The sequence below is a fragment of the Sus scrofa genome, chromosome 1 (genome assembly GCF_054392235.1).
Source record: "Sus scrofa isolate SSC_HxYL_T2T_F1_AM1 chromosome 1, Sscrofa_HxYL_maternal_Yorkshire_Landrace_v2.0, whole genome shotgun sequence".
Taxonomy (NCBI): Eukaryota; Metazoa; Chordata; class Mammalia; order Artiodactyla; family Suidae; genus Sus; species Sus scrofa.
Genome location: NC_139383.1, coordinates 81,915,245 through 82,158,930, shown reverse-complemented (window position 1 = coordinate 82,158,930; position 243,686 = coordinate 81,915,245). Strand labels below are relative to the sequence as shown.

The 243,686-nt window shown below is 38.9% G+C and overlaps 4 protein-coding genes and 3 long non-coding RNA genes across 10 annotated transcripts; 3 read left to right on the top strand and 4 right to left on the bottom strand.

Annotated features, from left to right (window-relative positions):
- Positions 1-22,338: 22,338 nt before the first annotated feature.
- Positions 22,339-75,510, bottom strand: LOC146406169 (uncharacterized). The gene is made up of 6 exons (XR_014807419.1): positions 75,441-75,510; positions 74,079-74,249; positions 53,605-53,749; positions 52,625-52,743; positions 49,913-50,007; positions 22,339-22,424 (listed from the first exon to the last, which is right to left on the bottom strand). It is a non-coding gene; the product is annotated as an uncharacterized LOC146406169 (long non-coding RNA).
- On the top strand, positions 48,209-96,103 carry TSPYL4 (TSPY like 4). 3 transcript variants are annotated; one of them, XM_084963530.1, is made up of 3 exons: positions 48,209-48,388; positions 87,407-87,546; positions 91,970-96,103. In XM_084963530.1, exon 3 carries the CDS (start codon positions 92,028-92,030, stop codon positions 93,414-93,416), a length of 1,389 nt encoding a protein of 462 aa, XP_084819656.1. In that variant the 5' UTR covers positions 48,209-48,388; positions 87,407-87,546; positions 91,970-92,027; the 3' UTR covers positions 93,417-96,103. The 3 variants fall into 3 exon arrangements, with proteins under 3 accessions (XP_084819656.1, XP_084819667.1, XP_005659454.4); XM_084963541.1 differs by lacking the exon at positions 48,209-48,388 and adding an exon at positions 81,666-81,740; XM_005659397.4 differs by lacking the exons at positions 48,209-48,388; positions 87,407-87,546 and adding an exon at positions 81,666-81,740.
- On the top strand, positions 75,571-78,861 carry TSPYL1 (TSPY like 1). Its single transcript, XM_003121374.5, has one exon. It carries the CDS (start codon positions 75,767-75,769, stop codon positions 76,940-76,942), a length of 1,176 nt encoding a protein of 391 aa, XP_003121422.3. The 5' UTR covers positions 75,571-75,766; the 3' UTR covers positions 76,943-78,861.
- A 7,214-nt stretch (positions 96,104-103,317) lies between the features above and the next one.
- NT5DC1 (5'-nucleotidase domain containing 1) lies at positions 103,318-240,995 on the bottom strand. Of its 2 annotated transcripts, XM_001928200.5 has the most exons (12): positions 240,815-240,995; positions 233,553-233,644; positions 231,806-231,877; positions 229,584-229,690; positions 223,692-223,771; positions 222,198-222,282; positions 130,081-130,255; positions 127,787-127,884; positions 117,532-117,650; positions 116,267-116,419; positions 111,763-111,931; positions 103,318-104,934 (listed from the first exon to the last, which is right to left on the bottom strand). In XM_001928200.5, the coding sequence occupies exons 1-12, from the start codon at positions 240,905-240,907 to the stop codon at positions 104,819-104,821; spliced, it is 1,359 nt and encodes a 452-aa protein (XP_001928235.2). In that variant the 5' UTR covers positions 240,908-240,995; the 3' UTR covers positions 103,318-104,818. The 2 variants fall into 2 exon arrangements, with proteins under 2 accessions (XP_001928235.2, XP_084819694.1); XM_084963568.1 differs by lacking the exons at positions 222,198-222,282; positions 223,692-223,771; positions 229,584-229,690; ... (1 more) ...; positions 233,553-233,644; positions 240,815-240,995 and adding an exon at positions 130,521-134,824 and having other exon boundaries at positions 130,081-130,307.
- On the bottom strand, positions 149,012-152,362 carry LOC146406168 (uncharacterized). The gene is made up of 2 exons (XR_014807421.1): positions 151,158-152,362; positions 149,012-150,869 (listed from the first exon to the last, which is right to left on the bottom strand). It is a non-coding gene; the product is annotated as an uncharacterized LOC146406168 (long non-coding RNA).
- LOC146406167 (uncharacterized) lies at positions 193,052-197,534 on the bottom strand. Its single transcript, XR_014807420.1, has 2 exons — positions 194,627-197,534; positions 193,052-193,868 (listed from the first exon to the last, which is right to left on the bottom strand). It is a non-coding gene; the product is annotated as an uncharacterized LOC146406167 (long non-coding RNA).
- COL10A1 (collagen type X alpha 1 chain) lies at positions 213,185-220,178 on the top strand. The gene is given in 3 exon segments (NM_001005153.1): positions 213,185-213,266; positions 213,880-214,051; positions 218,308-220,178. Coding segments are annotated over 2 exon segments (2,028 nt in total). The 5' UTR covers positions 213,185-213,266; positions 213,880-213,894.
- Positions 240,996-243,686: the final 2,691 nt, after the last annotated feature.

The following is a 243,686-nucleotide window of genomic DNA, read 5'->3' as shown; positions in this document are numbered from 1 at the left end:
TAATACAGTTCTACAATTGTATTATTAATAACCATTTCTCTCCATGGTACAATGTAAAGTCTATAATGTCTTGTTTATCACATCACCTAGAATGGTGTAATGCCTTTATTGAAGAATCAATGAGATGGAACAAATTGTGAGGGCATATTTATATAGCTACACTGTTTTTTAACCAACTTATGCATTTTATATTTTACTTATTTTCAGAGGGTGTATTATTTTTGTTATGCTTACCAGTTAAGTTATTCTTTTTACTATGCTAGATAAAATATTTAATGGTATATAAGGCTTTCTTCTTTATAAATTTTAGTTGCATAATATAACAATTTAATATAATGCTAATTTTTAAAGAAAAATTGAAATGTAATAGATAATACTAAATAGTAAAGATGAAAGCCATTAAATTGGGATAAAGTATAGAATAAATTTCCTATTTGTCTCAGCATATTTTCCATTCCACTTCTCCAATGGGAGTCACTTAATCTGTTTCTTAAGATCCATGTTATAATAATCTGTGTGAATGTAACTGTGTGTAAATGTATGTATTTTATTCTGTAAAAAAATAAAAATAAAACAAGGGGAAAAAAATATCTCCCTCACACCAGGGAGAGTGGCCATCATTAATAAGTCTGCAAATAATAAATGCTGGACAAGGTGTGGATAAAAGGGAACACTTCTTTTGGTGGGAATTTAAATTGGTATAACCACTATGGAAAACCATATGGACCTTCCTCAGAAAACTAAATATAGAACTACCATATGATCCAGCAATCCCATTCCTGGGTATATATAAAACTATAATTTAAAAAGTTACATGCACTCCTATGTTCATAGAAGCACTATTCACAATAGCCACAACATAGAAACAACCTAAATGTCCACTGACAGATGAATGGATTAAGAAGATGGGGTACATATTTACAATGGAATACTACTCATCCATAAAAAAGAAGGAAATAATGCTATTTGTGGTAAGATGGATGCAACTAGAGATTATCATACTAAGTAGCATTAAGTCTGAAAGAGAAGGACAATATATCACTTATATGTGGAATCTAAAATATGGCACCAATGAACCTATCTACAGAACAGAAATTGGCACGTCAACATTGTAAATCAACTATATTTTAATACATATGTATATATATTAAAATATGTACATATTTTAATACATATGGGTGTATGTATGTGTGTGTGTATATCTCAAATCTCAAATCACTAGAGCTCTGACCAGTGAATTTATTTTTTTTTTTTTTTTTTGTCTTTTGTCTTTTGCCTTTTTTTGTTGTTGTTGTTGTTGTTGCTATTTCTTGGGCCACTCCCGTGGTATATGGAGGTTCCCAGGCTAGGGGTCCAATCGGAGCTGTAGCCACCCGCCTACGCCAGAGCCACAGCAACGCGAGATCCGAGCCGCGTCTGCAACCTACACCACAGCTCACGGCAACGCCGGATCGTTAACCCACTGAGCAAGGGCAGGGACCGAACCCGCAACCTCATGGTTCCTAGTCGGATTTATTAACCGCTGCGCCACGACGGGAACTCCTGACCAGTGAATTTAATTATAATACTGTCAACACAAAAGTTAGCAGATAATAGAAAAAAACACAATCCCCTGATAGTTTTTTATTCCTCTCTAGGCATGTGAACTATTTAAAAATTTCAGATTCATCAGAGAGGAACAAGTTGCTAATGAGACAATACTAGCAATCTTCCTAATAATACTGGGGTTTAAAAGGAGAATTATTAAGAATAGTATTTGATCATTTGGCTTAATATTGTTCTGATAAGGCCGTTCTTGATTTTCTATATATAGGAAACAAAATATAGGAATAAAATAGCTTAACCAAAATTATAAATTAGGGGTAAAGGTGTATTTAAATTTGATCATGATGGTTGACAATGACTACTGAAGTCCATAAAATCTGGAAATAATGGTTATTGTTAAATTGCATTTTATTACTAGGAAGCTGAAAAAAATCCATTGTACACTTTTAGTTAGGAAATTACTAAAATACCAATCTCAACATAAAATTTTTTGTTTTATTGAAAGAAGCATTGTTAACTAGAACTGTATGTTTTTTTCTTAGTTCAGAAATACACAAGAAAGGCTTATTTGCCAGCTTTACCTGGAACTGACAGCAGAAGATGTCCATGTCTTTCTTTCCTCAATAAGCAGAACAGTTCTCATGAAGTATAAACCAGAAAATATAAATGATTTTCGCCCCCTCCCTTTTATTTTTTGCTTTTTAGGGCCACACCTGCAGCATATGGAAATTCCCAGGCTAGGGGTTAAATCAGAGTTACAGCTGCCAGCCTACAAGCCTACATCACAGCCACAGCAATGCCAGATCCAAGCTGTGTCTGCCACCTACACATCCAGCCCACTGCACTGCTGGATCCTTAACCCAATGAGCGAGGCCAGGGATTGAATCCGCATCCTCATGGATACTAATCAAGTTCATTACCACTGAGCCACGATGGGAGCTCCTGGCCTCTATTTCTGTAAGTGACTTTTGTTGCTTAGACATTGAGATGACAAAGGACAGTTCGATTATTCTGGACTGACAATCAAAGAAGTGCCAGATTGAGTATCCTGAGTGGGTGACTAAAGTATAAGACTTGCATAGGGAAGAATATTTCTTATGCTATCTGCTCCTTTCGAACTTATGCTCTGCTTTTCATCAATGTCAAGTTTTCACTTTAAATTTCTGTTCCTGCTTTGGTATAAATGAGTCTCCTTGGCAGATGACCTCCAAGTACATGCTTGCAGAATGACACATGAAAGACAGTGTTTGAACAGGTGCCTGATTCTTTAACAACCGCCTTCCTTTAATGCACTATTGACAGCCTGTGACCACCAAGGCTAGGGCTTTGAGGAGCTCACATTCTACACGCCTCTCTCCCGGATGGCATCAGTGAGGGGGAACATGAGTTGGATCTGCCCCCAGAGAGCTTGGATCCAGGATCCAAAGACCTCTAACAATTTATCTAGATGTCTTTAAGACTTAGTATTACTTATTTTTAATGTCTCTCTACACACAGTTTTAAAAGGCAAAAACAAAAATTCTCCTATCCTACCCCCCCCAAAAAAAACCCCAACATGGAGTTCTGGGAATAAGATGTTATAAAAAGAAATATATCATCACATATGCAAACTTATAAAATGTGTTTCCTATTTTATTTAGTCTATAAGCACTCATAAGAATTGTTACAAAGTCTAATAATCTATTTCTGACAGTTCCCTTAAGGCAGGTTTACTTCAAATTTTTTAAACTAAAAACTAATATGGACAGAGAGATGATAGACAATGAGAAATAATAGTAGATAGATAATTAAGATATAGATATGTATAAGACAAGTTTCAGAAACCAATGTGTGTGTAAGTAAATATATATAAATATATAAATTTTTTTATGGATGCACTCATGGCATATGGAAGTTCTCCAACCAGGGACTGCATCTGAACTGCAGCTGTGACCTATGCCACAGCTGCAGCAACGCTAGATCCTTTAACCCACTGTGCCGGGCTAGGGATTGAACCCACACGTCCACAGAGACCTGAGTCACTGCAGTCAGATTCTTAACCCACTGTGCCACAGCGGGAACTCCTAGTTTGTATTTTAGTCCATTTCATTAAAAAATAAAGACAAATTTTGATTGACTAAATAGATATCAAGACCCAATAATCAACTGCAAATTGTAGCTTAAAAAGGTTGCACTGAGGGAGTCCCCATTGTGGCTCATTGGTAACGAACTCGACTAGTACCCCTGAGGATGTGGGTTTGATCCCTGACCTCAATCAGTGGGTTAAGGATCTGGGGTTGCCGTGAGCTGTGATGTAGGTCACAGACACAGCATGGATCCTGCATTGCTGTGGTTGTGGTGTAGACGGATAGCTGCAGCTCTGATTCGACCCCTAGCCTGGGAACTTCCATATGCTACCAGTGGGGCCCTAAAAAAAAAAATGCGCAATGAGGTTATTGTGTATATGTAGAGAGACACTGTTCATGTTTACTTTCAAAGTTTAAGGGTATAGATCTCCTAGAAATAGGACACTGAAACAGTGGCTTCTGCATTCTTTCTAATCTACATAAATCTGACTGTTAAACATGTAAGAAGATGCCTTGATGCTTTAGCCAAAAGAGACGTAGAGACAACTCACTTAAAAAGAGATATCTCGTGGCCCTGAGAAACCTGTTCATGTGGGAGGAGAAGCAAACAGTAGTAAAATAAAGTTTAAATCAATATATTATCTTTAATATCTTCCCAAGGGTCACATAGATCTTTTAACAGGAAGATGATTGTTTTTGAGGTACACCAAGAAATTCTGTCATTGTCAGAGGTGTGGGGCACCAGGCATTTCCCACAACTGAGAAGTCATCAGCTTATCAAGGAGACAGTCCTCCTGGAGTCATTAGTTCCTGCCACTGGGAAGAACGATTCCAAGGAGCACAGCCCTGACCACACCCGCCATATTCCCTCATTGCCTCACCCCAAGTTTTCAATAACTAAAGAATAGCTCTTTTGGGAGTTCCCATTGTGGCCCAGGGGTAACAAACCTGACTAGCATCGATGAGGATGCAGGTTTGATCCCAGGCCTCACTCAGTGGGTTAAGGAGCCAGCATTGCTGTGAGCTGTGGTGTAGGTAATGGATGAGGTCATTCTGCATTGCTGTGCTGTGGTGTAGGCCAGCAGCTGCAGCTCCATTTTGCCCCCTAGCCTGGAAGCTTCCATATGCTTCCAGTGCTGCCCTTAAAAGACAAAAACAAACAAAAGAATAGCTCTTCCTCTCAACAAAGCTATAGACTTTAAAAAACTCTACCTACTCTAGTTATAAATAATTGTAATTAACTGGGATTCATACCAGCACACGCTACAGTCTGCTGTTGCAGATGGTTTTGATACTGTAATCTCTAAATACACATCATCTATTGATTATTACATTCATTTCTTTTCACAGAGTGAATATCTCTTGTCAGAAAGAATCAGCAACACTGAAAGACACCTACAAGTTATGAAGAAAATAGGGCCATCATAAGAAATTTTTGTGGCACTGGATACAGGGCTTTGGAGCTGGGGAAGAACTTGCTGGCCTTCTGCCAGCAGCAAGGATTCCACCAGACAGTAATGGACTAAACTCAGAATGCCATTTATAACCTAGTTCTAAGCAATTTTAAAATCTGATTTATGTACCTAGTCTTATTTGCCTGGGGCTTTTAATTTATCCGTGACTTGGGTTAATTACTCTATAAATGCTACACTTGACAGCTCAGCTTACCTAAGGAATCCAAAAGAATACACAACCAAATGCAAAGACATCAGCCAGGTATTTCTCTGCATCTTCAGACTCTGACACACACATACACATCAACATGAGTTTTCATACATTTTGGGACATGTACATACATGGATCTCAGCAGGCTTGGACTCATTCAGGAAAGTGGTTCCCTGGAATGTACCATTCAGGGCAGCAAATATTCCCATTGTTGGGTGGTAGATTCCAGAAATATTTTAGGTGCTATCAATAACACTATTTACTTAAAATTCTCAAGTAGTTTATTGAGATGAGAACGGAAGAAATATTTTTCAGCTTAAAAAAAAAAAAAGGTCTTATATAAGCAAGGCTAGGCTGATGCCATGTAAAAAATAACTTGTTTTTCTGACTAAAGGGCAGGAGCCAGGGAGTGGTTCATCATCCATCAGCACTTGATCCTTCTGAAGAGTGAACTAGTACTGGAGAAGGAACGTTGCTTTGTGGATGCCAGAGAAAATCAAGATGTCAGCTAATTACTAATGAATTTCAAAGGTGCACACTTTTCAATTAGCTAAATGAGGTTTGTTTTGGTTTTGTTTTCTTGCAGTTGGTTGGGTTTTTTGTTTTTGTTTTTGTTTTCTTTTTTTTTTTTTTTTTTTTTTTTTTTTGAGCCTGGCTTTGGAAAGATACCAAGACCTAACTAAAATCACAGCTTCCTGTGGAGTCAAAACTAGTAATTAATGTGAGATGATGAAAGGGGGAGACATCGACTGAAGGCCCAAATACGGCTTTTTAGTAATGAATTTAGAAGCACTAGTTATGCCGACTAGATCTGGTAAGCAGAGACTGTCTGGGTCACAGAGAGGTTTACTGCAGCCAGGGCTGAGGGCAGTAAGCCTCTCTGTGACCCAGACTTGTAGTAACTCTAAACACTCAATGTGGTTGCTGCAACCAAATGCAGGCAGCATGGGAGGGAAAAGCCAGCACTTGATGGGGATCCAGGCATGTGTGATCCAGGAATATCCTGGCTCTACCACCAATTCAGGGACCTGAATAACCACTTCACCCACCTGGCTGTCAGTATCCTCATTCATGAAATGAGAGGGTTGTATTATCAACAAGGTTCCCTGAACTTTCAAATTTTATGAGTCAGAATTCCTGAGCTGTGGTACCCGATGCCTTCTAGATCAGGACAGTCCAGAAGTATAATGCAAGCCACATAGGTAATTTTAAATGCTTAGTACCTACATTAAAACATAGAGACAGAAACAGATGAAACAAGGTTGTATAAAATTTTTACTCAACCCAATATGTTCAAAATAGTATCATTTCCCCCATACCTTTGAAATCTCAAATAGTCATGAAACTTCAAGGGCTCAACAGCCAAAAATTGGCAGTGGCTACCAAATACTATGCTGGACAGCACAGATGTAAACGGTCAAGTTCACAGAATAGGAGCAGGAGCTACGTTTCTCTTTGATGCTCTGAGATATGATTTTAAAGCCTGGCTATTCACCAAGATTACTGGAGGAATTTAAGAAAAACATCTCTGAGCCCATCCCATTCCTTGGCCATGGGTCATACCTTTAAAAATCTCACTGGATAAATCTGAGGTGCAGCCAGTTCATTCCAAGTCTGCAGGGCAGTTTTTAAAGCCTCTTCACCGACCTAATGGAGGCTCTGTGCTGTTCAGAGATGGATGGCATGGGGAAAGAGTGGTCACGTACTTAGCATCCTCTCCAGAAACCCTCCACAGAGTAATCACGAGGACCAGCTTCTGTCTACTATGTGAGCTGGACAATTTCAACACTAATCCTGACAGCATAGGGTACGTTCAGTTACTGAGGGTGATTTAACTTTCTCAAGTTAAAAAAAGAGCTGATGTGGCAAAACAAAGGAGGCCAGACTCTACTCTGCTAGGACGTGTCTAGCTGGTTACTTGATGGAGATGCAGCTATAGTTATAGACCTATTTTTGAGCCTGTTTAACATGTGTTTGTGGATGGGTTGCCCTCAATCTAAGACATTCTCATCTTCAGATGTCTTCAGTTGAGTGGTAACAGAGTGGAGAGAACTTATCAAAGAGTCCCATAATCCTTTTATTTTCCTGACAAGAAAAAAATGGCTCTTCTCATATCTATATGAGAAGTTTCCCTTCTAGACCTCCAAAATCACCTAAGCATGGACAAATGGGAATTTTCAGAAAACATGTAAATTGAAATTAGGTTGAATAAGCCCTAGCCAATGTAGTCCAAAGAGAAATCAAAGGGGTCTCAAGTGTAGATGAGGGTATCTGTGGCCTAAATTGGAGTAGAGTTTAAAGTATAAGCCAAAAAATAATAATGAGACTAAAATGGTGACGTAGGAGAATACCGCCTACATGCCATCACAAAGGCCAACAATTGGACAGCTATCCACAAACAAAAATAGCTCTGGGAGAGCTCACGAGTCCACTTAGGAAAACTTTGCAGCACAGTGGAAGGAAGCACCAGAGAATGACAGCACCAGAAGAGAATGAAGACAGCTTGTTTTGCCTGCATCATCCCACTCCCCAGCTGGCACTGCTCAGCACCAAGAGGGAACTTCCCAGCTAGAAGGAGTTCCCTTTTTGGGAAGGGAACTTGCTAACCCAGCCTTTTGGGACACTACACAAAGGTTCCACATTGGCTTCTGCCCTACCCAGATGGGCAAAGTTAGGACACACAGAGATAGAAAGGAACAAGGGAAAAAAATTAGAGGTTACCAACAGCAGCTATGCAGCAGCAGAAACTGCAGACAAACCCAGCAGATTTTGCCATTGAAGAAACTAACGGTCAGCAGTCTCAACAGACCCCTGTAGACCTAACTAGCTTTACCCAATGGGTGAAACGTATTCTCATTCGCTGAAGCCAGCCACCTGAGTTTCCCCCCGCCCCATGACCTCCCCTTCCCCACCTGCACCAAAGTCCAGAACCACACCAGCAAGAAGCCTAGGTTTCTGCAACTGCATGAGTACAAGACTCCAGCATAGGCTCGCAGAGCTCTTCCCATTGCCATGTGCACAATGAAGTCTAGCCCTCCAGCTGTGCACCTTCACCCACTGGCCTGATGCCCACCACAAACCTCCTAAAGTGTGCATATACAGGAGAGATGGGGGAGCCACAGGAGAGCATGCCAAAAACCAGGGCCCTTTGCAGATTCCAGTGAACCTATCATTGGGTCCTAAGTGTGTGTTTGCAGCCAGCCCCTGTCACTACACAGGCACCCACAGTTCAGTGTGTGCACACCACTGGCTCCAGCCACCACGGCCTGCCCTGGTCCTTAGCCATTGGACCTAGAGGTTCCACCTAGGCCTCCAATAGCCCTTGTGGACTCCCTGCAGTACCTGCCAAGCACCATATAGTTGTCGATGATGTGCAAAGAGAGGTGGGAACAGGGAGAGAGAGAAAGAGAGAAAGAGAGAGAGAGAGAGGGAGAGAGAGAGAGAGAGAGGGTAAGGCTTAGAGGAATAGAATCAGAAACAAAATAGGAGACAAATGATGCCACAGAAATATAAAGGATCATAAGAAAATACTGTGAACAATTACATGCCCCATAATTACATAATCTAGAAGAAATGGGTAAATTCCTAGGAACATATGGCCAACCAAGACTGAATCAGGAGGATATAGAAATCTCAACAAATTAATAATGAGTAAGGAGTTCGAATGAATCAGAAATCTCCCAGCAAAGAAAAGCCCTGGATCACCTGGTTTCACTGGTGAATGATACCAAACATTTAAAGAATTAATGCCAGAAAAACATTGTCCTTCCTGGGGTGGAAAAAGTGAGTTTCTGAGCTTCCCGTTTTGGGAGAGTTCTATTGTACGGCAATTCCATAAGCTTCCTGGTTCCCTTATTGTACAAACCTTCCATTTGCTGTCTCAAAATAACTCATCCCTTTTGAGATACCACTGAGAGTGGTAACTCTGTTTCTTACAACCAAAAGAGCCTAACTTGAGAAAAAAGGCTGATCTTTAGAGCAGCTGTAAGGTCTACATGAGGTTATGCTGTTTAAAGACCCAGGCAGCACATAGTATACAAAAGCTTTTCAATCAATGAATAAAAATGTACTTATTGGTTGGAAATAAAAATGTTTTCCAATATCCTTAATTTTTTAAAAGGATTTTTTATAATTAAATTATATAGTCTAGGTCAACATTTATTTAATAAATCCCCAATCCTTGCTTCACTTCTCAAAGACAAATATAAGGAAGACTCTGCTCCTGTGTAGAGTAAATTAAATACTTATTATCTTCACACTCTTTAAGAGGACTATATATCAAAGAACATTACCTCTACATATTGCTGCAAATAGAGGTGTATATTTCAAAGCTATCTGGGAGTTCCCCAGTGGCTTAGTGGTTAAGGACTTGACATCACTTCTGAAGCTCAGGTTCAATCTAAATTCTAGAAAACGATGCTATATTACTTTTTAAAAGCAGATAACCATTATGATTAAGAATCTGAAGGTTACTTACATATAATTTAAAACCTTTTCTAAGCACCTAAGAAAGCATATGACTATGGTTAGATTGACTCTAAGATTTTTTAAACCTAATAATTGTCCATTTATTTTATGTTAGCAATTAGAGTTCACAAAAAGCAAACATCTTGATAGACAAAGCTCTCATCAAAAGAAAAAAATTATAAAATAAGCCCCACATCTATCTAGTCCCTTTATGTCACAATGAAAAGTGTCTGTGGATAGAAAGTATGGTCTGTGTTTAGTAACAGCAGTGCAATATATTCACTTTATACCCTCAGGCAAATTGCTTAGCACCCCCTAATCTCAGGGGACATTAATGTGATCTTGCAAAGTTATAAGGATGAAATGTAAAGTGTTATACACAATGCCAGAGTAAATGCCCAAAGGCAGCTATTATTATTAATGAAACAAAGTCAATTTCAGGACTTTTACTGATAAACACAGATTTTCTGAAAATTAATAAGGCCCTCAGGAAGTAAGATATTTATTCCCAGTAATTATCCATGAAATAAACATATTTATTTGGAATGCTACAAAAGAAAATATCCACAAATTTTCCATCAAATATTACCTAACACTCTCTCTCTCTCTCTCTCTCTCACACACACACACACACAGGAGATTCTGCCCCACCCCCACACTTAATAGTCTTTCCATTTCTCCAGAGGAAAAGTGGAAGAACATAAAGTTCCTTCTGCTTACACACAAAGTAAAGGTCATCATCAGTTCATTTGGAAAAAAAATTCAAATATCTATCAGTGTTTAAACAAATACAGACCTTCCCATATACACTTCCATGTATACACATACACATAAACACATTTATTGATATGTATATTTGAACTATAAACTAGTAAAGATCTTGATTTTAGTACTTAAATAACAAATGAATAAGATGATGGGGAAACCCTAGAGCTTGGGATGACCACAAGGCTCCCGCCTCTGTCTTATTCTTAATTATCCCTGATGAACTTGTCTGACAAACACATTCCACAATCCCAGAAAGTGTTCTGGAGGGGAGGGGGGGGAGAGAGGGAGAGAGAGAAGAGGAAAGGGAGAAGAAGGAAGGGGAGGAGGGGGAAGTGGGGAAGCAAGGAGAATGGAAAAGGAGAAAGAGCATAAAGGGTGGGAGGGAGGAAGGAAGAAAGAAAGAAAAGAGGAGAGGAAGGAGGAAAGAAAGGAAGATTCCATGTGTGGGGCATGTGTGTGGGTTGGCTTGGCAAGCCAGGTCAGTTTGGGGAAGCTGACATTTTTGCCCACCCAAAGCTTGCCCAGACTTGCCTTAAGGTTATGTTGCAAAACGGGTAGTGATTTCTCTGCCAGGCATATTATTGGAATGAGTGGAGTCCCAGACCTGACTAATATTTTCTTCTTGGCCCTCTTACTTCTTTAGCACAAACATCTGGGCTGTAGTGGTTTGAAGTATGCTCCTTAAAGAATCCCAAAATTCCTGCTTTTTCTCTCAATTTCTTATAACCTATCTAGCACTAATCCTGTAGATTTCTAAGTTCTTTTGCCTTCCAGAATCACCATTTCTGACCCAGCTACCTCCATTCAGAGTCCAGAATCAGGACCAGTGATCCATGCCAATTTAGTAAATATTGAGTGTTTTTTCAAGCACAGGTACTTTATCATTTGAGGCAGCCTTGTGTTTAAGCAACCTCTACAATTGAAAGAAATAATCTAACTGGCTATTTTAGTTGAACTGATCCTTGGGCATAGTAACAGGATAAGCTAAGACCTGAAAAAAATTGGTTGTGTCTAGGAAGTTACATGTAGATAGATAATGTACAGACAGATACTAGTCGATCGCACAAAGTAACATTCAGCGAGGCACCACTGTATATTGATACTGATTTCAAGAATATATAAATATCTAAAATGATGAAAAGTTATAGCTAGACATCTAGTCTGACCCTTTTATTTTACATATTTACAGACAGCATTCAAGTCTGGACATTTTAACTAACTTTTCCCAGATGATGGGCAGAGACTGGAGTGAGCTTTGGTTGCAGTCCAGTGGAAACTAATTGTAACCAAGGAGGCTACACACAATTAGTAAAGGTTTAATGATGGAACTTAAAGTTCTCATAAACAGAAAAGCAGCACTCTGGGATAGAAGAACTGCAGTCACTAGAAAGGTGTGAGATAAGATGTAAGAGACAACCCTCCAGCTCCTACCAGAGTTGAGAGTAACATTCCAGACCTTTGTCTCATGCATAGCTTACTTACCAGGGAGCTTTCTAATTCCAACCTCGAATTCCTAAAGCCCTGAGATTAGAATTGGAGTACAACCAGATGACAGAGAGGGCTATTCTAATCAGCAAAGACTGATCAATTTGAATTAAATTGATAAACCTGACGTTCTAAAATTATGTGCTTGATAATAAAAAGTACATAATTTTAGAAAGTTCATGAAAAAAATAATCCAAGTGATTAGTAACACTTACTCTTTTTCTCTTTCTGTGGAACATTATTAAAATTTCAGTATATATGTAGCTATTTTGTAAGGAGGTAAAAATAGTGATGTTATTAATAAAGGACAAACATTACTATAATAAAATATAGTAGAATATAATTACCACACATTTAGCTAATAAGAATATATTTCAATCAGCATAAAATCATAAAATGCTTTCTAGAAATATAAATGTTAATAAAGTTACAAACTCATTAACATGTTTCCTAAATTAAAAAAAGTTGCAAGATGTGATAAGAAGTCACAAACTTATTTTATCTTCTACCATACTCAAAACAGACTGTTTTCTCTCAAAGTACCAGAAAGGGTTACGCTGTTGCTGCCAGGAGATTGGGATATGGAACAGCCAAACTGAGATCAGATGACTATTCTGTTAAAATGTTCTGAGACTATGAATACATGAGACTGGGGATTCAGCAAGAAAAAAACATTCAAATCTCTGTTATAGGAAAGTTATTAATGGTGTTGACTATTTGGAAGAAAAAAGAAAAGCAGATTAAAAAAAACAAATTCATGCTCAATTGCAACAAACATTTTACTAATCACTATGTAAAAACAAACTATAATCAGTAATATTAGCTAATTTGTGTATTGAAAATACATGCGTGGAACATAAGTCTTCTTTGAGAATATCATGACAACAGTGAGGACTTGCCTAATGTTTAGAGAGCCATATACTTAGCTGTTTAAGGAGAGTCTTAAATATCATAATCACCAGTTGAATACAGTTCAATGCCTGACTAGGTTCTTTGCTCTCAAAGAAGAGACAATTGTGTCAAAGGACTTTTGCATGAAGAATGGGTAATGATGGTCCTGTTTAACATTTTTCCCTGAGAAAATCTGGGTAGAAGTTCAAGGTCCTGCAAGTTCTAAAAGTGATTTTCAAATTGGCTTATCCAGTGTTCTCTGAAGTAAGCTTTTATGATGGGAAAATGAAGATCCAAGTTCCTTTCTCTGAGGAATGAGTTCTGATATAACTGTGCTTCTTTAAAAGAAGTTTATTGCCACAGAAGTTAAAGTAGAAGGTTTCATCTCTGTGAGGAAGTAAGTAGATCTGATATTACATTGCTTTTCATACTATTCCTCAGCTCATCCTCTTGAACAGTTTTTACAAAGCCATTTGAAAAGGCCTGATCACTTTTCCATTTTCTTATTAGCCTATTTCTTTATGACACACAAAATACTCTGAAATACAGAAATTTTGAAGTAAAACTTCGATTTGAGCTACTTAATGTCATAATATTTACAAGCTCAGAGTAATCTTTTAAAAACTGTATTCATGTAAAACATGAAACTAAACATACAATCCATTCTTCTTAAGACAATAAATAGGTGTGGAGCTTCTAATTATGGACAAGTGAGGAGACTGACAAATCCTCTCTCCAAAAAGCAACCACAGAGCTAGATAAAATTAACAAAAACAATCATTTCCGCAGCACTCCGAAAATCGACCAAACACATACAACAATCTACAAAGTATTTAGGCTTCAAAGACTGTTGAACTTTGAGTAAGAATAATTAGAAACTGTGCCATTCTGACCTGGAGCTGCTCTCACCCTCCCCTCCCTCCCCTACTCCCCCACCTGCCTACCACTCTCTGCTCAGGACAGACCTTATGTAGAGGCAGGGCAGGCTATGAAGACTAGCTGGCAGCTTCACTGTCATGGTAAATGTGAGCTAAGTCACTGGAGTGGTGGAAGACAACCACTTTCAGCAGCATTTTTAGTGAAAGTGATGATCTCTTAGGTGGGTGAAGAAAGCTAAGAGCTTTACAACCTCCTACTGAGGTTGTGGCCATAGTTTGAGGCATATTTCTAACTGTGGAGACTAGAGAGGGCCAATGAGAGTCACCCATTTCTAGCCAACCCTGGAGTTGAATGTATGCACAGAGGAAATAAAAATAAGGCCTAGTGTAGAGGAAAAACTGGAGCTAAAGCAGACTTGAAAACAGCCTGAACCCTGAATGGGCTCCCCTACCCACACAGCGATTCACTGACATTGGACAAGAGTCTCACTGGCTTAAGGTGTTGAATACAACCTCTGCCCAATCACTAAGCCATGCAGACAAAAGGAAATCCTCAGGAAAAAGTAACTTTGTGTCTTGTATATGAGTGTACTCATATATACATATACACACACACATATAACTCTGTTCAGTTAAAATACACATAGATATACATATATAGAAATATATGATATACATATAATATATATATATATATACACACACATATGCACATACATTCGTATATACACATCTTTTCTTTTTTTTTGTCTTTTTAGAGCCGTACCTGCAGCATATGGAAGTTCCCAGGCTAGGGGTCAAACTAGAGTTACAGCTGCCAACTTATACCACAGCCACAGCAACATGGGATCTGAGCCATGTCTGCAACCTACACCACAGCTCAAAGCAATGTTGGATCCTTAACCCACTGAGCAAGGCCAGGGATCTAACCCATGTCCTCATGGATACTAGTTGGGTTTGTTACCACTGAGGCACAACAGCAACTCCCAAACATCTATATATTTTCTAAACTAAGCAGAGACATTAGCACATGCAAATGGCAGGAGAAATTTTCACAAATATTGCCCAGGCACGTTACAAACAAGCAAACAAATATCAGCAGCAAAACTAGCCTCTGGAAGTAAAAAAAAAATCAGAATTGAGATTCATTATGATATATTGACTAATATGTCCAGTTTTTAATAAAATTAAATGTGCAAAGAAACAAGAATGTGCAACCTACATTCAGAAACAAAGCAGTCTAAAACACATTCTCTGATTGTCCCCAAATGTTGTATTTTGCAGACAAAAAAGTTACAAAATACTTATTTTGAAAAGCAGCTATTTAGTTCAAAGAACTAAAGTAAATTATCATTAACAGTTAAAGTTAATTATAACAACAATGAGGAGTTCCTGTCATGGCTCAGTGGTTAACAAATCCGACTAGGAACCATGAGGTTGTGGGTTCGATCCCTGGCCTTGCTCAGTGGGTTAACGATCCGGTATTGCCATGAACTGTGGTGTAGGTCACAGATGTGGCTCAGATCCAGTGTTGCTGTGGCTCTGGGGTAGGCTGGCAGCTACAGCTCTGATTAGACCCCTAGCCTGGGAACCTCCATATGCCACAAGAGTGGCCCAAGAAATGGCAAAAAGACAAAAAAAAAAAAAAAGTAAATTATAACAACAATGAATCAACAAATAGAAATTCTCAGTAGAGTGACAGAAATTAGGAAAAAGAATCAAAGGCATATTCTGGATTTGAAAAGTGAAATAAAAAATTCGCTAGATGGGCTCAACAGCAGATTCAAGATGGCAGAAGAAAGGATCAACCAACTTGAAGGCAGATTAGTAGAAACTATCCCAACTGAAGAACAGAGACCTGTGGGACAAGTTCAAGTGTACCAATATCCAAGTAATGGGAGGAGAAGAAAGTAAAGAGAGCAGAAAAAATATTTGAAAAAAAAATACTCAAAAAATATTTGAAAACATAACTAATTTGATTAAAAACTACCTGCATATCCAAGAGGTTCAATCAACCCCAGGGAAATAAACCTTCTACAAGAAGCTCTCCTTCCCGTTTTTTTGTGATTGTGTGCACTCATTTATCGCCTCACACCTTCGCGACTACCCCTCCTTTTCAGACTTTTGTCAATCCTTTTTTCCCCTTAGTCAATGTTTTTTAAAATCCCATGCAACACACTATATTACACATTCTCACACAGAAATTCCATCCATTAATATAAATTATCAGTGAACAGATTTTTAAATCTTATGACTTCTCTATCTTCACTGCTTGGTTGAACACTTTTTCTTGGGTATTTCACTATCTCCCTAACTGCAGAATGAATATTCTTCTTCTGTTGTTCCATATTTCTATAACAGCATTAGCATTAAAAGTGGGCAGCAGGCAACCTGAAAACTAAGTTACCTGGGACTTTCCTTCTCCCCCAATTTAGTTGTTAAATTCTGCCAATTTTACTGATAACTGTCTCCTTATTCATTCCTGCTACTACTTTCCCAGTTAGGATGCCATTACTCACCCCCGCCCAGACTAATCTTACAGCAATACCAGCTTTGATGACTCTGTTCTCCTTTTTAATCCATCTAAGATACTGTAGTCAGAGGAAAATTTCTTTTTTGTTTTGTTTTGTTTGTTTTTTTGTTTTGGTCTTTTTGCCATTTCTTGGGCCGCTCCTGCAGCACATGGAGGTTCCCAGGCTAGGGGTCGAATCGGAGCTGTAGCCGCCAGCCTACGCCAGAGCCACAGCAGCGCAGGATCCGAGCCACGTCTGTGACCTACACCACAGCTCACGGCAACGCCGGATCGTTAACCCACTGAGCAAGGCCAGGGATCGAACCCGCAACCTCACGGTTCCTAGTCAGATTCGTTAACCACTGCGCCACCACGGGAACTCCCAGAGGAATATTTCTAAACCATAGCTCTGATCATTTCATCTCATGTTAAAACCACAACAGAATGATAGTTTCCCATGGCTCAAAAAATAATATCTGAGTTTGTTAGCAGAACAGTCCTTTCTAAACTGTATTTGCCCTTCCCTTCGCCAACCTCAAATTCCAGTTGTAAAAAAAAAAAAAAAAAAAAAAAAGTTTGAAGAACTTTTTCATTCAGTTCAACTGAAATAAATCATGAAGTTTAAAAATGTAAAAGGAAAGTTTATTAAAAAAAAAACATGAAAAAAGACTTTATTTGTGGGTGGGTACATGTTCCCTGACAACTTGTAAATGTTCTAAGTTTTAACATTATGTAAGTTCTTGGAAGCAGAGAGTGGCCACATCAGCTATGGGAGATGAAAAGTTCAGGACACGTGGCCATGGGGTATGGTGAACAGATGGACAGGGTTGGGATGGAGGATCCCACTCTAGATTTTTTTCAGCCAGTTATAGACAAGAAGACAAACTAATTTATTTACTGAACAGGAGCAAACTACTAGTAAATGGATACAGATGAACAGAGATTCTAGCACAAGGCACGTGAGACAAATAAAACAAAGATTAGAGCAAACATTTCTGGAATACTCAGTTTTGCTTGTTTGGAACCACAGAGGAACACAGTTCCAGATGGACCTGGGCAAGGATGTCTGAGCCACCCTTAGAGGTCCAGACACCCTTGACAAGGGGAAAAGGGGAGTCTTGATTAACTAGCTTGAAGCTGCTTTGTTTTATAAACATACTGCTGCCTGTACAGTACTTTGCTGGAAAATGGAAAAAGCTTTCTGTCACTCTACAGCTTTGTGAACGGAATAAACTACATGGATTTTGCAAATTAGGTAACAAAAACTGCAGACTTTGGTTGGGTTTGGGTCAAATTGTTTAGCTAAACTTTCCACTTTTCTCTGTACTTATGCCAAAGGTAATTTTAGGTTCAGTTTACAAATTATAATAAATTCTGGATTTGTAGGGTCCAAATTTAAAATGTTTCACTATGAAAGGATGCATATTAATTAAAGATAAATAGAGCCAAAAGAAGTAAGGTTAGGACATGAAACAGAGCTGTGAAGAAAAAACAAAGCTTTTGTTATAGGAAGGAACTGCTGAAGTTTATTCTCTGTGGTTATTGTCCCTTCTCTTACCTGACAGAATCAATGCAATTGCAAAATTTCTGCTGCTGTTGCTGAAGAAAACCTCCATAGTTACACTAAATTTTATCATGTCTCCCCCAAATTGCCAAGGGTGTTATTGAATGCAGGGATAAAAAATCTATATAAATCAGAGAAGACTTAACATATTTAATGTCTTCAGGGCCATTTCTAAAAGACCAAATCACATGGGATATTTTTGCTTACAAATAGTCATTAGGAAGTATGTAAAACCATTTTACTATGATATATCTGAAATCTCAGCCTTCATCAAGGTATAAATTTTCTAAATCTTTAGCATTTGACCTCAAGACTCTCTAATAATCAGTAATACCAATGCTTTTCATTTTTTCAGATTAACGCTGCAATTAGAGCATTTCTGATTTTAAATGATGGATAATGATAATATTGCACAATTTAGCTAAGTAAATCCTGCACAAAGCAACTTTTCTTACATATGTTTTCCTCACATATATGAGGCACTGTAGTATGGCAGTAGGGAGCAGGGGTTCTGGAGTCAGATTATTTAAATTTATGTACCAGCTCTACTGCTTATCGGCTGTGTGACACTGAGCAAATATTTACTGTGTGCCTCAGTTTTCTTATCTGTAAAACAGAGATAATGATAGTATTTACAGCTCATAGGCTATTGCATTGAAAAAGATAAAATCTAAACTTCAACATTATCAGTATATCACTATTATTAGCTATTCTCCTTATAGCCATAAATGTTTATATATATCACATAGTCATTAATAATTTTTGCAACAAAGATTATGAACTTACCCTGAAATACACAGTCAGATATTTTGAGCACAACATAATTATACAAACAGAATTTGATGTTATTTTTTTCTTTAAAATATATAGGCAAATACAGCAGACTACATGTCACTCAGGTGGCATTATAATATTAGTTTTAAAATAGTGTTTAATGCAACTTTTAGAAATTATAACTATTACATCCAGATGAGCAAGACTTTGGCTAAAATTAAGTCTATCAAATCATTTAGTATCTTGTAGCTTATATATAATCTCCTGTTCAACTGTTCAGATGTCTAGGTCGTCATGAACCTTTTCAACAGGAGAGTGTTTTCTGTTAATACGAGATATATATTTTTAGATCTTTTCTATTAAACATGTTATCATTATTACTTTATTAAGTATAGCCAAAATAAAATTCTTCCTGGATTCCAAAGGAGTTGATATTTGAATACAAATGCATAGCAGGGATATATGCTGAACATAATTCTGAGGGGGATGTTTATGATTAAGTGCACATAGAAGAGAAGAAAACAAAACTTTCAGTCAATAGTGCCTTATTTTCTGGCTACAGTTTGTGAAACTTGATAGTGAATGAACAGAGTAACAAAAAATGGAACTGTTTATGAATCATTTCAAATGGAAAAAGTGCAATATTTTATCTTTCAGATAGAAGAGTGATTTCAGTATTTTTTCCAAAAGAGTTAAAATAGGAATTTGACCATTCTGAGTCAAGGTGTCAAGAATAAAATTTCATCCATTCATTCAACAGATATTTATGTGATATGCTGGGAATATAAAGACACAAAGATATGAACTTTCCCTCAAAAATATTAGAATCTAATAGTGGGAGATAAACGTGAAAACAGATTAGTACGATAATGTTCACTAAGTAAAACACAATACATTAAAATAAGGCAGTTAAGAGAGAGATCAAAATACTGGAGAAATGAACTTTCACAGATCACAATATTTTTCTAAACTGTATTGTTTTACCTCTGGGTAAGGGGCATAGTGTATGAAATTATCTAAAAAGCGATATTTTTTAATTTTTAAAAAGAGAAATTTATATATTTATTTTGAAAAAAAGGAGGGAATAGAGTTTTAAAAGGATGATTTATAGTTACAGTGAAAAGAACATGAAGCTGAGAGTTGAAAGGACTGGGTTTAGATGCTGGCTCTTCCAATTATCAGTCTAGTTATCAGGACCAGTTTAGATGCCGGTCCAATGAACAGTCTTTTCCTTTTATTGGCACCTTTTGTGTCGAGTTTAATATAGAGACAATTGATTTATTTCTGAACTCTGATTTGTTCCACTTATCTTTCTGTCTATTCTCATCCCAATACTATACTCTTTTAATTATTACAGACATACAATAAGTATTAATATCTAGTAGAACAAATCCTCCTACTTTTATTCTCCTATTCAACAGTATCTTGCCTGTACCTGGTCCTCTGAATTTTGATATATATTTTTTAGAATATTTTTAAGTTCCTTTCTCTCTCTCCCTCTCATATAAACATACACATCCAAACACCCACACACTGAAGTATAGGTATAAGCCTACTTGGATTTTTATTATGACTTCATTGAACCCAAAGCTCAGTTTCAAGTACATTAACATTTTACCATGCTGTGTCTTCCAATATGTGAATGCTGCATAGACTTGCATTTATTTGTTTTTTATGTCTCTCAGGAATGCTTTTTTTCACATTTAAATATTTATTCCTAGATCTTAAATAGGTTTTGATACTATTATACTTTTTTTTTTTTTCAGTTTTGGTTTCTATTGTTACCTGCCATAGAACTGTAATATTCTTCCTTTTGGGATTTTGTACATATACACAATCATATCAAATAACAACAGTTTTGTTTTTTTCTTTTAATTGTTTTCCTTTCTATCATGATTAGGACCTCCAGTACAAGGTTAAGTAGAAGTGGTGATAATTCTCATACTTGTCTTATTTCTGGTCTCAGAAGGAAGGTTTTCAACATTTCTATGGGGTCTGCTACTGGTGTTTTATAGATATCCTCTATTAGATTAAAGAAATTCTATTCTTCATTTGCCAGAAGGTATATTTTAATCATAAACAAATGCTGACTTTAATCAACTGCTATTCTAATAAGATGATCATATAGGTTGTTTTTCCCCTATATTCTACTTTTCTCCCTTTATTCTGTTAATGTGGTAAATTTTACTGATTAGTTTTCTAATGTAAAACTTAACATTGTATAATTACAACAAACAACTTATTTGTGACATATTATTGTTTGTACATGTTTGGTTAGATGATATTAAGAATTTTGGTGAATATGTTTCTGATTGAGATCCCCTAGAAATTTTTTCTTCATAATTTCCTGTTCATGTTCTGATATCAAGTTTATAAATTAAGTTGGAGGAGTTCCCTGGTGACACAGTGGATTAAGGACCTGGTGCTGTCACTGCTGTGGCGCAGGTCAGTCCCTGGCCCCAGAATTTCTGTATGCTGCAGGCGCAGTCAAAGGGAAAAAAATAAAAAGATGAAGCTATCAAGTTTTTAAAAATTAAAAATTAAATTGTTTCCTGTTTGTCTGTTTTTTCTATTCTCTGAAAAAGCATAAAGATTTTAATTTCTTAAATATCTGCTGAGTTAGCACAGCAGAAACAAATCTGACTAGTATCCATGAGGATGCAGGTTAGATCCCTGGTTTCGCTCCGTGCTTTGGGGATCCGGCATTGTGGTGAGCTGTCGTGTAGGTTGCAGATGCAGCTCGGATCCTGTGCTGCTTTGGCTGTCGTGTAGGCCAGCAGCTGTAGCTTTAATTCTACCCCTAGCCTGGGAACTTCCATATGCTGAGGTTGTGGCCCTAAAAAACTATATATATACTGAACCTATACTGGAAGGTTTTAAATTAGATATATATTTACTTGTTATGCAATATTCCTAATTTCTATTTCTTCATGTCAAAATTTCAATAGGCTATATTTTTGGTGTTTTTTTCATCCTACTAAGCTTATACAAACTAGTTAAGACATGAAGCATACAGTTGTTAAAAATATAATTATTACCAAAATCTATAGTGCATGAGAGCTGTACCTATTTCTTGGTCATTAAAAGTTTGCCTTATTAAAATGAACTGCTATAATTTTCTTTCTTTTTTTCTCTTTTTAAGGCTGCACCTGCAGCATATAGAAGTTCCCATGCTAGAGGCCGAAATTGAGCTGTAGCTGCTGGTCTATGCCACAGCCACAGCAACGCCAGATTTGAGCCACATATGCAACCTACATGACACCTTGCAGCAATGCCAGATTCTTAACCCACTGAGTGAGGCCAGGGATCAAACCTGCATCCTTATGGATACTGGTTGGGTTCTTAACCCACTGAGCCACAACGGGAACTCTGTGGTAAAATTTTCAAAAGTATAGCTGTGGTACTAAAAAGACTGAGAATGTGCTTTATCTGTTCTGAGTTAAAATTAAAAGATAGATGCACTGGCACACCTAGTGTATTTATTTGACACCGTAGAGAGACCATTTTAATATCCCTCATCCTATGTAAAAATGTTTTCAGTCATAATAAAAAACAAATAAAAATTATTATGTCCAGAAAAGAAATGCAGACTGACCTTTTTCATTTAGTACGTTTTATATAAATAATAATGCTAGTAAAAAAAACTAATAAATGCAAAGTTTTAATACTTTTTAAGTATATTCATGTGCTTTTTAGAAAAAGGAGAAAAATATTTATACTTACTTATTGGTCCCCATGCAGTTTCTGGCTTAGAGCCTTCACTTCTGCAGATTTGTCAATGGCTTTGTCAAAGTGATCGTCACATATTCCTGGTCAATAGAAGTGGTATGGCCTCACTCACAGTCGATTGAAGGACATTATTTTAATTTCCAATGTTTCTTTCCCATGAAGAAATAGATACATGAGTGGTTTGGAAAGTTTTAAAGTAAAGATAAGTTTATCAGAGATTCTTAAAAACCCCATTTCATAGTAAATTCCAGAAATTGCAATTGTGTCCATGTCTTGGTTTTTTTGGATCAGCTCTAGCACCTTTCAAATGTTTCTGCAGGGAAACAATTTTCATTAAAATACCTTAACCAGAGAATTCATCATAAATGTCTGTTATATTCAGTAAAAGTCTCCAAATCTTATAATGGTTATGAATTATTTGAATGTGCCTCAGGATCAGTTTATGTCTCTAACCCCTGTGGTACTATGTAATCCTGTGTTTAAACATAGATTCAAAATAAACAGTTATAGCACAGTGATTATGAAAATGAAAAAAGCAGCACTTGACTGCTTATTCTTGAAATAAACATGGACAGCTGAGTTCATGTCCAGAGGAGAATACAGTGTTTGCTAAAGAACAAGTAACCAAAAAATAGTCATTTTTGGCTTAGATATATATTATTAAATTTCAGTAATGGCAAATGTTACTTAGAACTTTGACCAACAATTATTTTTCTCAGAGAGGAACAGTATCATTGGCATTGCTTAGAACTGTCAGTGCATAGTGGTAATAAAAAGACTACCTTATTATTATCAATTTTATTTTATCCCTTTAAAATTTTCTACATACACAGTGGGAAAATAAAAAAATAAAATAAAATAAAAAAAAATTTCTACATACAAAGCACTCCTTTATTACCTATATTAGGGACAGAGCACTCCTACTTTCCCATCCTTGATACACCACAGGCTGGATGAGAAAAATAATGAGGAAAACCGACAAGAAACATTCATTTCCTTTTAACTAGCAGGTCAAATATCTTTTAGAATTAAGAGGTTCCAAGTAATTATGAGAATACTAGAGTGGCCTGTTGACTTATTTTGGAAATATTCAAAAAATACAAGTTATATTTGTTCCTTCATTAGGCTTTATTAATTAATTAATTAATTTATTTATTTATTTATTTATTTATTGGCTGCACCCATGGCGTGTGGAAGTTCCTGGGCCAGGGATCGGACCCACACCACAGTTGCAGCCTATGCCGCAGCTGTGTCAATGCCAGATCCTTAACCTTCTGCACCACAAGGGGACCTTCCATTAGGCTTGTTTAAATCATTACATTGTGCCACAAGTTCTTATCTGCTGTCACTGACAAGGGAGTAACAAAACTTACTCTGATATAATAGGGTGGATAACCAACTGATATACCAAGAATAAAAATTCTGGTACGGCAACAAACTTCTAAAGTACATTTGAGGTATTTCCAGGCCTTATCTGCCACTTTTAGCACCGTATTACAAACTGAAAGGAGGTAAAATTATTCTGCTCAATATATGCATATCCTCTTGGATCCAGAATATTTAACTAAAGACAAGAGAATCATAACGTGAAACTCAATAGGCTGCAACAAACATTAAGTTGCTAGTTCATGGTTCAAAGAAGAAAAAAAATAACTTAAGATATGGTGAAATACCAACATCCTAAGAATGTACTATTGCACAAATTATAATAAGTAAAATGACTGGAAAAACTGCATTAATCATTTTGTAATCAGAGTTTAACCAAAATGACTACATTTTTCATACTGTCCATGTTTTACTGACAAATTTTCTTGATAGAACTAAACTATGTCTTTCTTCATAGTCACAAAATAAATAGAAGAAATGCCCATTTCGTGCTTCCTGTTTGGTTCTGTTAATGGACAAATGTTCCCTCCTGCTGTAGCAATTGAGGATGTTTGTATTCTTGACCCCTCCACAGGGAAGCAGGAAAGAATCTGAACTCTGATGACTTGCTGTACTTCTGGCTTTGATGTGCTCCTCTGGCCTCTGTGGAGGAGGAATAGACCTGAGCTTCTATTAAAAGCAGCGAAAATGCCAATCAAGAGTCTGACTTCAGCAGTTTTGTCTCTAAGCTTCTTGTATAAGAACATAATTTTTTTAAATTGTTATTTGGCTTTTTTAATTAACACTGGCATGTGCATTTAACAAATCACAATTAAGAATGTTTCACTTTCAAAGTGGAAATATCTTGATATTATTTTATTTAAAACATTTTTAAAGTTAATTTACAAAGTTCTGTCAATTCCTGCTGTAGAACAAAGTGACCCAGTCATATATATACCCAGTCATATATATATGCATTCTTTTTCTCATATTATCTTCTATCATGTTCTATCACAAGTGATTGGATATAGTTCCCTGTGCTGTATAGCAGGATCTCATTGCTTATCCACTCTAAACGTAATAGTTTGCATCTACTAATCCCAAACTCCTGGCCCGTCCCACTCGCTCGTTCCCCTTCCCCTTTGGCAACCACAAGTCTGAAGAACAATTTCTTAGTAACACACATAATGGTTTCAACTGTCTTCAAAATTAGACAGATAAAATACACAATAAAGCATTTTCTAAAAAGTGTGTAAAATGGCCAATGAAGTAGGAAACATAACACCAATAATGGGCCCATCAATAATAAACAGAAATATTTACTGGGAAGATTTTGGAATCAGGTATTATGAGAATGCTTTAAAGTTCTAAATACCCTGTAATCTCAATGGGCACAAGCTATGGTTCTTCCAGAAAAACATCTGATGATAAAAATCCATCCTCCTCCAATTCTACCTTTTCTGGAACTCCAACAACATACAAGATAATTCAGGGTCAGTTATGATCTCCCCAGGTCACATTTGGAAGCCTCTTTCTTATTCGTTTCATCTTGTAATGGAAGAAGGGGAGAAATCCATGAAACATTTAATTTTCTACTAGGAAATAATCTCATTAATTTTTGCTCTTACTCACTACTTCCCCCATTTAGATTTAGATATTTTTTACTTTTCTTTCCATGAAGTATTCATCCTAATTCATACTCTATAGCTCAGCAGTAAATTTTATGGAGCACCCACTATCTTTATATTTAACAAGTGAAGAAAGAATGCAACATTTTCCTTGGCCAAGCAAGAAAGACTGTATTACAGAGTATAACTGTGGTGAGTCAGGATTTGGCTACCTTAGCATCAGCCAATAGAGAGCCAGGCTGCCACAGCACTGGATGAAAGTACACAGCAGTGAGCGGTACAGGCGGTCAAACGGTGTTACGTTGGCATCATTTAAATATTATCAACAAGATCTAAAGAGGTATGATTATCACAATAAGTTCCAAAATATTTCATCACTCTTGGCACAAGTAGCTCCTAAGATATTTTGAACATAAAGGGTTTTCTTTCTAAGAAAGAGCTGAAGGGCACCTCTGTCTCAGATTTTCCTTTCCTTTCTTGCTCCCTAAGCTTATGCTCCTCTCTCCTCTGAGCTCCTCCAGGATGAGGACTCTCCCTCAGTTATTACAGAATGGGCCAGGAAAATATCTGAATGGATGCTGTAAGTGAGACAACATATTATAAATGGGTTGGGGATTTAAGAAGGCAGAATTGTAAAATACAGAGCAGTGGTCTTTACATCAAGGCAGAGGAAAATTATACAACACACACTGAGCATCACAGTGTGATAAAACAGAAGTTGTATAAACACCTTAACTTGCAAGAGCCTACCTACCTCCCCATTTCAACACAGGGCATTAGGTTTCATGAAAAATGATGAAAGGGGCAAGAAATTTGAGGAATAAGGCAAGGTAGAAAGTACAAATTATTTAATATAATTTATCTAATAAAACAAGAGAGCCCCCATATGTTTACAATTAAGTCTGCCTCTTGAACCAAAGGGCTGATGGGACTTTGGAGGTAACTTATTACAGCAGTCTTTATCCAGAAGTGCACATCAAACTTGTGATGGACATTTTCAAAAATAAGCCTGACCCCACTCCAAACCTGCTGAAACAACATGTAAAAGTAAGGCCTTGGGGAGTTCCCATCATGGCTCAGCGGTTAATGAATCTGACTAGCATCCATGAGGATGCAGGTTCAATCCCTGGCTTTGCTCAGTAGGTTAAGGATCTGACATTGCCATGAGCTGTGGTGTAGGTCACAGATACAGCTCTGACCTTGCATTGCTGTGGCTGTGGTGTAGGCTGGTTGCTTACAACTCTAATTCGACCCCTAGCCTGTGAACCTCCAAATGCCGTGGGTGCAGCCGTAAAAAGCAAAATAAATAAATAAATAAAAGTGAGGCCTTGGGACTTCACAAAATTCAGTCAACTAGTAGCCTCACTCTTTTGGGTTTTCCTTTTGCAGGAAACCCACCTCGTTGCAGTGACTTGTGGGTTTCTGCACCTTGGTATCTAAAAGACCCCTCCGGATGCCACCAAACATGATCCTGGGATAGTAAACACCTAATCCTAGACTTTCAGGTGACTGACCACCTCTAGGAGGGTTTTTCCCCATCCTGGAAAGACCACTTGAACTCTGCTGCTTCCAAAACCATTTAACACAGGAATAGGTATAGTGTGTCCCTTCTTAGTCACCAATTGTCATGCAAAGGGGTCATGAGCACTCATTGTCAGTGCCTCATGGTGCAAATATGAAATGGAATAAATTAAAGAGAAAGTTTAAAGCAGACCAGTAGGAGAGTACACACAATCACCTGAGCCTTCATTACTCATAATTTAGGCCAAGCAGATAAGGACAACGTGTACCTTCAGAAGGATGATATCCTGCCCCAGTAATACTACACCAATTGATTGGGATGGGCTGAGGTAGGGGCACTACATATCTATGCACTGGAAGGACACAGTCAAATTATCAGCCTATTCTTTCCTTGGGCTGACTCAGGCTAACTCAGCTAAAATTGGAGGGGAGAGGCAATTGGGTTTGTCTACCATTGGAGTCCAGTAAAGCCAGGCTCTCTCTGTGCTTTATATATGTATATCATTGCACACAATCTTCAAACTTCAGAACAATCTTATGAAGTTTCCAAAGCTACATAGCCTGAAACTACACTCTTCTTCCAAGTCTGCCATGATTTCCCTGCTCTTTTGGCTAACAAAGACCTGAAATTCACAGAGTCAATTCAAACATCTCTCAGGGGTGGAGCTGGGATTACAGCCTGCATTTGACTCCCAAATTCATATTCTTGCAACACCAACTCCCAGCAAGTTACTTGCTTCCAACTCTAAAAGGAGACTATAGAAAACAGACAAAATATCTTTATTTACTGAATCATGCCTACTTTTGCATGTTACCTTGAAGGCAGGCCAAAAACTAAGGAAAACCTTCCCACTTGCCATTGGCAAGATGGTTAATAATATATAAATAAAGTTACATCAAAGTGATGATAGAATTAGTAGGAAAGGTCAGTAGCAAACACGGCTTTGGGACCTGTGTTTCCTGTGTCTAAGCATAAAGGAAACCCCTTTGAGAGTTGGAGGTGAGGAGTGAGAGGAGGATCTACTGACCGAAAGTTTCTATATAGGGGAATGTTTTCTGGGGAGTCAGAGACAGAGAAAAAGTCAGTATTAAACTGAGACATGAAGATGGAGTAGGATTTAGCTACTATATGGAAAGGTGGGGACTAACCATCAAGTAAAAAGGCCTGTGAACAGAAGAGAGAAGGACATTTTCAAGAAGCTAGGGGTTGGAGTTCCTGTGTGGCTCAGCAAGTTAAGAACTTGACATAGGGTCAGTGAGGATGCAGGTTTGATCCTTGTCCTCACTCAGTGGATTAAGGATACAGTCTGGCTGCAAGCTGCAATGTAGGTTGAAGATGTGGCTTGGATCTAGTGTTGCTGTGGCTGTGACATAGGCCTGTGGCTGCAGCTCCGATTCAACCCCTAGCCTGGGAACTTCCATATGTTACAAGTGCTGCCCTAAAAAGGAAAAAAAAAAAAAAAAAAAAAATTGAAAAAAGCTAGGCATTTACCAACATGTTTGGAGTAAAGAATGTGAAGGAGAAAGAATCAAAAGTTGAGGCTGAGAAGATGAGTAAGCAAATCAGACAGAGCCTTACAGGCCAAGTTCGAGGTACTGCATATACTCTAAGGGCCACAAGAAAGCATTGTAGGATTTTAAGTAAGACCAGGATATGATCAGGTTCACAATTCACATTCTCCATTTTCCTCTATTTGCTGTCAGGGGCACTTACCCTAATAAATTCCTTGCACATTTAATCCTGAACTGGCCTCTGCTTTTTGTATAATTCATACTAAAATGAACTCACAGAATTTTTAGAAGTAAATGAGTTAAAATATAGTACTTTTTTATTTTTAAAGAAGCCCCATCAATTTCACAGGCATCTGTTAAACACACTGTAATTAGTTTTAGGATTAGGAAGTTATCTACAGCACAACCAAATACCAATCTTCCTGAGCTAGATGTTATTCCAGGTCATTCAGCATTGTATTCTATTGCACTGTTGTGGTAAAGATTATATGACACTTGAAGGGATAATGTTTCATCAAAAAAGTACTTTTTAAAAGTTCTGTGTGGTTCGTTAATTAAAAGTTGTGCAAGAAACAATTTCTTAAGTCTAGCTTCAGAGGAGAATTATACTGTCCACTTATTGTTAGACACATATATCTGAAATGGAAGTATAATCCTCAAATTATTAATTACTATTTAATAAAAAAAGACAACATTTTCTATCAGAACATTCCTTATCATTGTTATTTTTCTTATTGGGACATTAGAGTAGTAATTTCATTTCTTTGCTGGTGAAAGCTTATTGAATTCCTTGTAGACAAGACATATATTCTTTTTTTTTTTTTCCCACTGTACAGCAAGGGGGTCAGGTTATCCTTACATGTATACATTACAATTACATTTTTCCCCCACCCTTTCTTCTGTTGCAACATGAGTATCTAGACAAAGTTCTCCACGCTATTCAGCAGGATCTCCTTGTAAATCTATTCTAAGTTGTGTCTGATAAGCCCAAGCTCCCGATCCCTCCCACTCCCTCCCCCTCCCATCAGGCAGCCACAAGTCTCTTCTCCAAGTCCATGATTTTCTTTTCTGAGGAGATGTTCATTTGTGCTGGATATTAGATTCCAGTTATAAGTGATATCATATGGTATTTGTCTTTGTCTTTCTGGCTCATTTCACTCAGGATGAGATTCTCTAGTTCCATCCATGTTGCTGCAAATGGCATTATGTCATCCTTTTTTATGGCTGAGTAGTATTCCATTGTGTATATATACCACTTCTTCCGAATCCAATCATCTGTCGATGGACATTTGGGTTGTTTCCATGTCCTGGCTATTGTGAATAGTGCTGCAATGAACATGCGGGTGCATGTGTCTCTTTTAAGTAGAGCTTTGTCCGGATAGATGCCCAAGAGTGGGATTGCGGGGTCATATGGAAGTTCTATGTATAGATTTCTAAGGTATCTCCAAACTGTTGTCCATAGTGGCTGTACCAGTTTACATTCCCACCAACAGTGCAGGAGGGTTCCCTTTTCTCCACAGCCCCTCCAGCACTTGTTATTTGTGGATTTATTAATGATGGCCATTCTGACTGGTGTGAGGTGGTATCTCATGGTAGTTTTGATTTGCATTTCTCTTATAATCAGCGATGTTGAGCATTTTTTCATGTGTTTGTTGGCCATCTGTATATCTTCTTTGGAGAAATGTCTATTCAGGTCTTTTGCCCATTTTTCCATTGATTGATTGGTTTTGTTGCTGTTGGGTTGTATAAGTTGTTTATATATTCTAGAGATTAAGCCCTTGTCAGTTGCATCATTTGAAACTGTTTTCTCCCATTCTGTAAGTTGTCTTTTTGTTTTCTTTTGGTTTTCCTTTGCTGTGCAAAAGCTTTTCAGTTTGATGAGGTCCCATGGGTTTATTTTTGCTCTAATTTCTATTGCTTTGGGAGACGGACCTGAGAAAATATTCATGAGGTTGATGTCAGAGAGTGTTTTGCCTATGTTTTCTTCTAGGAGTTTGATGGTGTCCTGTCGTATATTTAAGTCTTTCAGCCATTTGGAGTTTATTTTTGTGCATGGTGTGAGGGTGTGTTCTAGTTTCATTGCTTTGCATGCAGCTGTTCAGGTTTCACAGCAATGCTTGCTGAATAGACTTTCTTTTTCCCATTTTATGTTCTTGCCTCCCTTGTCAAAGATTAATTGACCATAGGTGTCAGGGTTTATTTCCGGATTCTCTATTCTGTTCCATTGGTCAAGACATATATTCTATATAATAAGGCATTTAGGAAGAGGGTTAAATCATTGATATAAAATCTACACTGATTTTAAATCAGATAGATCATTATCAGTTAATTATAAGCCTACAGAAGTTCTCATTGTGCCACAGTGGAAAAGAATCCGACTAGTATTCATGAGGATATGGGTTCAATCCCTGACCTAGCTCAGTGGGTCGGGGATCTGGTATTGCCATAAGCTGTGGTGTAGGCCACAGACTCAGACTCAGATCCTACATTGCTGTGGCTCTGGCCTAGGCTAGCAACTATAGCTCCGATTCTACCCCTAGCCTGGGAACTTCTATATGCCATGAGTGCGACCCCAAAAACAAACAAACAAACAAGCAAAAAAGGTCAGTTCAACTAGTTTTAGGCCTAGTTGGAAAGTCTTTATAGAAAGATCCATGAACTTAACCATGAACCCAACTATGAGCCAGATAATGAACCTAACTCAGCAGCAGGCTTTGGTCCTACTATCTTTCCTTTGACCTTCTGTTTTCCAGACTCCTTTCAATTTGAACTCCTTTCAGAATAAATTACAAAGATTTATAAAATTAAGAGATTTACTGGGATGAACTTTAAGCATTGATTCTCAACTTCAGATGTAATTAAGTCCATCTGGAATTTTAGGACACAAAGTAGTGACTCCAGACCCACTAGAAGAGAATGAGAGTATTTAATAGGGAGTAGTGAGGAGCAGCAGGCATCAGTATTTTTTAAAGCACCATATGTAAGTGTGATATGAAACCAGCATAAAGAGATACGGCTTTGGAAGCTATCAATTATCTAATTTTATGCAGTATAACATAGTGCTTTAGGGTATGGGTTTTAGAGATAACAGCCTGGGATTAATTCCTAACTCAGTCCCTTTACCAGTTTCTTGAGCATCAATACATTACTGAATGTCTCTGTACCTCATTTATTCAATATCCAATGTATATCTCTTGAGTGTCAGGCTCTGTTCTAGAGGTATGCCAGTGAACAAAACAGACAGAAATGCCCACCCTGTGACGTATACAAGGTCACTTTGACAGAAGAGAGGAATTGAGAGACTATGTGAAGATTAAACAGATTTTATATGTAAGGTGCATGGAACAGTGCCTGGCCCCAAATATTCAGTCAATGCTACCTGCCATTTCCTTAGTCTATCCCTGAGGAAACTGATATCCAGAGAGGTGACAGAATCTGCCCAAGTAACTAAGAGAGGAGGCAAATCACGCTCCAGTCTACTCTCCCCTCCGCACTTCGCTCAACTCACTCCTACAAGAATTTCAGGCTGGGGCTGAAAGACAGATGCTAAAACAGTGGGGCCACAGCCTGCCTCTTGACAGAGATTCCTTTGCCTAATGGGAGTTCTTGCTGGTGCTATACATCAGAAGCAAATATTGCTAAAGGCAACTTTTATTTGGCATCCCTGAGGACATGGATAAGGTAAAGAGCTAAAGGAACTCACCTTGCTCATAGCTCCAGCCAATTCTTTAACCATCTTTATATTATAACAGCCATATAAGAGGCTATCTACTGTTTTCCATTTATGTCATGAATTGGTAAAGAATTGGCTAAGGAAAAATGTAAAAGGAAATTATAAAATATATTTTTGATACAATTTAATATAACAGTAATAATATCTCCCTCAAATAAAACAGCACTATCTTGTGAATAAAGCAAATCTGATTATGTTCCCAAATGTATGTATGTATGTATGTATGTATGTATTTATTTTTCTTTTGGCCCTGGCATGCAGCAGCTTGATGTGGGAGCTCAGTTTCCAGACCATGGGCTGAATCCCAGCCACAGTGGTGAAAGTGCCTAGTCCTAACCGGTAGACCACCAGGGAACGCCCTCCCCAAATTTATTTATGCTAGAGCATTGTAAGAGTTAGATGGAGGAGTTCCCACTGTGGTGCAGTGATTTAATGATTGGGCTTGTCTTTGTAGTGGGGTGGGTTCTCTCCCTGGTCCAGTGCAGTGGGTTAAGGATCTGGTGTTGCTACAGCTATGGTGGAGGTCACAGCTGCCACTCAGATTAGATCCCTGGTCTGGAAACTTTCATATGCAACAGGTATGGTCAAAAAAGGAAGTGAAAGGGAAAGAAGGACAAAAAAAAAAAAAAAAAGAGTTAGATGGAACTTAGAAAATTTACAGGAGACCAGAAGTCAGGAAAGCAATGATTGAAGACATTTCCTTGAGAAAATCTATTATTGGAGTAACTTATCTGAGCCAAACTCATATGAAATTTCGCATTTTTCTTCTAACCTTTTATTAGAATGACTAATATTTGTTTGAGTTACAAGATAACTACAAAGATTGAAATCCATATGATGCGACTAGGCTCAAACTTGTTCACATGATCCTCCAGTCTTTAAAAAAATTGAATTCAAATTTAATTAGGAATTAAATTTGAGGTTGAGTAAAATAGGGAGGAGCGATCAATTTAAACATGTTGCAATCCATACTAGAATCTATTTTGAAAAACCTAATTTGTTCTGTTAGATGTCTGTCTTATGATAACGCAGCAAAAATTTTCTTTTATCCTTATCGTGAAAGCACATGAGCTGGAAAAGAAAAAAACAAAATGATCAATCTTGCTTTAGTATAAGAGATTACACTGACAGAAAAAACATGGGGCAAGGAAATCATCACAGCAGTGGCCGAGAGCCTTGAAAACAAAGATAAAGTGAGACAATGTAAACAGTAGGAAATTGTCTGTGCCTAGAAGGGTTAAAGTTTATGTGTGATTAATTTCTTTATGAATTTTCCCTCTGATTCAGGATATGAGTTAGCAAAATTATTGGGATAATGAGTCCTAAACCTGTTATCATAGTCAAGAGATAATAAATGACTATATGATAGGCATGTTCATGAAGTTAAATCCAAAAGAGAAGTTATACTATATAAGAAAGTGGTAACTAAATAATTTGATCAATATATACAGAAATTAATGTTTAACTAAGAGAGAAGGAGAAGGAAGCCTATTGAAGACTGAGGTTTTAAACCAGAAAGTGAAAACTCTGAATCTGTTGGTGATTTACTGTTTGTGGCTTGAATTGCTCAAACTCTGCTTGCAACTAATTTATAAAGGATTTATGTGCAAAGGGCATTTAAAGATGTTCATACATTTATGGGTGTTGTGTAAGCAATCATTATTACTAAACAACAAAAAGATATAGAGAGAGCTCTAATCAAATTTACCAAGTGTTCCATAAACACATTTAGAAGGCAATGAGATGGTTTAGACAGTTTGGGCTGTAGAAGTACAAACTATATACTATTTTTCTGGGGCTGACATACAAAGTACCATTAACTGGGTGGCTTAATACAATAAAATGTATTGTCTCACAATTCTGGAGGCTTAAAGTTCAAAATCAAAGTATTGGCAGGGCTCTGCTCCCTCCACAGCCTCCAGGGAGGATCTATTCTTACCGCTTCCAGCCCCTGGTAGCCCCAGATGTTCCCTGGCAGACAACTCCAATTTCTGCCTCTGTCTTCACATGGTTGTCTCTCCAGGAGGACACGAGTCATACTGGCTTAGAGGTCTACACTACTCCAGCATGACCTCATCTTAGTTAATTGTATCTGTAACACTCCACCTCCCTATAAGGTCACATTTTGGAGGTGCTAGGGTTTAGGACATCAACATATCTGTGTTTTGTTTTTTTTTAAAAAAAAAAAAAACACAATTCAATCCATAATAATTTGGACTGCTGTTTGGCTTACATCATCTGTCTACAGAAAAGAAAACAAAAGGTTAATGTACATAAACCAGAAAAATGTAAGGGAGTAAGTTTCTCCACTACAGGCTCTAAGGATTTATAGACTGGTATTCCAGTTCCCTCTTCCAGAGTAAACAATCTTATGGATGGCAATTGATTCCCTGTTAAGTCCTTATAGGTTTCTCTTCTCAGAGTCTCCCTCCTATACCTGGATCCTCCCACCAACCACTAATCATTCCTGCAGTACTTTTCTGAAATATTCCTTCTTCAGTTCTCCATAAAATCCCCTCTGCCCTTGAAGGACCAGCATATATCCCCTTCAGGAATGCTGATCTGACCAGTCACTGAGCCCCCAATGACTTAAGTTCCTCCAAACCCACACAGAGCTTGTGTCTGAATTATCAAACTGGGTACCATCTTACTGATATTTTTCAAAATGTATTTATGTAGTTAAAAAAACACACACCGCATACTTCAAAGCTGAAAATTAAAAAAAAAAAATTTTTTTTAAGTGTGCCCTAATCCCTGAACCCTGCATTCTCTGGATCCCCACATAGCACCTAACCCTCAGCTCAGTCACCTCTCCTGAAAAATCAAGGCTTGGACTAGATGACTTACAACGTCCCTTTTGGCCTGAAAATGCTAAAGTTCCTAACACAGAAGACTTTCAGAATGAGGGGCAGCATGTTGTGGTGGTTGATATACTCCAGAATCAAACAGAACCTGCTTTGAGAACTTTTTATCTCTTTTTATCTCATTTCTTATTTCTACCTTATTTCAGCCATGGTTCTCAACCCTGGGAGTGCAGCACCAAAAAAAGACTGTAAAGATCCCTGTCCTTATGGTTAGCCCATTCTTGCAGGAGAGACAAACAATTTTAAAATATATATCAACATATGAGTAAATAATATGCTTTTGAATGGTGATAACTATCATGCAGAGGAGTTCCCCTAGTGGCTCAGTGGAAACATATCTAACTAGCGTCAATGAGGATGCACGTTTGATCCCTGGCCTTGCTCAGTGGGTTAAGGATCCGGCGTTGCCATGAGCTGTGGTGCAGGCCAGCAGCTACAGCTCTGATTTGACACCTAGCCTGGAAACCTCCATATGCTGCTAGTGTGGCCCTAAAAAGACAAAAACAAAAAAACAAAAAAAAAAAACAAAAAACTATCATGCAGAAAAGTAAAGTAAAGCAGATTAATGAGTGAGGGGGTGTCTAAAAGATGTCTTAATCAGTGTGTTGGGGTACATCTCTGGGAAGTGCTGTTTGAGAGAGAGAGTGAAATGTTCTGGATAAGCATATTCCAGAAAGAAGAAGCAGCATGAGGCAAGAAAGAAGATGGTCAGACCAAAGGACTGCAACTTACCTTTTTCACTTTATTTTATTTATTTATTTATTTTATTTTATTTTATTTTATTTTATTTTATTTTATTTTATTTTATTTTTTTGGTCTTTTTGTCTTTTTTGGGCCGCACCCGTGGCATGTGGAAGCTCCCAGGCAAGGGGTCTAAGTGGACCTGTAGCTGCCAGCCTACACCACAGCCACAGCAACACCAGATCTGAGCTACGTCTGCGACCTACACCACAGCTCAAGGCAACGCCAGATTCTTAACCCACTGAGCGAGGCCAGGGATGGAACCCAGAACCTCACGGTTGCTAGTCAGATTTGTTTCCACTGTGCCATGACAGGAACTCCTCACTTTATTTTAGATAGAGAACATTGTGATATTTTCAACCTTTTATACTGGCTTTTATTCTATTATATGCATGTTCCTTGTTTTTTTTAATAGTCCTTTATTGATAAGCATTTGGGTTGCTGCCAATCCTTTGTCATTACAAGCAAAAAATTACAAACATGAAATTGTCAGCACAGGCTGCTGGAATTGAACAGACTCTGAGCTGGAAATATAGCTCTTTCTCTTTCTTTTCTTGTCTCTCTATTTCCACTACATTTTACTGACTCTTTTAGGCACTAGTAATAGAGCAGTGAATTAGAGGTCCAGGTTCCCTGCCGTTAGGATACTTACATTCTGATGGGAGAGAGACATTATGAAAATGAACATACACACAAAAAAGAAATGGTTTTGAATTGTGACAAATGATGTAAAGAAAATAAAGCAGGACAAGAAAACAGTAAATGGCAAGGCTGTGGGTTCCCTTTCATATATGTTGGTTAGGACAGCATTTGAGGAGGTGGTATTTGAGCAAGACATGAACCATGTGACAGTCCAGACATTAACAAGTCTGGGGAAAAGCATTCCAGACAGAGGAGCAGCAGGAGCAGCACATGCAAAGACCTGAGGCAAGAAAGGCTTGGCACACTGGAGGAACAGCCAGGAGACAGAATGGATGGTGCACATACAGTCAGAAGGAAGGAAACTGGAGCTGAGGCTGGAGGCACAGGCAGGGTGGGGCCAAAGGCCCTGCAGCCATAAAGGACTTTTTCATTTGTAATAAGTGTAATGGGAAGTCATGGGGAGGGGAATGTAAAAAAGAATTACACGTTCTGATTCATGTTTTGGAAAGCTCACTCTGGCAGTGTCTGGAAAGGAGACAATGAGGGGGATGACTAGAACTGGGACATGAGTCTCGCTGAAGTCTAGGCAAGAGTTGTTGGTTGTCTGTCTGTCTGTCTATCTATCTTCATCTGTAAATAGAGTGAGCTTTTTAAATACAGTGAGAAGTGTGCAGATCTGGGACCAAAACAATTTGTTAATAGACCAAGTGTCACTAGCACATAAAAGAGGGAAATGAAGAATGACTCCTAGGTTTTTGTTACAAGCAATTGGGTGAATGGTGGAGCCATAAATGGAGATCAGGAAAATTAGGGGAGCAGCCCAGTTGGAGGATATGGGTGGGGATACCAAGAAGAACATAGTTAAGAGTTAGAAACCTACTAGGCACTAGATGAAGATTTGGGGAAATGGCTGGATAGAGAAAGAGGACTCAACAGTGACCAAAAAACAAGTAAAAGGATTCTTTAGCCTACAGATGATTCATCAGTGCATTTAAAGCCATTTGAGTGGCTGAAGCAACCTAGGGAAGGGAGGGAGCATATACACAGGAGAGAAGAGGGCCAAGGCCAAGTGTGGAACCTTTCCATATTTAGAAACTAGGAAGAAAAGAAGTACTATACAAAAAAGATAAGAAATAACTACCTATAAAATAAGAGGGACAACTGGAGAATGTAGTATCCTGAAGCCACCTAAAAGTTACAGGACACAGATTTTTGAGTCTTGGCTTCCTTATCTGTAAAAAAAAGTACTTAGCTGTAAGAATTTTCAGGGATTGACTACACTTATATATGTAAAGTTCCTATTGAAAATCCTATCTATAATAAACATGTATACATGTATGTGTAGCTGGGTCACCATAATGTACAGAAGAAAATTGACAGAACCCTGTAAACCAGCTATAATGGAAAAAGTAAAAAATCATTATATAAAAAAAAATTCAATAGACTCTAGTAGTTGGAAAAATTTAGAATGTTGTTTATATGCACTACTATTGGGCTATTTTCCTATTAGAGTTAAGATAAGCAAAGATGAATGTGTTCATACATAATAAATATTATCTGAAGCCACAAAGTGCAATAGTAGGATTCACATAGAACAATAATCAATAGGTAATTTCATTTTAGTGTATTGTGTGTGTACTCAAATGACATATGTAATGACTGGAGAGATAGGATTAAGATGGCAGAATAGAAGGACTGGAGCTCAACCTCTCTTCTAAAAACAACAAAATTTACAACCAAATGCTGAGTAATCTTAAACCAAATGGACCAGAAACATTCAAAAAGATATCCTACTACAGAAGACAAAGAGGAGGCTACATCAAGAGGTAGGAGGGATGATTACGTGATATAAGCAACCCCATACCTCCCAGGCGGGAAGCCCCACAGACTGGAAAGTAACTGGTTCACAGATATTCACCTACACGAGTGAGAGTTCTGAGCCCCACATAAAACTCTCACATGTGGGGATCTGGCACTGGAAGAAAGAGCCCCTGGAGCATCTGGCATTGAAGGCCAGTGGGGCTTGTGCACAGGAGCTCCACAGGACCGGGGGAAAAGGAGACCCCATTCTTAAAAGGCACACACAGACTTTCACGTGCACCAGGTCCCAGGGCAAAGCAAAGTCTCCATGGGAATCTGGGTCAAACCTGACTGCAGTTCTTGGAGGACCTCCTGGGAAAACAGAGGTAAATGTGGCTTGTTGTGGGGTAAGGACACTGGAAGCAAAGCCCTTGGGAATATTCATCAGCATGCCTTTCTCTGGAGGTGGCCATTTGGGGAAAATATGGCCCCACCCACCAAAGCTGAGAAACCACAGGCCAAACAACAATCCAGGTGGGATCACAGCCCCACCACTCAGTAAACAGGCTGCCTAAAGAACCCCCAAGCACACAGCCGCCTTGAATCCATCCAGAAACAAAGCCCACCACCAGAGGGATTAGAATCAGCTCCACCTACCAGGAGGCAGGCATCAGCCCCTCCTATCAGGAAGCCTGCAGCAAGCCCCCCATACTGATTTCAGCCACAGGGGGCAGGCACCAGAAGTAAGAGAGGCTACAACTCTATTGTCTGTAAAAAGGTCACCACACCAAAAACCTATAAAAATGAAAAGACAGAGAACTGTAGTGCAGATGAGAGAGAAAGAAAAAAACCCCAGAAAAACAGTTAAGTGATCAGGAGCGTCTCAGCCTCCAGGAAAAAAACATTAGACTGCTAATTCTGAAGATGATGCAAGACATTGGAAATAAACTGGAGGCAAAGATGGATAACTTACAGGAAACACTGACCAAAGAGATACAAGATATAAAACTTAAACAAGACATACAAAATACAATAATGGAAATAATTCACTAGAAGCAGCTAACAGCAGAATACAAGAGGCAGAAGAACAAATAAGTGAGGTGGAGGACAGACTAGTGGAAATTATGGATGCGGAACAGAAAAGAGAAAAAAGATTGAAAACAAATGAAGAGAGTCTCAGAGAACTTTGGGACAATGATAAATGCACCAACATCCATATTATAGGGATGCCAGAAGGAGAAGAGAGAGAGAAAGCGACAAAAAAAAATATTTGAAGAGATAATAGTCAAAAACTTCCCTAACATGGGAAGGAACACTCACTCAAATCCAGGAAGTGCAATGGGTACCATATAAAATAAACCCAAGGAGGAACACTCCAAGACACATATTAACCAAACTGACCAAAATAAAGACAAAGAGAAAATCTTGAAAGCAGCTCGGGAAAAGAAACAAATAACATACAAGGGAACCCCAATACGGTTATTGGCAGATTTTTCAACAGAAACTCTGCAGGCCAGAAGGGAGTGGCATGATATACTCAATGCGATGAAAGTAAAAAACCTCCAACCAAGATTACTCTACCCAGCAAGGCTCTCATTCGGATTTGAAGGAGAAATCAAAAGCTTCACAGATAAGCAAAAGCTAAGAGAATTCAGCAACACTAAACCAACTTTACAACAAATACTAAGGGAACTTCTCTAGGCAGAAAATGCTGCAACAGGAAACAAAAATACTACAAATGACAAGGCTCACCAGTAAAGGCATATATTCGGTAAAGATATGAAATCATCTATGCACAATTATGTCACCAAAATCAGAAATCATGAGAATAGGTGGGTACAAATGCAGGACACTGGAGATGAACTTGCAATTAAGAGACCAACAATTTAAAACAATCTCATATATAGAGAGAGACCCTTATACCAAACCTTCAGAATAACTGCAAACCAAAAATCTATAATTGATATACAAACAAATGAGAAAAATCAACTCAAATACAACACTAAAGATAGTCATCAAACCACAAGAGGCGAGAACAAGAGAAGAAGGGAAGAAAAAAAGAGCAACAAAAACAAATCCAAAGCAATTAATAAAATGGAAATAAGAACATACATATCAATAATTACCTTAAATGTTAATGGACTAAATGCCCCAACCAAAAGACATAGACTGGCTGAATGGATACAAAAACAAGATCCATATATATGCAGTCCTCAAGAGACCCACTTCACTTCTAGGGACACATACAAATTGAGAGTGAGAGGATGGAAAAAAAAATATTCCATGCAAACAGGGATCAAAAGAAAGCTGGAGTAGCAATACTCATAACAGACAAAATAGATTTTAAAATGAAGAACATTTTAAGTGACAAGGAAGGTCACTACACAATGATCAAAGGATCAATCCAAGAAGAAGATATAACAATTTTAAATATCTACGCACCCAACATAGGTTCACCCCAATATATAAGGCAACTGCTAACAACCTTAAAAGGACAAATCGACAATAACACAATCATAGTGGGGGACTTTAACACCCCACTTACAGCAACGGACAGATCATCCAGACAGAAAATCAATAAGGAAAGACAGGCCCTGAATGAAGCGTCAGACCAGATGGACTTTATAGATATTTATAGGACATTCCATCCAAAAGCAACAGAAGACACATTCTTCTCAAGTGCACATGGAATATTCTCTAAGATTGATCATATCCTGGGATACAAATCAAACCTCGTAACTTTAAGAAAACTGAAATCATATCAAGCATCTTTTCCAACCACAATGCTATACAACTAGAAATCAACAAGAAGAAAACTGCAAAAAACACAAACACGTGGAGACTCAACAACATGCTACTAAACAACCAATGGATCACTGAAAAAATCAAAGAGGAAGTTAAAAAATACCTAGAAGCAAAGGACAATAAAGACACAACTCTCCAAAACCTATGGGATGAAGCAAAAGCCATTCTAAGAGGAAAGTTTATAGCAATACGAGACCACCTCAGGAAACAAGAAAAAGCTCAAATAAACAAGCTAACTTTACATCTAAAGCAGCTCAAGAGAGAAGAACAGACAAGACCTAAAGTTAGCAGAAGGAAAGAAATCACAAAGATCAGAGCAGAAATAAATGAAATAGAAATGAAGAAAACCATAGAAAAGATGAGTGAAACGAAAAGCTGCTTCTTTGAAAAGATCAACAAAATTGATAAACCCTTAGCCAGACTTATCAAGAAAAAAAGAGAGAAGACACATCAATAAAATGAGAAATGAAAAAGGAGAAGTAACAACGGACATCACAGAATTACAAAGGATCAGAAGAGACTACTATATGTAACTATACACCAATAAAATGGAAAACCTAGAAGAAATGGACACATTCTTAGAAAGGTACAATCTTCCAAGACTAAACCAAGATGAAACAGAAAAGATGAACAGACCAATCACAAGAACTGAAATTGAAACTGTGATTAAAAAACTCCCAACAAACAAAAGTCCAGGACCAGATGGCTTCACAAGCAAATTCTACCAAACATTTAGAGAAGAGATAATACCTATCCTTATGAAACTATTCCAAAAAATTGCAGAGGAAAGGATACTCCCAAACTTATTCTATGAGGCCACTATCACCCTGATACCAAAACCAGACAAAGAGTCCACGAAAAAAGAAACCTACAGGCCAATTTCACTGATGAACATAGATGCAAAAATCCTCAACAAAATACTAGCAAACCACATCCAACAATACATTCAAAGGATTGTACATCATGATCAAGTGAGATTTATCCCAGGAATGCAAGGGTTCCTCAATATCTGCAAGTCAAACAGTGTGACACACCACATTAACAAACTGAAGAATAAAAACCATATGATCCTCTCAACAGACGTGGAAAAAGCCTTTGACATTATCAAACACCCATTTCTGATAAGAACCCTTCATGAAGTGGGCATAGCAGGAACCTACCTCAACATAATTAAGGCCGTATGTGACAAACTCCCAACTAACATCATTCTCAATGGTGAAAAGGTGAAAGAATTCCCACCAAGATCATGGACAAGACAAGGATGTCTGTTCTCGCTACTACTCTTCAACATAGTTTTGGAAGTCCTAGCCACAGCAATCAGAGAAGTAAAAGAGATAAAAGGAATCCAAATGGGAAAGGAAGAAGTAAAACTATCACTACTTGCAGATGACATGATACTATACCTAGAGAATCCTAAAGACTCTACCAGAAAACTGTTAGAGCTCATCCATGCATTTGGCAAAGTCGCAGGATCCAAAATTAATACACAGAAATTGATAGCATTTCTATATACTAACAATGAAAGATCAGAAAGAGAAATTAGGGAAGCAATCCCATTCACCATCACATCCAAAGAATAAAATACCTAGGAGTAAACCTACCCAAAGAGACAAAAGACCTGTACTCTGAAAACTATAAGATGCTGATGAAAGAAATCAAAGATGACACAAACAGATGGAAAGACATACCATGCTCTTGGATTGGAAGAGTCAATATGATCAAAATGACTATACTACCCAAGGCAATCTACAGATTCAATGCAATCCCTATCAAGTTACCAAGGACATTTTTCACAGAACTCGAACAAAATATTTTAAAGTTTGTTTGGAAGCATAAAAGACCCAGAATAGCCAAAGATATCCTGAAAAAGAAAAATGGAGCTGGAGGAATCAGGCTCCCTGACTTCAGACTATACCACAAAGAAACAATCATCAAAACCGTATGGTACTGGCAGAGAGACAGAAATATCGATCAGTGGAATAGGATAGAAAGCCCAGAACTAAACCCATGCACCTACAGCCAACTCATCTATGACAAAAGAGGCAAGAATATACAATGGGGAAAAGACAGCCTGTTCAATAAATGGTGCTGGGAAAACTGGACAGCCACATGGAAAAGAATGAAATGAGAACACTCCCTAACACCATGCACAAAAATAAACTCAAAATGGATTAAAGACCTAGATATAAAATCAGATACTATCAATCTCTTAGAGGAAAACATAGGCCAATCCCTCTCCGACATAAACAACAGCAACATCTCAGATCCACTTTTTAGAGTAACGACAGTAAAAACAAAAATGAACAAATGGGACCTAATTAAACTTAAAAGTGTCTGCACAGCAAAGGAAACCCTAAACAAAATGAAAAGACATATGTAATGCCTAAGCACATTAAAAAGTTATTTTCTAGACCTTCTTAAAAGAAACCTTCCTCAAAAGAGAGTTGTATGCATGAACGTTGGGGAGAAGAGAGTAAAATGAGTATTTATTGAGTGTTTACTATGTATCTTGTACTACAACAGATGATTCAAATTTACTTACTCAGATATAAAACTTCAGAAAACATTATTAGATAATATGAGTATGTGCAATTTACTAACAGCTGTGTTAAATGAAATTAAAAACTTTAGTAAAAGCAATAATCAGAGATTTTAACTACCTATCAGTTTCTTATTTTGTCCTCTTAAATTAAAAATTATTGGATTCTGGGAGTTTCCATTGTGGTGCAGCAGAAATGAATCTGACTAGTAACCATGAAGTTGTGGGTTTGATCCCTGGCCTCACTCAGTGGATTAAAGATCTGGTGTTGCTGTGAGCTGTGGTGTCGGTCACAGACATGGCTTGGATCCCACATTGCTATGGCTGTGGCATAGGCTGGTGGCTACATCTCTGATTTGACCCCTAGCCTAGGAACCTCCATATGCCACAGGTGTGACCCTAAAAAAAAAAAAAAAAAAAAAAATTATTGGATTCCATGCTGGTGCAGCAGGTTAATGATCTGGTGTTGTCACTGCCATGGGTTGGGTCACAGCTGTGGTGTGGGTTTGACCCTTGGCCCAGGAACTCCCACATACCATGGGCATGGCCCCAAAAAATTAATCATAAAAGCTACTATTTATTGAGTATCTACTATGGTCAAGGCACTAGAGCTCATAATTTACATTTTTTTTTTCATTTTCAAAATAACACCATGGAAAAATAGGTATTATTATCACCATTCTATAGAAGACATACTTGAGGCCCAAAGGGTTTATGTTAATTATTTAAAAAGTATAGCTAGTAAGGCACACAATAAGAATGTGGACTCTATTCTTTCCATTAAAAATCCCTCATTCCAGCCACTATACCAGGCTATTATCATACTATTTTAACATTTAGTCTTCATGTTCAACATTCCTAATGTTTTCATTTATATTTATAAATAAATATTTTCTATTTAAACAGTTTATTTCAAAATATATTAGGGCAAGGAAGACACAACCAGTTCTATGTTACCTTATATGTTTACAAGGCTTACAAATCTCTTGTAAGATTTAAGCCAAGCTTCAAAACAAGACAAAACAAACAAACAAACCCAGAATTTCTGAGTCTAATGCTTACCAGGGAACAACATGGTTCTAATGCAATCAATGCACAATATGGGGACAGGGACTGCCAGCCAAATACACAGTGTGCAGAGACAACCAGGCTGTATGACAGCCAACAAAGGAAATGAATCTCCCCTGTGGGGGACTGGATGTCTGTGTCCCCAGTAAAGTTCACATGATGAAGCCCTAACTCCCACTGTGAGAGTATCAGACACAGGGGGCTTTTAGAGATGATTAGATTTAGGTGGGGTTGTGAGGGTGGTGTACTCATGGTGGCTTAGTGCTGGTATTAAAAAATGGAGGAGTTCCCATTATGGCTCAGTGGTAACAAACCTGACCAGTATGAGGATGCGGTTGATCCCTGGCCTCGATTAGTGGGTGAAGCATCCAGCATTACCATGAGCTGTGGTGTAGGTCACAGATGTGGGGCTTGGATCCCACGCTGCTGTGGCTGTGGTATAGGCTGGCAGCTGTAGCTCTGATTCAACTCCTAGCCTGGGAACTTCCATATGCCGTGAGTGTGGCACTAAAAAGACAAAAGAAATTTTTTAATTAAAAAAATTAAAAAAGGAGGGAGAGGGAAATCTTGTTCCCTCCAGACACACACATCAAGGAGAGACCATGTGAGCACACAGGAGAAAGTGGCTGTTTATAGGGCAGGAAGAAGGCCTTTACCAAGAACTGAATCTTCTGGCACCTTGATTTTAGACTTCTTAGATTGGATAACTATGTTAAATCAATACCTATTATTAAAACCCGCCCAGGCTATGGTATTCGTTACAGTAGCCCAAGCTGACTAAGACACACTCCATAACACAGTTGATAGAGCTAGTAATAAGTGACTGAAGACATTCAAAATTAGTCTAGCTGTTCCTCCAAAGAACATAAGAATGTATTGATGGATTTTACAATTATTGTGGATCTCACTGAATATTCATGGCTCTGTACAGAATGAAATTATTACCGTTATCTTAGAAATAAATAATAAATACATAAATAAATAAATACATTCATTTTTTTCAGGCATTTTCAATACTTCCTCTTAATTATGCTTGAATTTGACTAAACAGTTCATATTTATTGGATTTTTCTCCAATTTTCAACTGGAAATATGTACTTTTCCTTTAGAATGGTTTTGTGTACATTTCCTCCATTACACATCATAGGCTGCACAGTTTTTGTTTTGGGGTTTTTTTGTCTTCTTTTAGGGCTGCACCCATGGCATATGGAGGTTCCTTGCCTAGGGGTCCAATCAGAGCTGAAACCGCTGGCCTATGCCACAGCAATTCGGGATCCGAGCCACGTCTTCGACCTACACCACAGTTCACGGCAACGCTGGATCCTTAACCCACTAAGCAAGGCCGGGGATTAAACCCACATCCTCATGGACGCTAGTGGGGCTCACTAACTGCTGAGCCAAGACAGGAACTCCTACAGTTTTGTTTTGAGTAAAATATCTGCTGAGTGAGAGGGTGGAAAGGAGACTATATAGGAACAAGGTTTTTAATTTAAAAATGAGCTGGAGTAAAGGTAACAAATAGAGACTAATAGTCCTATCCTTGTTAAACTTTGTACTACCTTAAGAAAAAGAATTATTAATAATTTATTAATAACATTGCCTCATTTTTTAAAACATTTCTTCATTAGTATAAGCATGCTATCTTATCTAACTTATTCCATATAAAGTGTATAAAGGAAAGTTTATTTCTTTTCAGAATAAATTTTCAATTAAAATATTCTTTACTAAGAATTTTCTTAAGACTATTAAAATCCACCACTAATGATACAGGTACAGGCAGGCAGGGCTATACTCAATGCCTCTGCTTCATTAGAAACTCTGGTTCTCTCTTTCAAATGCAAAAATCAGCTTGCCACAGATTCAAGCCAAGTGGCAATGAATCCACACTCAAAGGGTAGAGTTAAGGAATAACTGAACTGGTCAGGTTCTATTTGGTTTCATGCATTCAACAAGCCTGGATTCCAGTGGATCAGGTACTGCGTTGGGAACAGAAAGATAAGGCACACAGGCTGCTGCCCTCAGGATTCACTCTCCAGTGAGAAAGACCGATCAGAAACTCAATATGACAGAGTCCTAACTGCTATACTTTACCTCTCTGCAAAGTGCTATGTATACAGAGGAAGTACATTAGTCTGCCTGGGCTGCCATGACAGGCTGCATGGCTTAATAAACAGAAATTAATTTTTCTCACAATTCTGAAGCCTGGAAAAGCCAAGATCAAGGTCCCAGAAGACTGGCTTGCAGAGGGCCACCTTCTTGCAGTGTCCTCTCATGGAGAAAGAGAAACAAGCTCTCTGGTGTCTCCTTGGAAGGGCAGTTATCCCATCACGAGGGCCCATCCTCATACATCATCTTACACTATTTACCACCAAAGTCCCCACTGTCAAATGCCTTCACATTGGGGGTTAATTTCAATAAATGAATTTTAGGGAACACAAACATTCAGTCCATAATAGGAGAGATGCGTTAAATTGGCCCAGGGTTGTAGCGGAGGGTACTGCAGAAGTGACTACTCAGCTTGTCTTCTGTTTGATTCTACGTTGAAGGAGGAGAACCAGTTTTGCTTTTGAGTGCAAAGTGGATGTGTGTATCATGCAGCTGGGAATAAGTTGGGAGCTCAGGTGAGACATCTGCATACAGAAAGATTACCCAAAGAAGAACAAACCCAGCTAGTCCATTTTCTGCTTAGCTTTCTACCTCCCATCGGAACCGTGGACACAGCAGACACTTAATAAGATTCTAGACTGACAACCATGTCACAGCAGCCTAAGGAAAAGGCAAGGGGGTGGCCAAGTTTTCTTCCAGGGGGATGAGTGACCAATGGGAGGACTCTGGGGATTTCCCGGCAGCACTGAGGAACCCCTGAGCCTACAGGGCAGCCTCCCCTGCTGCTGAGAATCAGTCAAACAGGAATTAATGCTTTTGTACCAGGGTCGCAGTCCTCCAGCCAGAATTTCCAAATCCAAAATACTCCAAAAATATTTTTGTATCTCATCTGGCAGCAAACCAGGACCTGAAGTGATCCGGAGGCTCTTGATAGTGAATTCATACATTTCATTGCAAGACTATTAACGTATTTGATAATTAACAAGTGCTGCCTCAGAGCTCACTGAGGATAGTACTCAATTCATAGTATATCTACCCTATCTCCTTTCCAAAATCCAAAAAATTCTTTTTTTTTTTTTTTTTGTCTTTTTTTGTCTTTTGTTGTTGTTGTTGTTGCTATTTCTTGGGCCGCTCCCGCGGCATATGGAGTTTCCCAGGCTAGGGGTCGAATCGGAGCTGTAGCCACCGGCCTACGCCAGAGCCACAGCAACGCAGGATCCGAGCCGCGTCTGTGACCTACACCACAGCTCATGGCAACGCCGGATCGTTAACCCACTGAGCAAGGGCAGGGACCGAACCCACAACCTCATGGTTCCTAGTCGGATTCGTTAACCACTGCGCCACGACGGGAACTCCCAAAAAATTCTGAATATCAAACTTTACAAGTGGGACTGGAAAGGTTTCAGATGAGGACATGTGGAAGTGTATTTAAAAAGCAAGGGTGAATACTTTGCAATTTAGACTGACGCCTTTAAATGAACATTCCACCCATGAACATGTGAGTGGAGCTCACAGAAGGCGCCCCAGGCTTTGGCAGCCTGGGAACTACTGAGAGGGCCTTGGTTTCACCTGTTTTGACTCATTTCTCTTCATTTTAGCATTCTGGATTTTTGCTTGATCCTGTCCCTCAGCAACCCTTACAGGCCTGGCTCATCCTTTGATCTACAGCCCTTCCTCTTCTTCAGGATATTTGCTATTTGATCTCTAGCCCTCCTGAACTGTAAGTGCCTCTAAAAAGAAAAGTGCTTACCGGCCCCTCCCCCATCAGCCCTCCTCCACCCTCACTGTTCTATGCTTCATAGAACCTGTCACCTACACTTGTCTCCTGCTGTCCTGTCCTGAACCCTGGTTGGGCAGGGGAGGCATTGGGGTGGGGGTGGGGGGAGTTGGAAGGAAGCGTGTTAAAAGGAATCAGACCATCTAGGTGGTCACTTGTTGGCTCATCATGTATTAATTTCTCTAAGAAACATATATTAAATATCTACAATGCACCAGATGGTATGCTAAGTTCTTAAAGTACAGCAACTAACAGACATATTTGATGTCATCATTGCATTTATAATGCAATGCATAAATAATTGACGGATTAAATAATTAACCACAACTGTAGTTAGTGCTACAAATGGGGAAGCAGAGTGCAGTGAGAGTGTCTAAGGAGGGGGAGGGTGCACCGGCTAGGTATACAAACTCAAGGAAGTCTTCCCAGGGGAAGTGACCTATGAGTTGAGATGAGGTGGTGAGTAGGAGGTAGCCAGGTGAAAAGGATAAGGAGGGCAGAGAGGATGAGAGAGCGAGAATTCCAGGCAAAGCACACTGCATAACAAGGACCCAAGGCAGAAAAGAACTTCCCCTAAACATGGAAGTGAAAGCCTGAACTGTGGCCACAAGTGAGAAGGAGAGAGGGCCTGGGGTGAAGTCTTTATCCTAAGAGATAATCAGCCACAGCGTGTGCGCCTGGGGTGGGGGTGGAGGGGCAGGGTGTTAAGTAAGGATGTAAACTAACCAGCTGCTACTTACCAGGTCTTTCTGGCTGTACACACACACACACACACACACACTGGATGAGCATGAGCTTGAGACACACACACACACACACACACACACACACACTGGATGAGCATGAGCTTGAGACACACACACACACACACTGGATGAGCATGAGCTTGAGACACACACACACACACACACACACACACACACACACACACACACACACTGGATGAGCATGAGCTTGAGCAGGACTGGACCTCCTGTTCCTGAAACAGTGGGTCACATAACCTAGCTCCACATGGGTAAGGCCAGGGATTCCAGGGAGGCCTGGCCATCTCAGGGAGGAAGAGGAATAAGACTCCCTCTTCAGGTGGGTGCTCAGGTCTGCCCTTGACCTCCAAGGAAGGAGCCTGCTCTGAACAGCTGGCCTGCTCTAGCTCTCTCTTTATGTTAGCACCTATACCCATTCCCAAAACTTTCAGCCTGACCACTTCAGTAATCTAACTACCACTCTGCAGTCAAAGAGTGCTCTCTTAGGACCTTGCTCTATATTTTGCGTTTGCATAGTATCTGAATAAAAATCATACTTGGGATGATTTCATCTTTAAGTTTGCTGTTCATAAATGTTCATCATTTAAACTCACTTTCATTTTAAAAGGAAAGATGGCCATGAAATTTGCATTAAGAATCATAATCATATGTTATCATATATAAACTATTACACTCAAGTACAGCAGAATTTACTCTGGCTTACCTCCATATTCCAAGGCTTTCATGCTGTCTGCTGGCAATAGGAACACTGCTGGAATTCATTCTTGAACAGAACTTTTTCTGAACTGCAGCTCTATACTAAAAAGCAGTGAAGAAAACTTGTTACCATTCATTTATTTTGGACTTAAATTCAAAGGGTGGGAGGAATGGGAGAAGGACAATAGTTCTTTGACACTAGCAAGTTAGGAGAAAACCAAAAATCCCTTTATTAGACTTGACAGCCTGAGGCAGAATAGTCAGGAAAAAAATTTTGCCAAGTAGATCTTTAGCAAGAGGGGAAAGATAAGATATATATATCTAATGAAGCTTATTAAGCAACTGCAAATGCTGTATCTGGTCCCTCTGAATTCTAAAATTTTCCAGCTCCTCATTAGTGTGGAATTTTACCAGAAAGAGTGATAAAAGGATATATTCAGAAGTTAAAGGAACTTGTACATTTGCAGTTAGAATTTTTTGCTTTCATTTTTGCATTTGTATGAAAATAATATTCAAATATGGAAGGAAATGAGTACTGTACTATTAAGAAATACTTGGTACTCCCAAAATAGTAACAGCCACTTAAAATGTTGAAACTTGAAACTTACTATTCAAATATGACTCTATTACTTCCAACTGTTCCTACAATTGTGACTTTGGGTCCCAAAGAACTACAGGAATCTCTGAAAGGATAAATTTAGTAGTTTAGTTCTGAACAAAGTGTCTTGCTGGAAGATACGAAGGTGTGTCTTCACTTTGCTTTCTTAATACTGCACACATCTTCCTAAGAAAAATTTACACTTTTTTCCCTGGACTTACAAAATAACTGCCAAATTTTTAAAAATGGTTTGAACAAAAGCAAATTATGAGCAGAACAGCAGTTTATTAAAATTCCACAACTATGTTTCCATCCAATGTTCCACATTATCCTTTGCCCACAGCCAACCACTGCGAAAACACTAGTAATCTCAGAAAACATCAAAAGGTGCTAAGTAACTTTCCTTTAGACCATGTTAATCTCACTTTCTCAGCTTCAATTCACAGTATACTGTAGAATTATTTCAACTTTAATAACTGTTAAAGATCTCCACTGAAAGATTATCTTGGACCTCTTAGGTGAGAGGAAAAAAAAGCGGTGAATGGTTTTGGGGATCTTCTTCAGTACAAATTTTGGGGATCTTATTCAGTACAAGTTGAGAAGAACCTCCTGTATCTCTGTCTTTCTCTCTTTCTCTATCCCTATCCTATACCTAATCTGTATCTATCTAGAGCTATATCTTTTTGCATTATCTCCTCTCTGCTTATGTCTTCTGACTCATTTAGGAAAAAGGAAGCAAAGAGGGAGGGGGAGAGAGTGGATGGACTGGAATATGGGGTTAATAGACGCACACTATTGCATTTGGAGTGGATAAGCAATGAGATCCTGCTGTATAGCACAGGGAACTATATCTAGTCACTTATGATGGAACATGATGGAGGATAATGTGAGAAAAAGAATGTATATATATGTGTGACTGGGTCAATCTGCCATACAGTAAGAAAGTGACAGAACACTGTAGACCAACTATAAAGGAAAAAAATAAAAATCATTAAAAAAAAAAGGAAAAAGGAAGCAACTCACTCTCAACCTAAAATACCTTAAACACACGCTGCTGTAGCAGCTGCATTAGCTAAAAGACTTAATAACAACACCAAAGAAAAGCTCCAAGTAAAAATAGTAATAGCCCCATAAAATTAAATCAGGGATTATGTTTGCTTCTTCTTCCTAAAAATTCTCAATGACTCAAAGAGTCACACATCAAAAATCCACCCAGATCTGGAGGAAATATATATTTGTAACTATATTCAGAGCTCTGTGTTTACCTCTACCTACCACTCCGCTACCCACAAATGTGGCGCACATTTCTTTTTCCTTTTGCTTTTTTTCTACCTTACCCTGCCATTAAAGTTAGGAATTTGAAAAGGAGGAAATGCGAAAGGGTAGACTCTACAAAACTGATTTAACCTGGCTTATACTGTTAAAAATTTTGGCCCAAAATAGCCAAATAAATTCAAATCATAGGAAGACTTATGAGCTCAAATTCTATAAAACTTAAAATCAAGGAATAGTTTTTTAAATTTAGCCAGACTTTCAGGATGAGAGAATTTGCCTACTTTCCTGGTTTACCATATCTTGGGGCATTTTCTTCCCTAATAGCTTTCTAAACCCATAATTAGAGATAACTTTTAATTGGTTCAAATTATCCTTAAAACCAGTAGAGGGAGAAATTGCTAATTGTTTCTCATTATTCAGTCTTCCCTTCTTCCCCCAGAATTTTAGGTGAGCACAAAACCACATTAGCTAATTTCTTTTTTAAAAATTTCTTTTCTCAATTACAATGTTGTATTAATTTCTGCTGTATAGCAAAGTGATTCTCTTATATAGATGCTCTTTTTTAAAACATTCTTTTTCATTATGGTTTATAACAGGATATTGAATACAGTTCCCTGTGCTCTACAGTAGGACTTTGTTGTTATCCATGGTATACTCAATAGTTTGCATCTGCTAACCCCAAACTCCCAGTCCATCCTTCCCTCCCCCTCTCCCCCTTGGCAACCACAGGTCTGATCTCTATGTCTGTGAGTCTTTCTGTTTCATACATAAGTTCATTTGTGTCATATTTTAGGTTCCACATATAAGTGATATCATATGGTATTTGTCTTTCTCTTTTTGACTTACCTTACTTTGTATGAAAATCTCTAGTTCCATCCATTGTTGCTGCAAATGGCATTATTTCATTCTCTTTAATGGTTGAGTAGTAGTCTATTGTATATATGTACCAGGTGTTCTTTATTTATCTGTGGATGGACATTTAGTTTAATTCCATGTCTTGGCTATTGTGAGTAGTGCTGCTCTGAACATAGGAGTGCATATATCTTTTTGAACTATAATTTTGTCTGGCTATATGCCAGGAGTGGGACTGCTGGATCACATGGCAACTCTACTTTTAGCTGTTTGCGGAAACTCCATACTGTCTTCCATAGTGGCTGCATCAACTTACACTCCCACCAACAACGTAGAAGGTTCCCTTTTGGCTAGAGACTAATTTCTTTCTGCCTTCCTTGCAAACCAAGTTTTGCCACTGGCATGTGAGTGGATATGACTATGGAATTTTTAGGTCACATTAGAAAACTGTTTGCCTTCACTTCCTCTTTTCCCATATTTATTATTTAATAGTACTTAATAATTTACAAATTGACTTCACCCTGAGGAAAGAAAGGGTAGTAAAAATTGTTCTCATGTTCAACTTGTTTCCAAATAAGATAAGCAAAATAAATTCACAAATGACTCAAAACATGGTAAAACAAAAGAAGTAATCATAATAGAGGTATGAACAATACCAAAGGATTCAAAGTACAAAGATAACACATCTAACCTAAAGTATCCAAAGTTATTTTATATAGGAGTTAGTGACTGAGAAGGGTGTTAATGAATAGACAGTGTAGGAAAGGATGGCTCCTCTTTCCCTGAACCACCTCTCACAATGCAGAAAAGTCAAAGGCTCCCTGTGAATCCTGACACTGGAACTGAATTAAAGGTACTACATGATCGCTCCTTGTCAGGAACTGTGGTAAATGCTTTACATGGCTAGCTCTCTACAGCTGCTATAATAAACCACCACAAACTCAGCAGTTTTTAACACAAATTTAATATCTTACAGTTCCGGAAAGCAGAAGTCCAAAATGGGTTTCACTGGGTTAAACTCCGTCTGCACATTCTCTTCTAGAGTCTCTGTGGGAGAACCCATTTCCTTGTTCTGAGCTTTTAGAGGTTGCTCACATTCATTGTGGCTCCTTCCTCCATCTGAAAAGACAGCAACGCTGGTGGAGTTCTTACACTGCTTCACTCTGACCTCCCCTTGTTATCCCCTCTTTCACTTTAAAGGACCTTTGTGATTACACTGGGCCCACACAGATAATCCCAGAAAATCTCTCATCTCGAGGTTATCTGATTAGCAGCTTTAATTCCATTTTGCCATGTAACACAATATGTTCGCAGATTCCAAGGATTAGGAGTGGATTATTTTTGTGGGGCTAATATTCTGCCTATCACCTATGTATAACCTCATTTAATCTTCACAACAGATTTATGAACTTGGTGCTACTGTTAACTCTACAGATAAGAAATGAAGAAATAGAAAGCAATTTCTCCAGATCATCAAGCCAATAAATGGCGAATCAGCAATTAGAACTTGGTGTTCACAGGGCTATCCAGGACCCCTGCAGATACCAAAATCTTCCTTTGCTTAATGGTGTAATATTTGCATATAACCTATGCATATCTTCCAATATACTTTAAATCATCTCTAGATTACTTAGAATACCTAATACAATATAACTGCTATCTACATAAAAATGTAAATACTATGTAAGCAGTTGCTGGAATATAGCAAATTCAAGTTTTGCTTTCTGGAACTTTCTGGGATTTTTTTTTTCCAGAATATTTTCAACCCAAGGTTGGTGGAATCCATAGATGCAGAAACTGTAGTTACAGAAGACAATTATATTTCTTTTTTTTTTTTTTTTTTTTGTCTTTTTGCTATTTCTTGGGCCGCTCCCGCGGCATATGGAGTTTCCCAAGCTAGGGGTCTAATCGGAGCTGTAGCTGCCAGCCTACGCCAGAGCCACAGCAAGGCAGAATCTGAGCCGCGTCTGCGACCTACACCACAGTTCATGGCAATGCCAGATCGTTAACCCACTGAGCAAGGGCAGGGACCGAACCTGCAACCTCATGGTTCCTAGTCGGATTCGTTAACCACTGCACCACGACAGGAACTTTGACAATTATATTTCTTACTCTGGTGCCTAAACTTTTTTAAAGTGACCATTAGTCCACGTTTTAATGGGACTGACTAGTTTAACAATGAATTTCCCAGGCCAGGAAAACCCCTTGGGAAAACTAGGCTGGTAAATCACCATGTCCAGACCTTTAACCCAAAGCCCAATGACCACAGTTTAGCAAGAATTTATTAAGAGACTGATGCTCACAGATCACAACTAAATTCCAGAGAACTGCATTGTGGTGGTAGACAGTGCCTTAGGAGACAAAGATTGCCGAGAAAGTCTCTACCTCTTCCTCGAAGTTACCTTTTCCCTGGTTTGACCAAAAAAAAAAAAGAAAAAAGAAAAAAAATGCTGAAAATTGTCCAGATAATTTGCTCTAAGAAGATTCATAGCAGCATCTTGAAAGTAGATAGGAGAACACACTTGAGGTAGAAATGCAGTTTTGTCAACTTGAAGTGTGTGGAGCAAATCAAATAAATAGTCCTAAAAGTATTACCTATTATAGTTTCCATTAAATAATTATTTAGAATTTACTAAAATTAGTGTCTTAATCCAAGTTCCCCCAGTAGCTTACCTTGGGGGAACAAGTAGTTTATTTAGAGGGTGATCCCATGAGGCTCTAGTGAGGGACTAGGGAAAGAGGAGGGAAGGAAGGAAACCAACATAGGTGTGATGAAGAGCAGTTTATTGCTGAAAGTAGCTAGGACTGGTTCCCACTAAGACCTTTGAGAAATGGTATAGAATATGCATCAGAGTTGCTCTCTACCACAAAGGCAAGGAAGCTGGGAGGTTGATCCTCCAATTCTCTAACTTGGCAGTAGGAAGTCCTCAGCATTCACTGAAACAGAACATGCCCCAGGGATATGGACAGAGCACCAACAGTTCTGCTATAAGTGACCTATACACATAACATCCTGAGTCTTACCACTCCTCATAATTTCTAGTGACAACCCTAGCACAAGGCAAGGTCAACTCTCCCTTGAACCACCATAACGGCTTCCCCATTGGCTTCTTCATCTCCACTCCTAATTTGCACCAAATGCCCACCAAAAAGCCCAAATGATTTTTCCAAAGCATAAATCCAGTTACGTCATCCTTTACCAACAACTCAGAGGTTCTCTTTACCTCTGAACAGACCAGCTCCCTTACAGTCTTCAAATCCTTACATGATCTGATGACCTCTTCTCTTTGACCTCAGCGCCTCAGTAAAGTTTGTTCTTTACTCAGCCACCTGCTCTTCTTTTTGTTGATTAGACTTGTCTGGATCTTTGCTCTTTTGTTCCTTCTGTTAATAATGTTCTTCCCAGTGGATCATCTTCTCACCATTTGGGTCTAACCCTAACATCACCTCCACACAAAGGCCTCCTCTTACTACCTTAGCCCTAACCACTCTTTTAACTGTCTTTCTTTAGAGCATTTATCAGTCCCCTCCCAATTATGTCAATTATAATTTTCATGTTTTCATATTTATTGTCTCTCTGCACACCAGAAGTAAACTCCTAATAGTCAGGGATCTGACATGCCTTACTTAAAGCTATATCCCCAGTACCTAGAATGGTTCCTAGCACATACTAGGGATTTCAAAAATATTTCTTTCCTGAAAAAATGTTTCCAAGATTGATGAGGCTGAATGAAAGGGCTTATCTGTTTTACATATTGTAAACATAACTGCAATATACCTTGCTCAGTGTTGGTTTACAACAATCATGAAGAGATAGTTTGGGGAGTTCCCGTCGTGGCGCAGTGGTTAGCAAATCCGACTAGGAACCATGAGGTTGCGGGATCAGTCCCTGCCCTTGCTCAGTGGGTTAACGATCCGGCATTGCCGTGAGCTGTGGTGTAGGTTGCAGACGAGGCTCAGGCTCGGATCCCGCGTTGCTGTGGCTCTGGCGTAGGCCGGTGGCTACAGCTCTGATTAGACCCCTAGCCTGGGAAACTCCATATGCTGCGGGAGCGGCCCAAGAAATAGCAAAAAAAAAAAAAAAAAAAAAAAAAAAAAAAAAAAAAAGAGCTAGTTTGCTAAGAAAAAGCAAAACTGATGGGATTATGGAGATTTTTTTCATCAGTAGAGTCCCAATTAAGAGAGTTCTACTTCTGAAAAGGTTTCCAATGATAATGTTTTAGCTATTTTTAGAAGGAAAATTAAATGACAACTTCCAATTTTCTTTTTCCCCTTAAGTAAATCCATTTGTAGCTTAGAGTTAAAATTACTCTATTCCAGTGGTTTAGTCATGTGTTGAAAAATAACTGAAACTAATGGTATCAAAAAGCATACCAATTTCTAGGAGGTAAATTATTGCTTTCTGAAAACCTAAACAGCTTTTCTTGTTTAAATATTTAAATTAAGGTGGTTATATTTTATTTTCCATGTGATGTTTCCTGCCTTCCCTTTCTACATACTACCTAATTTAGTTGTTGAATCACATCTCAAATAAAGACCCTGAAATTTAAAAAGGTTTGGGGTGAAGTCAGCAAATTTTAAACAGGGGAAAATAAATGCATGCTGCCAGAGTTCAATAGGACGCTGATGGCAGAACACAGTTTTCCATCATGAGCCTCAAATACAGCTCAACCCACATTCCAGCCTCCCTCCCTCCCCCTTCTTCCCCTGCTCAGGCCACCAAGACTTTGTCTATACTTGCCTATCTCCCGTCCTCTCCTCTAACACTTTTCTTTGTCCTTCAAGTTCCCAACTCAAACTCCAACCCCCCCAAACACCCTCTAAACTTTTTTTGTGTGCTCGGTGCTCAGATTATATCTGATAAAACATTCCCCTTTTCAAATTACACTACCGTGTAATGTCCTCCATCCCACTGGATAATCTCTCAGGTAGGAACAGTGTCTTTATCCTGGAATCCTGCACACTTAAACCTGCTTACTGGGAAGTGCTAAGTAGCTCGTATGCTATTCATTTCAACATACCTCAGGGTTCGGAGAGGGTATGTTCTGCATATACAATTTTATTCTGCCTTGGTAATTTTTAAAAAATCTTTTTAGAGCTGCAGCCACAGCATAGAGAGGTTTCCAGGCTAGGCGGAATCAGAGCTACAGCTGGCGGCCTATGCCACAACCACAGCAATGCGGGACCTGAGCTGCATCTGCGACCTACACCACAGTTCACAGCAACTCTGGCTTCTTAATCCACTGAGTGAGGCCAGGGATTGAACCCAGGTTCTCATGATACTCGTCAGGTTTGTTACTGCTGAGCCACAACAGGAACTCCCTAGTACTGGTAATTGTTAATAAAGATGGGGTGGGTGGTACTCATTATGCGCCTCTTTTCCTTATGTCCTTCCTCTGGCCTCAAGATGGAGCCAGAGTCTAGTGAAGAGACTAGACTGAGCTTCGGACATGTTCAACTACCTCCAGCCCCCTGAGGAAGGTGTCAGTTTGCAGGTCTTTTCATTGCTATCTTCTTACCTCCATTTACTTCTCCCAACTAGTCTCTAGTCCTCAAGGGCTCTTGTACCCTACAGCTCTTCAAGTCCCCCGTTTAGGGCTTTCCTCTTCCTTGCCACTTCTATTGATACATGTAGACCTCAAAGTTCAGTCTAAGAAGGTGAGTTTACAGGTTAAGTTACTCAAACTGATGTATGAATATAGGAGTCTTTCTATTTTAAAAGGACTCGGTTTATATCCAATGAAATTCAAATAAACTGTTTTTAACTTAGAAGCTAGCTGTGTTTTTTGCTAATCCCAGCACCCTGCTTCCAAGCCTTCCATATAAAGTAACTTTTTATTAAAAAATACATATTTATTAATAATAAATATTCACAATTACTAACTTGCATATTATGGTAGTTTATTCTATGCCATTTGACGGCACTCCCCAGATTAAACATTATTTCTTAGGTGTGTCTGTGAAGGGTGTTTCTGAAAGAGATTAGCACTTGAATCAATGAACTCAGTCAAACAGACTGCCCTCCCTAATGTGTGTGGACACTGTCCAGTCCTTGGAGGGTCTGAATAGAACAAAGGGAGGAATTTGCTCTTTTTTTCCTGCCTCTTCCTTGATCTGGGACATCTCATCTTCTCCTGCCCTTGGACTTGGATTTATACCATCTGCTCCTTTGGTCCTCAAGGCTTTGGACTCAGACTGAAGTACACCACTGGCTTTCCTGGGTCTCCAGCTTGCAAATGGCAGGTTATGGGACTTCTCAGCCTTTAGAATCATATGAGCCAATTCTTCAAAATAAATATATCCATATTTACCTCCCGATGTTTCTGTTTCTCTGGAGAACATTGACTAATATGGACATAGTTTTAAAGATATACAGTACTCTAAATAAAAAAATGCTTCTGGGGTTCTCAGGTTGTGGCTCAGCAGTAATGAACCTGAATAGTATCCATGAGGACATGGGTTTGATCCCTGGCCCCACTCAGAGGGTTAAGGATCTGGAATTGCTGGGAGTTGTGGTGTAGGTCGCAGACGTGGTTTGGATCTCTCGTTGCTGTGGCTGTGGCATAGGAATTTACATATGCCATGACTGCAGCCCTTAAAAAAAAATGCCAATGAGATTGGGCTGTATAGCACTGGGAATTATATCTAGTCACTTATGATGAGCATGATGGAGGATAATATGAGAAAAAGAATGTATATATGTATGTGACTGGGTCACTTTGCTGTACAGTAGAAAATTGACACAACACTGTAAACCAGCTATAATGTAAAAAATAAAAATCATTTAAAATAAAAATGCTACCAAATAAATCACCAAGGTCACTTCTAGCTCATTGGTTAAAGCAATCAAGGCTCCATAATACAGAGGTTTACCTCAATAAATTAAGTTTCTGACTGAGTTCCAGCTGTTCTAAATTACTGATTAACATTTTATTGGCCCCATCTTCCAAATTTAAGCAAAAAAAAAAAATCCCTTATTTATCTTGAACTCAATATCACATTTTGAGCAACTGTCTTTGCTTCAACCTTTAAATATCAGTCCAAAAAGTTACCATAGCAAATGTGTTAGTTTATGTTGTTTTCTTCTTTTGAATGAATACTAAACTGCATTTGATTATATAAAGTTACATTATTTCATTTCTTTATGAGAAGCTTTTCTTTAATGTTGTTTGAAAGATATTTTAAATTAAAAGTGTAAATGTGGAGTCCCCATCATGGCGCAGCAGAAACAAATCTGACTAGGAACCATGAGATTGTGGGTTCGATTCCTGGCCTCACTCAGTGGGTTAAGGATCCGGCGTTGCCATGAGCTGTGGTGTAGGCTGCAGATGTGACTTGGATCCCACTTTGCTTTGGCTGTAGTGTATGCTTGCAGCTGCAGCTTCGATTAGATCCCTAGCCTGGGAAACCTCCATATGCCACAGGTGCAGCCCTCAAAAAGACAAAACAAAACAAAACAAAACAAAACAAAAAAAAAAAGTGTGGGAGTTCCCGTGGTGGCGCAGTGGTTAACGAATCCGACTAGGAACCATGAGGTTGTGGGTTCGGTCCCTGCCCTTGCTCAGTGGGTTAACGATCTGGCGTTGCCGTGAGATGCGGTGTAGGTTGCAGACGCGGCTCGGATCCCGAGTTGCTGTGGCTCTGGCGTAGGCCGGTGGCTACAGCTCTGATTCGACCCCTAGCCTGGGAACCTCCATATGCCGCGGGAGCGGCCCAAGAAATAGCAAAAAGACCAAAAAAAAAAAAAAAAAAAAGTGTGAATGTCATTCTAATGTCACCATCCCTCTTTAAAATTATGGGAAGCAAGAAGTTAAAGATCACTGTCCTTTTCTCATCCCCATTTCCCTGGGGACCACCACTGTTGGCAGCTGAGTACACATCCTTCCCAAATACTTTCCACATTTATATAGATATATAGGTGTCAAATTATACTATTCTTAAAAATAGAATTATGATATTTATTGATCTACAATGGGTTTTATTATATATTTCTAATGTAATTTGGATACTTTTCCAAGTCACTACTTTTGATCCATTCTTTCTTTCATTTTTGGCCATACCTGCAGCACGTGGAAATTCCTGGGCCAGGGATTGAACCCATGCCACAATAGCTATCCAAGCCACTGCAGTGACAACACTGGATCCTTAACTTGCTGCACCCCAGTGGGAACTCTCATTTCATTCTTTTTAAAAGGTTATGTAATTTTCAGTGATTTTAACATGGCATAATTTATCCAATGTTTCTTCTACTGACTGACATTCAGTTTGTATCCATGCGGGGGGGGGGGGGGTGGCTGATGCAATGGACTGAATGTTTGTGTTCCCCAAAATTAATATGTTTAAGTCCTAACCCCCAAAGTTGATGGTATTAGGAGGGGGGTCTCTGGAAGGTAATTAGGTCATGAGGGTGGAGATCTCATGAAAAGGATTCATCTCTTGTAAAAGGGCCTCCAGAGAGCTCCTGCCTTCCTTCTATCATATGAGGATACAATGAGAAGTTGGTAGTCTGCAAGTGGGGCTCAACCATGCTAGCTCCCTGATCTCAGACTTTCAGCACCTAGAACTGTACAAAATAAATCTCTGTTGTTTCCAAGCCACCTAGCATATGATACTTTGCTAGAGAAGCCTAAATGTTTAAGATATCTGGTCTATTCTTACTTCAGTAAAGATACATGATCAGGACTTCCCTTAATTCTACTCTTCCTTACAAACTTTCTTCCTTCAACCTAATCTCTCCCTGAATCAATCACCTAGTCTTTCTCCTTGTATGAACTGCCAATTATAAAAAGAACTGGCCTCATGTGCTAGCTATGCTTTCTTCAGGTCTCATTCATGCCTCAACCCTGTAACCATCCTGCCATCCACTCTTCTGAATCTGTTCTCGCTGAACACACCTATGCCCACACAGCTGCCCGTTCAGAAATTTTCTTCCCAGGCTTCACCTCACTCAATACGGCTGCATCCTCTTTTTTTTTTTTTTTTTTTTTTTTTTTTTTTTTTTTTTGCCTTTTCTAGGGCCGCTCCCTTGGCATATGGAGGTTCCCAGGCTAGGGGTCTAATTGGAGCTATAGCCACCATCCTACACCAGAGCAACACTGGGATCCGAGCCGCACCTGTGACCTATACCACAGCTCAGGGCAACGCCGGATCCTTAACCCACTGAGCAAGGCCAGGGATCGAACCTGCAACTTCATGGTTCCTAGTCAGATTTGTTAACCACTGTGCCATGACAGGAACTCCCATGGCTGCATCCTCTTAATCCTGGTTTCCTGAAGTTGAGTCCTCTCTTGCCTTCAGTGACAAGACTCTCTTCTGGCTCTGCTCCTACCTCAAATAGCTACTTCTCAATTTTCTCTGCTTGTCCCACCTTACCTGTCTCTCTCTTGCCTTTATTCCAGAGTTCTATTATTGGCTTTCCTTTCTTCTCCTTTTATATGCCTTTCTGGTGTTCTCATCCTCTCTGATAGTTTCAACTATCACCTAGATACCAAGGACTTTCAAATCTACCTGTAGGCCCCACTCTTCTCCTGACCTACAAATGCCCAAGTCTGTTTTCCAGTATCTCCAATGAGCAGCCTCAGATTAACAACAACAAAACTCTCCTTTGTCTATAGCTGAACTCAAAATCTCTCCCCTCTGGTCAAAACCCAGTACTCTGCCTCATAACTTATATTTCCACGCATTCCTGTGGTCCAAACTAAAACAAATCAATTTTCCTCAACTCCTTACCCACCTTCATATCTAGTTTTTTTTTTTTTTTTGGGGGGGTGACTGCACACATGGCATTCTGAAGTTCTCTGATCTAGCTTTTTAATCTTTTTATTACTTCTCTAAAGTCGTCTGTCCTGTTACTACCATATTTATAAAGATATATTCATCAGTCCTTGCCAGAATAATTACAACACTTCGCAGCTGATCTCCCAGCCTTTAACTATATGACCTTCAAGCCATTTTCTATATGACAATTAAGTTATTATCTGTTATAACGTATGTTAGGCCCCTGTTTAAAATCCTCAAATATTCTCTAATAGTCACAGGATTTAAAAATGCATATATAGGGAGGTCCCGTTGTGACTCAGCAGTAAGGAACCTGACGAGTATCCATGAGGATGTGGGTTTGATCCCTGGCCTCCCTCAGTGAGTTAAGGATCTGGCGTTGCTATGAGCTATGGTGTAGGTCACAGAGGTGGCTTGGATCTGGCATTGCTGTGGCTGTGGTGGAGGCTGGTAGCTGTAGCTCCAATCTGACTGCTAGCCTGGGAATTTCCATAGGCAGTGGGTGCTGCTCCCCAAAAACAAACAAACAAAAAACCCTGCATAATTATATACAATACACTACACCCATGTAACAATGCATAGTACATATAAACACACACACAAGGTATATAAAAGGCTCCTAGTCATTAGACTCCACTTTACTGAACAATAACCCACACTAATTGCCTTCTCTTTCAGCCATTTCTCAAGCTGCCTGGGCTCCTACTTGAGCCCAGGTCTTTGTTCAGGGTATTTCATTAGCCTGAAATTCTCCCTCTTTTCCTCTTCTTGTTATAATACAATTTTTCTATTAGAACTCATCTCAAAACAGTCTTCTCTTGGAGTTCCCATTGTGGCTCACCCAGGTTAACAAGCTGATAGTGGAATTTCTGTTATGGCTTGGTGGGCTAAGAATGCAACTGGTTTCCATGAGGTTGCAAGTTCAATCCCTGGCCTTGCTCAGTGGGTTAAAGATCCAGCGTTGCCACAAGCTGTGGTGTAGGTCATAGCTGCTACTCAGATCTGGCGTTGCTGTGGCCATGATGTAGGCTGGCAGCTACAGCTCTGATTTGACCCTCAGCCCAGGAACTTCCATATGCCTCATGTGCAGCCCTAAAAAGAAGAAGAAATAAAAAGAACCCGACATAGTGTCTGTGTAGACGCAGGTTCAATCTCTGACCTCACTTAGTGGGTTAAGGATCCAGCATTGCCACAAATGTGGCATAGGTCGAAGATGTGGCTCAGATCGCACATTGCTGTGGCTGTGGCAAAGGCCTGCAGTTGCAGCTCAGATGAGACCGCTAGCCCAGGATCTTTGAAATGTCACAGTTATGGCCCTAAAAAGAAAAACAAAACAAACTAACCAAAAAAAACCACACCAAAAACTATCTCCTCTGTGAATTCTTACCCAGCTCTCTTGTCAATAACAGGAATAAAAACTTCCTGTTCTGTGCATCCACAGCCCTCTGTTCACATCTAACTTGTTGCACTCGCCACCTGGTATTATAATTATTTGTTTCTCTATCTTCTTCACAATGTCATAGATACCTAATGAACAAAGTTCAAATCGTTCAGGTCTTTGTAACCCATCACACAGCTCTGTGTCTTGCATTTAGGCAACACCAACAAAAGGTTTTGAGTTCACAGTTTGAAAAAACCAAATAGAGTGGTGGGGTCTCCAGTTTGTGCCTCCTGTCAATCTCCTGTGCTCCAAGGGCACTGAAGAGCACAACGGTGGCTGGAAAACTTAGAAAATTTAGACTGAGTGATCTGTTTACTTTTTTGTATTAGTCACACAACTCTAGGATCAGCAGTTTCACTGAGGATTAACCTGGGAAACTTTCTTTCTTTGGGAGAGAAGAAAGCAGTTAAGATAATCCTGTTCATTTTCTGGAATCAGGGAAATGTTTCCAATAATGACAGATTACGTATGAATAGATGAAATGCTAAGTGGGAAGGATGCATATTGCCTCCCTCTTCTCAGGATGAATCAGAATTATTTCCGAATTAGACTTCATGTATTTCCTTTTTTGGTTGCCCAGAGACATATGGAGCTCCAAGGCCAGGGACCAGTTCCGAGCCATAATTGTGACCTACGCTGCAGCTGGCAATGCTGGATCCTTAACCCGGCGTGCCAGGCTGGGGATCAAACCTGTATCCCAGTGCTCCAGAGATGCCCCCAATCCCATTGTGCCACAGAAGGAATTCTGACTTTCACTATTTCCTGATAACAAACCTATATTTTCAAATTTTCCTCCTGAGCACAGAACAATAAAAACTAATGAAATATTTATTGGCTAGAGCTCTTTTATCCTTGACTTCATTCATCAGCAATTGAACTCTTTGAACCCCAAGTCTGAGAATCTGGAAATGCTGTTAAGTTAGAAATATCAGCAGTAGCAGAAATTACCGTTTCTTAAATCTGTCCCACATATAATAAATGATTCCATTGAGGGCATTTATCTCCTAAAAGCATATGCTCTATTTAGATAAATACAGTATAGCACACTTTTCATGCTGTTTAAGCTAGATTTCAGTGAGGAATCATTCACTCACTGCAGTCAACACTGCAGGGGGATTGTCTGGGTCCAAGGCACTCAAAAGATAAAACCTGGAAAAAGCAGTTATCAGGAAAGAGGAAGCAGTCCTTGAGTTCTCTGGCTACTGTCAAAGATTTCAAAAAATCAGAAAAGCAACATGGCATAGTAGAAAGAGCTCTGAAATCATCAAACTGGGTTTATATACTTACTAGCTATGTAACTTTAGGCAAGTTGCTTGACTTGTCTGAGATTTCCTAATCTTTCCAGTAAGATGAATTCTATCTGTGTCATACAGGAGCTGAGATAATTTCTGCTAACTATCAAATGAATGAGTGACGGTCTCTTTCCAAATCAACCTTTCACATTTTTAAACCAGATGTGTGTAGAATGGCTTGATTACAAACCAAAGGAAGTTGTAATATCGTCTTAGTGCCAAAGAATTCATGAGGCAGAGTTCTTAGCTAACAGATGACGTGTTGTGAAAATCAAATTATCAAGCTATATACCACAATATGAACTTTTCGTTTTAGTTTTATGTGGAAAATAGAAAATGACTTTGATGAAACCTTAAAATAAGAGGGCTGAGGGAGTTCCCATAGCGGCTCAGTGGAAACAAATCTGACTAGAAACCACGGGGATGCAGGTTTGATCCCTGGCCTTGCTCAGTGGGTTAAAGATCTGGCTTTGCCGTGAGCTGTGGTATAGTTCACAGACGTGGCTCAGATTATGGATTGCTGTGCCTGTGGTGTAGGCCAGTAGCTGTAGCTCCAATTTGACCCCTGGCTTGGGAACCTCCATATGCTGCGGGTACGGCCCCCCAAAAAAGACAAAAAATAAAAAACCCTAAGAGGGCTGTATAAAGTTCCCTGGTGGCTTAGCAGGTAAAGGATCTAGCGTTGTCCCTGCTGTGGCTCAGGTCACTGTGGCACCGGTTTGGTCCCTGGCCCAGGACTTCTGCATGCTATGGATGCAGACAAAAATAAAATAAAATAAAAAACCATAAGAGGGCTGTACCAGGCACATGAAAAGATGCTAAACATCACTAAGCATTAGGGAAATGCAAATTAAAACCACAATGAGATATCACCTCATCTGTCAGAATGGCTATTATCAACAAGAACACAAGTAGCAGATGTTGGCAAGGATGTGGAGAAAGGGAGCCCTTGGCACACTATTGATGAGAATGTAAATTGCTGCAGCAGCTGTGGAAAACACAGAACTACCATATGACCCAGCAATTCCACTCCTGGGTATATATTCAAAAAAAAATTAAAACACTAATTTGAAAAGATACATGCATTCCAACATTCATAGCAGCTTTGTTTACAATTGCCAAGATATAGAAGCAACTTAAACATCCATCAGTAGATGAATGGCTAAAGAAGACATGATATATATATATATATATATATATATATATATATATATATAGTGTGTGTGTGTGTATGTATGTATATATGTATATATATAGCGAGTGTATGTGTATAGTGCACATATATATATATAGTGTAATATTACTGAGCCAAAGAAAAAAATTTTGCTATTTGCAACAACATGAACAGATTTGGAGGGTATCAATTTAATGAAATAAGTCACACAGAGGAAGACAAATAATGTACATCATCACTTATACGTGGAATCTAAAAAACACAACAGCAGTTCTCCTGTGGTGCAGTGGGTTAAGGATCCAGCATTGTCACTGCAGTGGCTCGAGTTCAATCCCTGGCCCAGGAACTTCCACATGCCACGACTGCAGCCAAAAAAATAAAAAATTAAAAACATAAAAAGTACAACAAACTAGTGAATATAACAAAAAGAAACAGACTCGTAGAGAGAAGAAATTAGTGATTAACAGTGGAGAGGGGGAAGAGGGGAGGGGCAAAAAGGGGGATGAGGTTTAACAGGTATAAACTATTACATATAAAATAAGCAACAAGGATATATTGTACAACATAGGGAATATAGCCAATATTTTATAATAACTAAAAATGGAGCATAACCTTTAAATATTCTGAATCATTATACTGGACACCTAAAATTTCTATAATATTGTCCATCAACTATACTTCAATAAAAATGTTAAAAAACCAACCAAACAAAAAATGAGAGATCAGATCCAGCTTGTGATTTACTCCTGGTGCCCCACCCAGGGAAGGTGGAGCGTGGAATCCCAGGAAGCCCCCAGCTTGCTGTGAATGGCAGTGGCCGAGACATTCTGGGCTGACAACGTGCAGCAGGGCCTTATCATGGGCAGTCTGATCCTTGAAGTCAACAGTGACACACTGACTTAATACACAACGCATGGCTACCAGGCAGCTTAAACAGGCACAGCCAGGAGCTCATGGACTAAAATATAGAGCCACAAAAGAGGCAGATAAAGCAAACATGCCCAGACAAATAAACACAGCCGGAAGGTAAAACACACTCAACATAAGCAACTCTGAATGTTTACTGAGAACACCCAATGACAAGGTTTAAAAAATACTTTTTAATTCATTTTCCAACAGAATGGAAAACCTCTGAGAAGAATGGACAATGTATTTATTTTTGACAGTCTAGTTGTTCTAATCAGCTTCTTAGACCTTAGGAATGTACTGAAAAAAAATTACCGATTTTTTTTTTTAAGTTATATATGGGCTCTGGACTTTTCACGAACAGCCACAACACAAATTTATAAGAAAAGTGTTTAAAAACTGTATCTAGAAAATGCAAAGAAATATTTTGCTTTGTATGAAATGTTTTAACCTTAGGAGTTTGAGATATTTTCCAACATAAAAGTCATGTCATTAAATTAATGGCTTGTCAATTTTTAGTACTGTACCAAAGAAATCACTATGATTTATAGCAACTTAAAAAAAATTGGGGAGTTCCCGTCGTGGCGCAGTGGTTAACGAATCCGACTAGGAACCATGAGGTTGCGGGTTCGGTCCCTGCCCCTTGCTCAGTGGGTTAACGATCCGACGTTGCCATGAGCTGTGGTGTAGGTTGCAGATGAGGCTTGGATCCCGCGTTGCTGTGACTCTGGCGTAGGCCGGTGGGTGGCTAAAGCTCCAATTCGACCCCTAGCCTGGGAACCTCCATATGCCTCGGGAGCGGCCTAAGAAATAGCAAAAAGACAAAAAAATAATAATAATAAATAAATAAAATCTATGTAATTATGTTCATTAACTGTTTCACACACATTGTCTTTAAAATTTTTCACTTTATAAAAATACACTAGGATTTTATTCACTAAGTACACATTTTATTAGTTATTTAAATGGCTCATGTAATTACAAAGAATTTTCAACTGACTCTTTCTGAATTTCATTCATTGAACTTTGCTCCTCTCTGAAGGGTATTGGCTCACTTTCCGCTAATTATTTAAATTATTTTATCTTTATCTTTTTCTGTATTTTCTAGGGCCGAACCCTCGGCATATGGAGGTTCCCTGGCTAGGGGTCTTCAACCTACACAGCTCAGGGCAATGCTGGATCCTTAACCCACTGAGCAAGGCCAGGGATCGAACCTGCAACCTCATGGTTCCTAGTTGGATTCATTAACCACTGAGCCACGACGGGAACTCCTATTTAAATTATTTTAAATCTATACGTTTTATAGCGAAGGAGTTGGATTACATAATACTCGGATTATCTTTTTGATATTAAGTGAACCAAGAGATAAGTACTTCTGGTGAGAATACTTATTCCCAAAACAAACACACACAACTTTTGCTCAAAAAACATTAACTGAAAGCATGAATTTTAATACTTTTTTTCTTAAGACCCTTTTAAGGCATAGGGCTGCTATCGCTGTGGTATATTTCAGTTCTAGTAAGCCTCTTTTTTTCAACTACCTGGAGACACTGTATGTCTGGAACAGCGCTGTCCAATAGCACTTTCTGCCACAATGGAATGTTACACACTGCCCAACAGAATAGCCACTAGTCAGATATTGCTACTGAGCACTTAAAATGTGATGTGACTTATGAACTCAGTTTTTAATTTTAATTAATTTAAATTTAAATATCTACATGTGGGTATTGACACTATACTGGACAGTGCAGGTCCAGAATGTATGTTGAAACGCAGCTGACAAGTATGATGACTACGGCCTCATGTCCCACCTCCTTCTCACGCTATTCAACTCTTACCTGTAGTTGGATACAAATCAAATCTTGTTTCCTCCGCGAAGCTTTCACTAACCACCCTAATCCATGTGGATGTCTTTCTTTTTCAAATTCCTAAACACTTAAACCTGTTTAATAAAGGAATTTAGTACTTGATTATTATACTATGGAAAACAGTTTAACTTTTAAGTACATAAGTTTTAATATGAAACAATACAAGTAACAGGATCAGCTTTTTTTTTTTTTTTTTTTTTTTGTCTTTTGTCTTTTGTCTTTTTGTTGTTGTTGTTGTTGCTATTTCTTGGGCCGCTCCCGTGGCATATGGAGGTTCCCAGGCTAGGGGTTGAATCGGAGCTGTAGCCACCGGCCTACGCCAGAGTCACAGCAACGCAGGATCCGAGCCTCGTCTGCAACCTACACCACAGCTCACGGCAACACCGGATCGTTAACCCACTGAGCAAGGGGCAGGGACCGAACCCGCAACCTCATGGTTCCTAGTCGGATTCGTTAACCACTGCACCACCACGGGAACTCCAGAATCAGCTTCTATTCATAGAAAGCTTATGTTACATATTTTACACATATCTTATTTCATCTTTTTAACAGGTCTTGAAAGCATGTATTATAATCTCTATTTTACCTATGAGGAAATTGAGACTCAGAAAGATAAAGGGACTAATGAAGGTCAAACAGCTAGTGAGTGGCAGAGCTGGAACTTGAAAACAGGTCCATGATTCCACCCTACAAAGAGTAGGGACCTTGTCAGAGTAGGCAGGGTCATCATATGAAATACTCTGGCCTGATTTGATTATGAGAAGCCCTCATAACACACATAAGCCTGTGTGAGAAAACTATTTTGTAACAATCACAGCTTACATGGAATGAAAGATTATGATCCAATTTAAATTACAGGAGTATTTCATTTCCAGTGACAGACCATTCCCAAGTTCTTCCATCATAGTTTAGATATACCACTTTCTTAAAGACGAGTTGCTCCCTCTAGTGAAAATGATGGGAATACCATACTCCCAAGTATTCAACACAACAGAGAGAATCTCAGCAGAAGTAGTACCTTTCTAAGGGCTCTCCCGGAAAGGTATGGAGGAAAGTTCTGGATATTACAAAGAACAGAGGTTGTTACTGGCTTTCCTTAAGTGGGGCCAGGGTTGAAAGATATCATCCAGGAAGTCCTCATCAACAAAACATTGCTCTAGTTCTGTGAGGGATAGCCGACTTACATTTATTTACCTGAGCCTAGAATTTAGCATCATTTTACATATAAAAACAAAATATGGGAGTTCCCGCTACGGTGCAGCAGGTTAAGGATCCAGCATTGTCTCTACAGTGGTGCAGGTTTGATTCCCCAGGCAGGTGCAGTGGGTTAAGGATTCAGAAAAAAAAAAAAAAATACATGCTTACACTGTTTTACTATGCAATGAATTTTCTAGGAAGGAACCTACTACAGTATTTCATCTAATGTAAAACATAGTATTATTTAAATATCACCAAGAATGAAAGACAGAAAAGAGGATAGAAAAACACTGTCAATTAATATGAGACAATGCATTCTTATACATAATTTAAATTTTATCTCTATTTAAAGGGCTCCTTTAGATACAGTTAGATATAACAAATATCACACTTGGGCACATATAAAGGGGGAAAAGCAGAATAAATTAAGATATTCTAAAACTTCTTCACATTCAGAAAATTTTCCGAAATTGTTTTTGACCAAGTGTTGTCAACATCCATGTTTTTTAAAACAAAATCTTTCTCTTTACTTCTCAAGTATTTTGATGATGCTGTATTTCTTATAAAAGTGCTCAACTCCTATATCTAAGTTTTCTTCAAAACCACTGATACTAATTATGTATGTTTTGATGTTAGCACTTTTTTGAGCCTTCCAAAGATATTGATGGAAAGTTTTCAGACAACAACCAGTGGTTTTAACATCCTTCAGATGGTCTTCAAAAAGTTTATCTAGAAATGAAATTGCTAACTATAACCAGGTTTGCACACACTCAGGCAAGGACAACAACAATGACCATTACTGACACCCGGCTGACATACCCTGATTTCAGAAATGTGAAAAACCTATTTTTTACAATGAAAGAAATACAGAGCTGGGGCAAGCAAGGAGAACTTTTCCAGAACTTAATCAAGATGTGGTCACCATTTTGGAAAATCTCCTCACCAAGGCTAATTCTACCCTTGGTATATCCCAGCCAAAGTGAAACCTACCTATATTAGTCTCCAGCCATGGTGATTACAGTAATAGGTGTAATTTTCTAACTACTTTGCCATTTCTTATCGCTTAGGCATGTTAATGCCTTTACACATTGAAACAGACACTCTTAAATTACTTTTATATCTCTTTAATATCAGAATCATTATATTTATGTTTTTCTATTTATATGTGTAGGTGGATTGTATTATCTATGAATTTCTTCTCAAGAAAGTAAACACTGATTAAGAAAATACGTGCTACTGGAGTTCCCGTTGTAGCTCAGTGGGTTATAAACCTGACTAGCATCCATGAGGATGTGGGCTCTATCCCTGGCCTCGCTCAGTGGGTCAAGGATTCTATGTTGCTGCAAGCTGTGACAGAGGTCTTGGATGTAGCTCGGATCCCATGTTGCTGTGGCTGTGGCGTAGACTGGTATCTGCAGCTCAGACTCAACCCCTAGCCTGGGAACTTCCGTATGCTGCAGGTGTGGCCCTAAAAGACCAAAAAGAGAGAAAGTAGAAAGAAAAGAAAGAAAGAAAGAAAGAAAGAAAGAAAGAAAGAAAGAAAGAAAGAAAGAAAGGAAGGAAGGAAGGAAGGAAGGAAGGAAGGAAGGAAGGAAGGAAGGAAGGAAGAAAGAAAGAAAGAAAGAAAGAAAGAAAGAAAGAAAGAAAGAAAGAAAGGAAATATCTGTTATAAAAGGTGACATCAGGTCTAATAGGATTTACAAAATACTGAATTTAGGGATCATGAATAACTGCTGTTACTTTAAACAGAAATCAACTTCTTGGACACCTGCCTAATACATATTAATATGTCTATGGATAGGCAAATAGGGAAGAAGGCATAAAACTGCATATTGATTTAACACTTAAGAGGATAGTTTTGTGCTTTTATGAAGTGACTTTGCATTTTGTTCAAAAAGCATGATCTCTTGAGTCAAACTACCTAGATTCAAATCATGAGTCTATCATTTTGTATCTCATTTAGAGTGACTTAGTCTCTCTTTGCCTCATTTCCCTAGTGAGTAAATTGAAGGTCCTAATAACATTAGCGCATAAGGTTCTTACAAGAACTAAAGGTACACTGGGATGGTGATTACAACAGCAACTGATACATTAGAAGTAGTAAATACATGAAAGCTTCATTAATTACAAACATAAAATATATCTTTCTGCAAAACAAAAATGTCTGAACTTCTGCTAAAATCTTTGCCACCTGAGAAATCTTTCTCGAAGAATCATCGATTTGGAATTCCCGTTGTGGTGCAGTGGAAACGAATCCGACTAATATCCATAAGGATGCGCGTTCAATTCCTGGCCTCGCTCAGTGGGTTAAGGATCTGGCATTGCGGTGAGCTGCGGTGTAGGCTGCAGACATGGCTTAGATCCCATGTTGCTGTGGCTGTGGTTTAGGCCAGCAGCTGTAACTCTGATTCTATCCCTAGTCTGGGAGCCTCCACATGCCATGGGTATGGCCCTAAAAAGACAATAATGATAATTATATATATAAATGTATAATTGAGTCACTTTGCTGTAAGCAGAAATTAACACAACATTGTAAATCAATTCAAAAAATTTTTAAAAAGACATAAAGTGGGCCTTGTGGAAAATCCCATCATTCATTCCTGTCTATAAAAAAGTAATTGCAGCCATGCATTACAGTATCTATATACAGTTCTTGCAGAGAGAAATGAAGTAAGGCTTGAAATCATTACCTTGGCTGGCTCAGAAAGAGAGAAGAACTGGAGACGTAGTGCTGGTAGTCTGAGGCTTTGCTATGTAAACCCTCCTAAATATGACAGTCCTTCCAGTGTTTGTCAGTTACCACACAAATGTAAATTATTTATAAAACAAAACTGCTTTCCCTGTAGTTTATCTATGCTTTCTGAGGCTTTGATAAATACATACAAATTCATTCTGACTTGGACGTCGTTACTGCACACAGTAGAGCTGTGGTCTGGTTTGCTGGTGGCAGATGGGGAGGAGAGCAGGATGACAAGCGGAGTGCCCCTTATTTCTGCAAGAGCCAGCTGCAGGCAGAAGAAATGTACCCTGTGCATCTGTTCCTTTATTTAACATTCTAATCATCTAGGCAACATAGTACACATCGGTTTACTAGGTACTAGGTAGACAGTGGTAAACAAAACCATGACCCTGGCCTCCTAGAGTTCACAGTCTTTCAAACATATTTTATCACAGGTTTTGGTTTGACTTTGTCTTTCTGTGTGTTGCCTGAGTATATTTCTGGACTTGATAGCCAAAAAGAGAGCCTAAATATGACACATCACAGTTGCTGAGCAGGACCTCAGAGGAAGCAATGGCAAGGCTGAAGGGGCTGCTGCCAGGAAAAACCTGAGCCACACAAAGATGCAACCAAACCTCAACTCAGGGAGTTCCTGTCGTGGCTCAGTGATAACGAACCCAACTAGTATCCACGGATGTGGGTTCCATCCCTGGCTTCGATCAGTGGGCTAAGGATTTGGCATTGCTGTGAGCTGTGGTGTAGATCATAGATGTAGCTCAGATCCCGTGTTGCTGTGGCTGTGGTGTAGACCGGCAGCTGTAGCTCTGATTCTACCCATAGCCTGGGAACTTCCATATGCTGTGGGTATAGCCCTAAAAAGACCAAAAACAAACAAACAAACAAACAAACAAAAAAAAAACAAAAACCCCAAAAATAAAAACCCTCAATCCAAACTACCACAAACAGTTTAAAACTAAACAAATTGATTATCTTCCAGTTTTGGAGGTTAGATAAAATCAAGGTGTTGACAGAGCTGCATTCCTTTGGAGGCTCTATGGGAAACTATTTCCTCACCTTTCCAGCTTATAGAGGCCTCCTTTATTTCTTGGATCCTTGTTCCTTCCTCGATCTTCAAACCTCGTCCTCTTTTTCTCTCTCCTCACTTCTTGCACTGGTCGTCACATTTCACACTGACACTGATATGTTTTCTTTTTATAATGATCATTGTAATTACACAGGGGCCACCTGAAAAATCCAAGATAATCTTCCAATCTTCTGTTCCTTAACCTAGTCATATCTGCAAAGTCTACACCCCCTTTTTTAGCTGCAGTGTGCAGCAGCTTGATATGGGATCTCAGTTCCCAGAAAAGGGACTGAACTCAAGCCAAAGTGCCAAATCCTAACCACTAGACCACCCAGGAATTCCCATAAAGTCCCTTTTGCCAGGTAAGATAATACATTCATAGATTCTGAAGGTTTAGACATGGACATCTTGGGCAGCCTACTATACAGGGCAAAGCAAATAGAACAAAAAACATTTGACTTGGTTGCACCTTGAATCAACTTACTGAAACTTGTTATTCTGCAGTTTATTTTATACTTATGACCTTTCTGTTTACCGATTTTAATTGGCCTTTAGTCATAAAAAAATGATGGAGGTTGGACACTCTATGGGCATTTCTTTGAGGCCTTGGAATCCTCTAACACCCATTTTCCTCACAAGTAACAAACTAAAGCAACCAAAGGCACTGATATCCCTCTTAAAGAAACTCTATAAACTAATTGCATGAATATATACTTTATCAGAGCCAACCTTTCCTATCTCTTTGCAGAACTAAATTCGTTAAGTGGTTAATAGTTTAGGGGTCTGGAAATTGCTTTTCTATTTATTCCAGTGAGGAGCCATGGAGCAAGATTTAGCAAAACGATCCTGACTTAATTCTTGCAGAAATTATGTAGGACAAACCCTTCTTTGATGCAGATTATAAAGTTAGGACTAGCAAGGAATAATCTGCATCACTTTCGTGGTAAAAAAGTCGCTCAGGAGCTTTTTTCTCCCAGTGATATTAGAGGCCAGAATTAATGTTTTCATGTCACTTCTACCTGAGAAAAGGGAAACAATTAACTATTCATCTTAGTTAAAAAATAATGAGAAGATTTTGCTACCGGCCATAATGGAGTAACAGGGGATAGATTTACCTTCTTGCCTAGAAAATACTGAAAACCAGAAAAACATGTTTTCAGACGACAGCAGGCAATGTAGCCCTGGGGACCCCTACCATTCATTACCCTAGAATACAAGCTAGAGGTAGTTTACAGATGCATCGCAGGGAAGGTTCTCATTGCTTCTCTGAGTCCAAGCTGCATTTATTTACCCAGGTCAAATTACCAGTTCACCTGATTTAAAAACATGGGACTAAAACTAAGCAAACACACCTGCAGAGCAGGATACCAAACAAGCTACAGCAGGAACGAATTCTCACGTCACGGTGAGATCCACAGCCCTGACGTCATCCTCACGGAGACGCTCGCGAGACTAGAGAGTGGGCGGCACCAACGGCTGGTTGTCGCCGAATGCAGCTTCTGTGAGGAAAACAGACTAGCTACCGTTGGTCTGATTGCTGGGGACGAGCGGCCCGGAGGGAGTCGAGGAGACTCCTCGCTCCCCAACCCACAGACTTACTACCCCTGCCCGTGCCCCCGGAGACCCGGACCCTTCCCAGTGCCCGAAGCTCCGTGAGGAAACCGAGGCGTCACAGGTGATGGCGGAGACGGGCGAGGAGAGCTTGGCGCCCGTCACGCAGCCACAGCTCCAGCTTCCAGAGGAGCGGGGCGCACCCCAGGCTGCTCCCCCAGATCCGAGCTGTGCCCGTGCTACCCAGCCCCGAGGCGGTGGGGACTGCGGAGCCGGGCAGGAGCAAGCTCCGCCCCCCGCGGAGGGCTTGGAAACCGCGTCCAAGGCTCTGGCAACGGGCGGCAGCCTGGGAAATGGCGGTCGCCGGGGAGAGCTGCACGGTCCTGAGGGGAAGAAAGCCATGGAAGCAGGAGGCGCGGAGAAGTTGGGGTCCGAGGCGATGGCAGAGGCGAAGGCTGAGGACGTGAAGACCGAAGAGGGCCCCGCCTCCTCAGTCCCAGTGCTGGAGGAGGTGGCGGGGAAGGAAGGAGCCCAGGCGGTGGAGGCAGTGGACCAGCAGATGGAGGTGGAGGAACAGTCAGTGGGTGAAGAAATAGAAATGGTGGAGAATAGGGTGGTGGTAGAGGAGGAGAGGGCGCGAGCCGGTTACCGGCCCCTTCGTCTGGATCTCCGCATGAACCCGCTGGAGGCCATCCAGCTGGAACTGGACACTGTGAACGCTCAGGCTGACCGGGCTTTTCAGCAACTAGAGCATAAGTTCGGGCGGATGCGTCGACACTACCTGGAGCGGAGAAACTACATCATTCAGAACATCCCGGGCTTCTGGGTCACTGCCTTTCGGAACCACCCCCAGCTGGCCCCCATGATTAGGGGCCAGGATGCAGAGATGTTACGATACATAACCAACTTGGAGGTGAAGGAGCTCAGACACCCTCGAACAGGCTGCAAGTTCAAGTTCTTCTTTCGAAGAAACCCCTACTTTAGAAACAAGCTGATCGTCAAGGAATATGAGGTCAGAGCCTCTGGCCGAGTGGTGTCTCTCTCCACTCCAATCATATGGCGCCGGGGTCATGAACCTCAGTCCTTCATTCGCAGGAACCAAGAGGTGGTCTGCAATTTCTTCACCTGGTTTTCAGACCACAGCCTTCCAGAGTCTGACAGAATTGCTGAGATCATTAAAGAGGACCTGTGGCCAAATCCACTGCAGTACTACCTGCTGCGTGAAGGAGTCCGCAGAGTCAGACGTCGCCCAATAAGGGAGCCAGTGGAGATCCCTAGGCCTTTTGGATTCCAGTCTGGTTAAACTTTGCCTTTGGGAATGCTCCTGCACAGCGTCCCCTTTTGCGTCTTGCTGGACCTGTGCTTGGGCAGCAGAAATGGGTATGCCTTCCACTTTTTTTTCCCCTCTGACAATTCTGCAGCCTTTTTCTTCTGAACAGTCTTTTCTTTCAACCTCAAGATTGAGACCATCATGGCCATCTTTCTCCACTTCCACATGGCCTTGATGCAGTTTTGCATTGATATCACATTCTGCGTGGCCATGATTTACACCATTCATAAGCCAAGCAAGTGAAGCTGTAAAATGCACTGTCTTTATCCGCACTGCTTGGACCCTGTTTGTTCCTCCAGCTTCCAATCTGGCTTTTACGCCTGGAATTCTAGCTTTGAGTAGGAGCCTGTTCTACCCACTTTGCTTTGCAGTACAGGCATGTGTATAGCCTGTGGACAGTTGCTGAGCATTAGTGACATCAACTGAGAACAGCAGTGGGCCTCTTGGCCTGTGTGATTTATGTGACTCCATTGCTCTTGCACCTCTGGCCACCTATTGCTTCTTGCTACTGGCTCTGCCCTGGGCTGCCACGCACTGGATGAACCTCTTCTGGACCATTGTCAACCCCTCTCTCATCTCTGGTAAACAATCTCCAGAACTGATGATGAACCCAGGTTTATTGCCAGCACACAAAAGACCCTTCCATTCTTCTCCCCAAAAGACCTCTATTCCTCACCTCCTCTCTTCCCTTTATTCCCATTATCCAGGACCCTGCTGTTGTCGGGCAAGGGGTTGTGATGATAAGCTAGACCTGTCCTTATGGCAGAAGTAAGGGTGGTATCTGTTCAAAGTACCAGGCATTCTCAGCCCCAACTAGTGAATTCACACGAAACCTAGGTACCTCTTTGTGCCTCCTTTTTCATCCTGAACATGATTAAGTGCCAGGATAGCAGTACACTTTATCCATGCTCTTCTATCTCTTAAAAGAAGTGATAGCTCATAAAAATCTGTAAAATGAAGTATTTTAGTTTAATTTGGTTCTTTCCATTATTTCGAGGAACAGGTTGTCTGTAGTATAGACTGCCAGAGCTCTTCTTTCCCTCTGCTCTCTTCCCTGTCCTCCACCCCTTTTAACAACACCTAGAATATTTAAAGGTAGACAGATGGAATGAAAGTGATATCTAGGTCATAATGGATAGAAGAACTAAGGAGACTGTGATGGGTACCAAAGGAGGGAAAACCAAAGAACACAAGTAAAAATGAGCCAGGTAAAAAATTGGGCCAAAAATTAAGACTGACTGAGAGCCATCAAGGGAATTTTGTCACTGGTATTGGGAGGAGAAATCTTTTTCTCAGGATTAACATGGGAGAATTGAAGGGCCCGAATGTTAAATTGCTTAGAGAAGAGTTCTTTAAAAAAACACAAAATAACTTTGGGTACTCTTCTCTCTTGTTTTCATTTGACTTAATTTATAAGGAAGATTAATAATTTGTCTCTTATTTCACTTGTGTATGGTAAAATCCTGCTATTTTCCCTGGTTTCTGCTGAGAAAATTGAGCTGTATAGGCTTCCTTTTGCTTTCAGTTGGAAACATTTGGAAAAATAACAGTCTTATTTTCCTGTACAATATAGAGACTTTAACTGAATATGCCTAATGATTTTCAACTTATTATTTCTGTTAAAAAGTGTATCCTTAGAAATATAATTTGAAAAACTTGTCGTATTTTTAGGACTTTGGAAACTGTTGTCATGGAAAAATAACTCACTAAAAATGTGTGGCTTAATTGTCTTACTTGATACTTTGCCCTGTTAGCAACTTAGTAATTGATGTGTCCCTTTTCCTAAATAGTCTAAATACTTGTGAGATGGCTCTGTCAAGTTGAAGGTATATCGTTGGTATATTTGTCTTTCCTTATATGCATGATGGTAAAATAAAAAGCATGTTACTCTACTAGATTTCTTATTCCTCACCCTGCGCATAAAAATTATTCTAGGTGACAGCAGATTGTGGAATTATTAAAGTTCTTAAATGGATGTAGTAGGTGTTATCCCAAAGGTAAGAAAATGAGGAACACTGCTACTGTACCCTCCGACGTGGGGAGGGTTATTGCTGCTGTTGTTTTGCTTTAAAGTGTTAACAACTGCAACTGGTTACACATAATGTCACTCCCCTCCACCTCCCCCCCAAAAAAACAGCTCATGCAGCATCATTCTCCCCCCTTTACTTCCTTAAAGGCTCCATTTTTATTTCTATAAATGATATTCTCAGGTCGTTTAGGCTCTTTTTTTAATTCACTTTGTGCATTTAATAAGCAAACAGTTCTTATACGTGATAAACTTTTCTATCTTCATACTTTCTCAACGGTAGAAACTTGTTTTCTTCAAACCTCACCATCTTCTGTCTGTGTCAGATCCTTTAAGGCCTGTCATAGATAACTCTTCTGCCTTACAGTTTTCCTGTTCTTAGGGAAGATGAAATATTTCTTTATGTACTTGGTAGGGACCTCTGATCTAGAAAATAACATACAATAATTCATTATGGTGAATTTCTCAGATACTAAGACATTTCATCAGGCCCTGGGAAGATAAGAACCAGAAGTCCATTCCCTTTGTTGTTAAAAAATTGGAGAAAAAGACACAGTGATACAGTAAAATAAAATACAGAGAGAAACTCTCACATGTTTTTCACTCTCCCTTTCTTTCTAGTTTGAAAGCTTTGTGAAAGCAGAGATGGGATGTCTTTTACTTTTCTTTAGTGCACTTAGCATAATGTTTTGCAGATGGTTGTCACCAGATATTTATTGAATGACGAGTAATTCAAATGGAAAGATAACCTAGTACCCAGAAAAGGCTTTTGATGGGATAATGAAAAGTTTTCAAGGCCATTTGTAAAACTGATGTCAAGAAACTAGCAAAGCCTCTCAAAAGAAAATTTCTTGTTTAAATAATTAGAAAAAATCGAAACACTAACATTTAACCTTTCACTTGCTATTTTAACAGGGTATTATTACTTTGGATTCATTTTTTATGTGCTTTGTTTTTGTACATTTTAAGATGACTATTACACTGGAGATAGAAAGGGCTTAGACTATAGCCATGTTCTAATACAGTAGGTACTTGCCACCAATGGCTATTGAGCACTTGAAATGTGGTTTGTACAAACAGCTCTGCATACTTAATTTCAAAGATTTAGTATGGAAAAATAAAGCATCTCACTTTTTTATATGCATGTTGAAGTATTTTTGATATTTGGAGTTAAATTAATTTCCCTATTTATCCATTGTTTAATATGGCTGCTGATAAATTTTAAATTACATAAGACATTGTGGTTCTAGACTTCTTGATGAATATCTCAAAGCATATAAAATATCCATAAAAATTAAACCTTATTGCTTTCTCCCCATGAAATTTTTTGTGACTTGAGGACAAGGCTAGCAAAAATTCAGGATATGTAAAGTATAGCTAGAAGCCAATGGGTAAAAGATAAAATTGAAATGTCTTTAATCAATTTGTTCTTTTTTTTTTAAGGTTTTTTATTATAGTTGATTTACAATGTTCTCTCAATTTCTGCTATACAGCAGAGTGACCCAGTCATACATATATAAATATATATATATATATATATATATATATATACATTCTTTTTCTCTCATTACATGTTCCATCACAGTGACTAGATATAATTCCCTGTGCTGTACAGCAGGAGCTAGTTGCTTATCCTCTCCAAATGCAATATTTAGCATCTACAAACCCCAAACTCCCAGCCCTTCCCACTCCCTCCACCAATTTGTTCTTGAGTGCCTAAGATATTCCCAGTACTTTGTGAAACATACTGTGTAAAACTATGATTTGGGGTGTAAGTAGAGTAGATCTGGGTGCCAAGTTTGCATTGATAGTTATATTGGTTATTTAAAGTAGTCCCAAAGAACATTTAGGACCTATATCATCCTATTTTTCTAGAATAAAATGTTCTGTATTTTTTTCTTTATGCATGTACTTGAAGCTCAGAAAATAACTTCAATCATTAAACACATCATTTTGTATATGTTACATGGGCTTCAAATTTTAAGAGTTGCCCAGAAACAAAAAAAATAACTAAATTCAGAATTGAACCAAGTCAGTTCAATGCTCACTACTTGAAGAAGCATATTTTATCATTTTATTCTTTAATATTTATATTTTTATGTTCTCTGTACCTTCCTGTAAAGCATATTTATTTTTTGAAAATTAATGTAATCTAAATTGTAGGAATTTAAGAAAAAATATCATTTGTAGTAATTATTATTTTATATTGGCTATACTAGTGATTATATGGGATAGTGAAGTAAAGGTTTCCTTGCCCTTGAGCTATCTTGTTGAGGGGGTACCATTCTTTGGATGTTTCCCTTTCAGCAAATTCACATACTCAAAACTAGTCATGTGCATAAGAAACTCAGTGAATTAATGTGGCCAGGAGATGTCAGAGATGATGAGAACCATACCCTCAGAGCCCACTTCCTCTCCCTCAATGCTACTGTCTAATTGAAGTCCTAGACTATATAGAAGTGACACACACACTCTATCCATTCATCAGTATGAGAAATGATTCACTTGTGAACAGTACTTTCTCCATGTTTGTTTGAAGTGAATTGTTTGAGCTTTGAAGGGTCACCTTGATCTGTTTCCTCTGACCCCAGAGGTTCTCAATACCTACAGAATTTCCACAGGGCTACAGTAGGAAAACTGAATGTCTATTTTTTGACTTCACTTTTTCAGGATTTGCAATTACTGTAATTTTCTTGAGAACAGGCCATGAGTGATGTTCTATTAAAAACATAAAGGATCACTCAGGTAAGCTTCGAATTTTTATGTATAACCAGATGTCTTATCAGTAGCTTGAAGAGACTTTAAATTGGGATTAACTCAGTTTTACAATATACCACCTACTGTATTAGCCAAAATAAATACCTTCTCTGAGCCTCAGTTTCCTTGTCCATAAGGCAAGGATTATAATGTCTTTATTATAAGTTTATATCCTCCCACAATGTATTTGGAGAATGGATTATATGGTTGTAAAGAGGTAACAACAGCAGCAAACATTTGGGAGCTTACTATGTGCTAGGCACTGTGTTAAAAGATTCCAAGTATTAACAGTTTAAATAAAGTGTGAAGAGTGCCAAGCACAATGCCTGGCATATAACTGGTAACCAATAAATGTTAATTTCCATTTACCTACCTCTCGCTTTTTTCTTTTTTTCTTTTTTTTTTCTTTTTTAGGGCTGTGCTTGCAGCAAATGAAAGTTCCCAAGCTAGGGATCAAATTGGAGCTACAGCTGCTGGCCTACACCACAGTCACTGCAATGTGGAATCCAAGCCACATCTCATGGCAATGCTGGATCCTTAACCCACTAAGGGAGGCCAGGGATCAAACCCACACCCTCATGGATACTAGTTGGGTTTATTACTGCTGAGCCACAATGGGAACTTGTCACTTTTCTCATTTAATTTACATCTAGGCAAGTAGTTACCCAGCTTAATATATCTCAAACCTAACTGCTCATTGTAAATGGCTGGGGAGCTTTGAAAAATATCCTGATGCTTAGGCTCTACCTTAAACCAATTAAATTAGATTTTAAGGTGCAGACAGGTCTGAAAATCTTGGATAACCTCTCCTTGGTCTCCTCAGGTGAGGGAATACTCCTTGTTTTGTTAAATTTACTCAAAAATATATTTCCTTATAGCATTCAGCTGTTGCAAAGGACCTAGCAATATATATATGATGCCTCTCAGTGTTTTTGCTCCATGTTTTGTCCCCTGAAGTCTTGTCTTGCAGAATGGAATTAGCCTTATTCCACGAAAGAGCTCTAAGTGCTTAAAGATTATATACTTCTCAATTCCCCCTCACTAACCTGGTTATACATCAATTCTTTCAATGTTCTTCATCTGTTCTGTACACTAATTAAATAAGATTTATTATGCCAGTGCTCTTCCTAAAGTCTGGTGCCCAAGACTGAACAAAATTACATCCAAATAACAGGAGATTCTGCCTTTCTTATAAATAGTATATTTCTTCAAATGGATCCTGGGAAAGCATTAGTTTTGAGGGCAGCATATTGCCATTTTACTAAACCATAAAGTCTTAAAGTATTCAAGTGTTGCTGAGTTAGGCTTCACCATCTTACTACACTTTACTGAAGTTTGTATCCAACACTTAACCTGTATCTATATTAAATTTTATTCTGTTAAATTAAGCTAATTCTCCTACCCTATTTGCATTTGGAGGATTATTTCTAATGTGTAATTCTATTTTATGTCATTTGCAAATCTAGTCTGTAGCCAGGTCGTTTTTGAGATTTTGCCTCCGAGGACATCAGAATGACATAAGCATCTTTAAGACATGATCTTTCCATCAACTGTGGATCCACCTATTATAGTGTGTGTGTGTGTGTGGTTTAATTTTGATCTAGGGCATCAGCAAGCATATTTGGCACCTCTTAAGGAACTAGGGAAAGTTACCCTCTCCAAGCTGAGGAATTAAAAAAGTGTGCCAATTCCTTTGAGATGCAGTCCATAATAGCAGAGAGCTTTGTCTTTCAAATTTCCTTGTCAAAAAAGAAAATGACTTGTTAGTTATCTTTATTTACCTCTTTTGATCATTCTTTTTTTTGTCGGGGGAAAGGCAGTATTAATATTTTATTACTACTTAATCTTTGAAATTAAAAAAATTAAAAGTTGGAAAAATATTAAAAATGATATATATCATTTTTTAAAATGGTATTGGTATATAATTGATTTATAATGTTATGTTTAATTTCTGCTATGCAGCAAAGTGACTCAGTTATATATATATCCTTTTTCTTATTCTTTTCCATCATGGTCTATCCCAAGAGATTGGATATAGTTCCTCCTGCTATATGGTAGGACCTCTTTGCTTATCCATTCTAACTGTAATAGTTTGCATCTGTTACCCCAAACTTCTAGTTCATCCCGCTCCCTCCCTCATCCCCCCTCTGCCTTGGCAGCCACAAGACTGTTCGCCATATCAGTGAGTCTGTTTCTGTTTTGTAGATAGGTTCATTTTGTGTCATATTTTAGATTCCACATGAAGTGATCTCATATGGTATTTGTCTTTCTCTTTCTGACTTCACATAGTTTGATAATCACTCGGTCCATCCATGTTGCTGGAAATAGTATTATTTTATTCTTTTTAATGGTTAACATTCCATTGTTTATATATACCACATCTTGATTCATTCATCTGTCAATGGACATTTAGGTTGCTTGCTTCCATGTCTTGGCTGTTGTAAATAGTACTGCTGTGAACACAGGGGTACATGTTTCTTTTCAAATTATAGTTTTGTCTTGGTTATATGCCCACAAGTGGGATTGTTGGACCACATGGTACCTGTATTTTTAGTTTTTTGAGGAACTGCTATACTGTTCTCCATAGTGGTTACACCACTTTATATTCCCATCAATAGTGTGGGAGGGTTACCTTTTCTCCACACCCTCTCTAGCATTTATTATTTATAGGCTTTTTAATGATGGCCATTCTTGCTGGTATGAGGTGGTACCTCACTGTAGTTTTGATTTGCATTGCTCTAATAGCAATGTTGGGCATCTTTTCAGGTGCCTGTTGGCCATACATATGTCTTTGGAGAAATGTCTATTTAGTTCTACTTTTTTTGGTTGTTGTTGTTGCTTTTTAGGGCTGCACCCACAGCATATGGAGGTTCCCAGGCTAAGAGTCAAATTGGAGCTACAGCTGCTGGCCTATGCCACAGCCACAGCAATGCAGGATCCAAGCCATGTATGTGACCTACACCACAGCTCATGGCAGACTGGATCCTTAACCCACTGATTGATCCACGGATTGAACCTACATCCTCATGGACGCTAGTCAGATTCATTAACTGCTGAGCCATGATGGGAAGTCCTACCCATTTTTTGATTGGGTTGTTTTTTGTTGTTATTGTTTTTATTGAATTATAGGAGCTGATAGTATACTTTGGGAATTAAGTTCTTGTCAGTCTCATAATTTGCAAATATTTTCTCCTATTTCATAGGTTGTCTTTGTTTATGGTTTTCTTTGCTCTGCTGAAGCTTATAGGTTTGATTATTTTTATTTTGTTTATTTTTGCTTTTATTTCTGTTTCCTTGGGAGACAGACCTAGAAAACATTGGTATGGTTGATGTCAGAGAATGTTTTGCCTATGTTCTCTTCTAGTTTTATGGCGTCTTATCTTATGTTTAAATCTTTAAGCCATTTTGAGTTTTTTTTTGTGCATGGTGTGAGGGTGTGTTCTAGTTTCATTGATTTGCATGCAGCAGTCTAACTTTCCCCAAACTACTTATTGAAGAGACTCTTTTTCCGATAGTATATTCTTTTTGTCAAAGATTAACTGCCCGTAGGTGTGTGGGTTTTCTTTCTGGGCTCTCTATTCTATTCTGTTGATCCAGATGTCTATTTTTGTGCCAATACCACACTCTTTTGGATACTGTAGCTTTGTAGTATTGTCTGAAGTCTGGAAGGGTTATGCTTCCTGCTTAGTTCTTTTTCCTCAGAATTGCTTTGGCAATTCTGGGTCTTTTATGGTTCCATATAAATTTTAGGATTATTTTTTCTAGTGCTGTGAAAAATGTTATGGGTGTTTTGATAGGGATTGCATTAAATCTGTAGATTGCTTTGGGTATTAAGACCATTTTAACAGTGTTCTTCCAATCCAAGAGCATGAAATATCTTTCCATTTCTTTGAATCATCTTCGGTTTCCTTTAGTAATGTTCTGTAGTTCTTAGCATATAAATCTTTTACCTCCTTGGTCAGGTTTATTCCTAAGTATTTTTTTAATGTAATTTAAAAATTTTTAAATGTATTGTTTGCTTACATTCCCTTTCTGATATTTCATTGTTAGTGTATAGAAATGCAACTGATTTCTGTGTTTTAATCTTCTATCTTGCCACCTTGGTGAATTCGTTTATCAGTTCTAGTAGTTTTTGTGTAGAGTCTTTAGAGTTTTCTATATATACAGCTAATTTTTAATATCATTAAAGAGAGATTTAAACTACAAACATGCACAAAGGCCTAATTGATAGACTTGAGCACTTTCCATCAAAGTAATAGAGTACCTATACTTAAAATATTGTTCTATAATTGGAGACTATAAGTAAGTAGGAAGTACATATTATCATGAAGAGTTATCAGCAATGGAGTGAGTTGTTTCATATAGCTTTAGATAAGACCCAGCATTGCCCCAGATTGACCATATATCTAGAAACTTATTTTTGGATTCATGTATTCCTTTACAAAGTTTTAGAAAAATGGATCTTCTTATTGAGGACTTCTGTATACATTTCTTGAGGCAGAGGTCCACCATGGAGCAAAGGTTGCCATTGCAAAATCAGCAACAGCTACTGAAAACATGATCCTGTGAGTTAATAACATACAGAGTATTAAACATATGTTGAAAACTCATGCCATAATTCTTTCAGTGACTGTGTTTTATAAAATTGTCCTAACTATTATCTTCAGAGTAATTAAAACTTTAACACCAAAGGCAAACTAGTCAGATGATGATGATGATGATATATTTTTATCTTTTTATGACTGCATGCAGACACATGAAAGTTCCTGGGCCAGGAATCGAATCAGAGCTGTAGCTGGGGCTATGCCACAACCATTGTAACACTGGATCTGAGCCGCGTCTATGGCCTATGCCGCAGCTTATGGCAATGCCAGATTCTTAACCCACTGAGCCAGGTCAGGGATTGAACCCACATCCTCACAGAGACAATGTCTGGTCATTAATTTGCTGAGCCACAGTGAGAAACCCCAGATTATTTTAAAGACTACTTCCTCCCTCTAGTGATCAGGAATGGGAACATCCACATCCACAAACATTTATACAACTGGTTCTAACTGTGTTTGTGTACCTCCCCCTAGAGGATGCTTGGCAAATTTGACCGTTTATTTTGATTATTATAATAAATACTGACATTCATCAGGAGCATTAAGAACATGCTGCACCGTGAGGGAGAGCGGCTCATATAAAATAATTATCCATTGCTGAATGTTCATACAGATGAAAAACATTATTATTTAAGCCTAGAAGCTACCACTATCTAACATATGAAAACAAACATTTTTTGCAGTTTATACATTTTTGAGAGCAACTTCATATTTCACTTACTTTAAAACATTGACTGTAAGATACATCATTACATCATTACCTAACAATGAGTGAAAATAATTGCCAATTAAACTCTGACGCAAAGCTTTTAAATACTTAGAATTTTTATTTTATCAGTAATCAACTGTTTGGAAAGGCAACCAATGGAATGGAATAAAATACCTGTAAACCATGTACCTTAAACAAAGTTAACCTACAAAAAATGTAAGGAACTATTTATTCTATAGGTCAGGTATATCGATCTAACTACATCATGCAATTTAATATATGCATTCCCAGGAATTTAAAAATTAAAACATTTTAAGAATTATTTTCTTTTACTTGCCCAGATTTATGTAACTCCTGAAAGACAGGTGGAACTACAGCCTATGCCTTGTGCCCTCCTGTAATAAGACTGGGTATATAAACACCAGTAACAAAATTAACAACAAAAAAGGACTTTTAACCTGATGCTGATCTAAGGCACGAGGTGAGGATCATGAATTCTTGTTTTTTCCCTTAGTAACAGGGCACTTCCCCAATAAGTCACTACTTTGTAGGTGTGGGAAGGGGAACAGGAAGATGGGGGAAGATTTAACATTCAATTTGGATGGTCTTATTTCTAAGAAAGTGCCATCTCATTATATATGTTGTATAGGGTTGCAGAATAATATGATGAATGAGTATACAGGATCAAGAGTCAGATTACCTGGCTTCAGATTATGGCTGTGTGACTTTGGATAAACGACTGAATTCCTCTTTGCTTCAGTACCTTCTGAGATAAAATCAAATGGAGGTATAACATTACCATCTCACAGGGATGTTGTGAGGATTAAATGAGATAACACATTAAGTTTAGGTGTCAAGTATATAGAAGACACAAAATAAATGTAAGCTACGATGAATATATATATGGGGATTCCTTGGAGATAATATGCATTCATTTTCAGACCACTACAATGAGTATCTCAATAAAGCAAGTCATATGATATTTTTTGCTTCCCAGTGCACATAAAATTATGTTTACACTAAACTGTGGTCTATTAAGTATGCAATAGCATTAGGTCTAAAAAATGCACATACCTCATTTTAAAAATACTTTGTTGTTAAAAAAAATGTTACCTGTCATCTGAGCCTTCAAGGAGCTGTAGTTTTTTTTGCTGGAAGAGGGTCTTCCCTTGATGTTAATAGCTGTTGACTGATCAGGATTAATAGCTGCTGAAGGCTGGGGTGGCCATGGCAATTTCTTAAAATGAGACAATAATGAAGTTTGCCATGCAGATTGACCCTTCTTTCATGAACAATTTCCCTGTACTATATTGGGTACTATATAGGATTTTACTTATAGTAGAGTGTTTTTCAAAATTGGAGTCAACCGTCACAGACTGCCACTGTTTTATCAAATAAGTTTATGTGATATTCTAAATCCTTTGTTGTCATTTCAACAGTCTTCATAGCATCTTCACCAGGATTAGTTGCATCTCAAGAAACCACTTTCTTTGCTCATTCATGAGAAGCACCTCCTCATCTATGAAAGTTTTATATTTATAACAAATATAATAATGAAAAAATATGAAATATTACAAGAATTACCAATATATGATAGACAAGAAGTGAGCAAATATTTGTTGGAAAAATGGCACCTATGGACTTGCTTGATGCAGGGTTGCCATAAACCTTCAGTTTGTAAAAACTACAATATCTGTGAAGTGCAATAAATCAAAATGCAATAAAACAAGGTTACCTGTAATCAGAAACCATATAACTCAGAAAAAAAAAAAAAACCTTACTGTTCACAAGAGCAACAATAAGGGATATTTCAGAGTTTACTGTACTATTTAGTAAAGTCATTCCCATTTGACTGCATCAATTTATATTTGAACTTCTGTTAAACTCCTTATCACACAGCAAATCAAAATTAGCTCTTAGAGTCTCATAGCATTTTCTGTGGCTATTTTCCATAGAATCATAAGTTACTAATGCATCTTTTCCCGTGCAGTGAGTTTTATTGACAATTGCCAAGAAAAGAAGCTCTGTTCTATACAAAAATTTCTGTATTCTAATATGCAAAAATGTAAAATATGATTCATAGCTAAAATATTTGTATCTACCTTCCTCAAAATGAAATACCAGCATAGTTACATTATTATTCATTTTAGTAAAATCTTTTAAAATCATTTAAGTCAAATCATCAAGTTTCATCAAAATCTACAAGACTGTCACTGGGCTACTGTGTATATGCTATATATACTGTACACACACACACACAGTATATATAAATTGATGCTAAAGAAGAAGCCACTATGCAGCCATTTTTGTCTAGCTGGGATGAAGAGACTGATCTGCATGTAATAACCAAGAAAGTTAAAGATAGATAAATAAGTACAAACTGCATGACAAAGGTAACAAGAGCTATAGAATGGTAAGGTGGTTAAGGAAGGTAATGTCTAGGAGAGGAGTAGGTAATTTGCCAAATAACGTATGTCCAACCATGGGTGAGTTAACTTCTCTGTGCTTCCTGGGTAGAATTAATTCATGTAAAATGCCTAGCACAAACTATATGAGGTAAGCTTGAATGGAGCTTTAAAAGAATGGGCACACTGTAATAGTGGAAAATGATTCCATTGACAAGAATAATTAAAGCTAGGGACAGGAATGTTTCAAGTAGTGAAGATATAAATATTTTTAAAAATTTGGCATATACCATGTATCCCAGTGTTCACAGCAGCATTACTCACAATTGTCAAGATATGGAAGCAACCGAAGTGTCCATTAACAGATGAGTGGATAGAGATGTGGTACATATATAAAATGGAATATTACTCAGCTATAAAAAGAAAAATTTTGCCATTTGCAGCAACATGGATGGACTTGGAGGGCATTATGCTAAGTGAAATAAGCCAAATGGAGAAAGACAAATACTGTGTGATATCACTTATATGTGGAATCTAAAAGTACAACAAACTAATGGATATAACGAAAAAGCAGACTCACAGATGTAGAGAACAAACTAGTGGGAGGAGGGACAACATGGGGTAGAGGAGTGGGAGGTACAACCTATGAGGTGTAAGACAGGCTACAAGGATGTAGTGTGCAACACAGGGAATATGGCCAATATTTTGTTATAACTAAATGTGGTATAACCTTTAAAACTTGTATTACACAGTAAAAAAATTGGTATCTACAAGAGAAAAATTCACAGGTAGTAGCCTTATGTTTCTAATTTTTTGTTGCAAATAACAAACTCTTTCCTATATGGCAAAGTTAACTTTCATTTAGCATTTCCTTCTCTGCCCCTTAGCTCATAACCCAAGACAATCCTTCAACAGTGCAAAGAGTCTTTAGGAAAGATTCATAGTAGTGTCAAAGAATAACTCAAAAGTCACAAAATTGTAGCACACCGTTTCCTTGTTCATAAAGAGGTAAAACAGTAGATTGATTTCACCTCACAAAGGTGAAAACAGGATTTATTGAAAGAGGAAAGAAGGGAGAGAAAGATAATTATAGTCTTGGGAAGAGAGACTTGTTCGCACATCTAAAAAAATGAGATAACTGACTAGCTGGCAGCAGTCAATCTGGACAGTGTAGTTGAGAAGACTGACTAAGGGTACAAAAAATATCTTGTTTATGAAATCTTTGGAAAATCTTTGTGAGCTAGATAAACTATGAAGCTGCATGACAGGCTGTTTCTCTGTAATGCCTGCCTGTGTCTTTCCATCAGTACCTTGTTCTGGGCTGGACCAGTTCTGCACTACTGCCCCCACTAGAAGTCTCAATATAACTGCTGATTTTCTTGAAACCCATTTCCCCTAAATCCTTACTTCTCACTGGACTCTCTTCTGAGTTCTTATTTGAAAGTGATCATAATCTGGGGTGCTTTGTAGTGGAGTCTCTATTACAAAGAGTTATAATCATTTTTCTAATATGAATTTAAGATGTTAAAAATAGGCAAAATTTAAGTTTTCCTTCTTTCTTGCATTTTCCTAAGCATTAACACCAGTATTTTCACACTTCAACGAACAAAACAGATAGTAGTGACATCACTATCAAATGAATCATGTGAACTAACCTGAATAAACATTTTTTTCTTAAATAAATACATTAGCATTAATATTTTAAATGTTATTTAAAATATTTTAATTGAGAGAACAGCTTCAGTGCTTGTAAACAGTTGATTATGGTTTCTGCCCTGCAGTGAATTATCACAGAAGAACATCTTGGCAAATATTTGCTGGCTTCATGCCCACCATCATTATGAAGCAGGAACTCTCTTCAGTTTAAGATGATAACCTGAAGACAAGCAATATAAAGTATGTTTACTTTTAGAAATCAAAATCCCCCGAGATTAAGTTTCTTCGAAGTAATGCTTAAAGGCTGCATTCGTCCCCCTGCACATTGGTGGGTCACCTCTAAAAAAGGAAAATACATTTTGCTACTTAAATTAAAGGTGAAGAGTAAAAATTGCCCAATTGCTTCGTAGGTGTTTGCCAAAGTACATAAACTTTAAGATCTCAACGCAAATTGAAATAATCTTTTATTATGTCTTGTTAGGAGGAAAGACAGTTCCCTTTTCACTGCTCCTAATTTTTAAAAATCATCACAACACAGCAAAAGTCAAAATCTGCTCATCTCAATTCCTTAGTAATAGCAATGAATCCGTATGTTAAAGAAGGCCTGTGAATTGCCGAATACACTATGCAAGAGAAGCCCCTGTGAACTGACCTGAAAAGACTAAAGTTAACCTTTCTTAGGTCTTCGGTATTTTAAAAGACAATAGCTTAGATGCTAGACATTAATTCAGAGCCTTAGAAATCCACAGTAACACAGTTCTCACTTGCTTGAGTTTGGTCTGCATCCTTTTATGTAAGTCAGATCTTTTACAGACTGATGAAATGCGTAATATTTTTTAACAGACAAAGGAATACCCTTGACAGTGCAGCATAATAAGAAGGCGCAGCGAATTGTCGCGCGATGTTAAAACGCTACAGCCCTGACGTCGCAGGTTGCCATAGCAGCATCCCTCCGAGTGGAAAAGAGGGGTGGTGCGAGGGGCGGAGCGGGGCTTCTGCGGAGGACAACGGACGGTCTCCTGCAGCAGGTCTGACTTCTACCAAAATGAGCGGCCTGGATGAGGGCGACAATCTCCCTGTCGCTCAAACCTGCGGCCCCGCTACTCCCGACCATGCCCCGGGACATCCGAACCCAAAGCAGTGTCAGGGCGAGGAAAGCGAGGCGACCCTGGTGATGGCGGACTCAGGTGAGAGCGGCTTGCAGAGCGCTGCAGAGGGAGGTGAACCCCGGGACCCCGCGGGCTGTGGCCTTGCGCTCCGCGTTCGAGTTGCTGGGAATCGCGGCCGTGTAGCGACCAAAGCCGGCCAGAAAGAGGCTCCGGCTTCTACGGAGGGTCTGGAAGCAGCCTCTGCCTCCGCCTCCATAGCAGCTGACAGTAGCCAGGAAAATGGCTGTCAGCGTAGAGAGCTGCGCATCCCTGCTGTGGAGAAGGCTCTAGAAGCCTGTGGCGCAGGGCGTTTGGGGTCTCAGATGATACCTGGGGCCAAGGCCAAGGAAATGATGATGAAAAAGGGCACTGTTTCAACGGCGGCTGAAAAGGAGGGAGTAGCAGAGGAGGTGGTAGAGGAAAAGAAGGTGATGCTGAAGGATAAAAAAGTGGTAGGAGGAGCGAAAGAGGAGACCCGGGCCAGGGCCCCGAAGATCAATAACTGCATGGATTCGTTGGAGGCCATCGATCAGGAGCTGTCAAATGTAAATGCCCAGGCTGACAGGGCCTTCCTTCAGCTGGAGCGCAAGTTTGGCCGTATGCGAAGGCTCCATATGCAGCGCAGAAGTTTCATTATCCAGAATATCCCAGGTTTCTGGGTCACTGCGTTTCGCAACCACCCCCAGCTGTCACCTATGATCAGTGGCCAAGATGAAGACATGATGAGGTACATGATCAATTTGGAAGTGGAGGAGCTTAAACACCCCAGAGCAGGCTGCAAGTTCAAGTTCATCTTTCAGAGCAACCCCTACTTCCGAAATGAGGGGCTCGTCAAAGAATATGAGCGCAGATCCTCTGGCCGGGTGGTCTCTCTTTCCACTCCAATCCGTTGGCACCGGGGCCAAGACCCCCAGTCCCATATCCACAGGAACCGAGAAGGCAACACTATCCCCAGTTTCTTCAACTGGTTCTCAGACCACAGCCTCCTGGAATTCGACAGGATTGCAGAGATTATCAAAGCAGAACTCTGGCCCAACCCCCTCCAGTATTACCTGATGGGTGATGGCCCCCGAAGGGGATTTCGAGACCCAGTCAGGCAGCCAGTGGAGAGCCCCAGGACCTTCAGGTTCCAGTCCGGCTAACTCCTGCCCTTGGGAGAAGCTCCTGCACAAGTTTCCTTACCACCTCCTCTTGGACCTGTGCTTAGCCAACAGCATGCAGTCTTCCATTTACTTTCTCTTCACACTGGATTATTTTGCCCTCTGGTCCTTCTAAATACTCAACAGTCAGTGGCAAGATAGTTGCTTATATGCCTATGCTCTTCTTCCTCTGGGCCTTCCTGCTGTTCAGCATCGTGTTACATGTTCCAAGTGCACGGCCTTCTACTGCTTCTATGCCAAGCACACGACACTGTAGATATGCACTGTCTTCTCTTGCATGTCCTGGGCCCTGTCTATGACTGTGTCCTTCTCCCAGTTGTTAAAGTGGTTATCTACCGCAAAGAAGCTTGATATACCTTTGCAAATACTTAACTGGGCTTCATACTTTATGCTGGCTATCCTCCTGATACCCACGTACTCTGTGGCAAGATTGTTGAGTTTCACTGCTGCAAGATGAAGCTGATATAGTTGATGCCAGCCATCAACTCAAAACTGAACATTCTAGGCTACCAGTAACCGGTTTTCAACTGTCCTCCTGGGCCCATGCCATCCACCCTGCCAGTTATGTTGCAGAATAAGCATTTGGCTGGGGGATGGCTCCTAGGCATGAGTGAGGTAACAGATGAAACGTGTTCTGTGTTATCATGTCGGTCTTCTGAATGCCTTTGGTCACTCTGCGTTGTGACCAGGTGCTGGTGAGTATGAAGGTCTGTGATACGGCTCACCCTAATCTGCTCTCAGACTTCTGGATGAGCTTTGTACAGGCACTAGTGCCTGCCTCTTCAGAAACTATCTGTAGAGTTAAGCTGCTGGGCAGTTCACAGGAACCAGTCCCTTCCCTACCCATCGAATGGCTACCCCTAAACCCAGTTGGCTCTCAGGCAGGTTGGGCAGTCATAATGCCACAGTGCCCAAAGCCAAGCTTGGGTCATCCGGTGTCCCTTCTGACAGCCCTTTGAGCCTTAGCCAACAAGTCACCCTTAATCCAGGCAACTTAATTAGGCGTCCCCCTTCCAACCCCTCCTGCATCCATTCTGAATATGACAAAGTTACCAGGGTAGGGGCACCAAGGAGGAGGTATTTCAGGTCTGTGGGGTCTGTTACATCTGTCTTTGTCGCCCTCCCTCCTTCCCTCCTTTCCTCTCCCTCCTTTCCGAAGCAGTTACAGCTCAGAAACAGAAAACTGGCAAAGCAGGCTTTTTGTTTAATTTGCTCGCCCTTTGTTGTGTCCAGAAGGAGAAGGGTACTGTCCACAGGACTCCAGGTCTCTTACGCCCTCTTCTGCCCTTTACCTTCACCCTGCTTCCTTTAGCCAAATCTATAAACATTTCAGAGGGTAACCTGCAGGTGAATTGCCTACTTATGGGCATTGTTCTTTGGGGCCTACTCTTGACAACCCCATCCTCTTCCATATCCATTCACAAAGACCTTCCATGTGTTTCTTGAACTTTAGTCTGGGAAACTGAGAAGAGAGACAGAAGGGCCTCGCAGTGGCTTCAAGACAGATGCAGAGCATGTTGTGATCCAAGGCAATCAAAATTTAGTTCACTCGAATTTTCTAAGCATGGAAATTCGTTTTTGGGCCTTGGACCACTTAGAAGTAACCCCAGGGCAGCATTTTGAGGGTCACTCCTGTCCTCTGTTACCACCCTGATGTCCCCTGGGCCTCCATCCTACTGCCGGGCCTTCTTGGCTCTCAGTCACCAACTTCTGCATTTCCTTCCCTGCTTCTGACCTAACATGACAGAGTAGGCTGCAGTCTGCATTGCGGGGCTGCCAAGCCTCCTTGCTGCAGTGTAAGGGGATTGGGATGTGGGGACAGAGAGCAGTGGGGAGGGTCCTTGGCTGTGGAAACTGAAAGCCCAGCGAACAGATGAGCTTGCTGTGCATTGGGCTGGGGAAGGCAGACAGCAAAGATTGGCACCCTGCAGGGTCAGGGCTGGGAGGGGAGGCCCCTGAGGTTTTTCCCAAGAGCAGTGGGAGAATGAGTGATTGATGTTTTAAAAAGGATGCTTGGATGGGTTAGGTTTTCTCCAGTTTTTCCTAAAGCCTTGAAATCACCGGTAGATTTTTGTACACACAAGTGCAAGTCTGAGTGTTTTCTATTACTCTAGAACATACGTGAATGATTAATGATACATGCTCCTTATTTTACTGTGTTTGAGTAAAGTCCTATTAATCCTTTCTCCATTTTTGCTTGCTGGCAAAATTAACATTTACAGGCCTGCTTTGTGCTTGTAATTGAGAATGTGTGCAAAAATATCAAGCTTGTTTCCTGTGTAGTATGAAGACATCTGTGAATATTTATTGATATATCAGCTTGTTCTGGTCTCTCTTCTTATATAGCTCTATTCTTAGAAATATAATTTGAATGTGATCTTTGGAATTTTCCAAATTGTTGCTGTCTTGTGAAGGTATTCTCAAACGGAAAAACATAACTCTGTTGTTTTGATATTTCTTACCCTGGAACTGTTGTACTTGACATCTATGTTCCTAACCAGTGTAAGTACTTATAGAATTGCTCTGTCAAACTAAACAAAGATAGTTAGTACTTTAGTATTCTCCCATGTGCTTGAAGGAAAAATAAGTATGTTACTCTTCTGCTGTAGTTGTTTTCACCAAAAAATAAAAATAAATAAAGTTCTGTCTCTTTTGTCTAGGCTAATAAATGGTTGGAAAATCGTTAAAGTTACCACGTCATCATGGTAAATAAGCATCATCCTGAATCTTAAAAAAAAAAAAAAGGCAGTAATGCATCATCCAAGATATTCTGCTTGAAAAATGGTAAATGAGAAGCCCAAAGGAATATTCATAAACATATTTCCTATACAGGCAGTGTAGTTTTTGGTGGTAATTGAAGCACCATAAATTGATTTTTGTCACCTACTTAAAATATTATTTTCAGTGGAAAACTGTTCATGCACCGTCATTGTTTACTTATTTTTAAACTATGTCCCTACTTTAGGCTCATTCTTTTCTTTTTCTTTTTTTTTTTTTTTTTTTTTTTTTTTTTGTCTTTTTAGAGCATTCTTAAAGAGTTTAAGGTACACTTTTGAAGAATTAATCATTGGATATTCTCTAAGCACTACTTAAGTTCTTTTCCTGTAACATTGTGATGCTCTAAAAAGAAAGAATCACAAAATTATGACTGAAATATAATGTCTAGAAACAAATGATATCAGACATCACAGTGTAAATTACCAGTAATGTTTCGCTGTTCAGTAGCTATTATATGAAGGTTTGGGAGATGAATACTTCTGCATTCTCTGTAGTAGAGAGAACAATGGATGCTGCAAGATCTGCATAAATGAATCACTGAATATTTTTAGCCATCTAAAAAAAAAATTTGACATAAATGGCCCAAAATTACTGATTTGAGGTAGAAATTGTTAAACATACAATTAACAATTTGTTGACTCTTAGCACAATTCTTATTTGCAAGCTCTATTTGAAGTATAATTTTTATAGGCTTGGAGAACTTTTAAATATTAGAGGGCTAAGTTTTCTTCTGCAAGTTTTATACCCATCTTAATCCTAAATTCCCCAAACACTGTTCATTTTACATTTTCAATTCAGTGATTAATTTCTGCATTGTCAACCATCTGTTTGAAGCATTATCTCTTTTATCCCTTTCTGGATATAATTAGAAAATATCATTTTTGTTGGTTTATTATCAGCTTTAGTCTAACCAATAGTACTTTCTTTTTTTTTTTTTCTTTTTACAGCTGTACCTGCAGCATATGGAAGGCTAGGAGTTGAATCACAGTTGCAGCTGAGACCTACACCATAGCCACAGCAACACTGAATCTGGATCTGAGCCATATCTGTGACCTGTGTATGCTGAAGTTTGTGGCCAGTGGGATCCTTAACCCACTGAGCAAGGCCAGGGATCAAGTCTGCATCCTCACAGAAACTAGGTCAGGTCCTTAACCCTCCAAGCCACAATAGGAACTCTTAATACTCATTTTTCTAGTAGGCTGGTGTCACTCATTTTTTATAGATTAACATGTTTTCTCTTCTGTTTAGTCTAATAAAATTAGACTTAGCACTCTCAAGGATTTACTTACAATGCAATTGTAGACTCTTATAGTCATGCTCCATTTCTTTGCATTGCCTTTTTGTTTTTCTTTCTCAATTCTAGAGCCAAATTATTCTTCAAACCAGTTTAAGAATTTCATCCTATATTCACCAAAGAAGTATTACCATTTTGGTATCCAGGGCCATATTGTCCTGTGAGTAGTAGTGACATATTTCATTGTTTCTCTGATCCCTATATTAACAGAATATCATCACACATCCATTTCTATTTCTGGATATTCAGCTCAGGCCAGACACCCAAAGTCATTAGAATAACCTTCAACTGAATGCTCACGTAGGGTTTTTGTTTTCTGCCAAATTTACTGGAGATGATTGTGATATAGTGGAAGTTACCCTAGCTTGAGATAAAAATATTTTAACTCTGTTTCTTCCTTACTCAGGTTCCCTACTCCTACACATCAAGCTTGCTACTGCTTTTGCTTCTGCTTTATCTCCAGTTGACTCAAGTTTTCTTAAATCATTTCTCACCACTAAAGACAAAATTACCAATATGCGAAGCTCCTGTCATGGCTCAGTGGTTAACGAATCTGACTAGGAACCAGGAGGTTGTGGGTTTGATCCTTGGCCTTGCTCAGTGGGTTAAGATTCTGGCGTTGCTGTGAGCTGTGGTGTAGGTTGCAGATGCGGCTCGGATCCCGCGTTGCTGTGGCTCTGGCATAGGCCAGCGGCTACAGCTCCGATTAGACCCCTAGCCTGGAAACCTCCATGTGCTGTGGGAGCGGCCCAAGAAATGGCAAAAAGACAAAGAAACCCAAAAAAACAAAAAACAAAATTACCGATATGCCTAATTATTGAGTTCCCTGTCTCATAGAGTCAATTCGAACCTTTAGTATCTGATTCTGCATCAGATATGCATTCCCTGGCTTGACAATCTGAAGAGATCTGAGATAACATCACGCACGTCCATGTGTGTTCTTATGTTACCTTCATAGTTATAGCAGTTTTAATATCCCCTTTTATTTATTTACTTTTTTTTTTTTTTCGGCCATGCCTGCGGCATGCAGAAGTTGCTAGGAACTTGGAAGTTCCTGGGCTAGGGGTCAAATAGGAGCTGTGGCTGAGGCCTACGCCCCAGCCACTGCAAAACCAGATCCAAGCTGCATCTGCAACCTACACCACAGCTTGCAGCTATTACTGGATAATTAACTCACTGAGCCAGGCCAGGGATTCGAATATGCATCTGCATGGATGCTATGTTATGTTCTTAATCTTCTGAGCCACACAGGAACTCCTGGTAGCTCTATTTTTAATTTTTTAAGGAAACTCCATACTGTCCTCCATAGTGGTTGTACTAATTTACATTCCCACCAACAGTGTAGGAGAGTTCCCTTTTCTCCACATCCTCTCCAGGATTTATCACTTTTTGATGATGGTCATTCTGACTAGTATGAGGTGATACCTCATTGTGGTTTTGATTTACTTTTCTTTAATAATTAGTAAGATTGAGCATCCTTGGCTATTTGAGCTCTTTAGTGCTTCCATATAAATTAATTTTTTTTCATTCTAGTTCTCTGAAAAATGCTGTTGGTAATTTGGTAGAGATTGTGTTGAATCTGAAGATTGCCTTGGGTAGTATAGTCATTTTGACAGTATTCTTCCAATCCAAGAGCATGGTAATACCTTTCCATCTGTTTGTGTCATCTTTGATTTCTTTCATCAATATCTTAAACCTTTTGGAGAATGGGTCTTTTGCCTCTAGATAGGTTTATTCCTAGGTATTTTATTCTATTTGATGCAGTGGTAAATAAAATTGTTTCCTTAATTTCTCTTTCTGATCTTTTATTTTTAGTGTATAGAAATACAACAGATTTCTGTGTATTAATTTTGTATCTTGTGACTTTACCAAATTCATTGTTGAGCTCTAGTAATTTTCTAGTATAGCATCTTTAGGATTTTCTATGAGAAGTATCATGTCATCTGCAGTGAGTTTTAACTTCCTTTCCAGTTTGGATTATTTTTCTTTTGATTGCTGTGGCTAGGACTTCCAAAACTGTGCTGAACAAAAGTGGTGAGAGTTGGCATACTTGTCTCATTTTTGATCTTAGAGGAAATGTTTTCAGCTTTTCACCATTGAGTATGATGTTAGCTGTGGGTTAGTTATATATGGCCTTTATTATGTTGAGGTAAGTTCTGTCTATGCCCACTTTCTGGGGAGTTTTTATCATAACTGGGTGTTGTATTTGTCAAAAACTTTTTCTATATCTATTGAGATGATCATATGGTTTTATTCTTCAGTTTGTTAATGTGGTGTATCACACTGATTGATTTGCGGATACTGTAAATCCTTACATCCCTGGAATAAATACCACTTGATCATGCTGTATGACCCTTTGTATTATTGGATTCAGTTTGCAAGTATTTTGTGGGAGATTAGTATATGCTCATCAGTATTATTTCTTTCTGTAATTTTTATGTAATTTTTTCTGTGGTATCTTTTTCTGGTTTTGGTATTAGGGTGCTGGTAGCCTCATTGAATGAATTTGGAAGTGTTCCTTCTTCTGCAGTTTTTTGGAATAATTTGAGAATGATAGGTGTTAACTCTTCTTTAAATGGTAGAAATTGCAGGAGTTCCTGTCGTGGCTCAGTGGTTAACGAATCTGACTAGGAACCATGAGGTTGCGGGTTCAATCCCTGGCCTTGCTCAGTGGGTTAAGGATCCGACATTGCTGTGTGTGAGCTGTGTCTGGTGTGGGTCACAGACGCGGCTCGGATCCCACGTTGCTGTGGCTGTGGTGTAGGCTGGCAGCTACAGCTCCAATTAGACTCCTAGCCTGGGAACCTCCATATGCCACAGGAGTGGCCCAAGAAATGGCAAAAAGACAAAAATAAATAAATAAAATAAATGGTAGAAATTGCCTGTGAAGCCATCTGGTCCTAGGCTTTTGTTTGTTATAAGTTTTTAAATCACAGTTTAATTTGTACACACAATTTGGTCTGTTCATGTTATGATTCTTTCGGGTCCACTCTTGGAAGATTGTATGTTTCTAAGAATTTGCCACAGACACCCCTCTCTCCAGGAGATCCTCCAAAACCAGTGGGTGAGGTTTGGCCCTGTCTCCTATGCAGCCACTACTTTTTATCTGTGTCTCAGTACACATGGGACCTTTTGTGTGCTAAGAAGGGATTCTCTGTTTTTTCCCATTTCTCTGGAGTTCCTGCACCCAAGTCCTGTTGGCCTTCAGAGCTATATGCTCTGAGGACACCTCCTCCCAATGTCAGACCTTGAGGCTGGAGATCCCAACATGGGGCTCAGGACTTCTGAGATGTAATTGTTCTCCAGTTTGTGTGCTGCCCATTTTGGGGTATGGAATTTTATTACATCATGAGTATGCCCCTCCTATCATCTGGTTGGGTTTCCTCTTTATGTATTTGGATGTCTTTTTTCAGTTGGTTCCAGTTTTTTGTTTACTCAGTGGTGGTTCAGCAGTTGTGATTTTTGGTGTGCTTTTAAGATTGTGCACAAATTCCACACCCCAAAATGGGCAGCACACAAACTGGAGAAACAATTGTGTCACAGAAGTTCTCCCACAGGTGGGTATTTATTCTTGTTCCTTCCAGTGTTGAAGTTTCCCCTTAGTGCTGTGCCTCTGGTGAAAAGAGGACATCCTCTGTGGCCACCCTCTAAAGACTAGTGTACTCCAATGGGGGAGTGATAGGAAGGGGGTAAAGCCAGCTACAAAGGGGAGGAGGAAAGGAGAGGAGCCCAAACTACATTAACCAGCTTTCCCCCAAAGGAACAATCTAAAGTGTCTTATACTGAGAATTCATCCCAGTCTAGATCCAATACTGTAAGACTTTTATGTCAGTCCACTGAGAGCGTGATTTTGGGGGTCAAACTTGTGCTTATGTATTAATGCTATTCCTTAGAAACAATGCAACCTGGAGCAAGCCTATTATTTAACCTCTGTGAATTTCAATTTCCTTGTCTGTAAATGTTTAGAAAGTACACATACCTCATATGGTTGCTCCCTTAGGAAGTAAATAAGGCACATGAATTAGCCTGGTGAGGCATCAGCGCTCCTTATCATTAATTTTTTTAGACTATTTCTGAAGATGGTACTAGAGACTAATAAGAGGCATATTTTTGAATACACCTTATGTGGGCTAGACAATACCCAAGGATTTTCAAGGACAGGTTCAGGACCACACCGAGTGAGTTAACTCTCAAATATATTCCAGTCAGGCGCTAATCTAGAAGCCAACTCTTATGATGAGAGCCTGAGAAGAAGTAAGAGAATGTTACTGCAACATCACACATTAAAAATAAAAAAGCTGGAGTTCCCGTCGTGGCACAGTGGTTAACGAATCTGACTAGGAACCTTGAGGTTGCGGGTTCGGTCCCTGCCCTTGCTCAGTGGGTTAACGATCCGGTGTTGCCGTGAGCTGTGGTGTAGGTTGCAGACGCGGCTCGGATCCCGCGTTGCTGTGGCTCTGGTGTAGGCCGGCGGCTACAGCTCCGACTGGACCCCTAGCCTGGGAATCTCCATATGCCGTGGGAGCGGCCCAAGAAATAGCAAAAAAAAAAAAAAAAAAAAAAAGACCAAAAAAATAAATAAATAAAAAAGCTATCCATGTAATTCTAACATAGTCAGGGTTGTTATATACAAAGAGATAGTTGGATATTCCCTTTTGTACTAGTTTGTGATATAAATCATATAAATTTATTCAATTTTTATTCAAACCATTTCACTAAAACTGTGTGTGTAGATATATAAGTGTAGACATATATATGTACATATATATATATATATATATATATATGTAATTGACCCCTGAGCAATGCAGGGATTAGGGGGTGCCAGTGCAGTTGAAAATCCAAGTATAACTTAGAGGTGGCCTTCTGTATCTGTGGTTCAGCATCCATGGATTCAATTCATTGTGGATAGTGTAGTACTGCAACTGCAGCATTTACTATTGAAAAAAATCCGAGTGTAAGTGGGCCCCACATGAGTTAAACCTGAGTTGTTCAAGGCTCAACTGTATATGCTTTAAATATATATAAAATTACTGTTGGAGATAAACATTAGAGGGGAGATAATACTTGATTTCAATTTACAGCTGAATACACTCAGAACTAATTGACTTAAGATTCCAATTCATGGTTGAGTTGAAGTTTCTGCTACCTCAATATTCCAAAGAATGTTCTGACAAACCATTTGTTTGACCACTGGGCCATTCAGATCTTTCCTTTGCTGATGAGACCAACAATAGCCACCCCTGAATTTATTTATAAGTATCCTTCAGGTGATGTTTGCCTGTATGCTAATATTAAGCTTAAGTCCTCTGTCCATTAACACAATTTTCCTGCTTTCTTATTTCATGAATTTTGTTAATACACAGTTTTCTTCTCTAATATCTTTTAAAAAATTTTTAATATACCATTTTTGATGATTATTATTTACTCTTCATGTTATAATTAGAAATACTGGCAATTTTAGTAACCAAAAATTTAAAAAGTCTAATTACAGTCCAACAGAAAAACATTCATCAGAAGCACTGACTGACTCTGCTAGAAAAGTGGGCAGAAACTTGGATATAAACTCTAACCTTCTCTTTTGACAAGATGAACAAAGGTGTGGTAATTTGTTCAGATTTCTTAGGTAGGTACATGTAAAAGTAGAACTAGAACTTCTAAACTCTAACAACATTTTTTCACTCCTCAGTGGCCAAAAAAATACACAATAACTTCTTATTGTGGAGTTCTCATTTTTTTCAATATTAACAACAGCAGTCTATAAGCATTTAAAGATGTATTATTCTGTGTCATTGATAAAATAAACATGTGTAAGGAAAAATAACTTTATTTTTAAAAGAAATCAAATGTCTATTGAAAGTATACACGAAACAGCATCTTTCATTTAAGCCTTAAGCTTGATAGTATGCTCTTTATCATACTCCAATGAGATTTTGGAATTCAATTTCAAAGATATTAACATTTATTAGTAGATATCAAAAAAGTTACTGACTTTGAGGAAAAAAAAAATTCAGTAACTGTTTACCTACCCTGAGATACTCATCCCCACAATATATTTGAGAACTGAGCATTTAAAAATTTAACAAAATATTTTTCTTTCCATTGCATCCATTAATAGGCTAAATTCTCTGCTACAATCCAAGTAAAATGGTAGTGACCAGTATGTTTTCTGATACTGTCCATAATGGACAAAGTAAAATTACAGCATAAGGAGTAGCCAGGAATTTATGTTGTAAACATTACCTAGGTCCAAACATCTTAACAAATAGCTACTAATAACTACATACAGCACTAAGAACACAAAAGCACTTTTTCTCAACTTTTTTTTTCATTATCACCCCCTTGCCCTATGAGAAAAATTAAATTTAATTAATAAATGTAACTGTAAATTACATTTCTCCCTAATGAAAGAAGTTAATACTAAGGAATAAGGTTTTACTGAGTAGGGTTGAAAATATGGAGGACCACAACCCGCTGCATTAAGATTTTTTTTCACCCCAAGAACCAATTTTTGTCCTTAAGGTGAATGAAAATGAAGTGAACAGACTTTAACATTAACAGGGAGGAAAAAACCCTAATGGGTAACACTGGAGGCGAACCTGTTGGCATCTTCAATCATCCCTGTCCCGTACAGCTGTGTGGTCTAGAAGACATCCTATTTCCTTGTTTTGGAAACCACAAAAATAGCATAAAACTTGATAATCCGGAAAAATAATCTCACTAGACTTGGTGTTCTTGACTATAGATTGAAACAGCAGGTGTAGATGAGTTATTCTTAATTCTGGCTGCATTTTCCTGGGATAAATATAAATACTCATTGCTCATCTGTATCCCCAATGTCTGGAGGTTGTGGTCTAGCCAGTGGCTCTTAACTTTCAGTGTGAATTACACTATTATTAAAACACAGGGTGCTGTGTCCATTCCCACAAGTCTGCGTTTCCATCAACTTTGCAGGTGTTGCTATGCTAGGGGTTTGGGGACCACACTGAGAACCACTGGTCTAGGCAAATGTGTAAATATGTATGTGTATATATATCTTTCTATATATTCCCAAGTAATTCTCATCTCAGAATTACTGGTATAGGAAATATTAATAAGATTCTTTTTGGTTCTAAGATAATGAGATTTTAATTAATGGGAGTTGTTGGGTATCAAGATGATCTCTATTGAAAGGAGACCCATTGAAAAACATCAATTTCTTGGTCACTTTACAATTTGTTCCTATAAAGCATTTTACAGTATTTTTTGAAAATTAACATTTTTACAGTATATTTGCTGCATATATAGTTCTTCAGTTTTTAGTTAAGATAGTTTATTTAGCTGTCAGCATCCCATCATTTAATAATACCAATGGAGGGTTTGGATAATAACCAGCCGTTTTTGAATTGTTTGAAGAGAACCTTGTAAATTTGTAGTCCAGGGGTAATTCTGGAAAAAAAAAAAAAAGATTACTCTGCAGATCTTAAAAGGCCTTTCATAAAGAAACAAATCAAGATTTGATACTCATTAATAATAAAATGTTTTTAGAGTTTCATAATAATTTTGTCCCCAGACAGGTTGCACCTAGAATGAGTATAGATGTCTTTCCCTATACAATTGACAGTAATATTTTCAAATTACATTTAGAGATACTGCAAATTATTTTCAGAGCTCTAATTGGTGAATAAACTCTTTTAATAACTCTCTACATAAAAGTTAACACCTAAAATAGGAACACTCATCTGATTTTAAAAAAAACTAAATATTTCTCAGGCTTTACTGAGATTATGTAACTGGTAAAGGAAAACTAATAATCTTCATAGCCCTTAGTAATAAGAGTTAGTAAGAATAATCTTTGAATGCTTTGCTAAATAAGAATTCTAATATGCACAATACGGCAACTTTCTCCATATGAAAAGCATTACACACACACACACACACACAAACACACAAGGGGAATGGGGGGAGAACATAAAACTCATACTTTATTGATGATGGGACACTGTGACATCTTCATATATATATCTCAAAAGCTAGCCTTCAGATATTTTCTTCCCAAATTTCTTCAAGGAACCATTACCAGAAATATTACAAGCGAAACATTATGATAATATGTCATGTAATGATATTCATTCCATACACAAATACTGGGCAGTAATCCTTATTTCGCAAATTTCACAAGTAAAACATCATTTGGTAGTAATGAGTATTCTGAAAATGATACTAACATAAAAATTATACTTTATATTAAATGTCAGTGAAAGTCATTAAGACCCAGACATAATCCTTATGAGGAAAAAACTAATGCTAAAGACTGAGGTGAAAGAACACTGCCTTTCCAAAGCCAGAGAAAGCTAAGACTGCTATAAACAGAAAAACATTCAGTATCAGGAAATTTCACTGGTCTTCACTGCTTTACTGCTTCAAGTCGGCTGGAGCATATTTTGAGCTACGCATTAAAAGGTATTGGAAAGCAAATTGATAAAACTGAATTTCAAAAACAGAGGCACCAAAATGATACAGGCTAAGAGTTGACCCAGCCACCTCTGTCTCTATCTTTCTTATGTACTTTCTTTTGTCTTTTTGCCTTTGCTAGGGCCGCTCCCGCATGGCATATGGAGGTTCCCAGGAGAGGTGGTCTAATTGGAGCTGTAGCCACCAGCTGACGCCAGAGCCACAGCAACACAGGATCCGAGCCGAGTCTGCGACCTACACCACAGCTCATGGCAATGCTGGATCCTTAACCCGCTGAGCAAGGCCAGGGATCGAACCTGCAACCTCATGGTTCCTAGTTGGATTTATTAACCACTAAGCCACGATGGGAACTCCATGTACTTTCTAAAGTAAATATAGCTATACCTATATAAATAGCCTCTAGCATATAAATAGAGAACCAAGTCTAGGAAATACCCATGAATAAAGAAACATTACACAAATACAAAAAGATTTTAAGAGACAAAGGGGGAGTAAAAGGTTTGTTTTTCATTTCCTATCTCATTTAAAGCAAAAATTTATTCTTTCTCCCGGCTAGCAGAAAAAATCTACTATAGTTAAGAACTCTGTGTCTGGAATAGCCGAACTGACATCAGATGACTGTTCCATTGAAATAAGGATCTCCAGATTGATTGGGGACTCTGCAAGGGGGAGACATCTGCATCTGTTTTTGAAAAGTCATTGTTGGGTGCTATTTGGAAGAAAGGAGAAAGGTAGACAAAGAACCAAATTCTTATTTACCACAATAGTGTTCTATTAATCTCTGGGTACTCAATACACCATAATATCAACCATATCATGTAATGATTAAATGAAGTGAACCAAAATGAAACAAACATTCTTAAAACAGTTAAGTTCAATGTAAAATAACACAGAAACAGAAGAACTCTTGGGACTTTCTAAAAAGATACTGACAGGATAATATTTATGTAAAGATTCTATCTTCACTATGTCAACACATCTAAAGCCGTGACCATCACACTATTTTTCAAATAAAATCAAAACTAAATATGTCATACCAACTCTCTCATTCCTTCCCTGCAAAAAAAATCTACTCGTTTGGCTTGTTTGACTACTGGTGAGTCCGACTAAGTATTTTCTCCTGAGAAAAGTTACAAGACAAAGGCTCTGCCAAGTTTTTTCCCAGGGTGCTGAGGAAGAAAACTGGAGAATGAAAATGGGACACACTGATGTCATTACTGCTTCTTTAAGGAGGAGTTATTATGCCAGAATATAGACTGGGGCTTATTTTTCCATTTGTTTTGGAGAATTAATTAACTACTTCATCTATTTAGCTATCTTATTTATTTATTTAATCATTTTTGGTTGTACCTGCAGCATATGGAAGTTCAGCCAGAGACTGAATCCGAGCCACAGCTGAGACTGGGTCATATACTGATATTCATTCCACACACAAATACTGGGCAGTAATTCTTACTTCACAAATTTCACAAGTAAAACATCATTTGGTAGTACTGAGTATTTTGAAAATGGTACCAACATAAAATTACACTTTATATTAAATGCCAGTGGCTGTGGCAACACTGGATCCTTATCCCACTGTGCCACCACAGAGACAATGCTGATCCTTCACCTGTGCTGCACAATAGCAGGAACTCCTGGAGAAATATTTAAATCCTGGAATAACGGAGATTCTCTTTTTTGGACTCTGACCATTTCACAACCGCATCCCATTGAGCAGTTTTTATCTAGGTACTTTAGAGTAATTCAGTGACTTCCACTATCACACAACCCTACTCTCACTACAAATGAGTCACTTTGAAAGGAAAAAAAAGAGTGACATATAAAAATTGAAAAAAATAGTTTAATTCTGAGCTGGTATCTCCTAGTTACAAGGTTCATTTCTTTAATAGGAAAATTGTACGTAAAAGGAGGAAATATGTTCTTTAATTTTATGTGTAAAGCATGGAACAAAATGAGAATGTTTTTTGGAAACTAGTGAGTTATTACATTTACTGACATACTGGATTTGGACACCGGCACAGAGGATGAACCTTTTAGAAGGATATGTATCTTAGGGTCATCATCATCATCCTACCAATAACTCAGGTAAATATCTTGCTTTACTTCCTCTCACATCCGTCTTTTGAGGGAAATATACCCAGTTTAAGGAAGTAGAATCTGAGGTTCAAAAAAAGTAGACCTCCACTTCTGAATTAGAGCTGACACAACCATAAAAGCTGAGTATAATAAAAACATCAGAGTGAAGTCACCGGAGAGAGAGAGCTAAAGAGGCAACTAAGGCCCGAGGACAGACAACTGAACAAGCAGCTGTGAAGTGAGCCAAGGTTCTGTCACAGCTTTATCCTTTAGGCACCTGAATTTCAGCTGGGGGTGGGGCAGGGACAGTTACTAGCAGCAGAAAAACTGGAAGAGATTTTGGCAGTCTTGAGAGGCTACTGAGACAAAAATTGAGGGGCTAGAATGTGCAATAAAGGAAGGGTGGAGGACTGGACTATGGACCCAAGCCCTTCACCAAATGCTTAAGGGAACTTCAGGAAACTAAGAAGTAAGCAGAAACCTACTTCTCTGTAAAGCACAGTGGATTTGGGATTAAGCTCTGACCTGAGAGAAGAGAGGATGAATACCTCTGACTCTCAGCGATAATATTTTTTTCTTTTTCTTTCTTTTTAGGGCCACAACTGTGGCATATGGAAGTTCCCAGGCTAGGGTTCCAATCGGAGCTGCAGCTAAGGCCCATACCACAGTCATAGCAATGCTGGATCCTTAACCCACTGAATGAGGCCAGGGATCGAACTCACAACCTCATGGTTTCTAGTCAGATTCGTTAACCACTGAGCCACAACAGGAACTCCTTTTATTTTATTCTTTAATGATTTCTTTACTGGGTATAGAATTCCATCAAGACCAACAGCCATTTTTTTCCCAGCAATTTATAGACAACATTGTACTGTCTTTGGCTGCTTTTGTTTCTGGGAGAAGTCAGATGTCAATCTCTCATTCCTATGCCATATTTATTCCTTTGAAATCAAGCTGTCTTTAATCTCTGATTGCTTTAATATTTCTTAATTATCTTGTTTTTATCATTTAACTTTGTGATTTCCTTTTATTTTGTTTCAGTTCTTTAGGCTTTTTAAACCTTTGGCTTGTTTCCTTTCATTGTTTTTGCAAAGTTGGCAGCTACTGCTTTTGGCTTATTCTCTCATCTTCTAAGATTCTAATAATTATATAGAATCTTATTCCTTCTCATTATATCTCCTGTGACTCTTAGTTCCTCTTTGGTATTTTCCATGCTTTTTTCTCTTTGGGCTTCATTCTGGATATTCTCTTTTGGCCTAGTTCCCAGTACATTAATTCACTTTTCCTGTGCCTAGCCAACCATTAACTTCTTAATTTTGATCTTTTTAATGTTTCAGTTTTAGATTTTCTATTTTTTAAATAGTTTTTGTATGTCTACCAAATTTTTCATTCCTTTTGTCTCTGTACTTGGTTATTTTGTTAGTGTCTCTTATCCTTGGGTGCCTGGTTATTTTTCATTAAGTGCTAAAACCTTCTATTAATTGTTTTTTGAAATAAGTTGGGGAAGTTCTCGTAGAGTGCAGTGGGTTAAGGATTGGGCATTGCTGCAGCTATGGCACGGGCCAAACTCATGGCATGGGTTCACATGCCATGAGTGCGGCCAAAAAAAAAAAAAAAAAAAAAAAAATTTTTGAGGAGTTCCCGTCGTGGTGCAGTGGTTAATGAATCCGACTAGGAACCATGAGGTTGCAGGTTCGATCCCTGGCCTTGTTCAGTGGGTTAAGGATCCGGCATTGCCGTAAGCTGTGGTGTAGGTCGCAGACTCGGCTCGGATCCTGCGTTGCTGTGGCTCTGGCGTAGGCCGGCAGCTACAGCTCTGATTTGATCCCTAGCCTGGGAACCTCCATATGCTGCAGGAGCGGCCCTAGAAAAGGCAAAAAGACAAAAAAAAAAAAAAAAAAAAAAGAATGATGTTATTTTCCTCAAAAGAGAATGGTCATTGATTTTTACCAGGTACCTTAGGGCATTAACAATCTAAAATCTTCTCAATCAAACTTTAGGGATTCAGCTGATTATTATTACTATTACTTTGTCTTTTTAGGGCTGCATCTGCAGCATATGGAGGTTCCCAGGCTAGGGGTCAAATTGGAGCTACAGCTGTTGGCCTTATACCACAGCCACAGCAATGCCAGATCCGAGCCGCATCTGCGACCTACACTACAGCTCATGGCAACGCCGGATCCTTAACCCACTGAGCGAGGGCAGGGATTGAATCTGCGTCCTCATGGATACTAGTCAGATTCGTTTCTGCTAAGCCACAATGGGACCTCTGGGATTCAGCTGATTTAAAGCTGAGCTTCATTTCCTGTGAATGCCTATTTCTAATTCATCCTTACTTTAAAGTGACTTCCTTCAGCGACTCAACACAGATTGAAGAATTCACCAGGCCCACCCCTCCTTTGGCTGGCCCTACCCTCCATTTTCTATCCCTGTAGATTCATGAAACTACAGAAAAGGTCCATTCACTTCTTTGGGTACCTCCCCCTCCAACATCTTCTTTAATTTTTTAGCTATTATTTTACTTTTTATTTTTTTTTAAATTATTGGAGTATATTTGACTTACAATGCCACATTAATTTCAGGTGCACAGCAAAGTGAATCAGTTACACTTATATATGTTTTATATATATATATATCTCCATTTTTTCCCCATATAGGCTATTACAAACTATTGAGTAAATTTCCCTGTGCTATACAGTAGGTTCTTATTGATTATTTTATACAGTAGTCCATATATATTATTCTCACCCTCCCAATTCCTCCCTACCTCCCACAGTTTCCCCTATGGTAACCCTGAGATTGATTTTGAAATCTGTGAGTTTGTTTCTGTTGTCTTAAGTTCTTTAGTATTGTTTTTTTTTTATTAGATTCCACATGTAAGTGGTATCATAGGATATTTGTCTTTGTCTGACTGACTTCACTCTGTATGATAATCTCTAGGTTCATCCATGTTGTTGCAAGTGGTGTTATTTCAGTTTTCTTTTTTATGGCTGAGTAATATTCCATTGTATATGTGTACCACATCTTCCTTATCCATTCATCTGTTGATAGACATTTAGGTTGCTTTCATGTCTTGGCGATTGTAAATAGTGCTGCAGTGAACTTGGCAGGGGGGGGGTTTTCTCTGGATATATGCCCAAGAATGGGTTTGCTGGATCATCTATTTAGCCTTTTAAGGAACCTCCACGGTGTTCCCCATAGTGGCTGTATCAATTTACATTCTCACCAACAGGGTAGGAGAGTTCCCTTTTTTCCATACCCTCTTCAGCATTTATTGTTTGTAGATTTTTGATGATGGCCATTCTGACTGGTGTGAGGTGATATCCCACCATAGCTTTGACCTACATTTCACTAATAATTTGAGCATCCTTTCATGTGTTTTTTGGCCATGGGTGCCCTCTTTTGAGTTAGCAAACAGGGGAAAAGCAGCCCCCAAAGTGAGGTTCACCTTACTTGGCCTCCTTAATATCCTGTCCTGATCATGGTCCCCTATCTCTCTATCCTGTGAATCCAGGAGGACTTACAACAAACTTGTCTAGCATCGGTAGTCAGCTCCAGCAAACAGGTAGGTCCTAATTACTTATATACTGCCATACCTAGGTGATCCCCACCCCCAAATCTAATACATGTCATGGGAAAATTTTCTTCTTTTAAAGAATTCTAGTACTTCAGGTCATTACCGTCCAGTAACAGATAAAGCGTTTTAAGTATTTTCCCCCTTACCTGCTATTGCTTCAATACTTGGGATTGCAATAGTGCTGTAAGCACTGATTCTCTTACAAGACCATGTATAAACCAAGGAATCTTTTGTATTTTCCAGTCCAGAAACTGAATCGATAAAAAAAGAGCCCCATTTTTTAGATAATGCATTCAGAGGCTTTGCCTTCGGTCCCTGAAATAAGAAACAGAATAATGAAAGTGATTAATTAGGGTTCAACTTCACTGTAAGTCCCCCCCCCCAACTAAGTAAACCAAAACAGAGAAACAATGTATGCACTTCATTTCAACTTGAACCAGATGGTACACTATATCAAAAGTAAAACAAATCTTAGTAGTCCTTCAAAAACACTCCCCCTTTTTCATCCTTCGGGGCCTGACGTGGAGGCCACCCAGGATGTTTTCCTTGACTCCTCACACTTAGGCTGGATCAGCTCTCTCCCTCCATTTTCTCACACTCTTGAGTTTATCCCTAATGCAGTACTTCTCATGCCGTCTTGCAGTTATACTATTTACTGCTTGCCCTGGACATTTTGGAGAAGCAAAGAGTTCCATATGCCTTTAGATTCATGACTCTTTGTGCTGGAACTCATTCTGTGAAGCAAGATGAAAATAAGGTTTTGAGACGATGGTGTCTGGAAATTATTTAGCAAAAATCTATTTGGATTTCACCAAAAGGTATTTCAGAACAGTATGGACTATGAATATCTATGCTTCTGTGTATATATTTAGGGTGAATATAAATATAATTTCTCAAGGTTTAAAGAGAAATCTATAGGGTAACTTTATTTAGTTCACTGTTTTTTCTAAAATAATGAGTCTGAGAAGAAATGACTCATCTCACACACACTATATGCAGATAATGGTTCTGCAAACAGAGTGGTAGAATCTAGGCAGCATATTATTCCTTTGAAAGGAGGAAAACAGACCTATTTACTGTTTCTGGTTCAATGTAATGTGGATGTCTGTCTAAATATCTGTATCCTTTCAAAATTCATACGTTCAAATCCTAACCCCCAAGAGGACAGAATTATGAGGTGAGGGCTTTAAAAGGTGGTTAGGTCATGAGGCTGGAACCCTCGTGAATGGGATTAGTGTCCTTATAAAAAAGACCCTGGAGAGAGAGCTTTTTCCTTCTGTATTGTGAGGGTTCAGGGAGAAGATGATGGTCTATGAAGAAGTTAGCCTCACCAGACCCTCGATCAGTTACCACCATGATCCTGGACTTCCCAGCCTCTAGAACTGGGAGAAATACATGTTTACTGTTTATAAGCTAGACAATCTATGGTATTTTGTAAAAGCAGCCAGAATGGACAGATGCTCATTTTTGTTCATTCTGCGGTTGAAGTTTTTAATGATTCATTTTTTCTCAAATATAAAATACATAAATACTAACTAAAACAATCATGTCATTTCTTGAATATATCCACAAGGAGCACTTATCTCCATTAAGCCTTTATATCTTATAGCTATCATTCTGTAAGAGTAAGTGTTCTCACCAAGTTTCCATCTTCTCTTTTTTGCTAGTCTCTCTTCCTTAGACAGTGGCATTCCAATAGTACTCACTTATCCTATCTTCCAGATACCGCTTTAATCTCAGCCTCCAGCAATTTTCAAAGAAATGGGTTTCAACATTAAACCAATCACAACTCTCTCCTCACAAAACCAACTCTTTCTGGTGTCCTCCATATTTCTTTGAACAAAACCCAACATTTCCTTGTTGGCTGCGCCTAAAACAACCTGTTTTTTGAGTCCCTGTTCCTACCACTGGCACCAAGCTTATCCGATGCTCCTCCAGAACATCAGCCACATTCTCTTCCCATTTCTCACTGGTCCACCACTTGTTCAGGTTTGTACTACCTATAGTACGGGCTGCTCAAGCAGCCTCCCACAGAGCCCCTGCCCTTCAGCTCAACCTACCTTTCACACAGCTGCTAAGCAAAAGCATCAATCCTGTTACTTCCATATTCAACTGTGAGTGGTTCCTTTGGCTGACAGACCTACACATCTGCTATTTTATGGTCAACACTGTGTACTGTAGCCCGTACATTACAATCTCTGTACACTTATTCACGTTATTTCTTGAACCAAGAATGTTAGCATGTCCATCAGTTGAAAATGTACCTGCCCTTCAATGCTGACCTTGAATTCTACATTTTTTATAAAAATTTTTCCCAATTCTTCTCAATAAAGTATCCACCCTGTCCTGTTTGTAATTCTTTTCTAACTTGTACCCTCCTGAGGCAACTAAGCTTTATTTGTGTATTCAAGCTCCTCACCCCCTTTATCTGCAGACTAATATGTTCTGTACAAAGGAGCTATGTAAGATTCAATTATAAGTCCCTAATATTCATAATAGGGAGGCTTGCACAAATTAAAGACTTAGTATATGCTGAACAAGACAATGGTGTCAGACTGGTTGTTTAACAATGAGTGGCTTTATTAAGATATCTCTGGCAATCCAATAAGCGCTTACTTATGTCTGATAGTTGTGATGCAATTTTTGAGTAGTGTTGTGAAATATGTGTATGTGTATGCACCCAATCCTGTCCCTCAACCATGGTGGGTGGGACTGATAAGGACATTACATACATGTTCAATGGAGCAGCGGTGGGGTGGGGAGGAGGAGTCTGATGATAAAGGAACATTATTTCAATTCTATCTTGGGCAATAAGATCTTCAAGCTGTTGACTCACTATTTCCTAAGAGCCAATTACTAATTCTTTGTTCATGACGGGTCTATAACTAAATGACGAGAAAAGGGATCTGTGGGGGAAGGATGAAGCTACTGTTAATGTAAGGCTGAAGGAAACATTCCCACTGATTCTTCATTTGCTTATTGCTCTATCTGCATCCTCAAATCATTGTGAAGAAAAACCAAATTTCACTTTAGTGGAAACCTCCTCCAAAATCACTCAAGCTAGAAGGCCCACCTTCTGCAGGGTTATTTATACCTCTTCTTCACTCAGTCCACAGAACTTCCACGGTCACACCGAAGACTACATGCTATTCAGTGGAAAACGTGTAGACACCCAACTCCCTTATTCTAACATTCTGTTGCCTCTACTTGCAGCTGTTTTAAAAACAGACTTTATTTCTTAGAGCAGTTTTACGTTTACAGATAAATAGAGCAGATGGTATGTCGGCCCTGCTCCACCTCACCCCAGACACTGTCTTTATTATCAATATTTTGTATTCATGAGTGTGGTACACTTGTGGGTTTTTTTCTTTGTTTGTATTTGCTTTTTAGGGCCGCAGGTGCAGCCTATGGAAGTTCCCAGGCCAGAGGTTGAATCGGAGCTGTAGCTGTCGGCCTATGCCACAACCACACAATGCCAGATCCAAGCTGCATCTGCTACATGCACCACAGCTCCCATCAATGCTGGACCCTTGACCCACTGAGCGAGGCCAGGGATCAAACCTGTATCCTCATGGATACTAGTCAGATTCATTTCTACTGCACCACAACAGGAACTACGAGTGCGTGTACATTTGTGCTCCACTGATTTTCCCCCTTCCCTGAACCCTGGGCACCCGCTGGTCTGTCCCTATAGCTCTGTCTTTTCCAGAATGTCATATGGGAATTATACAGTATACAGCCTTTTCAGATTGGCTTCTTTCACTTAGTAATATGCACTTAAGTTTCCTCCAATGTTTTTTCATGGCTTGAGAATTTATTTCTTTTTGTTATTTTTTGCTTTGTTTTTGACTTGTGTTTTCCCTTCCTTTTAGACTGCTCCACTAGAATGAATTTGTATTTTATTTTTTGTCTTTTGTCTTTTTAGGGCTGTACCCGCAGCATTTGGAGGTTCCCAGGCTAGGGGTCTAATCAGAGCTGCTGCCACCAGCCTATGCCAGAGCCACAGCAATGCCAGATCTGAGCCACATCTGCGACCTACACCACACAGCTCATGGCAACACCGGATCCTTAACCCACTGAGCGGGCCAGGGATCAAACCTGTAACCTCATGGTTCCTAGTCGGATTCGTTTCTGTGCCATGACGGGAACTCCTGGAATGAATTTTTAAAAGTGTAATTTATTTTATGACCTTTCTTCTTTTTGCTTTTATACACTATTTTCTCTTTTGAGATTTATAATATATTGTACTTTTTTTCCCAAGTCTTTACCTGAGTTCATTCTGGGTGGCTCAGGAGTAAGTTTAAAGGAGCTACCAATTTAATTCTGTTAGGCCCATGAAGAGAGAGCACAGGGCTTTCATGGCCAAGCAAAAGAGAGAGTATAACTACAGCCAGTCAGGATCTGGCCGCCTCATCACAGCCAAACACACCCGTGGTACAACAGCACTGGATAAAAGCAGAGGGCTAGGTTCACAGCATTCTCTCGGCATTATCTAAAAACTATCAACAAGATCAACGTAGAGCTGAGATGGCATGAAGATCAAAATAAGTGCCAAGAGATTTCATCACTCTTGGCACAAACAGGCACTTTCCAATATATGTCAAACATAAAGGGTTTTCTTTGAAGGAAAGAACTGAAGGGAACCCTTACCTCATATTTTCCTTTCTTCTCTAGAGGCTCTGCATCCTCAGGCTTCCCGTCTCTGTCCCCTCTGAGCTCTTCCAAGATGAGGACTGTCTCCCAATTACTATAATGAGAGGCTGGGAAAATATCTGAATGCATACTGTCACCAAAGTAAACAACCTGTAAGTCAGACAGCAAGTTCTGTTTGAGAGGTGAGAACTGTGAAAGAGAGTGGTGTTTCACTCTTAAGAAGGCAGAAGAAAACTCCTTGACAGGCATCCGAATAAGTCATGTAAAAGTTGCATAAACATCTTCAACGCCCTTGAAAACTTCCCAGGTGACCATCAACTTGTCCTATTTGATTCACAGGCTGTCAGGTTTAAGAAGTTACACAACTCATTTGCAGGTAGAAAAAAGGCAGACGATAAGTGGATTTATTCAATTTTCTGAAGAAGGGAAGAAGCTCGTATGTTTATAGTTAAACCTGCCCCTGGAATTGAAGAGCTGATAGGATACTAGAGACAACTTGTCACTAACGGTTAGATTAGCAGGAATGCCAATACAACCCATTTTCCAAAGTTTCTGGGCCCCACCCAGACCCGCAGAAAGAGAATCTGCTGGTGAGCGTGGGTGGGAGTGGACAAGTGACTCTGGGAAACTCCCCAGATACTCTGAGGAAAGCTCTGCTGCTCTAGTCCACCGCTCTCAATTTAGAGATAAGAAAACAAGGTAATGGAATATGAGCTAGAGCCTCCGCATCAGGAGTGCCCAGGGCTGTGACAGTGTGGGAGCCAGTGGAGCTGAGCTCAGTGACCTACTGACTCCTCCTCCTTATAGGGCTCCTGGCAAACATTTTTTAGAAGAAAGGATCCTGCTGTTAAAAATATACCAATGACAACATCGGTATTGTGACCAGGCTGTTGAAAGCTAATGTGTCTTTAGTCTGCAGTATGATCACTTCTTGCTTATTTTACATATAAACATGTTTTTGATGACCAATTATCAGGATGATACTCCTCAGGTACCTCCCACACTAATGCAGCGTATTCCCTAGGTCTGTGGCTTCCTACTTGGAATCTCTGCTTTTTTCTGTTACAGATAAAGACGCAGTACCTCAATAAGTGAAAGGCTTATTAAAGCAAAAGAGGGAGGTGAGGAGGTTGGTAGAAAGGCAGAGGAAGATGGTTCCCTCACAGGTAAGTATGCTGGGCACATCTGGAACTGTGGTTTTCATTTACAAAGGTTTCTATCTGCAAGTGGGCCTCAAGGACTCTGCTTCAAGTGGAAAATACCTTGGGTTCAGGTTGGCCAGTCATTTTCTTCAGAAGTTCATAAAGGTGGACCGCATTCCCCTGGGAGTACCAGCCAGGCTTATCCAGAGACGGCAGAGCCTCCTGCTCCTCGTCATTCTCTGAAAACAGTTTGACAATAACATACTTTTTAACCTAGGTGACAGCATCCAGTGGACAGACTGCACCCTGACGTGGCTGCAGGACATGTACAAGAAGGAACCATGTAGGGTGGGGCTGGCATTCAGTCACCACCTGTCTATCACAAGCCCTTCATGGACATATTATCTGTATTCTTATTTTCTATTATTTTTTGTCTTTTTAGGGCTGCACCGGCGGAGGTTCCCAGGCTAGGGGTTGAATCAAGAGCTGTAGCCGCCAGCCTACACCACAGCCACAGCCATACCAGATCCGAGCTGCGTCTGTGACCTACACCATAGCTCACGGCCACATTGGATCCTTAACCCACTGAGCAAGGCCAGGGATCCAACCTGCATCCTCATGGATCCTAGTCAGATTTGTTTCCACTGAGCCGTGATGAGAACTCCGTATTTTTTGAAGAACTTTTAAAGAGCGTTTTTGGTTTTAAGTTCATGGGCAAACTGAAAGGAAATGCAGAGGTGTTCCACATACCCCCAACCTTCACAAAGGCATAGCCTCCCCCATTACTGCTGAGAGTGAACAAATCCAACATATTACAATAATACGAGGTGAATTTCTGCATAACCTCAGGTATTTTGAACAAGGAATTCTAGACTCGTTAACTGTAGTCAGATGTGTTAGCCATTCCACCTCTGGTGCTCCTGATCAAAGAATTCTAAAAATACATTTAAAGATAATTAAAGTCACATCCCAGCAACTGGCAGCTGATGCTCAAGAAATATTTATGCCTATATACTTTTAATTCTTCTGCACAACTATTTAATTCTTCTGACCTACTATTCTCTAAAGAGTAGGTCACAGACTAACCATATATTAGCCTAACATTAAGAGCCGAAAGATTCCTGGAGAAACATGATGAAACCTGATTATTTCTCATATCTGTCTGGTTGTATTTACTTAGCACAGAATGTCTTACCATGCAAATAATGTGGGTTTAGAGGTAACTGGAACATAAGTAATTTACATAAATATTTTAGAAGGCAAATTTACATTTGATACATAGAGGCCAGCTTTGCAGGGAGAGTGGGAAGGGAATCTTTCTATTGCTTTTTAAAAACAAAACAAATGTGTAAAATTATAATTTCTCAAATATTGGGAGTCAGTAATTAACAAAAGGGAAAAACCCTTCTTTATACAAAGACCAAAACAAAAAACTCACTTTACACAAACATCTTCTTCCCGCTTCCCATTTCCAGCCCTACTCTGAAAACTGTTATGCAGGTACTGATCCATGCAGGACAGTGCTGAAGGCCCTGGGAGAACCTCCAGAACTGGGAAACTGTGGGACTCAGAAAACTATTATTCCATCAGCAGAGAGCCAAAATGGACTGTGAAAGCATCAGAGCTGAAGTGGAAGCTGTACAATTCAAAGGAACAAACTCAAGGACGAGCACAACCTATTTATTTATTTATTTATTTAGTCTTTTTGTCTTTTAGGGCCTCACTGGTGGCATATTGAGGTTCCCAAGCTAGGGGTCGAATAGGAGCTGTAGCTGCCAGCCTACATCACAGCCACAGCAACTCGGGATCCTTAACCCACTGAGCGAGGCCAGGGATCAAACCCTTGTCCTCATGGATGCTAGTTGGGTTCGTTAACCACTGAGCCATGACGGGAACTCCAAGGAAGCACAATCTTTATAATCCCAAACACTTCCACACTTCTTTTCACGGTCTATGGGCAACAGTTACATGAACTTATACTGTCACGTACTAAATGTGTCCTGCAAGGAGTACAATGATGACACTGATTCGAAAAGTTTAGTTAAAAAATATATTAAAAGGATAATAGAAAAAAAATAGAGGAGGACAAAGGGGATAAGAGAGTGAGCGTGATTTATTTTCTCAGTTAAATGGGGCAATAAGGAGTTTCCGTCGTGGCACAGTGGTTAACGAATCTGACTAGGAACCATGAGGTTGCGGGTTCAGTCCCTGGCCTTGCTCAGTGGGTTAAGGATCCAGTGTTGCTATGAGCTGTGGTGTAGGTCGCAGACTTGGCCCGGATCCTGCGTTGCTGTGACTGTGGTGTAGGCTGGTGGCTACAGCTCCGATTCGACCCCTAGCCTGGGAACCTCCATATGCCGCGGGAGTGGCCCTAGAAAAGGCAAAAAGACAAATAAATTAATAAATAAAATAAAATAGGGCCAATAAAATAAAATGGGGCTATGAAGACATCTTAGCTGCCATCCTTTCAACTTACAGGCACAGAAACCAATAGATGGAGCAGTTAAAGAATCTGCCCAAAGTACCTAACTGCTATAATCACGTCACAAAGGACCTCAAATTGGGGCTAGAAGACAGGGGGTAAGACAACAAATTAAAGCAAATGGTAAATCAAAGTGAAACTCTTTTGAAAACTACAATTTGATCCTGGATACAGCTGCGTTTTATAATAAAGTAAATCTCATTTTTTTTTTTTTTTATTGTAAGAGCACACAGACAAGAAAAGTAGAAAAAAAATCAGTATATTTTTAGTCAGCGTTACATTTACAAAATTAATGTGGGGAAATGATACAGCAAGGTTGTGGCTGACAACCTTGAAGGAAGATAAGTTCCATGACTTACCTCAGATGAGACAGAGAGCAGCAGAATGAGGGCCTGTGTCTGGACCTCAGCCTACAGTGTCATGAATGTGGCTCAGCTCAACTCCCAAAGCCTTGGGTGTTACTATCTTACCAATGTTTTAAAAATATGTATTTATGTCATTTTTTTTCAATCAGTAATACATGTAAATATTTTTAAAAGATTTTTTTTTTTTGGGGGGGCATACCTGTGGCATGCAGAAGTTCCTGAATTAGGGTCTGAATCCAAGCCACAGCAGTGATAACATCCTTAACTCACTGCACCATCAGGGAATGACAAAAGACTCTTTAAAAAAAAATTTTTTTTTGTCTTTTTAGGGCCACATCCATGGCATATGGAGGTTCCCAGGCTAGGGGTCAAATTGGAGCTGTAGCTGTTGGTCTACATCACAGCCACAGCCACGCCAGATCTGAGCTTCGTCTGCAACCTACACCACAGCTCATGGCAATGCTGGATCCTTAACTCAGTGAATGAGACCAGGAATCAAACCTGTGTCCTCATGGATACTAGACAGATTCATTTACATTGAGCCACAATGGGAACTTCCCCAAAAAACTCATTTTTGAACTTTATCTATGTGCTCATCTCTTCTGCCAAAGGTAATCACTTTTTTATGCACATAAAAGCAAATACAGATATGTATTTTTTTTCCTCCACTTTTTAAATACATTTATTGAGGTATGACTGACATACAATAAACTGTGCACACTTAAAGCACACAATTTGTTAAGTTTTGGCACAGGTAAATATTTATTATGAGATGAACTGTGTTCACCTCAAATTCATATACTGAAGTCTTAACCTCCAGGATCCCTGAATGTGGCTGTATTTGGAAACAGGGACTTTAAAAAGGTGATTAAGCTAAAATGAGGCCACAGAGTGGGCCCTAATCCAGTATGACTGGTGTCCCCACAAGAAGAGATTAGGACACAGAAGAAAGGCCATGTGATGCTACAGGGAAAAGATGGCCATCTCCAATCCAGGAAGAAACTAATCTTGCTGACACCGTAATCTCAGACTTCTAGCCTCTAGAATTGTCAAAAAATAAACTTCTCTTGTTTAAGCCACCAAGTCTGTGGTATTCAGTCATAGCAGCCCTAGCAAACTCCCTCCTCTCTTTCCAATACGAATATCAGCATATTCCGCACACTGTTCTGTGACCTGATTTTTTAAAAACTTTATTTCATAGATAACACATTGTGATCTGCTTTTTTTTGTAATTCCATGATTTATTTAATAGTTCTCTAACATTCAGGTGAAATGTTTTTACAAGGAAAAAGTTACAAACGTGAAGGAATTTGCACAGCTTGTGGGATCAAACAGAATCTTAACTGAAACCACTCAATTTCTTTTCTTCTTTCATTCTTTATTTCAACACTCTTTCACAGGCCAATTAAAGCATGAGGGATATGGCAGTGAACTACGTGGTCTGAGTCCCGGAGCTCAGGATGCTTATTTTTTGTGTAGCAATCTCTGACTTGCTAGGGGTTTACTAAACGATGATTCATGATTAACATATATTTACTAGAGTTCCTGTTGTGGCACAGCAGAAACGAATCAGACTAGGAACCATGAGGTTGTGGGTTCAATCCCTGGCCTTGCTCAGTGGGTTAAGGATCTGGTGTTGCCGAGAGCTGTAGCTCTGATTCGACCCCTAGCCTGGGAACCTCCATATGCTGCAGGTGTGGCCCTAAAAAGCAAAAAAATCACAAAAAGCACGTATTTACAACTGTTTTGGTTTCTAGGGCTCCTTATATGAACTTGACTGAACAGTTCATATTTACTTTTATACATTTCTTCTTCAATTTTGAGCTAGAAACCCCCCCCATTTATAGATTTTCATATACATTTTCTTCATTGTTTTTGGCATGAGCGTATGATATTTTTCCAGTTAAAATATCTGCTAAAATGTTTGCCTATGTTGGAGACTATAAAAGGGAAATTATACTATTAAAGGAAATAAATACCAGTGAGCTAGGGCAAATTTAATAGTACAGAAAGCAAAACTCTTACCCTATTTACTTTGACTTTTGGTCACTTAGTTTTAATTTATAATTTTTTAATAACTAATAGCAGTTAATTCCTTCAGTTTGTTTCCTTTGGTTTAAATACGCTTAACCTAGTTCATTTCCATACCTAATATGGTAGGAAGTGTATCTCTTTTCAGAATAATAACCTTCAAATAAATATACTCACTAAGATATTCTCTTGGGCTTACTAAAATCTGTCACTGGTGATCTTCTGACCAGTCACATCTGTTTCAACAGAAATTTTGTTTAGAAATGCAAATCTAAGCTTTGCCCAGTCCCACTGAATCAGAATCTCCATTTTTAACATGATCCCTAGGTGATCTTAGCATATTGTAAAGTCTGAGAAACAATGATGTAGAGAGAATAGCATGGAAAATAAAAACCTGCTGGAAAAATAAAAGGCATTCATTTCACCAAGGACAGGGTAACAGGCTTCTGGAGAGAGCGGTCAGAATGGAGACAAAAGGTAATTTAGCAACCAGATCTGAAATAGGCCTTAGGATGCTATATGGAGTGGGGAGCCAAAGATTCTGTGTGTCTGCGATTAAATATATTGTGAGTCTAACAGTAATAAAATAATAAAAAAATTAAAAGCAAGTGATAAATAGAAATCTGTGCCAATGAAAAGTATTGAGGGCAGTGGGCAAAAGATGGAAACAGAGGCATAAAGTGAGGGCAGAAGGAGGAGTTAGAAGCCTCGTGGGGAGGAATGATACAGGCTTAAAGGGAAGGGTGGGGACAGCAGAGATATTTCTGAGGTGGATTAAACAGAACTTTATGAAAAAGGAAAAAAAAAAGACAACAAAACGTACCAGGATTTGATGTATAACATACTGGACTCGAAGCGTGAAGTTATTGGTGATTTCCAGCTGGGGTTATTCAGCTGGAAGGTCAAGTAATGAAGATAAGGCATAGAAAGTGACCAGACTATTTGGCTGTTTGCTTGTGGAAGGAGAATCAAGTTTGATTTCAGAATACTGGGCAGAGCTATCTCGTGTACAACACAAAATATGGCATGAGGTTCTGGAAAAGACGTCTCAGCTGAGTACAGATTTGAACGTCAGGGTACTGATGACAGCTGAGGCCGAGAGACTAAAGCCAGCAAGCTGGGTCATGATTCCCAAATTGGGCAGCACGGGGGAGGGGTAGGTGGTAGCACAAGACCTCTGGGGTCCCTCTCCAACTCCTTCCTCCCACCCCCACCAAGTCTTAGCTCTGCTGAGGATTTGAGTCACGCAGTGAGTGTGACAGGAACAGGGAGATAGATTTTGCTTAGAAGAGGTTCCTTGCCCCCAGTCAGTCCTTAAGCCCAGTAGATATCAAGCTGGAGATAGGAGTTCAGCCCCCTACCCACCTAATCACTGCCTCCTATGTCTCCAAGACAACGGCTGACATCGCTCCTGTGCAACTGTGCAGAGGATGCAGCTGCTGTGCTATGGGCTCTGACTGGCTCGTGGAGCCTTCCAGCCCGCAAGGTCCTTTGCCTTAATTTAATTTTAACCACTGGGGGGAGTGATTTGATTTTCGTGACGCTGGACTGTCACATGAGGGCAGACTGATGTGACATGTATTGTACAATAACATGACTGCCGTTATGTGGGATGGTTTCCAAGTTACAAGGCTGAGAAATCAGTTAAGTACTGTAATTATCCAGACCTGAGGTACCAATTCACACAACGGATAAGGGAGTGGCAAGTGACAAACCTGGGAAAACTGGAGGATAGGTTTTATGCAAAGGGGAGGGAGAGAGGAGCCTAGGATGACAGCTTTTCCTAGCTTGGGCAAGATCTGTAGTTGGAAAATTAGAACTATGAAATACAGGAAATTAATGATTTGTTATAGGTTTGCCAAGTTTCATGTGATGAATATAATATAGGGCTGAGGGGCATGGAGAGCTGAGAAGACAGAAACAGGCCTCTGTAAATCATGGAAGAGTGAAGCCAAGAATTAAGGAATTAGGGGTCGTTAGTGTATAGGTGACAGTTAAAACCAGAGAGTGGCAGAGAGCTGACAACAGTAGAAAGGAGGGCCAATGCAGAAATGCTAGAGGACAATGACATTTGAAGAGAAAGGTGAAGGAAAACTAGCAGTGGAAACCAAGATAGAGCAGTTAGAGGTAGAAGAATCGGCATCAGCAGCAAAATAAACATTATAACAGAACACAATATACATTCTTTAATATGAGCATACGATCCTCTTATTAATAACAGTTCTGGCAATCTTTTTGCTCTCTAAATGCAAGTAGACTATTCTGTGTTAGCTCCCACAACTCTAAGATTCATTGTGTCTTTTATCAAAATATCTTTAATTAGAGGCCCAGAAAACTAAAGCTAGAAAGAACTTAAGCGATCTTCCAGTCTAATCCCTTCTGGATGTGAAAAAACTGAGAGAAGCTTTTCTACACATCTATAGAAGAGCATGAGATCCTGTATATTCTGAGTTGTGCAGGCATTTTATTCTAAACATTATAGACAATGGTGATAGGACTTTGGGTCCTTCTTCAGCCATTCATGCTTTTCATCTCTTAAAAGTTAAGGTTTAATCTTAACATGTTCATACTAGCCAAGATGACTATCAAGTCTTTTAATGAATATAATATTTGAAAACATGGTTTGAATAACTATCATTATTATGTCAGTCCTCAAATCCAATTTGATAACTATAAAACCAGAAGAAAATATTGCACAGAAGTTATAAGACAGGTACCTCCATGTGGTTATAGTCTTTTAAAAGTATACCCTTTTATCTCTGGATACTCTTCAATTAAATATAAATATTACATAAGATGTGGTAATTTGTTGGCATAAGTTAATGAGTTTGTGGTCTTCAATATGTTAACAAAATTTGGTATATTTTTAATATGCACTGTTTTCCACTACTGGTGTGTGTATGTGTGTCTGTGTGAAATTTCAGTAAATATCTTTGTAAAACGGCCTAAGTACTACTATAGGTATACTACTATACTACTATAGAACAAAAACAGATTTTTGGGGGAACAAAATATCAAAACCCTGCAGATAAAAGTAAGAATAAAAATTTATAAGTACTTAATGTATTTAAATATAAGTTTGTAAAGAGGGGAAAAATACTGAATTTTTTTTCTGGTTCAATGTAAAGAGTATTATTTAAATTTGATTTTTTTAACATCAAGAATTTATATGAGATATTAAACCAATGTATAAAAAACACTATCAATCCCTCCCTTTCTACTAGACCAGGGTTTCTTAACCTTGGCACTACTGAGATTTGGGGCCAGTTAATTCTTTGTTAGTGATAGTGGGGGGTGCTGTCCTGTGCGTTGTAGGTGGTCAGCAGCGTCTCTGGCCTCTACCCACTAGGTATCAGTAGCATCCCTCCTGTTAAACATGTCTCCAGACGTTGCCAAATTTGTCTGAGGAGCAAAATGGCCACAGCTGAAAACAACTATCTAGACCATTCTCATCAGCACATATGCCTATTCTGGTATCTTCAGTTAAAACAAAACAAAACTACAGATCTTCCTTGATTTATGATGGAGTTACGAGAAATCCAGCAAAGCAGAAAACATCTTAAGTCGAAAATGCATTTAATATACCTAACCTTCTGAACATCACAACTTAGCCTGGCCCAGCTTAAACATGCTCAGAACACGTTCATTAGCCCACAGCTGGGCACAGGCCTCTAACACAAAGCCTGTTTTATAACAGTGTTAAATATCTCATGCAATTTACTGAGTACTGTCCTGACAGGGACAGTGTCCTGCATTCTGTACAGATGCAGGATGGTTAAAAGTGTGCTGGTTGTTGCTCCATATGATGGTGTGGTGACTGGAAGCTGTGGCGTGCTGCCCATGCCCAGCATCATGAGTGTCAAATGGCATATTGCCAACCTGGGAAAAGGTTAAAATTCTAAATTTAAGTATAGTTTCTACTGAACGCGTATTGATTTCGCACCATCATAAAGCTGAAGAATCTAGGTTGAAACTTTGTTCATCGGGAATCATCTTTATGCCCATGATTGGACATTGTCTTCCAGCCAAAACCTCAATTATCTGACTATCTTCTTAGCTAAAATTCTAGAAAGAGTTGTTTACACTCATGGGTTCCACTGCCTCCAGTGAACTCTTCAGGACACGGCCATGAGGTTCTATCTCTACCACTGCTCCGTACCCCAGTGACCTCTGTCTTGTCCACTCCAATGAACACTTCTTTTTCTTTTTTCAAGGGAAAGTTAGCATTTACTAAGCTGAGTTTTTAGTACCATTTGCCCTAGGGGACCACTTTCTTCTCTCCTCACTGGTTTCTGAACAATGTACTCTCTTGTTACCCCAATATAATCTGTCTGTTCCCACAGTGCACTCTTTCTTCTCTCCTTAATGTTAGAGTGTGTCAGAGGCTGGTCTGGACCAGACTATCTGCATTCTCTCTCTCTCTCCATGATCTCATGTAAGCCCATGGCTTTAAATACCTCTCCCCTCTATGAGCTGGTGATCCCCCAATTTATATCCTGAAGCTATACCTGTTCTCTTGGACTCCAGGCTTATTTATATAATTTCCTAACTGATAGCTCCAGTTAGATAACTCACAGGCATTTCAAAATGAATAGGTTGAAAATTGAGTTCTTCATAGATAAAAGCCCTACCCCACACAAACTTTCCCTGTGTATTTTTCCTCATGGCTGCAAATGGTCCTATCATTAACCCAGGGGATTCATTCAGAAAAAGAAAACTCAGCAATCTGGAAGTCATTTTTGATTACTCCCCTTTCATCTGCTGCTTCTAAAGCATCACCAAGTCTTGGGCTTACCATCTTCACAGTGTATCTTAAATATATCTACCTGTTTCTATCTCCAGTACTGTTCACCTCAGACCAGCACAACTCAACTTCTCACTTGGGACGTTCAATTGCTTTTTTCTCTCTATCGTTCCCCACATCCGATTCATTTCCCACACAGCAGCCAAAGAGATCTTTATGTTCCTCTTATCCCTCAACTGAATAGCTTCAAAACCACTTCCACAGCATATGAAGCTGCCTGCCACCCTAATTTCACCCCTCCCTGCCCATGGCCATAAGCCAGAATCACAGGCCCCCTTTCTGTCACTGAAACTGGACGACTGGCCTCTCATGCTGGACCTGTGCATCTGTCTGCTCCGATGTCAGGGACGCATGTCCTCTGCTCTTCTCATTACCCATCCCTTGGTCCTGCCTAGCAAGTCACCTTTCCCTTTTCAGGGCCCTCCCCTGGCCAGGCACTCTCAGATGGCCTCACCAGGCAGTCACTTCCTTCACGACAGGTAACACAGCCTATAATCATCCCAGGTTTGCCAATTTGTCTATGTGTTAATTTTTGCAGCCTAATGAGGGGAAAGAAGACTTGCTATCTCCTTTATTCCCCTGGTTGCATCTAACACAGAACATGGCACATGGCTGTTAACCAACAGGGATTTACTAAGTAAGTGAATGAACACATCTTAAATAGGAAAGACAAGAAACAAAATGTTAACTTACCAAGTGTCCGGAAGGGCCTCTGACTTGGTAAATGGGAGAAGAAACCAGGCTTCAAGGCATTTGTAATCACAATGTCAAAAAGATCTTCAAAATCATTCCTAAAAAGCGATGATATTTTTCATAAATTTATCTTAAGGTATTAGAAATGATTCCTATTAAACGGAACTGAATCTCTGCCTATGTGGCCAACCATCATTTCTTATCTTTTAGGTTTTACATGCTTTCCATACATTTTAAGGTGACCCTTACACTGGAAATAGAAGGTGGAAGATGTTAAGCACTAGGCATCCTAACAACATCTTGAAGTATAGACATAAGGGGGGGGGGGAAGCACATGAACCCATTAACTCTAGGTGCAAAGCTGGCTTTCTCACCAGGGCAATAGCTAGAGTGGGTAAATTCAACAGTTTCAAACATCTCAGATATTTATGAGCTCTGTTTTTAAATTTGTGGCCTGAAATTTGTTTGGATTTATTAGCATCAAGAGTTATTAATAATTTTTTGGGAGTTCCTGTTGTGGCACAGTGGAAACGAATCCAACTAGGATCCATGAGGATGCAGGTTCGATCTCTGGCCTCATTCAGTGGGTCAGGGATCTGGCATTGCCGTGAGCTGTGGTGTATGTCAAAAATGCGACTCGGATCTGGCATTGCTGTGGCTGTGGTGTAGGCCAGCAGCTGCAGCTCCGATTTGACTCCTAGCCTAGGAACTTCCATATGCTGTGGGTGTGGCATTAAAAAGCCAAAAAAATAATAATGATAATTTTTTGTGTTATATAGGTCCTACAGAAAGTTAGCATTATATCCAGTCAGGTGACATCTTTCAGAGAGTGTTCAAAATGTAAAGATACTTTATTCTAAAAATCAGGATAGTCTTATAATATGGTAATTTTTAACTAACAATAATTGTTTTTTAGTCTGTATTTAATGCTATATTAAGGATTATTTGGAACAGCAAAGGAAAGATAGTCCTGTTCCCAACAGACTACATTGGGGAGATAATATTTACTCAACATTCCAGAATACTTTTTACACAGCAAAACTATACTAGAGAGGAATTAATAAGATATGAAGAAAAATTTTGGTTATCTATGCTAATGAAAAAGAAATTAAGACTCCCAAGTATTTATTCTGAAGCATGGTCCCACCACTAGGACAGCAAATGTCTCTATAGAAGGAACTATCTAGGCTTTGGGGACTGTAGACTTAATTCACTTCAAGGATCCCAAACCTATACATTAATCAAAAAGCAGGAAACAACTGACAGACTACAAGTATTACCACAGACCACTCTAAACCCACATGCGCTGAGGAACATGGAAATGAGGAAGCTAAACAAGTTGGCCGGAGGGCAGTTTTGAGGCTAAAATTTTGCTTTATGGCAACTCAGTACAGTATCTGCTAAAATTTGAGGAAATATTAGGGAAGATCTAATTGCCTATTTTAGAATCTAGTTCTAACACAGATATTCCTTGGTACTGCCTGCAAAAATGCCGTAAATAAGTATTAAGACTTATTGAAACTTACCAACTACTCTGTGTAATACCTCACATGTATTGTGCTATTTAAACACTTATTTAAACTTTACACTTAGGAGGTATTAGTGTACTTTTACTTTTTTTCTTCCTGTTTTTTTTTTTTTTTTTTTTGCATTGTACAGAGGTACTGGAACTTGGTTTCTTTAGTGTCATGGCAACTGACTCCCCCTCATGTGCCCCCCACTGTCACATTTTTAAGATGATGAAATTGAGGCTTAAAGAAGGTTATAGAACCTATCCCAGGTCACAGGATAAGTTGCAAGGCAGGGCTTGACCCATATCTGGTCTTATGCTAAGTCTTGGTCTCAATGTTCATGGATGCATTGATAGCCTCAATGTTCATGGATGTCAATTCCGCCTCTAGCTGGGCTAAATGGCCAAGTATCTGGCTCCAAAAGGCCATGGCTACAGAGGAATTGCACTCCAGGTATGTATCGGGGAGTAGAAATCAACATCCCTCAGTAATCAGCTGAAGCTGAGAAAGCAAATTCATGGAGGACCGCCTGAAGGACATGTGGTCCAGCCACCTTTCAGAAAATCAGTGGGCTGTGAGCCTGGCAGTACCATTTTGACAAAACGTACTTGGGGTGTGTTGCTGTCAGCAGATGTTGAGAAATGTTCTGAGAAACAACCACTTGTCACTCAGTATTGTTTAATATAATGACATGGCCACAGTCCAGCACTTTGAAAAAAGCCCTGGTCTAATTTGTTATCATTATTTTATAAGACCATGAAAACGAAATGATGCATCACTCACCCAAGGATATATCTGCAGAGGAGTCTACAGTAATCGCTGTGAGAGCTGGTAATTAACATAAGAATTTTCCCAGCATTCTTCAACTGTCGAAGCCACTTTTTTACAGATTCAGGGCAAGTGTGTAAATATCTGCCTGGATCTCTTTTTATTTCTGGAAAATAGATTCCACAGTTCTCTGGAAAGCAAAAATGTCAAGGAGATTTTTCTTTTAAAAAATTTTTCGATCCCTGCCCCTGCTCAGTGGGTTAACGATCCGGCGTTGCCGTGAGCTGTGGTGTAGGTTGCAGACGCGGCTCGGATCCCGCGTTGCTGTGGCTCTGGTGTAGGCCAGTGGCTACAGCTCCGATTCGACCCCTAGCCTGGGAACCTCCATATGCCACGGAAGTGGCCCAAAAAAATAGCAAAAAGACAAAAAAAAAAAAAAAAAAAAAATTTTTGACCCTGCGTATTCTCAAACAAGTTCCACTCTCTCAAAGCTATAAATAAAATTAAAAGAAAAAAAACCAAACAAACAGGTTTGAACAATCTAGCAATGATAGCATTACAAACCACTTCTGAAGAATACTTCCAGTTCTTTAAAACATGATTGAAAATGCTAGTTGAAAATATTTTTTGGCTATCTGATAAGAACCGGTAAGATCTTAAAACAGATAACACAATAGTCAGCATTTTCAAATGAGAGAAAGCCTTATTGCATTTGAAATGTCAATTAATAAATATTCTTTCAACAAGTCAACAAAAATTTTCTGAATGCAGATAACAAATACATATTCAGATAATGAACACATCTTTGATATGTCACAGCTAAGAAGGGAGCTGGTTCCTTAGCCAAAACATTGTTTCAGATGCAACTCAGATTGGAAGCCTCTACCATCTTTTACAGCCTCTGGGGGGCGCTGTGATGTCATATGGAAATACAAGCCAGAAAAGTGCAGTTAAGGACATGAGTCCCCTGAGCTGGCCTGCTGGCTCTGTCCCTTTGTGTCTTTAGAGAGTCCAGGGGTCAGCCTGAGCTCTGAGGCAACAGTGCCGATATCTCCAGAAATCCTGGTCAGAGGCAGCCACAATGCTCGACACAGTGCCTTAAAAGTTAGGCACCTAGACAAGTGCAGATTCGGTTGAAAGGCTACTAGATTCATAAAGCACTTCAGAGATGCCGTTCTTTGGACAGGATAATCCTGGCAAGCGAATAAAAGGAACCCGAGTTCTTACTTTCCTTAACTGCTAGGAAAAGTACACATGCATAAAGAAAACAACAGATAAAAGAGCTTGCAGCTTGCACTGAATAATAAACTCTGCAATAGATGTAATTCTGTATAGTGTCATGCACTTGAAATAAGTGAAATGAAAGTTATATTTCAAAAACATAAGGGCAGGAAAGAAGAGTCTCTAAGAAAAACAAAGTAAACAAACACAAACAGAAATGGTAGCGAACACTATTGCCGAACACCCAAATCCACTCCCCATCTTCTTCGCTGGAAAGTGTTCTGAATGTGTCTGAGGTTTCATCCTCCTCCCAGGAGCCGAGTACTCGGGGAGGGCAGGTCTCTACCAGGCTAACCTAATATAGTAATTCCTTCCCACATCCTGGCCAGGTAAAACAACACAATTTACTAACAGCTTAAACATTAAGGATATTTATTTAAATTTTTTTTTAAAATTTTTATGGCTGCACCTGCAGCATATGGAAGTTTCCAGGCTAGAGGTCAAACCAGATTCTAAGCTGAAGCCTACAGAACAGCAACAGTAACACCCGATCCAAGCCACATCTTCAACCTACCCCAAAGCTTGCAGCAATGCTGATCCTTAACCCACTGAACGAGGCTGGGGATTGAACCTGCATCTTCAGACACTATGTCAGGTTCTTAACCCACTGAGACACAAGAGGAACTCCAAGGATATCTATTATTTGCAGCCTACAGTATCTCTATTCAGAAAATAATACATTATAAAAAGCAATCATAACCAGATGAAACAAATTACATAACAAAAGAAAGAATATGTTACATAATGAGAATAATACTCAGACATCATTATACCAGGAACAAAAACAAAGTTTGTGCTGTTGTATTCTGCCCTATAGAGAACATGTATATAAATCTCTAGGACATTTTAATATCCCAGAAGCTATGTAATGGCCCTTAAACAAATTAAAATAGAATTCTCTGGTGGCTCAGAGGGTTAAGGATCTGGCATTGTCACTGTTGTGGCTCTGGTAGCAGCTGCGGTGTGGGTTTGATCCCTGGCATGGCTGAAAAATGGTAAAATATATCTTCTGTTTTTCAGGAAAAAGAAGGTAATAATAGTAAAAGACTAATTTCAGAAAAAGAAAATAATAAAATTAAATGACTAAAAATGGAAGTTTGATGAGTAAGCAACTATCAAAGTAATGGCAGAAGCTGTTTCTCACCTAGAATTTATCTAAAGGAGTCATGTGTAGGATTATCTTACCCAGAAAAAACAAAGCTTTTATAGCAACAGTAATATTATGAGCTTTATAACAAAAGATATGCAATACATAATGCTGAAAACATTTATATATTTAAGCATCTGTACTCAGAAACTAAGAAAAATGTTTTTTTTCTCAGCTCTACGTGCTTAGTGCCGCCTAGTGATCAAAATATGAATTACTGTTAAAAAGCTACTATTTCATTTCCAAATGAACTTCTAAAAAAAGCATATACATTTAAATACTGTATTTAAAAATTCTTGCCCAGATTAATTCACATTAGTTTCCCTTAATAAGCCTAATCTAAAAGAGTACAAACATAATAGAAAATTAGTTACAGGATGTCCTTGTTTTGTTCACAAGCCAGAGTAAAATGAACAAACTAAGAGAGACAAGTCCTGTACAAATAGATACCCCGTGGCAGAAGAGCTACTCTTGCTGTAAAAGATCACTAACCATTGTTGAGGAAAATATTTTCATCCTGCTGTTGTTAAACACACTATTGTGGATACTAATTGCCTATTAAATTACTTTCCTAAATGTAGGGAGTCTGCCGTTCTTCTTGGCACAGAGCAATCATTCAATGTATGAATACTTAAATTAGTGCTGGGGCAAACACAGGAACACCTATATTCATTTAAAGTCAAAGCAATAATATGATTTGTAACATAACCTATCTGTGACAAAAAATTGTCTCATTCATGCTCTATCAATGTCAGTCTATCTAAAGTTCCTTCCTTTTTTTTTCAATCCCTGTTGAAAAAAAAATCGTTAATTACATTTTTATACTGAGAGGTTAACACTGACAGACAAGGGAACTGAGACCTAAGGTCAAAAGAAAGGAATGGTCTTGTTTGTTCTGAACTCACAAAGTAGCCTGTGTTTTCACTTAACCTCAAAAGAATTCTACTTCACTGCCATTTTATATAATATTTTCCTGCCTTTTCCACCCCTCTTATATCTTTAGATGCTGGTATTTTCTGTGGGAGTTAAAGAAAAACTTTAAAAAAAGCTAATTCTAAAGAACAAAAGTTAAGCTCTCTTATATTTAAAAATTTGGTTAACACAGAGGTCATGGAAATAACAGCAAAGTGTTGTGACAGTCTAATATGCATAGAAAACAGTCTGCATGTATCAAACAAGAATCAGGATTTAGGGACCTCTGGTGGTAAAGAGAAAAAGTACCACTTGAGTATTAAAAATACCTCTTTACTTTAATAGACTATCACGCCACATTGTGATTTCTATCATCATGGATTAAGTAATAAGCAATTTTCCTTGTTAACTGTGTCACTACAGTTTGTGTGACTTGGGGCCAGAATTCTCAAGACTGTCGTGCAAGGGGAATAGAAATGCCTGGATGCTAACACTTCCACCACCAGCCTCCAATTAAGGTCTGTCGTGTTCATTGCATGACATAATTTAGGACAGACTGAAACATTTACAACCTTTACGGTTATGGAAAAGCATGCTAATGAAGAGCTACAGTGTTTAGCTATCAACTGTTTAAATGTTCTTGCTCTACGAGACGATATAATTAATTTTCTCAACTAAACATATACAATATATATATATTTTTTTTTTTGGCCAAGAGATACTGAAATAGTTTTCAAAGGAGGAAAGAGATAAACAAGAGATTGAATATGTTCTAAGTTTATTTATAGAAGATGAAATTGAAATTTAATATTAAAGCAGATTTCCTGTTTATGGTCCCTAAATGGTTTGAATCTATCTAATACATTTGTAGATAAAGAAATCTAGAATACCTAGATTGAGTAAAGTGATTATCTATATGCTAAATATGCTTGGAAAAGGGCAACAAATAAGAATTGAGAAATGAAGCGTAAAAATGTACTGAAAAACGTAATAAAATTTACATTTTAACAGTATTTGATTTTTATCTCTGAATTTGTGTCCTACCCCAAAGATTCTGATTTAATTGGTTTGGACTGGGGTGATGACACTGATGCTTTCTTAAAGCTTTGCAAATAATGTCAATGCACAGCTAGGATTAAGAATTCTGGGAGTTCCTGTCGTGGCAAAGTGGAAAAGAATCTGACTAGGAACCATGAAATTGCGGGTTTGATCCCTGGCCTCGCTCAGTGGGTTAAGGATCTAGCATTTCCGTGAACTATGGTGTAGGTTGAAGACACGGCTCAGATCTGGCGTTGCTGTGGCTCTGGGGTAGTCCGACAGCTATAGCTCCTATTAGACCCCTACCCTGGGAACCTCCATATGCTGCGGTGTGGCCCTAAAAAGACAAAAAGACAAAAAAAAAAAAAAAAAAAAAAAAAAAAAAAAAAAGAAAGAAAAGAATTTTGGCTCTAAGATAAAAGAATTAAAATTTTTGCTATTATTGTCTGTATGTCCTGCCTGCCTAATTGTATATCATGAGTTCTCAGAGAGCAGGGATTTCTTGGAGTTCCCACTGTGGCGCAATGTGATCAATGGTGTCTCTGCAGCACCAGAATACAAGTTTGCTCCCCAGCCTAGCTCAGTGGGTTAAAGGATCTGCTGTTGCCCCAGCTGTGGCAGAGGTTGCAAGTGAACTCGGATGTGATCCTTGGCCCAGTCCCTGGCCTGGAAACTCCATATGCCACAGGGCAGCCAAAAGAGAGAGAGAGAGAGAAAGAGAGAGAGAGAGAGAGAGATTTCTTACTTTTACAATATCTTATTACCTAAGATCTAACCTTGTACATAAGAGGCAACCAATACATATTAACTATGCTGATGTGGATTTGTGAGGTCACATATGGGCATGAACACTGAAGAAAGAACCTTGTCTGATAAACACAGAAGGCTTGTGCTGGAAACGAGAATAGAGAGAAGGAAAGGATAAGAAAGTTGGAACATCCAAATATAGGAGAACTGACAGCTAGGAGACTGGACTGGTCCATAGGACCTGATAGGAACTAGGGAGGAAGTAAGTTTCCATGCCTGAATCTGTGATTCCCAAGCTGAGAGCAATATGAATCTGCTGCAGCACTTAAAAATATCAGTTCCTATACCCTACCTACCCTTAGATCTCTGGTGGGGCTCTGGGGCTCCAGTGGGTCACACTTGGCCAAGAAGGTATCTGCAAACCTGTGGAACAGGTGGTTTAGATGGACCATTTTATAATCTTTGATGGTGATGTCATAGACATCAATACCCATTTCTAGTGTTTCTCCTTCTCTAACATGTATCTGTGCTCTTAAGTAAAAGCATATCTAGTTTTATTGTTTTGCTTTATTGCCACAGATATCGTGTTTTTTTTACAAATTGAAGATCTGTGGCAATCCTGTGTTTAGCAAGTATTGGCACCCTTTTTTTTTCCTACAGCATTTTCTCACTTTGTGTCTCTGTGTCACATTCTACTAATTCTCACAATATTGCAAACTCTTCCATTACTACTATACTTGTTATGGTGATCTGTGATCTTTTTTTTTTTTTTTTTTTCTTTTTATGGCTGCACCTGCAGCATATGAAAGTTCCTAGGCCAGAGACTGAATCTGAGCCCTAGCTGCTGCCACCTACACTGCTGTGCCTGGCTGGGGATCAAACCCATGCCTCCATGGTGACCTGAGCTGCTGTTGTCGGATTTTTTAACCCACTGTGCCACAGCAGGAGCTCTGATCAGTGATCTTTGAAGTTACTACTGCAAAAAGACTCAGAATCACTGTAAGGCTCAAATGATGGTTACCATTTTTTTAGCAGTAAAGTATCTTTAAACTAAGGTATGTATTGTGTTTTTTTAGGTATAATGCTATTACATGCTTAATAGACCACAGTATTGTATAGAATAATTTTAATATGCACTGGAAAATAAAAAAATTCATGTGACTTGGTTTACAGTGATATTTGTTTTGCTGCTGTGGTCTGGAACTGAACCCACGACATCTCTTTAGGTATGTGTGTATGCAGTCTTCCAAAAACAGAATTTCTGTAGAGTAGTGGTTGTTAAAACACTCCTAGTTTCAGATTCAAGTAGGTTTGGGTGGAATATGAATGAATAAGTGAAATAGAAATGCATTTCTAATGATTTGCCAGGTCAGCGGATTACTCCAAGGACCGCTATAGGATACCCTTATAAAAACAGACAGCTTTTTGAAAACCTTTTTTTCTCCAAAAGAACTTAATCCTCACTATTTTGGCTGGAAACGCAAAACTGGATTAAGCATGTTTAATGCTACCTGATGAAAACTCTCAAACCTATGTCTTACGTTACAGTGGATCTAAATCAACAAGGTTTTAAGTTCTGAAACATTATTTTTACTTTCTTTATAAGTAACTTTTTGAAGAATATATGCAAGGGTGAAGATGTGGTGGAATATTTTTCACGGTATTATTTCTCCTTTTTTTTTGTTTTTGTTTTTTTTTATCTTTTTAGGGCCGCACCCAGGGCATATGGAGGTTCCCAGGCTAGGGGTGGAATCGGAGCTACAGCCACTGGCCTAAACCACAGGCACAGCAATGCCAGATCCAAACCGTGTCTGCAACCTGCACCACAGCACATGGCAATGCTGGGATCCTTAACCCACTAAGTGAGCCCAGGGATTGAACCTGTGTCCTTATGGCTGCTAGTCAGATTTGTTTCTGCTGAGTCCGCAGTGGAACTCCAATTTATCAATCTTGAGAGCAACAATTTTGTAGGTAAAGCAGAAAAAGCTCAGGTTTTGGAGCTGGACTGGTCTAACTTTGAAATTCAGGTCTGCCACTTAATATACTGGTCATATGATTTTTTAAGGAAGTCTAGAAGCAGAGTTAATTTTGAGTAATGCTCATTATAATTGGAGGTATACTTTCATGTTCTTTTGCATGTGACCTGTATATAGAACACATGCTCAATTTACTATGCATGTTACAGTATAGGAAAAAATGTATGGTGAGTTACCAAGATGGTTACAGCACTATGTCTGCAGCATCTGGAGTCAGAATCTATTGTTCCATTCCTTTGAATCTGAGTAGACCCTTCTATTGCTTTGATCAACAGAGTGTGGTGCAAGTGTCAGCTGGTATTAGTTCCAGACGTAGCCCTTAACTAGCCAGGCAACTTCAGCTTCCTGTCTCTTGGAAGCTGATCCCAAGTAAAAAGTACAACCAATCTGAGACCGCCATGCTGCGAGGAGCAAGTCAGATGAAGAATTTGGGTGCAGATGCTCCAAATGCCAGCTCCAGCTGAATGCTGAGCTGACAGCTTCAAATGCAAAACCCAAGAGTGAGCCCCCTTAGACATCTAGCCCAGGCAAGTTTTCAGATGACTGCACCCCTGCTGACAACTGACTGCAATGGGAGATCACATGAGAAGCACCCAGTGAGTCCAGAATATAGGTGACAACAATAAATTGCGTTAAGCTACCAAGTTTTGTGGTCCTTTCTTAATGAGCAATAGATAATTGAAACAAGATGCTCTGGAATGGAGTCACGATTGCAATTATTATCTCTATGCAATTCAAACTAAATTAAGAAAACATTGCAAAAGCTTCTGGAAACACACGGAATAAAAGTAAAAATGCTCTAAATCGTTCTTGTTCTCTTTCAGAGAAGAACTCCAAGGCTTCTATTGTATATACATTTACAGAACATAAATACCTATATAGCTTATGTCAACATAAATCTTTTGAACAGTTTAAAGAAAACCAAAATTAACAAGTGCTGAAGGCAAATTCTACACAGCACTTCTGACTTCTCACTTCAAATGTGGGTTACTTTGAAACTGAGACAATAATAAACCAGTTGCTGAAATACATAGCGATTACAACAGAAAAAAAAAAATGAATCTTCTGAGTTGTTTATCTCCCATTAACCTCAACACAAAACTTTGAGTTAGTATCAAAAATTAGATTGGTCTTTAAAGAAACATGCATTTTAAAGATTATATTTAATCACAGGAGTGCACTGTTTCCTTAATTACTTTAGTTGAAATGTCTCCAGTGTCTTCAGGAATATCTTTTCTTAACGAATAAAACCAAAGTATACAGAATTAGGACTAACTTAGAGGAAACTAACTTTGGAACACAAAGAATATAGTCACAAAGACTTACTTAGCCAATACCTGGTCTCACAGTGTATTACATAAACAGAAAAGTTCTATATAGCTATTAGGTCTGTGTCACATCCACACCTAGGACACACAGAATTTAGGGAAACAGTTGTTTTAATGAGGCAATACTGTTCTTCACCACACTTTTCCACCCAAATCTGTATTTCATCGGTTGCATCCTGTACATGCTTTTGTAAAACAACACTTGGTCAATTACCCCAATTTAACATTAAAAAAAAAAAACACACTTAATTTTTAAATTAGTGAGATTTTGATTCAGGTAACTTCTGGCAGAGGTTTTAGTTTTGTAATATCAAATTTGAAATAATGGACTTGATAAAATAGAAAACTGTTCATTTCTCTTTGCTGTAACAGACATAGATATTTAGGATCTATGTGTAAATGTCTTGCAACACTGCTCCTAAACCGTTGCCTGGGCCACAGTGGGTGACTGGAACCCCAACACTGCTTACAACATTTTCTTTCATCAATGTATTCGTGTGTGTCTGTGGGAGCAGGTTCACAACCTCTAATTTCCATCAGATTCCTGGGTTTGGGGTCATGTGACTCCCAAGAGGTTAAGAACCATAGATTTAGATTTTCCAGGTTAGGACCATTCAATCAAAAACACTTCCCAATATGCCTCCTTTGTCACTTTCAAAAAAAAAAAAATCTTAGAGCTATGTCTTAGAAAAATAGAAATTCTCTATCATAGGTGATATAAATTTTTTACACAAATAATTCCTGGACCACTCTGTAATTTTGTACAACTATACCTCCTAAGACTAATAGATTTACATTTATTTAGGATGGCTAAAAAATGGTTGCTCTTGTCATTTAACTTGTAGGTTTTGTTTTCTTTTTAGTTTTTAGGGCCAAACCTGTGGCATATGGAAGTTCTCAGGCTAAGGGTCTAATTGGAGCTCTAGCTGCTGGCCTATACCACAGCTACAGTAACTCAGGATCCGAGCCACATCTGCAGCCTACACCATAGCTCACGGCAATGCCGGATCCTTAACCCCCTGAGCAAGGCTAGGGATCGAACCCTACTAATCAGGGATATTAGTTGGGTTCATTACCCCTAAGCCACAATGGGAACTCCTTAACTTATAGGCTGATTGAAAATAACCAAATATAAAACTTAAGAAACAGATATAAAACATCATAAACAATCTTAACACTGAAAGAAACTACATTGAAAATAACATTAAAGAGACTAAATTATTGCTTTTCTTATTAAATATGATACATTCTAGCTATAGAAAATTCATTGTATTGGATCTTCTACTTCTGTAATAATTAGCCACCTCAAACAGAGAGGCTTAAAACTACAGTATATTACCATATCCCCAAATTCTGACACTTGACTGAGTTTAGCTGGGTGGTTCTCCCTGGGGCTGGGATGGCTGACATAGCAGGGCTGGCATGGCTGGCATAGTAGGGCCTGGTGAAACACCTCTCCACTTTGTTAGCTTGGGTTTCCCCATGGCTTGACGGTCTCAGGGTAGCTGGATTTCTTACATGGCAGTGGGTTTCCCTCCAAAGCAAGTGTTCCAAGACACTAAGGCAAAAGCTGCAAGGGTTCTTAAGACCTTGTCTTAGAAGTCTTACAGAGTCACTTCTGCTGCATTTTACTGATCATACGGGGCCATTTCATTTTCAAAAAAAAAAAAGGAAAAAGATAACAGGAGGATGTCAATTCTAGGCGGTATTCTTCATTAGGAGCTATCTTTTTAGACTATCTTTTTAGACTTGCTATTCATATGTAACCATATGGGAGTTTGAAGTATACTATCTATTATATATTTTTTCACCTGTTTTTTTTTTTGTTCAGCATCATATTTGAGCAATTTCCTATGACACTAATAGTCATTTTAAAACACTTTGATGATTTTGATTTAGTATCATATTTTATGAAAGGCTTTTTTATAACAACTATCTTATAATGATAACTGACATACTTTGATACTGACATATTTTAATATCACACTTTGATATATATTTTTGTCAAACACAATTCTAAGACCTATATAACTATTCATGTATATAATCTTTGATAACAACCCTATGAGACAGGTGTTATATTATCCCCACGTTGCAGTTGAGGAAACTGAGATACAAAGAGGCTGAGGAATTTGCCTAAAGTCAGACAGCTAGAATGTAGCAGAGTTGGGATTTGAATGCAGCCAGTCTGCTTTCAGAGACTGTGCAATACTGCCTCTCCAGTGATACAGCATTTAGGAACTGTAGAATAACTTCAAGGATACCATAAATCCTTACTTTTTTTCTTTTTTTTTTTTTTTTTTTTTGCATCTACATATCAGAGGTCAGAGGCACTGGGGTTGACTGGAATTTGAATAAGTGAGAGTTTGAAATTTCAACAAAAAATTTAGATTTCTGTAGAGAAAAAGACGCATTTATCGATGTGCCTTCTGTCTACATAGTCACAGCATTTAGGACTGGAAGAGGCTTTAGAAATCATCGACTTCAAGGCCGTCCTACTAAAAAATGAATTCAGAGAGACCACAGATTTTGCTCGATACTGTAAAGTTAGTAATAAACTTGGGATTGGAATAGAATGCTTAAGAATTCTAGTCCACTAAATTTTATGTAACCTCATGTGTAACCTTAGCACTTGGCACAGGTAGGTAACCTCACTGCCTACCTGCCTAAATCTTTGTGTTTTAAATCAAACTCATCCGGTAATCAGTGTCTGTTAAAGAAAAATAATGTGTTCCAAAGCAGAAGTCAAACACTTTAAATGGTACACCTATTTTGCTTTGTAATTACTGAATAATGTCCTTTTCCTAAGAATACCTATAGAAGGTTTTTGTAGTCACTGAGCTAATGTTATCTATGCTATAATCTGGGAACTGAAATTTTATATTGAGATGGGCAAAAAACCAAAAGAAATGTTTTACATTAAGGAATAAATATTACCTTCCTTTCTGGAATGCACTGCCTTCTGAAAAACAAGCATAAATATGTATTTTTTTCATCACAATGGGTCCCCAGCTATGATATACTTGGCCCTAAGTTATTTGCTGCTTAGAAATGTTTGCAGTTTATCTGTGGAGCCCTTCCTGACACTGTCACCCAGTCACACCACCTCTGGACATTATTTATCAAACTATGCAATAATAAACACTTGTAATAAGTGTGTTTTATGTATATTTCTTTCTCCTGAGACTGAGATCATTTAGGAAAAGAACTCTCTTTACATTCATATTTACATGCTTGTTGATGGCTGGCAAAGAGCAGAGGATTAATAATTGTAGAAAGAAGGATGTGTGAGGGGAAAGCTACCAAACAAGATGTAACAGGTGACCATAAAGACCAGAGGCTGGCGAACTGCAAGACAGGAAAGCCTGCAAGTTAAGAAAGGTTTTTATATCTTAAAATGGTAATATACTTATCTACATAAAGTCTATAATCTTTAAGATCTAGCCCTTTAAACAAGTTTGTGGATTTCTGATATAAATATAGTATTTCATGATTATAGCACAGTAACAATAAGCAACAGTTATAACTCAGTTTTAACTATAAGATTCATGAAATTGTTGGTTTGAGAGGCATTGTTGAAAGGTTACACAGCCTCTCAGCAGAGTGAATATTAGAAAATCATTTGTGATAAAACTGCTTTCTGAAAGACAAGCATAAACATGTACTTTTTCATCACAATGGGTCCCCAGCCATGGCATACTTGGCCCTCAATTATTCTCTGGCTTGGGCCTTCTAACAGTTTATTTTACTGAGCCAGAAGATGGTTCTTTTCACTTTGTCATCTTGTTAAAACAAACCTAAACCTGCCTTTCCCTTTAGGATCCCGATACACTTAAGTCTCTGAATAAAACGTTTTCAAGCTTGCTAATAGAGAGGTAACAGAAGGGGCCACAGGAAGACACTAGAAGACCAGGGCTGAAAGCTAACAGCTGGTAATATTTTCCCTTGTTAAGGTCAGAGGAAGCAGGAAGAGCCAAGAAATGCACATGATGACATGATGACATCATCGGAAGGACCTAAGGAGGCACCATTGCCTAAACACAGTCTTACAAATCAGTGGACAAGAAACAGGATGTTTTCTTTGGTAGAGCAAATGAAAGATGCCTCCAGGTAAAACCTGGGTCAAGTTTGAGGCCCTAGCTTCAAAGACATGCACTGTTAAGTTTCTTCTCAGACAGATTTTTTTTTTTTTTTTTGGTCTTTTTCTAGGGCTGCACTGGCGGCATATGGAGTTTCCCAGGCTAGGGGTCTAATTAGAGCTGTGGCTACCAGGCTATGCCAGAGCCACAGCAACACGGGATCTGAGCAGCGTCTGCGACCTACACCACAGCTCACAGAAACGCCAGATCCTTAACCTACTGAGCAAGGCCAGGGATCGAACCCTTAACCTCATGGTTCCCGATCGGATTCGTTAACCACTGAGCCACGACGGGAACTCCTCAAACAGTTTTAAAAATGTGTCTGCCAGGCACAAAACTATGTTGCAAGGTTTTGTTTTTGCTAGAGGAAGTGGGCCCTCATATTATTCTATCTTGAAACCGTCCACCTCCTCCAGGAGAAAGATGCTGGAAAAAATTTGAAGAACTAAAATAGGGTAGCCTGGGGCAAAGCAGGCTCAGAGCGGTGCCAATGCTTCTTCCTTTAAAAGAAAGTTACAGTTGACTTCTCTAGCTTTGAGGCACACAGAGACCAGAAACGGTAACAGGAACAAAGCAGCCATATGCCAGACATTAGGGTTCATTTACTGTACGTGTCTTAAGGAAACTTGCCTTCCCCTGAGGACGCAAATGCTCAGTTACTTAACAAGTCTTTAAAAAACAAAAAACCTGGGGTAGAATTCTCACTGGTTTTTATTCTGGAATATGGAGTTGAACACAGGGCCACAGCAGTGTTTTAGCATGCTCAAAGTGGAGAAAGCTTGGGGGCACAGCTGTCCCAGCCTGAGAACCTAACACAGCTTGTAGCCTCTGTACAGTGGGAGAGTCTCAGAAAACAGTGGGAATGGCCAGGAAGGGCTCCCAGGTGAATAAGGCTGGATACAACTGGCTTCTGGAGAGGATTCAGGGCTTTTAACCTTCTCACAGTCTCTCTTTTCTCTTCTTTGGCCTGATTCCTTTCAACTCTTCCACTCTGCCTCCTATTTTTTTTTTTTTTTTTTTTTTTTTTTTTTGCTTTTTAGGGCCGTACCTGTGCCACATGGAAGTTTCAGGCTAGGGGTCCAATCAGAGCTGTAGCTGCTGGCCTATGCCACAGCCACAGCAACGTGGGATCTGAGATGCGTCTGTGACCCTCACCACAGCTCACGGCCACACCAGATCCTTAACCCACTAAGTGAGGCCAGGGATTGAACCCACATCTTCATGGATACTAGTCGGATTAGTTTCCATTGCACCACAGTGGGAACTCCTGCCTCCTAATTTGACTAATAAAATAAGTTTGTGTATCTTGAGTATTTTTCTGAAGTAACAAAACATATAGTCATATTAAGATGACCATTGTACATATTTTTAAAATCTTTGGATATGAAAGACTTTTAAAACCCCAAATCAAAAGAGAACTCTGCTGGGTTAAAATGAAAAATCTTAAAAATAATGTTAAAAATTCAGATTTTATATATATAGTAAATATATATATGTTATATATAATTAAAGATTTTGGAAGAAAGGTATTTTTCTGCTTTATCCATCCCACTATCAATCTTAAAAACCATTACCTCAAAACTGACCTCTTCTGTTTTTCTAAATTCCACCCTGCTTTTTGTGGTCAGCTTAATTTCCGCTTTTTCTGATTTTCTCTTTATCTTCTATTTAAGCTCTAGAAATCAATTTTTTGTGTGCCTTTACAGTGATCTGCATTATAATGATTAGATTCTGGGCCTGGAACACATTCAATAAAGGTAATGTAATCAAACTTTCTCTTGAGGATGTTAAATATACTTGCTTGAAATCTTGGTGAGTATAAAGTATTGTATGGTTTAATAAACCATTTCTTTTATAGTCAAAGGTGAACTTTATTTCTGCTCAATCTAAATGAGGCCTATTTATAAATTCTAATTAAACCAAATCTCAAGGCTAAAGTTCTTAGGAGCAGTAGTACAGATTTGACTGTATATTTACTGGGTACTTTCGATCTTTCAGAATAAAGCACAATAAACCTGCTATAGTTATCAAGGCAGGAATCCCACACATTCCCAGCAGACTTGAATAAAACAACATGGGCATAATCAAACTATTCATTATGAAAAATTATGTTCTGACTTTCTTGGGACCTAAGAAAACTTTTGTTAAGAAAGCACATGACCTAAGTGATCAGACCTTTTTTCTGAAAGGAAAGGACTTACCAATATAAATCCAGAGAAGCTTAAATCTGGAATTACTCAATGACCAAGAAGGAAACATTCAAAATTCAATGTAAATGAGGCAAACGTTTTATGGTGTTTGGCAAATGTTAGTAATAAATACTAAATGAGCTATGTGTACTCAAAGAAGAAAAATGTGAGTGAAAAGGAAATTGCGCTCAACCTCATAGATGCCCAATAACAGTTCCATTTACCTGAAAACTATGACAAAGAAAATGTTTTTCCTTCCAGATAAGAACTCCATGTAAAACTTTAAAAAGAGTTTAATCTAAATGCTTAGGCCAGCAAATAAAATCATTATAGAGCAAAGTAGGAGGGAAGGGAAGAAGGAATTCATGATCTGCAGATGACTTTGTTAGGTAATGGCTGCTGCCACGGATGGGAGGAGAGGGGCTATTCCATTCCCCCTGAAAGATCTCCAAAGGACAGAACATTTCTACATGGAGCAGGCACTCATATATAAGCCCATTACAGCATGTGGTCCTGGGTGATCCTGAGAAGCCCAGATCCGAATTAGACAGTCCTGACTGAAGTCTGTTGTGCAATTTACTTGGTTAAGTGTCTTAGCCATTCAGACGCTTTGCTGGCTTATCTGTGGAATGATGATGATAAATAGAACCCACCTGATAAGACTGTTGTGTGGATTAAACACAATAATGTAAGTGAAACACCTGTACAGTGGTTGGCTCATAGTAAACACTCTGTGTGAGCCACTCTTGCTTATATATAGGCAGTCAAGGGAGTTCCCACCACGGTTCAGTGGAACTGAATCTGACTAGCATCCATGGGGACATGGGTTCAATCCCTGGCCTTGCTCGGTGGGTTAAGGATCTGGCGTTGCCATGAGCCGTGGTGTAGGTTGCAGATGCGGCTTGGATTTGGCACCACTGTGACTCTGGCGTAGGCTGGCAGCTATAGCTCCGATTAGACTCCTAGCCTGGGAACCTCCATATGCTGCAGGTGCAGCCCTAAAAAGACAAACAAATACATACACACAAAACACAAAAATATAGGCAGTCAACTGGGACATCATCCTATGGGACACACTGCATCATGAAACTTCCCTGATAGGGTCAAGATGCAAAGTTTCACTTATCACAATGGCACTTCTGCTGTGGCACAGGGGGTTAATGATCGGGCTTGTCTCTGTGGTATTGCCATTTGGTTCAATCCCCAGCCCCCACAGATTTAAGGATGCAGCATGGCAAATGTGGCTGGGATTTGATCCCTGGCTCAGGAACTTCCATATGCTGTGGGTGCAGCCAATAAAGGAAAAGAAAAAAATGGCACTTACCTTCAAAACCCATATTTGGAAAAAACACCAAAAGTTCTACTAACTGGGAGGCAGGGCAGTCTCTCTTTTTGCCACTTCCAGGGCAAAAGGCAGGGCTGGACAGCTCACTGCACCATTATTTATCATTTCTCATAGCAATGGGCAGAGAACCCTGAGGGCCACAAAACCCCCTCGCCTCACTGTGCAGGTATGAAAAGGAGGCCTGGAGAGGCTGACCTGCCTCTCACCACACAATGATGTCACTATACCTTACATTTCCCTGTCTGCTAATAAAGGAGAGTGTTTTTTTGGTATATTTGTTAGTCACCATCTTTCATTTCTTTTGTATTTCTATAATAAACACAGTTGGGAATGAAGCACTCACACTCACACACACACACACACACACACACACACACAAACACACACACACAGAAAATGTTTGCTGAATGCAACTGGGTGAACTGAGGGCTATTTATGTTAAATTACTTAATTACAAAATTCACCAAATCCACTTGGAGGGCACCTGGCACATTTGAGTATTATTAACTCCTCAAATATTTCCAACCCCACCAAAAGCCTGCAGGCCCACAGCAGTGCATCAGTCTCTCCCGCCCAACTGTTTCTCTGCAGGACCAAACTGCAAAATGCACTGGTACAAGTAAACTGGGTTAATGGCCACTGTCTTCAAGGTGTTTTCTAGATGAGTTTATGGAAAGTTGGAAGTGGATACATTTGATGAAGACGATGATAATGATGATGATGATGTGTGTGTGCGTGTGTGCGTGTATCTAGGGGTATCTGTGACCTAAACCTGTTAAGCCAGGTAGTCTCTACTGGCTTCTTTCAAAAGCTAAACTATCATTATCATTACAGATATTACATGGTCCCATCCCAAATCCTGACAATATCAAGTACTGGCAAGGATACTGAGAATATAACGGATCTGGACCTCTCCTACACTGTGCAACTACTCTGGAAAAATCTTTGGTAGACCTACCAAAACTGAATACGTACCTACTTACCCTATAATACAGACCTCTCTCGGGAGAGGTCTAACAGGACCATATACATAGGTACACAAAACTCATGATGTTCATGAAACATTATTTGTAATAGTCCCCAATTTAAATTTACCCAAATGCCTATCAATTGTGTAGAATAGATAAATATATTGTGGTAGAGCCATATTATTACATGCTGTACAGTAATGAAAAGGAATGAAATGCTGTTACCTTCGACAACAGGGATTAATTACAGAAGAATAATGTTGAGGAAAAGAAACCAGAAACAAGAACACACATACAGCTTAATTCTATGTATAGAAAACTAAAGTCAGGCAAAATTAATCTATGGTGTTAAACATCCCTCCAGGCCAGGGAAATTGGCTGGAAGAGAGAATGAGGAGGGCTTCCAGGGAATGGAAATAGTTCTATTAGCTGAAAATATGTTCACATTTAACAGTTTTAACGACAGTAATTATAAAGAACTGCCATGATATTTTCATGACCATAAAAATTAATCTAAGAAATTGAGTAAAAGTTAAGTGCTGCATTAGAAATTAAAGAGTCAGGAGTTCCTGTGGTGGCTCAGCAGTAACGAACCCGGACTAGTATCCGTGAGGATATGGGTTCGATTCCTGGCCTGAACCAGTGGGTTAAGGATCTAGCCTTGCTGTGAGCTAAGATGTAGGTCGCAGACGCGGCTTGGATCCTGCAAGGCTGTGGCTGAGATGCAGGCTGGCAGGTACATCTCTGATTAGACCCCTAGCCTGGGAACTTTTATATGCTGTGGTGTGGCCCTAAAAAGAAAAAAAAAAAATTGAAGAGTCACATCAAACAGGAATCTATGTAACCTAACATTGTAAGTTAGTTCAGTATAGAAAAGTGAACATTTGGTAAATTAGCTTATTTAAATTTTCATTAAATAACATTTTAGATTAACTTTAATATTTCCTTTCTTTCAGCATAAGAAATGTTTTTCTAACATTTCTAATAGTTATCGATTAAACTTAATTAAAAAGCATTGTAGGGAGTTCCTGTCGTGGCTCAGCGGTTAATGAAACTGACTAGGATCCATGAGGATGAGGGTTTGATTCCTGGCTTCACTCAGTGGGTTAAGGATCTGGCATTGCTGTGAGTTGTGGTGTAGGTCATAGACCCGGCTCGGATCCCAAGCTGCTGTGGCTGTGGCATAAGCCATCAGCTGTAGCTCCGATTGGACCCCTAGCCTGGGAACTTCCATATGCTTCGGGTGGGGCCCTAAAAAGCAAAATAAATAAATAAATAAAAAGCATTGTATTAAGAAGTCAAAATCCATGCTAGGAAAACATTTTCTTTTCTTTTTCTTTTTTTCTTTTTTTTTTCTGTCTTTTTGCCATTTCTTGGGCCGCTCCCGCGGCATATGGAGGTTCCCAGGCTAGGGGTCGAATCGGAGCTGTAGCCACCGGCCTACACCAGAGCCACAGCAACGCGGGATCCGAGCCGCGTCTGCAACCTACACCACAGCTCACGGCAACGCCGGATCGTTAACCCACTGAGCAAGGGCAGGGACCGAACCCGCAACCTCATGGTTCCTAGTCGGATTCGTTAACCACTGCACCACGACGGGAACTCCAGGAAAACATTTTCTAATGAGATAGCACCCCACTTTGGGGGGGCATTTTATATTACTCCTAATAATATCTGTTACCTTTGTACTTTCCTCATTCCTTGAGAATTTCCAGTCCAGGACCTGTTAGGTAATCAAGAATTGTAATTCTTTCTAATTTTTTCTACAGAGCTTCTGAATTTACTTGTTCAACAATAGTAGTAATGAAAACAGCTGTCATTGTTTTAATATTTTAATGTTTATCTGCAATGCATTTTGAATTTATAAACCACAGTTCCTCCTTTCCCAGACTATAATCTCAGAATTCCATTCTTAGCTTAATGGAAACATCATGTCACTGGATTTTTGTCTGGCTTTGTAAATATCACTCAATCCTGATTTAAGTGTCACTGAACTTTGCAGGCATCAAATAACAGATTTGTATCTGTAAAAGAAAACAGTTCTTTGTTTTTAGAATTAAAGAAGTAAACCTCTTGCCAATAAAAATCTTCTAAAGGCTCAGACTCTTAAAGGTAGAATCAAGGACATATGCGATCATTCTCTCATCCCCCCCCAAAAAAAAGAATGGTGAACTAAAACTTAGTGACTTTGATTTTTTAGGGTTAAGATCTCACAACTTTAAATTTAAATGCGTCAACATTTAGAAGGAACTTTGTTCTGCCAGTAGTTACATATTCCAAATAGTCTAAACACCAGAAAAAAGGTTTCTCAAGAAGTAGTTTTTCTCCAAGAGAATGGCCAAATGGCACAAGGAGCGCTGAGACTCAAACACAGAGGAACTCATCATCCTGGAGGATTCCTACATTGTCCAGACCCATCCTGTCTAACATGGTCATTAGCCATGTGGCTATTTAAAGTTAAATGAACTAAAATTACATAAAATTTAAAAGTCCAAAAAAAAAAAAATCAATTCCTGCAACACCCTAGCTGTATTTCAAGGGCGTGGCAGCAGCATGTGGCTAGTGGATGCCACAATGGACAGCAGATATAGAACATTTCGTCACTGAGGAAGGTCCACCGGTCAGCACTCTTCAAGGTTAACTTCGGTGCACGATGCCTAAAATTATCAGCCCGTGGCTGCATGAAGCTACGGTGTGGCATCTGGATCAAAATAGCAAGCAAACATGATGTGGTCCAGAAATAGGGCATTTAAAAAAGTCGAGCTAATAATTATAGTCATGAAACCATGCCAAGGCTGCAGTGTGGGCTTGTAGGGGAAACACTCTGCTCAGAATCAGGTGGTTCAGGCTTTACACCTGCCTTTCAGCTGTGTGTCCTTGTACCTCACCTGTTAGAGGGCAGCCCTATGTGACCTTCCCTACTCCATGGGTGGGATGAACTGACAAACAAACCTACACGGTGAGAGTGCTTTGGAGAGTGGTAAGCTACCTGTTGTTTATGCTGTTATTTTTATGTTAAATGGTATTTTTTGCATCAGCTGTAAACCTGACTATGGTAAATGTTTAGCTCACTGAGGTGCTCAAAACTGGAAGGCCTTACTGGGATGATTTCCGAAGTCAGTTGGTCATATCAGGGAAACCTGGCTGATCAATTAATTCTTTACTACTAAGATAACAGAACACTGCTATGTGTATAATGGAGTGATTGTTTTGTTTTGTTTTGTTTTTGTCTTTTTGCCTTTTTCTAGGGCCGCTCCCACGGCATATGAGGTTCCCAGCCTAGGGGTCGAATTGGAGCTGTAGCCGCCGGCCTATGCCAGAGCCACAGCAACGCAGGATCCAAGCCGCGTCTGCAACCTACACCACAGCTCATGGCAACGCCGGATCCTTAACCCACTGAGTGAGGCCAGGGACCGAACCCGCAACCTCATGGTTCCTAGTCAGATTCATTAACCACTGCGCCACGACGGGAACTCCTGGAGTGATTGTGAATTCAGTATTTATAATGAACCATATTCAAATACATACCTCTAATACAGTGCTACCTGCCCAGAACAAACAATACTGTTCACTGAAATAAAGATGGTGGAATAACTTCCAATTAAACAGTTAAGTACCATGGCTAAAGCCAGAAAGGTGAGAGTTTTACAGAGAAACTAGGCATCTACATCAGACTTTTTTTTTTTTTTTTTTTTTGGTCTTTTTGCTATTTCTTGGTCTTGGGCCGCTCCTGCGGCATATGGAGATTCCCAGGCTAGGGGTCCAATTGGAGCTGTAGCCACCGGCCTACACCAGAGCCACAGCAACGCAGGATCCGAGCCGCGTCTGCAACCTACACCACAGCTCACGGCAACGCCGAATCGTTAACCCACTGAGCAAGGGCAGGGATCGAACCCGCAACCTCATGGTTCCTAGTCGGATTCATTAACCACTGCACCACGACGGGAACTCCAACATCAGACTTTTTATCCTTGAATATAATGTTCCTCCAAGGTTTCACCACTATGAAGGCTCTCCCTGTCTTCAACTCCTATTCTGTACACATACAGGTGTATGAACCGCTGCAGAGATCTGTGCTTCACCCACAGCTGTCAACGGGTGCTGCTAGAGTACCTCCTTACTTTTTCCATTCCTCTCAGAAAACAAACCAAACAGGGAAACTTCTAGATCATGGTTAGAAGAACCTGTAAGCTGCAAAGGCAGCTGCACCTCCGACTAGGTGGGAGAAGAAGGGAGCGCATGTGAATTTCCTTACAAGAGAAAGTGAACCTGGTCTGCCATGGGATTTATGCCAACAAGGTGAGGACCATTATTCGATAACATAAGCATGACTGATAAGGACATTAAACATCACTGTGAGACTGACATTGGGGAGAGACGCCATGAACAGACTTTTAGAATTAAGGAAATTGTATACTAGAGCTTGATAATAGCCTTCTGGATAAAATAACCATTATTTATAATTGTGCCTTAACTTTATTTAGCTAAACCTTTAAAAATAAACTTTAGAAAAAATTTGGACCTATAGAGAACTTGCAAAGATAGTACAGAGAATCAGTTTCTATTAGTAACACTTTACATATTATGAAACATTTTTCCAATTAATGAACCAATAATGCTAATTATTATCAACAATAGCCACATTTATTTCTATTTCCTTGTTTTGATTTGATGTCCTTTTTCTATTGTAGGACCCCAGTCATGCCACCATATTATATTTAGTGGTCATGTTTCCTTAGGCTCCTCTTGTCTGTGACAGCTTCTTAGACTTGTTTTGTTTCTAATGACTGCGACAACTTTGAGGCATTCTGTAGAATGTCCATCAATTGAGATTTGTCTGGTGAGAATGGGGTTACGGGTTTTCAGGAGAAAGAGCCCAGAGGACAGGTGCCATTCTCATCACATCATCTCAAGGGTACATACTATCTAGGAGTTCCCGTCGTGGCGCAGCAGAAACAAATCTGATCAGTATCCATAAGGATGTGGGTTTGAGCCCTGGTCTTGCTCAGTGGGTTGGGGAGAGAGGGGGGTCAGGCGTTGTTGCCATGAGCTGTGGTGCAGCTGTGGCGTAGGCCAACAGCTGTAGCTCTGATGCAACACCTAGCCTGGGAACATCCATATGCCATGGGTGAGGCACTAAAAAAGAAAAAAAAAAAAAAAAAAAAAGCACGTCAAGGGTATGTACTATCAACATGACTTCTCACTGTTGATACTGACCTTGATCCCCTGGCTGAGGCAGTGCTTGTCAGGTTTCTCCTCTGTGAAGTTACTCCCTGCCACCCCCCTTTCCATACTGAGCTCTTTGAAAGGAAGTCACTTTGCACACCCCTCAATTTAGTAGGGGGAGTTATGCGCCACATCTCCTTGAGAATCACTTGGAATTGTTTTGCATAGGGAACTAGTTTCTCTTCCTCCATGTATCTGCTCAATCATTTATTTGTATTGATAATGACTCACTGATACTTATTTTATACTTTGGGTTATAATCCAATAAACACTACTTTATTTTGTTCTTAAATTATTCCAGCTTTGGCCACTGGGAGCTCTATTATTATTATTATTATTTTTTTTTTTTGCTATTTCTTGGGCCGCTCCCGCGGCACATGGAGGTTCCCAGGCTAGGGGTTGAATCGGAGCTGTAGCCACCGGCCTACGCCAGAGCCACAGCAACGCAGGATCCGAGCCGTGTCTGCAACCTACACCACAGCTCACGGCAACGCCGGATCGTTAACCCACTGAGCAAGGGCAGGGACCGAACCCGCAACCTCATGGTTCCTAGTCGGATTCGTTAACCACTGCGCCATGATGGGAACTCCTATTTTTTATATATTATATATCTTGTTTCCCTCTGACATACCCCATAATTATTATTTTTTTTTTCCTTTTTGATCACTTCCCTACTTTCTGGCACTATAAGATGCTCCAGGCTCACCTTGTGTACTGTCTGCCCTAATTCTAGTGTCATACATTTCTCCAAAGAGCTCTGGTTCAGTTTATTGGAGAATGATCTGGGTGTCTTTTTAGTTTTTAAAGGTGTTGTTGCTTCTCTCATACAGCCTCTCCAGCAGATGGGTAACCTAAGCTTCAGGGTAGTTGAGGGATTTTGCTCAAGATCAAGACTAATAATGGCAGTGCTGGGATAAAATTCAGTCTTCTGATGACAGTTTATTGTCTTTCCCATTATCTGGTGGGCTCTGGATGAGGACCAAGCTTCAAACACCAGATTCACAACTTGCAGGAAAAAAGGAAAATGAAACACATTTCTAGAACATAGTCCTTCCAGGGGAGAAAATGCAACAGGTATGTGACAGACTCTCCTATCCATTTAGAAGAAAAACTGGAGAGTCTGTCTTCTATAGAAAGAGGTCTCTGATTATATTATAGCAGTGGTTCGCAAGTTGGGGGTGATTTTGCTCTGCCATCCTCCTCCCCCTACCCCGAGACATTTGGCAATGTCTGGACACACTGTGTTGGGCAGAGGGTGTGCTGCAACGGGCACCTTGTGGATAAAGGCCAAGGATGTTGCCAAACATCCTATAATGCACAGAAGAGCTCCTACAACAAAGAATCATCCAGTTCAAAATGACAACAGTGCTCATGCTGAGAGACCCAATCAGTCAGAGACTGTTAAATAACTTTATCCACTTTTGTGCTGTTTCTACTCTCATTGAATTATTTTCCCATTTGTGGCTATGTCAGACCATCATGGGGTCAATCTGTGACCTCATGAGTTAGTCTATTAGAAGAAAAAGCCCCTCATTTTCGTTAAAAAAATGTGGTCCACAATCAGATAAAAGAGACTCTTAGGGTTCTTATGTGTGGGCCAAATGGAAGAAGGAGTGTTCTTTAAAAATTGGCTGCCTGAGTTAGGCAGGGCGTGAGCAGAGCAATCACTTCCCCAAGGATAAGCACAGTTACATGTAATCAGCCAACAAAAGGAAAGCATCATCATGGCATCATCTGCTGGCCATGCTGTCTGCTGTCTTCTGGTTCAGGAACAAGTTGTGCAGAACAGTGAGGTGGCTTGGAAAATCTGCCAATGAATGGCTCAACCTTACTAACTCAATGGCTGCTACCCAGAAACTGCTGTTCATTGCTCAGTGACCTCAATTTGAAGAGGAAGGAAGTGACTGAGCCCCTGTTTGTTGATGCAGTTGGTGACCACCCAGCAGTCTGACAGAAGAAAGAACACGTCTGTGTACCATGACTTCTCTTGGAAGCTTTAGAAAAGGTTGCTCATTTTTGGTCCTATCAAGGAGATGAAGGATATGTTCTGAGCAAAGCTAGACATGCCCTGGGACCATAAATTGCTATTGCCCTCTATGAAAAAATAAAGAGAGCTTATACATACAGAATAATTTAGGGGGGATCCTACTTGGGGAGATCCTGACAATGGAGTCATGAATATGTTAAAATACTCAATGTACCATAATGTCTGGGATATAGGACTTGCTTGTCAACAGCAGCAAAAAAAAAAAAAAAAAAAAAAAAGTTTACTTAGTGTTTTCTAAGTGTCAGTTACTTTACACTTTACCTCACTGAATCATAACTAGCCTATGAGACAAGTACCATTATCTCTATTATCTAAGCCACAAGGAAGTCAGATGCTTGTGGAATATATGGTTGGTAGGGAATGGAAAACTGTTCCTTCATGATACAATCTGACACCTGGAGGTGACATGAGGTCAGGAGATCCCAGGGATAAACGAATGTCAAGTTTAGCTCCTTAACATCCCACACCACCAACCACAGTCTTAAAGTAGGTGCTCAAACTACTTTGGGCGGGTAGATGGAAGGAGGAATGAATAAGTGTGCAAAAAGCTTGGGAGGGTCTTTTTAGGGCTGCATCACAAGTATATGGCTGTTCCCAGGCTAGGGCTTGAATCAGAGCTGTAGCTGTTGGCCTACATCACAGACACAGAAACATGGGATCTGAGCCCCATCTGCGACCTGCACATAGCTCATAGTGAAGCTGGATCCTTAACCCATTGAGTGGGGCAGGGATCAAACCCATGTCCTCATGGGTACTAGTCAGGTTCGTTACCACTGAGCCACAACAGGAACTCCAAAAAAAAGAATGAAATCTTGTCATTTGTGATAACACTGATAGACCTAGAAGGTATTATGCTCAGTGAAATCAGCTAGTGAATGACAAAAACTGCATGATTTCACTTGTACATGGAATCTAAAACACAAAACAAATGAACAATATAATGCAACAGAAGTAGAGTTATAGATAACAGATACAGAGAATAAACAGGTGGTTGCCAGAGGAAAGGGAGGAAGGGAGAGGACAGAAATAGGTGAGGGAGAGTAAGGTACAAACTTCCAGCTGTGAAATAAATGAGTCATGGGACTGAAATGTACAGTGTGGGGAATCTAGCCAATAATTATGCAACATCTTTTTATGGTGACATATCATAACTAGACTTACTGCGGTGATCATTTTGAAATGTATAGAAATACCGAATCACTATGTTGTGCACCAAGAACTAACACAATGCTGTAGGTCAATTATACTTCAAAACAAACAAATAAGCAAACACACTCATAGAAAAAGGATCAGATTTGTGGTTAATAGAGGTGTGTGGCGGGGGAGAGATGAATAGGATAAAGGCAGCCAAAAGGTACAAACTTACAGTTATAAGATAAATACTAGAGAGGCAATGTATAACATGATAAATATAACTAACTGTTGGAGACCACTGAAACTGCAAAATCCTGCAGTAAACAAATTTGGTGCACATGCAAAAGCACAACCACCAAGAGAGAGCTTTATCATTACCTGCACCTGATTTTGCTCATTAACCTATGTCACTTTCCTTAATAAAAGTCATGAGGGCTAAAGCCTAGGCACCTTTGTTCTGTGGAACAGAGTGCCTCCTGGTCCTCCACTTTCTAGATGTAAAAGAGTCTTCTGTATTTTGCTACACCGCATCGTCCCTCTTTCAGGATTCCCTATTGTCCTGCAGCGCTGGGCGAGGCAACTAACACTGCTGTATGTTATATATGAAAGGTGTTAAAGAGAGTAAATTCTAAGTCTTTATCACAAGGAAAAAAGCTTTTTTTCTATTTATCTTACGGGTTTTTTTTTTTTTTCCTTTTTAGGTCTGCACCCATGGCTATGGAGGTTCCCAGGCTAGGGGTTGAATCAGAGCTACAGGCATCAGCCTACACCATAGCCACAGCAACACAGGATCTGAAGACCTACACCGCAGCTCATGGCAACGTCGGATCCTTAATCCACTGAGAGAGGCCAGGGATCGAACCCACAACCTCATGGTTACTAGTCGGATTTGTTTCCACTGCACCACAGTAGGAACTCCTTTTATTTTATATCTATAGGAGATGAAGCATATTCACTAAACTCACTTGTGATAATCACTTCATAATAATTAAGTCAAATCATTATGCTTATACAGTGCTGTATGTCAACTGTATCTCAATAAAACTGTAAGAAAACCACCACAAAGAGTTCTGGCCCCATACTGGCCCCTCTTCAGTACTATGCTCAGAGGCCACCATCTTTAGTCATTTGTTCTTAATTCTTTTGATAATTCACATTCACAACTATCAGTAATGTACTTAAGTTCTTAGTTCATAAACTTTAGATATATCCACTGACTTTATACTAATAAATGTCGATTTACCTAACTCATATCAGCCATTATTATCTTTCTCTTCCTCTTTACAATATTTACAGTTGTATTTAGTTTTATTCTTTTGCTAGTCACTATTTATTTAATTTGTCTTTTTAGGGCCATACCCACGGCACATGGAGGTTCTCAGGCTAGGGGTCCAATCGGAGCTACAGCTGCTGACCTATACCACAGCCACAACAATTCCAGATCCGAGCTGTGTCTGTGACCTACACCACAGCTCACAGCAATGCCAGATCCTTAACCCACTGAGTGAAGCCAGGGATTGAACCTGCGTCCTCATGGATGCTAGTCAGATTTGTTTCCGCCGAGCCGTGATAGGAACTCCTACTTTTTAAATAATGCTCTTCAAGCTCTATTTGTTGTTCCAAGAAAATTTAAGTCCTCACAACTTGGAATAGGCTATTCATGACTCTCCTTCCCACCAACTTTCCCATCTCCTTCTACATCCTAACTTCTGACCATCACATTATTTTCAAATTATCAACGAACCTTTTTATAAGTTTTATAAACCTATGTTACAAGTCGTTTCTAAAAATTAAATAATCTGTTTGCTGTATTGTGACCTATAAATATTCATAGCAGAAACAAGTATCGTTTAACAATTACATTTCTATTTCCAGAGGACCTTTTTTTTTTTTTTTTTTTTTTTTTTTGTCTTTTTGCCATTTCTTGGGCCGCTCCTGCGGCATATGGAGGTTCCCAGGCTAGGGGTCTAATCAGAGCTGTAGCCACCGGCCTATGCCAGAGCCACAGCAACACGGGATCCGAGCCTCGTCTGCAACCTACACCACAGCTCATGACAACGCCGGATCCTTAACCCACTGAGCCAGGCCAGGGATTGAACACTTAACCTCATGGTTCCTAGTCAGATTCGTTAACCACTGAACCATGATGGGAACTCCAGAGGACCATTTTTTATGAACTGTCATTCAAAAGAACATGCTATTAGAATAAAGGTCAAGAGAATTTCTTTTTCTTAGTTTTCATAATTGCTCAAAGTTATGACATGTTTTTTGTTGTGCTGCGGCTGGACATTGACATTACTGTATAACTTTTTATGTGGAGATTTTAAATGCCTTCACTTTCCTACTGTCCACCAAATTATCACATTTTTACAGCAAAATTATGTTTTGGTCCAACACACAAAGATGAAAACTTCAAAATTTATTATGGCATACTTAAAATAAAAATAAACTTTTACAAACACTATTTTATTTTTTTAAATATTTAAAGATAACCTTTTGCCCACGTGTCCTTTAACACGGAGATGAGATGTATTTCATGTACATTAATGAGCTCCATTTATTTGGTACTTTCAGTTTACAAAACACTCCTTGCATATATTATTTTATGCTCTCAACTCAGGAAGGAGGTGCTATCTTCTCTATTTTACAGATAGAGCAATTTACAATCCCAGATACTGAGACATTTAGCTAAGATCAGGCAGGAAGTTTCAAGTTCCATATCTGAAACCAAGTTTTCTTTTTGCCAAAGGCCAATGTTCTTTGCTTCTACCACAGCTGCCTAACATAGGGCTCTTTCTGACCTACGTTTAGAAATAAAACATCGGATTTTTTGATTTAGGAGTTTTCTTATCAATCACAGCACACCCATGGAAAGCAACACAGTACTTCCATGCCTGATTTATTATTAGATTTGGGGGACAGGATTTTTGTAAATAAACAACGGAAAAGAACGGCAGAACTAGGAGAAAAATACAAATAAACGAAGAGTCCACTACAGAAAGAGATGCTACAATAACAAATGAATAGTCAAAGAAGGCCAAAGATTCATAAATACTAGCTTTCTCAAGTAATAAATGAGTGTCTGTAAGGCACTGGAGTTACTACTCTAGCAATACAGTTTTGCTACAGAAGGGGATAATGATCCCAAGTATATCACACACAAAGAGTTTCTAAGATAACTCTAGATATAGGCTCTGAAAGGTCAACAGTAACCAAGGAGGAGAACTGGGGTCTGTCTGGAAAGGACGAAATAGGAGGAATCAGGGGAGGTTGAGCAAAGGGAAGTAGGCTCCTGTAAGAGTCCTCTGAGACAAAGAAGTAGGTTTCAGTTTAACATGAGGAATTTCCAACAGAGGAAATGTGCCCTCAGGAAACAGACCAAATGCTGGCATTTGGACCAGGTGGATTCAGTTAGTTGAAAATTTCAGAATTTTGAATTTCATGTTTACCTTTACCTATAATGAAACAACACAAATATTCTTTCCTGTTTTTTAAGATTTGATTTTTGACTTTACACCAAAAGGAAATAGTTCAGAAAAAAAAAGTTTCTTAAAACAAGAACCAACTTAAATATTAACAGCAGCATAGAATTCAATGTGAGCAAAAAGAAATGTCTAGGCTTTCATCTTTAAAGCAGGGCTGAATAACATTAAATGGGTAGAAGCACCCATAACCATTTAAAAAAAATTTTATTACTCAATGAATTTTATTACATTTTTAGTTGTATAATAATCATCACTCGAAAAGATACACATACTCCAATGTTCATTGCAGCACTATACACTAAATAGCCAAGACAAAGGAACAACCTAAATGTCCATCGACAGAGGAATGGTTAAAGAAGAGGTGGTACATATACAAAATGGAATATTACTCAGCCATTAAAAGGAAAGAAATAACAGCATTTGCAGCAACATGGATAGACCTAGAAATTATGCTAAGTGACGTCAGTCAGACAGCCAGATGTCACCCATTACCATTTTTTAAAAGAATGCTTTCTCCTGTTATTAGCATTTAGCCCAGGAGTGGGGAGCCTCAGGTCCTGGCTCTAGTTCTAACACCTACTTGTTATGCAACTTGGGGGAGGTCACCTTAGGCCTCTCAATTTCAGTTTCCTCATTAAAACAAGAAAAAAATGGAGTTGGATAATTTCTCAACTCCATTCCAGCTCTGTAATTTCTAGGACTTCCTTGTAATAGTCTTTTATAAACAGAGGTCAAATACTCATGAGGACCACGAAGAAGCCCCACACAGAATCCAACCCACTGAAACTAAGAATGCCATCTCTGGCACCTTCTCCAATTACTAAAATCCAGACAGCCTATCACTTGCTCCTCAGCAGAATGATACTTTCCATACCACATGATTCTGGCAGTTCAGCTGTCATGAATCCAGAGACCACCACATTTCTGGCAGGTTCACAGGCCTAAAATCTTTCCTGTTTGATTTTTTATTCAAGACTGAGAAAGCAAAGAGTTGTGCAAAAGTAGAAGATTTTTGCACTCAGTGTTTGGCCCCACAACCACTGTCACTTTTATTGCTCTTGACTTAAATTTAGCTGTGTAAAAAGAGTAACTAATGGGATGGGGAGAGTGGTTTGCTTTGTTTTCTCAAAGTTACTACCTCCTTTATCCTACTTCTGTCTCCCTGACCTCATCCTTCATCTAAGCTAACTACCCTGATTTCCCTCTTTCTACATCTACCAACGTAAGGACCATCAGAAATTACTTCCTTTTATCTTGTGGTGATAACCTTACTTTTCAAGGAAAAAAATGCCCCAGTATTTCACATAATAATAGAACAAAATAGAAAGATAATTTTTAAAAATACTGTTTGGCTCAGGGAATGCTGGCTTTCCCTCATTGAAAATGTGGTGATGGGAAAAGAAAATAAACACATACTATCTGCTACATGCCAGGCACTGTATATACCTCATCTCATTTAACATCCACTACAGCCTCTGTGATAGACATTGTTATACCCTTGTCACAGTCAAAAAAGCCCTGAGGTTGATTCAGTGGGATGAAATAATCTGCCCACATTTAAACAGAGACCATCCAGTTTTCCATTATAGCAGTCAGCTCATATTACTGACACTCTGAAAACCATTAGAAGAAAAACATATATCTCATTTCTCCCTTGAACTCAGTTTTAAAAGAATCTTTTTTCTTTTTCTTTTTTTGCTTTTTAGGGCTGTACCTGTGGCATATGGAAGTTCCCAGGCTAGGGGTCGATTCGGAGATGCAGCTGCCAGCCTACACCACAGCCACAACAATGTGAGATCTGAGCCACATCTGTGACCCATACCATGGCTCACAGCAACGCTGAATCATTAACCCACTGAGTGAGGCCAGGGATCAAATCCGCATCCTCAGGGGCACTAGTTGGGCTCACTACCTCTGAGCCACAATGGGGAACTTCCTTAAAAAAAATCTTCTTGAAAGGCATATCCATGCATATAGCAGAGTACACAATAAAATAATTCCGTGCTTCCTTTGAAGGGGTGCTAATAAGTACTCAGCGTTTAACTAAGTATATCCTCTGCCTACCATTACTTTATTTTCCCTACCTTTTGCATGTGACTGGATTTCTGCATCCATTTCCTTAAGGATACAGCTCTATTAAAATCATTTTATTCACTCTTGAAACATTTTACCATAGCCAACTATAAATATTTACTTACTCAACAAGCAAGAGACTTTTAAAAGGAGAGAAAAACAGTCCGCATAGCTGGTTTAAACTTTGAACTTTATTTTATCCATAAGAACTATAGAAAGCCAGCATTCTCATATGGACAACTCAGTGTCACCCAACATGAGCTCAATTTGTTTGTATGTATATTCATGTGTCCTCCTTAATGTAAAAAGGATCTGAATAACCTGCACAAAATGCTTAGGAGTAAGATAGAGATACATAAAGAATAAACATTGTAACCAGAGAAAATCAGAGTAAAATATCAATACTGGAAGACAAAAAAATAAAATGCACACATACAGCAATACTGGGACTCTAAGCTTACTGGCCCTCAAAATGGGGAAAAATATATATACACAATCAGTCACACAATTCTAACCAATCACACAATTCCAACTGTCCAACTGACAAAATGTTTCTAGTTAATTGAGATAAACCTTTTACCACAATTTATACCTAAAAGAAATTTCTCTAAAAAAGAGAGCAAAACTTAAGTAGAAAAAGATATTTCCAAACATCCTATTTCAATCAGATTCAATGACTCTATGGAAAAATCAATTGTAATGATCAGTAAATTGACATGTTCACCTGCCCAATTCTGCTCTCAGTTGAAAGGCAATCTCAACTTTGCCATAAGTTGAGAATACGCAAGGCTAAAACTTCTAGGATTTATAAGGTCTGTCTTAAATATAACATTCTAATGTGTGAATCAAAGTTAATGTTTTATTTTTTTCCACTGGAATGACAAACTTAGACTCCATACTTTAAAAATGATGAAAACATTTAATTTTAAACAAATAAAAACTGAACAAAGTGAGAAACAAGGTATTAGCTTTTAAAGGAGCCTTATGCCCTTAAGTCAGAAGTTATACACAACTCTTTCAAGAAATTAAAAGACAAGCTTTCCTGTCTTATGCCCGGTCTCAAAGAGAACACTTTTACCAAGAACATGAAGTTTGGGAGATGATCTGTAATCAGATTAAGGAAGTTTTTTCTATTCCTAGTTTCTTAAGACTTAAAAATTAGTCTTTTTTTTAAATCAACTGGATTTTTTTTAATGTACTGAAATAATCATGACTCTTCTTTAATTTGCTAATGTCATGAATTAAATTGATATTCCAATGAGAACTCAATCTTGAACTTTGTGGAGGTAATAACTTTTTACATATTCTGAGTTCAATACAGTTTTTATGATTCTTTTGTATCTATAATATACTTTATCTATAATACACTACTCATTTAATGGTAATTTAAATATCTGATACTTACTATATTTATGATAGTCCTAAATTTATTACTATTTTAAACTATTATGGAAGTTTTCAGACATATATAGAAGTAGAGAGGATAGTAGTGTAAACTGTTTATATCCATCACTCAAACTTTTACAATTATTTTTTTTTTTTTTTTGTCTTTTTTGTCTTTTTGTTGTTGTTGCTATTTCTTGGGCCGCTCCCGCGGCATATGGAGGTTCCCAGGCTAGGGGTCTAATCGGAGCTGTAGCAACCGGCCTACGCCAGAGCCACAGCAACGCGGGATCCAAGCCGCGTCTGCAACCTACACCACAGCTACGGCAACGCTGGATCGTTAACCCACTGAGCAAGGGCAGGGACCGAACCCGCAACCTCATGGTTCCTAGTCGGATTCGTTAACCACTGCGCCACGACGGGAACTCCACTTTTACAATTATTAATCTTTGGATCTCTTTTATACCGCTTTTGGATTATCCTAAAGTAAATTCAATGCACTATGTAATTTCATCCATAAATAATTCAGTATTTTTATGTAAAAGAACTCTTATCTAACCAATATGACACCTGAAAATCTTAATAATTCTTTGATATCATCACATACTAGTGTTGAAAATGTCACCAGTATTTCATAAATAGTTCATTTTTACAGGTGGTTTGTTTGAATTGAGACACAAATAAGATTCATAAATTGCATTTGGTTGATACATTTCCTGAATTTCCTTTAATCTACAGTTTTTCCTTACCCTTATAGCTTTTTTTTTTGCCATTTATTTACAGATAAAACTGGGTCATTGTTACCAAAGAATTTCCCCCATTCTGAACTATTCTTATTGCATATCCAGAATGTCAGGTAACATGTCACTTTAAACCTTATGCTTCCTATCAACTAGTGATTCAATAGGTTAGACACAATCTGGGTTTGCTATTTTGCCAAGAAAATGTTACAGGTGATATTCGTATTTCCTATCGCATCAAATCGAAAGGCACATTAATACCTGGTTGTTTCTTTGTGAGTTAAGACTGATCAGTAGGTTCTGGTGTCAAGGCCTTCTCTGTCATGTAAGAGTCTTAGTAGCTACTGATGAATGCTGCCGAGATCCATGATTTAATCAGGAATTGCAAAATGTGGTATCAATTCTTTTTTTTTTTTTTGTCTTTGTTGTTGTTGTTGCTATTTCTTGGGCCGCTCCCGCGGCATATGGAGGTTCCCAGGCTAGGGGTTGAATCAGAGCTGTAGCCACCGGCCTACGCCAGAGCCACAGCAACGTGGGATCCGAGCTGCGTCTGCAACCTACACCACAGCTCACGGCAATGCCGGATCCTTAACCCACTGAGCAAGGGCAGGGACCGAACCCGCAACCTCATGGTTCCTAGTCGGATTCGTTAACCACTTCGCCACAACAGGAACTCCTGGGGTATCAATTATATCATTCCTTTTCCCTTTTTAATTTTTTTAATAAGCTGGAAGTCTTCTATAAAGAAACACCTTCCTGAATCAACTATTTGGTTACTCTGCATTAGAACTGGTACAAAAGAAGAGTCCCCATCATGGTGCAGTGGAAAAGAATCCGACTAGGAACCATGAAATTGCGGGTTCGACCCTGGCCTCGCTCAGTGGGTTAAGGATCCGGCATTGCCATGAGCTGTGGTGTAGGTCGCAGACATGGCTCGGATCTGGCATTGCCGTGGCTCTGGTGTAGGCCGGCAGCAACAGCTCTGATTAGACCCCTAGCCTGGGAACCTTCATATGCCGCAGGTGTAGCCCCCAAAAGACAAAAAAAAAAAAAAAAGAATTTGTACAAAAGAGACATTCTATTTCTTTGAGTATAATACATCTTTTTCAGACTATGTAGTTAAAATAATACATATTAAAATAATAAAATAATCATTTGAAACGAAGAAGTAGAAACAAATTTATCACTGGATTAAATTCCTCTCGATTTTATATAAAACCTGATGGTATTCTCCAATTTTAAAAAACCCAAGATTTTATTGTGATAATGGGCTTCTTGCTATTTTATGTCCATGCTACTGACACTTTTCTAAAGTTCTAATAAATGTGAACTTGTTTCAGAGCAATCCAGTGATTAAAGTGGTTAACAAACCCTTCAGGATAAAGGATTTTTGTATCATATAAAGAACCTTGCTAGCATTGTGTACTTACATGTTTCCAAGTGAGAAAAAAAAAAAAAAATCACTCCATGTAATAATAAAACAAACCAGGGCCAAGATAGGCGCTTCTCAATCAAACTGAATCTTATAATACTTAGTGAGTTATTCTGAAGCTACTTTAGATTCTAATCATCACACTGACAAATGTTTGTTAAAAATCTGTTATGCTTTTTAATAGTCTCATAGATAACTAAAACGATTCAAGTATTTTTTTTTTTAGTCTTGGTGGTTGCTAATATTCAAAGAAAAAGAGTGACTGCTAAAAACCACAATTCTCTGAATGAAAATTATTGCCTGATCAGAAAAAGAATGTAAATCCTCCTGTTATGATGTGATTTTCAGAATTCTCCATTTTAGTTTTAAGATGAGGAGTATTTTGATAGTGAAACACAGTAGAAGAAAACCTATTATATATTATTTCTGAAATAACTTCCTATCCCTATGCTCATAATACCTCAAGTTAAGTATTCCTGGTTATGCTAAATAAAAGATTTAACATATTTTATTTTACAATCTTTCAGCTTGTCTTTGTTTTGTTTTTAACCAAAATGTAACTGACATATAATGTTAGTTTCAGGTATATAATACATGATTTGATTGTCACCATACATAGTTACAAAATTTTTTTTTTTGTGATGAGAACTTTGAAGACCAACTCTCTTAGCAACTTTCAAATACACAGCACAGCATTGTTAACTATATAGCTGTACATTACACCCCCATGGCTTATTTATTTTGTAACTGAACATTTGTATCATTTGTACCCCTTCACCCATTTTTTTGCACCTATCCGCTCCCCAACCTGACCTCTGACAATCAACAATCTGTGCTTTGATCATCTAGTTTCTGGATTTTTATGCCTGGACATAAATCACAGATGTCTATGAATTCTTTCTACCCCTTCCATGAATCAAGAAAGATAGACTTTAAGTTAAGGAGTTTAGGAAGGTTTCCTGGGTCTCTGCTCAGCTTGTTATAAAATGAGTTTCAAGCAGAGTTAACTCTCTCTCTCTCTTTTTTAGTATCTATAAAACACTATGTAAACTAGATATTTAGGATAAAAAAATTCCACTAAATAAACTCAATGATACTGTAGTGAAAATGTAGTAATTTCAAAAAAATCAACTATAAAGCCGTTCTCTAATCTCTAAGAAGTTTAGTCAGTTCTAGCAAAACACAGTAGAAAGCCCATCTCCTTTCTCACATTCCTGCCTTACCACCAGGGACGGATTCAGAGAAAAAATACAAAGTATTTTAGTAGAAAATACACAGCTGGAATATTTTAATGCCCTTTCACATGGTTGTTTTAGCACATTTAGAACATTATTACTTAATTATTTAGATTACTTATAACAAAGCTTCAAGAGCTATGTTTGGATATATTACATCTCTATTTCCATAGTTTTTGATAAATTCTTTTTTTTTAATTTTAATTTTTTTAGGGCTATACATGCAGCATATGGAAGTTCCCAGGTTAGGGGTCCAAGTGGAGCTGTAGCTGCCAGTTTCATCACAGCCACAGGAATGTGGGATCTGAGCTGTGTCTGTGACCTACACCACAGTTCATGGCAATGCTAGATCCTTAACCCAGTGAAGTGAGGCTAGGGATTGAACTTATATCCTCATGGATACCAATTAGGTTCGTTTCCACTGAGCCACAACAGGAACTCCTGATAAATTTTTAAAATTATTTTTAACTTTTAGTCTAAAGGTGCTAGAAAGCGCAGGGCTTGAATTTAATTTACAGTATTTTGAAAAGACGATAAGGTTTTTTATGCAAATGAAACCTTAAGGTAGTTTCAAAGACAATAGATTTTATGTTCTCTACAAAAGCTGTATCTGTATGAGATACCGTGAGATGTAGCATGACAGCATATATAATAGTGTGTGTATATAAATAAATATATATTTATATTTGTGTTATATATTTAAATTAAAAATTTTTAATTTGAAGTATACTTGACGTTCAATGTTATTTATATAAGTTTCATGTATATAATACAGTGATTAACAATTTTTAAAGGTTATACTCCATTTACAGTTACTATAAAATATTGGCTATATTCCCTGTGTTGTACAATATATCCTTATAGCTTATTTTATACATAAAAGTTTGTACCGCTTAATCCTCTGCCCCTATCTTGCTCCTCTCCCCTTCCCCCTCCCCACTGGTAATCACTATTTTGTTCTCTGAGTCTGCTTCTTTTTTGTTACATATATACTTATTTTAATCCTAAAAGTGTATCTAGTAAAAAGATAACGAACATTCTTGACATGACAATTTAAAGAAATCATAAAGAGTTTAAAAGACTAATACTTCTAAATACATTTTATCTTCTACTTCTACTTACTTATACAACATTTTAAATTTACCAATAAAGTTCACCTTTAACTGGAAAATTTATATTATGAAAGAGAAGAGAGCTTAGGAATATTTTTAACTCACTTTCAATAAAACAGATGGAAGCCATTTATAATATTTAGACAGTAGTGAGTTTCAGTCACAGAAATAATGAAGTCTAGATCTTAGAGTGGCGCCTGTCTTTGGATATATTCTATTCAGTATCTCCCTTAAAGTCTACAACATCCATGAATGAAAAGCACAGTTAATTGAAAAATATGACATGAATGTTATAAACAGTTAGGGAAACAGAAAAGGAACATAATCTGAGGCTAACAATTTGTATTGAGACTTTGTTGGAAATGAAAAGCTCATGTAATGAAAACTTAATTTTCATAGTCCTGTGCATGAACTCATTTTATGACACACTACTATCTATATCAAAACTACATTTTATATTATAAAGAACTGCACTACACACTGGAACTTCAGATTTTAGTTGTAGAGTACTATAGACTTCCTAAGCACACGTCTTAGTATTCAATTCCATAAGATAAGAAACCATATTAAAATGACATCTAAAGTTCTCATCAACTTTCTAACATTATGGGGGGGAAGAGAAAGGTGTTTAAAAGGGGGAAATATGAAAAGTGTAGAGTGGTAAAAAAGCAGTTCGTACTGCTGTACATCAGTTTATTACCCAATTGGTACAGAAAAGTTAGTGATTTTACAAGTAAGTCTTTAGCAAAAAATCTGTGCTCATAAATTTTCTTTTTAATATATTACTATTTTGAAACAAAGCAGAAAACAAATACGAAGGAAAAAGCTGGTTAAGGTAAAAACTAAAGAGGCTTTGAAGGAAATCTGTATATTAAATAAAATGGTTTCAATATTCTGTTTGGGTTTTTTTTTATGTTATTACTGAAAGTGAGAAGCCCTAAAAAAGCATTTTTGTAATTTTACACAATTTAGGGTTAAAAGGGAAGAAGAAAAAAGTATCAGAACCACTGAAGCAAACCAGAAAGGTAGCCAATGAAGGCTGATTGGGATTTCTTTTCTTTCTTTTCTTCTTCTTTTAATAACCACACTTGTGACATACAGAAGTTCTCAGGCTAGGGGTCGAATCCGAGCTGCACCTGTGACCTATAGCCAAAGACTGTGGCAATGCCGGATCCTTAACCCACTAAGCAAGGCCAGGGAATAAACCTGCATCCTCATGGACACTATGTTGGGTTTTTAAAGCAATGAGTCACAAGGGAATGCCTGACTGGGATTTCTTAGTTTTCTCAAGCGATGAGAATGGCTCATGAACTTCTATGATGCCCACCAGCTGTGATCCTTAACAAGGTGAGAAAAATTAATGGAGAAAGGATTCATTCTTAGAATATGTATACTCTCTTATGCAAACACACTTTTAAACATGTATCTTGTAATGTGCTTAAAAAAAATCTTTTTCATACAACACACACATGTACTAAATTACCATCTTCAAGAATTGACATTTTGGTATTTCCATTCTGGGTAAAGCAGCTGGTGAAAGATGGACGTTTATAGACAGAAAGGCCGGGGCAGGGGGGCCTCCCAGTTAAAATGGAGAGAATAAAAATGCATCCAACAGTAGATAGGCATAGTCTCAATTAGTTCTTGTCAGAATATAAATTCTAAGGATGGGCTAGTAAAGAGCAGCATCTGATATTCTAACCCCAGACTTTCCCAACTAAGAAAATATATTATCTTATTTTACCAAAACCTAGATAGTTCTTTCCAGTACATCCAGCAAGACATATAATTTCCCGTTTCCCAGAAAGTGTGTACTTGTTTTTTCTTTGGTTGTATGGAAATCATGTACTCAGATGGTGGCCAATTACATCTTCTTTATATTTTAAGCCCTTGTGGGCTGAAACATCACTGTGTAGATTGTTCTTCTGTACAACACCTGACTTCATGTATCACATCAGTGATGATGATACATATTACATATGAGTGTCTCCAAAGATAGTGTCAGGATTTGTAACAGGTGAATGATATAAAAAGTCAAGATCACCCTCTACTTACAAAAAGACAAGACCACTCTCATGTTCTAAATCAACTGCGGCAATCTCATCTGTATTTCAATTTCCTTAAATTTCCTTTCTGAAAAGTTTACTATATGTGAGAGGTAAGATATATTTGTTACTGTAACTATTTCCGATACTACCATTCTCAAAGCATATGTACTAAATGCTACAAGATTTCTTAGTGACAATGTTAATCACAAGCCCCCAAAAGGATTTTCAGGTATCTACATAGAGCCAAATACATCACTAAAACATAAAGACATCATTTCTTAGATAAATGTCCTTATTGAGAAAGTCAAAACAAGGATCATTACGAGGCTTATTGTGGTAATCAGTTCATAATGCACATAAATGTTGAATCACTATGTTCTATACCTAAAGCTAATAATGTATGCCAACTGTATAGTTCAATATAAAAAAAATTAAAAAGAACAATAAAAAGTCAAAACAGCCTCAAAGGTATAATTCTATTTTAAATAACTACTTTAAATCTTTAATAATTTCAGTTCTGTGCTGATTATGTATTTATTTCAAGAAATCAAATTTGGAATCAAAATAACTACTTTAGAATGTGTTCTGTTTAAAGCACACCACATTTCTTAACTTGGTTATGTGAATTAAATTATGTTTATGATTTCTTTGTTATAACAAATTCTTCTTCCAAAAGAGATATCACGTTTATTCACTTGTAATTACATAAATATTTCCAAAAAGAAATCCCAGGAATGATACTACTATGTATAAAAATATTATTAAATGAGAAAGTCACTAAGACTATGGGAAAACCTGTTAGCAAAAGATATGCTTTGTCTTATATTACATGGTGAGAGAACTTCATGCTGGAAGTCCTCTCTTAGAGCTATGATATAATAATGTTTAGTATAGATCTAAGGAGATTCTAATATGCATAATTTTCCTATAATATGTAGTCCTGAAGAAAATATCCAAGAAATAAGTAAAATAAAACAATGATTCTGTTAATGTCAAAAGATTACAAATAAAAACGATCAGAAAAAAAGGATCTGCCTTAAAAAAAGCTACCTCTTGCATATTACTTTAGTTGATAAAAAGTAAGCAAAAACTAAACATAATAAAACATTTTAGAATAATACAATATGATAAATTTATTTTCCTCATGACATATCTGATAGATACTGATGATCAATAAAATATGGAGGCAGGAACTACAGAGAAGTTATAAAAAACAGCACAGATGAGAGGAAGGAAATCCTCTTGTTTCACTAATCCTACTGTGCTTTCATCTGTAAAATTCTTGCTCTTTATCAAAGCACAATAAATCTTATGATGCTTATTGATTACAGAGCTCCTATTCAATGTTAATAAAACTAATTTTATGTTGCATCATAAACATTGACTAGGTATTTTCCAAGAACCCACATAATCTGCAGATGAGTTATCTATCTATCAGCTACTCCGCATTCTGCATAAAGGTTTCCTACCAAAGAAAGATAACTCCAAATGTCTCTGGTATTTCAGTACAAAATGTTAAAAAAAACAATATAAAGAGGATTTTATCCCAATTGGTTATCCACACCTATAGTGAGAAACTGTAGGAAAGTGCCTGCAAACAGAATCCTGAAACATTCTATCTCACCATTTAGAAACCGAACAGGAGCAAAGAGATTTTCTTAAAGGTAAAAATTCAGGAATTCTAAACATCCAGACATGAAAACAGTTTTGGACTGTTTTTGATGCCTTAACACATCCAGTAACATAATAAGCACTTTAAAAATTCTCAACCAACAATTTTTTTCTTATAATACAAATATTGCCAAGGATTATCCAAAATGAACTTTACAATATAATCTTTCATCATGTACTGATTTCATTTTTAACTTAAAATCATATCCTAGACCTTGAAAATATGACAAAATGACTTTTAAAATGTCTCTGGGGGAATCCTAGCATCATATTACTTAGGAAAGGGTTCACAAATACATAAAAGGTTAGGAAATGTTCAGAAAGTTCAATTATCTTGATTTACAGATGGACAAAAATTAACATCCAACATTTGTTTAAATTCCTGTACAGTTTGGAAGAAAGTGACAGTCTTAGAGCAAGAACCAATTTCTCTTTGTTCTTCAAGATCTTTCCACAAATAACTTCTCCTTTTAGATACTGCAGCCTTCATCTGGCTGCTCTCCATCAACAAGATCCTCACTGCTAAGCAAAGTGAGTCAGAGAGCTTACTTATCCTTGGGCTTCTCTGTGTGTAGGAACTGGATTTAAAGGTAACAGAAACAGACTCATGGACATGGAGCACAGATTTGTGGTTGCCAAGGGGGATGGGGAGGGAGTGGGATGGACTGGGAGTTTGGGTTTAGTGGATATACACTATTCCATTTAGAATGGATGAGCAATGAGGTCCTGCTGTACAGCACAGGGGACTCTATCCAATCACTTGGGATAGAACATGATGGAAGATAATAGGAGAAAAAGAATGTATATATATGTATAACTGGATCACTTTTCTGCAGAGCAGAAATTGACAGAACACTGTAAATCAACTATACTTCAATTAAAAACTTAAAATAAAAATGAAGGCAACTCTTGAAGTACCTCGTCAACATCAAAACATGAAGTTTAGTAATTATATTCTCATATATGTGGTTACCCCAAGACTCCTCTCTGAAACCCAACTGCCCAGCACAGCCAGCCTCACTATTCCTACCATGGGAGGAAAGTAAAGTCAGAAGCAGAATAAAACTAGCAGAGAAAAGCAGAGGAGAACAGAGGATCTCTAAGGGAAATATTCAGCCAAATCAAATGTGGAATAAGCTGTCTTCCTGCTTTGCCCCCCTTCCATGTCACTGTCACTGCCCCATTCCAGGTCTTGACCTGAAGCTAATTCTCGAGTTCTGTGACATTATGATTCAAACAAGTATGTTATAAGCACAGGTCTGAAACCTCATTATTATTATGATAAACATCTTCTCCACCACCACTTACACTTGCACAGCATGACTTGTTTTTCAAAGTATATTCCAAATTTCTGATAGAGCATAAATGGCCTTTTGGAAGAGTGTCTATTTGTAATTCCCTTTCACAAAATGTTCTTCTAAGTCAGATAAAAAAAACACATATTTGTTTGATTTTAATGACTTGTATTCCTTGTTAAATAAGAATCTTGGCAAATAATTAACAAATAGATGATGAAAACATGAAGATATGTAAAACCTCACAGTGGTGACAATTCTATTTCAACAGTTCATTCACACACTTACTAATTTATTCAATAATCATTTACTGACCACTTACTATGGGTCTAGTTTTGTGCTAGACACAAAGAAAAAAGATGAATGTTCACTGCTTTTAAGGATCTTGTAGGGCAGCAAAGAGAGAGAGATCTGAGAACCAACAAATTCAAAGAAGAGTGGTAGGTATGAAGTGGGTAAAATTAGGTCATAGAAGAAAAAGGGTGGGGGTTAATCAAACAATTAAGTGGGACAGGATAAGGGTTGGGAAAAAACCCAGGGAAGGGGTGACCCTGGAGCTGAATTCTGAAGGATAGTTTGGCGCTGGTAGACAATGAAGATTGGACACATGTGGGGAGTGGGTAGGAAGATGAACTTCCAAGCTGATCAACTGAAGTATGATACACAGTTCCATGAAGTACCATGGAAAACAGCAAGCAGCTTCTAAGGCTGGATTTTGAGGGATTGACGTCCAGCAACACCCAAGGCTTAGCACTTGCTAAGAATTACCACTCTATCCATAAATTGTTCTTAATTGCTTCTGAACTCAGATCTCTTCAGAATCCTAGATAACTTCAATAACAACAATAATATCAAAATTCAATGTCTAAAGTGGATTTAACATTTACTATGAGTCATATGTTTTACATACAATTCTCATTTAATATTATATTTTCAACACTCTTAGGAACAGGAATGATGTAACTGTTTCTGAACATAGACCCTTTTCAGAATTTAAAGGTAATAACAACAGAACTAATAGCTACAGTGTATTATTTGCTAGGTAGGGATTAGGTACTTTAAATACATTGTTATTTAATTTTATATTCACAACAACCATAAGAATGGGAATTATTTCTATCAGATAATGATGACGAGGTAATTTGTCCCCAAGCACACCAATTAAGTGACAAGATGGACTTCAATCTCAGTTTAACCTAAGCCTGTGTTCTTGGGACCCTCTCTTTGAATAATAATTTTTAAAAGTACCTATATCTACACCACTATTTTCTTCTTATTTGGATCACACTCCCAATCATGGGATGGGAGAGTGAGAGAATCTCCTTGGATTCCACATCCTCCCCTAGCTCTGACTCCCTTTTCCTACTACACAGCAAACCAGTAAAGAGTTATCTATATGGTCCTATCCACTTGCTCAATTTCCATTCTCCTTTCAATGCAATCTTCCTGCTGAAGAACACAGGAACTTGGTCTGGAGAATGTCAGCTTCAGCCTCTGTAATGCTAGCTCAATGGCCAAATGACTGACCTCAGATTAGCCAGCAGCTGAGCAGGCGATTATTCTTCTTCTCTTAGCTCCAGGATACCATTCTTCCCTATTTTTGTTGTTTTCCTATTCTCCTTACCTTGTCTGCCCTTCTTCTCAGCTCCTCTTTTGCCTTCAGGAACTCTAAATGTTGGACTGTCTGTTCCTTGCTCAGCCCTGGGTTGTTTTCCTTTCACGATGTTAAATACCATCTACATGCTGATATAATCAATGCATTTTTATCTTTCATTCTAAGCTGTGACTATCTGCCCAACTGTCCATTCAACATCACCTCTAGGACATCAAATAGCTATCTCAAAGGTAACAAAACTTAAAAGAACTCTTTACTTCTGAAGTTTTATCTACTTAAAAAACTTTCCCAATGGAAAAAATATAGCTTAGCACACAGAGATACTTTTGGCTTCCCCATGGCTACAGAGGTCACGCAATGCTGCATGGGTTCTAGCAGCATGCAATGTGAAAAGACAAACCGCCCCTAAAGCCTTGTTTAGATATATATGCATGCTCCTATTATATATTCTGTTACATAGAACTTAGGGTGCCTTTCATGATATTCTGGGTAATCACTTTGCTTACTATACTTACCGAAGTGGATATTTAATATGCAACCGCTACAAGTAAATATAAATAACCTTAAATTGGAAACTGTAGCATGTTTTCTTTTTTAAAATGTTGAGAAAGAAAATTGGTCTCCTGCTGCTGCTGATGGAGGACTGCAATTGGAATCAAGAGGGTAACTAGAAAAATAGTGCACAGTTTAAAAACTAAATAGTGAAAGGCACTGGAGAGTCAAAAAGTCCACAATGATGTCAAAGGACAAGATGAAGAAGACCAAAGACGGGAGCCTGAAATCTGGGAACTCTTTTCCAAAACTAGGGGCAAGGGAGTTCCCGTCGTGGCGCAGTGGTTAACGAATCCGACTAGGAACCATGAGGTTTCGGGTTCGGTCCCTGCCCTTGCTCAGTGGGTTAACGATCCGGCGTTGCCGTGAGCTGTGGTGTAGGTTGCAGACGCGGCTCGGATCCCGCGTTGCTGTGGCTCTGGCGTAGGCCGGTGGCTACAGCTCCGATTCGATCCCTAGCCTGGGAACCTCCATATGCTGCGGGAGCGGCCCAAGAAATAGCAACAACAACAACAAAAGACCAAAAGACAAAAAAAAAAAAAAAAAAAAAAAAAGAAGTAAAAGAAAACCTAAGAAGCCTCCAGAAGCTTGTGGGACACAAAAAATTGAGGCTAGTGCCTATCAAGGTAGAGTGGAGGGTAATCAGCACTCCACGATTTGCGTGGTGACCCAATAGGCTACGCCAGTGGACTAAGTGTGAACCAGACATAATACAGTTTCCAATGGCCTGAAGCACAACTTTAAATCATCTCAATCTTTGAAAAATGAACTAAAGGTGCTCTAGGATCACTAGTGCCCTTGCTGCCTTCCAGAGGCAACAGTAAGTTCTCTCTAAAGTTAACATCATCACCCTAGGCCTCAAATTTTTTTTAACTCTTAAAAAATACAAAAGCTGGTATCAATTAAAAGTTATCAGATACACAAAGAGACAATATAACATGAAACAAAAATAAAAAACCAAGAGGGAAAAACAGATTACAGAACCAGATCCATAGGAGCTCTGACAGTATGATAAGGCAGACATTAAAAAAAAAACAAAACTAGGTATATGGAGTGTTGTTACTGCTGTGGCTTGGGTTGCTGCTGTGGCACAGGTGTGATCCCTGGCCCAGGAACTTCTAGAGTCAGCAGACACAGCACCCTGCCCCCCAACCACCAAAAAAAAAAAAAAAAAAAAAAAAACTAGACATATAAATTCAAGGAGCTACAAGATAAACATTAAGATTCTGTCAGAGAACTGGAAAACACAGAAGGAACTAAATGGAATTCTAGATCTGAGAAATATGACCAAATATAACCCAAACTCAGAGTTCAATGGATAAATTTAAAAGCAGATTAGACACAACTGAAGAGAGAACAAGACAGGTCAGAAGAAAACAGGTAACAGAAAATACTAAAAAGTAGGTAAGAAACAAACAAACAAAAATCAGTAAAAACATCTAAAATATATGTAACTGAAACTTCAGAAAGAGATAAGAAAAGAAAAAAGGGCAGAAGCAGTATTTTTACAAATAATGGCTCAGAATTTTCAAAAAAATCAACCGATGGTGTTAAGCATACATTTGAGAAAGTCTGCAAGACCCAAGAGGGATAAAGAAAAAGAAAATGATACAAAGGTACACCACAATAAAAAGTTAAAAACCAAAGCCAGAAATATTTCATAGTAGTAGTCTAAGTCTAAGCAAAACAGATAACCCTTTAAAGAACAACTAGATTAGAGCAATTCAACATAAACAACAGAAACTAGAAGAAAGTCCAGAAAATAACCACTAACCTAGACTTCTACTCCTAGAGAAAATATCCTTCAAAAAGAAGGAAAAATAAAAACGTTTTCAGAGAACAAACACCAAATACATAGAGTAATTTATTTTTTTTTAATACATTTCAGTTGAGTTAAAGAATCAGAAATTGACTCACAGACATACAGAACAGACTTGTGGTTGCCATGGGGGATGGGGAGAGTGGGATGGACTGGGAGTTTGGGGTTAGTAGTTGCAAATTATCCCATTTAGAATGGATAAGCAATGAGATTCTACTCTACAGCACAGGGAAACAATCTCCTGGGATAGATCTTGACAGAAAATAATATAAAAAAAGAATGTGTGTTTGTGTGCATGTCACTTTGCTGTACAGCAGAAATTGGCAGAATACTGTAAATCACCTATACTTTAATAAATAAGTCATATCTATTCATCACAACTTAAAGGCTATGCAAGGTAGTTACTCAATAGTCACAGGTATAGTCTTTTCTTAAAAAAAGTTCTACTTTCAAGATACTGAAGACAAACATTGCTTATAAACAATTCAAATCAATTCAGAAACTGATGTGAGGGTCAAGAGCTAAAAGGAGGAGGAAAGAATTACACTCAGCTTATAAAATATGTCAATTTTATCAAATGAAATCAGTACAATTAATCAGTGCCAAACTTATTTATTTTCATTGCCTTAGGTTTTATTTGAACTAATTTTATAAATGTTTTTCAAGTAGAGTTTATCATTTTTACATCTGATGCATTTCATTACATATACACAATCATCCATGATAAAAGCCTATAAAAGATGGTTCTAAAGCAGCCCAATATTCTGAATAATCTTGAGTGTAATTTGATTCTCTCTCTCTTTTTTTTTTTTTATGGCCGCACCTGTGGCATATGGACGATCCCAGGCTAAGAGTTCAATCAGAGCTGCAGCTGAGGCCTACAACACAGCCACAGCAACACTGGATCTGGGCTGCATCTGTGACCTATGCCACAGCTTGTGGCAATGCCAAATCCTTAATTGACTGAGCCACAATGGGAACTCTGGATGTGCTTTTCTTGAGGGCAGGGACACATTCATTAACTATCTTTATAATTCTGATAGCATGCCTAGGACACAACTTTGCACATAGTAGGCTTCACAAATAAACTACATAATAAAATTCAAAAAGACAAAGAAGGCAAGAGTTCCCTTTGTGGCTCAGTGGTAACAAACCCAACTAGTATCCATGAGGACATGGGTTCAATCCTTGGCCCCGTTCAGTGGGTTAAGGATCCAGCGTTGCTGTGAGCTGTGGTGTAGGTCACAAATGTGGCTTAGATATGGTATTGCTGTTGCTGTGGTGTAGGCCAGCAACTGTAGCTCAGATTTGACCCTTAGCTTGGGAACTTTCATATGCCATGGGTGCAGCCCTAAAAAGACCAAAAAATAAAACAAAATAAAACAAAAACAAAACAGAGAGGAGGAAGGCAAGATACTGTACCAGCTCAATTCTGAATGAGAAAAAAAATTATTCTCATTTCTAGGCTAGAACTGTCATACTTGAGAACTACAGCCCTTTTATCTTTTAATAGAAACCACTGTGATGACTTGGAGGAATCATTTTCATCTTTTATATATATTTGAAGTAAACCAGACATAAGATGAAAAAAAGTTCCTCTGAAAATTCAGACTAAGTTTTTCATAGATTTAGATTATAACTGAACTACTCTCCAAATATATTACTGACCTGCCTTTAACAATGTTTTGCCTTTATCAGCACCCTAGTGTTGTGTGTGTTCCAGGAAGCATAAAGAAAATAGAAGCCCTAGCTATAACAGAGACTCAGGAAACTGCTAAATTAATTATTTGTATGATGTCAAGAAAATGTGACAGTTATTATGGTGAGAAAGAGTCTCCAAGAGTTAAGACCTTCTATAATTCACAGTGCATTTTGACTTGGGGGAAATAAAGAAAAAAGAATGGGCAGGAAAATGATCACTCAATCATATATATTACATTATATCATATATATGTAAATTGTCAAATCTGAATAATGAGGAAAAAGTGTGAGAAAAAAAGGATAGGATTGGTGATCTGGTAAGTTGTCTTTTTTTCTTTATAGAAAAAGAAGGTTATGTTTCTCTGGCTTTTGATAAGAATAAACACACAGCTGAGTCAATTCTAAAAAGGAGTAAGACAATAAAAGTCAATAAAGCTAAAAAAATGTCACATATAACTGTGTATTTTAAAAAATATTGCTGATCCCAAAAGAACGGCATAAGAAGCTTGTCTTCTGCATAAATCCCTGATGTTGCTGGTTAGTAAGTACATATAAAATCATTTTCCTTCTAAAATGCACACATCCCCTAGATTTATCAATTTAAGATACTGAAAGATTTGTTTTCTGAGCCATCCCAATGCAAGTGTTCGTGCCAAGATGTCATTCTTGTATTAACATAAGGGATCAAATAAATGGAATTCTCCAATCCCCATCCGCATCTCAAAAAGTCACCAACTGCTGGAAAACAACAGAAATTTATTCTCTCCTGGAAATGAATCAGAAGGCAGACCATCATTCTGTAGCCAGTATATGGTTGAGCAGAGCTTTGTATAAAAAGTATAAAGTTCAAAACAACCCAAAAAGGACCTGCAAGTAGTGGACTGTTTTTACTCTTCCTGGAATCACTGTTGACAGCATCTAAGAACTGTGTGTAAGTGAAGACCACACCAGGATGACAAAGTAGTGGCTTTTAATGAGCAGCCAACAACAAATACTTAGGGACCCTTTCAGCAAATACAGGTAGGAGAAATGCAAATATACGATAATAGGTTTATATGGCCAATAATCTCATTAAATGAAAAACAGGTTATGAACATTGACTGTGACTAAAGTTTCTCAGAAGAGAAAATAAAATTTATTTTCAGAAAATATAATACTTTTTTTGTGAGTCTCATAAGATTGGGGTTCGTAACTTTTTCTCTTCACTAAGCAGTGGTTAAATAAAAAGCAAGTCATTTACAAATTCATTATTTTTTTTCTGCATTTGAAGAGATGTCAGAAGAGACGATTTAAACAGGAGGAAAGCATCTATGCAGATGCACTGACTAACAGGAAAGCTAGTGTTTGAAATTTCATGTTATTTTCAAATGAGGCACCTTGAAGGTACTTCCAGATCATTTGTAATCTTTTGCACTCACTTTTATAAAAGTAAGCATCTCTCAACTATGAGAGACAGTCAGTATTGTTAATTACAGAGTTTGTTATGCAATAAAAACTGTAGTAGGGCAATTTGCACTTATCACAGCTATCAAAACTAGAGCTCTTGGGAGTTCAGAGGAACTGCCTTGTTTTGAGCTCAAGCTGCCAACCTGTGTTTTTTTCTCTCTGAAAAGGGAAAGTGTCAAAGAGAAGGTGGGAAGACTAAGAAGTCCAAAAAGATTTAATTGAAACACAAGGTTTTCATTTTTCTCAAGGTTCTTATAATATCTGTTAGGCATTCTGCTTTTGTACTTTAAGAAGGCTTTTCGTGTCTCTCCACCAATTCTTACTTCAACATTCTAATTCAGTTTGACTGTTTTGTTAACAAAAAAAAAAAAAAAAAAAAAAAAGGGTTCCCATACGGAAAAGTTAAGGAGATAGCTCTCTTGTGGTTCCATACAGTATTTTTGTTGTAGTCTATGGAAAAAGAGTAACTTTAAAAAAAAGCTGCAATTTCACATACACTTGATCTCCCTTTGGAGTCAAATCTCTTCCACAATCCATGTCAATTTTTTTTCAAATGTGAAAAACTATTTAAGACTTCAACACTGGTTTTTGGCAGACAGCCTTTCAACATAGTTTTAACTCTTTGAATCTGTCCCCCTAGTTCATTTCCACTGTCTGGGCTTCCAAGATAGCAGCAGACAAAAGATGGCAATCAGTGTGGATGCCCACGAAAGTTATTTGTCTAGGTTCCCCTACACAAGTTGCACTGATGACCAAATAGTCCCACACAATTGGTTGTTTTTGCAGAACCTTAGAGCACTGTAATTAATTCAAGGGCTGGGGGGGGGGGATCCTCATTCTTAGGCCAAATTAATCAAGAAAACATGAGACAAAGGGAAGGGGGTAAAATACCTGGGATACAAATAAATGAAGGTTCATTTTGTTTCTCCCATCCCCACCCCTGATAATCTAGGTAACTGCAGCCAAGGTTAATCTCCTCCCTTTCCTGTCTATCTGGTTACAGGGCAAGTGGTGTTACAGAGTGAGTGTATTTAGGCAAAGGGAAAACAAAACAGAACAATGCAGAAGGAACACGGTATAATGAGGAAAAGATCTAGCAACCCTTCTTCCCAGGGAGTAAAGGGCTCCTCCATGGACCAGGAGCGACTACAGACTGTGGCTCTGAGGACAAGGGACTGGGTTGTGATGGGAGAGGGGTGAGGTGAGGAGAGCCTAGAAGCACAAAGCCACTGTCACGTAACCTTTATTATATTCATACCCATAGTTATTTTTTTTTTTTCCCTCCCTTTTTTGGCTGCCCTGTGGCATACAGAGTTCCCAGGCCAGGAATCAGATCTGAGCTGCAGTTGCAATGTATGCCACAACTGTGGCAATGCCAGATCTTTAACCCACTGTGCAGTCAGGGATTGAGCCTACCTCCCGCACTGCAGAGACGCTGTAGATCCCACTGCATCACAGCAAGAACCCCATACCCATAGTTAATCTTTGATAACATTTTCAAATGTAATTTTGACACAAGATATACTAAATATCAAAAGTAAATATAATGAAAGGGTCATGAGACTTTCTGTCATCCCACCCCATTCCCCCCACTTCCATCTTTACTTGATCAAATTCATCTCCCAAGGCAACTTTAAATTACCATGTCCTCCAGGACGGCTTCCTTATGGCCTCCTCATCCATCTCCAATTAGGAAACAGTAATCTTCACCTCCTTTACTTTACCCACATCTTCTTTATGACAGGTTCCTTTCTTCTCTGTATTATAGCAAGTATGATAATCATGATATCCATGATAAACTGACTATAGTATAATAAGCTAATTTTTAATACTTTGGGATTAAAAAAGCAGAGACTACAAGGTACTTCTTTCCAAACCCCCAATTAAAGCTCATATAATTTTGTCAGAAACTGGGAGCTCCCGTCATGGCTCAGTCAGTGGTTAAAGAACCCGACTAGTATCTGTGAGGATGTGGGTTCGATCCTTGGCCTTGTTCAGTGGATTAAGGATCTGGTGTTGGCGTGAGCTGTGGTGTAGGTCACAGACACGGCTCAGATCCTGCGTTGCTGTGGCTGTGGTGTAGGCCAGCGGCTACAGCTCCGATTAGACCCCTAGCCTGGGAACCTCCATATGCTGTGGGAGTGGCCCTAGAAAAGGCAAAAAGACAAAACAAACAAACAAAAACCAAAAAATCCCACAAAGATTTAAGCTTATTTAAGCAGTCCCTTTTAGATGGACCTATGCTTGCTTCGAACCTTTTGCTTTTATGACTAATGCTGAAATGGATAACCTCATCCATAAGCCTCATTCGTTTCACAGATGTGTAGAATACTGACAGGTAAATATGTTTGTAATTTTTTTTTTTTTGGGGTGTCTTTGCGGCTGCACCTGTGGCATGGAGAAGTCCCAGGTTCGGGGTTGAGTCAGAGCTGAGGCTGGCTTACACCACAGCCATAGCAATGTGGGATCTGAGCTGTGTCTGCAACTTATACCACAGCTACGGCAACACCAGATCCTTACCCCAGTGAATGAGGCCAGGGAGCGAACCTGCATCTTTATGGATATAAGTTGGGTTCATTACCACTGAGCCATGACAGGAACTCCTGTAATTTTTGATTGATTTGAAATCATTTTAAATTGTTTACTTAAGCTTTGTAAAGGACATATTCAAACTTCTTAAGCTTGATTTAATGTATTAGATTAATTATTACCCAAATATGATCTTGGGCGAAGGTTGATTTACAATAGTCTTTTAGGTGACCTAGCAAGTGGCACTCATTTCCAGAAGAGATGTCTGTGCTGCTAAGTGACAAGAACTGTAAAGTGGAAACTACTACTATAAAGAGCTAAATGAATCCATCATTAAGAAAAATTGTGATCTTTCTCAGATGGTCCCAGTCTGCACAGAGTCGTTTAGAGAAGTGAGGAAACTACATAATATATAACCATCATGACTGTATGTTTCCTATAACACTAATCGTTTGTATGTTAAATATCTGTATCCTTAACTAATCCAAACAGAATAATATTTCAATGCCATACTGCATTCAGCTGGCCCCATATAATATCTATATACTCCCTATCCACATGAGGCTCTATTCTAACATAACAGCCTCATTTCAGATCCGCACAGGGAATATCTATAAAACAGATAAAAAGCCATATGACTCTAAGTTTAAAAAAAAATCCTGAATGATATTTTCTATTTTTATCTCATTAACAAATATTATATTTTTATTCTCAAAACAATTCATTACTTTTCCTCATGTAACAGGACATTATAGGTCAGTCAGAAATGTAATAAAATGCCTTTGCTAAGAGGTTATCTCTTAATTATTAACCCTGAGGCATAAACATTCAAACATTGCTTTTTCAGTTTGATGGGTGAACTAGAACAGAACAAATAAGGAATTATTTAATTCCGTCATCAAAAACATCCAAATACTTCTCAGGGAGGATGGCTCCCTTTCATAATTAAATTAACCTGCAAGTTTACCAAGTAAAACACCATGAACAGGGTACTTTCAAATGGTTATAACACTACCTCAGTGTCCTAGCATTTTTTAAAAAAGCAAATACAAAGTTCTGTGTATTTTTTTAATCAACATTTTTGCTGGAAGACTTACAATAAGGTTGACATAAAAATTCCAAAACACTGGTCAGTTCACCTGTAGCAAGGAGTACGTGTTTGGGTGACTCTGTTGTCAGAGTTCCGGGAAGAAAACAAGTCAGAAGCGTGCCTGTCCTGAGAGGGAACAGGCTTACTATGGACGGTGTTAGGATACAGGTGTGGAAAGAGATTCAAGGCCTCAGTGACAGTCACTTTAGTTAGCCAAAAACAGCCCTTCAGACAGTTTGCTGTTTTGTTAAAATGGTAAATGTATTCATCCATTATTTTAAAACTTCCTAGATTTTTAAACGTTAACACTACCACTGGGTACCAAAAATAAAATCATTAGAGTATTATATTAATGCTACTCCACAGAAGAAAATACATTGCAAATCAATGTTGATTTGAGACCCACGTTTTAACATGTTTTTGCTCATTCACTTGAACTAGCACATTATCAAATTAAACTCAGAAATATTCTGTTAGACACAGATTGTACATCCTAATTTCAAAGATGCAGCCTGCACTTCCTGAGTGTAGTACATCTAACTTTACACTAAAACGGTCCTCGGACAATCTTTTTGGCTTTGAGTAAGAACTACTGTCACCCTGGAAGGTTACTTTGCCAAACTGCACTTCTGAGCATGTTATCATCCACAAAATCCCAGAGAGAAGGTGAAGAAAGTAACGTGCCAAGGTCAAGCCTTTAGCTGACCAAGGCTAACCCTCAAATGATAGGAACTGTTCAGGTCACTGAATGAAATGTAAGAAATAAAAATTGCTAAAATAATAAGAAATTATTAGGTTAAGCTACATGAAACTGCTGACAGTTTACTGTTCTGACATACAAATATGGCAATTTCATGTGGTTCAGAGTTAATATATTTCTAAACCTTGACCAAAAAGAAAGATGCTCATTACCAACCAAGACTTGATTCAAAGAGACTTAAAACCTGGAAAAAAAAAAAAAAAAGTGTTTTACAGCTTAACATTTAAATGAAGACATGGAGTACTATCTTTTTGTTTTATTTTGAACTGTAGTTGAACATAGATGCTACAAAACACTGTGTTTAAATATAAAGTGAATGTATTCATCTGATAGTACAGGTGTTATTTCTCCAACAGAGTTAAATTCACCCTCAAGGTATGTGTGAAACTTTGAGAGCCAATGTTTGTGGATATTCTGTGCAAGAATATGATTTTAAAATACACTGGCCTTTTATATGTCTTATCAAAATGTAACCTATTTCATAAAGCTAAAATCATACAAAGAATAAATTTTACAAGTTTTTAAGAAACAACTCAATTCTAGTTAGCTCAACTATTCAAGATTAAATTATTTATGTGTGTGTGTGTATGTGTACATATGTATAAGTGCATATATATATTTATATACCAGATACATTTTTGTTAATGTTACATATCAGGCTACTTCAAGGAAGACTTTACTCTTTTTCTAAACCCAATGTAATTCAGCCATCTAGTGGTAAAGTATAAAGCAATCATGCCTCTGTATTTTATTATGAGATGAAAATAAGACCAGCAGTATGGAGGCAGATTATAGGTTATTTAAGTTTGCTGTTTATTTCCTCTGGTGAGGCCACACAGTGTAATCAAGAAGTCAGAGGCACTTTCTTTGTTTAGTTTTTTCTTTTTTTTCCTTTTTATGGCAGCCCACCTGTGGCATATGGAGGTTCTCAGGCTAGGGATCGAATTGGAGCTGCAGCTGCCAGCCTACACCACAGCCACAGAAACACTACTAAGTGAGGCCAGGGATTGAACTCACATGCTCTCGGATACTGTGTTGGTTCTTAGCCCAATGAGCCACAACAGGAGCTCCCAGAGCACTTTTTTTTATAGAACTTTAAGTGTTATGTTCAAATATTAACATGGTAAAGCATTAATTTTTGTTTTTATTGTACTTTAATGGTCATATAATTATTAAAAATTTTACCAAAAATTATAGTACCTTGACAAATAAGCAGGTTTGGCCCTAAACTTGCTGACATGCTTTAAGGTTACAGTCTAATGGGAATGGGGCTATACTTGTAAGTTATAGAAAAATGTAGTAAGTGCTATCATAAGGCTCTATCTGTGGGAGCAAAGAAAGAGAAATGCTTTTATACCCCCACTATAGTTTCTCTGGGGAGGTATTACTTGAGCTAAATTTTGAAGATTGAAAAAGAGAATTCAGGAGTTCCCGTCATGGAGCAGCGGAAACAAATCCGACTAGGAACCATGAGGTTACGGGTTCGATCCCTGGCCTTGCTCAGTGGGTTAAGAATCTGGCGTTGCAGTGAGCTGTGGTGTATGTCACAGACATGGCTCAGATCCTGTATTGCTGTGGCTGTGGCAGAGGCTGGAAGTTGTAGCTCCAATTAGACCCCTAGCCTGGGAACCTCTATATACCAAGTGTGTGGCCCTAAAAAGATAAAAGATTAAAAAAATAAATAATAAATAAATAAAAAAGAGAATTCAGTTGATGCGAGGGGGGGATTCAGACATTGATCAATGTGTATTAAAGATTACACAGCACCTTAAGAAGAGGTTAAGTAATATGCTATGGTTTCAATGTTGACATGTGGAGAAGCAGCTGGGGAAGAGGTGGGAATTCGAGTGGTGTTTACAACAAGCTATGACATTAGCCCTTCTCTTCACCTTCTGTGCTGTGTCCCCCTCACGTCTTCAAAGTCCACCGATAGATGGGCTCCCCCCAAGTGTCAGATCTACCTGTGGAACTCCATATTCACACAGGTCAAACAAATAACTCAAGTCCAACATACTTCCAACTCTACATGTTCAAAGATACAACTATCATCTTTGAAAATCCCGCTCATTTTCTCGTACTCCAAATCTGAATGAATGGAGCCACAGATTTTAAGTGACCAAGTCTAAAACTTCCCAAGTCATTCCTTCGCACCCACTATCCCAATTATGGGATACAAGAGCCTGAAGATTCCACCTTGTTACTATATTCTGTAAACACCTCACGTCTGTACCTCCTCCGAGACTCCTGAGTTTTGTTTCACAACATCTTTCATCAGGATGATTATAAAGTTTCCTGATTCCTAACTCCTTGTATCTTACGAGTTTCCAATAGGATATTGGAAATTAGTCTGGAGAAGAGGCCAGTGATTTTAGGTAGAGACCAGAAAAGGGAGAAATAAGCATGCAAAAAAAAAAATGGTGACGTTATGACAATGAGAGTGGTCATCCAGTATAAAAGAAGCGGACTAAACACAGAATCTGTAGAATCCCAAAAATTCATGGGAAGGGCAAGATAGAAGAAAGAAGTAAAGGAATAAAACAAAGAAGAAAATCAGAGCTGATGGGGGAACAGAGGAGAGAGGGAGTAAGAAAGGCAGGAGAGAAGAGGATTTCAAGAAAGAATAATTTATAAAAAATTAGATGTTTAGAATGGTAATATGACTACTGAAAATAGATCACTGGACTCAGCAAGTGGGAGCTGCGGCCTTATCAAGAACAATGGAAAGGTTCTAAGAATAGTATGAGTTGTCAAAGGAAAGAAAGAGAAAATTATGGAACAATTATCCAAGAAATATGGCTGTGAAGGGAGAGAAGCAAAGGGAAGAGAAGGAACTATAGGCAGTAGGAAGCTTTCTCTTTTAATTTCATAGCATTCAAAGTCTGAAAATGTTAATGTGCTAACATAAAAATACGGCAATGGATTTCCGTCATGGCTCAGCAGAAACAAATCTGACTAGAAACCATGAGGTTGTAGGTTCGATCCCTGGCCTTGCCCAGTGGGTTAAGGATCTGTGTTGCCATGACCTGAGGTGTAGGTCGCAGACAAGGCTCAGATCCTGTGTTGCTGTGGCTACAGCTCCTATTTGACCCCTAGCCTGGGAACTTCCATATGCCAAGGGTGCAGCCCTAAAAAGACAAAGAAAAAAAAGTGAAGACAGGACAAGGAAGAAATGGCAGAATAAAAGCCCCAGGTGAGATAGAGGGGGATGAACACAGTATGCAGCAGTTGGACTGCTGTGGAAAGAAAAAGCCAAGCACTTCATTCTCTGATATGGTAGTACGGATAATTACCATAATAGAAGAAATTAAAGGTAGAGGAGAGAGGAGGTGAAAAAGTTTTATCTAATGTTTTCTCTTATTTTTTGAGACAAAAGGCAAAGGGCTCTAGCTTATAGTGAAGATGCAGGGGGCAGGATGAACAGGATGGAGGTTAAGTAGTAAAAGAAGATGAAGAGTCAACTACCGAGTGTAACTTTAAGGGGATAAAACTCTAATTGTTAATAGATAGAAAAGAATCAAACAGTTCCTCTATTTACCAATTATATGTGACCATTTCAAATTCTGGATCTTCAAACTACTTGTAATATTTGCATTTCAAAAGTTAACTGAACTGCAAGTATAGTGAAAATGAAGACAGTGGCTTCCTTTTAAAAAAGACTATGAAATACACACCTCATAAACTCCATCTCCTCCAAAATTTCCATTTCTCCTTCTCCTTTGAAAGGAGTGCTGAACCAGAATCAACTAGGTCACTATAATCCTGCACTTAGTCAAAGAAGTAGCTTAATAAAATAAGTGTTTTCAATAAAGCTGGCATCAATTACTCCCCAAATAACACGTCTTTATAAAGCTTCAGAAGCCAAAATAAACGCCTTGGTGCTTCAGAAACAAAAGAATATGTGATGAGACAAAATGATCAGATTATGAATATTTCAATACTCAAGAAAAGAGCTGTTATTATTCATAGGATTCAGTGAAGTATTTTGTTGCTGCTCTAAAAAATATATTATTTCAAGTTTTATTTGTTGTGCCAAACCAAAACAGTATTTATTAAAGAAAAGCTACAATGAGGTTATCACCTCATAGCAGTCTGAATGGCCATCATCAAAAAGTCTATAAAAAAATAAGTGCTGGGGAGCATGTGGAGAAAAGGGACCCTCCTACATTGTTAGTGGGAATGTAAACTGGTGCAACCACTACGGAAGACAACATGTGGATTCCTTAAAAAAACTAAATATAGAACTACCGTATGATCCAGGAATCCCATTCTTGGGTGTATATTCAGAGAAAAGCATAATTCAAAAAGATACGTGCATCCCAATATTCACTGAAGCACTATTTACAATAGCCAAGACATGGGAACAACCTAAATGTCTACTGACAGAGGGCTGGATAAAGAAAATATGGTATATGTATACAATGGAATATTATTTGTCCATAAAAAAAGAATGAAATAATGCCATTTGCAGCAACATGGATGGACCTAGAGATTATCATATTAAGTAAGCCAGGCAGAGAAAGATAAACATCATATGCTATCCCTTATATATATGGAATCTAACTTAAAAAGGATACAAAAAAACTTGTTTGTAGGATAGGAACAGACTCAAAGATTTTGAGGTCAAACCTAGGGTTACCAAAGGCAAAACTGGGGGGAGGGGATAAATTGAGAGGATGAGGTTGGCACATGACAGTACCATATAAAGAGGAGATAACTAACAGTGACCTATTATATAGCACAGGGAGGTCTACTCAACATTCTACCATAATCTATATGGGAAGAAAGAATAGATTTATGTATATATGTAACTGATTCACTTTGATGTAAAACTAAAGCTAGTACAACACTGTAAATTAACTATACCTCAGTTTAAAAAAAAAAGCTAAAATGGACAGATTTTATTCCTATTATAAATAGGAAGTAGGAATAAAAAGTAATGTTTTATAACATACTACCTATATGTAGTATGTTATAACCCTAAATTTAACAACCTAATGTCACATTTTTCAATATTTATAAGCATTGCTTTCTGGATAATGTTGCGAATTCCAAAAGTATACCAAGAGACCACATATGAATTAGTTACATTTCATAGCCCTATATGAATAAACCTAAATAACAAACAGCATGCAAGTGCTCAAAATATTTCAAGGGAATAAACAAATGAATGAATGGAATAAAAGTCTGTTCCACAAATGTCTTTTAATGATATGATAATTTTGGAGGGCCAAAGCCCAAAACAATGTACGTTGAAAATATTTATGATTTTCCTTCTCGGACAATTTAGTTTGAGGAAAAATTAGCTGAGAAAAACACTTCTGGTAAAAGTGTGTTTGCATGTGTGAATGGAATTTAAGAGGGCAGATTCACTCATTCCCAGGTACACAAATTCTGTCGTGAGAGACCTTAACCTTGCTGGGAGAAGGGACAAGAAGAGGGATGGTACAGGCACTGAGGGCAGAGACCATATGGGAGGGAAAAAAAAAAAAAAGGATGAGCAAGTGATACAAATTGCAATTTGGAGCTGCAAATTCCAATCCCTCACCAAATTCAGAAGGATAGGCAAATCCACAACTGATAAAAGATCATGTTTCTAAATGCCATAAAAAGTTGTCAAATGTCATCTTACCTACCAAAAATCCTAAAGTCACTTATAATCTGAAATTGTTTCTTCATAAAATTTAAGTGCCAATCATGGTACCTAAATAAATTTGTTTAAAGTTTAAATGTGAACTCTGTATACACTACATATATTTTTTTTTTTCTTTTTACGGTTATACCCTCTACAGATGGAGGTTCCCAGGCTAGGGGTCAAATTGTACCTGTAGCCGCTGGATCCGAGCCATGTCTGTGACCTACACCACAGCAATGCAGCCACAGCAATGCAGGATCCGAGGCATGTCTGCGACCTACACCACAGCTCACAGCAATGCTGGATCCTTAACCCACTGAGCTAGGCCAGGGATTGAACCTGCATCCTCCTGGATACTAGTCAGATTTGTTTTTGCTGAGCCACAACAGGAACTCCACACACAACTTTTGAGCCTGAATTTCTCATGGGTCTTTATTTTTTATTAGAGTATAGCTGATTTATAGTGTTGTGTCAATTTCTGCTGTACAGCATAGCGAGCCAGTCACACATATATACGCATTTTTTTCATACTATCTTCCATCATATTCCACCAAATACTACTCAATTATAAAAAGAACAAAATAATGCCATCTGCGGCAACATGGGTACAACTAGAAATTCTCTAAGTGAAGTAAATAAAGAGAAAGACAAATACCATATGATATCACTTTTATGTGGAATCTAAAAAGTAGCACAGATGATCCTATGTACAAAACAGAAACAGATCATGGACATGGAGAGCAGACTTGTGGTTGCCAGGAGGGAGAGGGGAGAAAGGGGGATGGACTGGGAGCTTGGGGTTGGTAGATGCAAACTATTACATTACATAAAATTTTAAGTGATATTTCCACACTCACATTTGATGTTTACTGTATATAATATTCCAAGACTCTTCAGTTTCCTACAGATATTAAGGGGCAAGAATATACGACAGAGAGCTACAATAGCAAGTAACATGAAATAAAAATAAGCTTATCAAATATCGCAAGAAGAATTCCCCAATCTCTAAAAATTTATTTAATCACCACTCTTACCCAGCTTCTCCCCTCCATTCACACCACACCATTCTAGTTCCAGACACCACTTTCCTAATGACCTCACAGTGACCAGTGGCTCCCCAAAGTGCTTCATACTGCAGCCAGAGTAACCTCTTAAAAACACATATTCTATAAAAAACCAAGTCTTGGCCTCTTACAGCCTTTGTCAAAGACCAGAGTCCTTGGACCTACACGACTACATCATCTACCTCCTATGCTTTTTTGTTTCATTGTTCATGGCCCACCAGCCTTATTTCAGGTCCTCAAAGGTAGTTCAGGGGCAATTCTCAAAGGGAGCTAGGAAATAAAGTAGAACTATCATACCAACACATTCACTCCTACCTGACTGTGAGGGGGAGACGGGATGCCAGACTTTAGATAAAAAGCTGAGTCCTAATCCTGGGTCTTTGTATAAATCAAATTCCTTCTCAAGTTCATTACTGAAGAAAGGAGACTGATCAAAAGGATCGCTAAGCATCTTCAAGCTCTCCAATTCTATAACTTTTACTGCTTATTTGACAGAGAGACTGCAGACTGAAAGGTTCTACCCCAACCTCAATCTCTAGACTGACTTGGTACATGGAGATCAAGTCCAACTATTTCCTTTCTAATTCAGTCATTGTACGAAGCAATGGGGCCCTTCTGGAGAAGAGCTTTCTCTCTCCAATTTCAAGTCTAGCTCCCCTTTCTGACAGCTGTCCTTTGGTTCACCTTTGTTAAAAGCAACAGTGCTATACACTTCACTATTCAAATAGTTCTCTGTTTGGAGAGCTCCATGTCAGACTCAACTTATTTATACTACTAGAGTAGCCTTGGGATAGGTCAGTGTTCTGTTAATATTGGCAAGGAAATAATTTAGGAGATTATAATCCTAAAAATGCAAAGTCTACTAAAGAACCACACCGTCTATTCAATTTCCTGTCATACATAGTGGGAAGAAGCGCAAGTTAGTAGTATATAGAAATGACTTACAATGCTCTGAAATTTTACAGTGACAGAAACAGCTATTTATGCTATTAATTATGAAAGTCTTTAATTTAATGTTTTAGAAGTCACTGAGTAATTTAAATTGTGTTGAATTTGCTAATAATATCATCTACACCTTCAAACTCTGACCCAAATGTGTAATTACCCCAAAATGGCCTGCCAGGAAAAATATATTTTGAGAACTTTGTTGGTCTGCTGTCCACCTGTATTTATCCATGGACTATGTACCTGTCTTATAATAAAGAAAGAAAATTTAAGAAATTCATGAAATAGGCTAAAAATCCAAATATCTAGAAAAGTTTGAGAAGAATGGTCAGTTTCCATCACTTAAATTTTCAGTATGTTCTAGTGATAAAAACAAAGGATTGGCTCCTTAGAAAAAGTTTTAACTTACATAACAGTGTCCTGTAACATACTTACTGAAAATATTTCTTTGGTTAGATCCTTATTTTCCCTGTTATGGTTTCAGTATGATTTACTTATAGAAATGATTACTTCTAACAGTAACCACTGAAAATATGACCTTAAAAAGTCAGTACATTTAAGTGTATGTTAATATTAAACATTATTTTGCTAATCATTTTGCTCAGTTTTCTCACAGGAAAAAAAAATCTGAAATTTTAGTTAATAATGAGTTTATTATATGAACCATCTGACTTTTAACCACTTTTTCTTTAAAAAATTGATACATGGAAAAAATACATGTAATAAATTCTTGTTATCATTTATACTTCTATTAATTAATATGTCTATATCTTGAGAATACAATGAAAACGGACATTAGAAATGATGGTCCTAAGTCAATGTAAGATTTAGGAGTATTAGCAAAAAAAAAAAAACCAAAAAAACCCCAAAACAAAAAAAACCCTTAAACTTTAGGATTATATTTATCTACTATCATACTCAAATGCTCAGGAAAGCTGGCAATTTTTGCTTAGCATGTATAGTAAATTCAATGAAAACAAATGCTACATTCTTTCCTTTTTTGCTTTTTGTCTTTTTATAAGATGCATTTTGGAAAAGATAATACTTGTACATGTTACAACATTCAAAAGGTAAAGATAGTCATACAATGAAAAGTCCATCTCCCTTCCACCCCACCCAATTCTCCTCCTAAAAAGCAACGATTCTTACTAGTTTCTTGTCCATCTTACAAAAAGTGTGAGATAGTCTGTGTTACATATGTGATAATTACGTGTGTTTCACACATGGGCTATTTAGCATATACTCTATTCCATGTACATTTTTTCCACTTAATATATTCTGGAGGTCCTTCCATATTAGTGCATAACAAGGTGGCCCCAACTTTTTAATGACTACTTAATGTTCCACTTTTTAATGACTACCTAATTTCAGATGTATGAAAATGTACCTAATCTTTATTAATGAATGTTTGGGCAGTTTCCTTCTTTCGCTATTACAAACAATGGTTTAACGAGCAACCCTGTGTTATATGTACTCTACACACATGCAATTCTATCTATAGGATAAATCCTTAGAGATGAAATTCTTGAGGAAAGGTCATGTGCATTTGAAAATGTTTAAGTCTATATCAACTTATACTTTCTGCAGCAGTTTTTATTTTCAACTTATTACGAATGAGATTGAATATTTTTATGTAAGTTTAAAGTCATTTATACTTCCTTTTCTGTTAACTCTATAGCCTTTGTCTATTATTCAACTAGGTTGTTTTTTAAAAACATGCTTTTGAAGAAACTTTTATATTTTGAGACCATTAGCACCTTGTTCATTACACAAGTTGGAAATTTTCTTCCCAGTTTGTCATTTGTCTTTAATTTTGCTTATATTTTTCTTTATATGTAGAATGTGTTTTTAATTGTTAGATTCATTCATCTTTTCTTTTACGGTTTCTGGGTTTGAGGTCATACTTAGGCTTTCTGACTCCAGGATTAAAAAGATACATATGGTCTTACATTTTCCACTGGCAATTTCAATAATTTTATTTTTAATGACCAGACCCTTGATATCTGTGGAATTTCTTTTGGTGTTAGGTGTAAGATAGGGCATAACAATTTTTTCAGATAACCATCCAGGGTCAAACACCATTTATGGAGTAATCCATTTTCCATTGATTTGAATTGCTACTTTTATTATATACAAAATTTCCCAGTTCTTCTGGGTCTATTTCTGGACTTTTTATTCAGTTTTAATACTACTATTAAATGATGTAGATCAGGAAGAATTTAGAGTACATTGAAGCTTAAGAAAAATGCTATGTTGTATGACAATTACAGGAAACCATAAGACACAAATACTATAAATATTCCTCCTAGCATTAATTCTTGCTTGTTGATTCATTTACCTTTCCCCTCCCTGGCACATTCTTTCTTTCTTTAAGGAGAAAATTTCCAAGTGGCCATTTGGAATTTTTCTGGCTTTTTTAACCCAAAGGGATTTCTCTTCCCCATCTTGAGCAAAGCAACTCCAATTATTTACTTATGCCATACAGCTGCCAAGAAATTCCTCTTCCTCCTTTTATGTGAACTTGAAAGGTCAAAGCATAATCAAGTCCATTTATTTATTTATTTATTTTGTCTTTTTGCTATTTCTTTGGGCCACTCCCGTGGTATATGGAGGTTCCCAGGCTAGGGGTCGAATCAGAGCTGTAGCCACCGGCCTACGCCAGAGCCACAGCAATGCAGGATCCAAGCTGCATCTGCGACCTACACCACAGCTCATGGCAACACCGGATCGTTAACCCACTGAGCAAGGGCAGGGACCGAACCCGCAACCTCATGGTTTCTAGTCGGATTTGTTAACCACTGCGCCACGACGGGAACTCCACAATCAAGTCCATTTAAAAAGCTATCAGACTCACAGGATGATGACACATAATCAAAATGTATACAGCCAATGTTTTTCTACAGCCTGGATAGCTATTCGCTTGATTCCTTTTTATTCATACAATTAGAATCTCAGGATGTCTACATTCCTTTCTCATAAACCCCAAGGACTCTCTCTGCCCCAAATTCTATCTACCCACATCCACCTCAACTTCTGTCCACCACAAAGTACGAGTTTTTTCTAATTAGTACTAATTATAACCATAATTAACACGTTGTGCTGTGTGTCATGGGGCTAGTACCCAAGCAGAGGGAGGACACAGAGGAGGGCTTCTCTCTTCTGTGCTGCTCTCCAGAAATAAGTAAGGGAAGACTTCTGCCTGGTATAGTGCCCTGTGAAAAGCTAGACTGCATACTAAATTAAGATATTTACTGGAGTTCTGGTCATGGCTCAGCAGTGATGAACCCAGATAGTATCCATGAGGATGGAGATTTGATCCCGAGCCTTGCTCAGTGGGTTAAGGACCTGGCATTGCTGTGGCTGTGGTGTAGGCCAGCAGCTACAGCTCTACCTAGACCTCTAGCCTGGAAACTTCCATATGCCACAGGGGTGGCCCTAAAAAAAAAAAAAAAAAGATAATTACCGAACACAAAATTCTGGTCACGTGTGTGCTGCTCTTAAATAATGGTGCATAAATGTTAAAAGAAGGTGAGAAGATATCAAAAACTCTATTAGTTACAAACAGAATTTTCAACTCAGCCACATATAACAACCACTGGCAAAAATGAAGTCACATTCGAAATAACAGAATAAACTGCCCAAACCTGAAAATTAAAATTAAAATATAAAATGAGAAAAAATGAAATAAACCATTTCCCTGTTTTATTGGATGGAAGACAAAAATTTAATTTTTAGATCTCTGGCAATACCTAAGAGAAAGCTCTGAAATATTAAGAGTAAAAGAACACATACATGGTAAATAAGTAAATACTTCGTAAGAAATGAAGAGAAAACAGTAAGATGACAATGACAGAACTTGCAATAAAATAACAAAATATCCATTTTAATATCTTAAATGAATGTAAAGTTTGTGGATTTATCCTCAAGAATGATGTAACCAATCCCCTTACTAAGAAATGATAAAAGAACAGAGAAAACTTTGCATTTTGAAAATCAGCATTCCTTTTTAATCATCAATTTAATATAATTGTTTAATTTTCTTCAGAATTTCACAATGGAGCGTTACTTGTTACTTAACTCAGATCTTACGTAGATAATCCAAATACTTCGTTGCAGACTCATTTCCTCATATCTCATCTTTCAAAACAAATTCATTTGGAGACATTTAACAGTAAGCAGTTATCAGTATCCTCCATTCTAACAGACTCTGCAGAGGAAGGGGAAGATCCTAAAGAAGCTTCAGTCTATTATACAGCTTCAAACCCATTAGAAGTTTTTATGCCTTATTATTTTGCTCACATATTAGATTTAAAAGGCATTCCATTTCTCATGTGTCAATCTGATGTAAGAATCAAACTTAAGATTGGTTTGTTCATTCACTCTGAGAATATGTCAACATCATACTCTAGCTGAATCTTTTTTCCCTGCTCAGATCACGTCCCCACTGCTGGCAACTAGTACATTTTAAAATAAATCCAATAACTTTCAACAGAGTTGTGCAGACAACAGTCAATGCTGTCAGTCTAAGATCCCTTGGTTAAAAAAGTCTCATTCTGAACCACATACCAAACAGAACTCTTATTGTCTATCATGCATATTTGTGGCTGGGATATGGTGAGCTAGCTCAAGTGTCAGAAACAAATGTCACTGGCTCACTGTTGGTTTACTTCCTGCTATCAAACCCACTCCCTCTAAAGATTGTGTCACAAAGTATGGTATGAATTACAAATAAACTCTAACAAGAGTCTATCACTAGCTTATTGGAAATCAACATTAATACCCAAATATTTGAGTTGTAAACATAGAACTTTATTTAAAATAACACGGAAAACTAGAAAAGACAAGTTCAATGAATATATTTAGCCTCTCAGTGTATATGAATGGAAGCTGGTAATGTTATAATAAGAATAAATGTTCATTTTCCTATTTTCTGTTAGAAAAAGGACTCCAATTATATAAATTCATAGAAATCAAATAGCCAAATGCAGAATGGCCAATACCAATAATAAATTAGCTCTGGAGTGCCTCATTATTAAAAAAAAAATCAATGACCATATTTATTTAGCAATGAATGTGAAAAATCAAAATGAAAAAGCTCCAATCTCTCTAAATTTTCCCCCATGTTGTAAAAAGGTTTAAGCCATTCACATCTGCATTTTTATAGAGTTACAAGTATCTTACTGTTATAGATTAGTATCTAACAGAGAAAATACATCACAATATATCTAACAATGCTATAAATTCAGCCATGTTGCAATTAATGACACTTAATAATAATCTTTCTTGATTTGATTACAATGAAACAAATCACTATAGTTAACTTCTTGGAGTAAATGACTTATTTCCTTTCAGGCTTATCCATAAATGGTCATTTGTCTTTAAAAAGGGGGGACTCTCTTATTCCTTAACTATGGCTAACAAAGAATGTAATTTGTTGGCAGTGTTCATAGAGAAAAAAAATCTGTAAGTAGTAGAAATCTTTCCATTTGAGCAAAAAATTGAAATAAAAAGGCAGAAAAACGTAGCACCATTTTTTTCAATGTATTTATGTTGGTGGAAATTCCTCCAATTATTATCTATGCCAGAGGAAAATTTAGTATCAGTAAAGTATCAGGCATTTTGATATTCCTTCCAAACACTTGACAAAACAACAAAATCCTGCCTCTAGAAATTTCATAGTAATAGCAAAACGTGTATGAGAGAATCGCAACCTTCTTCCAGATAAGATACAAACCATAATATCTATGTTTTTATCCACCAAATCTTCCCACCATAAAACATAAATATAGAACAATTAACCCAGGTCTTTTGAGGTATTTGCTTGAGTTCCATGTATTCATACTGACCCATGTGTGAAGAGCTGAGTCTTACGGAAAAAAAGCCTTTGCATAGGAAAATTTCTCTCAGAGCTGGTAAATACAGAACCTTGCATCTTCAGTAGTCTGAAGAAGACAGTTAATAGGAAATTAAAAGAAATAAGAAAAAGTGTCAAATTATTTTTCAAGGCTTGAAAAACATTATACGTTTATTTTATTGATTCCTTCTTGTTTACCTTTGAGCCACTCCCCAGAACCTCTTTGAGCAATCATCTTATCAAGATGTCCAGATCACTAAAGACATGTCCTACTGTAAGCACAAAACTTAGTTTTCACCACACACTATAAACAAAGGATCTAATTTTCCTGTTACATGTCTATTTTCAGATTCCTCTAAAGATTGTGTCCCAAAGTCTGGTGTGAATTACACCAGATTTCAACAAAACTATCAAAAACAAGTTACAAGCTCATTTAATATGTTTTAAAAGTAAGAAAAAAATGAATTTAAGAGTGTAACTGGTATCAATGATATATGAAACCTAAAACTAAGCAGAAGATACTTTTTTAGTAGACAAATTAGATTCTATGTGGTTTTGACTTTTGTTATTAAAATTTTTTTTGCAGCTCAGTGTAACCTCTACTACTTTTTCCTAAGATTATACATGGTTCCTAGTCGGATTCGTTAACCACTGGGCCACGACGGGAACTCCGGCAATGACTTTTTTTTAAGGTTAAAACAAAAGCAAAAATGATGTTTAATAAAACAGTTTGTTGTACGCTTGCCATTTAAAATTGGTCCTCAAAATTCTAAAAAATAAAATGGAATACCTGTGAACTATACTAACATTAGTTTCATTTTTTTTAGAATGGTAATTCATTTAGTCTCCCTCACAAAGTTGTATATACATCAAAGTAATGAGGGGTAATAATCTAGCAACAATTCCATGTATATCATGCATTTCAAATCAGCTATGAAATAAAAATAAGATAACAAGTATTTTTTTAAGCTGAGCTGCAAAAAATTCAAATGTCAAATAAAAACTTCTGTTAATGATTTATGAAGAGCCTTTGCAAGTAAACCTAGAATTACAAATTCTATAAAAAGATTAATCACCTATCTCTATTACAAAAACAGTCATCAAAAGAAAAATTCAGTGAAACATTCAAGGAAGTGCCAGGTCTTTTTTTGAATATACAATGGCTTAGAGTCCTGCTGGAAAGTTGGGGAAAGATTAACAATAACTTATTGAGTCTCAATGAGTTATTTTTATTTTTATTTTTTTATTTTATTTTTTTTGTCTTTTTGCCATTTCTTGGGCCGCTCCCGCGGCATATGGAAGTTCCCAGGCTAGGGGTCTAATCGGAGCTGAAGCCGCTGGCCTACACCAGGGCCATAGCAACGCGGGATCCGAGCCGCGTCTGTAACCTACACCACAGCTCACGGCAACGCCAGATCGTTAACCCACTGAGCAAGGGCAGGGATCGAACCTGCAAACTCATGGTTCCTAGTCGGATTCGTTAACCACTGCGCCACGACGGGAACTCCTCAATGAGTTATTTTTAAAAATAAGAGTCTTTCTTGGCTAGATGATAGCTCCAGACAACACATAAGATGCCATATATTTGCAAAACACGTAACTAATTTAAGTCAATATTCAAAATATGTAAGGATTGCTAAAAACAACAACAACAACAAAAGACAACTCAATAAAATATGGCCAAAAATATAAATAGGCATTTGAGAGACGAATAAGCACAAATGGACAGTAAACATATGAAAATATGCTCACACTCATTAAAATCAGAAACATGCAAATAACAATTTAATGAGACAGCATTTTACAACCACTGATCGATAAACCTCAAAATCTAGACGATACCACGTGATTCTAATTCTTATGCTCTGCTGGTAAAACACAGAATGGCTTTAGCAAACAATCTGGTCTTATCCAGCAAGACAGAAAATATGTATACTCAGTACTCTACTCCTAGGTGTACTCCCTAGAAAAATTCTTTGGTGGGTAGTCAGGAAACATGTAAAAGAATATTTAAAGCAACAAATGAAAATAAGCTAAATACCTATCAGCAAGCAAATAAAAATAATCTATCAGCAGATGAACGAGTAGCTTCTGACACACCAGAAAAAACTATATAAGCAGCAGAACATGAACAAATGATGGCCACACACATAATGTGGACAGATCTCAAAAACATAATGTTGCATCGGAAAAGCAGGTTGCTGAGGCTCACAGAGAGTATAGTTCCTTTTAAACAGAATTACAAAAAACAAAACAAAACAAAACAAAAACCAAAACATGTAACCAAAAAAGTTACTGGGGAATATGTATACATGTGTTTTAGGGGTGGGATGTGAGAGGCTACACTTTCTATGAAGACACAGGAATAATAGACACATAATTCAGCAGAATTATCTACATGAGGAATCCAGGGACTGAGTCAGGAGTCAAAAGTAGCAAAAGTAGCAGTAATGAAGGTTTCTTTGGCTGGATGGAAGATACCTATCTGTTCACTGTTAGTATTCTCTGGTTTTCTTATAGAAGGATTATACATACTATATATGCATTAGTCTTCTCAATTTTAGGAGTTCCTGCAGTGCCTCAGTGGTAATGAACTCGACTAGTGTCCATGAGGATGCAGGTTCAATCCCTGGCCTCGATCAGTGGGTTAAGAATCCAGCTTTGCTGTGAGTTGCAGTGTAGGTCACAGATGCAGCTGAGATCTGGTGTTGCTGTGGCTGTGGTGTAGTCCAGCAGCTGCAGCTCCAATCAGACCCCCTAGCCTGGGGACTTCTATATGCCGTGGGTATGACCTTAAAAAGACAAAAAAAAAAAAAAAAAAAAAGGTTTCTCAATTTTAAATTTAAAAAAGGGTCCCTGTTCTTGAAAATTGTGGAAAGGAATGAAAGGAAGAAAAGGAGATAGGCACGATGTGTCCAGAGTTTCTTCTGCCCTGAGAAGGTACAGCAGTCAAATGATGTAAAACTGCTGCATGAACACTTCAGCCAGTTTATAAGGGATGGAACTTGAGCATAAGTTGATTGATTTAAGTAACAGAGAAAATTAAACAAAAAAAGGAGTATGGAGACCTGCTGTATAGCACAGGGAATTCTACCCAATATTCTGTAATAATCTATATAGGAAAAAAGAATCTGAAAAAGAATGGATGTATGTTCACGTACAGCTGAATCACTTTGCTGTACGACAGAAATTACCACTATGCTGTAAATCAACTATACTTCAATAAAAGCTTAAAAAAATAAAAATACATGCTCTGGTGGAAAATGCTAATGGAGCACTTGAACCTGGCATCCAAACTCTGCTCTGCCACCTACTGGTTTATTGAACCTGTGCAATTCCTTAACTGACTGGCCTTCAATTTCCTTACACATGAAGAGTGACAATGTCTGTCACGTGAGGTTCTGTGAGTCAAATGAGAAAAACAAAGTACCTGACGCACAGAAGATACTCAAATACATGCAAGTCCAATCTGAAGACAAAGTTGGATCAGAGCTAATTAGAGTGATAACCACAGGATGCTACTACGACCAACAGAAACTCAAGGGCCTTACAGACAACTTCTATTATACAAATGGCCCTTACCTTGAAGAAGACAACTTAATATTTATAATGGCTCTTAAGAAAAACTAAGCTAAATTTCTATTTCTTGCTTTCCTTTCAACACAAGAACTATCTAAAGAACCATGCGTCCTAGAAATGCCCTACAAATGTACTTTTCAATTGAAAAATCAGATCCTAGATTAAAGTGCTATGAGGTTAAATTTAAAAAGACAGAAGAGGTCTTTACTGTCATATGAAATGTTTTTAAACATTCTGATAAATTTATTAACACTGCAGGTACATTTTAAAAGCAGTTTAACATTGCTGTATTGCAGCATAAAACATACATGTAAACGTACAAGAATTTTGATGTATCAGTGCTGCAAGTAAAATAAGGTCTAAGAATAGTTTTTGAATACAATTATTTTTCCATAGTATTGTGAGGTCATCTTTTAAAGGGTATTATCCAAAACACAGTAAGTGTATTACCCCAAAATCTATACAAGTTTAAGTAACATTTGTACCAAATAAGAGAATTTTAAAGTTTTAAGCTAATCACCCATAGTTACTTGTAGACCGCGAGCACCCCCTTGCCCCACCAAAAAACACATTTGGTCAGGTCAGTGGTTTCCCATGGGCCACAAAGCTCTTAACGTTTCCCACATAAATTCTCCAAGAATATCTGTCAAATAGTTATTTTCTCATTATATCTGTATTTTTATAGTTTTTATAAGTTGTATAAGCAAACATCTATTTTTTCAACTGTGCTATTCCATCTGCCATATATGATCAACACACCTTTTACTAAATTAATCTTTAGAAACTTTTCTTGGCTACAATTTGCAGATCCTAATGGTTGCAGAGATGAAAAGATTCTAATGCCACTCTATCGGCTCCATTAAGAAATCATATCTAAATACTTAACACAAATAATGAAACTACTATGCATTCACAATTAAGAAGTGGTATTACATCAATGTAACTGTATACTAGAACAAAACTTTATATATCACACACACAATACTGTACTTATATTTGGAGAAAAAAGGATTCTTTGATCATCATACTAGTTCCAGTTCAAAACAGGATAATACTAAATTTAAAATGTATCTTAAGGTTTCACATGGTAACTTCTTTATGTTATATTTGAAAACTCAAAAAATTATTTTTCCATTTGAAGGGCAGGGGTGAATGAAAGATAATGGTTAGATAAATCATTACCTCAGAGTTGAGTTATTTTAAGCATGTTAAATCTAGAGATAATAGGATTTGAAGTAGGTCAAAGGTCATCCAGGACATATTAGCAAGAGAATTTAAATTATAAACCAATTCATAAAAAGCCTCTGCCTTTTCTTTTGAAAACCATCAAACTCTGAGGTTAAGAATCCCACATTAAGATTTTCCCAATTAAGGATCTCTTTTTTTTTTTTTTTTTCAGAACAAATAGCCCTCACAGCTTCTACTATAGTTTATCCATTGTCAGGATTAAAATATTAGTAATAATTCAAAAATCTCCCAAAACACTGAGAAGTTTTTAGCCATGCCACCCTGCCTTAACCATTATGAAAGATCATGATGGGTTAAAAGAATATTGACACTTCTTCAGGATAAAAGCATTATCAACATGAGCACTTTTACTTCTCAATTACCTTCTTTTTTAATTAGCAAATTCTAAATTCACCCATTCTGGAACTGACAGAACATGGCTCTTTCAATTTCAAAGAATGAAAACAGTTTCCTTCAGTTTGAGAAGATGATCTGGAAAATGAGCATAGTGCGATTGCACTTTCATACAAACTCTTAACAAAGAACAGCCAACATAGTCCCAAATTAGTTTTATACTCGGAATTAAGGTGGGTCCCCTGTAAATAAATCCTCAAGAACCATATCCACAGAAAACAGTAACTTTAACCATCACTTACTGTGTGATCTTGGCTAGGATGCTTAACCTCTCTGGCCCTCAATTCTTCATGTCTAAAGATGGAGATAATAATAGCACCTACTTCACTGGGCAGCTTCAAGGAATAAATGAGCTAATAATACAAAGTTCTTAGAACCTTATCTAGCACATGGTAAAGGCTTAAAATATATTAGCTATTCAGGTGGACATTTTCTAATAGATTTCAAAAATATAAAAGATAATCTGGTTCTCCATACACATTTGTAGGTGCAGTAAATAAAAGTATTTGTAAAAACATGACCAGGGATGAGTATGTTGATTCACAGACTCACAGGCTAAAATATCTTTCAACTGAATTAAAGAATAATGAGGCTAGAGTAAATATTCAATATAATTTATGCAAAAATTGTTTTGGTGGTATAAGCCATATTACTGAATTCTGTCATATGTTTATTAAGTAATGGAATGGTACATTACCTATGGTTTTAACAGGAAGACGTTAATTCTGCCCAAACATACCTTAGCTAGATACAGGTGTGTATGTGTGTGCACGCACGTGTGTGTATGTTGTTATCTACAAGACTAAAATCAGAGTCATAAAAATGGGTTTATGTCTGCTTCTGACAAAATTTTTTTCCTGAAAGAGAAACACTGAATTTTCTTCCCTTTCTGCCTCTAATTTTTTAAAAATTAAAGTATAGATGATACAATGTTGTGCCAATTTCTGCTGTAAAGTGACCCAGTCTCAGATATATCTTCTTTTTCTTATGCTGTTTTCCATCATGGTCTATCACAAGTGACTGGATAGAGTTCCCTGTGCTGTAAAGCAGGACCTCACTGCTTATCCATTCTGAGTTTAATAGTTCGCATCTATCGACCCCAAACTCCCAGTCCATCCCCACCTCCCCTTCTTCCCCTTGGCAACCACAAGCCTGTTCTCTGTGGCTTCCAACAAAATTTATATATCAGTTTCTGGTACTTAGTAAGGTTAGTGTTTTTTGCAGCTCTAATATTTGTTTTCTTGTGTGTGATAATATGATTCTCAAGTTTTTCATCTTACAAACTAATGTTCTAAACTATCTCTTCTGTACTCACTTTCCAAATAGTAACATTTTTCCCTTTAGAGGTCATATTTCCATTTAGAAGAGATGATGCTAACAGGTAGTTTGGGTGCTCAGTAGTCTATGAGCCCATTTTTATTTCCTGGCATATGTGTTTAACACATTGAAGATTTGCATAAAGTGATCTATTAACAAGTAAGTGAGGTATGGATAAGGGAAGAAATTTGGAAAATGAAGCACAGGCTTATCTACAAAGTTATCTGTTGTTCTAGAACTGTCAGTTCAGGTTTCTGAAACATTTAAAAGAAAGCCCTTTAAATGCCCAATAGTCTGGGCTCTTGTCCTCTTTGCTTCTCACTCTACTCAGCCCCTCTCCTGCACTCACGCCTTTAGCTCTACACCCCTGACCACAGCTACCTTCAGAAACACTGACTTTGGAAAATCTAATGCTGAAATTCTAATTTGATTGCCAAGAGCACAGCTGAAGGCACACAGTCACAAGAACAGGAGCTACAGTGGGCCTCTTTTGTGAAAATGGCTTTGGGAAGCAGTTGTTGATTTCCACAAGAATTCAGAGTTATTTTAAGGTAAGACACAGACTGAAAAGACCTAGATTCAAACCAACACTGCGCAAAAGGACCCACGCCTCCGTACCCTCAAGTGTGTGGCAAAAACACTCAATAAATATTGAAATCTGGTCTCCCAAGGCTCTTCATTCCTTCACCCAGCAAATATTTATGAGGCCCATGCTTTGTTCTGGGTACTATCTATGCAGAGTAAAGTTTCAGTGATAAATAACCTGTGGTTCTTGAGTGACATTCAGGAATGAGTATAAAGTGTGATGAGAGGACATTACCTGATGATTTAAAAGATGGTTTTGTGCCAGAATCGGCAAGTTCTGGATTCTAAAGAAGCCAGAGCAAAGGTGGCGAGAGCCTGTGTTTGCTATCTGTCTCCTCTGTGAATCTAAAATCATCAGTAGTCAGTTAGCAGCATCTAACCCAGCAACTGGCACACAGGAGACACTCAAAGTCTGACAAACATTTGAGAAGACTGGCACTAGAGAGGTTCAAGTATAACATCAGGGCTGTTTGTGTCAGTGTGGTCATCATCATTCATATTTAATGAGCATCCCCAGCCACTGTTCTGCCACTTTACCTATCTTTCACCTTCAGAGGTTCCTAACAAATAAAAAGATAAGAGAAAACAGAGTAGGACCATAACATGTCTACCTTTCAGCCTTATTAGCCCCAGAAGTGGCAAGATTTATTTTGACATATGTGATGAAAGATTACTGGACGCTTAGCACTAAAAAGGTCATGGGGAGGGGACCCACACTATGAACTATTTTATTTTATTTTTGATTTTATTTATTTTCTTTAAAGGGTAATTCCCTTTAAAATTGGAAAGCAAGTAAACAGACTTCAGCGATTTTACCAATGAGGAAACTAAGGGGCAAGAACACCAGGTGACCTGTGACAAGCAAAAGGAGTCAGAAGAGATGGCACGAAGATCAGTCCTTTAGCGTCAGTCCACAGGTGGGGAAGAGGTCTGTTGGCCAGGTAACAAAGTTATTTGATCAAAGGCTAAGTGGACTAGGGCCAAGCATTACTTCCATGAGAACTCAGGGATGTATTTTAATTGTTAACATGAGTAAGCTAAATAGCTGCCCGAGTATCACCCTTGAAGGCAAATTTCTTGACGGTCTGTGTTACCACCCAGAGAAACTGCACTTTGTACCTTAGGTACTTTGAACCCCCCAGACAGGGAGCAATTGTGGAGTTGTTCCACATATGATAATAAGTGGGGGGCGGGGGCAAATAGATTTAAATAAAAAGTATCACCCTGTGACTTCCCCAATTAACACTTTAACTCTCTAATGTCTCCTTCCAACTTAGCAGATACTGTACGTGAAAACTGAACTTGTAAATACTTAAATAAAGAACGTGTTGGAATGGCCCACAACCTGATAGGTGGCCAAGATCCTTAAAGATCTTAGGTCAAGGAGCCAAAAGGCTCTATATTTTTACTCGGCAGGTTACTATGGAAAGACAATGATGTCACTAAGCATAAAACTGTGAGTTCTTTAGGTGGCAGTTTATGTGTAACAGAAAACAGAATAGAAAACCCTTGTTCAAACTTTCTAAAGTGACTCTCAGGTTTTCTTGACCTGGCCTGAAGTTTCAGGGGTTTTCATCAACACCTGTTTTTATGCAAGAATTTCTCCTCTCAAGCCCTCAGCAGGTATCTAACCACTAAACCACATTAGACTATTTACACAAATAGATCATTTTTAGCTCTTGGGTTCTGTAATACAGCTAAGAATGTTCTTTTAAAACCTTTTCAAGAGAAATGAAGTACAGCTAGGTGGTGGTGGAAGCTGTGGGTCTCCAAGTGCCCAACTAAACTTCTGGGCACTTTCTTCATTTCCACTGCTAAAAGACTGAAGGATTAGAGGAAGAGGAAAGTTAGTATCCTGCTCTGGTAAGGAGATGACTCCATGAGTAGTCTGTGACATCTTCCCTCAACAGGCTTTCTAACTGACAGCTCCTTACTTCAGAAATTTAACTCTATTAAACATCTGGGAATGAGACATTTATAACAGAGGAACTAGTTTCCTCATCTGAAGAATGAAATGACTGATCTAGACAACCTTTAATGTCTCTTGAGGCTCTGGGTCTATAAAATAAAATTACTAATGTGAATGAAAAACTTATGCATCTTAGAGTTCCCATTGTGGCTCAGCGGGTTAAGGACCCAGAGCTGTCTCCATGAGGATATAAGTTTGATCCCTGGCCTTGCTCAGTGGGTTAAGGATCTGGCATTGCCACAAGCTGCAGCATAGGTCACAGGTGCTGCTGGAATCCAGTGTTGCCGTTGCTGTGGCTATGGTGTAGGCCTGCAGCTGTGGCTCCAATATGACCCCTAGCCCAGGAATGTGCATATGCCACAGGTGCAGCTGTAAAAAGAAAAAAATAAAATAAATACAACAAAATAAAAAGAACATTTCTATAAGTTGAGAGCAAAATGAAACATTCTGGGCATTGAGCAGGTAGCACTATTACATTGAAATGAGCCATTTCAAAGGACTAAAAGGCACAGCAATTTGACTATACAGTTCTAGTAGAAATACCAAAAGAACTGCAAAAATAATCCTAAACGTCTTTCAATATTATGGTGTGAATGTAGGTATTGTCATTATGAGAAATTGTGTGTGTTATGGAATAAAGCAAATGAATAACTACATTGCTGTCATGAGAATGGGATTTTTAGCACAGGACTGAGCTAGAGATACAAGTCGGAGGTCATTAAGAAAACACACTGTGGTCCTGAATGTGAAGCAGATGCAGTAGTATGAAGTTATGATGTTTTGTATCTAATTAGCACTTCATGAATGAATTCCCTAGCTCTCTACACTGAAAAAGCCTGGAAACAATGACCAAACCAGGAGCAGTGCAAACCCCTAGGACTCAGACACCCAGATTGCTGTTTCCCAACTTCTATTTCCCAGAAAAGGAATCATGGCTTCCTGATTACAGATCTGGGTCAGAAAACTATAAAATACTATAAGGAAGAAGCTATTAAAGACTACTGGGATCATATCAAAAGGATTCAGGAACCAACATGAAAGGTGTCTGCTGACCAAAGACAGGGGGAACAATAAGAATAACAACTGCCAGAGTTCCCGTCGTGGCTCAGTGGTTAACGAATCTGACTAGGAACCATGAGGTTAAGGGTTTGATCCCTGGCCTTGCTCCGTGGGTTAAGGATTCGGCGTTGCTGTGAGCTGTGGTGTAGATCGCAGATGCGGCTCGGATCCTACGTTGCTGTGGCTCTGGCGTAGGCCAGAGGCTACAGGTCTGATTAGACTCCTAGCCTGGGAACCTCCACATGCTGCAGGTGCGGCCCTAGGAAAGGCAAAAAGACAAAAAAAAAAAAAAAAAAGAATAACAACTGCCATGGACTGAAACACACAAAATACATTTACATTCATCAGTTTATAATAATACTCAAACACCTCACTGTGCTACCTCCAGAGGATGCTAGTAAACAAGATTATTTTATTTTTGTATTTTATTTTATTTTATTTTATTTATTATTCATTTATTGCTTTTCAGGGCATATGGAAATTCCCAGACTAGGGGTCGAATAGGAGCTGCAGCCACTGGTCTACACCACAGCCACAGCAAGGCGGGATCTGAGAGCTGTGTCTGCCACTTACACCACAGCTCAGGGCAACACCAGATCCCCCACACACTGGATTGAGGCCAGGGATAAAACCTGCCCTAGTTGGGTTAGTAACCCACTGAGCCACAGTGGGAACTCTGAGCTCATTGTTTTAAACACTGGTAAAGGTATCTATCCTACTTTTTCTATATGAACTGTACTCCAAGATAACTAGTTGATGGAATATATTTTTAATAGAAGTATTTTAGCTAATAAGCAATGAGAAAATTAGGGTGTCTGGTAATAATCATTCCTAGTAACATCACAGAGAGAAACAACCAGCAACGAAAGATCTCCTGACTGAAATACAGCATGCCCTGTCTATAAACTATTCTTGCTTAAAAAGTATGTGTGTGTGAAACCTGAATCAGATCAACCTATAGACCTAACTACAAATTTAGAGGAAATATGGGGTAGAGAGAAACACACTAAATGACAATGAAATCCAAATTGTTGGAGATTGTACAGGAGAGATGAGTCAGTTTCTCAACAAATAAACTGCAAAGGGAAAAATGAGACAAGGATTAAAAAATCCAGAGATGGGATTTAGATGGCAGAATAGAAGGACTGGAGCTCAACTTCTCTCGTAAAAACAACAAAATTTACAACCAAATACTGAGCAATCTTCAACCAAATGGACTGGAAACTTTCAAAAAGATATCCTACTCCAGAAGAAAAAGAGGAGGCCACATCAAGAGATAGGAGGAGCGATTATAAGATATAAGCAACCCCATACCTCCTGGGTGAGAAGCCCCACAGATTGGAAAGTAACTGGTTTACAGAGACTTACCTACACGAGTGAGAGTTCTGAGCCCCACATCAAACTCCCACGGGTGGGGATCTGGCACTGGGAGAAAGAGCCCCTGGAGCATCTGGCATTGAAGGCCAGTAGGGTTTGTGCACAGGAGCTCCATGGGACTGGGGGAAATGGAGACCCCATTCTTAAGAGGCACACACAGACTTTCATGGGCACTGGGTCCCAGGGCAAAGCAAAGCCTCCATAGGAATCTGGGTCAAACCTGACTGCAGTTCTTGGAGAACCTCCTAGGAAAACAGGGGTGAATGTGGCTTGTTGTGGGGGAAGGACATTGGAAGCAAACCTCTTGGGAATCTTCATCAGCGTGTCTTTCTCAGGAGGTGGCCATTTGGGGAAAATCTGGCCCCACCCATCAGAGCTGAGAAGCCCCAGGCCAAACAACAATCCAGGTGGGATCACAGCCTCACCCATCAGCAAACAGGCTGCCTAAAGCCCCCTCAGGCACACAGCTGCCTCTAATCCCATCCAGAGACTAAGCCCCACCCACCAGAGGGATAGGAATCAGCTCCACCTACCAGTGGGCAGGCATCAGTACTGCCCATCAGGAAGCCTACAGCAAGTTCCCTGTACCAACTTCAGCCACAAGGGGGGCAGACACCAGAAGTAAGAGAGGCTACAACTCTATTATCTGTAAAAAGGTCACCACACCAAACACCTACAAAAATGAAAAGACAGAGAACTATAACTTAGATGAGGGAGAAAAAAAAACCACATTAACAGGGACATATCAGTTAGGGGAGATTCATGAATCTAAGTTCAACAAACAATAAACCATCAATTAAAATGTATAAATATGCATGTATGTGTATATATGTATACTATATGTGCTTATGTATCTCTATATATGTGTGTAGGAGTTACACACACATAAGATAGCTAGGGAAACCCGAACGTGAACGAAAGCATTTGCTAACATTAAGAAATAGTTAACTTTTTACATATGATGAAAATACCATTTTAAAGAAAAAAGAACACCTTATCTTCCGGAGAAATATACTGAAATATTCACAGGTAAATTGGTACAACATATGGATGGAATTTGTTAAAAATACTGGGGGTGATAAATGGAAGAAAGATTGAGTGACAGTGACTTGAGATTAGTTTAAGTTGGGTAATGGTTACAAATGCATTACTGCAACCACGCTCTCTACTTCTATGGATAAGAGGAAAATTTTCTATAGTAAAATTAAAAACCATATGAACAAAAATAACAAAAATTATGTATCTAATATTAATAAGCTGGTAAGATCAGACTAAGACATTCCAACTTAAAAGTCCATTGTGATCAACTGAGGAACTTTATCAAAATACAGTCTCTGAACCACCACTATCTTGATGAACCTCATATTGAAGGAACTGGGTCAGGTCCCCTCAGGACAATGGAAGTGTAGAACGAGGGTTCAGAATCACCTTTTAAACATCGTAAAGGTGGGGGCTGTGTGTTAATCTTCCAGTTTTGATCTCCATGCCTGACATGTAGGAAGTACTCAAGAAATATCTGGTGAATTAATGAATGACTCTGGGAAGTGAAATTGACTAAGTGAGCTAAATAGCAGCTAAATGCTAGATGTGCAAAAACCAATTAAAAAATCACTTAGGTTTCTGAGTTTAAAGAGCATGACTTTCTGTTTTTTAAGTAGAATAGGTTTTCATCATAAAGCCACAGACTGGTCACTTCTAACAGCTACAAGTAAACTTCCAGAATAAAAATAGTTTTAAATACACAATTGGGTGGGGTGAGGCTAGCAAATATGCTGATTATACAATCTGTTTTGGACTATACAGAGCTTTCTATGTGACTAACAAAGCAAATAGTAGTCAGATTCCTTGTGCTGAAATAAGTACACTATTTGCAAAAAGGGTTGAATGTCTAAAGCTTATTCAATAAAGCCACCACATTTTCCAAAGTTAAATGGGAATATAGAATGACAAATACCCACATATATTTACATATCCCCCAAAGAAGGCATATGACCACCTGGTATGGATTTTGTCTCTAATAATTGCTCGATGAAGTCAAGCCCACTGTCTCACCACGGGAAACAACAAAATAGCTCAAGCAAAAGAATAATCTAATTTTAAAGCTGGGAGGAGCTGAGAAGCCTAGTCCAACCTTTTCATTGTGTTGATGAAAAAACAAACACCTAGAGAAGTTAAGGTGAAAAGTTACAGAAATAGTTGGAGCGGCCAGAGATGAACACATCGCTTACACAGGTGCACAGAATGAAGGGCTGAGAATTCATCTTCAATTCTGAAGTGAATGATATCTAACAGGGTATCAGTTTTGATTACAAACAATTAAATGTGTGTGGAACCATATACATATACACAAAAACACTAGAATATGCACTTCTAATAACTCCCTTTAAACCAAATTCTACAGCCAGCCTTTAAGGGCATCTGTATTATCACCTTGTCTACTTTTTCCAGATCTTTTCCAAAGAAATCGTAAGTAGGAGTGTCTGTTGTGGCTCAACGGTAACAAACTCGACTAGTGTCCATGAGGATGCAGGTTTGATCCCTGGCCTGGCTCAGCAGGTTAAGGATCCGGCACTGCTGTGAGCTGTGATGTAGGTTGCAGACACAGCTTGGATCCCACGTTGCTATGGCTGTGGTGAAGGCTGGCAGCTGCAGCTCCAATTCAATCCCTAGCCTGCGAACTTCCATATGCCTCTGGTGCGGCCCTAAAAAGACAAAGTACAAACAAATGAACAAAGAAACAAACAAACCCCAAAGAATCCATAAGCAGATGGAAAGCAGCCATTTCTCTCACTTATCGATGTGTCTCTTACAGATATAGTAGAGTATACATAGTATAATTACAAAAGATATTCCACAGATAATGTCCAAATGATGAAAGAAGGATTAGAAAATATAAACTTTCCAGTTCTCCTGTTAAACTGAACTGACATAAGAGCCATATTTCACGTGTATCTATGGGTATTATAAAGACATATAGGACATTATACATTTTTAAAACATTTAAAGTTTTAAAAGTGAGAGAAAGGGAGGCAGTGAAATGAATTGTCCATTTACATTTCTACAAGGTGTTACACAAGATTGAGTTCAACATACATACAGACAATTATAAGCAGGGGAAGAGAAAGGGAAAAGAAAAAGAACAAATCCTTATTTCATCCACTGGTCAAACACTCAATTATTGACAATTATAAGCAGGGGAAGAGAAAGGGAAAAGAAAAAGAACAAATCCTTATTTCGTCCACTGGTCAAACACTCAATTATTTCAATTACTGATCAATCCCAAATCCATACTACTTTAATTCTGCAGATTTTTTAAAAACGATGCAGCTATGCTTATGATAGACTTTTCCTTCTCACTTACTTCACCTGCACAGTTCATGTGATTTAGCTCCAAAACGATGAAATTAAATAAAAATCAAAGTTTGCCCGTTCAACTTTTTGTTTTTATCAGATTGTTTAGGATCCTCCAAACTGATTTTAAGAGTCTCCTAATATTGTTAAAGAGAATACTAATCATTGAGAATGACAGTGACAACATTTACTTTCATCCTTGGGGGGGAGAAAAAGAGTTTCTAATTGGGCTGATTCAAGATTCCTAAAGGAAACTGCAAGGCAAGACAATAATATTTTTAAAAAGCTGTAAGTAAAGTTTGAAGATTGTTTTTCTTCTGAAATGAATACTGCAACCTTATTTAAATGGGCATTATATGACACTATAAAGATAAGCGTTTTTGCACTCTCCATAGCAAAACTAAATACCCAAAATTAAGCAATAAAATCTGAGGCCATTTACTGAACACAGCAGAGTATTAATTATCAATTAACAAATATTTCATTTTATAGTGTTAATTATTAATGAACAATTAACTTAAAGCCTTCAGAGTAATTCTACTGCCAACTCTACTATCAAACTCATGAACAGCTTGCCTCTGTCTGAAAAAATGTTAATATTCAATACATGAAAATTTGAAATACTTATATGTTAACATATTTAAAACTTCCCTTATTAATGTCTGAGAACGTATGCTGAAACACAGAACAGAAACACCTACATTTTCACCATTGTGTTCCTCTCAAACTAAGAATTGGGGTAAGCTATTTTCATAAAAATTTAGAAACATTAATAGGCACATTGATGGCTTTATGTAACAACTTAAGAATTTAGATGATGGTTTAAATCCACACTCCCCCAAAAGCCTTTTTCTCCTATTTTTATATACTACCAAATATTTTCAACCAAAAAGCACAAGAATGTGCTTTCTAAAAATATAAAGAGGGGAGAATCTTCCCATTGTGAGCTAACCTAAACATTTGAGTAATAACTGCTAAAATAAAATCGCAGAAAAAGATGGTGCCCGGTTAAACTATTAATATATATGTAAGACAAAGAGTTTATTTTTCAATAAGAAAACAGGGAAAAAGAGAGGCCAACCTGATCTTGTATGCCTGCCCAACAGAACTTTCCACCATAATTAGTGCTTTCAACCTCTGCCGGGGAGGAGCCTAAACTTAGGGTAACCTCGTGCAGGAAGGGACAAACAGTATAAATACTGCAGGACAGCTCTGGAGAAGCCACCTTCTGCATTGCTCCCCTGGGCACAGAGGAGGACACAGTGAGCTGGTAGGACACCAACTCCAGGAGCTCCCAACATCCAGGTAAGTCTAAGCTCACTGGTGGACTTCCATGTTATTGTTATTTGGAAACAAGCTTCAATTAGTTAATTATTTGGGTTTTTTTTGTGACCTCAAAAAAGAGCTTTCCACTAAAATGCACTTGGAAGGTTAATTTGTATCAGCCTATTAAAAAAATAGTCCTAATAAAATTCTTTGTGGAAAAACATGTCCTAACCTGAATTTCAGTGTATTTGATTGAATCTATTGGTAATTTCAGTCTACACCAAAGATGTGATTATTTAATATAGACATCCAATGACAGTTTGTGTGTTTCTTTTATTTTAATCACTTTATTTTTACTTGATTACCTGAATGTCATTTCCAAAAATAACTAAGACATATGTTCATGTGATTAACAAAATTATAATTCTATTTTATTGTATATATCCATTGCTGTAGAGTAGAAATTGGCACAACACTGTACATCGACTATACTTTAATAAAATTTTTTTAGTTTTTAAAAGTTCATTGAATATATTCAGGATATACAGAATAAGGTTTAAAAAAGGAGATGAACCATGTAAAAAGAAATCATCTGTATGACATTAGAAAAATAAAACAGGTAGCTATATGAAATTATTCTTTTGTTTTTCAGAATCCATCTGCAAACATGCTGCCACAAACAGCCGTTTTGCTGCTGCTATTGTCCTTGAACTTGGTTCATGGAGTGTTTTATACTGAGCAATACCAAACACCTACAGGCATAAAAGGCCCACCATCCAACACCAAGGCACAGTTCTTCATCCCCTACGCCATAAAGAGTAAAGGTAAACTGAACTATATATTCTGTTCCATTAACTAGTGTGTTGTTACTTTCTACCATCTTAAGGATCTCTTTAACAAAATGTCCTTAATTTTGTTTGTGTTAAATTATCTTCAAACTCCTCAATTAGCTCAAAATGATTTATCAAAGAAGTTAGGTCTATTCAAGAACTTTCATGTCCTTTACACAACTTAGTAAAGCAGAAAGATACGCTTGAAGAATATTAAGAATTTTTAGATGTAGGATTTTTTTTCCTCCCAAAAGAGGCTTTTCCACAAATAACTCCCCTTACTCTAGAAATATTAAGCCAGTCAAATCAATCATGTTTCAAATGTTTTAACTAAAAACTGCCAATTGCACACAAAAAAGAGTTGCAGGTTTATTTATCCAAATGCTTAGGCACATTTGCCTTTAAAACTTATTCTGTAGCTTACAAATACATACAAAATTGAGCCTTACTTATCAAATGAGAAGCCCTTCGAAGTAATTTAACAGGCAAACGGAGTAGCAATTCTCATAATTTTTAATTCAGTTTTGCTTCCGTTAGTAGTTAAGTTCATAGACTTACCTGCTGCGTACTAGCGATGCAACCTTGGTTAAGTTCTTTATCCTCTCTGGGTTTTTGTTTCCTCATTGTTTGTAAAACAAGGAGCACCTATTTCAAAGGGCTGTTCTGAAGCTTAAACACATAAAGTGCTTACATGTTAGCTATGACTACTACTACTGTTGCTATTACTACTACCTCTACTTCTCATACTACTTCCATTACTTCTCTCCTATTATTACTACAGCACTGCTAGTGGTGTGGCTTTAGATAAAGTTTAATTTTTTTCTTGCATCTATTCTTCATCTGCTCAGTTTTCTTAGCTACCATGAAGAATTCAGATATAATGTATGTAAAGTACTAACAGATCCTGAAAGAAGGCAACTATTTCATATTCACTAATTCCATTTAACAGCATCTGACACAAACTGCCTGTAACACCGCTGAACAATTACACTGAACAATCTGAAATGACTTTAGGACTCAAATTTTTATAGTATTTTTCATTATGCTTACATATTTTATTCTATAAGTAAAGCTAAGAATATCTGCCATAAACTATAAAAATTATGCTTTTGGAGACTACCATTTTTAGCAAATTAAATTTATAGGATGGTCTTTTTAAGAAGGAAGAGGAAATTTAAAATGTTTCATGAAAGGTAGCTTAGTGATCAAAAATAAATGCATGAGTGCTCAACAGATACTCTGGAATGCCTCAAAATACAATAAAATATGAGAGAGAAAAAAGTTAGGAAAAAAGAATAAAAGATATGAAACCCTGCTACTTTACTTGAAGCAACAAATGCAACTTGAAATGCTATGACAAACAGCACTGGGTTATGTTCTCTACGATCACAAACTCAGACTTCCTATAGCTTACCAAGATCGTAACAAACAGTTGAGAATTAAAAGTAAAATGTACCACTTTTAGAAGGTTAAAATGTTTTTTGTCTTTTCACCTTAATGTACTGCATCATTTTGGTTATTCTTGAAGAAAAAAAAAGAATGAAAATATGTACCTTTTAACAAATGAAAAGTGCAGCAGCTGTATTTTAACCGTTAAATCCAGTTTAGTCTACTTGAGAATACAAAGTGGAAATTCAAAGACATTATTATCCACTGGCAGTCAAATGAAAGACAAACCCCATGACACATAGAAGTGAAACACTGAGCTGACAGCAAGTATACAAAGAATTCCTACTGTATTCAGCCAGGTTAAAAGATAACTACAGAGTTTTCCATAACTGGTGGATATGTGGCTGCCACATTCTGACACAATCAACCACTTCACTGGCATTTAAGAAACTGTTCTACTGGGTAATAGTTATTCTTTGAGGATAGTGCCACCTATCAAGCTTCAAACAGGGGTACAATACAAGTCATATTCTTTCAAGGACTGAGAGGTGGAGGACCCATTAGGGTAACATTCCAAGTGGTAAAGATCACTGTCTTCCAGTTCTAGTCTCAAATGATGCTCAGCGCAGTCATTCTCAGTTAAGACTTGCTTTTTCTATTTACTTTAACAGTTAAAACACCAATCAGACCAAGATGATTATGTTTCATCCAGACATGATCTTTGCAGTAAGATTCTAAAGCAAACCCCAATTTAATATAGTTTGCATTTTAAAAAATGTTCTATTTTGTTGCAAACCATTAAGAAATACTTATTTGTTTATTCTATTGGCAATGTGTCAACATCCATTTATACATCAAGATTTATATGTACACTAAAGCCAATCAACAAGATATGTGTTAATATATGGAAATAGTTTCCATAAATTAATTTTTCTCATAGTCTTTTTCCTGATGTCATTTTCTAAAAAATGTATGGGTAAATAAAACTACACACATTCAACTGTCTGCAAAATGAATATAACTTCTAATTACTACAAAATATAAAGCTACCCAGACTGGAATGATTTTCCTATTTCAGTAAATTTAATGATTCTGCTCTATATTTTATATTTATTTGTCATCAAGTATTTTTCAAATATCAAGAGCATATATTAGCAACTACTGTTGGCTGACTACTTCTTAACATGCTTACATGTTAATTAAGGTGAAAAAATTTTTTAAATACAGTAATGTATCAACAACTAATAGTTAAAAGGAATTATACCTGTAAAAATACATCTTCAAAGGCAATTTACAAGTTATTCATTTAATATGAATTCCATTTTAGTCTCCAGTTTTCTAAAGCCCTTAAAGATTTAGTTCAATGGAGTTTAAGCATATGAATACTTTTTGTACAAAAAAAGACGTAGCTCAGAAGTCATACCTCTAAGCCATTTTCAGGGTTTCGACCAAACTATTCAACTATGGTGACATCTATTACATTTACCATTACTATGAACCATTCTCCGACAGCACAAGAATCTACTATATGCTGGCATTCTAACTATATTTCTGAAAATCTATTAAACAGAAAATGAATTTTAATACAAATCCTACAAGTAGATACTTGGAAACATAAGTAATTTCATTACTTCCTTTGTTAGCCATCAAAGAAAGACCATCTAGATGCTTATCATGATCGCTGTGTAAAGCTTCTTTGACATGGTAATACTGTCAGGCTCCAATGCCTAGTGGTATAGTCTAATGACAGCAAAATGAAGCTCTTATAGGACCTGTCCAGCCTTTTCCTGTACATGTGCCTCAATAGCACGTTTCATATCACAGGCACTGAAAAAGCAAATTTTTTTTTTTTTTTTTTTGGTCTTTTTGTCTGTTGTTGTTGTTGTTGCTGTTGTTGCTATTTCTCGGGCCGCTCCCGCGGCATATGGAGGTTCCCAGGCTAGGGGTTGAATCGGAGCTGTAGCCACCAGCCTACGCCAGAGCCACAGCAACGCAGGATCCGAGCCGCGTCTGCGACCTACACCACAGCTCACGGCAACGCCGGATCGTTAACCCACTGAGCAAGGGCAGGGACCGAACCCGCAACCTCATGGTTCCTAGTCGGATTCGTTAACCACTGCGCCACGACGGGAACTCCAGCAAATTTTTTTTTAAGTTTAAATTTTATCAGAAGTTTTTAGCTCAAATGAACCCACAGATATATGAAATCAACAATACTAATTTCCATTAATCAGTGAAAACTTTAATTCAAGGAACTCTCTAATTCCTTGTTTCAATTTTAAGTCAATAACCGAGAATGTAAGAGCTCACAGTGAGTATTGAGGTTTAAAAAAAAAAAAAAATCAAACTAAATTTAAACTGTATTCATCAGGGTCATGGCAGATGTACATCAGAATAGACTGCATTTCTCCTTTATCCCATTGGTTAGTGAGGGAAAACTGCTACAGTTTTAAACTTGTTTCCATTTATTCCACATTTGCCTTTTTCTTCTTTTTCTGTCAAATACTTTTTTCCCCCTTTCAGAGCTTTCTAGGTAGATGATTTTCCTAAAATAAATGTGATACATTTACCTCCAGTGCACTCTTATTCTAAACGAATTCTTCAACCCCAGCTTATTTTCATGGATCATTAGAATGGAATGAAAGTATTATGGTTGCCAAGGTCTTGTGAAACCATCTTCTCCAGCAGTGTTTTCAAAAACAATATAAAATGTATCATCTGAAACCAGTTAAGACTAGTCTGCCAGAAAGGTCTGATTGACATTGCAATGTCCTGTCCTCATTTACATTTTGAGAAGCAATGATTCTATGATTCCTTAACATTACTAACTGCCCCATGTGTGTACTGGGCATGTCTTTTAGGTATATCACTAAGAGGAGAGCAAGGTATTCCCGGTCCACCAGGCCCCGCTGGACCACGAGGGCACCCAGGTCCATCTGGACCCCCAGGAAAACCAGGCTTCGGAAGCCCTGGACCCCAAGGACAGCCAGGGCTGCCAGGACCACCAGGACCATCAGCCACTGGGAAGCCAGGTTTGCCAGGACCCCAAGGAAAACCAGGGGAGAGAGGACCATATGGACCAAAAGGAGATATGGGACCGGCTGGTTTACCAGGACCACGGGGCCCACCAGGGCCACCTGGTATCCCCGGCCCGGCTGGAATTTCTGTTACAGGAAAACCTGGACAACAGGGACCTGCAGGAGCCCCAGGACCCAGGGGCTTTCCTGGAGAAAAGGGTGCACCAGGAGTCCCTGGTATCAATGGACAGAAAGGGGAAACGGGATATGGTGCTCCTGGCCGCCCAGGTGACAGGGGCCTTCCAGGCCCCCAGGGCCCAATGGGACCACCTGGCCCTCCTGGAGTGGGAAAGAGAGGGGAAAATGGGTTTCCCGGACAACCAGGCATCAAAGGTGATCGGGGCTTTCCAGGAGAAAGTGGACCGGCTGGTCCACCAGGCCCCCAAGGTCCTCCTGGGGAACAAGGACGAGAAGGCATTGGAAAGCCAGGAGCTCCTGGAGCCGCAGGCCAGCCAGGGCTTCCAGGGACAAAAGGTCACCCCGGGGCTCCAGGAATGGCTGGGCCTCCAGGGGCTCCTGGCTTTGGGAAACCAGGCTTGCCAGGCCTGAAGGGACAAAGAGGTCCTATAGGCCTTCCAGGGGCTCCAGGTGCCAAAGGGGAACAAGGCCCGGCAGGTCATCCTGGGGAACCAGGTCTGACTGGACCCCCTGGAAGTAGGGGACCCCAAGGACCAAAAGGCATCCCAGGCAATAACGGGGTCCCAGGCCCTAAGGGTGAGATAGGGCTGGCTGGGCCTGCAGGATTCCCTGGGGCTAAGGGAGAAAGGGGCCCCTCCGGGTTAGATGGAAAACCAGGGTACCCAGGAGAACCAGGTCTCAATGGTCCCAAGGGTAACCCAGGGTTACCCGGCCCAAAAGGTGACCCTGGAATTGGAGGACCTCCTGGTCTCCCAGGCCCTGTGGGCCCAGCAGGAGCTAAGGGAGTGCCTGGACACAATGGTGAGGCTGGGCCAAGAGGTGCCCCTGGAATACCAGGTACCAGAGGTCCCATCGGGCCACCAGGCATTCCAGGATTCCCTGGCTCTAAAGGGGATCCAGGAAATCCAGGTCCTCCTGGTCCAGCTGGCATAGCAACTAAGGGCCTCAATGGGCCCACTGGGCCACCAGGGCCTCCAGGACCAAAAGGTCATGCTGGAGAGCCTGGCCTCCCAGGGCCCCCAGGGCCCCCAGGCCCTCCAGGCCAAGCGGTCCCACCCGAAGGCTTTGTAAAGGAAGGACAGAGGGCTTTTGTTAGTGCCAACCAGGGAGTAACAGGAATGCCTGTATCTGCCTTCACTGTGATTCTCTCCAAAGCTTACCCAGCTATAGGTGCTCCCATCCCCTTTGATAAGATTTTATATAACGGGCAACAGCACTATGACCCAAAAACTGGAATCTTTACCTGCAGGATACCTGGAATCTATTACTTCTCCTACCACATTCACGTGAAGGGGACCCATGCTTGGGTGGGCCTGTATAAAAATGGCACCCCTGTCATGTACACCTATGATGAATATGTCAAAGGCTACCTGGATCAGGCTTCAGGGAGTGCCATCCTTGATCTCACAGATAATGACCAGGTATGGCTCCAGCTGCCCAACGCTGGGTCGAACGGGCTGTACTCCTCTGAGTACGTCCACTCCTCTTTCTCAGGATTCCTAGTGGCTCCAATGTGAGCCCATTCCTGCCCAGCTAATATAAATCTTCATGAAAAGGTGTTCCCCAGCTCCACCCCGCCCCACACAATGCATAAGGAGGTAGGCTGAAAAAAATGCTGACTCCTTGTAGTTCTCCAAAATACAGACCTGAGCTTTCAAACACAGTGAAGTATGTGAAGTTCCTCTTGAGTTTCTAGTCAGCAGTCCTGAGTCTCTTTAAAGTGTTCTGTGAACTCCTTCAGTATTTAAAAATGTCACCATGAAAGCCTTGCTCAGCGAAAAAAATAAAATGATTGCAAAAGACCCTGAAACATGATGCTAAATTATGCTAAATTTGATTTCGGAAATTCAGTATTTCCTTTTAAAATGAGCCTGTTTCTAAAAATTCAACGGAGAATTTCTAGGAAACATTCAGGAAGTACCATGTTTCTTTGTGGGACTCAAATACTTGAATATTCAGATTTAAAAGACACTGTACACCTTAAGATCTTTCTGATGGTGCATTATTCAAAGGCTTAAAATGGCTCCCTTCATCAATATCTATTCAAGGGTACAGGTGCATAGAAGACTTTCTACAGCTCTCATAAAAAACCCCAAAATATTATGTTAAAAATAATCTGAAAGGCAAGGTGCTTCAGTCATGAACTTTCTCAAACTTTTCTGTGATTGGAGAAAAGCCTTCAATATACCCTTCACTATTTGGAATGGGTGCCTGACCTATTTATTTACTGGACACAAGGGTGATTAATTTACTTAAATTCCTTATTGAGTCTCAAGTAATATGATTTTGTGGATTTACAGAGCATGAGCATATGTACCTTGGGCCTCCCATTGCAGTGAAGTTGTAATCAATGTTAAGAGTTTCAAAGCCTGACTAGAAGTGAAAAGATATTATTTATTTATGCTCTGTACTGTATTTTTATGTTGCTGTAGCTGTGCCTCAACAAAATGTTTTACCTACCCCTTATTTACAGTGCAATAAAATGACATCAATTGATTATTATGCTGAATTTCTTTGACATCAGCCATTTGCTCTTCTCAGTTATTCTTTTGAGGCTTTTCATTTTACAAAGTTAATAAAAAGTAAAATCATACAGTGGTGGGTAGCTTTACAGGTGTCATGGCTACACCCCTCTACTGGGGATGGACATTTCCACAGATCCAGCCACAGCCAAGGTGGACTGTGAAAAGCCATCAAACAGAACCACAGGTGATCCACAAGCCAGGGTGAAGGGTTGGTGGCTGGGAAGGGAAAAGTAAAACAATCATCCAAAAATAGTGATGTTTTTCTGGGAAAGCAAGAGGCAGGCAGCAGAGAAATATGTAGTTGGAATAAATATTCTGCCATTATTATTTATTGCCTTGACATGTTTTTAGTCATAATATTTAGGATTATTTTGATGCCTTATATTACATTAAAAGGAAGGCAAGCAATTTTTATGTCAATCACAAGGCAACATTTTTCTCAGCTGAAAAACACTGCTGGGAGCATTAGTCCATTGGTTAAATTAGGACAGTCTGGTTCAAGTCACCCAGGTAACATACTATAAAGTAGTTATCTCTCTATACCTCAGATGAAATCTCTCTGTGTAACCCCAGCAAGCCTGTGGATGGAACCATAGCATCCCAGGCTTGGGTCGGTGATATCTCTGGCTCCATTCTGGGTGAGCCAGTCCTGTTTTTAGGCAACAAGAATAGAATTCTCACTGTCCCTATAATTGTTACACTAATGGTTATAAGTGTCACCAACCCTCACTCCCAGGCCAAGAAATAGCCCATTCTGAGGAACCTACACGCTAAAATGACCCGAGGAAGGCATGTACAAGATAGCATATCTTAGAATACTGGCAATTATGGCCATGAAACAGACATGAATAAAAGAACCTCTTAAAACAGAACCAGTATCAACTTTATATAGCAATATTTAAGGTTAAATTAAATCCTAATGAAGGAACATAGAAAAATAGGTTAACTTTTAAGTAGTTCATCAGACACAGCATTTCACAAACATCTCAAGTCTCTCTTCACATTACTCACCCTTAAAAGCTGACATTTTATAGTTATGTTGTATACCAGCAACTATATCCTTCCAAAAATCAAATGGTTTTTGACCACTGTTTTGCTAAAGAAAAAAAAAAAATCCAAATGTCACATATGTAACAATTCTGGTTTTAAGCATAGTAGAAAACACTTGGCCAACAAACATAATATTACTGTATTCTAAAATAGGGATTCATGTTTTAGAAAACATAACAGATTAATAAACTTCTCTTTCTTTTAAATGTGATTTTGGAAAGAGAAATCTTCCATGTAAATCACTGCTACAGATGGATATATGAGACTGAATATTAATATAACTCATATAACTCAGATAAAACAAAAAAGTCTACTCATTAAGTCTAGCCATTACAGAATATTTTTAATGCATGAGCAAATCTACAATGTTATGGCTTCTGAGATAACCAGGTCACCTCATGTACCTTGGCATCAAAGGGGCTAAGAGACAAAAGCCTTAAAACCTCAAAAGCTGGTTACTTTGGAATTCTGTGCACATTCACCTGAATTTCAATATAGAAGAGCAGCAAGTCTCTACAGGAGAAACGAAGGAGGCTGCTAATCCAAAATTTCAATCATTTTTACTGAGAATTTTTTTTTAAAACCAGAAAGTCAGTACACATGAAAATATACAACGTTATAACCCTGTGCTTCCTTGAAAACATTAACCAGTGTCCTTCTATCTAAACGAGATCAACCACATAGATATTTATATCTAATTATACAAAGTTCAAAATATTTATAAAGACTGGTGCATCTGTTTACAGCCACTATAAAATGAGAAAGTGACTCTATTGCATAATAACAACTTCCACAAACCAGAACTATTTTCAACAGAAAGTTTCACAAACACATGACTGTAATTCTGACTCAAAAATAAGCCATTATGTAGGTTCCATTAGAAACATTATCATCGTGTTTTTCGAAGACAATGTATGCAAAAGGAAAGTGATTCTGGCATAAAACCAGTTTATGTTATAGTCTTAAGCTCTAAGCATAAACTGATAGAACAAGAGATCTGTTTAATCCTGATATACAGGACAAAAAAGTCTACATGAATTAAATTAAACTATGCCCCAAATGATGAGTTTTCAAATTTCATTTCATTTTTTTGGTCTTATATTTAGAATGCTTAAAAAGACACATAGAATTTCCTCAAATTTCATTATTTTTTATAATTCAGCTAATGAAACCAAGAAAATATTTTTTCCCTATGCAAGTTTGGTATTTTCTTTTTCCCAGACTTTTGCACCCCCTACTGGAAAACAGGTTTATTATCCATGGAGGAAAAAATGGTCACGTTTTAATTTTCCAAAAACATCTTGACTAAAATTCTCTATGTATTTCCTTCTTGGTCACCTCTGAAACCACAAAGAGGAGATTGAGTAAAATCTCAAATCAAAAGACATATATAATTAAGTCCTCTGGTTTATGGCTAAATGCATATCAGTTTCTAAAAAATGAGTCCCTACTCACCTTTGTTAAGGAGTCCACCACTCTGGCACATAGAAGAGCTCCGGGCAGGTCAAAGTAGTTATCATAAAAATAGTATTTTCCTGAAAAGAACAAAAATTTAAACTGAAAACAAATTAATGCCTCGTTTATATGACATATACAGAAACTTGGCTGAAGAGACACTAGATTTTGGCTTAGTTACTGAAAGGGGCTTCTATTTCAATTCAGAATGGTTCCACTACAGTAGATCACCGTCTTTGAAAGGTGTGAGCTACAAGGGTACTACAGGAAAGTTAAAATATGATATCCATAAGTTAAGCATTTTATTAAAAATATTTATTTTTTAAAATGTAAAAACTAGACTATTATATCTTACAAATAAAATGGATTATGAGAAAGCCACAATTTATATTACCAATGTCACTGAATTTTTTTCTTTTCTTTTCACAGCCACACCTGAGGCATATGGAAGTTCTCAGGCTAGGGGTCGAATTGGAGCTGCAGCTGCAGGTCTACACCACAGCCATGGCAACACCAGATCTGAGCCATGTCTGCAACCTACATGGAAGCTTGCAGCAACACCAGATCCTTAACCCACTGAGCCAGGCCAGGGATTGAACCCACATCCTCCCAGAGATGTCAAGTCCTTAACCTGCTAAGCTACAGCAGGAATTCCCCAACGTCAATGACTCTTAAACCCATCGATTTAACACTGGAATGAGGAAGTATCAGAAATAAATTAGGAGAAAACTCTGCAGGGGCCAGATGTCTATCCCTTTTAATGTTATTTAATGCCTTCCAATGTCTTCATGTCAAATTATGAAGAATAGAGTAAGAAATAAATTCGGAGCTCTATTAATTCACAAAATGGTGGCTAGGATTGCATGTCAGTTAAAAATATTTTGGTTGGCAATAGTGTTCCTGTTTTTTACTCTTCACAGCTGAAACTGTTGGGGGGGCATCTTAGACTATTTTCATTCCAAAGAAAGGTTAGGATGTCCTGTCAGTGTGAAGAATCAGGAATTTGGAGGAGAGAAACCGCCCCATGCACACTTCAGCCTACCCTCTATGCTGGAAGACCACACGATAGTCCAGGGCTCTCTGGGGACCCAGGACAGTGGGCACAGCTTCCAAGGCTCACTAACTTGCTCTGTATCTAATCTCTTGGCTTGTGACACCAGAGTGACCCACCTGGACCAGACGGCCAGCTATCCTGGGCACTGTGGGAGCAGGAAGTACGTCATCCTTGTCCCCTTGCTTTCCCCTCCCCCTACCCTCCCTTTGTGAGCATTAATAGATGAAATTCAGTTTATGAGTCAAAATATGTATTATGAGCCTTGGTTGGGGGTCTATTCAAATTTCTCAGGGGTTTGAGGAGAAGGACGCATTGACTTCCAACCTCAAGGCAAGGGGCTGATGTCATTCGACTGTCAAACACGGGCTGAATGACCACTCTGTGGACGCAGCCGGGCTTGTTCAGCCTTGACATGTTCAACAGGCCCAGGCTGCTCTCAGTCCCTCTGCCAACACCAAAACAAAGACTGTGCTCATGAAAGCTTCAACCCTCCACCTCCTTCCAGGGTAGACAGCTCACTGCGAATGAGATGATTAGTGAGCTCCATTCAAAAGAACGAGCTTCTGATTCAAGACCAAGTCATATAATCATTAAGCTTTACACACAGAAAAACTGTTCCCCCAAACTCACTGCCAACACCCCACCCCTGCAAACCACGTACTCTAAGTGATGAGGAAACAAAGGCATGTGAACGACTGAGGGGAAGAGAATAATTCGTGTTAGTGTAAGTTCTCTCCTCTGCTGCAGTGGTATCACCTCCACTTAAAATGAGGAAACATGCAAAGAGTGGTTTAGTAATTGACCCAGCAAAAAACTGTTACTTTACTCGGCAAGTAACAGGGTCACAATGATCCCAAGCTGTCTGGCTCCAAGCCCCGTGTGCTTTCCACTGGACCAAGCTGTTTCTGCCCATCCACCAGTGTGGGGAGAAAACAAATCAAAAGGACCTGCTCTCTGGAAAGAGGCTGGTAAGAAAAAACCATACTCATGCCAGGGCAACGAACTGAAAAGCAACTATCAAATAAACTGTCATTAAAATGTTTGCATCCATCAATGCTTCAGATTCCCTAAGTGCACTGGTAGGGAATTCTACTTTACAACTCTCTACTCAACTCTGAGGATGAACATACAGGAGAAAGCAGCATGTAAAAAAATCCACTGGCGTTCCTGAAAATCCAGGCCTCATTTGGCAATATTTTAAACCTGCACAGCCTCAGGGTAACTGTACTTCTAGGAATTCACTTTGGATATATTGACAAAAGGGCAAAATATACATGTATGAAAACATCACTGCAGGCTTGTAACAGTCAAACACCAGACAACATACATGTCCGATGTGAGGGCATTGATGAAATAAATGATGCAGACACAGAACGTCAGAGCATGCCTTCATTTAAGAGAATGTATAGAATGGACATCTGTGTGTGTGAGTGAATGTGACAGGATCTTTAAGATACAAATGAAAAAGAGCTAAGTACAGAAAAAGTACCATCTCTTTTGTAAACCTGAAAAAATAAGTTTTGGGGAGAAGGAATTTTGGGAGATAGGAGTTGGAGATAATTACTCTTCACGCTATTTCCTTCTACAATATTTAAATTTCCCGATCATATGCTCACACTATTATTTTTTTAGTGTAAGCAAAGTTTAACTAGACTCATAGGCAATTTCTTCCTTCTTTCATGCCTCTATATTAAAAAAAATTAAGTGTTATTTTCCAAAGGCATTAGCTTTCTTTATTTTGCAGAAAGAGTACGCTTCTATTATGTGTCACGGCCCAACCACTGGACACCTGGATGGGAAACACATCCCTAACCAGCCCATTTAGGAGTAAATCAACTCCAAGATCATCCTCAGAGCACTCCTGGGTAAATTATCAGAGGGAAACTACTGACAACGATAGGCAGCTTTTCTAGCGGGCAATGCAGTGAGTAAACACGCAGGTCATGTTGGGTAAATGCTCTTCGTAGCTCAGAAATACATTACTTTTTAAAAAGATTCCCAATTTCTCGGAGTTCCCGTCATGGCACAGTGGTTAACGAATCCGACTAGGAACCAGGAAGTTGCGGGTTCAATCCCTGCCCTTGCTCAGTGGGTTAACGATCTGGCGTTGCTGTGAGCTGTGGTGTAGGTTGCAGACTCGGCTCGTCCCACATTGTTGTGGCTATGGCGTAGGCTGGCAGCTACAGCTCCAATTAGACCCCTAGCCTGGGAACCTCCATATGCCGCGGGAGCGGCCCAAGAAATGGCAAAAAGACAAAAAAAAAAAAAAAAAAAAATTCCCAATTTCTAAATGGATGATGAAATAAAACACCTGGCTGTGTGTCTAGCTTTTCTGAAAGAAGGGAGGAGCTTACAGTTGACCACTGAACAATGCTGGGAGTTAGGGGCTCCGACCCTCCATGTAGTCCCAAATCCCTCTTTCTCCCCCATTCTGCATCCAGAGATGCGGATGGTGAGCACTGTAGTATTTACTCTGGGAAAAAATCCACATAGAAGTGGACTAGCAATTCAAACCCGTGTTATTCAAGGGTCACCTGGACTTGAAACTGCCTATCTCTAGACAGACACCAGAAGTTCCCTATTGCCTGAGGAAAAGGCAATCCACGCACTGAACTTCCACTACCTATTCTGAGTTGAGATGTATGAAAGCATTCTAGTCCTAAGCCTGAGATGAAATCTCAGTTTTTCCTAATCAACTAACTTTATCAAGGTAACTCATTTCTTGACATTTTTGTCTCATTACAAAAAAAAAAAAAAAAAAAAAAAAAAAAAAAAGATACAAAAGAACTTACAAAACAGAAACAGACTCAAGGATTTTGAAGCCAAATTCATGGTTACCAAAGGGGAAATGTGGGGCAGGAGGGATAAATTAGAGTTGGGATTGACACACACACACTAATATATATATGAAACAGGAGTTCCCGTTGTGATTCAGTGGTTAACGAACTTGACCAATATCCATGAGGATGTGGGTTTGATCCCTGGCCTCGCTCAATGGGGACATGGCATTGTGGTGAGCTGCAGTGTTGGTCTCAGACGTGGCTCAGATCCCACATTGCTGTAGCTGTGGTGTAGGCCAGAAGCTACAGTTCCAATTTTACCCCTAGCCTGGGAACTTCCATGTGCCGTGGGTGCAGCCCAAAGAAGACAAAAAAAAAAAAAAAAAAAAGAAGAAAGAAAGAAAAAAAAGAAATAGGTAACAACGACGTACTGTTCAGCACAGGGTAATCTACTCAATACAGTGTAATAACCTATGTGGGAAAAGAATCTAAAGAGGAATGGATATATGTATATGTCTAACTCATTCACTTTGCTATACACCTAAAACTAATACAACTTTGTAAGTCAACTATAGCCTAACAAAATTTATTTTAAAAAAATGAGAACAAAATTTACTTTGGACTTTCAAGTTTTATGATACAATAGAATCCCCTTTTGTGTAACTCAGTTGGAATGAGACAATTTCTTGCAACAGAAACATCCCAATTGATATAAGTAATTTAAAAAAGAATATTATTAGAGTTCCTGTCGTGGCTCAGTGGTTAACGAACCCAACTAGGAACCATGAGGTTGCAGTTTTGATTCCTGGCCTTGCTCAGTGGATTGGGGATCCGGCGTTGCCGTGAGCTGTGGTATAGGTCACAGATGCTTTTCGGATCCCGCGTTGCTGTGGCTGTGGCATAGGCTGGCAGCCACAGCTTTGATTAGACCCCTATCTTAGGAACCGCCATATGCCGCAGGTGTGGCCCTAGAAAAAGACAAAAAGACCAAAAAAAGAGTATTATTACCATATATATAAATCATACTCTTTAGATTTTAGGGATACAAATAAAAAATATTTTAATTTCAAAAAGCTTTGAATATGCAAATTAAAGGTATAAAACAGACCACTGGGTGTGGGGACAAGACTCCCAAAAGATAGCAAATGTAACAAACAAAAACACAAAAGTAACAAGGACTACGGAGTTCCCATCATGGCTCAGTGGAAATGAATTTGACTAGCGTCCATGAGGACACAGGTCTGATCCCTGGCCCCACTCAGTGGGTTAATGATCTGGTGTTGCTGTGGTTGTGGTGTAGGTCAGTGGCTACAGCTCCAATTCGACCCTAGCCTGGGAACTTCTATATGGCTCGGGTACCGACCTAAAAAAAAAAAAAGAAAAAAGAGAAGAAACAGTGATAAGGAATAGCTCCAACTTTTCAGTTACTACATTTTCTAAAGGAAAATAGGTACATTTCAAAACTGTAGTGGGGGATACTTTCAATATGGTCTGTTCATAATACTGTTTTTATCCTTTATTAATTTATGCACATCACTATCTATAAATAATTTTTGAAAAACTTTTCATATTTACTCATGGTAATGCCCTTTAGAGAGAGTGGGAAAAAAATGCGTAAAAATCTCTTGAAATAAAGAAAAAAAAATCGACAAAGTCCAAAGGTACTAGAACTGGTAGTAAAAAATTCTAGAAGAGAAGAAAGATGAGTAATATAAACGTGGGGAGACGTGGGGACAGAGATTTAAAAATGAGGATTGAGCATGTAACAAACTGATAAAAATATGGAATAAGGAACGTATTATTCCCAGATGCTAGTCTTCTTTACTCCAGAACAAGTGTAAGTCAAAGGAAAATCAACAAAACGTTAAATAAAGCAGAACCAATTGCAAAGAGAAAAATCTGTGGCACATGGGAAAAAATACACTCTATTCCTAGGAGACCACAGCTGCCCCGAGGGCATCCTGCCAGGCAGGGGGAGGGGGGCGGTCTTCTTCATGTGCTGATGTCACAGGTTCAGGGTCCGAAAAAAGTGGCGGCGCTGCCCACACAGGACGGTACCTGAGCGGCAGGCAGTGCCAGTGTCCAACAGGAAGTGCTTCCACTCCTTCTGGCCGTACTCCTCCTCCAGTGCCTCTGGGGTGAGCATCTTGGTGCCATGGCTTGCCCTAGATGTGGAGAGATAAAGCACATTGCTCGATAGTGGCTTCCTTGAATATCTCCTCCTCCAGTTCTCCTATCAATTCACCCTAAAACCTTTAAAGTTTTTTTTAATGTTTTCAACTGGATGACCTCTCCATTTAGAATTCAATAAGGCACTTCTCTTGCCAGCTCTAGCTCTTCTGTCCATTTCACCCATCAACCAGCAGGTGATCAGGAGCAGCTCACCACTGATGTCAACGCTGCGGTGGCTGCTCCAGACGGATAAACTATAAACACAAACTATAAACTACAGCTTCTCTAGGAGAAACAGGACGCACGACTCTTGCCTAGGAAGTTGTCAATTAACTAGGTGGATAAGATTAGCCTAACTGGAACAATGAGAAAACAACTGCACAGACTGGGTGGGAAGCTGGTTTGGTGACAGAAGAGAAAGAGCTGCAGTCCTGCAGGAGCTGGAGGTGCCTGGAGCCCAGGGCCATGGCTCTGAGCACAGGAGACTGCAAAGACAGACCAGGGAGCAACGTGCCAGTCAAGGGCAAAGCACAGCTGAAAACACAATGGGAAACAGCAAGACAAATGTGGCAAAACTTGGAACAGCAGGACAAGAAACTCATTATTTTTTGTGCTCAAAATACTGCTTTTGCATCAGTTGGGCCTGGTTAAGAGAATCTTACTCTGTAGAAAAAACAGTTGGTATTTTATGCCATTTACTATGAGAAATTATAATGCTAGGGAATATCATTATTCTTCTCTTGTGTTATACTGTGGCAACAAAGCAAAATGAAGGAAGAGGAAACAAAATAAGAGGGACAAATGGAGGAAACTCACAAATGGGTCCTTTTTATAAAGAGGCTAGCATTTAAAAAAAGCTGAATGGAAAGCTGGGGAAATCTGCAGTGGGAAATATGATCAGACAAAGAATCTACTATATTGTTTGAAAGCAGGCTTCAAGGACATAAGCTTGTAAATTCTGGAGAAGCTGCAGGTTAACCACAACTCCAGTGGAGAGGGTCAAAGCTTGGGACAGACAAAGACAACATTGAAACAAAGAAGCCAAACTATGAAAAGCTTTCTATTCTTTTAACCATGGTTGAAAATAGCCAAGTACACTGTGTGTAAGAATCTGAAAAGTAGCATTAAAGGTCATGGTCAAAGCCACACTGTGTGTGTGTCTGTGTACATATATACACACATACAAATGAATACACACACACACACACACACACACTCTATCTCTAGTTGCCTGAGGTGAAAACATGCAAAAGAATTACAAAACAATTAGAAGCAGAACCACACCTGCCCTAGCTAGGGGCCTGTCTGGAGGAGAGTGTGAGTTTGTACTCTGCAAAAAGAATGATGTGCCAAAGGGACAGTATATACCAAAGAACCTGTGCTGAGCATCCTCACCTTGACCTCCAATCCTGTCAGCATAAATAATAAATTGCACAGCCCCATGACTGCAAGGCTGCCATGTTAACTTGGCTGTACTGTCAGTATTGGATGAAAAATATATGCTCACTCTGTGGTACCCTCTGTAAGACTCAGAGCAGCGCTACCAGCTGCTTATCAATTGCTGGCCTTACTCTTAACACTCAAAGCATTGGACCCACCCTGAAAGGACGGCAGGAAAGGGAGTCAGTCAGCACTAAGGGCAGGAGGGAGGAGACACTGATGAAGGTTGGAGCAATTTAGAAACACTTTCGGAAGGAGGTGAGACAAAACGTGGGTCCTATAGAATGGGGGCCAATTTGGATAAATGGAGGGAGAAACAGAGGTTTGCATAGACCTCCAACCTCTACCCAACATCCAGTCTCTCCTCTTTCCTTAATAAAAAGTTTATATTTTATTCCAGGTTAACACAACATAATTCCCAAGATCTCCTGCAGGAGTGATCAACAAGAGAAAGCAAGTCACTCAGGTTTCTCTGTTTCCTGCAAATATTTCTAATGAGCGAAACTTAAAGAACTAGATCTTTCAATCGAATGCTCCCAGATTTATATTTAAATGGCTCAAATGATTTATACAAAGACACAGCACCCAGATAATCTGACACCTGACTGACTCAAGTAATAATCTTGTTTAACCCATACGAAAAGAATCAGAACATGACTAGTTATTACCTGAGCACGGTGCCATTATCTGCAAGTTTAATGAAGTTCCCATCTTCCAGATCCAATGCCAGGCCCTTGCAACTGAAATAGAAAAGTCTGATTGCCAATGGATTCACCTATTTACCGAAGTCAAGAAACAATAACCTATATTTTCAAAAAGTCACAATGCTAAAAGGGATTCTCCCACCCAGGTGAATGATATGTTAATCAAACAAGTGAGACTATCCAAGAATTCTAAAATTAAACATTTTCTGCAGAATCAAGTATATAAGGAAAACTGTCAGGTGGGCAAACCAAGGACAACACATGAAGTACCTAAAATCTTTGCACTTTCAGAAGGAATAAAACTCACAGAAAACAAAAAAGAACATCATTGCATGTCTGTTAAAATGTACAAATGTTTTCCATTAAATGAAACACACACACACATGCATTCATAGTCTACAAGTTAAGATCTTAGCCAGAATCTTTTCTGTACTTTGTAGAATCTGCCTCAGTTTAGGTCAGGTAATAAGAACTAGCCCTCTGGATTAGGCATCTTATTGAAAACTGCTAACAGAAAGGTGAACACTAAGTTTTAGGTTCTTGATTGTAAAAGACTTATGGGATTTGGGGAGATAAGTGGATACAGAATCATTATTATGAATAATAAAAGCAAGAAGGTGTAACAGCTACCAAAGACCAAGAGGATTAAAAAGGGGCGGGGGGGGGGCATTTTAGAAGCATTATTTACTTTGATCCACAGTAAAATATCCAGAGTCATCGGTTTCATATAGTAAAAGGTTTCTGTTTCTTCCTTTCCTGAAATGGATAAATCAAAAAGGACTAACCAAACATTGAGAGAATGTATAATAAATGTAACACTATCGCTTTTGGATGATTTCTGTATGTATTTTTCATGTTTTAGAACTACTATTAATTTTCAACTGAACATTTTCAAGTGGTTTAACAGGACAGTTGTTTGTTTTTGTTTAAATAAGGAAGAAAGACAAAGGAAGTCTTGGCAAGTTGAGACTCCTAAGCCAGGAGATGAGTGAGCAGAGCGTCTGATACAGGAATATCTTATCCAAATTCCAGAAAAACAAATGTCCTAACTTACACTTACTCAAAATATGCTTTCCTCCTCTTTTCCTATAGTTCTATATTTGAGAGGCAATAAAAGAAAATCTTTTATAAAAGATGTCAATTTTATTTTATTTTATTTTATTTTATTTATTTGTCTTTTTAGGGCTGCACCAGCAGCCTATGGAGGTTTCCAGGCTAAGGGTCTAACTGGAGCTACAGCTGCTGGCCTACGCCACAGCCACAGCAATGCCAGATCTGAGCTGCGTCTGCGACCTATACCACAGCTCACAGCAACGCTAAGCGAGGCCAGGGATCAAACCTGCAAGCTCATACTTTCCTAGTTGGATTCATTTCTGCTGCACCACAACGGGAACTCCAAAGATGTCAATTTTAGAGACAGTTCTTTATAACGTCTGAAACTCAATAATGGCAGACTTAAACCATGGAAAAACACCCAAATTAGTCACTTATGCTCTTAGCTTTATTTTCATATTTAATTAAGCAAGTCTAAGCTTCAAGTAGAAAGGACTTCAACTCATCAAACATGAAAGTTTTATACAGAAGGCATTTTGTCCTTTGATGCAATTTCACATTTCACTTTCTGCTTCCATAGAAGAGGGAGCATTAAAATTTTATGCATGACAATTTAAAATCAGGGGGAATATGCAGACCTTAAAAAAAAAGTGCTTACCAGAAATCCCAGTCCTCTGGAGTCACAGTGAGCAATTCCTTGTCATATCCTTTCTCCCTGACCAGAAACTGAGCAAAGCTGTTATAAATGAGCTGTAAAAAAGGGAAGGAAAAAAGAGAGATTAAATATAAAAACCACTATTCATTTTTAACTTCACAGACTTGAATACCTAATGGAATCATTCACGAGACAGCTGGGAGGGAATCTGTAATCTCAGTAACTGTGAAGCTCTGCAGACTAACACACTTTCACAAGCAATTTGTCTACCTTTGTGAGCCTTAGGTAGCTGCTAAGTCTTTTTTATACCACCAGTCTAGAATTATACAACCAAGGACACTTATTAATCTTCCTGCCAAAGTCTAATGGGTTGGAGATCATTAAGACTTGACAAATCTTTGTAAACTCTTTGCCAGAGGATAAACACAATGACCACTCTATCATTACATCCCTCCTCCGCCCATTCTTGCTAGCAAGGCCCCATCTCAGCTGATGATGTTAATTCATATACAGGGGAGGCCGCCCTGTCGGCCCAGCCCTTGTCACAAATCTAAACCTAAGTCATCATGTACTTATAGAAAGCCCCTAACAAGGGAACCTAACATACACCAATCACAACTCCCCACATCAGCTTTAGCTCACTTAACCTTACCCTGGAAAATAGGACCTACTGTCCTGTCAGAAAATCACCTCCCTCCTAGCCAATCATGCCCCGTTTCCATCTGCCTCTTCTAACACTCTACAAACACAATCTTCACCAAAATCCCTGGAGAAGAGCGCCTCACTGCATGTGGGGCCACTGTACTCCCCCCAATCCAAGGACTGTTTTTTTCGTTTTTGGTTTTTTTTTCTGAATAAAGGACACTGAAGTCCTTGCTGACTTGTTTTAGTTTTGTTATTTGACCCAGGGGAGTCTCAAAGAGAAATACACATGGGGACCAGGCAGATGATCTATAGGAGGAATCATGGAGCCTCCATCAGATACAGGGAGTATCTTCTTTTCCTCCATGAGAAAAGCTGGGGCAGCTGGAAAGAGGAAGCCTCTGGAAGCAAACCAAAGATAAATGCTCTGCTGATTGTTGGTGGATCTTCTGATCCTCAACAACCACCAAATGCCAGGTTTTCGGAGACTGACCAGTGTCCCAAGAGCACACACGGAGCAGCCTGTCCCTTCTTCTAGAGATGCTAACTCATGCCAGGCTTTGGGAGCGTGGAATGGCACAAATTGGGAAGCGAGAATAGAAACAGCAAGAGGAATGAGAGAAGGCCTCCCTGGGGAGGTGATGTTCACAGTGACACCTGCAAGATGGGGCCAGTTAGCTGGGTGAATCCAGAGTGGAGAGGGCCACCCAAGTCCAGAGGGCACATGGCTGCGGCTGGGGGTGGGGTTATAAGTGTCACAAGATGAATGTGGAGAAGCAAAGGCTCCTTGTCAAAAGGAAAATATGTCAAACATGTTCTCTGTCACAGAGCTAATGAAAATGACGATAATGTGCCTCCAGACAATGCAATGTGCCCTTGACAAAGGTCAATGTGCCCTTGACAAAGGTTAACAGACTCACATTAAGTCAACACTGCGTGTTAAAAGCTTTCAACCTGGTGGTGAGTCAGAACCACAGGTGAACCATGGTTCTTAAAACCAGCCAGAAATTCCAAGCCTACAGGACAGGGTGGGGCCCCTACAGGATTCCCGAAACCCAGAGATGACTGAAAACTATTGACTTATATGTTATATGGATTTTCATTCAGTCATAAAAAGACCCAGTCAAAAATGTCTTGAGTCACCCTGAGGTACAAAGTACCACAGACAATAAAATAATAAAATACACACTGCATCCTGTCTGCAAGGAACCAGTGCCCTGGGATTAACAGATGTAAATCCCATGTGTAATACAAATCCCCAGGCACTTAGAGCGGTGTCAGGCATGCAAGTAAATTGAATTTAAGTACTGCTATTATTATCAGTCATGTGCTGGTTTTGGGGAAAAAAAAGGGGGGGGGGAGCCTGACTTATAGCGTCTGCTTGTTTCTATGCTGTAAATACTCTGAGGGCCAATTTCAAACCATCAATGGTTACTGCACACCATTAGACTTGCCTCTGGTCAAGGCTCTTTATTGAACCTTGGACAACTGGAGCTCCTCACCCCTTGGCAATACCAATTAACATAAGGGCACATGATTCCAGTGAGTCACATTCCTTCCCAAGACGAAAGAAGTTCTTGCCAGTAGGGCTGCCAACAAAGGCGTCCACAGCTACGCCCCTTACCTCTCAGAGGAGTTGGTTATGTAACAGGAGCAATTGGGGTCAATGTGATAGAAATGGAGTAGGATAGTTACACAGGTAGTTGTAGAAGTCCCAATAGGAGACCACAGATAGAGAAGGAAATCTAGGGAACTTTGGGAGACCACTATAAGTTAATAATCACTCAAGAAAGCCATCAGAATGAAGCAGGATTGCTTAACTATAAAACCACAAATAAAAGTATGAGATATGCCTCAGGTCATTAAGTGAGAGATAAAACATGGCCTACATTCAAATTGAGCAAGATAAGGATCCTTAGGACCAAGGGCAGGAGTTTAAGGGAAAGATGACCTTCCAAGGTAGAAAACCCTCATTATACAGAAACCTGAGATGATTCAACATATTTTAGTGCATGTTGCTGCTCTTCTGCAATTTGAACAAGCACCATGACAGTCCTAGTTTGACCTCATAGGGTCAAATATTCTTACCAGTTACAAAGGAGGAGCTAATGTTGTAAGTCTGCTGTCTACTGGAAAGGAAGAGGCAGTCTTTTCCTGCTCCCCATCTAATTCTCTGGGCAGAGCCTCCTCACCTGCTTGCCTGCATCTCTCACAAATGTCTTATCTTAATAAGTCTATTTCTTGCCTATCACTTGGTCTCTCACTGAATTTCTTCTGTGCTGAGGCACAAAGAACCTGAATGTCAGTATGTCCAGACACTGGGTGAGTAATTCTAAATTAAAAAACGGGTTCAAGTCCCAACCTAGCTTTTGGCTGGTTCGAGTCCCGGCACACAGGTTCAAATCCCAATCTGGGTTTAGGCTGGGTTCAAGTCTTGGCACATGGGTTCAAGTCCCAATCTGGGTTTTGCTGGATTCAAATCATAAGTGTTGTCAGTTTCAAATGTATAAGAGAACAGCAGTGCTGAGAAAAGTGGGAAGTCTGTGACTTTGAAAGCTCTATTCTAGTCCCAAGACCTGGGTTCTTGGAGTTCTTCCTAAAATGATACTGAGTCACCCCAGAAGTCTTCATAGCACAGGGCCTCTACCACCAGCCTCCTTCCTCTCCTGGCCTTAGCTGCCACTTACCCTCTCAACAGTCTCACCCAACTCATAAACATGCACTTTCCATATTGGCTGCAAATTGGTGCCCTGTGGGTCCTCTGCAGCCCACAAATTATATTTGGTTCCCACCTAGAACTGCCAGACAGAATAGGAAACACCTAGTGCAATCAGATTTTCAGCTAAACAACAGATAGTTTTTTAATACAAGCATATCCCACACAATAGCTGAAACTCACATATGCCAAAAATGTTTTTGTTACTTGAAATTCAAATCAAACTGGTGTCCTGTATTTTCCTTCGCTAAATCTGGCCACCCTACAATCCCGCTGTGTTTGAAAATGAGCAGGCATTGAGAAATGAGAGACTTCACACACAAGCTTAGATTTCTAACCAATCTTGGAAGAATTAGTTCTGGCAAGACCAAGCCTCTTTCCTCCTGGGCATGTAGGCAGGAATCTGGCTGCGCCTGAGGACAGGGCGTGTGCACTATCTCCTGGCTGCCCCAGGCCTTACTCTCACAGCCACACAGATAGGTTAAGGACCTGGCTTCAGACACTTCGGAGTCTGTGAACCCAGGACGGCACTGGTGATGCCTTTGAGACTGACATGAGAGGCACTCACAGCTATCCATATGTAGCCAATGCCAATGCTGTCTCCAGTATCTTCCCCTGCAGCTCCCCACCTCCTGCAAATCCAGGCACTGTTGCTCGCCTCTAAGTCCTTGCCCTGGCCATACTTCCTCTGCCCCAAATGCTCCTCTCTGCCTCCTCACCTGCCATCTGTCGCTCCTGTGCTGGGATCCAGCTCAAGCATCACTCACTCCAAGGCCTCTCCTCTGGGCTCTGAAGGGCACATAAAGCATGGCTGCGGGCAGCAGAAACCTGCCCCCCAGACTCCCTTTCTGGGTGGCCCTCAATAAGCAAGTTACCATTTTTGTGACTCAGTGTCGTAATCTCTCAATGATGATAATAACATCTACCTCACGGGGCTGCTGTAGGATCAAACCAGTTTATATAAGCAGAATGCTTATTAGGATAGTGGCTGTAAGTGCCATATTCATTTATTAAAATACCTATTTGGAATTCCTGTCATGGCGCAGTGGAAATGAATCCTACTAGGAACCATGAGGTTGCAGGTTTGATCCCTGGCCTCACTCAGTGGGTTAAGGATCGGCGTTGCCATAAGCTGTGGTGTAGGTCGCAGAGGAGGCTAGGATCCTGCATTGCTGTGGCTCCTGTATAGGCTGGCAGCTGTAGCTCTGATAGGACCAGCCGGGAATCTCCATATGACATGGGTGTGCCTAAAAAAAGGCAAAACAAAACAAAACAAACACCCTATTTGTTCGCTCGTTCCACAATTATTGACTGAACTCTGTATGTGCCAAGTGGTTGGCCTGGCACACAGAACACTAAATATAACAGCCTCAGGTGCTTCTGTCAAGGGATCATGGCTCTGGACTCTAGGAAAAGATTTCAACAATTACACAGGACAGTTTAATGCAGTGTGGGAGTGGTACTCGCAATTAAGAGAAAAGTGGAGGTGGGATAGGGGCCGAAGGGTAAACGTGAGGGGCTGGGCTGCTTAGGATGAGACCTGCCAGATGATGAGTTTGTGTGCTGAAAAGAGGAGGGCTCCAGGCACAGGTAACAAACAGTCTGCAGCAAGGTCCAGGCAAAGCTGCTTTCACCATAGGGGACCCAAACTCACTTTTCAGCATCTCTACCCATGACAAGGCCATCTGAATACCTGTGTGTTCTCTGTTTCCCCAGCTCTACTATGTTACTCAGCACCCTACCGGTACGTAATAAGATTTTGGAACTGAAGAGGATCCAAAACACAATAGGTTACTATTTTCAACCTTTAAACATCACTTATATTTGAATCTTGTGGTAAAGAATTATTGTCTTTTGAGGATTTTGTATCCTGAAATTTTATGCTCACACATGCACAAAATTGGCTTTAACATGGCAGTGGTTTTAACAATATTTCCTTCAAGGAGTTCCCGTCGTGGCTCAGTGGTTAACGAATCCGACTAGGAACCATGAGGTTGCAGGTTCAATCCCTAGCCTTGCTCAGTGGGTTAAGGATCCGGCGTTGCCGTGAACTGTGGTGCAGGTTGCAGATGTGGCTCGGATCTTGTGTTGCTGTGGTGTCGGCCGGCAGTTACAACTCCGATTAGACCCCTAGCCTGGGAACCTCCATATGCCGTGGAAGCTGCCCCAGAAATGGCAAAAAAACAAAACAAACAAACAAACAAAACAATATTTCCTTCAAATGAAGGTGACTAGAGAGGGTGTGCAAGAGAACAATCAGGAGAAGATTTGAGAGGCAAAGGGAAGGAAAATATGAATCAAAGACAAAGAGGAAGTGGTAGCCAAATGATCAAGAAGTCTCCTTAACTCTCAACATGACTAAGGAAACACCTGTACAGTGGGAAAGAAAAGCACAGTAGCAGGAAGAGTACACCTTTTTTTTTTTTTTTTTTTTTAACAGCATCTGTGCACAGCAAACATGAGTAATTCAAACATTGTTCTGACCCTTGATGGGCACTTGAACTGCTAATTGGGGCAATGATCCCACATAATGAGCAGCAGCCCTGGCTGGTGTCTGTACCATGGTCAAGAGCTCTATCTATAAGTGATGAAGCTTGGAAATGGTTTGGGTGGTGACTATAAAGCAAACACGTGTATGTGTCACACACAGCTCTAAGCATTTATATATCCTTCACCCTTTTTTTTTTCTTCCTCTTTTGGCTGCCCCACCTAATATGGAGTTCTCAGGCCAGGGACTAGATCCAAGCCACAGCAGCTGCAACCCATGAGGCAACACCGGATCCTCAATCCATTTTGCCACCAGGGCCAGGGGTTGAACTTGCATCCCAGCACTCTAGAGATGGAAGATACCGCTGTGCCACAGTGGGGACTCTACCCTTTTCCCTTTTAATCCTTGCAACAACCTTTCTGGGTAAATCCAACTATCAGCCCCACTTTACAGATGGGGAAACTAACAGGCACAAGTTAAGTAACTAGCCCAAGGTCACGGAGTAGTAACAGAAGGCCTTTGCCTGAAAGGCACTTTGACTGCAGAGTCCTCCCTTTGACTACCATAACCAGCTTTTCTGACTTGGATACTTAGACCTTTGACTTAAAATATTTTTTTCTGTTATTTTTTCACAGTAAGTTTCCTTGCGAAACCAAAGGAATGGGAGAAGGAGAACAATTCATTTAAGGTCATAAGTGTAGAATCATACATCCTCCACTTCTCCCTTCCTCCTAAAGTGCACTGAGGACCCAGGCTGTTGTCAGGGACAGAACTCACTCAAGGTACATGGAGCACGCAGTAGGTGAGCAATATTTATTTCCTTCTCCTGGTAAAAGGCGAAATCAGAGCTAAGATCTTAAGAACTTGTCGGTTAGTCTTTCTTCCTATATACCACACAATCCTTCCCAGACTGCACGGTTTAAAAACTGACAGGTGGTCGCATGGATGTGCAAAAGAAAAAAATACAGCCAAGGAAAATATATGTCGCTAACCAGGTGGCTGTATCGATGCTCTGCGGGTGGTCAGAATGATTAGCAGAGAAATTCCAAGGCCAGGGATCTGCAAAGGACACCCCCAGGTCCCCTAATCCCGCCCTTCCTCTGCCCCAGGAACCGCTTCCCCAGCCCGATCTTGCACGATTTAACCCTCTCCTTCGCCCCTTTTCTTCCCTACTCATCTCTCAAACTTGGCTATGGGCTGAGCTAAATAAGCGGGCGCCCCCAGGATCGGCAGGGACAGAGGGGATGCACATTTCCTCCCCGCCTCGCGGTGGGAGGCCGACTCCTGCGCAAAGGCGCGGCGGCTGCAGGGCCCCGGCGACGCTCGCCGCCGTCGCCGCCGCGGAAGCCGGGAGGAAACTCGAGCCCCAGCCGCCATGGAGGCTGCACGCCGTGCGCCCCGGCAGCCCGCGCCACTCACCCGAGCGCTCTCGGGCAGGTTGTAGCGACACAGAGTGTGGTCCAGGTCGAAGCCGACCACGTCGCAGGCGGCCAGGGAGAAGTGCTGAGCCATAGTGCGCGGGGTGCACCGGCAAGCGCCTACACGCGGGTACCCGGCGAGGAGTGCGCAGAGAGGACGCTGCGGGACGGCCCGGCACGACGCGGCGGGGCGGGACGGGGCGGGGCTGCGGCCGCCCCGTGGACGCGGCGCGGAGGCCTCTAGCTCTTCCCGCGCCCGCCAGCCCCGCCCCGGCCACGCTTATGCCCGCCCCTCGCGGCCGGCCTGCCTGGCTCTCCGCCCGCAGCTTCGCAGCTGGGAGATCTGCTGGCACCCACATGCAGGCTCCTGCCGCACCGTTACCACCGTCACTCCCTCCGTGAAGGCCGAACGCAGGATGTGACCTGGAGCAGTGCCACTACTGCAGGATTTGGGGCGCAACTAAGACCCTGTTGGAAGGTAGCCTTAGCCACAAAATTAACCCGGGCTCCCCTTCGTTTTCCAGGCGCCTGGGAAACCAAGGGACTATCAAGTTACACCTGACCCTTTTATTCTTATATGCGAAATAATGTAAGATTATGGAGAAAATTTTATCCACTAATATCCCTCTGACCCAATTAGCCTATAATTTGGAAGATTTTTTTCCCCACGAGATCTCTAACTATGGATTAAATTTTTAAAAGTCTTATATTCCAGGAGTTCCCATCGTGGCACAGTGGTTTACGAATCCGACTAGGAACAATGAGGTTGCTGGTTCGTTCCATGGCCTTGCTCAGTGGGTTAAGGATCTGGCGTTGCCATGAGCTGTGGTGTAAGCCGCACATGTGGCTCGGATCCCCGCGTTGCTGTGGCTCTGGCGTAGGCCGGTGGCTACAGCTCCGATTCGACCCCTAGCCTGGGAACCTCCATATGCCAAAGGAGTGGCCCTAGAAATGGAAAAAAGACAAATAAATAAATAAATAAATAAAAATCTTATATTCCATAGTAAATAGTGGGAGGGCTTTCAACATTTCATCCCCTGGAGCACGTTAGAAAATAAAGTTATTAGAAATCGTGAAGGACCATTTTGCAAAATGACAATGATTAAGGAAACCAATATTGGTTGTTATTTGATTATCCTATTTTTTTTAATTGTAATGAATGTTTCTATGAAAGGACGTTGGAAACTTCATAGAACATACCATAAAAGAGAGAATTTTATGCAAACAGAGGTTTTAAAATTTATAGAACACAGTGATTTGAGTGACAATGTTCTCAATTCTCTCAAGGACTGTATATAGCCAGTATCGTTTTGGATGTATAGGAGAAAAGTTAATTCATTACATACAATGGATGCTCAGAGCATTTATTTCTGAGAATCCCTGGATATGAAGGACTAAGACTTTGAGATCTTTAAAATCATTTAAGAGAGTCTCCTGGCTCAGCAGGCAGACATCATGTCCCCAAGGGTGTGAGTTCCATCCCTGGCCTTGCTCAGTGGGTTAAGGATCTGGAGTTGCCTCAAGCTGCTGCATAGGTCACAGATGCACCTCAAATCTGGTGTTGCTGTGGCTATGGTGTACTCCTGCAGCTGCAGCTCAGATTCAACCTCTAGCCTGGGAACTTCCATACGCCACAGGTGTGGCTATAAAAATAAATACATACATACATACATAAATAAATAAAATCATTTAAAAGAGGATATACAAATTATTTACACAGGAAAATACAAATCTTGACATTAAAAAGAGATATAATATAAATGTATTATCTTTGTACTGCTTTGGTTTTAAATTTAAAGGAATAATTTGCCCAGTGGAAAAAAAATCAAGTCATAACATAATGAAAATAAAATTAAGAATTACTTTTAACCCTTGCAAATAGTAACCCTTATGAGCTAATATACCAAAGAAATAATTTAGTATAAGAAATAGTTCAGTCTCTTAGGACACTTATTATACCTAGTGGAACCATTTGAATCAATTGGTAATTTGTTCCGTTTTGACTCTTAAAAGCCCCAAGCAAATCTCTGGAATAGGAAAGAATCCTCCAGAAGGTTGAGCTATTCACTGATAAGAGCTCAACAACAACCATGTCTTGAATATCTGTAAATCAAAAAAGAAAAAGCTGGATTGTTACATACCTTGTGACTGTTTCCCTTTCACCCAGAGTCTGTTAGCTATAGAATTGACCTTAGCCTTCCTCTTTGGCCCCTGCAGCAGAATGCCTGCCAAGATCAAACTTCCAAGTAGACTGTACCTTGAAAGCCATAGATCTTCTTGGAGGATATCTTGTTTGATTATGGAACTGGGCACTTGAGGGACTTCCCTTAGTAATGTAAAGATTCAAGTGCACTCATTGCTAGAAGGAAGAGTACAAAAGGGTTGTTTTTTCATAACCTAAGATGCCCTGGGACTTGATTGGCCCTTAGACCTAGACATGCTTAGCAACAGTCATTTCTACTTGCTGAGCAATAATGTATAGCAACCTTTGTATGTCTTATATTCCTCATGCCCTTGTTCTAGAGAGTCTACAATGTTTACGCTTTGTAAGAGGACTTAGAAAATAATCTAATCCCATAGTTCGCATTGTGGCACAGCAGAAATGAATCTGACTAGTGTCCATGAGGATGCAGGTGCGATCCCTGGTCTTGCTCAGTGGGTCAGGGATCCGGCATTGCCATGAGCTGTGGAGTAGGTCACAGACGTGGCTCGGATCCCACATTGCTGTGGCTGTGGTGTAGGCTGGTAGCTGTAGCTCTGATTCATCTCCTAGCCTGGGAACTTCCATATGCCATGGGTGCAGCCCTAAAAAGTAAAAAAAAAGCAAAAAAAGAAAAAGAAAATAATCCAATTCCATCATCCTGAAAGATTTT

What these genes read in the sequence shown, in the direction of transcription:
- TSPYL1 (XM_003121374.5), top strand. Translation starts at nt 75,767, where the DNA reads ATGGCGGAGACGGGCGAGGAGAGCTTGGCGCCCGTCACGCAGCCACAG.
- TSPYL4 (XM_084963530.1), top strand. Translation starts at nt 92,028, where the DNA reads ATGTTAAAACGCTACAGCCCTGACGTCGCAGGTTGCCATAGCAGCATC.
- NT5DC1 (XM_001928200.5), bottom strand. Translation starts at nt 240,907, where the DNA reads ATGGCTCAGCACTTCTCCCTGGCCGCCTGCGACGTGGTCGGCTTCGAC. An exon ending in ACCTGCCCGAGAGCGCTCGG is followed by an intron (nt 233,645 to 240,814) that starts GTGAGTGGCGCG and finishes CCTTTTTTACAG; the next exon opens with CTCATTTATAACAGCTTTGC. An exon ending in TGGCACTGCCTGCCGCTCAG is followed by an intron (nt 223,772 to 229,583) that starts GTACCGTCCTGT and finishes TGTTCTTTTCAG; the next exon opens with GAAAATACTATTTTTATGAT.